This window comes from Grampus griseus (assembly GCF_964374135.1).
Source record: "Grampus griseus genome assembly, chromosome: 1".
NCBI classification, from domain to species: domain Eukaryota; kingdom Metazoa; phylum Chordata; class Mammalia; order Artiodactyla; family Delphinidae; genus Grampus; species Grampus griseus.
In genome coordinates, this window is record NC_139017.1 from 79,979,780 (window position 1) to 80,268,137 (window position 288,358).

A 288,358-nucleotide genomic window follows, 5' to 3' on the forward strand; every position below is an offset into this window, starting at 1 on the left:
CAAAAAAAAATTCAAATAGTTAAAGATATAGGAAACAGATTGTCAATTGATATGAAGTGTAAGAAAGAGCGGGTTAGAAAAATAACTATAGGGAGAAATTTCTGAACCAAAAATGTTAATAAAAAGCTAAATACTATAGAAAAGAATAATAGAGTTTACATTATAGCATGACTCGAATGATTATAGAATGGTTTGATATACTAGCATTCACAAAACTAACAAATTTCAAGAACTATTTTTAGCTTTGTGTCACTTAATTCCATTTAGGCCAAAGATATTTCAGTAAAATTTGTCACAGCTTGTGAGGATGTAATTTGTCCCCTCAACATTACATAAGAAAGAGAAAAACTCCAAAACCATGTACAACATCATCTATGATAAACCATCATCTGTCTAAATACAGTATATAAATAATGTATAAAAAAAGAAAATTTTCAGGAAAAAAAATGAGGTAAACAAAACATGTTTTCTTCTCACTGATCATATTTCAAAGTAATAGACATCACAAGAGTGCTTTAAGATAGTTTTTCATAGTTTTGAGTCCTAGGAGGTTAAAAACGTAAACAATATACTCGATAAAAGAACTGAATAGAATGCCATTAATTTTCAGTAATTAAAGATGATGTATTTTTGAGATTTGTTCAAGCTATGAATTCCAGGTCAAAAAAAAAAAGAACTATGATATTAGAAAACTTACTCCTAATATCTGCTATGCAGAAAAGGCAATATTATCAGTAATATTTCTGATATATGCTTACTTTTGATTAGTATTTCCATGGTGTACCTTAATCCATTTTATTGTTTTTAACATTTCTTATCCTTATATTTCAACTGAATCCCTTGACAGCATCATATAACTTAGTTTTTTGTTTTTTACTCCTTGCTGACAATATTTGCTTTTAATTGCAGCATTTAGTTCATTTATATTAAATGTAATTGTTGAGGCATTTGGATTTAAGTATCATCTCATCATTTGTGTTTTGTCTCACCTGATCTATGTGGCTTTTCCTCTCCTGTCTTCTATTAAGTTAATAAAGATTTTTTATTAATTATTTCTTTCTTCCACTCCATTAGCTTTTATTTTCCTTTTCATGATTACCCTTTGAATTTACAACAGGTGTCTTTGACTTATTAAAGCCTACCATAAATTAGTACTTAACCAATTCCCACATATGGTATAATATTGTGATATAATAAGAGAGATAAATTTTGGTCTTCACCCCCAGCTCCTGGTCGGTGCTCCTAGAACTCTTTATAATTTCCTAAGTGATAAAGGTGCTAGGAACATCTTTTGTCCTAATATTTGGTCTTTGATTTTGGTTCCTGACAGAGATTTCCTAAACCCCTTGGAATTTCCTGGGTAATAGGAGCATCTTTTGTTCTAATGAGTTGACTCTTGGTGGGCTCCTGGATAGCTTCAGGATGGAGGCTGGTCACCAGAAAGACCAACCAATGATTAGAAGCTTGGAAATTTCAGCCCCAATCCCCTCCTCCAGGGAGAAAAGAGGGGCGGGAGATTGAGTTTATAATCAATTATGCCTACATGATGAAGCATCCACAGAAATCTACATGGTTCAGAGAGCTTCCAGGTTGGTGAAGACATTTATGTGCTGGGAGGGTGACATACCCCAACTCCACAGAGACAGAAGCTCCTGCTCTCAGGGCCCTTCTGGACCTCTTCCTGTATCTCTTCATCTGGCTATTCATCTGTATCCTTTATCATATCCTTTATTATGTAATAAACAGGTAAACATAAGTGTTCTGCTGAGTTCTGTGAGCTCTTATAGCAAATTATTGAACCTGAGGACAGGGTCTTGGGAACTCTTCATTTGTGGCCAAGTCAGACAGACATGTGGGTAACCTGGGGACCCACAGTTGTGACTAGCATATGCAGTGGGGACAGTCTTGTGGGGCTGAGCCCTTAACCTGTGGAGTCTGATGCTAACTCCCTGTAGATAGAATGCGAACAGAATCAAGTTGTAGGATACCCAGCTGGCACTGGAGAATTGGTTGGTGTGAAAAAAAATCCACACGTTTGGTGACCAGCAGTATTGGTGTGAGTAGTAGTAGTAAAAGGAAACTGGTGGTTTTTTCCTTTTCATAAGATAAGGACTTAAACATTTTAATTCCCTTTACCTCCTCTTGCTTTTTGTAGTTTAAATATACATGTATTTTCAACCCAACAAGAAATGACTGCTGTTTAATACAGTCAGTATTCATTCAGATTTACCCATTTATGTACCCTGACCATTACTCTCCATTCCTCTTGCATTCCCGGGCTTCCATATGGGATAATTTTTCTTTTTCCTAAAGAAACATTTGTTTTAGTACAGCAGCAAATTCTCCCAGGCTTTGTCCCCCAGAAAATGTCTTTATCTCATATTCATTTTTGAAGGATATTCTAGGTCTCCAGTCATTTTCTCTTCAACACTTTACCAATATCATGCCAGTATCTCCTATCTTCCATGGCTTTTGTTGAAAAGTCAGCTATTGGTATTTTTGTTGCTCCTCTGAAGATGTATTTTTTTTTCCTCTGACTGCTTTTGTCTTTGATTCTTGGAATTTTCATTCTGATGTATCTATTCTTCGTATCCATACTACTTGGATTTCATAGAACTTTTAAATCTGTTGCCTGAATTTTAGAAAATTCTTGGCTAGTGGCTCTTAAAATATTGCTTCTGTCCCATTCTCTTTCTTCTCTCCTTCTGAGACTCTAGTTGCATTTATATTAGAACTTTCACTATTTCACGTATATCTCACACTCTTCTTTATGTTTTCCATCTTTTTTTCCTCACTCTTTGCACTGCAGTATGGATCTTTTCTATTAACCTGTCTTCCTAGTCATGACTTCTCTCTTCTGCTGTATTTAATCTGCAGTTAATCTGTGTAATGCTTAGTTTCAGTTATTTTATTTTTTACTCCTGTAACTTCCATTTGACTCTTTATTTTTTTATTGGAATATAGTTACTTTACACTGCTGTGTCAGTTTCTGCTGTACAGCAAAGTGAATCAGCTGTACGTATATATATATCCCCTCTTTTTTGGATTTCCTTCCCATTTAGGTCACCACAGAGCACCATCCATTTGACTGTTTTTATAGGTTCCAGTTCTCTGGTAAAATTCTCCATATTGTCATCTTTTCTTAAAAATATTAATCAATTATTTTAAAAATCATGTCTGATAAACTCCAATACCTGGATCATCTGTGAGACTGTTTATATTGTAAGTTTTTTTTCTCTTGGATTTTAGTTACGTGGTTCTATTTTCTATCTTGCCTGGTATTGAATGGTGACTGTTATGCGTAAAAAACTGTAGAGCAGATTTGAGGCTCTGGATGATGTTATATTCCTCTGGAGAGGAGTTAATTTTGGTTTCTGATAGAGTTAGAGGAAGGACAGGTTATATTAATCCAGTGTGGATTAATTAATATAATTAATTATTGCATGCACACCCATTTCAAAAATATCCAGTGTGGATATTAATATAACCCAACCTTCAAGGTTGGGTTTCAGTCTTCTGTGAGTACCATCTATTTCTGGTTTACCCTGGCTCCCAGAGTCAGGCTCTTGGGGGTCCTAATGGGAAATCTGGGGTGTTTATTAGGGCCTGTTCTTGGTAATCCCAGAACTCACATCTTCTTTTCCTCAGCTTTTTTAGACGACGGAAAGCTCTGTTCAGCTCCCTAGCTTCTCAGTTCTGTGCTGCTCCTAAATTGGCAAATGCGCAAATGTCTCCAAAGAAAAGCACTGCAGAATACAGGGTTCATCTCAATGCGTCTTTCTTCTCTCAGGGATCTGGCCACTCAAGTCCAAGGTACCTTGTATCTAGCTCTCTGATGCCTTCAAAGAGATGCATTTTTGTATTTTGTCTAGCTTTTATACTTTTCCTTGGTGGGAGAGTTGATCTGCAACAAACCACCCCACCATTACTGGAAGTATACATTTTCATAATGTTATTCAGTGTGCTACTTCTGTACTTCAGTCATTTAGATAAGCAGAACCAAGCAGAAGAATTTGTTTTTTAGAGATTGTCACCACAATGGATTAATGATGAATGCTTGCCAAGGAGTAAAACCAGGGAGTGGGGGTAGGAAAGGGCAGTCTCACCAAGAGAATGGTGAAACTGATAGAAGACTTATTCACAGAACAGAAAACCAATCTTTAGACTGACAATAGAAAAATCAAAGTGAAGAAATTACAAGCAAAAAATGTCGTGTACATCCTTAAGTTGTGTATTAAGAGTTATAACAGTATGTTTGAACAGAGTTCCAGGCTGAAGCAAAAAGATAGTGGGCCATTTTCATCATTCTTCTTCTGTAAAAGAGAAACTACATGACTTTGAAATGGATTTGCCATTTACTGATACAAGATGGTCAAACAAGTTGGAACTGCAGCTATTACATATTAAGAATGACTTGACTTTTTAAAATGACTTAATATTGTGTGTCAGGTAATAATACTAAGTTGGTGGGATTTGCTAACACCCAAAGGTTAGTTGCAAAGAAATAATTCATTTGCTGGAATCTGCCGGAAAATAATCAAAATAATGGACCTTGAGAGGGCAGCCTTTTCTTAAATTATATCTGTTGAAATCCTCTTTTCATCCTTCTCTAGAAAGATGCCGAAATTGGTGTGCGTGCAATAAAATCTTAGGTCCAGATGAAAAAATTTTTTAACAACTTCAAAACTCCATCATCTTTGTTTACCTTTATTTTATTATTATTTTTTATTTTGCGGGCACGTCACGCAGCTTGTGGGATCTTAGTTCCCTGACCAGGGATCAAACCCTGGGCTCTGGCAGTGAGAACATCGAGTCGTAACCACTGGACTGCCAGGGAATTCCCCAGATGAAAATTTATAGAAGATTCTGAAACCCAGTTATGTTACTTCATTTCCATAGTTGATTATCCCAGGTTTAAAGAAATACAAATTTAAGTGAGAACAAAAATCTGAGGTTTCCTTATGAAAATATCCCAACAGTACAAAACTTCAGTTTGCAGGACTGCTTCAATCAAATGACATCTTCATCAGCAACCAGATTTTCAATTAGGACTTGAGATAAGCAGTACCTTAGTTACAACAGAGAAAAGAAAAGCTTAATATGTTGGAAGCATCATTACCATCAGGGGTACCTTGTGCTGGCGAGGAGACAATCAAAATAGTTGCTCTTCTAAAAAACCTCAGTTGAAAGTGAGCATCTGTTTGTATGACATATATAATGATCATAGGAGTAATCTAGCATCTTGATATGCTGACAAAATATCATTCCTGCATTATAATGCAAAACTTTAAAACTTGACCTCTAAAACGTTTAATAATAAAATTATATTACTAAGTAAACTCTAAAAATAAAATTTCTGGCTTAGTCATGTGTCTCAGGAGTTCATTCAATAATGGGGACTTTTGGCTTCAGCCAATTACCAATTTTAGCTTGCTATTCTTCAGCATCTCCTATTAGGTGGTACATTTTTAAGACCTTGCTTGTCTGAAATGTCTTTATTTTAAGCCTCTTGCTTGATAGTTTAACCAAATATAAAATTCTGGGTTGGAAATAATTTTCCCACAGAATATTGAAAGTAATGTTCTTGCTTCCGGGGTTACTATTGAGAAATCTAAACCTATTCTGTTTCTGATCCTTTTTATCTGACTTTTATCCAACTGACCCTCTTCAGAAGCTCTTCAGATTTTTCTTTGTTCACAGTGTTCAGAAATGTCACAGTTTCACATATGTAGTCTATTTTCATCTTTTGTGATGGGCACTCAGAATCCTTTCAATGCATAAGTTCATGTTTTTTAGTTCGAAGAAATTATCGTTATTTCTTTGATGATTTTTCTCCTCTATTTCCTCTCTTAGGAACTGCTATTAGTTGGATGTTGTGCCCCACCCCCACCCCCGCCCTGCAGGAATTGCCTTCTGCCTCTTGAACTGAGAAATCTGTTAAAACCTAAATGCCAGGTTTTATACTTATCTAAAAATGTTCCTTCTTTGTTGGAAAAACACACAAACCAAAGAAGAAAGACTAGTGGGTGGGGCTGGCTGGAAATATCGGCTGCAGTTGGCCAGTTTCCCTTCCACTGCTCCCTCTTCCCACCAAAACAAGCTCTCACACCTGACGGCAGAAAGAGTTGGTTCCACACCAGACAAACTGGTTTCCATTCTCAGCTTTGCCACTTACCATTGAGTGATCCTGGACAAGCCACATCAATTTCTAGGTCGGTGTCTCCTCATCAGTAAGAGGAAATGTGGGAAATAATAACGCGTCCAGCCTAATAAAATAATAAGATCTCCTCACGTGGTGAAGTGTGAAGGACTTGTGAGAGCAGGGTTTTTGATATCATCCAAGCTTTGTTCAAGAGGGAGGAAATCTTACTGCGATAACATTAGAGCTGGTAGTTTTAAGATACTGTGTGTGCGTGTGTGTTTCTCTCTCCTCCAGTGTTTTTCTAGTTTCTGAGAGAGCAGAGTCTCAAATGACCATTCCAGAGACAGGGTTTCAATGTGACAGTTTGACAACCTCCTCCCTCAACAGCAGGATTAGAAGGCCCAGGCTGCTTAGAGCACTAACGATGTCACTTGTAAGTGAAAAAGGGTCAGCTTCTCACAGTTCCGGAGGCCTTGACGTTGAGCTCAGAATTCAGGTCTGGTTTCGGCACAAGGGCTTATGTGTCCCTGTTTGAGATCAGAGGCCCGAGGCTGTCATTCTGACTTTAAGGGCATGGCCATTTGGGGCTTTATCTTAGGATAACTGACATGTCTTTTTCATCTCCCCCGCCCACCCTGCCTATCCCTGCTGTCGCTGCCAGAGCCTCAGCTCGGGCCCTCATCATTCCCAGCCTAGATGATGGTGAAGCTTCCTAATGGTCATTCCTGCTTCCTGTCTCGTCCCTTAGTCCACACTCCATGGTCCAGGCAGTCTCGTCTTTCTAAAGCACAAGTCTGATGAGTCACTCTCTTATGTTCAACCCCTCAATGGGGGCACTTCACTTTTCCATGTCCTTAATCATGTAGTCTTGCCTGGCATTAATAGCCTATCACGGTTTTATTTTAACCTGACAATTTCTGGTTTTCTCCATTTTTTTTTTTTTTTTCCCAGTACGTGGGCCTCCCACTGTTGTGGCCTCTCCCGTTGCGGAGCACAGGCTCCGGACGCGCAGGCCCAGCGGCCATGGCTCACGGGCCCAGCCGCTCCGCGGCATGTGGGATCTTCCCGGACCGGGGCACGAACCCGTGTCCCCTGCATCGGCAGGTGGACTCTCAACCACTGCGCCACCAGGGAAGCCCAAGGATGGTTTTCTCCATTTTTTCCCTTTAAAAAAATTCATCAAGTTATTTCCTTTGTTTCTTTTTTTCTCTCTCTCTTTACACATTTGGAATGTTTGTGTGCTATTTCTGGTCTTTCAGTGGCTACCTTCGAAGTTTACCGTACATATTTAACCTAAAGTCTTAAAGTTGAACTACATCTTCCTTCCTCTCCTAGAATTCACCTCTCTTCCCCCCTCTCTGAACTCACACCGTGCTGTTTAGAATATTTTTTAACTCAGCAAAGACATTTTTGAGTTTATTGATATAGTTGCCATTTATTTGCTTTCCATTTTGCCTTGTACATCATACCATCCTGTTGACATCACTTTCTTCCTTGAATTTTACTCTTCAGAATAGTTCTCCTGGTAGTAAATCCTCTCAATTTTGTTTCCTATATATAATTTGCCCTTATTCTTTTTTTTTTTTTTTTTGCGGTATGCGGGCCTCTCACTGCTGTGGCCTCTCCCGTTGCAGAGCACAGGCTCCGGACGCGCAGGCTCAGCGGCCATGGCTCACGGGCCCAGCCGCTCCGCGGCATGTGGGATCTTCCCGGACCGGGGCACGAACCTGTGTCCCTTGCATCGGCAGGCGGACTCTCCACCACTGCGCCACCAGGGAAGCCCTGCCCTTATTCTTGAGCAATACTTTTCGAGTAGTACACAAATCCAAGTTGACAGCTATTTTCACTCAACCCTTCTTGGTCCAAGTTCTGGCTTCTACTGTTCTGTTGAGAAGCTAGCGTCATTCTAACTGGCCTTTTCAAGTGATCTGTCTTCTCTTTCTGGCTGCTTTCAAGGTCTTCTCCCCATCTTGGATGTTTTGTCATTTCACTACAGTATGTCTAGACACGGATCTCTTTTTATTTATCCTGCTCCCTGAAGTTCAGATCCAAGTATCCCAACTGCCTGCTCTGTATCTCCACTCAGCTATCTAACAGCATTTTACACTTGCCACGACCAAACTTAAGCCCCGGAAGTCCCCCGCCCCGGCATTACTCCTCTTGCTATTTCCCTATATCAGAAAGGTCAACTCTATTTTTGTTTCTCAAATCGAAAAGATTTCACAAGTCCTCCTGGCTTCCCCTTTTGACATTTTACAGTTTATTCTCAACCCCACAGTCATAAGCATCTCTTAAAAACACAAATCAGATCATCTGAGTGCCTATCCAAATCCTCCAGTGGCTTCCCATCACCCTTAGAACATGATCCAAACTCCTGGTGTTGGCCCTTCCAGACCTGGTCCCTGCTTGCCTCTCCATCCTCATTCCCTTGCTATTCTTCTGCTCATTCATGATGCTCCTGCCACCTGGCACTCAAACATGTTTCTACCTCTGCCGTTCCCTCCGCCTGGAGTACTCCTCCCCCAGCGCTCCCAGGCTTGTCTGCCACTTCATTCAGGTCTTTGCTCAAAAGTCCCCACCTCAGAAAAGCCTTCTCTAACACTGTATTTGAGATGGAATACACATGCCTTTCCCATTTGTCCTATTTGTCTCCTCCACCCTGTTTTAATTTACAACACTCATCGTCACTGAAATTATGATATATTTATTTATTCACTTGTTAGTATCTGTTACCCATCCCTTCCCTACTGGAATGTACACAAATGGTTAGGCCTTTATCTGTGTTACTCATTGCTGCATCCCTGGTCTAGAATGGTGCCTGGGACATAAATATTTGGTGAATCCTTGGATGAATGATTAAATGAATGGACTTGGCTGGGAAAAGAAAAAGAGGATAGGACAGATAGAAGAGTGTGCAGAATTGAGGAGGGCTGTTTTAACTGTCTAAGGCCAACTTCTTCAGAATTTCCAGCCACGTGGTTGTACTCTCTCTGCCCACAGCATGTCATGCCTTTTTATGGCATGTAATTCACCTTGTAGTTCGGATATATTTAGACTGTGACCTTCTTGAGAACAGGGACTGTATCTTATTCACCTCCACACCCCTGGTGCCTAGCCTAGTACCTGCCATATAACAGATGCTCACTCAATGCTTGCTCAGTTGAATTAAACCCATATTGACTCAGCTAACTCTGATTAAAAATGTCTTTAGCTTAATTGTTAGCTGAGTCACTTTTGCCTAAAAACCCAGATTTAAATTTTACTGACAAAAAGCCTAGCTGGAATGAAGCCCTTTCCAGGGCAATTTTCCTGATTCAAAGCAACCTGAGAACAAAGTTGAAATGACAATATAGTGATAGGTCCTTAAGGGTAGGGACTAAATATAACGAATCTTTGTAAACACTCCAGTAACTTGGCACTAATGATTACTGAATGTGCTTTGTAATAAACAAAAGTTGCATGAATGAATTTTTAAAAGAGCCCTCCTCCCTCTCCCATTTTCTTTCTTTTTTTGGTTTCCTAATTTGCAAATTATCTTCAAGGACAGTATCTAGGACCCATTAAACTAGATTAAAAAAAAAATTCTAGCTTATTTTAGGAGGAGGCTGGTGGTTCTCAAGCCCAAGAAGGAGAAAGCTATGGGAAGCTCAGTCTGCGGCTAACGTGTGCTGGGTGGTTTTGCCCTTTGCATCCTCTGCTCTCCTGATATTGCTGGGAAACCAGGAAGCATGTCAACTGAGGTCCCTTCTGGCATCTCCTGGGTCCTGGAGAGGCCAAGGAGGACCCTGCCTCTCTGTTCTTTTTTTTTTTTTTTGGCGGTACGCGGGCCTCTCACTGCTGTGGGCCTCGGGCACGAACCCGCGTCCCCTGCATCGGCAGGCGGACTGTCAACAACTGGGCCACCAGGGAAGCCCTGTTCTTACTTGTTAAGAAACTTTGCTGGCCTAGGAGCATAGGGGCAGGCTCTGGGTGAAGTCGGGGGCTCTCCTCTCCAAGCGGTCTCCCTTGGTTCCTCCACCAAGGGCTCAAGGCCTTGTGAGCTGAGTGTGCACAGCTTATCTAGGCCCTCAGCCTGAGCTGGGCTGACAGGGAGTGTGGGTGGAGGAAGAAGGAAAGGACTGGAGTGAGCGACGAGTAACATCTGCCCTATAAGTCATAGATGTTTGCCAAGTGGAAAAACACCCAACCCTCAGAATGTTTCATTTTGTGCTTCTTGTTCATGAAAGGGGTCAAATGTAACGTGGCATCTCCACTGGAGCCAGGTGTGAGTTGCTTCCCTCTGTCCTCCACAAACAGGGCTGTTTCCCAGTATTTGGTCTGAAGTGTGCTGGGCCCCGAATGCCCAAAGGCAATGGCACACACTGCATCACACACGAGTGCCCTCTTCAAGAGAGCATCTTTGACGAGCCTGGAAGCTTCCAGCAGTGCCTAATGCTCTCCTCATTCCCGAGCTCTTCAGGGACTGCACCCTGGGCAGCACAGCTCCTGTAAGCCACAGCCCGAGCAGGGAGGAACCTCAGGGCCACACGGGCACCCCAATGAGCCCTTGAGGGCGGAGGCTGGCCAGGCTTCTGAGATCTGTTAGGTGCAGATCCCCGTGGGCAGCCCAGTGCTCCAGCTAGACTCACCCAGGCCTGGCAACACGCTTGGACCAGGATGGGGAAGAAGCGGCCCACCCGGCTCTGAAGGGAACTGCAGGATCCCTCTCCCTTTTCCAGCGGGCTCTCAGGGAAGGTTGGCTTCATGCTTAAGCTAAAGTGGCCAGCGCTGGGCCCGCAGGTGGACTCCATCAGCCCGTGTCAGAGGTGGTATGGCTAGAGGTTAGGAGTATACGCTCTCATTTCAAATGACCGTGGGGAAGCTACTTAGCCTCTCTGAGGCTCTGTTTCCTCATCTGAAAGTGGGAGTGATCATAGTACCTACCTCACGCTGTTAGCAGGATTATATGAGATGATGTTTGCAATGCGATTAGCAGGGTGCCTGACATTTTAGAGGGGCTTGGGATACAAGGGCATTATTGTTCATCTGAATGAGGAGAGCCGAATGATAGAGGGATTTATAGTCATCACAGGATGTCCGGCAACCACCCTCTACCTATAAAAGCGGTGGTAGACTGGGAGTTGTTGGGCAAGGCTGGAGCCAGGTGGTGGGTCCGTGAGTGAAGTCCTGACTCCTTGGCCTGGGCTCCCATCCAGCAGGACAGCTGTTTAGGAAGCAAGGCTGGTCTGAGCCTCAGCTGGTCTGGCCTAGTGGTGCCATGTGGGACAAGCTATTTAAGCCTCCCAACCACCCTGTGAGAGGTATGTATTGTCCCATTTTTCAGATGAGAAGATTGAGACTTAGACATGTTGGATTTGTGGCTCGTGGTCACCAAGTGAATATGCACCAGACCTGGGATTTGAATCCCTAGTGTTTGACTTTATAGAATATCTGTCTTTTCTGTTGTTGTTTCTCGCCAGCACTTAGAACTTCCAAATTTTAGGGAATCCCTTACTACATGATTCTCGATGGGCAGAAAGCTCCTTGCCCCCGCCAGCCAGAGTAGGCAATTGGACCCTTCTCCACTGTTCACCAAACACAAACTTCCAACCTCACATGAGGCTGCAAAGCAAGGGGCCCCTAAGAACAGGTCTGTGACAGACCCACGATGGAGGCTGTGTCTGACAGTGGCCTCCTGCCCAGGGGTTTCTGTGTCCTGGCTTCCTGAGTCCCTGGTTCCCACCCAGTCTCCAAGCCTGTGCCTCGAGCTTTCTGCAGCTTTGCCCTAATAGGAATTGCAAAATTCACATGTTCAAGAACAAATTTCTAATTTCACCCTTCCTAAATATTAACCATTCTCATTCTGTAAGTGGTAACTCCATTCTGCCGGGTGCTCAGGTCAGAAACTCGGCAGTCAACCTTGACCCCTCTCTCTTTCACATTCACCCCCACCCATGAACAGATCACGTCAGCTTTACCTTCAAATTATAGACCCGATCCCCGTCCTCGCCACTGGTCTGAGTCACCACCATTCCTCACCTAGATTATTTCGGTAGTCTCTAAACTGTCCCCCAACAATCTGTTCTCCACACAGAAGCCAGAGGACCCTTTACAGCCACAGAGCTGATCACGTTGCACCTCGCTCAGTCTTCCAGGGGCTTCTATCTCACTCAGCGTCAAAGCCAAACTCTCTACAGCAGACACAAGGTCTCAGGTGACTGGGCCCCTGTCACGTCTTGGGTCCCCTCCCCTTCTACTCCCCCCAGCTCATGCAAACATGTCATGCAGCCCTGCCTGGAAGGACTGGTTGCTCTAAAGTGTAATCCCTTCTTCCCTCAGCATCTCAAATATGATCATATTGAAGATCATATTCCTTTTCCTAGAATGACTTTTCCTTGTGTGTTGCAACTGGACTCCTACCACGTCCAACAAACTTCTCATTCCCCAAAGTTCAGTCAAATGCTTCCTCTCTGAAAGCTCGAGTGAGGATGGTTTGGTTCCTTGGCACTCTTTCTTCACCACCAAGTAGCTTTGCCTGCTCCAAAAGGTACAAACCCAGCCCTCAAACCTAGTCTTTGCTTAGGAAACTCACTTCCCCTGCTTCACAGACGGGGAAGACTTGATCAGGGCTGGTTATCGGTAATCGTGTTGCTGTCACATCCTCCTGCCTCCCCACCAGCAGCAGTTTCTCTTTTCTAAACTCCGGGAGCATTTGGTACACACCTTTACTGGAAAACATAATTTGTGGCTTGCCAATCTATCTTCTTCTGGCCCAGCAGATCCACAAGTTAAGTGTCAAAGTTGGCTCTGTATCTTCAGTGCCTTGCATGATTCTTGACACATAGATGTTCAATAAATGTTTAAAGAAAAAATAATTCCCAAAGGACTTAAGCAGAGTTGTATAAATAACTGCAAGCATTAGAATTTGACTTATAAAGTGTCATTAAATACACTATTTCACAACATATCGATTGTCTATGTGAGCTAAAATCATTCGTAGGGTTCAAATTAGAATTCTTCTAGGTCTATCTTCTGGTATGAGACGTTTTTCGTCTTCTAATAAGTTTTACCTATTAGTTCAAAGCCTTTAAAGGAAGGGAGGTCATATTAGGAAAGAAATGGAAAAGTCTTTTTTAAGCAATATTTGTCTTCTGTTTGGCAAACGTTTCATCACTGACTTGGTTTTGGTGGGGCATGAACCGAGGGGTGGGCGGAACCCTGTGCTGAGGCTGCTGTAGGTCCCAGCAATTTCTTAGTAACAGGCTTTCCCGAGCAGCCAAGAGCTTGTGGCATCTGTCCGTTCATCAACGTCAGGGTGTTTTGAAAAACTTAAGCAAGAGGTTTCACTGCATCTCAAGCCTCCCAGGCTTCAAACAGCTGAAGATTAAAAAAAAATTTTTTTTTGAGATTATCACCCTGTGGTGGCATACATTTCTGGCTACTTACTGCTGAACTGTTTCAAAATACCGTGCCCATGCTAATTTGTTTTGGAGTCATCCAAAGTTTTTTGTTTTTTTTTTTTGCGGTACGCGGGCCTCTCACTGTTGTGGCCTCTCCCGTTGCGGAGCACAGGCTCCGGACGCGCAGGCTCAGCGGCCATGGCTCACGGGCCCAGCCGCTCCACGGCATGTGGGATCTTCCTGGACCGGGGCACGAACCCGTGTCCCCTGCATCGGCAGGTGGACTCTCAACCACTGCGCCACCAGGGAAGCCCCATCCAAAGTTTTGATGAGTATTTTTGAAAGATATTTCCAGGGGACTCCCTTAACCTCTCCCTAAATAACATTCATTTTGTGTATCTCATGGGCTCCTTGATTTTGGTGGATGACTGAAACTAGACTTTCAGAAGGGACAGCTACTCCTGGGATCTTGGTGGGTGCCCCTGTTGGCCCACCCTGGCTCGTGGACAATGCAATCTCAGGGCCTGAAAAGGACTGCATGAGAGGACTGTTTTATGGGTCTCAGTGAAATGGTGTACTTTCTCAAGTTCAAGGCTAGTCTTCCTACCTGTGCTCTGGATCTCATATCCCTTCCTTCTTCAGGCATCGCTGCCTTATCAAATAGCTCCTTTCCCCCTTACCTTCAAACTCTACTTCCTTGTGAAATTCAATTCGAATGTCTGGTTCTTGAAGAATCTTTCTGGATTATCTTCTCCCCTCCCAAACCTACCCTAAGCTTGATGAGATGCTCCTCCTACTCTGCCCCTATAATATGGAGTGCATTCCTCTCTTAGAGCATTTGTCACAATATTAAGCAGGCCAATCCCTGTTTGGGGGTGGAGATTTTATTTTGATTTATGTATACTTGAAGCTTGCTAGAGCTTCTGGAAACAGCAGGTAAAAGTTCAATAAATGTGTGTGCTATATAATAACCATATTAATTATCTCATGAATCACATGCAAATTTTCTAGTCCAGGTTCCTCATTTTATAGAAAATACACGGAGGTCCAGAGAAGTTGAATAACTTGACTAAGGCCCTACAATCATTCAGAGGAAGACAATAGACTACAGTTTTCGACTCCTGACTAATCGAAGATACCTGTTCCTCCCACTAGGCCCTTCCGATATTCTGTGCACCAGCTGCACTGTGTATTTCCCACATTTGCATAAAAAGGACACAATACATGACATATCCCTTTTCTAACGTTTAGACTTTTCTTAGTGTATAGGCTTTGATAAAGTTTTTGCTGCAAGAAAACTCCAAATCAAGAGAAATGGACCCTTAAATGGGGTAGCCTGATCTGGTGGAGAGTACTGAGGTCTGAGAAACGGGTGCTTATTCAACAGATATATAAGTTGTTAAGTGGGTTAAAAGATAACTACCATACTATGTCCTTAAACGTTGGACAAGCTAGTAGGGGACGTAAAGGCATGTTCACACATAAATGTAAGGTAGTATGTGATAAATCGTAAGAAAGTTAAGAATAAGAACAATGGATGTACAAATGTGGAAGAAATCCCTCGAAGTTAAGGAAGTTAGGGAAGTCAGGGAAGGTTCTGTAAAAGTTTCATTGCGTGAGAACCCAAAAAAATAAGTAGAATTTTGATAGAAGTGGATAAAGGCCTTTTAGGTGGGAAGAGCAAGGCTTTAAAGCTAAAATTTCTAGAGGAATTTACAAAGAATGTCAATAAAAATATCCATCCATCCATCCATCCATCTTCTACTTATTCCTGGAATGGCAAATGGCAGAGTGAGGAGCAAATCTCTTTCCCCAAAGGAATAACATAGACAAACTTTCTAGAAATTGAGCAAAGGCATACAACATATCAAGAAGCATTTATGCAAGAAAAATTACTGACCTTTGGGTGAGAACAGTGTGTCCGCAGTATTTCAGCCTAGGGCTGCTCCCATGTCCTTCCAGCTCCATCAGCATGGCAGTTCTCCCAGGCAGGACAAGCTGGAGTGGAGCGAGGGCAGAAAAATTCCATTCTCCTGGGCATTGTTAGAAATAGCAATCTCAGTGGCAAAAGAACTGGAAAGATCAATGCAGCTAGCCTGAGGTTTTGGTTCTGGTTGGGACCAGCAACAGTTGGCAGACTGGCCAGAAATTTAACAGGGAGATAGGTCCATGGAATGACACAAACATGGTGCACCTTGCCACATGTCCCTGGTGGTTTGGAAGGCTGCAAGCAAGAGCAAGGCAGAATATATATTCAGGGGAGACTAGAGAGAGCCCTAGCTATCGGTATACATTCCTGGCTGAATGTGAGGCCTTGGACCCAGGCAGTTATCACTAGTGAGGGCCCAATGTAAAGTAAAAGCTACGTGAACTTGTAAGATGCACACAGTTTGAATGTGTTCCACAACCTACACACAGATCCACTGGCAAGGGTGGAAGCCCTTACTGGCTCAAGATATTTCAGCACAACTTCTGACAAATCACTGGCTGATCACTAAGCTATGCTGACGCAGGGCTTACTCCTAGGAAGACGTATTTAAAAATATAAATAAGATGTAAAACATACAACACTGAGCAGAGATATCAGTGGTCATACACCCCAGGAAAGGTGATCTCTATAGAATTAGACCAGGGAAATCACTAAACAAAAAAACAGAGAAATGGCAGTAGCAACAATCACCACCTCCCTGGGTGGAGGAGATCAGATCAGAATCCAGAGTTGCTACAATATTACCTAAAATGTCCAGTTTTCAATTTAAAAAAATATAAGATATGCAAAGAAACAGGAGCGTGACCTATTTTCTGGGGAAAAAAAAGTAGCTAATAAATACTGTCTCTTGTCCATGACTTCCACCCACTAGATGTCAATAGCACCATCCCTCCTACCGCCCCCCACCCCAGGTCACGACAATCAAACATGTCTTCAGACATTGGGGGATGCAGGGCAAAAATATCCCTTTATTGAGAACCCCTGCTCTAAAGCAACAGTAATCAACATAATGTGGTATTGGCATAAGGAAAGACATAGATCAAGGAACAAAATTAAGAATCCAGAAATAAAACCTTACATTTATGATCAACTGATATTTTGCAAATGTGCCAAGGCAATTTGATAGGGAAAGGACAGCCTTTTCAACAAATATCAATAGTACTGGGATAATTAGATACCTACATGCAAAAATGACTTTAGACATTTATCATACATGAGAAATTAATTTAAAATGAATCATACACCTAAATGTAAGAGCTAAAACTATAAAACTTTTAGAAGAAAACATAGGTCTAAAGTCTTTGTGACTCTGGATTAGGCAAAGAAAGGAAAATCCATAAAAGAAAATATTGTTAAATTACTTTATCAAAATCAGAGTATTTTGCATTCAAAATAGAGCATTAAAAAATATTGTAAGGGCTTCCCTGGTGGCGCAGTGGTTGAGAGTCCGCCTGTCGATGCAGGGGACACGGGTTCGTGCCCCGGTCCGGGAAGATCCCACATGCCGCCGAGCGGCTGGGCCCGTGAGCCGTGGCCGCTGAGCCTGCGCGTCCGGAGCCTGTGCTCCGCAACAGGAGAGGCCACAACAGTGAGAGGCCTGCGTACCGCAAAAAAAAAAAAAAAAAAAAAAAAAATTGTAAGACGACAAACCCACAATCTTAGAGAAAATAAATACAGAATATATAAAGAACTCTTACAACTCAGTAAGACAGTCCACTTTTTTATAAATGGGCAAAATATTTGAATAGACATTTTACCAAAGACATATGCACAGCTAATAGCATAGACTCAACATCAATCAGTCATTAGGGAAATGCAGATGAAAGCCGTATTCAGATACAACTTCACACCCACTAGAATGGCTATAGAAAAGACAGTAACAAATGTTGGTGGGGATGTGGAGAAGCTGGTACTCTCACCCTTGTACATTGCTGGTGTGTATGTAAAATCAGTCATTTTGAAAGACAGTATGGAAATTTCTTTAAAAGTTACACATAACTTTGCCATATTATCCAGCATTTCCAACCCCTAGGTAGGTACATACACAAGATAAATGAAAACATATGTCAACACAAAGACTTGTATGAAAGGTTCATAACAGCATTGTTCACAATAGCGAAAAAGTGGAAACCAAAATGTCTATTAATTGATGAATGGATAAACAAAATATGTTATATCCATAGAAATGAAATATTTTCAGCAATGAAAAGGAACATACTCTTGATACTTGCTACAGCACAGATACAGCTTGAAAACCCTATGTTAGGTTAAAAAAGAAGGTTAAAGGTTAAAAGAAGGTTAAAAAAAAAAAAGAAGCCAGATGCAAAAGACGGTATACATAGGATGCCATTTGTATGAAATGTCCAGAAAAGGCAAATCTGTAAGACAAAAGGCAGATTAGTGGTTGCCAAGGGCTGGGACAGGAACAGAAACCATCTGCCAATGGGCATGCAGGATCTTTGTGGATTGTGGGAGGGTTGTGTAGCTCTATAAGCTTACTAAACATCACCAATATTCCCACATACAATGGGAAAGTTTTATTTTATGTAAATCATACCTCAATAAAGTTAATTTTAAAAAGCAAATGGCAAAAAGTAATTCTCTTATAGCCTTGCCAAAGAAAGATAATTGCTGTTAACTTTCAGTGTATTTATTTGTTGGTGTTGTGTATGTGTTTTAACAAAAAGTAACTTCTACTGTACAGTTTTTAAACTGATTAGTTCACATATATTAATATATTTGTATGTCACTAATAACAATAACAAAACTGGGGCTTCCCTTGTGGCGCAGTGGTTGAGAATCTGCCTGATAATGCAGGGGACACGGGTTCGTGCCCTGGTCTGGGAGGATCCCACATGCCGCGGAGCAACTACACCCGTGAGCCGCAACTACTGAGCCTGCGCATCTGGAGCCTGTGCTCCACAATGAGAGGCCGCGATAGTGAGAGGCCCGCGCACCACGATGAAGAGTGGCCCCTGCTTGCCACAACTAGAGAAAGCTCTCGCACAGAAACGAGGACCCAACACAGCAAAAATAAATAAATTAATAAACTCCTACCCCCAACATCTTCTAAATAATAATAATAATAATTTTTAAAAATAACAAAACTGCATGAGACACTTCATGAAATCATGAATGATGAAATTGCAAAACCACTTTAGAGATCATCTAATGCCTTCACTTTATGCCCTTTTATTTCAATTTCCTTACGTATAAAACAGGAGGTAGAACTATAGTTTTCTTGGTTCTTTATTGCCTTTCCCCTCTTTATTAATTCTTTTCTATTTCTTTTGGAATTTTTACTCCAATCTGCTGCTAATGAAAATAATTTAAAAACAGCAACTCTTTGCTGTTTGTGAGCTTATTTCAGTCCAGGTACATGGATTTTTTCTTATTTAGTTCTCCTAAAAAATCGGTATTATCTTCCTTTTACAGATAAAAAATTAAGATTTTCTTCGGGTTAAGAAATTGAAATTTTCTTGAGGGAAGGAGAGAATGGAGAATTATTGCTTAATGGTTACAGAGATTGTTTGCAGTGATGAAAAAGTTTTGGAAATAGATAGTGGTGATGGTTGCACAACATTGTTAATGTAATTATTAATGCCACTGGGTTGTACACAAATATGGTTAAAATAGCAAATTTTAAGTTATATTTTATCACAGAAAGAAATTGAAGAAATTTGTTAGGTCTACTAACAAGGTACAGTCTCTCACCATCTGAACCCACAATCTTTTTTTTTTTTTTTTTTTTACAGCCTTACTGAGATACAATTGTCATAACATGATGTAAATTGAAGGTGTATATGATTTGATATATGTATGCACTGTACAATGATTACAATAGGCTTAGTTAACACATTCATCACCTCACATACATTTTTTGGAGTGTGTATAGTGAGAACATTTAATACCTACTCTCTTAGCAACTTTCTAGTATACGACAGTGTTAACTATAGCCATCATGCTGCACACTGCATCCCTAGAACTTATCTTACAAATGGAAGTTTGTACCCTTTGACCAACATCTCCCCATCTTCCCCACTCACCAGCCCCTGGCAATCACCAATCTACTGTTTCCATGAACCCATACTCTTAACATGATTGCTATTTGCATGTTGACAGTGTTTTGTAACCCAATAAAATAATGATGAAAATTTCAGATAACTGGCAGAGGCCCAGACTTTATCACATTATAGTCACTCAGAGATCTTACTCTTTTATCTGGTCCTGTTTTAGTTGCTTCTGAAAAGATAAGTCCATAATTAATTTTGATACATCTATAATTTAAATTTCCTAGTTTAAAATTTTGATCAAGTTAAAATCTACTGTGCCAGGAAGAAGTAGACCTCAATGATGTAAATTGGTTGTTATTTTGGGCTTTACTACTACCTCATTTGACGCTCCATGGGTACAGAGTTTTAAATATACTGTGCTTTACAGTTTCAATAGATTAAGTCACTATCTATAGTTTAGCTGATCCTATTCCTAAAGCCCCTTAGGCCTATTTTTGCTCAAGAATCACTTAAGAATTCTTAGGGTCAGGTCAGATTTTAATGTGACAGAATGAGATCCAGTGATTAAGGCAATTTTTAAAAAATATTTACCTATTATTTATTTGGTTGCACTGGGTCTTATTTGCGGCACTCAGGCTCCTTAGTTGCAGCATGTGAACTTTTTTTTTTTACATCTTTATTGGAGTATAATTGCTTTACAATGGTGTGTTAGTTTCTGCTTTATAACAAAGTGAATCAGTTATACATATACATATGTTCCCGTATCTCTATGTGAACTCTTAATTGCAGCATGCACGTGGGATCTAGTTCCCTGACCAGGGATCGAACCTCGGTCCCCTCCTGCATTGGGAGTGCGGAGTCCTATCCACTGTGCTACCAGGGAAGTCCCAAGGCAATTTTTAAGCTTGATGGTCTCAGAGGTTGGATTAAACTAGGTCTTGGAGATAACAGGCACAGTCGTACTATAAGATTGTTGCACAGGCCTATAGTTTGTTTTCTTAAAATTAGATGGCATGAAAATTACCCTTTAAGTAATCTCTTCATCTTTCTATAACATCAAGGAATGTGAAGATTAGCTGAACCAAAAGAAATACTCTCTGAACGTGGGAGACTGAAGATTACCAGTTACTGTAAAAGCCAAAGTTGTTCTGAAAATAGGAAGATTGAACTGTATTGTCATCCTGGGTACAAATGAAAGCTAAACAGACTTTTCACTTAAAGAACATCTTTATTTAATCTTTAATATACAATATTACCTTTAATTTATAAAAATTACATATGGAGGACATAACTGGAAATCAGTTCAGGAGCGGCCAGTGGGTACCGATTTAGGAGGTTATACTTGCCCCTCTTATTAGTTTAGGGAAAAATTATACCACTGAATTTGAGACCAGTAAGACTGAGGAATGGCATTTCAACTTCCAAATCCAGTATTAAAATTGGGGATGCTTTATTCAGTTAATCCAAACAAAAACTAATTTCTAAGTTTTCTAAAAAATAACTTTTCCCAAGAAGAGCTGAGCTTATCTCCACGGAGTTTTCTGGTATGCAATTTGCAGAATTCTGTAGCATCCAAATTGTTTAAAATCCTCTGCACATTAACATGTATGTATGTGGGTGTGTTTGTGTACTCACACTTAACGTTCACACTGGGCTGAAGCCATCTGTATAGTATGCTGGACCTAGAAAGGTAGCTCATTTAGAACATGTGCTCCCCTATCACTGAGTACAGGCTTCCCCTCCTCTAGAATTTCCAAATACAGTGAAGTATTTGATAAACTTCTTCGTGAAAAAGCTATTCTCAGGATGACTGGTGCATTGCAACGTACAAACATACATACTAGCAATATGGTGTCGTGTAATTTCATGAGTTCTACTGTGCTCAAAGTTTAAAATGGATTAGTTGTTAAACAGTTAAAAGGCTAAGGCTGAGGATGCTTTAATTTAAATATGATGCACACTGACATTCTGATATAATGCTATTGACTTGAAAAGAATTTGAGGCAAGTGCAAGAAGAGGAAGGGGAACTCTTCTTTTGGATCCATCTTTTCTCTGCACTCCTCAGATTTGGGCTGTTGTAGAGGTAATAAGGGCAGTACCTTTCTGCACTCTAAAAAACAGTGGTTGCCAAATGGCAACTGAGGCACATAACCCATTTCTCCTGTTGCTTAAAATTTTTCCAAGAGATTGGTTTCTTTAGCACAAAGGTCAGAAATTCTATCATATTCTTGTCATAGGACTCTACGAGTATTCAAGCGGAGGAATTTTTGCAGCTCCAGCAATCCAGAGTCGTTGGTCCAAAGATCAATGAGCAGGCAGAACTTGGAGCAAATATACTATTTTGACACCACAGAGACCCTTCCTTTTACCCAGAGACTCTGAAATTGTGGCATTAAATGATAAGGCAAGGATAAGGACTGATAGCATACCCCATGAACAAAAAAATGCCTCTTTCAAGATAGTTGTACCATATTGAAACCTGAACAGACTCCAGTAGAGTATAGCTGTTTTCAAGACAACAAAATATATAGCTTTAGGTTACACAAATACATACAATCATACATACACACATCTTTTTTTATGCTCTAAAAATGAATTATGTACTCAAAACACAGATAAAAGATGCAGGTCAAAGATTATAGGGTCTTATACAAATTTAAATTGGGATCAAGGGTTAACAACTATGATCCAGAGGCCAAATCTAGCCCTCCATGTTTTTGTAAATAAAGTTTTATTGGAACACAGCCACACCCCTTCCTTTATATATTGTCTATACTTGTTTTCACAGTTCAACAGCAGAACTGAGTAGTAAAGATAGAGACTGCCTGGCTCACAAAGCCTAAAATATTTATCATCTAGCCCTCTGGAGGAAGCTTGCTGATCCATTATAGATCACAAAGAGTGTGATCTGAATGAGCTGAAGGAACAAAAAATCATCTTCACCAATGTTCCTGAACCAAGTAAGTGCATTAAAATATCTCCAGATCATATTTGGTTCCTCAAATATTCTGCTTAGAATTTGTGCAGCCAAAAACACGTTAACAACCGTGTTTGTTAATTAGCAGACAGAGACAGTATTAAAAATCTCTGTGTACAACTGTATTTAGGTATGTATCTACGTAAAGAGTGGATAAGATATGAGCTAGTCAATTTGAGGGTAAGGAAACCTAAAGAAAAATAAGAACTCAAGATACCATTACTAGGAACTGTTATTAGCAACTCAGAAATATTTCAGTATATTTTTCTTTATATGTAACAGCATGGGACCATTACCAGGAACCATAGCAGAGCATGAACAATTCACAACTGCAAATTTTACCCATGAATTATGTGACAAAATTTTTGAATATAAAATAATCAGCATTTCTATAAAACATTAACTTTTAATTATGTAATTAAAGTGATAATAGCAAAATAAGAATGTTTTTATTTCTAAAGTAGGTATTTTAGTTAAAGTTGCATCAGAAATCAAGTATTTCTTTGACATTTTCCAAGAGGCTTATTAACTACAATTATAGCTGTTAGTATTATATAGTAATACATTGTTTAAAATATATTATAAACCATTTCTTTCCTTATTTAATTTAAATGAAATACAAAATTAAGGATTTTGTAACATGAATCATACTGGAAAACACTTAAAATGGTATGAACAACTCTTATACAGAAAATGCCACTGGAATCACAAAAAGTTCTAATACTTGAAAGTAGCTAGCACAACGCTTGGCACATATTAGGTACCCTGTGTTTATTCACTCACCCTCTCATTCACTCACTCATTCATTCAAAGAAATCCAGGCCTAAGGAGAAACTCCATGATGAGAATGGCGAGCACAACCTTTTAGCAACAAATTTGTAGTTTTGACAAAAGACTTTGGCAATGGAGAATGGAGATGAGAAGTTAATGATCAAATTTTAAACTGCTTGGTTAAAATCTACCAAGTGAAGCCCTGGGTTGTCCTAGAGGACATCATAGAGAATCAGGGTCAATATTCCACAGAAGGAATATATTCCTTCAATATCCAGGTTTTGCTTTTACATATAAACATCTGTTCAAAGACAAGAATAAGTTGGTGTCAGAGAGACATAAAAGAGCATATCTGTGCAACCCACGAGAAAGTAAGAACCCTGTGACTGGGTACTTACTTTTCTGCACCAAGACTTCTTTTTGATTGGGACCACATTCTCTTGGTTTTAACAACTTTATACTGGTTTGAACCAAAAAGTATGATCCTAAAATTCTAAAAGAAAAATAAATATAGAAGGTAGAGGGGGTGTTCAGCATCTCTATTCTTTTTTCTTATATACCAAATGATCTATCTACTCTGCACATCTGTGCCAAAGGCACGAAGTAATGTGTCTGCTTTTGAGGAGGCACCTGGAAAGGAGCATTTCTGGGCTCTCTGCAGAAGGTCTTATAAATGTAATGAGTATTTAACCTGAGTAATAAGGTCTACAAAATGCAAAGGACTGTAAAGGACAGAACAAAGTAAAGTATGTTCTTGGAAACTAGCAGAATATGGGATACTATGGAATAAGGATGGATCTTGGAGAAAATAATTTTTTTAATCTATAACAAAAATAAAACATGACACTGGCAGGTCATATGTAGCTGACTTAAATTTAATTGCCTTTGGTATTCAGAGAAGAAAAAACAACAAAAAAAGGAAGCACACTCATAAGCGCTAGTCTTCTCACAAGGAAGGTCAGGAGATGATGAAGAAGACTCTTCCTTTGTCTCCCTCAAGCTTTTTGCTTGTACCAGAACTGGCCATGCCTGTACACTTCTCTGCCTTCTCCCGAGCTCCAGTCATCCGAGAAACACAAACAGAGCACTTGGGGCGGGGGTTTTGTCTTTTCATTCCTTGAGAAGTTCTTGGGGAACCAAGAAGGCTCCTTTACTCAGCATTCTTCTAAACGAAGTGAGGGAGGGTTCACTGCCATCTCTACAGCTGTTCTGGGTCTTTTGCCAAGTCAAGTTTTTCATTCTTTTTAGTGACCCATAAGTGGGCTTCTGCTGTTTTCAGGAGGAAAGCTAACATGTTTTGAGAACCAAATACTTTCCCCTTTCTCTTCTAAAGTTAGTCATCTACACTTTTCATTTAAAAATTTTAATTTTTCAACTAGTAAAAGGTATTATAGTCTCAAAATATGTATAAAATTTAACTCTCCTAAAGATTTAAATAATGCAACTGGCTCTACATCCTTACTTTCTATGTATACTGAAAATCTTGAGGTGGTTATCATTTATGGATCATTTGCTGAACTGTGAGGAGTGCTTGACTATGTGTGATATAAGATGATCACCCTTAAAACATATTTAATTATATTAATTTATTAAATCTTTTCCAATTTAAATCTACCACATGCTAGTGAAAGAGTAAACAAAATAAGAAAATAAGCCTTCAGAACTCTAAGGTGGGCTTCCTGCACACTGTTTCATGAAATCTTCAAATTCAGAGTAAATACTAGACTAATAATACTACTCCCAACTATTACTGTCAATGGAAGCTGTCTGTATTAAAGGTAAGGAAGAAAAAGTGTCTTGCACTGTGACATAAATTCAAGGGACAGAAAATTTATTAAGTCAGATATTTATCTTACAGTTCTTGATAAAATTTAAGTTCTTCCCCTCCCAATATAGAGAAATCATAATTTCTTTAAAAAGAAATATCATTTTAAAATCTACTGATGGTAAGAGAAAGTCCCTTAGATATATCCCATGTTTAGTGTAATATAATTAATTATACCACATTTAATCACTAAAAATTATTTTGAAGCTATTCTGATTAATTGTTTGAATTTCTGTAAATACCCTTGGAGAAAAAAAAGTTGAATTTATTTTTTACATAAAATATTTGTGAAAAGCTCCCTCGTCTAATGGGATAATAAAGGATCCCCTGTCCCAAAAATAGTTAAGGAAGTTTCACTATATTTTGTTTTTGATTTAGTAAATTGTAAAAGTAATTTGCCTCCTCAAGGTAAATTCAGAGCTGCAATGACAGTACAGTGAATTTTGCCAAGCCCCATAAAGAGAGTTGTAAATGGAGGGATTCTACTAAGTTTGTAATGAGGTTAAAGTAGATAAAATTTACTTGGTAGATTTGCTGCTTTGGAAAAATAATCTCCTACCAACAAAACCAAGGCTTTCTCTTAGGACAGGTTTCAAGGCAACAAACTGCGGCATTGTCCCCACTTTTTGTCATGCTACCAACACTAGACTGAACAACATGCACAAAATCCCAAACCCAGGTTCGTAAGTAGTGGTTATGATAAATAGCAGTTTCAATGATTCTATATGGAGACAAAGACTTGAAGAGTATTCTTTGTGAGATCATGCCTCCAGAGAAAAGAAATTTAACCAAGGAATTTCAATGGAATAGATAGACTGAGATTTGAAATGGCTGCCAGTCTGGTCATCTAATACGAAACTTGAAAATTCGGACAGGGATAATATTCTGTTTCCTTTTTGAGTCTTCTTGCTGCTGATGCAGTTACACCGTTCTTTTGTTCTTATTTATTTTAATTCATTCCGTTATTAAAAATGGAGAAAAAAGGGATAAACAATGTGTAAATATTTTGACTTGAGAGCTGCTCCACTTTGGGAGGAAACAAATATATAATTGGTTCCAAAGGCCATCTCCAACTCCTGCAAGGTGCTCCACATTCTTGGCTTATTCTCAGGAAATCTAGCCTCCAGATTCCAGGACTCTAAAAGCAATAAGCAGTAACAGGCATAATTTCTCAAGTGACCATCTTGTTAAGAATCAAAGCACATCAGGTCTCTGTCCTACACACACCAGAATATGTTTTGGTCAGGTATAAAATGGAATCATTTCAAAGTTGAAACATCTACAAGTTGAAAAGTCTTGCAGGGAAGAGTCACGTTTCACCCTGCCATGTTGACTTAAGAGGTCCAGGTTTTCAAAAGGCCCCTCTCCAGACTAATTTCTGTAGTGGTCCATGTAAACAAAACACAGGTGAGAATGGTCTTTCTGCAGCTGCTTTCATCGAACAGCAGGGTTTCTTGAAAGTGTGGTGTTGGCTAAATGTAACACAGGCAGAGGGTGAGCCTCTGTATTAAATACCCAGTGGTCTAAAGGTAAAAGGTCATCACTGGAGAACAGAAGATACAAGTATCTGAAAATAAAAGGGGAAAATGAGTTTCAATTAGAATTCAACAAGAAGATCAAGTGATCTCAGTTATAATGGCAGAGGACACCCATGACCTATTTTGAGCAGGTTTGATGAAAAATACACCAGAAAATGAACCTCATCCATTCAAATGATTAGAAACACAAAATATTCCAGAAGAGTGCATAAGAAAATCCAGTAAGATGAACAACTAGACCTCTGAAATAAGGCAGTTAAAAAGCAAATCCCATATACCTGCCTGAAACATATAAAACAACAAACTGTAAAATGGCATAAAACAAACCAATTCACAATTTTTTAGAGACCTTCTTTTAAAACTCAGATATAATATCAATCATATGTTTTGGCAGCTTGGAGACCTCATAGTATAACTAGAAATTAATTAATCTATATTTATTAAGAAACACAGAAGGAACAAGTAAAGCACATTATTTGGACACAGCAAGGACTTTCACATACTCCTAATACATTAGTTTTTGCAGTTCTTAGAGCAGGTACTGCAAATTTAAATAAAGGTTTCAGAAACATTATGGATTTACAGGAGGTTTAATAATTAGTCTCTCTTAATAGGTAATAGCATTGTTTTTTCGGGGATATTTTGGCTGCATTGGGTCTTCGTTGCTGTGCGTGGGCTTTCTCTGGTTGTGGCGAGCGGGGGCTGCTCTTTGTTGCAGTATGTGGGCTTCTCATTGCAGTGGCTTCTCTTTTTGTGGAGCACGGGCTCTAGGTATGCAGGCTTCAGTAGTTGCAGCACGTGTGCTCAGTAGTTGCAGCACATGGGCTCTAGGGCATGCGGGCTCCAGTAGTTGTGGCTTGCGGGCTCTAGAGCGCAGGCTCAGTTGCTCTGTGGCATACGGGATCTCCCCAGGCCAGGGCCCAAACCCATGTCCCCCACATTGGCAGGCAAATTCTTAACCACTGCACCACCAGAGAAGTCCAATAGGTAATAGCATTGTTTATATGAAGGCATATGTTTATACCTTTCCATAAACACTGCAGGCCACAGTGGTAACTTAGAAATTAAAAATGATAGTTTACAAAATGATTCTTACCACTATAGGTAAGAATATTATATACTATAATTGGGCAAATTCTAATCTGAATTCTATTAGGGGGTCATCAAAGTAAGCTTAAAGAAACAGCTATACAGAGTCAGGAAATCTGGGTTCTAACTCTTGATCTTAGCAATCGCTGGGCCTTACTAGGCTTTGGTGAAGAATCCCTTTACAATATTCTAGCTAAACTTACTTTAAAAATAGGCACATTAATATCTTTTCTGCTTACTGTTATAGTTCTGGATGACAGAGTAAAAACACAGCACTGGGGTAAAGGAGGGTTGCTTATCAACTTTATAACTGATAAAGCTAGAATGGAGAGTGACAGTGCTTCTAATTTCACTTTGATCCTAGACCTTGAGATCTGCTTGACTGAGATTTATTCACCAGGTTACAGGCAGAGAAGGTAGAACTGAAAAAAGACTTGGATGGACATAGCAAGAGACTCTGCTGGGTCAGCTTACTGAATGGAGATCAGAAGCACAAGCTCTTTGTGTTCTGGGCACAAATATGTCCAGGAGAGCTATGTTCTGTGCAGTTCCATGTCTCTTGGTTAAATGTGGGCAAATGTATCAGGCTCATTCTAATCTTCTCACTACTTGGGAGAGGAGTCAGTGAAGGAATAGAGAGAAAATGCAGTTTCCTGCAAAATGATTCCTTTCCATTGGGGATGCTATAGAAGTACCTCACATAAACACACAAGTTATAAAAATCAATAAGATAGTGATTGTGGAAGTTTTAGATAACAGAAAGTGGTATTATTATTTTTAAACAATCATTTAAAGAATAATCTTAATACTACTGTAGTGGGTTGAACAGTCCCCACGCCCCCCAATTCATGTCCATCTGGAGCCTCAGAATGTGTCTTTATTTGGAAATAGGGTCTTTGGGGATATAATTAGTCAAGGATCTCAAGAGGAAATCATCCTGGGTTTAGGATGGGCCCTAAATCCAATGACTTCTACCTTTACAAGAGAAAGGAGAGGGAGATTTGGACCCAGAGACATATAGGGACGAAAGTCATGTGAAGGCAGAGGCGAAGACTGAAGTTAAGCTCCCATCACCCAAGGAACACCTTCAGAAGAAAATGATTTCAGACTTCTGGCCTCCAGAGCTGTGAGAGAATAGAATTTCTGTAATGCCACCAAGTTTGTGGTAATTTGTTATGGCAGCCCTAGGAAACTAATACAACTTCCATGTCTACTCTCCTTAGGACACCTCTGGACCTTAAGTAGGGGTTTGGAATAAGGCTAACTACTTCTTGGAAAGTCAAATAATCCCTAGGGAGCAGAGGCTAGACTATAGATATATAGATATATTTAAAATTTATAACAAATGTTTAAAAGTACAGTAATATAGCTAAACAATTCATGTCAAGGACATGGTACACTACTACTGACTTAAATTTAAGATTTTTAACTTGGATTTTAAAAATAGAACAATTGGAGAAGTGTGATCTTTGCTGCAAAAGTTGAGGAAAGTCTAATCTAAATTAGCTATCAGACTACTAGATGTTTTTTCCTCTAATAAGGATTTTTTTTTTTTAGTGTTTTGTTTTGTTTTTGTGGTACACGGGCCTCTCACTGCTGTGGCCTCTCCCGCTGCAGAGCACAGGCTCCGGACGCGCAGGCTCAGCAGCCATGGCTCACAGGCCCAGCCGTTCTGCGGCATGTGGGATCTTCCCGGACCGGGGTACGAACCCGCGTCCCCTGCATCGGCAGGCGGACTCTCAACCACTGCGCCACTAGGGAAGCCCTAATAAGGATTTTTTAAAACTACAGTTCAAAGTTAGAGATAATAGATGACAAATGGCATTGACAAAGGCCTGTAAGTATATAAAAAGGTGCTATTTAGTACTTCAGTTTTACTGGATGTCTTGCTGACTTTTTAGAGCTATTTTTAAATGCTGCTCACATACATCTCTTTTATCTTTCTCTTATCTACAAAGACAAGACATTCAGAGGAGGTGATGGTGCCAGAAGTCATCTCAACATAAGTGTTGGCGGTAACCACCAAATAGGAAAGTTTTACAGAAAGAACAGTCAACAAAATCTGAGGAGAAACATTTAAGTATCTATGGAGAAATGGTAAGGCTAAAAGAACCAACTACCAAGCTAATATGTTCTTTATTTAATCCTTTATGTTTACCAAATGAGACTTGCCGACTTGTCTATTCTTTTTCACAACTAGCAGTGGCAGTGTCCAGGGTACTACAGATAGATGTTACAATGCTAAAGGCTTGCATTAGGGACTACTACAAGTAACTCATAATAAAACCTCAGATTGCTTGAAAAATAATTTACTTAAACCTTCCATTTCATTTATACTCCTAATGTTTAAATGATGTCTTAGAATAGACTGGTTAGAAATCGAATTAAAGACACTCAGTGGAAATTATGTTCTAAAAGATGATACATTAAAATATACAATTATTAACCTCTCCAAAAGATCTGCCCCTCTCTGCCTTTCCCCACATCTTTTCTCAAATCTTAAAAGTTGTTTTTTGGTGGGGAAGAAAAAATATTGAAACAAATGTGGGTGTACTGTGGATTCAAATGCATTTTTTAAAAGATAAACTGAAGGAGGCAGAACATTTCTGGTATGCTTCAATGGTTTAGGCTTTGTCGTGAAACATAAGGGGGCTGGGGAAAATTCATCTTCCTCTGTCTTTAGGGGTCAAATAATTTAGGATGACTTTCCTATAGGATAGAGGATACCTATACTATCAATACATAAACAGTTGGGGTTATCTCACATAACAAAAAGCCCAGAGGTAGATGGTAGCAAAGGTTGGTTAATTCAGCAGTAAAACATTGTCAGATCTCTGGGTTTTTAAAGATTAATGAAAAAATATTAAATTTTTCCTGGTGCCAAAAGACCTTATCCCTTTTTCCCTATTCTTAGGTCACTGCCTTGAGTCCCTTTGATATGTATGTAAAATCTTTTTAAAAGCTTTGTAAACCTCTTGCCAGCTTTACAATCCAGGAATGTTTTTCTTAAAAGGCCTGGGAACCATGACTTTGAAATATAAACATCAAGGAAGATAGCACCCCAATCTCTCTGTCACTGTGGGAGGTTAGCTTAGGTACCTTTCTCCAAGCTCTGATTACCCCTTTGTCATAAATACAGAAGTATTACTTTTCCACTGGATAAAGGCAATTAACACAGATGGCCACCCTAATCACCATGTGAATTTAGAAGGTACTAGGTATAGCAAATGGTGTTGTCAAGAAAGTACCCCTGCTCCCTAAACTAAATGGGGGTTAATTCGAGTACAGTATCCCTGAGTCCTCTGTATTCCTAGTTCCTCCACATCCATGGATTCAACCAGCCTCGGACTGCGTACTACTGTAGTACTGGATTGGCCAAAAAGGTTGTTCAGATTTTTCCATAATATGGCTCTAGGAGCGCTTAGTTGTCTAACTTCATTCAAAACAATTTTGTTAGATTGTATTGTGACAGCTGTCATATCAGCATGCATTTTAAAAAAAACATCAAAATTGGTGAATATTGTGTAGCCATTTTTATATTGAAGATTGAAGAAAAAAGCAACATTTTCGGCATATGCTTTATCATTTCAAGAAAGGTAAAAACGCAACTGAAATGCAGAAAAAGATTTGTGCAGTGTATGGAGAAGGTGCTGTGACTGACTGAATATGTCAAAAACGGTTTGTGAAGTTTCATGTTGGAGATTTCTTGCTGGATGATGCTCCGTGGTTGGGTAGACCAGTTGAAGTTGATAGCGATCAAATCGAGACATTAATTGAGATATAACAATCAACGTTATACCATGCAGAAGATAGCCAACATACTCAAAATAGCCAAATCAAGTGTTGAAAATCATTTACACCAGCTTCGTTATGTTAATCACTTTGACGTCTGGGTTCCACATAAGTTAAGCAAAAAAAAACTTCTTGACCACATTTCCACATTTGATTCTCTACTTAAACATCAAGAAAATGTTCCGTTTTTAAAACAAATTGTGATGAGCGATGAAAAGTGGATAGTGTAGAATAATGTGGAATGGAAGAGATCGTGGGACAAGCGAAATGAACCACCACCAACCACACCAAAGGTCAGCCTTCATCCAAAGAAGGTGATGTTGTGTATATGGTGGGATTGGAAGGGAGCTCTATTATGAGCTCCTTCCGGAAAACCAAACGATTAATTCCAACAAGTACTGCTCCCAATTAGACCAACTGAAAGCAGCACTTGATGAAAAGCATCTGGAATTAGTCAACAGAAAATGCATAGTCTTCCATCATGATAACCCAAGACTGCATATTTCTTTGATGACCAGGCAAAAACTGTTACAGCTTGGCTGGGGAGTTGTGATTCATCCGTCATATTCACCAGACATTGCACCTTCCAATGTCCATTTATTTTGGTCTTTACAATTTCTCTTAATGAAAAAATTTTCCATTCCCTGGAAGACTGTAAAAGGCACCTGGAATAGTTCTTTGCTCAAAAAAAGATAAAAAGTTTTGGAAAGATGGAAATATGAAGCTGCCTGAAAAATGGCAGAAGGTAGTGGAACAAAACAGTGAATACGTTGTTCAATAGAGTTCTTGGTGAAAATGAAAACTGTCTTTTATTTTTACTTTAAAACCGAAGGAACTTTTTGGCCAGCCCAATATTTACTATTGATAAATATCCACGTATAAGTGAACTCATGCAGTTCAAACCTGTGTTGCTCAAGAGTCAACTGTAGGGCTTCCCTAGTGGCACAGTGGTTAAGAATCCACCTGCCAATGCAGGGGACACGGGTTCGAGCCCTGGTCTGGGAAGATCCCACATGCTGCAGAACAACTAAGCCCGTGTGCAACAACTACTGAGCCTGTTCTCTAGAGCCCCTGAGCCATAACTACCGAAGCCTATGCGCCTAGAGCCCATGCTCCACAAGAAGCCACCACAATGAGTAGCCCACGCACTGCAGTGAAGAGTAGCCCGTTTGCCGCAACTAGAGAAAGCCCGCATGCAGCAACAAAGACCCAACACAGCCAAAAATAAAGAAAGAAAAAATAAAGAAAGAAAAGAAAACAAAAAAGGTCAACTGTACTTTTACAGAAGGATAAATTATCATTTATCTTCAGAACATGTATGTAACTGATATATCTGCCTGGTTATATAGAAAGGTAAGATTTCTTTCTGTCTTTGCAACCTGCCTGTGATGGAAACTGTAGCCTGGTTTAATGCTTATTCAACAATAAAAATATTTTCTTTCTCTGCTACATTTGTAAAGGCAGGAGATTTTGTTTCTAATCTTTTCCCCAGTAATCAGAATCTCCATGATTTTCTTGACTTCCTCCTCAGAATTATAAGATGCTCCAAGCATTGTATCTCCACACAAAAAGTCCAAACTCCAGAAATTAAAGAGACATCTTCAGGTGTGGGTAAATTCTGACATTCTAATAGGTGTGTAGTGGTATTGCATTGTAGCTTTAATTTATGCTAATGATGTTGAGCACTTTTTCATGAGCTTATTTGTCATCCTTCCCTCTTCTTTGAAGATATAAGTGACGTGTCTGTTAACTCTTTTGCCTGGTTTTAAACTGGTTGTATATTATCTTATTCTTGAGTTTTGAGTATTATATAACCTAGAAACAAGTCCTTTACCAGATATATACTTTGCAAAGATTCCAGTCTGTGACTTGACTTTTCATCATTTTACTTCATTTCCTTTCAAATGTTTCTCAAAGAGCTTATGTTTTTATATTTTTAATGTTTATTTATTTTCTTATTAGTCATCAATTTTATACACATCAGTGTATACATGTTGATCCCAATCTCCCAATTCATCACACCACCACCACCCCCCACCGCTTTCCCCCCTTGGTGTCCATACGTTTGTTCCAAAGAGCTTATGTTTTTAAATTTTAGACCAATTGATCAATTTGTTCTTTTATGGATTATGCTTGGTATAATATCTAAGAAATTTTTGCCTAGCCAAAGGTCACAAAGATTTTCTCCTATGTTTTCTATTAAAAGTTGTATATTTTTAGGTTTTAAATTTAGGTCTATAATCCATTTTGAGTTGATTTTTGTATATGCATACAGAAATCCAATTATTCTAGCACCTTTTGTTAAAAAGCCTATCTTTTCTCATTGCATTGCATTGCATCTCTTTGTACCTTTGTCAAAAATCAATTCCCCCCCATTTTTTTCATATATTTGGCTATCAATTATTATTACCTATTACACCAATACCACAGTGTTTTGATTATGATAGCTTTATAATGAGTCTTGAAATCACGTATTATTAGGCTTTCAACTTTGTTCTTTTTCAAACTTGGTCATTCCAGGTTCTTAGCATTCTCATATGAAATTTAGAAAGAGCTTATTAATTTCTACCCAAAAAAGCCTCCAGGGATTTTGACCGGGATTGCGTAACTATAGAACAATTGAGGGAGAATTAACAATACTGAATTCTCAGAACCATAAATAAAGTGAGTCTCTCCATTTATTTAGGTCTTTAATTTCTCTCAGCAATGATTTTTAGTTTTCAGTGTACAGGTCTTTTACATGTTTTGGCAAGATTTATCCCTAAATATTTCAATATTTATAAGTGGCAATTTTTTCAGTTTCAATTTCTGATTGTTCACTGCTAGTATATACAATTGACTCTAATATATTAATCTTCTATCTGTAACCCTGCTAAATTCACTTATTAGTTCTAGTAACTAATTTTTGAGAAACTCCATAGGATTTTCATAGAGAACAATTATCCTCTACAAAAAAAAAAAAAAAAAAAGGTAGCTTACTTCTTTCTTTCTAATCTGGATGTCTTTTATTTCTTTTTCTTGTATGGCTGCACTGGAGAACCTCCAATACAAGGCTAAATAGAAGTGAAGCGAACAGACATCCGTGTCTTGTTTCTGACCTTAGAGGAACTTAGGAGGATTTTAGTTTTTCAGTGTGATGCTAGATATATGTTCTTCATATATGCCCTTTTTCAGGTTAAGGAAGTTCCTTTCTGTTTTTTGTTTGCTAAGAGTTTTACCAGGAATGGATGTTGGATTTTGTCAAATGATTTTTCTGTCTATTGAGGTGATCATATGGTTTTTCTTTAACAGTTCACTGATTGATTTTTCCAATGTTAAATCAAGCCTCCATACATGGAATAAACCCATTTGGGTCATGATGTATTAACTAATATGCTGTAGATCTGATTTGAAAAAAACTTGTTTAACTATTTTATAGTTATGTTCAGAGAGATAATAGTCTTGTTTCCAATGAGAACTCTGATGTCATTCTTATATTTGCTCCTTTTTGGCTAACTTGTGTTTTCCCTCTGGTTGCTTTTAAGATTTTTTCTTTATCACTATCTTTGAGCAATTTGAGTACAACGTGCCTTGGGGGAAGTATTCTTCACGTTTCTTGTCCTTGAAGTTTATTCAGCTTCTTGGATCTGTGAGTATGGTGTTTACATCAAGCTTGGAAAGAGTGTGGCCAATTTTTTTTTTCATCCATATTTCTGTCCTCTCCTTCAGAGACTCCAATTTCATATATTTTAAGCTACGTGCAGTTGTTACACAGTTCACTGATGCTCTTTTCATCTTTATAAGATTCTTTTTTTTTGTTTCATTTGGATTTCTATTGCTATATCTTCTAGTTCAGTAATCTTTTCTTCTGCAATGTCTAATCTGCTATTAATCCTATTTGGTATATTTATTTTCCAATTCAGACACTGCGGTTTTCATTTCTAGAAGTTTTATTTGGGTTTTTATATCTTCCATGTCTCTACTTAACGTTTTGAATGTATAGAATATAGTTATAATAACTGTTTTAATGTTGTCTGCTAATTCTAACATCTGTGAGTTCAAAGTTAGTTTCAACTGATTATTTTCATGATAGGTCATGTTCTCCTGCTTCTTTGCATACATGATATCTTTGAGTGGATGCCAGACATTATGAATTTTACCTTGTTGGTTGCTAGATATTTTTGTAGATTATCCACCTCTACTGAGGCAGGACTTTCCTGAGTACTCTACTTGGTGCACAATAAATTAGGAGTTTTTCCAGTCAGGCTACTGAAACCAGACACTATTCCTGGTCCTATGTGATTACCATAAACTGTTCCCTTTAATCCCTCACAGATGAGTCCTTCCCTCAATTCAGGTAGTTCCTTCATTCTGCTGAACACTCCAGGGGGGTTTCCTGGGATCCCTGTGCAGCTCTCTCCTCTCTAGTACTCTCCTGTGAACACTAGCTATCTTAGTTTCCTTGGAATCACAGCTCCATCTCCTCAAGGAATCTGTTGCACTCTGCCTCAGGTCCCCTTCCTGTGCAGTGGACTGGAAACTCTATCAAGACAGCAAGCTGGGGCAAACACAGGGTTCACCTGGCTTGTGTCCCATCTCTCAGAGATTACAGTCCTTCATTGCCTCTTGTCCAGTGTTCTGAAAACCATTGTTTCAAACACAGTTTATCTGTTTGTTTCAAGAGGAATGGTAAATATGATCCCTGGTATTCCAGCTTGGAGGAAGCAAAAGACCTACTCTTCCATTTTGAAATACTTTGTCAAATGATTTGCTGAACACTATGTAACTATGTTCATGGAATCTCTTACCCTCTATTATTAATCCGATCCAAAAAGATCATTAGAGTTTATCCACCAAGAACTTGTTCTTAGGAACCCTTTCTGGCTCTTCATGATCACTGATTCTTCTCTAAAGACTTCATACCATGATTTTCTAGAATTTTGTGAAAATGGACATTAAGTTCATCTATCTTTATTTTTCTCAATCCAACTCTTCCCTTCTTTAAAATTATATATCTATTCTGTTGTGTTTCTCTCCATCATTCCTGAAAGAACATTAATATTGATTACAAAATCACATTTGTTGTAGTATCTTGATGTGTAATTTCTTTGGGTCCTTGCAATCATTTAAAATAACAAGTTACTTTTCTCCCTTTGGGGCTCTCTCAGTCATATTTGTTTTCCTTTCACTACATTCCAGGGTAAGCTATAGGGGTTAGAGTTAAAGTACAGATGTTTTGGCATTTTATCTTACAATTCCCTTTGTAGCATGACATTGATTCTCTAGTTTTTTATTGTGGTAAAAACACAGAACATAAAATTTACCATCTTAACCGTTTTAAAATTCAGTGGTGTTATGTATATTCACATTATTGTGAAACATATCTCCAAAACTTTTTCATCTTGCAAAACTGAAACTCTACACCCTGTAAACAACAACTTCCCTTTTTCTCCTCCCCCAGCCCCTGATAACCAACTTTTTTACTTTCTTTTTCTATGAATCTGATTATAGATACTTCATGTAAGTGGAATCATAACAGTATTTGTCTTTTTGTGACTGGCTTATTTCACTTCACATAATGTCCTCAATGTTCTTCCATATTGTTGCTTCCCTGATTTTGATTCTAGAATCCTATCTCCCATTACTTCTACTGAATATTCTTTAGTCAGGATAATTTTCTTACTGTATTTTTAAAGAAAGGTAGCATTTATTTTCTCAAGCTGGATCCCTCTTTTCATGAAGTGACTTTCTGCTTTATATCACCTATTAACATCTTATGTATCACTTAGCATCATTTCAATCTTTTTTTCATAACTACTCTAGCTCACACCAAAGTTCCTTTCTCTGAATTTCCAAAACATTTATATTCTATTTAGCACTGTATATATACTTTGTACTTTTATTGAGTTTGCCCATGACCAGAAGTAAGAGCTTTCTTAACTACACTGTAAGCTCATGAGTAGAGCATATGTTTCATACACTTTAATTCTCAAATAGCACAATTCTGAGATGAGAACAACTCCTTAATAAATACTTTGACTTGACTTAGTCTATAAACCAAGCTTCAGGGCTAAGTGAGCAGAGAATAGCAGAGAACAGGAGATTTAATGCTCTTTTCTCATCCAGCTGGAAAAATAGTCTTCTCATGGTAGAAAGTTAACTTTAGGATACAATTACAGATAAGATAAAAAGATTTTAAAAAAAGATAAATGGAAGAGAATAGTGGCTTTGTTTTTTTGAGTCTTCCCTCTTGAACTACTTTTTCCTGTCTAAGAATCCTTACCCCAATAATCTATCTCATTGATTCTTCCTCTCTCACAAATGTATTACTTAGACACTTTTGCTGACAAACTTGAATCATACTACTCTTGATGCTTTGTTGACAAAACCATTATCACAACTGTCTTTGAACCTACTTCAAAATCTTGTTCACTAGGGAATTAGCTTTAACAGTCTGGTAGCTGGCTAACTGTACATTCATTTGCTTATATTGAGAATAACTTTACAGGCAAAGGAAGATAACAGTAGCTATAAAAAGAAGAATTGGAACTACTATAGGATATGACAACAACATCAGCAATAATATCTGTCTCCTGGATAACAATTTACTGGCTCTTTTCCTCCTTCTTCCCACCTCAATATTTTATTATAAAACTTTCAAACCTACAGAAACTTGGAAAGAATTTTACAGCGAAACCCATATACACTCATTTTCTAGATACTACAATTAACATTTTTGGTAATTTACCACAAATCTGTTACTCTATTTGTATATTACTAGCTTTCTTATAATACTAAAATATTCCCCTAGAAAAAGCACCTAATTAGCCAACTTAGGTAAATATCAGGAAAAACATGCATAAAATTGCTTGCAAAGGGAGAAACAGAAGTCTCACTGGAATTTTTTGAAAACCAGGACAAGCTTAGAACAAAAAACTTCAGTCAGCAATATTTACTTGAGTTTTGAGAGGAAGACTGTTGCCACAAATTTTAGCTCCTACAGTTCTATATTTGCCGTCTCTGCTTTAAGAAGCCCCAAGATTAAAAACATTTAGAATTTTGTTTAATAGCAAATTATTTGATAGTAATTATTTGGTAACAGCAAAATAGGTGGCATTAGTTACTTTTAAGGAAGAAATTTAAAAATTCCTAGATAGAAAAAACTAAGAGCAAGACACTGATGTGTAGTCAAATGGTAAACAAACATAATTCCTTTCAAAAGCATATGACTAATGAACCACCAGAAAGTGAATGAATAAAGAATACGTGGCACAGCCATACAACAGAATACTACCAAGAGAAAGGAATGGACTACTGATACATGCAACAGCACTTACTGAGCTAAAAAAATTATGCTGAAAAGAATGCCAAACAAAAAAAAGTGCATAATACAGGCAACCTATAGTAACACAAAGCAGCTATGTGTTCAGGGTTGGGGTGGGACTCACTGCAAGATGAGGATGGAAATATTCCATATTACCTGTGGCTGTAGTTACTCAAGCTTATATATTTGCCAAAATACAATGAACTGTACACTTAGAAAACTTTAATAAAGCCAATTTTTATTTTATTTATTTTTTATTCATTTATTTTGTATTGGCGTAGAGTTGCTTTACAATGTTGTGTTCGTTTCTGCTGTACAGCAAAGTGAATCAGCTATACATATACGTATATCCCCTCTTTTTTGGATTTCCTTCTCATTTAGGTCACCACAGAACACTGAGTAGATTTCCCTGTGCTATACAGTAGGTTCTCATTAGTTATCTATTTCATACATAGTATCGATAGTGTATATATGTCAATTTTTAAAGTTAAGAAAAAAAGAATGATGGAAAAGGAAAATAATCTTATTATGTGTTACTGCTACATAAGTATAATTTGAATTGTAGCTCCCTCTACTGCAGCAAAAGAAAACTGGCAAGGATATTTCAAAGTACACAGCTTGCAAACTGAAAAAAATGCTTATATTAAACAGCGCAAGTGAAATTCACTCTGTGTGTGTGTCCCCTAGTGTCTAATATGTGGATTGCAGTGACACTGTGGTAAATCCTAAGAGGGATTAAAAAATACGGTATACCTTCAGTACCATTTGAGGAGACTGGACCACATAAATATAGCCATGATTTGTCCACATGACCTCATGGTATACTAGCTATTCCTTGTCAGTATAGGTAATTCCTTGATCCCTAATTGCTTCCATAAGTGGTTTACGGAGTCACAGGTGTCAGTGGCCTCAAAGTGTGATCCTCCAGACCAGCAGCATCAGCATCACTTGGGAACTTGTTACAGATGAAAACTCTCAGATCCCACTCTAGACCTTCTAATCAGAAACTTTGGCAATGGAGCTCAGCAATCTGTTTTAAGAAGCTTTCCAGATGATTCTGATGCATGCTCAAGTTTAAGAACCACTGCCCTAGGTTTACCAATTTTGTAACCTCTATCACCAGTTTGTACTGTTTCTGCTTTTCTCCTTCATGTGGGCATCTGAACCTTTGACTCTCTACTGAAAACAGATCAACTCCCCTGACTCCTCCACTTTTCACATCTTGCCTTGTGCCTTTCCTTCTTGGTTTATTAATTTCTTGACCCGCTCATTATTAGCTATATTCTAGCACTAACTGAATTCTGAGTTCAAGCCCTGAGCCTCAAGCAGGAAATAAAATAGTTCTATTATTCTCTTCTCCTTCCCACTCCCATTTTTGTAAGATCTTATAAAATGGCTGTTTTTCAGCTCTCTCTCAGAATCAAATGATTCAATCCTTTACTCCACAAATATTTAATACTGAAACAACTATGTGTGGCTCCACCACTGATGCTGGGGATAAAACAATAACTAAAATATACAAATATCACCGCCCTCATGGAGTTCATATTCTAAGGCATATATTCTTCTATGCCTAAGGGAATTATACAGTATGTTAGAAGATAGGTGCTATGGCGGAAATTAAAGTAAGAGAAAATGAGGGAATAAGGGGACAAACTGACATTTTATATAGGATAATCAGGAATGCTTTAAAAAATACAATTAGAAATGATAAAGTGATACAATCGGAAGCTACTTAAGACCTGAAACTGTAAAACTCCTAGAAGAAAACAGAGAAAGAGCTCCTTGACATGGGTCTTGGCAATGATTTTTTGGATATGACACCAAAAGCACAAGCAACAAAGGCAAAAATAAATAAGTGGAACTACATCAAACTAAAAAGCTTCTGCACAGCAAAAGAAACAATCCAAAAAATGAACAGGCAACCTATAGAATGGGAGAAAATAGCTGCAAATCATATATCTGACAGGCGTTAATATCCAAAATATATAAAGAACCAACACAACTCAATAGCTAAAAACCAAACAACCCAATTAAAAAATGGGCAGAGAAATTGAACATTTTCCCAAAAAGACACACAAATGGCCAACAGTTGATACACGTAAAGATGTTCAACATTACTAACCATCAGGGAAATGCAAATCAAAACCACAATGAGATACCACCTCACACCTGTTTCAAAGACTATTATCAAAAAGACAAAAGGTAACAAGTGTTGGTGAAGATGTGGAGAAAAGGAAACCCTTGTGTACTGTTGGTGGGAATGCAGTAAAAGTCTTGCACACGATGTTCTACATGATGAATACCTAAGCGATGATGATGACACAAAAACATCTCATTCCATACAGTTCTTGCCATATAGTTATTAGATTTTCACATGGAGACACTCACACACATGCACAACAGATAAGTTTATTAACTGTACAACATGATGATCTAATCATTAAGTGGACCACCATCAGAAAGGTCTCCATCCTCATCATCTTCATGTTGAGTAGGCTGAGGAGGAAGTGGAAGAGAGGAGGTTGGTCTTGCTGTCTCAGAGGTGGAAGGGGAGGTAGGAGAGGAAGGCGCAATCAGTGTAGCTTTATGGAAACACATGATAAATTCGGACTTTTTTGCTTTTTCATTTCTCCAAAAAAGTTTCTATGTGGTTCCAATCCTTCCTCCACTGTTTGCTTTAGTTTCAGTGCCCATATCATAGAAGGTCCATGTCATAAAAGAAGTCAAAAGCAGTCTTGAATAATCGGAACCCTCCTGCCAAACTGTCTAAGGTCCATCTGTTTTCTGCACTGCTTCTTCCATGTCTTCTTCCTCATCATCTGCCACTGGTTTGGAAGCGCTCATCTTTTGTTAATTCCTCTGGTGTGGTGTCTAATAGCTCTTAAATTCCTCCAACATCTGTATCTTGAAACCCTTCGCCTCCTCCCTGTTTTGCCATATCCACAATCTCTTTCATGATTTCCTTGACTGGCTCTGTTGTAAATCCTGTGAAGTTATGCACAACATCTGGACACAGTTTCCTCCAACAAGAATTTAATGGCTTTTTCTTTAATAATGATGGCATATTCAGTGGTGTAATCCTTCCAGACTTTCATGATGTTTTCTCTGTTGTGGTTCTCTTCCACAGCGCTGACAGCCTTTTCCATAGAGTACTGTGTAAAATGTGCCTTAAAGGTTCTTATGACCCCCTGATCTAGAGGCTGAATTAGAGATGTTGTGTTTGGAGGCAAGTAGGCCACTTTGACGCCTTTGGTGGTGAACTCTGGGGTTCTAGGGGGCCAGGGTCGTTGTCCAATAACGAAAGAACTCTAAAAGGCAGTCTTTTTTTTTTTTGAATTTTATTTATTTTTTTATACAGCAGGTTCTCATTAGTTATCCATTTTATACATATTAGTGTACATATGTCAATCCCAATCTCCCAATTCTTCACACCACCACCCCCGTCCCCCCCCCCCCCCCCCCCCCCCCGTTGCTTTCCTAAAAGGCAGTCTCTTACTGGCAAGGTACTTCCTGACTTCAGGGACAAAGCAACGATGGAACACATTCAGAAAAAGGGTTCTCCTTCAGGCCTTCTTACAGTATAACACAAACAAAAGACGTGCTGCTGGTGTTTGTCTTTGCCCCTCAAGGCTCAAGGGTTAATTAGCAGCTTTGGAGATAAGGGCAGTTCTTACAATAAACCCAACTGCATTTGCACAAAACAGTAGAGTTAGCCTATCCCTTCCTGCTTTAAATCCTGGTGCTTACTTCTCTTCTTTACTAAAAAATGTCCTCTCTGGCATTTTTCTTTTCCAGAAGAGGGCACTTTTGTCTGCATTAAAACCTGTTTAGGCAGATATTCTTTCTCCTCAATGATTTTCTTAATGGTGTCTGGGAACTCCTCTGCTGCCTCTTGGTCAGCAGAAGCTGCTTCTCCTGTTGTGTTATAGTGACATTTTTTAAGCCAAAGCTCTTTCTAAAATTAGCAAACCATTCTTTACAGGCATTAAATCCTGCACCTTCCTTTTGCTTTAAGTTGTCATATAATGACTTTGCTTTTTCTCAAATTATATTAGAGTCTATAGGAATGCCTCGCAATCCTGCACCCACATAAAAAGCTGCATTTTCGGGGCTTCCCTGGTGGCGCAGTGGTTGGGAGTCCGCCTGCCGATGCAGGGGACGCGGGTTCGTGCCCCGGTCCGGGAGGATCCCACATGCCGCCGAACGGCTGGTCCCGTGGGCCATGGCCACTGGGCCTGCGCGTCCGGAGCCTGTGCTCCGTGGCGGAAGAGGCCACAACAGTGAGAGGCCCGTGTACCGCAAAAAAAAAAAAAAAAAAAAAAGCTGCATTTTCAATACAAGATAAAAGGGTATTTTGCAAAAAGTGCAAGGTTTTTGTGCCTGCTGGTGTAGCTGCAGTGATGGCTTAATGAATTTTTCTTTTTTTTTTCCACACTCGTCCTTACACTGGATTCATCTATCATGCAGTCGTGAGAAAACACAGCTACAGACCTCAATCTACAGTACATATCAAGCAATTCAACTTTTTCTTGAAATGTCAATGTCTTGACTTTTCTCTGCTTCTTAGGAACATGTCCAGCATCACTAGTGGCACTTTGTAGGGGTCCCATGGTGCTATCCAAGATTTACAGCATTACACTAAACATGATGAAAAATATACTTAAAAACAGGGAGAGATCGCTTTTTTCTTGATACACAATTTACTAGAGAGATGAACTGCTCACATGGAGATGATTAGCATCACTAGGCATCTTTTTTTAATTTTTGAATTTTATTTTACTTTTTTATACAGTAGGTTCTTATTAGTCCTCAACTTTACAAACATCAGTGTATACATGTCAATCCCAATCGCCCAATTCATCACACCACCATCCCCACCCCACTGCGGCTTTCCCCCCTTGGTGTCCATACATTTGTTCTCTACATCTGTGTCTCAATTTTTGCCCTGCAAACTGGTTCACCTGTACCATTTTTCTAGGTTCCACATACATGCGTTAATATACGATATTTGTTTTTCTCTTTCTGACTTACTTCAGTCTTACTTACAGTCTCTAGATCCATCCACGGCTCAACAAATGACCCAATTTCATTCCTTTCTATGGCTGAGTAATATTCCATTGTATATATGTACCACATCTTCTTTATCCATTCGTCTGTCCATGGGCATTTAGGTTGCTTCCATGACCTGGCTACTGTAAATAGTGCTGCAATGAACATTGGGGTGCATGTGTCTTTTTGAATTATGGTTTTCTCTGGGTATATGCCCAGTAGTGGGATTGCTTGATCATATGGTAATTCTATTTTTAGTTTTTTAAAAAACATTCATATGGTTCCCCATAGTGGCTGTATCAATTTACATTCCCACCAACAGAGCAAGAGGGTTCCCTTTCCTCCACACCCTCTCCAGCATTTGTTGTTTGTAGATTTTCTGATGATGCCCATTCTAACTGGTGTGAGGTGATACCTCACTGTAGTTTTGATTTGCATTTCTCTAATAATTAGTGACGTTGAGCAACTTTTCATGTGCTTCTTGGCCATCTGTATGTCTTCTTTGGAGAAATGTCTATTTAGGTCTTCTGCCCATTTTTGGATTGGGTTGTCTGTTTCTTTAATATGGAGCTGCATAAGCTGTTTATATATTTTGGAAATTAATCCTTTGTCCACTGATTCATTTGCAAATGTTTTCTCCCATTCTGAGGGTTGTCTTTTCGTCTTGTTTATGGTTTCCTTTGCTGTGCAAAAGCTTTGAAGTTTCATTAGGTCCCATTTGTTTATTTTTGTTTTTATTTCCATTACTCTAGGAGGTGGATCAAAAAAGATCTTGCTGTGACTTATGTCAAAGAGTGTTCTGCCTATGTTTTCCTCTAAGAGTTTTATAGTGTCTGGTCTTACATTTAGGTCTCTAATCCATTTTGAGTGTATTTTTGTGTTTGGTGTTAGGGAGTGTTCTAATTTCATTCTTTTACACATAGCTGTCCAGTTTTCCCAGCACCACTTACTGAAGAGACTGTCTTTTCTCCATTGCATATCCTTGCCTCCTTTGTCATAGATTAGTTGACCATAGGCGCGTTGGCTTGTCTCTGGGCTTTCTATCTTGTTCCATTGATCTATGTTTCCGCTTTTGTGCCAGTACCATATTGTCTTGATTACTGTAGCTTTGTAGTATAGTCTGAAATCAGGGAGCCTGATTCCTCCAGCTCCTTTTTTTTCCCTCAAGACTGCTTTGGCTATTCAGGGTCTTCTGTGTCTCCATACAAATTTTAAGATTTTTTGTTCTAGTTCCGTAAAAAATGCCATTGGTAATTTGATAGGGATTGCACTGAATCTGTAGATTCCTTTGGGTAGTATAGTCATTTTCACAATATTTATTCTTCCAATCCAAGAACATGGTATATCTCTCCATCTGTTGGCATCATCTTTAATTTCCTTCATCAGTGTCTTATAGTTTTCTGCATACAGCTCTTTTGTCTCCCTAGGTAGGTTTATTCCTAGATATTTTATTCTTTTTGTTGCAGTGGTAAATGGGAGTGTTTCCTTAAATTCTCTTTCAGATTTTTCATCGTTAGTGTATAGGGATGCAAGAGATTTCTGTACATTAATTTTGTATCCTGCAACTTTACCAAATTCATTGATTAGCTCTAGTAGTTTTCTGGTGGCATCTTTAGGATCCTCTATGTATAGTATCATGTCACCTGCAAAGGGTGACAGTTTTACTTCTTTTCCAATTTGTATTCCTTTTATTTCTTTTTCTTCTCTGATTGCTATGGCTAGGACTTCCAAAACTATGCTGAATAATAGTGGTGACAGTGGACAGCTTTGTCTTTTTCCTGATCTTAGAGGAAATGCTTTCAGTTTTTCACCATTGAGAATGATGTTTGCTGTGGGTTTGTCATACATGGCCTTTATTATGTTGAGGTAGGTTCCCTCTACCCACTTTCTGGAGAGTTTTTATCATAAATAGGTGTTGAATTTTGTCAAAAGCTTTTACTGCATCTATTGAGATGAGCATATGGTTTTTATTCTTCAATTTGTTAATATGGTGTATCACATTGATTGATTTGCATATATTGAAGAATCCTCACATCCCTGGGATAAATCCCACTTGATCATGGTGTATGATCTTTTTAATCTGTGGTTGGATTCTGTTTGCTAGTATTTTGTTGAGGATTTTTGCATCTATATTCATCAGTGATATTGGTCTGTAATTTTCTTTTCTTGTAGTATCTCTGTCTGGTTTTGGTATCAGGGTGATGGTGGCCTCATAGAATGAGTTTGGCAGTGTTCCTTCCTCTGCAAGTTTTTTTGGAAGAGTTTTAGGAGGATGGATGTTAGCTCTCCTCTAAATGTTTGATAGAATTCCCCTGTGAAGCCATCTGGTCCTGGACTTTTGTTTATTGGAAGATTTTTAAATCACAGCTTCAATTTCGTTACTTGTGATTGGTCTGTTCATATTTTCTATTTCTTCCTGGTTCAGTCTTGGAAGGTTATACCTTTCTAAGAATTTGTCCATTTCTTCCAGGTTGTCCATTTTATTGGCATAGCGTTGCTGGTAGTAGTCTCTTAGGATGCTTTGTATTTTCTGCAGTGTCTGTTGTAACAACTTCTTTTTCATTTCTAATTTTATTGATTTGAGTCCTCTCCCTCTTGATGAGTCTGGCTAACGGTTTATCAATTTTGTTTATCTTCTCAAAGACGCAACTTTTAGTTTTATTGATCTTTGCTATTGGTTTCTTTGTTTCTATTTCATTCATTTCTGATCTGATCTTTATGATTTCTTTCCTTCTGCTGACTTTGGGTTTTGTTTGTACTTCTTTCTCTGGTTCCTTTAGGTGTAAGGTTAGATTGTTTATTTGAGATTTTTCTTGTTTCTTGTGGTAGGCTTGTATAGCTATAGACTTCCTTCTAAGAACTGCTTTTGCTGCATCCCATAGGTTTTGGATTGTCGTGTTTTCATTGTCATTTGTCTCTAGGTATTTTTTGATTTCCTCTTTGATTTCTTCAGTGATCTCTTAGGTTATTTAGTAACTTATTGTTTAGCCTCCATGTGTTGGTGTTTTTTACCTTTTTTTCACTGTGATTCATTTCTAATCTCATACCATTGTGATCAGAAAAGATGCTTGATATGATTTCAATTTTCTTAAATTTAATGAGGCTTGATTTGTGACCCAAGATGTGATCTATCCTGGAGAATGTTCCGTGCGCAGTTGAGAAGAAAATGTAATCTGCTGTTTTTGGATGGAATGTCCTATAAATATCAATTAAATCTATCTGGTCTATTGTGTCATTTAAAGCTTCCGTTTCCTTATTTTCATTTTGGATGATCTGTCCATTTATGTAAGTGAGGTGTTAAAGTCCCCCACTATTATTGTGTTACAGTCGATTTCCTCTCTTATAGCTGTTAGCAGTTGCCTTATGTATTGAGGTTCTCCTATGTGGGGTGCATATATATTTATAGTTGTTACATCTTCTTCTTGGATCGATCCCTTGATCATTATGTAGTGTCCTTCCTTGTCTCTTGTAAAATTCTTTATTTTAGAGTCCATTTTATCTGATATGAGCATTGCTACTCCAGCTCTCTTTTGATTTCTACTTGCATGGAAGATCTTTTTCCATCCCCTCACTTTCAGTCTGTATGTGTCCCTAGGTCTGAAGTGGGTCTCTTGTAGACAGCATATATATGGGTCTTGTTTTCATATCCACTCAGAAAGCCTGTGTCTTTTGGTTGGAACATTTAATCCATTCACATTTAAGGTAATTATCGATATGTATGTTCCTACGACCATTTATTTTCTTAATTGTTTTGGGTTTCTTTTTGTAGGTCCTTTTCTTCTCATGTTTCCCACTTATAGAAGTTCCTTTAGTATTTGTTGTATAGCTGGTTTGGTGGTGCTGAATTCTCTTAGCTTTTGCTTGTCTGTAAAGCTTTTGATTTCTCCATCGAATCTGAATGAGATCCTTGCAAGTTAGAGTAATCTTGGTTGTAGGTTCTTCCCTTTCATCACTTTAAGTATATCATGCCACTCCCTTCTGGCTTGTAGAGTTTATGCTGAGAAGTCAGCTGTTAACCTTATGGGAGTTCCCTTGTATGTTGTCGTTTTCCCCTTGCTGCTTTCAATAATTTTTCTTTGTCTTTAATTTTTGCCAGTTTGATTACTATATGTCTTGGCATGTTTCTCCTTGGGTTTATCCTGTATGAGGCTCTCTGCGCTTCCTGGACTTGGGTGGCTATTTCCTTTCCCATGTTAGGGAAGTTTTCAACTATAGTCTCTTCAAATATTTTCTCTGGTCCTTTCTCTCTCTCTTCTCTTTCTGGGACTCCTATAATGTGAATGTTGCTGCATTTAATGTTGTCCCAGAGGTCTCTTAGGCTGTCTTCATTTCTTTTCATTATTTTTTCTTTATTCTGTTCTGCAGCAGTGAATTCCACCATTCTGTCTTCCAGGTCACTTATCCGTTCTGCCTCAGTTATTCTGCTATTGATTCCTTCTAGTGTAGTTTTCATTTCAGTTATTGTATTGTTCATGTCTGTTTGTTTGTTCTTTAATTCTCCTAGGTCTTTCTTAAACCTTTCTTGCATTTTCTCGATCTTTGCCGCCATTCTTTTTCCGAGGTCCTGGATCATCTTCACCATCATTATTGTGAATTCTTTTTCTGGAAGGTTGCCTATCTCCACTTCATTTTGTTGTTTTTCTGGGGTTTTATCTTGTTCCTTCATCTGGTACACAGCCCTCTTCCCTTTCATCTTGTCTATCTTTCTGTGAATGTGGTTTTTGTTCCACAGGCTGCAGGACTGTAGTTCTTCTTGCTTCTGCTGTCTGCCCTCTGGTGGATGAGGCTATCTAAGAGGCTTGTGTAAGTTTCCTGATGGGAGGGATTGGTTCATCACTAGGCATTTTAAGCATATACTCGAATCACTGGATGCAAATGTCACCAACTATAGCCTAAGTGTTTGTGTAAGTTTTGAGAAATTTTAACTTTTAATAATAGATTTGTGTATATTTTATGGCAGTAAATGGTATAATGGACCAGTATGTACATATATTTTATGAATTCATGATGTACCTGACTTTTTCCTTAATTTTTTCAATATTTCTAGACCACTCAGTTCACCTGCATATTTTTTCAAATTGTCACAAATCTCCAAAAACTTTCCAGTATATTTATTGAAAGTAATCTGTATATAAGTGGATCTGCAAGGTTGAACCTCTGTTATTCAAGGGTCAACTGTAGTTATCTTTGGGAAGTGAAACTACATGTGGAATACAGAGAAACTTTTTTCATTTTTTCTGTTTCATACTACTTAATTCATTTTGCTATATCCACATACTGTTTTTACACTTTAAAAAATATCTGTATTAAAAACAAACCATATTAGCCTTGATTTCTCAGGACCTACACAAGACAGAGGAGACAGATGTTTATCTGACTAATTTTAACATGACAAGTGCTATGCTGTTATTTCTGTACAGTTCAACAAACATCTGTTGAATGTATGTATACTCTATCCCAAACATGAAAGTAAGCAGTGAGGATATTAATATTTCACGTAGACTATCAGAACAAAGGAAGTATTTTAAGTATACCTAAAAATGGCTTAATTCTGTCTTAGTGTTGAAGAGGATTCACAGAGATAGTAATATTCGAGCTAGACCTTGACAAAGTAATAGGATTTTGTAAGGGATTAAAAAAAAGGAACGTAAATTTCACGCAGAAGGGAAAGCAAGAGTAAAAACACATAAGTGAAAATGTACAGTGGGCAGGTATGGATCAAATAAATGCATGGGGAAAGTGGTGTAACAGGAGATGTGCCTAAAAAGGTACATGCAGCACTTAATCTTAATTATTCAGTATAAGAGAAAAGAATATAAACAATATGGAAGTAAGGAGCAATCTTTTTTATCCATCTTTCTCACTTGGGGAAGTATACCTGTAGGATAACTTCTAGAAGTAGGATTACTGAAGCAAAATTAATGTGCTCTTAATATTTCAACAGGTTCTTTTTCAGATTTCACTGAAATCACTCACATCAAACAACATACATTCTCACTTCCAGTGTTTATAAGTGACTGGATCCATACATCCTTATTAACACCAGATTGCAAACTTTTAAAATCTTAAGTAATCTGATAGTGAAACATGGTATTTGATTATTAGTTTTATTTCATTTCTTCATGAGCGGGTCAAATGTTTATTTTTCATGTATTTATGGTACTTTCCATCTGTATTTTGCAGTGAACTGCCTTTACTTATTTTAGCTTAATACTTATTCCTTAATAATTTCACATTTTAAGAAAATTTACCCATTGACTATCAAATGTATTGCAAATATATTTTCCCAGTGTGTCATCTGTCTTACTTTGTTTAATGTTCTTTTTTTTTCTTACAGATGTCCATTTTTCTGTAGTTAAAAATTTAAATCTTTTTCTTCTATGATTTCTGGGGTTTGTGTCATGCCATCTTCACCCCCAGAGTTGGGAGAAAAAAAAACTTCCAAATTTTTTCAGGATTTTATTTCATGTTTAATATTTAAAGCTATGTTCTATAAGATCAGTTTTATTATTTACAGGAATACCGTTTTATTTTTTTTCTAATGGATAATTTTTCTAACTTCCTTTATTAAATTATTTAATTTTTCCTCAATGATCCGAACTGCCATTTTTCAAAGATAACATTTCTACATATAAGTGGGCCTATTTCCAAACTATCCTGTTCCACTGTTCCATTTATTCTTGTACTACTACTAAAGACTTTTAATTAGTATAGCTTTATAATACTTTTAAAATGATCTCTTTTATATACAAATACTGTATACCATATGATATAAAGTAGGTTATAATATTTTTCACTATCTGGAGGGACCTGTCTCCTGTGGTGATTGTATACTTTGTCAGCATAGCTAAGCTGGAACTGTATTTGTCAGAATTACTTTCTCTGTATATTCTGGGTTAGGGTTGGCTACAAAAACATATGCATGTGATGTGGAGGCTGAAGTAAAGCAGGAGCCATAATGCTCTGAGGGACGGTGCAGGGTTGCCACATGCTGTTAAAGTTATGCATGTTGCCAGTGATTACCTGGCTCACCTCAGAGGTGTGGGGCAGCTGCCAGACCTGCAATTTCTGCAGTTCCTGTTGGAGCTCCTCATCAATTTCTCCAGTTCCCAGGCCAGGCATGTATAGCCCTGTGGCAGAAGGTGCCAGCTACTTCTGCAAGTCACCTGTTTATCAACGCTAGAGGCAGTGAGACACATATGTGGGATCGTTGGTCCTTGTGAGTTCTAGTTTGTCCTTGTCCTCCATTGCTTCACGTCTACCTTTTTTCCCCATCTCCCAGCCCTACTGTCCTATAGTGACTTTATACCTGCTATCTTGTATTTTGTGCCAGGTATAATTCTAAGGGCTTCGCTATATTAATCCCCATAACAAGCCCTTGAGATGATACTATTAGTAATTCCTCTTTTACGGATGATGAAACTGAGGTAGAGAAATTAAGTAACTTGTCCAACGTCACACAGCTATTAAGGGAAAGAGTTGGGAAAAGATAGATAAGTATGAACTGGTTAAGAATACATAGGTTAGATGTCTTTAATGTTTGATTAACTTGGGTATATACAGAAAAGGCATACCTATTAAATCTGTAAGTGACACAAAGGTAGAATAGCTAATACATTAAATGAAAAACTCAAGAGTTCAAAAAAATTTCAATAAATTAGAATATGTTAAATCTAACAAAATAAGATTTAATAATGGATAAAGGTAAAATGTAATAAATTTCATAAAAGCTAATCATACCAATGTAAGATAGAAAATAATTATCTTAGTTCATGTTAAAAAAAAAAAAAAGACCTATATCAAAATTTCAAGCTATATTGACAGGGCTACCAGAAAACAGAATACAATAATAGTATCTTGCTTTGATGAAGGTATAAAGACCAAATTAGCAATTGGTACTCTGCACTGGTTTATTCACATCTTAAATGCAGTGTTCAGTCTAGAAAACCATGGAATCATCTCTAGAGAAGTCAACCAGACTGGTATCGGAAAGAAATAGTACAGAAACTTGTCACCTTTAGCCTGATAAATACAAGTATTTTTAGTTAACATCCATGTAGAAGACTCCGTATTTCCAAATGGTAAAGTATGGATCACTGAATGGAACGCATAGTGAAGCAGATTTTAACTCAATATAAGAAAGATATTTCTAACAATGAAAGCTTCTGAACAATGTAATGGGTTAGCCTTATGAGGCAGTGAGCTGCCTGTTAACTAGAGATTAACAAAAAACTAGAGATTAACAAAAGACTTTATGACAAAATATTCTGCATGTTGTAAAGAGATTTTTTAGCATTGGGAATGTCTATGTGTAGAGGGGAGGAATGCATTGCAGTGGTGTATGTTGGATCTCTAAATTTTTTTGCAGCTCAAAAAATGTCTTTTGATTCTAGGCACAAAGACAGCAAATGAATTTGAGACAGGAAAATGTGACTGCAGTTTAACTTATTTAAAAAAATGTTTTACCTGATTACAAAAGCAAAACCAGGAATGGATTTAAAAGAATACCACCAATTAAGCTAAATCACAGTATACATTTTGATGTTATTGAAATACTATTAAGATGTGCATCTATATATGTATATATGCACTTAATAGCTCACTTAACATTATACTGTGATGAGTCTATAATTGCTATTGGTTCCATAATACCCGCTGTGGATGTGTCATAATTTATTTAACCTTTCAACTAATATTGAACATATAGTAACTCTTTATTTTTATAACTTCAATAAACATCCATGTACATCTTTTTCCATAGCTTTCACTATATAAAAGTATTGACATATTCTTATATATATAGTTTTCCAGAATTTTGCCATTATATTCAAATTTTGAATTTTAAGATAGGAAGGGGGAAAAAGCACACAAGCAAGATACACAGACAGGTGCACACACGCAAAACAACTTCTGCCCTGGAGATTCTGATACCACTGAAAGCAGACACACCATGGTGGTAAACTTGGTCTTAATTTTATGTATTTCTCTTTTCTTTTAATAATAAATTCATTAAGAAGACTATGTTTCCAACTAACCTGTGATTTTTCTTAGCCATTTAATATCTGACATAAATGAACTCAAGAAAAACTGACTGAAATATATCCTCAACATGCCCACTTTTCTCAATTTATCAGACCTTCAAATAAACATGCAACAATTGAGCTGAGGTGAAATGAATGTAGTGCTCAACTGTGATAATTTTCTTAGCCTAGGTTTTGTTATAAATACCTGTATGATTCCTCCTTTGACTTTTTCTACTTTTATTTATCCAAATGTATTTGTGTGTGTGTATATATATAACTGGTTACCTAGAGTACTGCATTGAGAAGGATTCTTCCTGAACTTGAACTTGGCAGGGAAAAGTGCCAAGGTCAACTGGTGATATCCCATATACTACAAGGGGAAAAGCAGCACGGCACATGTGTATTTGCAGCCCTAGTCCATGTGCTAAAGTGCTCAAGGTGTGTACTGAGGAGGCATTTGAGAATTAATTATGAAAGCCAACCTGCAAGAGGTAAGATCTGAACTTTATTTAGAGAGGGGCATTAACTGATAGAAAGAATAAAGACATTCCTGCCAGAGCCAAAGAAATATCAAATAGACAATGAAATTCAAAAGAACAAATTATAGATGGGTAGATATATAAACAGATAGATTAACATGGTTTAAGGATAGAATATATAAAGAAAAGACGTGAGAAATGAAGCTAGAGATGAATGAGCCATTGGAGCTTTTGAGCAGGAGAAGAGTGACATGAAGAAAATGGTATATGAATGTTGAAAATCAAGTAATTTCTAAGACTAGAGGAGGCCTCAAAATCAGCATTTTACCTCTACTGTAGTAATATTCAATTCAGGGAAGATGCTCAGGAAAGATGCTAATAACACTGAGTGAGAAAGACTGTTGGAAAAAGGATATTCACACAGTCTCAAAGTTATCACTCCACAGATCACTTATTACAAAAAGAAAAAAGATTCTTTACATGACCTTATAATCAAATCTAACCCTATGATCAAATTTAAAATCATCAATGAGTTAAACCGTTATCATGTGCCTCTTTATGAGATGAAATGAGGCCACATCATCTATATAATATTCATGCCAAAAATGTTTAACCTAAATCTGATCATAAGGAAACAATCACAAATATCTAAATTGAGGGACATTCTTCAAAACAACTAGCCTGAATACTTAATGTCAATGTCATAAAAGACAAAAGAAGAATAAGGAAACTTTGTTCTAGGTTAAAGTAGACTAAGAAACATGAGAAGTAAATGCAACAATTGATCCTTTATTGGACCCTGGGTTGGGGTTAAAAAAAAATTATAAAGTACATTATTAGAACAATTGAGAAATTTGAAAATGGACTACATACTAAGCAGCAGTACTGTATGAATGTTAAGTTTCACAAACGTGATAACCGTATTGTGATTGTGTAAGATTATGCCCTTTTCCTAAAAATTCCTGGGTAAATAACAGAATGCTGGTAACTCTCAAATTATAAAGCAAATAAATAAATAAGCAAACAAGTAGAACTGTGTCTATGTATACATATACATGGGGGTATGGGAATGCAGCAAAAATTAACAAAAGGTAACTCTAGGTGAAAGATACAACCATTGTACTATTCTTACGATTTTTCTGGGCTTAAAAAACAGTAAAAAAAATTTTAAAGGAGAGAGAGATCTTACATAATTTGGGTCAAATTCCACAGCTGACAACTATGAAAACTGAAAGCAAGGAAGTTTTATTTTGACATGTTCCTTCAGCTAGGTTGTAGCAAGTGTATAACTAAAGCTCCTGCAGTTTTAGCTTCCAGTCCAGTGCTCTTTCAACTATCTCGTACAGTCTCAAGCCTAATGACACAGGATAAACAAATACAAGAAATGACTGGAGGGAGGGAACTGACTAAACCATCTCAGCAAAATAAGGGTTTGGTCTAGGGTCAACTACAGATATGGAAACGAGGGGGCAAAATAAAGAAATGATATAACAAGAAAGTGATATATTAGAATGAGAAAAAAAGAAATAACCATAACGTACAAGCTGAGAAGATAGGAAAATAAAAATGTGAGGGATAATAAAAGAAAAATTGGAGTAAGATTGCCATTTAGGGTAAGAAACGTAGTCTGAGACATGTACATTTAAACCATGATACACCAGAATGTAAGCCAGAAGTATACTAGAATGTAAAGTCCAAGAGACTGAGAATTTTTTTCCCTTTTGCCTACTGATATATCCTCAAATAACCTGAACAATGTCTGGAAATAATATTTTTTGGGACAAATGTAGTGACAGTTTATGAGGTATTCAAGTAGAGACTGACTGGAAATAGAAATGTGAAATTTAAAAGAAGGTATTAAGGACCTTACTTTGCAGGGGTTTTGGGAAGTGGACATATTTAAGGTCTCCACCTTCTTCCAGGAAAGTTTGTATAATTCTGCCTGGGATTCTGACTATAAGCCCAAATAATAAAGCTGTCTTTTTTCTTTTCAATTATTCCCTTTATACAGATTTCTTTACAGGAAACCTCATTGGGAGGATGGGTGGCTATGGTCATACACCCTCTAGTAACCATCAAAACTCTTATGATTGTTCCTAACAGATTTCATTAGCTATAACAGGGAGTTGAGGTGTGATCCCAGGACCAGCATCATCCGTACCACCTGGGAGTTTGTCAGAATGTAAATTCTTAGGGTCCACCCTAGATCTACTGAATCAGAAACTGGGCATGGCCCAGTAATCTGTATTTTACGAAGTCTTCTACGTGATTCTAATGCATAGTAAAGAGCTAAATACAAAATAAAGGTACTCTTATTTGACAAAATGCCTTCATGAGATGTAGCTAAAAATTGAAGACACAATTACATAGAAAGATTTTTGTAATAAAATATAGTGTAACATCACATAGTCATAATTCATCATGTAGTGACCACAGAGCAAAACCCGCCTACAATTAAAAAAAAATTTTTAAGGCATCTACTTACTTTAATGTTTCAGCAAGAAAGAAGCTCTGCTGTACATCATCATGTGTAGGAGTAGAGGAATATACATCTTTCACGCCAGAAAATCCACCAGTGACTCGGCAATACTTTTCAATAGCCTGTAAAAGAGATGAGACAAAAGAGTCAATTCCATAGAGTTTCAAACTTGGAAGGACAAGTTAAGGAACCACAGTCAAAAGTTTACAGAGATCTCTATGAGAATTTGACAGTTTCAGAATAAGATTTTACTTGTCTGGTCTTCCTCCTTTCTAATGAAAAGCTAATTAACACTAAAAGTGTTTATTTAATCAAATTGTTAATTTTTATATAGTTCCATTTTGATTACAGCTTGGTTTATAAAGTCTCCTTACCAAAGGGTTGGTACTTTTCTCTAAGTATTTTAAACATTTTTATTTTTTACATCTTTATTGGAGTTGCTTTACAATGGTGTGTTAGTTTCTGCTTTATAACAAAGTGAACCAGCTATATGTATACCTACATCCCATATCCCCTCCCTCTTGCATCTCCCTCCACCCTCCCTATCCCACCCCTCTAGGTGGTCACAAAGCACCGAGCTGATCTCCCTGTGCTATGTGGCTGCTTCCCACTAGCTATCTATTTTACGTTTGGTAGTGTATATATGTCCATGCCACTCTCTCACTTCGTTCCAGCTTACCCATCCCCCTCCCCATATCCTCAAGTCCATTCTCTACGTCTGTGTCTTTATTCCTGTCCTGCCCTTAGGTTCTTCAGAAACTTTTTTTTTTTTTAGATTCCATATATATGTGTTAGCATATAGTATTTGTTTTTCTCTTTCTGACTTACTTCACTCTGTGTGACAGACTCTAGGTCCATCCACCTTACTACAAATAACTCAATTTCGTTTCTTTTTATGGCTGAGTAATATTCCATTGTATATATGTGCCACATCTTCTTTATCCATTCATCTGTCAACGGACACTTAGGTTGCTTCCATGTCCTGGCTATTGTAAACAGTGCTGTGATGAACATTGTGGTACATGTCTCCTTTTGAATTATGGTTTTCTCAGGGTATATGCTCAGTAGTGGGATTGCTGGGTCATATGGTAGTTCTACTTTTAGTTTTTTAAGGTACCTCCTTACTGTTCTCCACACTGCCTGTATCAATTTACATGAATACGTTTTTAAACACATATTCTTCACAACGATCATGCATCTTTACCACTGTAGAACATCGGAGCAGTTTAAGGATACTGTGAAAGTATCAGGGAGGCATGACTAATCTTTAAGCCATTTAGAGACACTTCTTAAAGGCACGTTTTCATGCATAACATATTCAAGTTTGGAAATCTGAAGATGTAAATTGGAATAGTTAAAGCTACAGAAGACATGAGATACCACTATTCTATTCCAGCTTGTCTTCCCTTTTCTTTCTTTAAACCCAACATGGGAGCCAGTGGTGGGCAAGAAGGAAAATTCTATTTAAGATGTGAGTTCTTCTCTTTTGTCTCCACACTGCACCCCCTTCTCATCATGTCATACTTTTGAAACTTGAATTTTAAGTATAATTATTTCAGTTTTTGTTCTTCAGAGTTTGTGTGTGTCCATATAGGCTATAGAAGCATAATTTTAACTCTGTAATTCAAATATGGACAGATATGGGTTAAAGTTTGAGCTTGTCAAACCTTTAAGAAGGCGCACAGGAAAAAAAAGAACCTTAGGAAAAGGATAAATTATCCTTTAGTGTTTCTCAATGACAAGATGCATTTCTGCCACCATCCCTCACCTCCCTGCCCCACATGATTCAGATATATCTCCCATATTCGTCTAAATAAGAAGCATTAAATATTAGTGGGCTTTCAAGTCATATTCATTGCAGGATTACTTTACCTATTTCCCCTATATAAAATATTGCTTGATATATGTAAGCGTTAGTAAAAGCCATTGCTACACAACAGAAGTGTGTGTGTGTGTCTTATTCCCAAACCACTGTGCCAACATTTTGTCTATCTCTCAACTGCAGCAGGATCCTCCTGCACAGAGAGTTTCACTAGCAGCTGTGTTTCCAATTTTGGACACAGGTAGTCAGAGAAAAGCAGCAACAATAAATGCTTCATCTGTTCCTGCTCTGTATTCATAACTGCCTTGTTTCCATTAATATTCTCTTATTGTTAAACTCCATAAGGACCAACTATGTCTGAATGACAACACATAAGTGTCCTCACCTTAGTTCGTCTTTATCACATTATTCCTAGATTATCGCAGTGGTCTCCAAAACCCACCAATTTGCAGATTATAATCAGATCCTTTTGTTTTGTTACTCCCCACTAAAAAGTCTTCAGTAGTTCCTTCCCCTTTCAAAAACCTTTAGTAGTCCCATAACGGATTCTTAAAGTCAGGGGAGCTCTGGTGGGTAGGAGATGGTGAAGAAAAAGAAGACCTGAGGGGCTTTTTAGACAGGCAAAGGACTTTTAATCCCCACCTGCCAAATAAGAAACACTTATATAGTAACTGAGAAAACTAAGTATGTGTGTGTTATTCCTGAAGCACTGAGTAAAGTATTCATGCCTTGATCTGGCATGTAAGACCATCTACATAATGGCTCCAAACTTCTCTCTCTGGAGTTGCCCCTGTGTAACCTTTTTACATAAATTGGTCTATATTCTGCCCTAAAACACATCATGCACATTCTTGTCTGAGCAATTTACTAACACTACTTACCTCACCTAGAATGTCCTCATTCTATCTAGATTGCAAGTTTAAGCTAAACAATTTGAATATCCATCATAATTAGTACTATTTATCATAATTAGTATGTCTTAGAGAATAAAACACCTCCTCACTCCCAGTGATAAGCTATACTTTCATGAAAACTCTAATGATTTCTCTTCCTCCCAGGTACTGATGACAATGGAATTCTCTGAAAGGCTAGCATTTTATGAGTAAACAATTTGCTTACTTTACTAACCATTAAAAATTCCTCATTACAAATACACACACACACGTGTGTGTGTGTGTGTGTGTGTGTGTGTGTGTGTGTGTGTGTGTATATGGAGAGAGAAAGAGAGAGAGTGTGTTGGGGTTTTTTTGTCTTTCAATGTAGAAAATTTTTAACAATTCACTAGTCCTTCTTATGGTGCCACTAAGGAATTACTCTGAACACAAGCTGAAGTGAATGGGGGTTAATCTACCCAGGCTGTGAATCTGGGCAATTTCACAATGATTTTATTTTCCCCCCAGAGGTTAAGCATTAATAGGCAAGTATAGAAATTTTATAATCATAGTGAAAAACTGCCATTTAAATGACTCCTTTAGTTATTCAGTAAGAATAATGAGTGAATACTAGGAGGAAAATAGTTCTAACAGAAAACTAAACTGGATTTTAAGGTTTACTTCTACTGCTTAAGAAACAAACTAACAGTTTTTCCATCAAAAAAAAAATGAAAGTAGCCCTATAGTTACTGAACATGAGGTAACATGGATGAGGATACATGGCACTACAGGAGGCTTAATTGAACACTCTTGCACATTAAATGAAATATCGGCTTATTTACCAGTGCTGCTTCCCAGCCCCACTCCCTATATCTTGGATCGTGAGTGAATCGCCACAGGTACCAATAGGTTTCAATTACTTCTGGACGTAGGATGTAATACTTTTCAGCCTGCCGAACTGCCACAGCCTCGACTGCACCATCAAACTTGAATGATTCAGGACCTAGCTTTAATGCTGTAACATGACAAAAGAAATAAATGAACAGAATAAACCATTTGTGTTTGTTTGCCAGAGTTTTTTCCTCCCCCCTGAAAGAATGCAGCATGAAGTAAAGTTGTTTTGTTGTTTGTCTTATTTTTATTGTTGCTGTTTTGCAAAATCAGTGATTTTAAAAGATCCGCATTTGATTTTCTTATAAATATTCCTATTATTCTAACGTGAAATATTTCTCGTAAATAATGTACATCAACATACTGCTATATCTAACTAAACTGACAAAAGTCTAGTAATCCTTTGGAAACAAATGTCAAGCTAGACATAAACACATTACATATTCTGTTTTGGTCCAAAATCAAATGAGACAGGTAACCGTATTGTGCACAGTAATTTTTTTAAAAGTCAAGACAATTTAAAAGTCCTTTTAATATAACACATACATATAAGAAAACATTTTAGAGCTCAGATTTTGAATTAGATTTAGTTAGTCCCTAACCTTTTAAAGTATACCACAGTAAGAAACAATACATTTTTAAAACTTAACCCAGTTTTAAAAATCATCTCTCTTTGCCTATAGCTTCTGTATATACAGCTAGGAAGAGGTTCAAAACGCCAACCACTAAGAATTTCATCAGTAAATTGCCTATTTATCAGTTTGAATAAACACCTGAAACTAACACAATATTGTATATCAACTATAGTTAAATAAAAATAAAAAATTTTTTAAAACATGGCCATAACACATATATTTCAACATTACATAATACTCCTTAAATGATATGACTTCCATTCAGGCTGGAACACAGCACTACATGAAAGGCTTTTTAAGAACCTCTTTCTAATCACACCCAGCACCCTAAACCTGGCAATATAAAACCATCCTCCACTGGGGTGCTGGAGTCACACACAATTACCACTCTCAGCTGCCATCTTTCTTTCTTTTTACTAGTTTGTACCAGTGGCAAACAGTTTCAAAGTCTCTTGCCTCTTTCAAGAAATGCTGGACATTTTTATATTTTCTCAGAAAAGGGAGAGTAAGAACTATACCATAAACAAAATCATGCCATAGTTGTTGGCATGACATGTGTTGCAGCAGCCAAATTTCAGCATTACAAGGGTGATGCCATAAACTCCGAATAATCACAATTCAAAGGAGGTGAAAATAAAGCATTTCGTACCACTCCCCAACCCCAAGAAAAAACACAAAATCAGAAACACTATAGTGATGGTAGATAGCTCTATTAAAAGCAAGGCGTGTGATCCAGAAGAGTTAATACTCACAGTTTGTTTACTGCTAAGTCTTGGAGAACTAAAGCAGAACTTAAGCAGGGGTTTTTAACCTGAGGATCATGAACTCTACGGTAGGCTTTGGAAGAGGGAGATTAATGTGTGACAAAGAAGCCTCTGAAATTACATGCTAAACTTTATGTGTGCTCATACAGCTCTGACCACCTCCTCAATGGGATTTGAGGTTAGGACTAACTAAGAAATTATCAATGTTTTGTAAGAAAACTTCTACTCAGCTTATTGACAAGGTCTGGCATACAATCAAATATTATTTGTCATTTAATAAATGTTTTTAAAATAATAAAAGTCAAACATCATAAGCACTGAGATGATGGTAATCCAATAAATAGTAAGATAAGTCATTTTGTCTGGATTTCTTGTTTTTCTTTTCTCAAAGACTATGAGTGTTAATTGATCATACAGAGTTTTCAAATGATACTCTTAAGGCTAACTCTAAATTAGATAATAACTTCTGTAATTATAATGATATTATCACCTGAATTGAAGTAGAAATTGGCTGCATGGAACTAATATTTTAGACTTCTTACTAAAAATTTTATTTCACTGATCAGTCATTCATAACTTCACAAATAAAACACACCAGAAAGATAACATATTTGTTCTGTGAGGAGCTGGTGAGTAAAAACCATACAAGCCACATCCATTGGTATGCAGCATGTAACATATACATACCACATACCATTGGTATGTGATATGTAATATATTACATACCACATCCATTATTTTTGTCAAATCATTGCTTTCATGTTTCTGAGGGCATTATTTCTTAGGTGCTCTTTTGTCTATGCAATGCTATAAAAAAATAATTTCATAACATTCTACCTTGCACTTAATTTCTACTCCCTGTCTTAAATTTCCCACTTATATTTGATATATCATTTCTAAAAGGAAAATAACTAATCCAACAAGTAAAAATTGAGTCAAAATCATAAATAATTTAGTGTCTAGGTAAAAAGAACTCTAGAGGATGCAAAAATCATATAATGTAGGTAAAGAAAAGAGACATGCACAAAGAAAACAATTGAAGTAAAATATCAAATGTGCTAAAAGTCAGTTGTAAGAAAATAAAAGATAATTTTAAAGAAGGTACAGATTAGTCCGTAAAGTCATGGGAAAAAAAATATTCCTGAGTCCTCCAAGACAGGCAGAATCTGTAGAGATGGAAAAATAAGTACACTCAAGTCAACAAAAGAAATTCAACAAAAGCTAAAAAGCATGAGGAATATCTGGGACAGGCAATCTGAATACAGTTTGAATGGGCTAATAGTAAGGGAAGAACTTAAACTATTTTCCTGTATCCTTCCCTCCTATTAACTTCTCTTAAGGAAAAAATAGTTGTAGAAACTCTTAAAATATGTCCATTACTCCATGTTCAATGGATGTTTTGTCCATTGGACATGTTATATGTATCTAAAGAGATTAAATTTCCCCCCAAAATGCGATAGCACATAGTCTAAGAAAGGTGTTATCCAATTTCAATATGAAATAAATTAAGTTATATAATAATCATTATTTTAATGATGTTCAGCAATTTTTTTTTTTTAATCTAGAAACCCAGATCAAGAAGGTACTATATTTTGGAAGTCTAAGATCTGGTTTGGCATTAATTTTGCATTTTACCTCAGAATAAACTAAAACAATGTATCAAACTAGCTTCCCATGTAGAGATAATAATGTTTAACTACCAGTAAGTTACTGCTCAGTCTCATGAAAAGATTCAGCAACATTTCCTACAAACCCAGCTAAGTATTAAGCAGCAGGCCATGTTTATCAGTAAGTGGAATATATGAAGAATACCAGATTTTGAAATAATGTTAATTATAATTCCAACAAACTGAAGTACAATCCCAAGGCAGTAATTATTGTATGAATTTAGCCCAAATAACTGCTAAGAAGTGAATATATTTTTAAACAAGGTTGCCAAAAATTATAGCCTAGCTATAAGAAAATACAGCAGAAGATGTAATGGTAGGAAGTAAGCAAAACTAGAATTGTACTTCTTAATTAAAGGATCTAAGGTGAGATTAAAGATAAGTAAAAACAGTGAAAGATGTGAAAATATAGGATACAAACCAAATAGTAATCTTTTGGGGCATACGATGGCAAAGAGGGTCACAGGTTCATTGACTGGCAATGTGAAAATGATGTCAGAACAAGCATGACGGCAACAACCAGAGACTGCATTTTAAAATTTTTCATTTGTACTCACAACATTCTGAGGAAGACAGCGTAGGTATTATTACCCCAACTTTTTGCAGATGGAGCAACTGAGGCTTTAGGAAGGCTAAATGATTTGCCTAAAGCTCATAGATAATAAATAGTGAAACAGGGGCTTTTTGCATCCTAGTTCACATGTTCTTTTCATAATATCAGTGTTTCATATCAGTATGAAATGTGAAAGTCAGAAATATAGGGCATCCTTTCGTAACTCTGGTATTCTATGAATTTCTCAAAGGCAGGGAAGATATCTTGTTCACACTTCAACCTGTAAGAATCCAGCATTAACGCCTGGCACATAATATGTGCTCCATGTTTAATGGAGTGAATGATTAATATAATAACCATAATATACCATATTTTAATACATCTGTTGCATGAAATGCTACTATTTTAGATCTAGTATTTGATTTGTGGTCAAAAGCTGCATAACAACAAGTCTTATTATCATGAGTCCTAGTACAAACACTTAATATCCACTCTGGTCCTCAATGTTTTACTAATTTCAGCTTTAAGTATATATTTGATATTCTATACCGACATCATGACAATATATTTTAACTTCTATTTGTAACTCAGATAACAGACTTTAGATGTATTATATACTAACTTAAACCACCACAAAATAACATCTGCTTCAATGTCCCTTTGACTTAGTTATATTTTGTCACGAAATGGAATCCTTGATTTGGTTACTGAGAGAGCTGAAGGGTCAATTTCACCACAAATTCAATTCTTCATTATATAAAAATAACTTGACAGATTTATGAACTAGGATAAATATTAAGCCAACCATATTTGTTTCATGGTACCTGATGATAAATTAACCCTAAAACATAAATTCAGTTATTTAACTAAAACAACAATTCAACTTCTGAAATCACAATCAGAAATTTCTAGTTTTTAGTTTTTCAGGGAACTCATTTTCCATTATTTCATATAGAAACATACATTTTTGGGATTTCCCTGGTGGAGCAGTGGTTAAGAATCCACCTGCCAATGCAGGGGACATAGGTTCAAGCTCTGGTCCGGGAAGATCCCATATGCCACGGAGCAACTAAGCCCAAGCGCAGCAACGAAGACCCAACGCAGCCAAAAATAAATAAAATAACAATAATAATAATAATTTTAAAAAAATACATTTTTAAAGCCAGAGAAAAACTTGGAAGACCTAGTCCAGTGTTTCTCAACCCTATTCTCCAGGCTTTTATTTAAACCTAATTGCCTTCTCCTTCCATGAAATATTATTAACAAATATATACTGTTTATCTATCTATGACTGTGTGTGTGTGTGTGTGTGTGTGTGTGTGTGTGTGTATGCTTTATATTTAAAGATATTTTTTGCCCCCAGGAACCAATTTTTGTCACCTGTAAAACTGAGAATCGTCTCATTTTTTTAGGTAAGGACACTGAAGCCCAGAAATATCACATACTTGCCTAAAGCAACATAACAGGTTCTTTTTAAAGGCACAAACAAATTAAAATTATTGGTGAACTGACCAAGAGACAAACTACTAGTTATCTACATACCAATTATACATATAACATACAGTTATATACATACTCAATATAACTAATATCTTTATTGGCAAGGCGTGTAACCTAAATCAACTCTGTATTCTTTTAAGCAACTGATTTTACAGAAGCTGAAATAAATGGATGAAATGGATTCTTCTATATTAAAATAAACAACGTTAGCCCATACATCCCTAAAAGCCCTACCTATTGTCTTTAAAACAACTTCTTCAAAATCTTTATTAACAAAAACAGAATTCAGAATAATAATTTAGAAAGATGCAGGAACATTATTTTCAGAATTAAAATTCATGTTTTTAAGAAAATTTACTGTGTTAGAATAAATTATTTTGAAGTAAAAACTGCCTATTTATTTCCCTTCTAATTCCTGGACATATTTTTATCTTAGAAATTATTTTAGACTAAGTAATTAGCATTATTAATATTCTTACCAGTTCTGTCATATGACTCATGACATGTACGTGCAATTTCCGCTCCTAGCTCTAAATAATGTCCAGCTCGATCCATTCTAGAACCATCTGCTCCTAGCACAAACATTCCCCCAGCAAAGCAGGCCAAATGCCCCATCTTCTTTTCCAAGTGCCCGTTCTTCCATTCTCCAATAAAGGTAAGACCTCCCCGAGACTTCCTAATAAGATGTTTTTCTATAGCCTATAAGAAAGAGTAGATATTCAAAATTTTAGAGGAGAAGTGTTAGTATTCAAACTTACTACATCCTTCTCACACAAAACCTTGGTAATATGAAATTCTACAAAGCTGTAACTTTCCCAAACTGGAAGACTTAATTTACAATAATTAAGTTTGGGAGTGAGCAATCAAGTTACACATCATCTTGAACAAATATCCAAATCACAAGTATAATGAGACAAGGTGGGAGACAGGAGACTGGCCTCAAGATTACCTTTCAACACAACACTACCCATATTACAGGTTTTTTCTTCTTGCTCTAAATGAAATTCATAATAATCAGTGAACTGAGTTCAGGATGACAAGTTAAAACCCAGAGGCTCTACCGGTTTATTTTCTATTTCAAACAACAAAAAATGAATAGGAAGAAAACACCCAAGTTAATCAGAAAAATGTGATTTTGATAATCAGTTAAAATGGTTTCTTTTTCATGTAACTATACATGTTGTCTAAGTGTTTTAAAAAGGCATATTAGGTGAGATACATTATATGTTATAAAACTTAGAAAAACAGTTGAAAGTTCAAACTTAACTCCTTAGTTCCTTACTTCACAGACTTAGGCATTTGTTTTGGATGCTGTGCCAGGGTTAAGACAGGCCATGGGACAATGTCAATTTTACTTCTTCTGAAATGTCAACTTTCCTTAAAGCAGTGGGAATGGAAAGATAAATATTTTACATTAAACCTGAATATAACACGAAGTAGAGTCCAACAATCACATTTCATTTTAAAAATGAAATAGTTTAAGAACTTTGGACCATGTTCTTAGACTTTGCTGAGAGGGGCTAAAGAATAATTCTCTACCTTTAGAGGCACTTCTTTGTAAAAGTATAAGGAATTGCATTAATTCAGTTCTCTTTGGTAGAAATTATTATACATAATTAAATACTATACTTTCCTGACAATAAAAAGTAATAAGACTCAATTCACATTTTTATTGTGGGCTGTTTTCTGACAAGCTCAATAACAATCAGCTTTTGAAAAATTTATTCTATGTTCTTTATCACAATAATGTTTGTTCTACAGAAACACAAGGACTATGCCTTATTCATCATCTTACACTCCACAAACCCTATAAGTGTAGTATGCATTCAACAATTGTTCAATTATTAAGTCATTTTATAAATAAATGGTACTCTTTGATAATTGTATTTGACCTGTTAGAGGAAGAAGGGGTAGCTGATAAGTAAAATAATAAGGGACCACCATTGGATTATAAATGTTTATTGTTGTTTTATTTTAACCATAGTACTATGAAGTACAAATGAAAACATTAGTTTTTTGAGTAAAGGGCCAATGTTTTTCATCTTTGTGGACCTCCCTACTTCTAACATGTGGGTAAACTTTTTACCAACAATTCACTTACAGACCCCTGAAATTTCTTGTATGGCTCCCTTCTCTCAGTAAAATTAAGACAAATGTCTAAGAGTTCAACTTATGTAAAAATTTTTGAATGGCAGTTAAGAGTAATATTATTGCTCTTCTATTAAAAATTGTTAAACAAATCTTCATAAATAGTGGCATTAATTTCTTGCTCCAAAGGGACCTTTAAAAAGGTATAATTTTTCTTCATTATTTTAAATAAAGACTAAATATAAACTTGATCAGAATATAAAACCCATAACTACATAATTTTTAAAAAGAAAGCTAAGATGTAGGAACCAGGAATATGGGTAGCCATAAGTGTAGAGGAAGGTAAGATGAGGATGGAATAATTTAAATATATTAGTTCAGAAAGACAAATTAAAAAAATGACTTATCTCAAACTAGAATGGATCTTAAAATTCATAATCATTCCTATCTCTTCTGTGCATACCACACGTCATTTATTTTACAATTTGTATATACTGTCTCCTAACAGAATTAACAGTCATCGAAGATAATTAACATCGCAAAAACTGCATACATGTCTCAAAATGAAAGTTAGCCAACTGGTTATTTAAACACACTTAGTAGGTGCTCATTTTAGACTTAAGAACTAATAAAAACAGGACACAGAATACAAATATAGAAAGTTTTTAGGACACATATATAGCAGATGATTCATGGAAAATAATTTTAATTTATGAGATTAACTTTCAAAACAGGTATCATGCTTTTCAAAATATATGATTTAAAAAGCAATGACAGTACAGATGAACCAGTTTGCAAGGCAGAAATCGAGACATAGATGTAGAGAACAAACGTATGGACACCAAGGGGGGAAAGCGGCAGGGGGGTGGGAGTGGGATGAATTGGGAGATTGGGATTGATATATATACACTAATATGTATAAAATAGATAATAAGAAAAATAAATTTTTTAAAAAGCAATGACAAATATCATGTTCTTTTTCCTTTAGGAAACATTATGCAAAACAAGAGAAAATGGTTTTAGATTCAAAATATTACAAGCAGCGAACTATGAAGAAAAAATGATTACGTGGTATATGACATGTCACACTTTCTCAAAAATAAAAACAGTAAATACAGTCATTCATTTATCAAATACTTACTGAATACCTATTGTTTCAGGTCATACTAGACAATAATAAACAAATTAGTCTGTCTTCAAGGAACCCACAGACTAGTGGGAATGACTAAGGGTGGCTGTTTCCAACATTGCAATTCTAAAATTATCACATTCTTCCTAGATAATGACTTTTCTTGCATCATAAAAATTTCTAGGTTTAAAGTTTAATAACAGAATAAAATTCTACAACTTTTCAAAATACAGGTCTTCATAAAGAATTTTAGAAGTCACATACTAAAGTGGAGATTCCTGATTACCCATCAATTTAGTTCAATTTCTTAGTCAACACACTCCTTCAAGAAACATTTATTGAATGCCTACAATGGGTGAAGCACTATAATGCCACATATTAGTTCAACTCCTGTGCATTTTTATAAACAACTATAGAGATTAGTTCCTCAAAAAGTAAGGATATAAATGGGTAATAAGATCCTTGGTTTAACTTAAATACAAAACAACTGTAACTTTGAGTATGGATGATTGACTAGAGTCAGAAATGGTGTTACATACAAAATACACAATTTTTAAAAGTGATTAAATTATTACAGGGATAGGGGTTTATACTAGATCAGAAAGCAAATAATTTACAAAGTAATTAAATCACTTTTCTATTTCATAGTTTCCACTTGGAGGTATCACATATAAGTGTTTCCAAGAATGAAACTTGTTCCAATTTTAAACTTTTACACTGTGATACGGGGTTACATAAATATAAAACAATACAGAATAGTGGTTAAGAGCATAGGCTTTGGATCTAGACTCGAGTTCCAGGCTCCATCACTAACTAAGCTATGCGACCTTCAGCAAGTTACTTAACCTCTCTGCACCTTAAGGTCCTCATGTACAAAATGGTAGAGAAGATTAAATGATTTCACATATGTAAAAGGGGTCAGAACAGGGGTCAGAACAGTTCCTGGCATGTAAAAAGTACTATAAAAGTGTTTTGTCCTTATTATTTACCCATAAGGCTCTCAACATGTAGGTTTAATGGGTCATTTCAAAAAAGGAATGTTTATGGAAAAGTATGTGAAGTTAGCTTTTCCAGTCTCTGTAGAAAATAGCTACAAGTAATTAAGATAAATTTTCATACATAAATATGTTACACTAAATTCCTCAACAATTTCTTTAAAGTGCCACAATAAAGAAAAACTTAATATATGACTATTAAAATACTAACAAACTCTAAGGAATGTATATAATATGTACAGATGCTCATCAATTTCTATCAAATACATCATATATTCGATATGTTAATTAGGTAAAGGTTCTGATAATAATTACCTCAATAGCATCATCATACATTTTTCTGGCCTCATGATCTGTTTTATCTGACATCAACCATGCTTTTAGTAAGTACTCATAAAAACTGTCTCCTAGCCCGCCAACTGATGTATGATCTGCAACAAAAGAGAAAAGAGAAGGATGGAGGTGGAAGAAAGAGAAGACAGAGGATAAAAAATAATGTTTTTTAATTACAATGACTATATTAAGACCAATAATTTAAACATTATAGTGACAGCCGTATTTCCAACATACTTCAAATTTAGTCCAGTAGGAGTTTACCATAATCACTCTCCTCAAATATGTATCCAATTTTCTAGGATATCTTTTTGTCCTGGATGTGGTATTTCACATATTTAGTAGTCTTTTTCACGTACTGGTGATTATGTGGAAGAACACTATTGATGGGAATGTAAAATGGTACATCCACTTTGGAAAACAACTTGGCAGTTTCTTAAAAAGATAAATATACACACCTACCATACGATACAAACATCCCGTTCTTGGATATTTACTCCTGAGAAAGAAGAACACATGTCCACTCGAAGGCTTGTGTGTGAATGTTCAAAGCACTTTATTTGTAACAGCCCCAAAGTGAAAATAACCCAGATGTCCATCAACAGGTGAATGGATAAACAAATTGTGGTATTCCACAAAGTGGAACTGTACTCGGAACTACGGATATACACAACATGGATGAATCTCAAAATAATACTGCTGAGTGAAAGAAGCCAGACAAAAATTAAAAGTACATATAAAGGATTGCATTTATATAAAGTTGTAGAGAATACAACAAACCTATCTGTAATGATAGAAAGCAGATCAGTGGTTGCTCGAGGAAGGAGTGAGAAAGGGAGTGAGGAAAATATCATAAAGGGGTATGAGGAAATCTTTTGGGGTGATATGTTAATTATTTTGATTGTGGTGATGGTTTTCATAAGTGTATACTTACTTTAAAGCTTGTCAAATTGTATACTTTATTATATACAGTTTATGTCAATTTTACCTTAATAAAACTGTTTTTACAAAAGCAAGTAAACAAAATAAAAAGGATATTTGGAATCAGCCCAAACCTATCAGTAACATCAACAAATCAAATTAAACTCATCTTTTAAAATAAACTGAGACTCTCACACAGGAATTTTTTTAAGTTTTATTTTATTAATCTATATAAATACTTTTTACTAAAGACACACCTAAACTAAAACTGCCCAGGAAATTGAAAATAAAGAAACAGTCAAAAGAGAGATGAGGATGGACAGGAGGTTTATACATAAGACTTAAGCAGAGTAAAGAATAAGAAAGTAAACTGATCAAAGTTAGAGTTGTGAGGGGTGATCCAGTTAGAATTGGAAATTATAAATTTATAGTGACTTTACCCTGTGTTACTGATGATTTTCATCAGCAATCCTCAGCTGACTCTGTAGATGAATGCAAAAGGTACATGGCTACACTGATACAAGTATTGGGATCTGTAGGACAGGTAACACAGAAGACTAAACGTGCTCGCGTATTCTCACACTATTTTGGATCCTATGCAGTCCAGGCTGGTTAGGAAAGGAAGCAACAGGTGATCCTCTTGTCCAACCATTCAGGATCCTCGTGCCACTGTTCACCTATTGCATGCAACCAGTAAAACATCGGCCCACCTGTCAGTCTACTCTACTATTATCCCCAAATTCACAATTTTCACCGCCAATGAGAACCTCAGCATTGCTTGTCAACTTTTCTATGACCCCTTGATTAGTGCTCTTTCCCATTCCCTAAAGCAGATTTTTGAAATCTCTTCTTCAAAAGGCCTCTACAGCTCTACCTTCTTCCTTACTCTCAGCAGACAACCAAGCCTTCAAATTCACATAAAAAATACAGATCATTCACCCCAAAAATGTATCTTTCAACTTCCTATACCCCCATCTATCAATTTATCTATTCCCTTTGCCTGTTAAAGAGGAAGAAATGTTCCTTCTCTACTCTATGCACTCCATCTAGCTCTGGACACTAACCACTTCTGCTTCCTTTCCAGGAATCCCCCTCTTGGTTTATCAACTTCTACCCTTCAACTGAAACTACCTCTTATTATTAACATCTTAAAATAATCTAATTTTTCTTGACTCTACCACACTCTTTTGGTTTGATATCTATCAGGTGTTTACTGAAAGAATGGAGAAAGAGAAATCATGGATGATGTCTAGATTTCTTGCTGGGGCAAATGAGTGAACAGTGGTGCTCTTCACTGAAACTGGGAATACTAGAGGGGGAAATGGCTTAAAGTGGAAGGAGTCTGAATCTTGGGCATGCTGAATTTGAGGGACTGGCTGGATAGCTAAATGGATATAACAAACATGTGGAAATCCAGAGAGAGATAAGTTGGGGATATAACTTTGGGAGTTATAAAATTGGGATTTATAAAAGTGTATTTGAGCCATAATGGAGTTTACTCAGAGAGAATGTATGAAATGATCAAAGGACACAAATGGTACTTAGGAGCATGGTCTCAAACATATATTTGGTCTCAACTTTGGTCTCAAACATATATTTCGGGATATGTCGTAGATCTAAGGATTAATAAATGAGCAGGAAAAGAAAACATAACAAAATTAAAGTAGGTGAAATAACGAGAAAAAGATGGAAAAGGCAAAAGTCTTTGGCATCACGGTTTAGGGGAAATGGTTTTTAGATATGTTAATTATTGCTAGGGATTAGAGATTTAGTTACAGGTTACTTAGGTTACAGGATGTAGTCTCAGTCCTGCCTGACAGGCTCTCTCCAGCTCTTCTAGACTCTAGGTCCAGTGGAAGTTTATATGCTTAATAAATGAATACACAGCAGACGCCTGCAATCCTTGGTTAACTACGGAATTTATCACCCAGCAGTCTGACTTTCTTATTTGAACCACTGAACCATGCCTGCCTAGATGTCAAATCTGATGAACCATGTCACTCCAAGGTCCTTTTGAAATTCAGAAATTGATAACACATTATAAAGTATTACTAAATACCAATGGTTCATATTATCTGTCTTAGCATGTCATGAAGTTAACGGCAGGTTTCTAAGAAGTTAATTCTTGAAGTGTTCTTACAAGAAATTCTAGAATAAAAATATTTGTATCATGTGTTATAGTTTATGAAGCATTTTCAAATATATTTATTATCTCATAAATATGACCCACACAACTGTCTTATTAAAATAAGTACAATTAGAACAGATGAAGAAACAAAGGCATGAGGTTAAATAACTTATCTAAATTATTAAGCAGGAAAGCCTGGATTAGTCTTCTAACTCCAAATATTATACCCATTCTTGCTTTTCTTTCACAGTTTTTAAATCAGTAGTATAAAATTTAGTTAATCAGTAATGATAAACTTCCTATATTTTCTTCACTTAAGTCATTAAACGGCATAGGCTAAGTGTTGTACTTAGAAAACTAGTGAAAAAATAGAGTAAAAAAAAAAGATATTAATGATGTGCCTTTAAATCTAGGTTGCTTACTATATTCTTTTCTATCTGTTGCCAAGTACTTTTCCTGAAGGTAATTACCATAACTATTCTCTGTGATTGCTGTGTGCATGTCACAGACATTATCATTACTCTAATTATAATACAGTTAGCCAAAGCTGAATTGTTAAATTTCAGTTCAATTCACTGTTTGTTTTGCAGACTATTTATAGTTATGACAGATGTATACTGCTCAAAGATAATAATGGAATTTGATACACTCTTCAGAAACTGATACGAAATATACAAAAATACTAAAAGGAATAAATTGGACAATTTAAAAGGACTGCAGCTGCTAAAGGGATATCAGGATAGCTCCCCTAGAAGTTTAAAGACCTCTTGTCAAAACAACCAGTGAATAGCTCTTTTTATAACAGTCTCAAAATTAATAAATGCTGAGAGTGAACATACTCTAAAGAAGTCATCTGATTTGTTTTGTGGGAAAAAACAAGTATGAATGAAAGAATTGTTTTTTACTGCAATTTTTTATTGTGGTAAAATACATATAACATGAACATTACTATTTTTACCATTTTTTAAGTGTACTATTCAGTGGCATTAATTACATTCATAATGTGGTACAAACATTGTCATTATTTCCAAAACTTTTTCTTCACCCCAAATAGAAACTCTGTACCTATTAAGCAATAACTCTCCATTCTCCTCCCACCCAAGCCCCTGGTAACCTCCAATCCACTTTCTGTCTCTGTAAATTTGACTACTCTAGATATCTGATGTAACTGGAATTATACAGTATTTGTCCTTTTGCAACTGGTGTTTTTCATTTCAGCATAATATTTTCAAGGTTCATCGATGTTGTAGCATGTATCAGAACTTTATTCCTTTTTATAGCCAAATAATATTCCACTGAATGTATATACCACATTTTGTTTATCCATCTCTTGGACACTTTGGTTGCTTCTACGTTTGGGTATTGCAAATAATGTTGTTGTGAACACTGGCATACAAGTATCTGTTGGAGTCCTTGCTTTCAAATCTTTTGGGTAGATACCTAGGAGTTGAACTGCTAGATCATATGGAATTCTATGTTCAACTTATTGTGAAACCACCAAACTGTTTTTCACAGTGGCTACACCATTTTACATTCCCACTAGCGGTGTGAGAGGGTTCCAATTTATCCACACATCCTCACCAACACTCATTATCTGTCCTTTTGATTACAGTCATCCTGGTAGGTGTGAAGTGACATCTCATTATGCTTCTAATTGCATTCCCCTAATAACTAACAATGCTGAGCATTTTTTTCATGTGTTTATTTTCCATTTGAATATTTTCTTTGGAGAAATATCTATTCAAGTCCTTTACCCATTTTTTAATTGAGTGTCTGTCTTTTTGCTGTTGAGTTTTAGAAGGTCTTTATATATTCTGGATGTTAAGCCCTTATCAGATATATGATTTGCAAATATTAACTCTCATTTATTTGCAAATAAACTCTTGTTCTGTGGGTTGTCTTTCAATCTCATGACAATATCCTTTGATGCACAAAAGTTTCTAATTTTAATGAAATCCAATTGATCTATTTTTTCTATTGTTGCCTATGCTTTTGAAGAAGTCACTCCCAAATCCAAGGTCATGAAGATTTGTCCCTCTTCTAAGAGTTGTATAGTTTTGGTCCTTAAATTTAGGGTCTTGGGTGCATTGTGAGTTAAGTTTTGTATCTAATAAAGGTAAGGGCCCAACTTCATTCTTTTTCATGTGGCTATCTAGTTTTCACAACACCATATGATGAAGAGAAAGAGTTATAACTTTAATAATTAAGATGCCATCAGTGAGACACTGCTGGTCATTTCAAAGGCTGGCGATTCTCAAACAGTGATTTATTTTTTCCAGTATTCTAAGATTTTGGTGTGGAAAATAGCATCTTCTTATTTAAAAATGTTTTTAATCTTACTTCAAAAGTAATACATGTCCATTATCAAATTTAGATTAATAGAGGTAAACAAAACAAAAACAAACATTCAGTAAAAAACCACAGGTAACACTTTGGTTTCTATCCTTGTGGTATTTGTTTTCTCTCTTTTTCTCAATATCTTTCTAGATATTTCATATTTACCTATGTCAAGTATTCTATAACATAACTTTTAATGACTATATTGTATATCAGATCTGGAGGGATTATAATTTAACCAAATTTCTTTCATAGGATGTTTAAAAACTGCACTGTCCAATGTGGTAGGCTGTAGTCACAAATATCTAATTAAATTTAAATTAATTTAAAGTAAATAAGATTTAAAATGCAGTTCCACAACCATACTAACATTTCCAGTGCTCAATAACCACATGCTAATAACCACTACTGTATTAGACAGGACAGAAATAGAACATTTTCATCATCATAGAAAGTTCCATTGGACTTTCTATGGAATGCTTTAGAATGTTTCCAAATTATCCCTATTATAAATAACTCCAAAATTGTAAATTACCTCTCTATATATACATATATATGTGCTGGGTGTGTGTGTGTGCGTTTGTGTATATCTATCTATCTATCTATCTATCTATCTATATATATACATATATATATCTGAAAATTTCTTTGGAATAAATGCTTAGAAATGAGTCACTAGTTCAAAGGTCATACAAATTTTAATACTTTTTTTTTTTAAGAAGATATTGGGGGTAGGAGTTTATTAATTTATTTTTGCTGTATTGGGTCTTTGTTTCTGTGCGAGGGCTTTCTCTAGTTGTGGCAAGCGGGGGCCACTCTTCATCGCCGTGCGCGGGCCTCTCACTATCGTGGCCTCTCTTGCTGCAGAGCACAGGCTCCAGACGCACAGGCTCGGTAGTTGTGGCTCATGGGCCTAGTTGCTCCGCGGCATGTGGGATCCTCCCAGACCAGGGCTCGAACCCGTGTCTCCTGCATTAGCAGGCAGATTCTCAACCACTGCGCCACCAGGGAAGCCCTAATACTTTTTGAAGCACTGGATACAGGAATGTGTCCACTTCCTTTATAGATTTAATAGATAAAGAACAGTGTCTTCTGTTTAAAAGCTTCATTGATTTGATTAGGGACTTGGTGAAGTGGGAAGACAAAGGGACAAAGGTCTCTGATGACCAGTCTATGGAGATGCTACAAATATGGTACTACAGATGGCAGTCTTTTGTACATTCTAGTAAAGTGGCACCAGTCTGTACAGAAAGAGTGTACTGTTACACTACGTTGTCTCCACGTATCATCCTCATTAGCACCACTTTTAGGATTAAATATGAACATCTGTATATTGTCCATTTGTGTCTTGTTTTTTTCATGAACTAACAGAAAACATTTATTATTTATTGTTTTTAAAAAATCAATTCCTTCAAAGATCAATTCTAAAACTCTAATAAGAAAATCACCCCCTCCCCAAACAAAACACTGTCTCCTGAGACAGGAAATCACTTCTACCAGTCTCACCTAATAATTGGTACATTCCTCTACTATCAATACATCTATCACATTATATTTCAACTACTTCTAAGTGTGTCTGCCTACCCTGCCTGCTAGCCAGAGAGCTGCCTGAATTCAGACCAAGTCCTATATATTCTTTCCCTATCTCCAGTCTCATTCAAGAGCCTGGTGAATAACAGACACTGATACCTTCTTTTAAAATGAATGACCAGACATGGCCTGTCTAAGAGCAATCACCCCATTTTCTAGTCATTTGACATGCTCAACTGTTCTTCATATTCCGCTACTACATACTTATATCAAGCAATGCTCTTACTTACATGAAGATATAGTTTACAAATAAGGGCTTAAAAGTACAACCCTGCGCAAATGCCACACTATATTTTAGCAAAGTACTTACACATACACGAAATAAAATACTCCTGTGAGAGGGGAAATTCATGTTTCCATTTTACAAGTAGAAAACCTGAAGCTACGAGAGATTAGAAACTTGCCAAAGGTAACAGCACTAGCAGATCACAGGGTTATATACTAACTGAGGTTTCTAACACTACATGTAGTATATTTATCAATACATCAAGCACAAGTTTCAATCTTTCAACAAAGCATCAGTTGTAATAGAAATACTTACACTGACCCCAGCGACCTGTTCGTGGATTCAAATAATTTGGATAAAGACCATTTGGACGATCCATTTTCTGAAGTAGTTTCCGAATGTGCATGACCTAATAAGCAAAATAAAATTAAGAATGCAATTAATGAAAATAAAATCATTAAGGTTTTATATTAATCTGGGCTTTGTTTTTCTCCTCACTCAGAGCCTACACTCTCATCCCACCCCCAATCTTGTGTGTGTGTGTGTGTGTGTGTGTGTGTGTGTGTGTGAGAGAGAGAGAGAAAGAGAAAGAGAGAGAGAGAGAGAGAGACGGTAAGGAAAGGCTTCTAATGACTCATTATTTTTATACGATGAAATATGAGCATTATTTAAAAGTCAAGAAATAAAAATACAAAGAAAAGAGCACAGACGGAAACCAATTTAAATTCCAACACTGTACTATCCAGAAATAGCCATCAGAAACATCGGTGATAAACATCATTCCAGACATATTCAATGTATGCATAACTAAACATAAAATCAGAAATAATTTCATAGAAATATAATCATAATAGGACATTTGTAATAAAAAAGTATGAAACCACTCTGAAGTTAATAGATGAAAAAGTAAATAAAGTAAAACTAAATTGCTGAACTTTAAATATTGATCCCATAATAGATATCCCTATATTTCTAAAATTCCTAAACTTCCAATTCCTAAAAGACATCCTGAAGTTAAGGGGGGAAAAATCATGAAACATATTAAGACGCTAGAGACTTCCCCAGGGACTTTGTTTTGATTCATCTCTAGATTGGATGATGGATTTTTTAAGTGCTTAAAAAAAAAAAAAAAAGCACGAAGGTATACCATTTCTTATATTCTTATTTGAGAATGTTATCTTCTCATCTGAAGGATAACTTAATTGGCATAAATGACTTGGGGAAACATTTTCTTTTTCACAGGACCTTATATGTACTTCACTATTTTTTGGACTTGAGCATTATAACATTAATCCTTTTAACACAAAGTTCCCAATCATCTTTCACTCAGCTGGAATCTGTCATCATGCAGTTTTAGGAATGGGCTCAGGGATGTTTATTACCTGTGTTCTTTCATGTTTGAGACCAACTCTATGTACAACAATCTCAATCTGAATAATTCCATGAACCAGGTTTAGTCAGTTCAGGATGATGTTGTTATGAAAGACGAAAAAATTAGCGTTCTTTTGTCTCCTGAAAATAATGCATACATTGAATCCTCTCTGCTTCTCTTCTACATCTATTATTTCCTTTCTAAATCCTTTTATCTATCTTTTCATTTCCATACTTTTACTAGCCTGTCTCAATTTTGTCTTCTAAGTCTCTTACTGTATTTTGAATGCTTTCTTTGTATTGCTTCCATTTTGCCCTTCATTTTGACGATAACTTAATTTTTTCTTACACTTTATTAATGATATCACATCTTATATTCTTGTTTCACAGAGATGAGTGCTTCATTATCTTCTCTCTCATGGTGATGTTTGGTCCAGGTCTTCAATTGCTATTTTCTGATAAGCATTTTTTGGCCATCATTTATTTTTCACATTTTTTCCTTCTTTTTTTTTCTGGTAATATTTTTGTATAAATTCTATACATGTTCTTTTTTGATGACTTACTCATTACTATTTTTCCTGAACCAGCAATTCACATGAGTTTTGACATAAAAGGATAAGTAGAGTCCAAATGTGAATGTGCTTTTTTAAGCCTTTGCTTCTCCTCAGGCAACTGAAACTAGCAATGCAGCACTACGCATAATAGAGAATCTGTCATTCGTTCTCTTCCCTCACCGAAGTGTATGGGCACAAATACAACTTGTCAGTGAGATTCCTAACTGAATTCTGTTTTTCTAGCTTCTCAACACATCATATTTAGTGGGGTCCAAAGAAGCATCCACCATCTGTCTGTGATCCTGTTCTCATTGCTGCTAATGAGGATTTGGTTTTGTACCTCAAGATGTACCACTTAATCTAGAGAACTGCTCTATTAGCTTTTTTTTTTTTTTTTTGCGGTATGCAGGCCTCTCACTGTTGTGGCCTCTCCCGTTGCGGAGCACAGGCTCCGGACACGCAGGCTCAGCGGCCATGGCTCACGGGCCCAGCCGCTCCGTGGCATGTGGGATCTTCCAGGACTGGGGCACGAACCCGTGTTCCCTGCATCGGCAGGCGGACTCTCAACCACTGCGCCACCAGGGAAGCCCCTCTATTAGCTTTTCATTTTTGAAATCTGTAGCCATCAATATCCTCTCCTCAGTTACCCAAACCTCTCTGTGACCTTGATTGCTTATGCCAACCTTTCTTCCTATCTTGTTACATGCAGTATCAAGTATCTCCTAATTTTGTTAAAAATGGAGTTCTTAGTTCTGTCTCTCCTTTTTGTTGCTCTTAGGTGAGTTCTATGGGTTAGGTCCTCCACTTAAGAAATACCATATAGGACTTCCCTGGTGGTGCAGTGGTTAAGAATCCGCCTGCCAATGCAGGGGACATGGGTTCGAGCCCTGGCCCAGGAAGATCCCACATGCCACAGAGCAACTAAGCCCATGCACCACAACTACTAGAGCACTCTAGAGCCGGTGTGCTACAACTACTGAGCCCACGCACCACAACTACTGAAGCCCATGCACCTAGAGCCCATGATCCACAACAAGGGATGCCACCACAATGAGAAGCCCATGCACCGCAACGAAGAGTAGCCCCTGCTCGCCACAACTAGAGAAAGCCCACACACAGCAACGAAGACCCAACGCAGCCAAAAATTAAAAAAAAAAAAAAAGAAATACTATAGGTTAGATTATCTGTTTTACAAATTTATCATCTTTTTAATCTCTTTATGTTTTTCCCTATTTTTCACTATGATTATCTCTTGCTTTTATTCCATGTCAGTAATTCAGTTTTCAACTATGTACAAGTTACTTGTTATTTTTCATTTATTTATTTTACAGAAATATATTATGTAAGGTCTCAATTTGTTTCTTTAGCTCTACAATTTTCTTGTATTTTACTGTTTTATTTTGGTTTTCAGTTCTAATTTTACTGAATTCAATCTCTATTATAGTATGAATTGCTCACAGAGACCTTTAAAATTTCAAACTGGGTTCTTTATCAGTCTTTTACATGCTATTTACTGCCCTGATTTTGCTTCCTGCAGTATGTCTGTATAATTGCCATGCTTTCTTTTTCATCTTGCTCACATTTAACTGAGTCAGCTCTGACCTGAACTTTGGTTTGATAGAGTATAGCTGAATTGTCCTCAAATCCCTTCCTACTGTGTGTGTGCGGGGATATTCTCCCCTTCTGGATACACTTTGAGATTTGGAGTACTAGTGTACTAGCTCATTTCCTGAAGCCTCTGTGCTCATGAAGGATGGAAGGTGAGAACCCCTCTCGTGCTGTGGGAATTATATACTGTACACCCTACACACTGGTCTCCCCTGTAAGATTAATAGGGAATACCAGGAATTTGCTGACTTTCTTTCTCTGCCCAGTAAGGATTCAAGATAGGGTGGGAAACAGACTTAAGTATCATAGCAGAAATCTTTTGCTTTTTTTTTTTTTTTTTTGCCATGACATGAGGCTACAGCCTTTCCTTCTTACATTGTAATTGATGAATTTTTGCTGGTCTTTATTATTTTCACTGTTATTGTTAAATTTAATCAGGAAATGGAAAATTCTGTGATCTGGCTCCATTTTGCTATCTTAGCTGAAAATTCTTCTCAATTGATGAAATATTTCATACACAGAAAGGAATATATATAGATTCTACTCACATCTCAATTTAAGAAATACAACACTACATAACCTTTGCTGTTCTGTTTACTGCTACCCATTCACATACCACTGCCCTTGTCCTAGATATCATCACAGCTCTGAATTTTATGTTCATCATCATCCTGATTCTATTAAAATCACTTTTGAATCCCTAAACGATATTTTGTTCAGCTCTGCTTCCTTAAACTTTATGAAAGTTGTATTATACTCTTTTGATTGATGAATGTGACCATAATTTATTTTCACTGCTGTATTAAATCTTATCATATAAATTGCTAATATAACCAATGTTTTTATGTATATGATATAAATGTACCTACCAAAGAGTGGAATTGCTGGGTTACAGAGTATATGTATTTTCAACTTTATTAGATTTTGTCTTTTAAATTTAAACCTTTAATGCTCCTAGAATTGTTATAATCTACAATGCTATCGTTGTTACAACATTTCCACAAATATGTGTGTCTGTTTAAGGGCTATTTATTCTGTTCATCAGTCTTACTTGTCTCTATGCACCAACACTATACTGTTAGTGTTGATAACTGGGTAATATAAACCCACCCAACATGTTTTTCTTCAGGAATATTTTGAATGTTTTCTCTTCTATTTAAATGCTAGAAGTGTATAGTCAAGTTCCATTAAAAAAAAAAAGGTATTGGGGAATTGATTGGCATTGAATTGATACTATAGATCAATCTGGAGATGACTGAAATTTTTATGGTGTTATTTTCCTATACATGAACGTAATAGATCTCTCGATTTATTTAGGTCATCTTTAATGTCACTTAATAGTTTTGAACTTTGTTTGTCTTTTGTTAGATTTATTTGTGGGAAACTTATACTTTTATCCTACCACATAAGATATGTTTTTATCAATGATACTTTCTTGTCTGCTGTACCTGGTACAGAGAAATTCTACTGATTTTTAATATTTATATTGACCTTTTATTCAAAATATAAATTAAGCTCTTATTTCTAATAATTTATATGTAGATTCTTAATATTTTAGGTAATCATCTAATCTGTGAAAAGTTACTGTTTTCTTTCTTCCTTTTCAATTCTTTACCTTTTTGTTCATTTTGTTTGTCTCATCTTGCCATGCTGACTAGGAACTTCAGCACAATGCTAAATAGAGATAGTAATGGAATTTTAAAAAAACTTACTAGTGGTTATATCTTCTCAAATAACAGTAAATATTTTAAATATGTTCTAAATAGAAGGGACATTTCTTTATATAATTTTTAAAAAGGCAAACATTTCCTAAGCTTTAATCAAATCTTTGGGGTAGAATCCTAAAGGATTCTTTTATAACAAAGAAAAGAAGGCAAGGAAACTAACCTTTTTGTAGTAAATCGGGTTTCCTGTCAAGTAGCTGAGGTGGACAAACTCCATATGCAGTGTACCAAATTCAGCAAGAATGCTGCTACCTGCAGATGCCCAGCCCCAGTTTCGCCCTACTCCACTGAATGAAAGAAAAGGTAAAAGGAGACAGGATTGAGAAAAAAATGAAACATTTTTTTAATGAATACATAAATTTTAAACATATCTCTTAGAAATTATCTCAAACAATAGATTACTTATATCTAAAATTTTATTATTTTTAAATTATCATTAATAGAATATCCACATGTTCTAAAAATCGAAACAATGTAGAAAAGTATACATTAAATATATTTCACCCCATTCTCATCTCTCTTCCCCTTACAGGCTCCAAATATAATCATTCATTAGCTTATGTATAAGTACAGAAATTTCTATGCATATATAAGCAATCCAAATATATATTCTTATTTTCCTCCTTTCTTAAACAAAACATAGCAAAGTACACTTACTGCTCTGTATGTCGGATTTTGCTATTAAGATGTACCTCAGTAGGCATTCCGTATCAGTTCATAAACAACTTTCTCATTTTATTTTTTTAATAGATGCACAGAATTCCATGACATTAATGATTTTCAATTGAAATGTCTCACCCCAGAGGCATATGAAAATGTGTGAGAGCATTCTGAGTTGAAGGTGCAACTTACAGTTATTGTGCTGGGGCCAAAGATGTAACATGACAGTATCCTGATAAAGAACTGTCCTGCCTCAAATGCTCATAGTGCCTGTATGAAAACTACTATGTTATATAAATAGACATAACTTATTTAATCAATCCTCTATAGTGGTCCTTTGGCAAATTTCTAATATTTTGCTATTATGAAAACTTTTATAGTGAATAATCTTGTGTACATCTCATTTGTGCAGATATATGTCTAGGACATCTTCTTACTTTTTTTTCTTTTTTTTTTAGCCTGCCTTATAAATTTTTTTGGAAGTCAAACTATATAAATGAAAAATTGTAGACTTTTTGGATGTTATCTTCTTTCTCAGAAAGTTGAGCTTCCTCTCAAACATAGGTTGAGTATAGGCTGATTACCTTGGTTTTAGGCTTTGTTAAGGGTAGTCTATTTCAGTTTTACCTCTCCCTCTAGGAAGTGGCCCTCTGGGATCTCAGCTGAAAGCCTGGGGTGTTTATCAAGGGCCCTTCACCTTGGCAGCTTTAAACACTAACCTCTGTCTTCCCAGTACCATGTACTTGTTAAACTTTCCCCTTTATATCTACTTGTATACTGACAATTCAATTTGATATGTTCTATTTATGTGTTGAGAAAACATTAAAATAGATATCAGGGTATATCACTACCTTGCTGAAAGTTCGTTAATTTTTTGGTGCTATTTTTATATTGTTTTTGAAATTATGACAGGCAAATGCCAGTAATGTATTTTTTTGAAGCCAGACATGAGAATCAAGGAAGAAATATGGATACAATAACTATGTAGGACAGTCATTCATTTCACAAATATTAAGTGCCTACTATTATCTGGGACATATAGTAGTGAACCTGACATATAACATTCCTGTTTCCATAATAAGTAAGACCATTTTAATAGTGATAATTGTTACAAAGAAAATTAAATACAGTGATAGAATACTGAGTACTAGTGATGGAAAATGAGTTCGAAGACTTTATGTATAATGTTCAAAGAGTTTCTAAAATGACACACTTTAAACTGAGACCTGAATGACGAGAAGGAGCTAGCGATGAACAGATACGAAGAAGAGAATTCCCAGCAGAGGAAATAGCAAATGCAATGGCCCTGAGGAAAAAGTTGTCTAGTGTGGCTGGAGCTCAGGAAGGGGAAGTGAATGATACAGAATGAGGTTAGAAAGCTAGGTAAAATCCAAACTGTGCAGAAATTCTGTATGCTATGGTGAAATATAAAGTTTTTTTTAATTTTAAGTATGATGGAACATCATGGAGAATTTTAAGGAATGTAACATAATATTTAAAGAATAAAGCATACCATTTAGAAAGATTACCTAGGCGTCAGCATGGCGAATGGATTATAGCAAAGTCAAGTATAAACACAAAATCCCATTTCCATGTAAAAACTTCTGTCCCAAAGTCCCAAATGAAAGTTTCATTCATAGTGCATTTAAACATCTCAAAATACTAAATTCTAAACAAGATTTTTCACTTTTTATTTTACAGACAGCCTCACAGGGCCCTCCACCTTGGCAGGCTCAAACACTAACCTCTGTCTCGCCAGTACCATGTAGCTGATAAATAAGCTTCCAAATGCTGTTATCTAGTTCTTTTGAGTCCCCCTGCATGGGCAGGTATAGAATCAGCCAACAATTTCAGGAAAATTTGTACATAAATTTTGGGGCTTTTCCTCTGCAATTCCTTCCTGTCTTGAGACACTTGTCCCTCATATCTCAGCCATTCTGGCAGCTCCAAGACCTGACCACAGTCTTCTTTGCCCTAAATGACTGCTATGTTAGGCTTGGCTTCAATTGCCATGCACCGTAATTTAGAATATGCCCTCAGGGGTAAAGCCAGTGTTTCTACAGAGATGACCTTCTCTTAGGATCACAGCCCCTTGGGTTCCCCCTTAATTAATTGCTCTCTAATCCCTTCAAACCATCTTGCTGACCTTTTATGATTGTTTTCAGTGGGAGAGTTAACCTGATATAAGCTATTCCATGGCTGGAACTGGAAGTCTAGATTAATTATTCAAGTAGCAGAGTTCACAGGTTATTCCTACTAGAACTCTAAACCATTCTCTAAGGTCTTTTCTACTTTTAGGAGGAAGTAAAAAATATAAATCTTTCTCTCATAGAAGGATTGATGTTATTGGTTTTAGTTCTTTTAGCACTAGCTGACTTTTTAAACTCTGTATCACCTAGATGAATATTAAATTAGGTAAGTCAAATGACAAGTATGGAATAATTATGAGCTTTTTTAGACACAAGAACCATATCTTATAGTTACCATTAAAGTGTAAGCAGAATAGAGTAATACATGATTTGGTAGAGGAGCTGAAATAGATGTAGAAGATAAGAATAATAATCTTAACTACTGATGTAGCACATAGGCTCCTAGTCCTGCCATTAATTAACTGTAGGACCTTGAGCAAGATATTTGCCTTCTCTGACCCAGGAGTCCCACTCCTGGGCATATACCTAGAGAAAACCGTAATTCCAAAAGATACATGCACCCCAGTGTTCACTGCAGCACTATTTACAACAGCCAGGACATGGGAGTAACCTAAATGTCCATCAACAGAGGAATGGATAAAGAAGATGTGGCACATATACAATGGAATATTACTCAGCCTTAAAAAGGAACAAAATTGTGCCATTGGCAGAGACATGGATAGACCTAGAGACTGTCATACAGAGTGAAGTAAGTCAGAAAGAGAAAAACAAGTATCATATATTAACGCACATATGTGTAATTGAGAAAAATGAACCTATTTGCAAAGCAGAAACAGAGACACAGATGTATGGACACCAAGTGGGGGAGGGTGGGATGGACTGGGAGATTGGGACCGACGTATGTACACTACTATGTATGAAGTAGATGGCTGGTGAGTACCTACTGTATAGCACAGGGGAAGAATAAAAAAGAAGGTACCATGTTTGCAGGACATATATTAAATTAACCTTAAAAATGCATTCCAATATACATTAGGTGCAGACAAATACTGTTTGATTCCACTTATATGAGGTACCTAGAATAGTCAAATTCATAGAGTCAGAAAGTAGATGTCAGGGGCGGGGAGTGGGGATTGGGGAGGGGGAATGGGGAGTTAGTGTTTAAGGGGGACAGAGTTTCAGTTTAGGAAGGTGAAAAATTCGGGAGATGGATGATAGAGAGAGTTGCACAACAATATGAATGTACTTAGTGCCACTGAACTATATAGTTAAATATGGTTAAAATAGTTATGTTTTTTATTATGTGACATTTACCACAATAAAAAAAAAAGATATTTGCTTTCTGTGAGACTCAGTTTCCTTATCCATAATGTGAGAATTCATGATACCTAGTTCACATGGTTGTTAGGAAATTAAATGACATTTAAGATTGTGAAAACACCTCACAAAGAGCCTAGTAAGAATAGTATCTAATGAGTTTTTGAATAATTTTATTCTAAGTTATTTTAACAGTTTACCTAGAGAAAAAAACTTCCTCAATCTGATAAAGGCAATTGATTAAAAAATCTACAGCCAACATCATATTTGATGATTTTTTTAAAAAAAGCAGTATTATAAAAACATTTTATGGAAATCCAGAAGACTATAAAATACAGGTGAAGACAATCTTTTTAACCAAGACTGAAAACCCCAAAGTTATAAAAGATATATTTGAATATATAAACATCTAAAACTTAGGAATGAAATATTATTATAAATAAAGATAACAAACAAGTAGTAGAACAGGGAAAAAAGAAATAATTCTATAATCTACAAGGCTCTTTTATAAACTAACTAGAAAAAGACAAACAATCCAATCAACACTAGGAACAGACAATTCACAAAAAACAAATCTAGATGTCCAACAAATTTATGAAAAGATGCTCAAATTCACTAAGCAGAAAATACAAATGAAAATAACAATAGTAACACTTTATAGCCATCAGTCTCTTGAAAATGAAACAGAACATATACTTGTAGACATTTTGGTACTCTCACACACTGTTGATGGAAATATGATGACCTACAGCCTTTTGGAAAACATCTGGGGAGTAACTACTAAATTTAAAAATACATATATGCTTTGATCCAGCAATTCCACACTTGGGAATCTATCCCACAAAGATAAAAGAGACATATGCCCTTTGATACAGCAATCACATTCCTAAGAATCATTTTCAGAGAAAATTCCCCACTACACAAGGACACATATAACAGGATGCCATTGTAACAATGTTTACGGTAGCAAAATAATGGAAATAAACAAATATCACTGATATGGAATGATTAAACAAATTATGGTATAACCTATGTGTTATAATACATCCTATATTCCACTATGTAGTCATCACAAAGATTGATTTAAAGTTCTGTGGCATGACCTGGAAGAGTATTTCCATGAGATTTTGTTGAGTGAGAAAAATAAGAAGTAGAAAAGCAAGTATCCAAACAAACCATAAAAAATTTTAAAAGCTCCACCAGTATCTATGTTTGTGCTTCTATATGCTGCATATCATATTGTAGGAGATAAATAATGTTAGATTATTAACATGAGTTGGCTTTCAGACAGCAAAATTGGAAGAAAGTCTGTTTGTGAGACACATGTAGAACTAAATCAAAAACAAAAACCTTTAAAAAATAGGTAAATAATTACATCTGTGGTCGGTAAACCCAAGTAAAATACGTATGTGTATGAATATATACAAAGAAACAACATGAAAATTAAACTTATGTTCAAGACATGGTCCTTGAAAACCCTTCTATTTTCATCTCAATCTAAGTTTGAAGTTCCGCAATGCTGGATTTTTAGGTTATTTTCTATATAGACAAATAATAATAACATCCTGCAGTCTTTCTTCATCTCAAACTTAAATTGTAAGCTAATTAAGTTAAAATTCTTATTATCTAAGAAAGTTATATGATATGACTCTGACAATGCTACTGAAGGAAACATCAGAAAATCTATCGTGAAACTAAGGACAGAGAACAGGTATGTGACCACATCCTTTTGTGGAGGTTGGTCTGGAACTCTAGCTAGCTTTTTCCTCACAAACAGGGAGTTTACATTATATATATTGCATGACATCAAAGAATAGTAAAGCTAGATGTCATGTTCAGTATTAAATACTGATTTCTCAGTGAAAATTAAAACTTTATAAAGTTCTCCATTAGAAATGACTAAAACAGATTAGTTTTCCCAAATAAAGCTGTCACAGAATCATGCCTCACTTTGAACTTCAACAGTGTAAATACCATAAAAAGGACCCTATAGTCAACGTCAGGAATTATGTCTTCCTTTATCATCAGTAAGACATTCAGCAATAGGAAGTCCTGATTTTAAGGTATACTGTGTTCCATTTTGACTTAGAAGAAGATCAACATGCCGTGTACATAAAACAAAAGAGGGAAAGCACTTTGAATCCATTACAGCACTAAATGGAAATGAATAAGCAAATCATAAAGAACGAACTATTTTGTAAGAGACAGAAATCTAGACTTAGAGAAACAAGCAGTAGAAACTGGAATACGGTTACGGCAAGCGAACTGTTTCAAAGTAAAGAACATATTTTAAAAATCAGACAATGTTTTAAAGAAATATGCTTCTGTACATATGAAGAGAAAAACAGTTTAAGTCTTAAAAAGTATGGTGGGGGCTGATCATTAGAAATTTCTAATACCTTTTTAAAGGGTCAAAAAATCAGTTAATCTAATTTATTTAGAACAGGAATAACCACATAAAAATAGAATTTACCTTTTCAGATTCACCATTGCCCAAGGAATCCCCGTAGGTGTGTTAAAGGCAGGAAGGAGTTTCTCAGCCAATTGGACTGCTTTAATCTTGAATATCTGAGATAAAAACATGAACATTCATAACTTATGAAATTACTGTTGTCAATAATATTTCCTGGTCTCTTATAGGATGCACACCACAATGTACTGGATACATGAAAGTACGAGGGAAAAAAATGCCATCTCTTTTGGTACCACAGAGCATACAGCAATCAGAGAAAATGGTTGTAAAGTGGATGGATACTGAGGAAAAAGCTACCCAACGTGAAATGGCCAGAAACTGCAATTAATTGAAAGGGAAGGACATGGTTTTGGTGTTGATATTATCTTTATTTTCAACTGGGAAAAAAATCTGAGAGAAAACCCTAGGCTATGAAATCTTCATCCATGGTATACAAGCTTAGTACAAATATTAAAACAAAAGAAAGAGATGCAACCCAATTTGGATAAATGCCCTTGAATTACCATAAGCTTGTTAATACCTCAACATTCTCCATTAAGGTTCAGCCACATTTATTAAAAGAAAAGAAAATGTTTATGTTCACATTCCAAGTTTATTTTATGAGTTATAAATGCTTCACCCCTTGGTCCCAGCTGCTGCTTTTTTTGGTACAAAAAACAATAAATTGGGCTTCCCTGGTGGTGCAGTGGTTGAGAGTCTGCCTGCCGATGCAGGGGACACGGGTTCGTGCCCCGGTCCGGGAAGATCCCACATGCCGCAGAGCGGCTGGGCCTGTAAGCCATGGCCGCTGAGCCTGCGCGTCCGGAGCCTGTGCTCCGCAACGGGAGAGGTCACAACAGTGAAAGGCCCACGTACCGCAAAACAAACAAACAAACAAACAAAAAAAACAATAAATTGCCTAAATATCAATGGCTCTCAAACTTTCAAAACCATGTACTATTACCAAGACGTATATAATAAGATTTCTAATATTCTTAGCATATACCAACAGATTTGTGTACCTCATTTTGAAGACTACTGACTTAATAGAGACTCAAAACTGAGATTAGGTCATAATATCCTACTAGGAAAAGTGGCGTGTTCTTCTATATGCCCCAAATCTGTCCTCTCTCAAATTAATTTCAAATTCATTGGACATTTAAGGTTCCATCTTTTCATTGCAGTCAAGTATTTTTGTTAAAATATTATTAGATTTTTCAAATAAGTAAGTAGTTGAAAGCCAGGACTAGATCAAAGTTCTAAGGTGACATTATATTAACAAAGCATACCAACATTATTGGGGGTCTAAATTAGAGAGGAGTATGTGCAAGTAGAAAAGCAATATGATGTTAAGATATTTTTCAAGGTTCCTTAAATAAGGAAAAGCTCAGCAGAACTTTTAATTAGATATTCTCATATATCTACAATTTACCATTTCCTTGAATACTTACTTTAACACAAAAATACCAGTGAAAAATGTAACAATGTAAAAAAAATGTAAAAGTTTTAATAATTTTCTCATATTCATTCCATTAACTCAGAAAAGCAAATGGAAAACTCAGTTCTCTCTGTATTAACATTTATATGTTAGTAAAGAGAAATTGCATTATACAGTAAAGAGTATTGCTTCTTTACCTCATGCTTTACCATGAGGACAAAGGGACTAAGTTCTTATCTAAGAACTAATATTAATGCTATGTATTTGTTAATCACATATTATCACATCTTTTACATATAAAACTAATATTCAAAATAGTAAATTAACTTATAAACATAAGCTTTTTCTAAATAGAAAGCATTCTCATTTCACTTCCAGAAGTAATTAGTGACACATTTTCTAATTTTCAGCTTCTTATGTCAGTTAACATATATAGTAACCAATTATACAACACGACGCCAAAATACACCACCCTTATGTCATTGAGAAAAAATTCCTTATATAGAATTCTTAATTTATTCAGGAATATACAAAATCTTTAATGATAAATATACCACAGCCTTACACTCCTTATTTGCAGAAACATAGTTTGGCAGACAACAGCAGTAGCTAATTTAAAACAAATTAGTTAGTATGCAATGCAGGCAAATAATATAAAATCCAAAAAGTATCAAAGTAAAACATAAGTCCCTTTTCCAGTCCTATTCCTTGACCACACAGTTCCCTCTATTGATACAATGCAAATAGCTATCGATTTCTCAAATGTCTAGTAAATATTTTGTGCTAAATCAGTTCTATGGTATACATGGCTCCTAGCATGTCACATCAAATCCTCATTTTCCATTTCTCAGAAATAGAAATTCTATTACAGTTTATACACACATGTCTTTGTCTTTGTCTTTCAAACACAGAATATCATATACTCTAGGCTCAACTTGCTTCTTTCATTTATTGTACCTTGGAGATCTTTCCAAATCATTCCACATCCTTCTCTTTAGTGGCTGCAGAATTTCCCCTGTATAGATCATACTGTAATTTATTTAGTCAGTCTCCTATTGCTAGACGTATGTTTCCAAACTATGTGACTCTGTATGATAAATTCCAAGAGTGGAATTACTGAATCTATGGGTACATTTATTTGTAATTTTAATAGTTAATGCCAATTTGTTCTCTACACATTTCACAAATTTATATTTCTACCAGAATTTATGACCAGCTGTTTCCCTGTATTTTTGTTAACATAAAAGTTGTCAAACTTTTGATGGCTGCTAATCTGATAATTGAAAAAGGATACTCCACTGTCGTTTTTATTTTCATTTTTTTTTATCATGAATGTGGTAGATACTCAACACTCACTCAAATCTTTCAAGCATACCTTCATACATTGCAGAGGATGGATAACATACATAACATTTTCCAGACTCCACTCCAGCTAAAGCTCGAGACAAGGCCTAGGCATTGCTGAGTATACATAAATATGCAATATTTGGAAGGAAGAAGTAAATGATCTGAAGCAGTGATCTTTCAAGCACAGTGGTGACAATGTCTGATTCTTCTGTGGTAGCTCTGACAGAAGTTCCAGTGACTGGTGCCTAGCTTCAAAGATAACATGTGGGCAACAGAGGGAATGGAGCTGGATCATACCATGAAAGCCACATGGTATGCTTGAGCATTTCTCCTGCCTGCATGTTTCCAAGCTATATAACAAAAATATCTGATTTCATGGCCCTCCCAAAGATTCTGTTAGCTGGCCAGTACCTTCTAATAAATCACTAGATAAAACAGATTGTTTTCTGCAACTGGGACTCTTGACTAATGAGATGATGAAAGTGAATCAATTATTTACATGTTTAAGAGCTTCAACAACACTTAAATGAAGATTTCCAAGACATTTATTTATAGAAAGAAAACTTTTCTGTATTCATTGTCCATGTTGTAAAATCTCCCAGTTATTTTTACCAGAACAAATTTTAAGTAACGGAACTATGCTAAAACTGGTCCTAGGTTTAGAAAAATTAGGACTAGAAGAATTACCTAGGTCTGGAAGAATTGGAGGAAATGGGATTAAACAGGTAAAATGTGGCAAGACTATGAAGAGCTTTAAAACATAAGCAATGAAACTTAGGGTAACACAACAGATAACACAGAAGCACTGTAGATTCTTGGGGAGGGAAGTGATATTAGAATCCATGTACACTTTTAGTTGTTCTTTTCTAATTGGAGTATTTACTAAAGTAATAATCTGTTTTCAACCTAGTAGAGTTAGAATGTAAAATAGAAGTCAAGAGTTCGTAACACTCAAATGACTTCCCACCTCATTCAGAGTAAAAGCCACAGCTCTTTAAAAGCCTATAGAATATGTTTTTTCCAAATAAATCTATTACTTCTGTGGCCTCACTCCCTTTCTCCCCGCTCCAGTAACCTTCTTCAGCCCCACTAACCTCTTTTATTATTCTCTGAGAATGCCAGTTATGCTTTTTCTTCACTAACTTTAACTTTCATTTGCTGTTCCTTTCAACTAAATGCTCTTATAAACGAAATCCTCAAGGCTCTCTCGTATCACCTGCAGCTCTTTACACAAATGTTATCTTCACATGCACTCCCTGATCATCCTATTTGAAATTAAAAACCCCTTATCCCCTTCCATGCTTTATTTTTCTCCTGAGCACTTATCACTAACAGTGTATATATGTGTATGTAAGTGTGTGTATACACACACTCTCTCTCCCATATATACTTTGTTTATTGCCTTTTACCCTCACAGCAGAATGTAAGCCACGGTTGAACAGGAATTTTTTTCTTGTATTCACTGTTGTATTCTTAGTACCTAAAAGAGCGCCTAGTGTATTCAACATGCTCAACAAGTGTTGAATGAATTGATTTAAGAAGCCAAAGTGGGGCTTCCCTGGTGGCGCAGTGGTTGAGAGTCCGCCTGCCGATGCAGGGAACACGGGTTCGTGCCCCGGTCCGGGAAGATCCCACATGCCGCAGAGCGGCTGGGCCCGTGAGCCATGGCCGCTAGGCCTGCGCGTCCGGAGCCTGTGCTCCGCAAAGGGAGAGGCCACGACAGTGAGAGGCCCGCGTACCGCAAAACAAAGTGTACAGAGATTTAAAGTAAACAAGTAAATTATCTTCTCTCTCCTCCATACCAACCCCATCTCCCTGAGATATTCAATGTTAACATATAAAAGTTTTAAGGCCTCTTTACAATATTCTACAAAAATGTTGGGTTGATGATGATGATGATGATAATGGCAAGCATATATATTAATCCATTTAATCCCCACAACAACCCAATGAGGTAAGTATTATTGTTACTCCCATTTTACAGGGTTGAAACTGAGGTATAAAACAGAGAAGTTAACTTGCCCAAGGTCATACAGTGGTAAGTCTGAATTTAAACCCAGGCAGTGCAGCTCAAGTTCATGTACTTGCTTTACTATTTCACTATATTAGATATAAATACAGATACAGATGTAGACAAATTTTATACTGTGCTTTTTTTTTCATTTCCTGCTACTAACATAGTATCATAAGTACCTTTCCAATTTTTACAAAACTGCCTAATTTACTGTATCCGTTTCCTCTCCTACCACTCACTACTCCACCTATTTCAACCTAGTTTCTGCTCCCATCATTTTACTTAAAGGGATCTTGCTAAGGATTAGCCACACATTTGAGCAAAGAGCATTTTCAGACATTATTGACCAGTTCCTCCTTAAAATACTTCCCTTGTATTTAATAATACTACAATCTCCCTGCCTCCTTCATTGACTCATCCTCCTCATACTTGACCTTTAATGTGGTGCTTCTTGAAGGTTGGTTCTAGGTCTCCTCTTCCTTTTCTAAATTGTCTCCCTGAGCAAGTTGCCTGTTTTCAATTATCAGCAAAGCAACTGACTCCCAAATTTATATCACCAGTCAACACCTCTCCAGTGAGTACCAGATCCATTACATCTGTCTACTACTTAGTTCTACTTAAATATAGCAAAATCCCCTCAAATTCAAAACACCTGAAACAAACTGATGACCTTCCCCTCCCAATCCAGTATTCTTAGTTTTCAATATCTAGTAACTGCCCCACCATCGGTCTAGTACCAAAACCCAGAAAACTGGAGGCGGGACCAACTCCTCCTTCTGCCTCATTTCCCCCTGCAAAATATCACCCAATCCTTTTAAATTTATCTTCCTTGATATCATTTATCGCTCTGATCTCTACAACCCATCTTAGTCCAAGCTGCTATTATTATTTGCCCCAAATACTGCAATGGCTAACTGACTGGATGAATGGAAACATACACACACACACACACACACACACACACACACACACACACACACACACACAAGCTATTGGTCTATAACTTGCTTTCATCACTAAATATATCAAGCCTATGTTTACTGGTTGAAATATATCAAACTTATGTTCATAGTTGTACAATATTCTATAGTAGCAGATGTATCAATTTATTTAACCATGCCCCCAGATGAATATTCAGGTCTTTGCAAACACTGGCCTACTACATGTTTTCAAACACTGGATACTACAAACACTAATGCAATGAAAAAAATCCTTCTGAGTATACCTTATGTATCCACATTGTTACTTTTGGATAATACATTCCTAGAAGTGCGTTAGTGGGTCCGAGAATTTTAAATTTTAAATGCTTACTTGACACAAGCGAAATAATTTTCCAAAAAGTTTGTATTGTTTGTATTCTCTCCAACAGCATATCAAACATTTGTTAAAATTTAAATGTATTTAATTAGATACTATACATTTAAAGTGGGTACATTTTATTGTATATAAATTAACTTCATTCAGTAGCGTTGCTTAAAATAAACAAACTTTGAAGTTTTAAGTTCTTTACCAGGCAGAGAATGTGGAAGGGTGAGAGTCTATTTCAGGCAGAAAATTATGGTATAGCTTGATAAACAGGGAAATAAAACAAAGTGGTCTAAATACACAGTTTCATGCATGCAAATCTGGGGCTTCTCCTGTGGCTCTCTCCTGTCCTGGATTTTACCCCTAAATTTCTAGCATCTGTGGTAGCCCTAAACTGTCTTCTGACATGATTTTAAACAGGATTTTTTTACCTTCTCTTTCTGATATTTCACTGTTAGTGTAAAGAAATGCAACAGATTTCTGTATATTAATCTTGTATCCTGCTACTTTGCTGAATTCATTTATTAGTTATAATAGTTTTTGTGTGGATACTTTAGGGTTCTCTACAGAGTATCATGTCACCTGCATATAATGACAATTTTACCTCTTTCCTTCCAATTTGGATACCTTTTGTTTCTTTTTCTTGTCTGACTGCTGTGGCTAGGACTTCCAATACTATGTTGAATAGAAGTGGTGAGAGTGGGCATCCTTATCTTGTTCCAGCATTTAGCAGGAAGGCTTTCAGCTTTTTGCCATTGAGAATTATGTTGACTGTGGCTTTGTCATAAATGGCTTTTATTATGTTGAGACATGTTCCCTCTATACTCATTTTGGTGAGAGTTTTTATCATGAATGGATGTTGAATTTTATCAAATGCTTTTTCTGCATCTACTGGGATGATCATGTGGTAAACTCTAACTTCTGATCAAACTAGTAATCATAATCATAATCAACTGTGAATTTGTATTAGTACTGTGACTTTAAACATGTATGAATGTATACAAATATGTAGATGAACTCACATATTTAAGATGAAATGTTGGAGAGTACATTTAAAATGGTATCTAGGTCAGAAAAGCTTAGTGGAATGTTTTATCCAATTACTAACACATCTACAGAAAATGCAGAGGTCAATGGAAATTGCAGTAACTTCTGAAGCAAAAATATAATGAAAATTAGTTCAATAAGGACAATAATGGCTAATATTTAAATCAGGAAAAATTAACACTGTAACATTTCTCTTTTTTTATTCAGAACTTTAGGGCAAAAAAGGGACACTCTATTTGCCTTAGAAAATACCCCTGGGACTTGCCTGGTGGCGCATTGGATAGGAATCTGCCTGCCAATGCAGGGGACATGGGTTCGATCCCTGGTCCAGGAGGATCCCACATGCCGTGGAGCAACTAAGCCCGTGCACCACAACTACTGAGCCCACACGCCACAACTACTGAAGCCCGCATGCCTAGAGTCCGTGCTCCGCAACAAGAGAAGCCACTGCAATGAGATGGCCGCGCACCGCAACAAAGAGTAGCTCCTGTTCGCCACAACTAGAAAAAGCCCATGCGGAGCAACGAAGACCCAACGCAACCAAAAGTAAAAAAGAAAATATCCCTGAACTTATTCAGAAACGATCTTACCTACTGGCAATGAAGTACACAATTGTGTTTTAGTAAAGAAAAAGTTTGCTGTTGTTGTTTCTTTTATTTTGTGTTTATATTCTGTGAAACGTATTAAACTCTACATAACCATTTCTCTGTTTTATCTGACAGATTTCAGATGCATTTATCCACATAAATTACATTGTTATCTTACTCAGGAAGGGATGCCACTTTGATAGCCGTTAAAAAATGAGAAAATACTGTAAAAGAAATGTCATATATCTGAGGCTCAAGTAAACATAATAAATCATCAATATTTTTAAACTTGTGAATATTTAAAATAAATAACCTTGTTCTGAGAAAATATTATAAAGATTCACATTTATAATATTAATAAATCACAGGACAGAGGAACACTGTGTTAGGATGGCATATAACCCTCATTTGGTTCCCACACCAGAACACTGAATGCATATAAAATGTTTATTCTAGTTACACTCTATCTAAATATAAGAGAGGTGGTTTGCCATGTTATAAATTATAGTTAATTTTCTGTCTTATGTGAGACATAGGAATTTATTGGCTATCCAGTATTAGAATAATCTTATAGTCAGTGTTTTATTTATTTTTAGCAGATTTCAGGGATTTATTTTTGGTTTCCTGAAATAGATATGGATCAGAGCTTTCAATGTAAAATGATCAAGTATGAAAGTAAAATGGTCAGTGAAATCTGATTGTATGAGAAAGTCAGAAAAGTAAAACGTTCTCTCTACCTTTTAGTAGACTCTAACCTAAGAAATTAACTTATCTATTTTTAAATAAGTAGAAGGATTTCCCAGCTGTTAGAAACAGTATACTTACCACACAGGAAAAAAGTCAAAGGAAGAGGAAAGAAAAGTAAAGTAGTATCTATTGAGTCAGGTGATATTGTCAGGCACCTTCACATAATTTAATCCCCCCAACAACTCTCAGGTGAACTCTCTCGTTCTTTTATAAATGAGGAAACTTAAATTACAGAAGGTAAATAGCTTGACAAATATTTTTATGAAACGGAGGCAGAGGCAGAACAGAGCCTCAAACCTCTAGCTCCAAAGTACTTGTGCTTCCCTCCACTTCACAATGTTTCTCCCTGAAGTCTGAGGAGTTAAAACTGCAAAAATGGAAATACTGGTTAACGTATACTTTTTCAGCATTTTAGTGTTTTCCTATTACAACAGCAACCAAAATTTCAACAGTTTGCTTCGACCTTCAGATAAGGAGCCTAATGAAATGGCAGAGGCTGACACTTCTCTTTCATAAGCTGTTCATAGGTAATTTTGAATCATATGCTTTTTGGTACGCAAATTAGTCAACTATACACAAACAATTTAGTATTTCCTCTACATAGTCAGGCATGAAAGTAAGAAAAAAATACTCTATCTCAAAGACATCATATAATGTTTAACCTGGTAAATATTAGGAAGCATGGAGTAGCAAGTAACAGGAGTTCATGGCTGGGAGAGAAACAGGGTGTAGAGGCAGACCCTCTCTGAGGCACAGGCATACAGGGAATGCCTAAAGTGGACAGTAGAGCAAGAGCATTAAGAAACACTTGCCTGCAAAACAGGCCCACTCTAATTACAAGGTAGTGTTAGAGGAATTTGAAGCTAGTGGTACTTTGTAGGTAACCTTAGCAATAAAAAACCCAAACCTGGTTCAACTCAGACTAAACTGACTGAGCTCCTAACACTAATAGCACAGTCATGCTATTCCAGGCATAAATATTATTAAACTCTGTCTTTACTGTCTCATCCATACATGATATTTTGCATTGAATAAAAAATTATTAAATACTTAAGAAAGCAAGAAAAATTAATCCACTTTCTAGAGACAAAGCAAGTGACAAATCAGACTTAATGAAGTTGAAATAATCAAAGAATTTTAAATGACTATAATTACTATTGTAAAAGACCTAGTGGATAAGGTGGAAAACATACATGAAGACAACGAGGAATTTTAGCAGAGAAATGAAAACTGTAAAGGTCAAATGAAGTATTAGAAATAGTAACTTTAAAAATCAAGGTAAAACAGAGATGCAAAATGCCTTCAACAATGATCCAGCAATCCCACTACTGGGCATATACCCTGAGAAAACCATAATTCAAAAAGAAACATGCACCCCAATGTTCACTGCAGCACTATTTACAACAGCCAGGTCATGGAAGCAACCTAAATAAATGTCCATCGCCAGATGAATGGATAAAGAAGATGTAGTACATATATTAAATGGAATATTACTCAGCCATAAAAAAGAATGAAATTGCGTCATTTGTAGAGATGAGGATGGACCGAGAGACTGTCATACAGAGTGAAGTCAGAAAGAGAAAAACAAATATCGTATATTAACGCATATATGGAATCTAGAAAAATGGTACAAATGAACCTGTTTGCAAGGCAAAAATAGAGACACAGACATTGAGAACAAACGTATGGACACCAAGGGGGGAATGGGGTGGGATGAATTGGGAGATTGGGATTGACATATATACACTACTATGTATAAAACAGATAACGAATGAGAACCTGTTGTATAGCACAGGGAACGCTACTCAATGTTCTGTGGTGACCTAAATGGGAAGGAAATCCAAAAATGGGGATATATGTATACATATAGCTGATTCACTTTGCTGTACAGCAGAAACTAACACAACACTGTAAAGCAATTATACCCCAATTAAAAAAGAAAAAAGCCTTCAACAGGCTCAAAAGTAGATCACATACATTAAAAGATATACCATGTGATACCACCTGAAAGAAAGTAGAGTGACTATAACAGTATCAGACAAACTAAAGAACAGAGAATATGAACAGAGATAAAGAGAAAAATTTTAAAACAATAAAAAACCAAATTCACCAAGAAGACATAACAATCCTAAATATGTACACACCTAAGAAGAGATCTCCAAAATACATAAAGTAAAAACTGATAGGACTGAAAGGAGAAACAGACAAATCCATAATTATAGTTGGAGGCTTCAAGACTCCTCAAAACTTAGTATTTGACAGAACAAGTAGACAGAAAATTAGTAAAACTACAGAAGATCAAGCAAGACTATTATCTAGCTTGACCTAATTGACATCTTAACCCAACCACGGCAGAATACACATATTTTCAAGCATACATTCTTTTTGATAGACCATATTCTAGCCCATGAAACAAATATCAAAAAATTCAATAAATTTGCTCTTTATTCACTGCCAATTAAACAATTAAACTAGAAACCAATAACAGAATGCTATCCGGAAAATCCTCAAATATTTGGAAATTAAACAGCATACTTCTAAATAACTCAGCAATCAAAAAGGAAGAAGAGAAATTAGAAAATATTTTGAATTAAAGGAAAATAAAAACATAACATATCAAAATTCATAGGATGCAGTTAAAGAAAGACTGAGAAGCAAATCTATGATATTAATGCTTACAAACTACTGGGAAAAAATAAGTTACAAAGATGTAATGTACAGCACAGGGAATACAGTCAATATCTTAAAATAACTCTGTATGGAGTATATGCTATGAAAATATTGTATTACTATGTATACATCTGAAACTAATAGAATATTGTTAAGTCAACTATACTTCAGTAAAAAATAAGATAAAAATAAATCAATAAAATAAAATAAGAAAAGGTGTCATATTAATGAGCTAACAAGCTCCAACCATAAGGAACTGGAAAAAAACAGGAAAAGAAATGGGAAGAGAGGTGCAACTTAACCCCAAAGCAAGAAGTAAGTAAAGATAAAAGCAAAAAATTAATAAAACTGAATACACAAAAATAGAGAAAACTCAATGAAACAAAATCTAGTTCTTTGAAATAAAAATATTAATACACTTGTAGCCAGACTGACAACAAAAGAGAAGATGAAATGGGGAACATTACTAAAGACCCTACAGATATAAAAAGGATAATAACAAAGTAATACAAACAACTTTATGTCCACAATTTAGAAGAAACAAATTCCCTGAAATACACAAACAACAAAAGCCACACAAACTACAAAAGCCACTCAAGAATAAATAACCTGAACAGTGTTATATCTACCAAAGAAACTGAATATATACATTTTAAAACTTAGTGGGAAAAACAAAAACAAAAAACTCCAACCCCATGTGGCTTCACTGGGAAATTCTACCAAACATTTAAGGAAGAAATAATACCAATTATACACAAACTTCTCCAATGGAAAAAAAGAAGAAACACTTCCAAGCTCATTTTACAAGGTCAGTATTACTCTTATACAAAACACACATACACAAAAAGATATTAAAACTGTAGATCAATATCCCATATGAACACAGATACAAAAAAATTCTCAACAATACATTATCAAATCAATCCCAGCAATATTTAAAAAGGATAATACACCATGACCAAGTGGGGTTTCTTCCCAAAAATGCGAGGTTGGTTTCATGGTCAAAAATCAACCAGCATAATTCACATTATCAACAGATAAAGAAGAAACACCATATAATCATCTAATTAAATGCCATAAAAACATTTGACAACATTCAACATCCATTCATGATTTTAAAAACTTCAGCAAATAGGAATAGCAGGGAATTTCTTCAAGATGATAAAGGGCATCTACAAAAACAAACAAACAACAAAAAATAAAACCTTATGTCTAACATTATGCTTAATGGTGAAAAACTAAATGCTCTTCCCCTAATATCAAGAACCAGGCAAGAATGCCACTCTCACCACTCCCATTTAACTCTGTATTTAGTGAAGGTTCTGGGCAATGTGATAAGGCAAGAAAAAGAAATAAAAGAACTATACAAATAAAACTGTTCTCTATATAGAGAAATAAAACATCTCTGTTCACTGACGACATGATTAGTTACAAAGAAATTCCCAAAGAATCTATTAAAATCCATTTAAAAGTGACTAGAATTAACTAGTAAATTTATGATAATCTCAGGCCACAAGGTCAATATAAAAATCAACTGCATAGTGCACAACAATGTGAATGTTATTATTTTATGTTATGTACATTTTACCACTTTTTTTTTTTTTTTTTTGGCAGTACGCAGGCCTCTCACTGTTGTGGCCTCTCCCGTTGCAGAGCACAGGCTCCAATGTGCAGGCTCAGCGGCCATGGCTCACAGGCTTAGCCACTCCATGGCATGTGGGATCTTCCCGGACTGGGGCACGAACCCATGTCCCCTGCATCAGCAGGCGGACTCTCAACCACTGTGCCACCAGTACAGTACCACTTTTAATAACATCAAAAAGTATGAAATAGGTACAGATCCATCAAAATATGTATAAGATCTGTAAAAACTAGAAACATCAATGAACAAAATTAAAGAACTAAATAAAGGAAGATATAAGCTATGTTCATGGATTGGAAGATATCAATTTTCCCTAAACTTCCTGATAGACTTAATATAATTCTAATCAAAATCCAGTAAGATATTTTGTAGAAATCAGGAAACTGATTCTATAATTTATATAGAAAATAAAACTAGAATAGCCAAAACAATTTTGAAGGGGAACAAAGTTGGAGGACTCACACATAACCTGATTACGAGACCATAAAGACCATGATTTCAATTCCATAAAGCCGTAATTATGAACACAGTGTGGTAATAGCAAAAGGACGGATACACAGATCAACAACAGAGTCTAGAAATATACCCACATTTGGTCAGTTGATTTCATATATGGTCAATTGCTTTCAACAAAGGTGCAAAGTCAATTAAATAGAGAAAGACGAGTCTTTTCAACGAATGGTGCTAGAATTTTTGGATATCCATATGGCAAGAAATGAATCTCAACCTCTACCTCACAGCATATAGAATTTCACTCAAAATGGATTATAGATTTAAAAGTATAGTAAAGTAAAACTATAATATATTTAGAAGAAAACAAGAGAAAATCTTTGTGACCTTGGATTAGGCAACACTTTGTAAGTAAAATACCAAACACATGAACCATAAAAGATGAAACTGATAAACTGGACTACTTCAAGATGTAACAACATCAGTTCTTCAAAAGATATTGTTAAGTCACTGAAAAGCCAAAGACAGAGAGAAAATATTTACAAACACATAGGTTATAAAAGTCCTATGTCCAGAATATATAGAATATACAAAAAACTCTCAACATTCAATAATGAGAAAACAAAAAAAATTTGATGGCCAAAGAGTGAACAATTAAAGAAGATATATGAATGACAAATAAGCACATGAAAAGGTGCTCAACATAGTTTGTCATTAGAGAAAAGTAAAATAAAACCACAATGAGATACTAATACACACCTATTAGAATAGCTAAAAATAATAAAGAAACTCTCAATACCAATTACTGGTCATGATGGAAGGGAACTATTTGAAAAAGTCTGGGGAGTTCTTCCAAAGTTTACTTACCATTTGATCCAGCAATCCCACTTCTAGATAGTTACCCAAGAGAAATAAAAATTTATGATCCCACAGAATCCTAATGCAAATATTTATAGCAGCTTTATTCAGAATCTCCAAAACTAAAAACCAATCCATTGGTGAATGGATAAACTGTTAGAGCCACACAATGGAATACCATTCAGCAGTAAAAAGGAATGAATTACTAAATACATGAATAAATCTCAAATGCATTGTGCTACATGAAAGAAGCCAGTACTCCTTACTGTATGAACAGAAAACAGATCAGTCGTTACCAGAGGCTGATGGTAGCATGCGGGGTAACTATAAAACGGTAAGAGAATTTTCTGGGATGATAGAATTCTTCTATATCTTACTTGTGCTGGTGCTTACTAGATTGTATGCATTCTCAAAACTCAAAGAAGTATACACTAAAGTGGGTGAATTTTACTCTATATAATAATACATCAATAAACCTGACCAAAAAATCCTATCAATTAATTTACAATGATTTTATTCATATAAGCTAGGTCAGAGTTTCTCAAAGTATAGAATCAGCATTTCCAAAATCACCTTTAACACAGAGTACTTTATTAAAACCATAAATAATGGTTTCCACCTCAAACCAACTGAATTTCAGTCCTGTGAGCAGGGCTTGGAATCTTCATTTTTATAAAGCACGCTATGTGACCCTGAAACACACTGAAGTTTGAAAACCTCTTTGCCAGAGTATAAACCTTTTATTTTATTAAATGGGAACTGAAGTGTTCTGACAATTGAAACATAGTTTGGAGGTATAATCAAATTACATAGTAAAGGCTGACAGTAAAATCATATATTAAGATAAATGTTATTTATCTAATACTATATATTAAATACCATCATCTTCAAACATATTTCTTCTACAGAAAAAGTTGTACATGGGTATCTCACTCTTTACACACAAAAGCACACAAAGATAGATGAAATAATTAAATATAAGTATATAAAATCATAAAAATCCAGAAGAAAAGTAGAAATATTTGTTTTATAATGATACAGCCATAGGGAAGGCTTTCTAAAGACCAAAATCTAGAAGCCATAAGGGGAAAAACAATCCTAAAAATGACCACTTTAAAGTTAAACACAAAAAATAAAAACTGAAGACAATATAAAAATCCATCTTTACAATACATATAATAAAAAGTGAGTTTTCTTAAATTTACAAAGCTATCTTACAATCATTTAGGCCAACAAATCAAGTAAATCTATGTGCCAAGGAGTTTCTCAGAAAACAAAACAGAAATGACTATAACCTCTTCCTTTAGCTTCTCTTTCTCGCACTCTCCAAGCCCACTCTTTAACCCATCTGAGTAGTAAAAAGCAATTTCCTACACCCACTTCCCCATCACCGGTAAGTCTCAAGTGTGCCTGTGTGTATTACACCAAGACTTCCATAAAGGAGAATTCAGAGCTGTTGTTTTGTTTTGTTTTAATTTACAGCAATAAATTGCACTCAATTTCTAAATAGGCAGTTATATTAATTAATTTTTGGACTTAGGAGGATCCATATTCATTCTTACTGATTTATTCCTTAATTCTAATCTTATTAATATATTTTCTACTTTTGTTTCAACCATGTAATTAATTGCAGTGGTAAATCCTGGAGAAGGATAACTCTTACAGAGGAGACATAGTATATATAGTGCTAGGATCTGTGATGAATTTGTTTCACTGAGATTCTCAAAATGGAAAAATCATTATTCCCAAGAAACAGAGCTCTACCTGAAGATCTAGTTATTTCAGCAAACCTGTAGATTAGTCCAATACTGGACAATTTAAAAAGACAACATGGGGCTTCCCTGGTGGCACAGTGGTTAAGAATCCGCCTGCCAATGCAGGGGACACGGGTTCGAGCCCTTGTCCGGGAAGATCCCACATGCCACGGAGCAACTAAGCCTGTGCGCCACAGCTACTGAGCCTGCGCTCTAGAGCTCGCAAGTCACAACTACTGAGCCCAAGTGCTGCAACTACTGAAGCCCGCACGCCTAGAGCCCATGCTCCGCAACAAGAGAAGCCACCACAATGGGGGGCCTGCACACAGCAACGAAGAGGAGCCCCTGCTCAATGCAACTAGAGAAAGCCTGTGCGCAGCAACGAAGACCCAACACAGCCAAAAATAAAAATAAATAAAATAAATAAATTCATAAAAAAAATAAAAAGATGACATGAAATCTTTCATTTTACTAAGTTCCATTCACAACCTTTCCCCCCAAACAACGTATCACTTGATTTTGCTCACCTCCTCTCCTGAAAGGTAATATGCTGCAAGTAGGCCTCCAATAAATCGAATGTTGACTTCAAACACAGACACCTCTGAATTCTGTGAAAACATATTGAAAATATTCACATATACATAAAGCTGTAAAGGTTTCAAAATATCTTCAATCCTTCATATGTTTCTCACAAACATGCTGGGGAGAATGGTTTTTTCCACTTTCTATGTCTTCGTTTCTCACGCAACTGCAATCTCACCTCCCATTTGTTAATGTTACTGAAACTCCTCTACTGCTGTCAGCACAGCTTCCTAATTGCCATAACCAATGGGCCATTTTCATGTGCCTTACATATTATTGTGAAATTATCAAGATATTTGATGCTATTGACTATTCTCCCTCATGAAAGCCTCTACTTCTTGAATTTTGGAAGTGTTCTCTCTACGGGTCCCTTTCTGTTCTAATCACTACACTATAACGTCCATTTTTACTTCTATCTCTCCTCATGAATTTTAAATGTTTTTCTAGTATATGTAACTTAATCAACGTTAAAGCAGGTACCAAAAAATAATGGCAAGATGATAGATTTTTCAATTAATAATGTTGAAAAAACTGACTCCTAGGTAATAACTGAAATAAAAAAGTAGAAAAAATGTGACAATATATCTATACTTCCTTGAGAAAGCAGGTACTTTGTAAGCATAAAATCAATAGCATTGATAACAAATGATGATAGAAGGACTTGAATTTCCCCATAATGAAAATTACCTATAAGAAAAAAAATCATGAACAAAATTAAAAGGCAAATGACAAACGGAACGAAATTTGCCACAAGTATAGCAGTATTAATAACCCTACCACATAGAGTCTATAGGTTTGTATTTAGATATGGATAAAGATATTGCTGAAGAAGATTCTAATGCATGGAAAGAAATTAGAAGTGGCAAAGAAAATAACCAAAGAATCCACAGAATATACAAAACTGACTAACAGAAAAATAACATTCATAATTAATTTTTAAGTAAAAATTAAAAGGAAATATATATTACCCTGAAGTCTTTCCAACATTCATAGGCAGAAGACATCATTTGCTAACACAAGCATAATTCTCTAATATAGAATTTTCACAATATAATGTAATTTTTTAATAACATAACTGTTATCCTACCCCATCCTCAAAAGCAAAGTGGTTTATACTACTTCATATATTCCCAATATATAGCATACTGCAGGGTACATAGTAGACATTCACTAAATATACAGAGGAAGGAAAAGAGGGAGAGAGGGCCTCTCTCCACTCCCTAGAACAATAATACCATCCTTACCCTCTTCTCAGCACTCTACTTATTCAGCACCATATAGTTACAGTGGTGAACCTTTTAAATCTAAAGTTAGCATAGGTTACTACTCTGTGCAAAACCTTACAATGACTTCTGGTTACACTCAGTAAAATGACTTACTAGACCCAACATAATCTGATTCCCCACAACCTCTCTGACATCATCTCCTACCAATGTCCCTCTGACTCACTTTTTTATTACCCAGTGGGTCTACCTGCTGTTTGAGAACTGTCAAACTCACTTCTGTGTCAGTCTTTATACTTTACCTGCAGATCTCTGAGCAAATTTCACTTAGAAAGTTTTTCTGACCACACAATATAAAATTGTGAAGTAACCCCTCATCACTAATATTCCTTACTCTGTACTATTTCCCCAATTAACACTTATCATCATCTGAATATTATATAATTCTCATTTGTAAAATTCATACCTTCCCTCACAGGAGACAGAAGATAAGAAAAGTTTCTAGAGGGAGAGAAGGGAGAGACTGAGGGAGAGGCATTATTCACAGGAGAAATGACTGAGAATCTTTCTAAATTGATGAAAACAAAAGTCCTCAGACTGATAAAACATGAGTCCTTTAAGGAATAGTCTAAATACAGAATGGTAATGGAATTACAGAACAACAAAGCAAAAAAAGGAAAATGTTAAAACAAGGGGAAAAAAGACAGATTACCTTTTGAATATTAAACTGATAGCCTACTTTTCAATAGCATAACAGAAACAGGAAGACAATAGAACTGTATCTTTAAAAGGTTAAGAGAAAATAGTCATCAACCTCTAATTCTATACTCAGCTATAATATCTATTAGGAGAAAGCTTGGATCTCTCATATCCACATGGCTTCCCTTGGGTCTCTTCTCAGAAACGTCACCTTCAATAGCCAATGGATATAAAATAGCAACCTCTCACCACCACTTACTCCAATCCTACTTACTCTTCCTTAAGAGTAAGCACTTATCACTATCTGACATGCTATATTCAATATATCTTATATGTATTTACTGCTTTTCTCCTCAGACTAGAATAGAAACTAGTATAAACTAGAGATAAGACTCTGTTTTGTTAATTCCTGTATCCACAGATTTAGAACAGTGTCTGTCACAGAGAAGGCACTCAATAAATACATTTATTTATTTATTCATTACTTAATTTGGAAGTTTCAACTACAAGTTGGGACCAACTAGACAACAATTACACATAAGACAAGAGGGAGATGAGTTAAATTAAAGCATTCTAAGATCCTTATGTTTTTCAGAAGAAGGATAGAGAAAATGATTAATTTTAAACTTTGGTAAGTATACCTATTAAAATTTTAAGGGTAACCCCAAAATGAATGGAAATGGAAAGTATAAAGTCAAACTAGTAGAGGGAAAAAGAGACATGAAGTAATTTAATCCAAATAAGATAGACAGAAAATAAAGGCAAATGAGAAGTATAATAATGATATAGGTAGCAAAACAATGATTGAAGATTCAACTCTAAAAATATGTTATACTAAATGTAAATATTTCAAGCTTAACAGTTAAAAGACTCCAAGACTGGATAAAAATAACAAAATCTAAATACGCACTATATGTAAAATATAGAGCTAAAACATATGACACAGAAAGGGTAAAAGTGAAAGAATGGAAAATGACTGTGCTGATTATTAAGCTATTTTTTCTCAGCTTCAAATCCATCCTTCTACACTCTACTTCAGTATACTGAAACTAGAACTATTCAAATGCATCTGGCTTCCTTATAAGCCCTGCTGATGACAGAAGGTTCTACAAAGGTCATACAAAGCTGAAGGAAGAAAAAGGAACTTATTCCTTCCAGTCTACTTCTAGTTTCTGACAGTGTCAAACCAGCCATGGTTCTTCACCCTGGCGGTGGCAGGTGGTTCCAGGTTACAGTTCCCCTGCCACAGACACATTCCCCAAATCAGCCTCCTTGTGCCCTTCAGAGATACCAAGCTCTAACTAGGTACCCCCTCCTCAGAGGTCTGAGTCCCAGGTCTGAGAAGCCCCTTTTAAGAACTCCTAAGGTATCAAAAACAGAGTCCCAAGCTAGTAAATTTTAATGATCTCAACCTCTCCCCATTGTTCTCACAGTTCCAGGCATGGCAGCCATTTATTGTAGTTACTACCTCTTGTAATACCACAATGTTCCCTTTCTGTCTTTTCAGTGCCCCATTACTTGGTTAACAATTCTAAACACTAAATCCTCTAATTAAAAAAACTGTACAGTTCTGGTTCTTGATTGAGCCAACTGACACAATGATATACCAACCAATTATGAGGCACAATAAAGCTGCCATATTAACAAACAGGAGTATTTGAGATTCACAAATGCCAATTCTCGCCAAATTAATCTATAAATTGAATGCAATCCTCATCAAAATTTCAACACAGTTTTTCCAGAGCTTAAAAGAAGAACTGAGAATTGCTAAGATAATTTCCTAGTAGAATAAGATCAGATATCAAGATTCAGCTATAGATATTAAGCTTTTCTTATAAAACTAGTTAAGAATATAATAAATATTTAGACTACTAAAATATTGATGTAGGGATAAAGAGAAAAGCCAGTAGAAAAGAATAGAGTAATACAACTAACACATGACTAATGTGGCATGTATAAATAGTAGAGAAATAAATGTGCTAGGATCAATTGAGAGTTGCCTATCTTAACCTACCCACAAACTCAACTATGTAAGGACTAAAAACCTAAATGCAAAAGCAGAACTTTAGAACACTTAGAATTAAGTACAAGAATGTATCTTCATGACCTTGAAGTACATAATCTCTAAGAGCTACATAACTATACAGGGGAAAAACCCCTGTATTTCTCAATCCCCTTTTACAGTAAGGTGGGGCCACATGACTTAGATTCACTCAATAATACACAAGCAAAAATGGGGTAACCAACTTCTGAGCAGTCACATATCTTTTCTCTACCCCTTCCTCCTTTCTGCCACTGGAAGGTTTATCTACCTTATCTTGAGGAATCATCTTGTACCATGAGGTTGAAGCTTTATACTGAAGTTGACAGAATAATAAGACAAAGGATCCTAGGTCCTTGGTCATCGAGGAGCTACCCAAACCAGCCCTAAACTGTTTATCTTTGTACTTGACTTGCATGAAAGAGAAATGAACATGTATCTTGCTTAAGCTATTTTATACTAGATTTTCTGTCATTCACAGCCAAACCTAAACCTGATAATAAAAACTGTTCTGAGCTATGTCCAAAATGCTAAAATAATATAAAAGAAAGTAATCAGTTTTTGTCTAATTACCATCAGGAAAGGCTAATGATACAGAGTTTGAATGATACAGAGTTTGCCAAAGAGAAAAACAGATAAGGAGTGGCTTCTCACTACAGTCAGAAGGAACAGCAAGTAAAAATATCATGAAAGATGAAAATGAATATGACAAAATAGTCCACACATCTTTTAGGTGAAGACTGGTAACGAAGAAAATAACTGCTAACATTTACTGAACACTGAATATGTACCAGATTATTTCAAATAATCCTCACAATATTGCAATAGGATAGCAATTTTATGACAGGTTTAGAAAGAATAAGTAGCACTTACTTATAGGTAGGTTTCCCAAATATCACTAGAATTGTGACTGTGCTGGGCTTCAAACCTAAGGAGCACTACTTAACAACTATGCCAAAATGCTGGAAGGATGAGCATGTACCTAACTATGAAGGCGCTTCTAAACTGTGCCAAAGCCACAACACTGTAAATCAACTATACTTCAATTTAAAAAATAAAATAGATTTTTTAAAAAAGTTTTAAAAAACTGTGCCAATCATTATTTCTTTAAAAAATAATAAAACACTTAATATTTATAAAGTAATTTATGGTTTCCTGATGTTTCTAATTCAATGTGCTTTTTCTCCCTAACTCTTGCCTTAACACATGCAACACATTACCTTAAAAGATAAGGGTAAGAAAAGGAAAAGGAAAATGGTGAGAAAGGGTGTTTATTTTACGCAAAAATTGAACAACTGACAATCACAAAAGAAGAAGGGGGACTTAGGATTTCCTTAAACTGCTAGTATAACACTCAAAACTATTGTTACAGTGTCTTTTCATAGTCAATGGAATAAATTATGAATTGTATACTCACCACGCTGAAATCAAGGTTGTTTTCGATCCATTTTTGCCCATCTCGGAATTCATCATGAAGTCCCATAATATAAAGGGTATCCAAAGCATCTACTATAGTAGCACCCATTTGTGAACTTCCTATATATGGGGGGAAAATGTCATTAAAAAGATGCCCTTCATACAAGGTCTATTTTAATTTTTTATAGTTAAAAAGTAAATCAGGACTTCCCTGGTGGCACAGTGGTTAAAAATCCGCCTGCCAATGCAGGGGACACGGGTTCAAGCCCTGGTCTGGGAAGATTCCACATGCCGTGGAGCAACTAAACCCGTGCGCCACAACTACTGAGTCTGCACTCTAGAGTCCGTGAGCCACAACTACTGGGCCCGTGTGCCACAACTACTGAAACCTATGAACTTAGAGCCTGTGCTCTGCAACAAGAGAAGCCACAGCAATGAGAAGCCCACACACCACAACCAAGAGTAGCCCCCGCTCGCTGCAACTAGAGAAAGCCCCACGCAGCAACGAAGACCCAATGCAGCCAAAAATATAAATAAATAAATAAATAAATTGTTTTTAAAAAAAGTAAATCAAAGTAAAAATATAAGGATGAAAAAAATACTCAACATGGTTCACTTTTCCATAAGAATAGATAATATACATTGTTTAAAACATTTTCCTAAAGATGACACATTGATAACTAATAGGAAGATAAAGGAAAACTAAAATTATAATTCTCCTTAGTTTTCTTCCTGGTCAGAAAATGAGATCTATCTACTTAACTGAGATAGATTGGGGGGAAAAAATAAAGAGGATTAATTTAAGAAATGGGGACGGTGGTTCAAGATGATAAACTAAGTCATAAGACAACCAGGAACCATGCTCTTTTGGTACAAATTCATAGAAAGGTCAAAAAATATACTTAAAATAATACTAAAAGTATAACAAGGCTATATAACCGTGATGGAATATAAACTATAATAGTCCTTAACAATCAAAAAGCAGGTAGAACATATTTAAAAAGAAGTCATAAAATAAAATGTGAGTAGAGAAAATCAAAATAGTAAGATCTACCCATCTTCAAGAAAGAGATCATCTTGATCTTAAAAGAAAATGTTTCAGGGAGGGAGGAACTAATTCAACAAAGCTAGCCTAACTGATACCAAAAACAGATACTGTAAACACAAGAAAACAGAACAGGCCAATCCTACTAATGAATATAACTGCAAATATCCTGAATAAGATACTAGCAAGACAAATCTAGTAGTGTAGTAAAAGAACAAATAACATGGAGCAGCTGGGTCCTCCCTAACCCCAGGAATTCAACTATTATTTCTACCTTCTGAGAATGAAAATCACCCACACAGCTTATTGTCTACATTAACATGACTTTACTGTTACACTGTCTTCATCAACATGAGTTTACTCTTCCAGAAAACTCTTGCTCAGAAAGAGAGAAGCTGCAAAATAAGTTATTGTTGATTCCAGGAACTTCTTGAAAGATCCATCAACTCTTTAACAGAAAGTATCAAATGATGGTTAACACTCTAAAACTCTAAACCTCTTGCCTCCAAATTCTCCACTCACCAATCCAAAACTATTATATCATGATCCTTACCCAATCATAACCAAGCCATAATCAACCATAACTCTCCAACTGAAAGGCCCTTGTTAAACAAGACTTAAAATCTCAATATATATCTCAACTTTGTCCTTCCTCGTCTGACAGGCTTACTATGGCTCTGGTGAGGTAGTGATCTCCCTTACCATGGTAAGCATTAAACTGAGCTTTGTCTTATCAACAAGTTATCTTGGTGATATTTTAGGAGTCAGCATTCGACACTACTTAGGTTCACATTTTCCATTTAGTATTCCTTCTTTTCTTTCCTTTTTAATTCTGTTCCTTTTTCTCCTAAATAAATAGTGTTTTCTTGTGATGGTTTAAGGCTATACAAATTTGTTCTTATAATGACTGTCCTCAACCTACATCACATTTTCTTATTCATGTGCTCCTAATAATTTCTTCAACTTATCAAGAAGTATATCTTCCCACTAATAAAACAAGTACTACACCACACTCTGATAAATCCCTTGGTCTTCTCTCCACTCAGTTCCCTTCATGTTGATATTAACTGGGTTATTACAGACATACTTTCCCTTTTCTTTTCTTGTTCCTCAGCTTTTAATTAAGATAATAAAAATTTTATCAAGCTATTGATAGTCACCCATATATCCCTATCTCTTGCATAATCATCTGAATTAAATATGTACCTCTTTTTATTTTTGTATTTTGTCCACAATATCATCCTTATTTTAAATCCTTAGGAGTCCCTGTTTTTGTTCTTATTTCAATTTTTATAGGTAGTTATGCTCAGTTCTCTAGTTATTTATTTAGCTCTGTAAGTGCATGCTCCTCTAAGGTGCTGACTACTCTGAAATGGAAAAAGGCCTGACCCACATATTTATACCAATTCTAGTTGGTTCCACAAGGAGAGGTTTGTGCCACGAGCTAAACAGTACAACGAAGAAAAAGGCAAAACTGAAATTACTGGCTATCACTGTGAGTGCTTATCTAGACAACTCAAGGTTTCAACTGGAAAAAATTAAAGGGTCTAAAACTACATTTGGGTCAAATAAGAATTAAAATATGACACAAAAGAATATATAAAGCATTAATAAAGATTTATGACAAGAACACAGGAGTCAACTGAACCAGTTCTCTGAGAAAAACTCATAACTTAAAAATTGTATACTATTTAATGAGAACAAATGAAAATGTTCTACTAAGAAAATAAGAAAAAGAATGATAAACTTGAGCAACGAAGTAGAAGAATCAGAAAAGCTAACGAAATAAATGAATTAGGAATAAAGAAAACTGGCAAAATAATAAATTCAAGAGATGGTTCTATGAAAAGAACTATACAATAAATCTAGGACCAACTGACTTTTTAAAAGTAGTCATGTGAATATAAAAACACAAAAAAAGGAATTGAGAGTATATTAAAAGGCAGATACAAAGGAAATTAAGAAAACTATTTTTAAAAAAGCCTAATTTAGCCATATCGTCCCAATAAATTTGAAAATGAGTGGAGTTGACAATTTTCTAAGAAAATAGGTATTATTTTGACTTATGAAAAAGGAAATAGAAAATCTAGATAAGCAGACCAAGAAACAGGAAATTGAGAAATTTTCAAAGAGCTACACACTATAAAAGTATCACACTCTAGAAGTTTCATAGAATAAATTCTACTTTAATTTTAAGGATGATAACTTCGACATAAATTTTGATAGAACATAGGAAAAGAAAGCTTAAAATTCAACTTAACGAATTCTGCATACCACTGATGCAAAAATATAATTTAGTAAGAAAAATAAAACTATTACCTGATCTCACTCATGAGCATCCTGGAAATATTTAGGAACAGGCTTGCTGGGGGGTATAGTAAGTTTGTGTTTATGAGAGACTGACAAACTGCTCTCCAGAGTGTACCACTGTATACTCCCAGCAGCAATGTATGAGAGGTCTAGTTGTTCCATCATCCTTCTCAGTATTTGACATTGTTGGTCTTTTTAATTTTATTCATTCTATTGGGTATGCAGGATTTCGCATTGTGGTTTGAATTTTAATTTCCCTGGTGACTGATGTGCTTATTGGCTACTCATTTACTTTCTTTGGTGAATTATTGGTGAATTATTTATATATTCTGAATACATCCTTATACATGTATCACAAATATTTTCTCCAATTCTGGGGCTTGCTTTTTCATTTCCTTAATGTCTTCTGGAAAGCAGAAATTTTTTATTTTCATGAACTCCAATTTAGCAATTTTTTTTCTTAATGGTTTATTCCTTTTGTATTCTAAAAATTCTTTGCTCACCTCAAGGTCACAAAGATTTTCTCAAATATATACATATATATATATTTTTTTTGCGTTACGCGGGCCTCTCTCACTGTTGTGGCCTCTCCCGTTGCGGAGCACAGGCTCCAGACGCGCAGGCTCAGCGGCCATGGCTCACGGGCCCAGCTTCTCCGCGGCATGTGGGATCTTCCCGGACTGGGGCATGAACCCGTGTCCCCTGCATCGGCAGGTGGACTCTCAACCACTGCGCCACCAGGGAAGCCCTCAAATATTTTTTACTGGAAGTTTTATACTTTAAGTTTTTATCTTTAGACCTATGATTCATTTCAAGTTCATTTTTCTATACAATGTTGAAGAGTTAAGGTTTTTATTTTTCTACATGAATATATAACTGACCCAACACCACTTATTAGAAAGACTTACCTATAACCCACTGAAAGCACCCTTGTTGAAAATCAATTAAAAATGTATGTGCAGTTCTATTTCTATTCTTTTCCAGTGACCTCTATGTCTATCTTTATGCTAAAACCATACTGTCCTCATTACTGAAGATTTACAGTAAATCGTAGAATCAAGTAGTGTAAATCCTTCAACTTTGTTCTTTTTTAAAAATTATTTTGATTATTGTACATACTTTGTGTTTTCATACAGATTTTAGAATCAGCCTATCAATTTATGTGGAAAGGTCATTTTTACTTAGATTGCTTTAAATCTAAATATGGATTTCAAGAGAACTAACATCTCAACAATACCGAGTATTCCAACTCATACAGGCATCTCTCTCCTTTAAGTCCTTTTAAATTTCTTTCAATAATCACAGTTTTCAGTGTACAGACTTTGCACATAGTTTGTTAAATTCATCCACATGTACTTCATATTTTTATGCTACTGCAAATGGTATTATTTTAAAATTGTACTTATAACTGTTTATTGCTAGTATCTAGAAATATAATTTATTTTGTATATCAAACTTGTATCATATGGCCTCATTACTAAATTTGTTTTCATTCTAGTACTTTTTTATTGTTGTTTGGTAGATTCCCTAGAATTTTCTTGTGTGTGTGGGTGAGTGGGTGTGTTTTAATACTCTTTATCAGGCTAAAAAAGTTCCCTTCCAGTCCAAGTTTGCTGAGAGTTTTTATTATGGATAGATATTGAGTATTGTTAAATGCTTTTTCAGCATCTGAGATGCTCATAAAATTTTCCTCTTTTCATCCCTTAGTATCTTCAGTTATATAGACTAATTTCCAAATGTTAAACCAACCACACATTCCTTGGATAAACCCCACTTGGTCATGAGGTATTATTCTTTTTACATATTGCTGAATTACATTTACTAAGATAAATCTAATTTGGTCAAAGATTTTTGTGTCCATGTTCATGAGGAACATTGGTCGATAGTTCCCTTTTATTGTAATATCATTGTCTGGTTTGGGTATTAGGGCTTTGGTGGTCCTACCAAGGAGATATAATTATCCTAAATGTGTAAGCACCTAACAAGAGTACCTCAAAATATATAAAGCAAAAGCTGACAGAATTGAAAGGAGTAAGAAAGAAATCCAATATTTCAGTTGGGAACTTCAACACCCCTCTCTCAGTAATTGACAGAACTACTAGATAGAAAATCAGCAAGAACAGAAGAAGCCTGAACAACCCCATAAACCAATGAGGTCTAACTGACATTAACAGAACATTCTACACCCAATAACAGTCACTACATATATAAACATTCTTTTCAAGCACCAATGGAACATTCACCAAGACAGGCCATATTCTGGGTCAAAAAGTAAACCTTAAATAACTTAGAAGAATTATAATTGCACAAAGTATATTCTTTGACCATAATGGAACTAAATTAGAAATCAGTCACAGAAAGAGAAAAGAAAAATCTCTAAGCATTTAGCAATTAAACAACTTACTCAAGGGAAGTTTTAAAACATACTGAATTGAATAAAAATGAAAACACAGCACATCAAAATCTTTCAGATGCAGCTAAAGCACCACTTGGCAGAAAATTTATGGCACTAAATGCTTACACTGGAAAAGGGGATTATGAACCTATAATCTAGGCTTCTATTTCAAGAAACTAGAAGAGCAAGAACAAAAGAAACCCAAATCACGCAGAAGAGTGGAAATAACAAAGAGCAGAAATCAAAGAATTGAAAACATAAAGAAAATATACAGAAGATCAATGAAACCAAAAGTTGCTTCTTTGAAAATATCAATAAAATTGATAAACTTCTAGCAGGACAAAGAAAAATTTACTGAAAATATCAATAAATTTGATAAACTTCTAGCAGGACAAACAAAGAAAAATTACCAGTATTAGGAATGAAAGAGGGTTATAACTACAGCTGCCACAGATACTCAAAAGGTAACAAGATAATACTCCAAACAACTCTATGCACACAAAATCAGTAGCTTAGATGAAATAGACCAATTCCTCAAAATCATCAACTACCAAAACTAACCGAAGGTAAAACAGATAAACCGAATGGCCCTTATAGAGGATGTGAAATAAACTGAAGTTGTAGTTTAAAAACCTCCCAGAGGGCCTCCCTGGTGGCGCAGTGGTTGAGAGTCCGCCTGCCGATGCAGGGGACATGGGTTCGTGCCCCGGTCCGCGAAGATCCCACATGCCGCGGAGCGGCTGGGCCCGTGAGCCATGGCCGCTGAGCCTGCGCGTCCGGAGCCTGTGCTCCGCAACAGGAGAGGCCACAACAGTGAGAGGCCCGCGTACTACAAAAAAAAAAAAAAAAAAACCTCCCAGAAAAAGAAGCTCCAGATGCAGATGGTTTCACTGGCAAATTATATCAAAAACTTGAGAAAAATATAAAACCAACAGTACACAATCTTTTCCAGAAAAATGAAGAGCAGAGAACACTTCCAAACTCATTTTATTAGGCCAAAATTACACTGATACTGAAACAAGACAATAGTTCAAGAAAAATACAAAACAATATCCTTCCCAAAATATGAATGCAAAATCCTCAACAAAATATTAGAAATCATTAGCAAGTTATAAATATCAAGAAGAATTTATACATACACACATACACTGAAAATAAAAGGTGCACTTCAAAAAGCATTGTAAGATCAAGTAACATTCTGTTCCAAATCAAAATTCTTTTAAATGCAAAAAAATCTATTCCTACAAAAATCTTTCAATTCTCCAGGATATCTAAGTAAAAATAATTAATTGTGACTATGAATCACTGCTGGAAAAGTTATTACCAGTGATAACTTATGTCCATCAACATTTTCCTCTTCCCACTCACAAGCTCCAGGGCTGAGCCCTAACTAGGCAAAACCAAAGGAATCTATCCCAACCCTCTGGGTATAGCTTTCAGGTCAAGGCTGGACACAAGACCCAGATAAACAAGAAACAAGGTGGTTTCTGAGAAAACCAAGTGCTTTCTTCTCTACAGTGTTCTCTTTTCTATAGATGTGTTAGTAGGAAGATATGAAGCTTCAAGTTGCTGCAGCCATCCCTCTATGAAGCCAGCCTGAAGATACAAACACAAAGAGGAAAATAGAGGAAAGAGATAAAGAAAAAAGCTTAGCTGGTACCAGATCTACTCTAGAACATCACTGAGCCAATTAAATTTCTTTTTTAGTTTAAGCCATTTTGAAATGGATCTTCTGTTATCTGTACATAAAGAATCCTCTGATGCCAAGGACCAACTAGACAAAAGTCAGAGCAATATGATTTCAGTTACCATATAAAAGAATGTTTTAATAGTCAAGGCTAAGAGACAGGAAATGGACACATTTTAAATTGTTCTCCTTATAATCTAGAATATTGTTAAGAGTTCAATACCTGCCTATATGTTCCTATAGTAATAGACTAGACTTTTAAAGTTCCTCCCAACTCTTAAGATTCTGATTCTGTAAAGGCATACTGATTTGGGAGGTCAAATGAGACACTCAGAACTATGACTCCTCCCTTAGACTTCTTCTATTTAAATAAAAAGGTTAAAAACAGATTTTTTTTAAAAAAAATCTCAAATCATACTCACTAGCAAGAATATGAGATGCAGAAAAGGAACAGAGCAAGTAGGAAACAGAGTCAAACTCTTTTTTATTAATCCTTTAATAAACTAACTACATGTCTAAAAATATAAGACAAAATAAACAATAAAGGATCCATTCCCACTTAGCTTATTTGGCTGAGAAAAAAATGTAACCACTCAAAAGTTTTTCTAAAAGTATAAGCAACTAATCTTGACTACTGAAAATAATACAGATTGCATTTTCACTTTTCTACCATTTCACTGTAATTTTGTCAAAATGGATTTTTCCCATGTGCTGGTATTAATTTTCTTCTACCTTTAAAGTTTACTGAAGCAGAACAAAATATCAATTAGAAGCATGAACCTTAGCACTAAGCTGCCTGTGATCAAATTCTGGCTACATTATTTACTAACTGTGCAACCTTGAATAAGTTAGTTAACCCTAACTGTGCTTCAGTTTCCTCATCTGTAAAATGGGAACAGTAATAATAGTACCTGTCTCCTAGTGCACATAAATCACTTAAATCAGTCCTTGGCATATAGCACATTTATTAGTCTTCTCAGGCTGCCATAACAAAACACCAACGACTAGGATGCTTAAACAACAAAAATTTATTTTCTCACAGTGCTGGAGGTTTGAAGACCAAGATCATGCTTCCAATTTTTAGAGGAGCACCTTCCTCTTGGCTTGCAGATGTCCACCTTCTCACTATATCATACCCACATGGCCTTTCCTTGGTGCATGTGCAGGGGGAGAGAGAACTTGGGTGTTTCTTCCTCTTCTTTTAAGGGTACCAGCCCTATCTGATTAGGGCCCCTCGTTCAATCTTAATTACTTCTTAAAGGCTCTATCTCCAAATACAGTCACATTGGAAAGTAGAGCTTCAACATGTGAATTGATGGGGGACAAGACTCAGTCCACCACAATATGCATTATATAAATACTACAGATGTTGCTACTAATAACGTGTATGTGACTATTGTTCTAAAGGAAAATACAGTTTATTCAGAAACCCAATCACAGAATCTCTAAAGCAAATAACTGACCTCATGACTCAATAAAAAGGTACAACTTTTTATTGGAAAATACTTAATTGCTACTCATTACAAGATGATCCCTCAGAAATGGTGGACCAAAACTGACAAAATATTGCTTCTGCTCTTTTAATGAGTTAAAAGGCTCATTTTGTAAAGTCACCCTTTCCATCTCTAAGCTCCTTTAATTTCTATGACCTCACAAATAACTTTGTTTACCCCGTAAATCAGCTTAATGATCCTAATGAGCAGCTGACAATAACTCACCTGACAATAATCTGAAGCTGCCACTGCCCTGGTCATCATTTAACAACCTAACTAAATAGTGGTCTACAAAGGTCACTTTTGAAGAAGTCTGACAAAAGTGCCACAACTTAAAACCACCTTTCCTAAAAAAATAAATGCTATTATTTTTAAAAAGAAAAACATTAAGTCAAAACTTACTCATTACGATTTTAACAGAATCACATTCATTTAAGAAACATTCCTTTTGCTCCCTAAAAGAAATGATTTATATTGACTTACAAGGAATAAAATTTTAAGAAGTTACCTGGGTTTAAATTCAGCAAACAGTCTTTCCTTACACAGTTATTGCAATGATTAAATAAAATAAATGTATATTATCTACCTACTACCTTGCCTAGGACGATCTATCTGATAAGTGTTACTACATTAGATGTTCTGAGAAATAAGGTTTAAAAAACCAAGCAGAAAATTAACATCCAACTCATGTTTGACACATGTTCATATTCCAATTTTTTAAAAGGGCTCAGAGTTTACCACTGAGTTTAATATAAAGGGATGGTTACTTGCAGAGAGGATCTAATTTTAATTAATCACTAAATATAATGACTTTTAGTCCATTAATGTCTCATGTGGCATCCACAAAGCAACAGGAACTCTTCAGATCACTCTATAACCTCTGCTGAAGAAATAAACTCTATTTCATTAAGTGATAGCCGCTAAATTAAATGTCACATATGAGATCTCTGGTGTCTTTGATTACCTAAAGGAAAATTTTTTTCCATTATTCCTCCATCCCAACATCTCTCAAACCCAGGAGAAATGATCTTTTCAGTCATTTTCTTTTTTGACAGAAAACAATCAAGCATCAAACAAATTATGAGAGAAATCATAGTGCTAGAAAAATTCTTCCAGAGTCACATTTTTTAAAAATGTTATTTGGATTACTGTGGTGTTGCATTACAATTACTAAAGATGATTGCCCTGCATATGACTAATGTATGTGCTTTCTGCCCCATTAATATTTTCTTGCTTTCACCTACTGTTATTTAAAAGATATCCATCACATCAAGAAGCATCTAAAATGGGGGAAAGAAGTGAAGACTATAAAGAACAACTTGGTAATTCTCAAGACTTATCCTTGGATTAAGTAAAAGTTAAGTAAGTTAACTTACTCTTTTCAACTGATAAGTTTAACAAGAGAACTGAACTCAAGAGAGGTAGAAAGAGCAAATCCAAGTTAAACAAAGCTCTTCCCCAGGGGCTTCCCTGGTGGCGCAGTGGTTAAGAATCCACCTGCCAATGCAGGGGACACAGGTTCAATCCCTGGTCCGGGAAGATTCCACATGCCACAGAGCAGCTAAGCCTGTGCACCACAACTACTGAGCCTGAGCTCTAGAGCCCACAAGCCATAACTACCAAGCCCACGCACCACAACTATTGAAGCCCACACACCCTAGAGCCTACGTGCCACAACTACTAAGCCCGCATACTTCAACTACTGAAGCCCACACACCTAGAGCCCGTGCTCCACAACAAGAGAAGCCCACACACTGCAACAAAGAGTAGCCCCTGCTCGCCGCAACCAGAGAAAGACTGTGCACAGCAAAGAAGACCCAACACAGCCAAAAAAAAAACCTCTTCCCCAGACCTCCATCCAGACACACACACTGCTAATTTTTCCCTTGGAACCATGAATGTAAAATATAATTCACTCAATTTACCGAATGAGTCACCTTGGCCATGTTACTTTTTTTTTTTTTTTAACATACATAGATAGCACTACTGGAATTTCCCATCCTTTTTCTCCACCTCTAAAATGTACAAGTATCAGAATTGGTATTGTGTTGAAGATAAAAAATTACAAATTGGTACCTACCTTGCTTAAAGTAAAACAATGCAGAAAAAGCTTCAAAATACACAAATAAATGACTAAAACATCTGTATGTAAATAGAAAATCTATCACATCTGTGTTTTCAAAAGCAACTATAACTAAATTTTGACTGAAACTTGCCAAAAAATACATGTTGCTTCAAATTATAGTTCCACAGAAATACAACAGTTCCCCCTCATCCACAGGGAATTCATCCCAAGATGTCCAGTGGATGCTTGAAAGCCTGCATAGTACTGAACTCTATATATACTATGTTTTCTCTCCTATACACACACACGTATGTTAAAGTTTAATTTATAAATGAGGCAAAGTATGCGATTAACAACCGTAACTAATAATAAAACAGAACAATTATAATAATTTACTGTAACAAAAGTCATGTGAATGTGGTCTCTTTCTCTCTCTCTTCCTTAAAATATCTTATTGTACAAATTTAATGCCTCCTCCATCTTAACTAAGCACTTATTGCACTGTGGCCATAACTTGTACAGTTTAAGGTATAACAGCAAAACTAGCACAGTATTTCTTTCCTCACAATTTCACAAATAAAACATTCGTGCTTACCTTAGATCCATCAGCAAACGATTTTTTTTTTCTTTCCTTATTAAGTCAAGAAAAAACAGCGGTCCCCAACCTTTTTAGCACCAGAGACCAGTTTCATGGAAGACAATTCTTCCATGGGGAGCGGGGGGTGAGGGGGGGATGGTTCAGGCAGTAATGTGAGCGATGGGGAGCAGCAGATGAAGTTTCACTCGCTTGCCCGCCGCTCACTCCTGCTGTGCGGCCTGGTCCCTAACAGGCCACAAACCAGTACTGGTATTCAGGCCAGGGGTTGGGGACACCTGACTTAAAAGAAGCACTTACAGCTTCTCTTTAGCAAATCCAACTTGCTGGCATCACTACTCTTGTGGTTTGGGGCTATTATTAAGTAAAATAAGGGTCACATGAACAGAAGAACTGCAATATCTCCACAGTTGATCTCATAATCCACATGGCTAATAAGTAACTAACAAGCAGGACAAAGAGATGGTTCACACCCTAGACTGGAGGGAGCAGGATGGTGCAAGATTCATCACGCTACTCAGAAAGACACACAATTTAAAATTTATAAATTATTTCTGCAATTTTCCATTTAATATTTTCACACCAAAGTTTACTATAGGTAACTGAATACTGCAGAGGGAAAACAAAACCTTAGATAAGAGGGGACTACAGTACTCAGGTTTTAGAAAGTACCTAAAAAGTTAGATCCTACTTTTAAAATGAAGGTAGAAAATGAAAACAGTAATTAGAAAAAGTAAACAAGAGAGCAACAGCCAGCTCTACCCACCACCAGTCCCTCCCATCAGGAAACTTGCACAATCCTCTTAGACAGCCTCATCCACCAGAGGGCAGACAGCAGAAGCAAGAAGAACTACAATCCTGCAGCCTGTGGAACAAAAACCACATTCATAGAAAGATAGACAAGATAAAAAGGCAGACGGCTATGCACCAGATGAAGGAACAAGATAAAATCCCAGAAAAACAACTAAATGAAGTAGAGATAGGCAACGTTCCAGAAAAAGAATTCAGAATAATGACAGTGAAGAAAGTCCATGACCTTGGAAAAAGAATGGAGGCAAAGATCGAGAAGATGCCAGAAATGTTTAACAAAGACGCAGAAGAATTAAAGAACAAACAAACAGAGATAAACAATATAGTAACCGAAATGAAAAATACACTAGAAGGAATCAATAGCAGAATAACTGAGGCAGAAGAATGGATAAGTGACCTGGAAGACAGAACGGTGGAATTCACTACTGAGTAACAGAATAAAGAAAAAAGAATGAAAAGAAATGAAGACAGCCTAAAAGACCTCTGGGACAACACTAAACGCAACAACATTTGCATTATAGGGGTCCCAGAAGGAGAAGAGAGAGAGAAGGACCCAAGAAAATATTTGAAGAGATTATAGTCGAAAACTTCCCGAACATGGGAAAGGAAATAGCCACCCAAGTCCAGGAAGCACAGTGAGTCCCATATAGGATAAACCCAAGGAGAAACATGCCGTGACACATAGTAATCAAACTGACAAAAATTAAAGATAATGGAAATTATTGAAAGCAGCAAGGGAAAAAGAAAAAATAACATACAAGGGAACCCCAATAAGGTCAACAGCTGATTTCTCGGCAGAAACTCTACAAGCCAGAAGGGAGTGGCAGGACATATTTAAAGTAATGAAGAGGAAGAACCTACAACCAAGATGACTCTACCCGGCAAGGATCTCATTCAGATTCGATGGAGAAATCAAAAGCTTTACAGACAAGCAAAAGCTAACTGAATTCAGCACCACCAAACCAGCTATACAACAAATGCTAAAGGAACTTCTCTAGGCAGGAAACACAAGAGAAGGAAAGACCTACAATAACAAACCCAAAACAAATAAGAAAATGGTAAGAGGAACACACATATCGATAATTACCCTAAACGTCAATGGATTAAGTGCTCCAGCCAAAAGACACAGACTCGCTGAATGGATACAAAAACAAGACCCATATATATACTGTCTACAAGAGACCTAGGGACACATACAGACTAAAAGTGAGGGGATGGAAAAAGATATTCCATGCAAATGGAAATCAAAAGAAAGCTGGAGTAGCAATACTCATATCAGATAAAATAGACTTTAAAATAAAGAATGTTACAAGAGACAAGGAAGGACACTACATAATGATCAAGGATCAATCCAAGAACAAGATACAAGAATTATAAATATATATGCATCCAACATAGGAGCACTTCAATACCTAAGGCAACTGCTAACAGCTATAAAAGAGGAAATCGACAGTAACACAGTAGTGGGGGACTTTAAAACCTCACTTACACCAATGGACACATCATCCAAACAGAAAATTAATAAGGAAACACAAGCTTTAAATTACACAATAGACTAGATAGATTTAATTGATATTTATAGGACATTCCATCCAAAAACAGCAGATAACACTTTCTTCTCAAGTGCACATGGAACCTTCTCCAGGATAGATCACATCTTGGGTCACAAATCAAGGCTCAGTAAATTTAAGAAAATTCAAATCATATCAAGCATCTTTTCTGAACACAATGCTATGAGATTAGAAATCAATTACAGGGAAAAAAACATAAAAAACACAAACACCTGGAGGTTAAACAATACGTTACTAAATAACCAACAGATCACTGAAAAAATCAAAGAGGAAATCAAAAAATACCTAGAGACAAATGACAATGAAAACACGATGATCCAAAACCTATGGGATGCAGCAAAACCTGTTCTAAGAGGGAAGTTTATAGCAATACAAGCCTACCTCAAGAAAGAAGAAAAATCTCAAATAAACAATCTAAGCTTATACCTAAAGGAACGAGAGAAAGAAGAACAAACAAAACCCAAAGTTAGCAGAAGGAAAGAAACCATAAAGATCAGAGCAGAAATAAATGAAATAGAAACAAAGAAAACAAGAGCAAAGATCAATAAAACTAAAAGCTGGTTCTTTGAGAAGACAAACAAAATTGATAAACCATTAGCCAGACTCATCAAGAAAAAGAGGGAGAGGACTCAAATCAATAAAATTAGAAATGAAAAAGGAGAAGTTACAACAGACACCGCAGAAATACAAAGCATCCTAAGAGACTACTACAAGCAACTGTATGCCAATAAAATGAACAACCTGGAAGAAAAGGACAAATTCTTAGAAAGGTATAACCTTCCAAGACTGAACCAGGAAGAAACAGAAAATATGAACAGACCAATAACAAGTAATGAAATTCAAACTGTGATTAAAAATCTTCCAACAAACAAAAGTCCAGGACCACATGGCTTCACAGGTGAATTCTATCAAACATTTATAGACGAGGGAACACCCATCCTCCTCAAACTTTTCCAAAAAATAGCAGAGGGAGGAACACTCCCAAACTCATTCTATGAGGCCACCATCACCCTGATACCAAAACCAGACAAAGATGCTAAAAAAAAAAAAAAAGAAAATTACAGACCAATATCACTGATGAACATAGATGCAAAAATCCTCGACAAAACACTAGTAAACAGAATCCAACAACACATTAAAAGGATCATACACCATGATCAAGTGGGGTTTATCCCAGGAATGCAAGGATTCTTCAATGTATGCAAATCAATCAATGTGATACACCATATTAACAAACTGAAGCAGAAAAACTATATGATCATCTCAATAGATGCAGAAAAAGCTTCTGACAAAATTCAACACCCATTTATGATAAAAACTCTCCAGAAACTGAGCATAGAGGGAACCTATCTCAACATAATAAAGGCCATGTATGACAAAACCACAGCAAATATCATTCTCAATGGTGAAAAACTGAAAGCATTTCCTCTAAGATCAGGAACAGGACAAAGATGTCCTCTCTCACCACTATTATTCAACATAGTTTTCAAAGTCCTAGCCACAGCAATCAGAGAAGAAAAAGAAATAAAAGGAATACAATTGGAAAAGAAGAAGTAAAACTGTCACTGTTTGCAGATGACATGACAAATTGGAAAAGCAGCAAAACTGTCACTGTTTGCAGAGAATCCTAAGGATGCCACCAGAAAACTACTAGAGCTAATCAATGAATTTGGTAAAGTTGCAGGATACAAAATTAATGCACAGAAATCTCTTGCATTCCTATACACTAATGATGAAAAATCTGAAAGAGAAATTAAGGAAACACTCCCATTTACAATTACAACAAAAGGAATAAAATACCTAGGAGTAAACCTACCTAGGGAGACAAAAGACCTGTATGCAGAAGACTATAAGACACTGATGAAAGAAATTAAAGATGAAACAAACAGATGCAGAGATATACCATATTCTTGGATTGGAAGAATCAACATTGTGAAAATGACTACACTACCCAAAGCAATCTACAGATTCAATTCAATCCCTATCAAATTACCAATAGCATTTTTTTATAGAACTAGAACAAAAAAATCTTAAAATTTGTATGGAGACACAAAAGACCCCGAATAGCCAAAGCAGTCTTGAGGGAAGAAAATAGAGTTGGAGGAAACAGGCTTCCAGACTTCAGACTATACTACAAAGCTACAGTAATCAAGACAATATGGTACTGGCACAAAAACAGAAATATAGATCAATGGAACAGGATAGAAAGCTCAGAGATAAACCCACGCACCTATGGTCAACTAATCTATGACAAAGGAGGCAAGGATATACAATGGAGAAAAGACAGCCTTTTCAATACGTGGTGCTGGGAGAACGGGACAGCTACATGCAAAAGAATGACATTAGAACACGCCCTAACACCATACACAAAAATAAACTCAAAATGGATTAGAGACCTAAATGTAAGACCAGACACTATAAAACTCTTAGAGGAAAACATAGGAAGAACACTCTTTGACATAAATCACAGCAAGATCTTTTTTGATCCACCTCCTAGAATAATGGAAATAAAAACAAAAATAAATAAATGGGACCTAATGAAACTTAAAAGCTTTTGCACCACAAAGGAAACTACAAACAAGATGAAAAGACAACCCTCAGAATGGGAGAAAATATTTGCAAACGAATCAATGGACAAAGGATTAATCTCCAAAATACACAAACAGCTCATGCAGCTCACTATTGAAAAGACAAACAACCCAATTCAAAAATAGGCAGAAGACCTAAATAGACATTTCTCCAAAGAAGGCATACAGATGGCCAAGAAGCACATGAAAAGCTGCTCAACATCACTAATTATTAGAGAAATGCAAATCAAACCTACAATGAGGTATCACCTCACACCAGTTAGAATGGGCATCATCAGAAAATCTACAAACAACAAATGCTGGAGAGGGTGTGGAGAAAAGGGAGCCCTCTTGCACTGTTGGTGGGAATATAAATTGATACAGCCACTATGGAGAACAGTATGGAGGTTCCTTAAAAAACTAAAAACAGAATTACCATATGACCCAGCAATCCCACTACTGGGCATATACCCAGAGAAAACCATAATTCAAAAAGACATGTGCACCCCAATGTTCATTGCAGCACTATTTACAACAGCTAGTACATGGAAGCAACCTAAATGCCCACTGACAGACGAATGGATAAAGAAGATGTGGCATATATATAGAATGGAATATTACTCAGGCATAAAAAGGAATGAAATTGGGTCATTTGTAGAGACGTGGATAGATCTAGAAACTGTCATACAGAGTGAAGTAAGTCAGAAAGAGAAAAACAAATACCGTATACTAATGCATGTATATGGAACCTAGAAAAATGGTACAGATGAACCGGTTTGCAGGGCAGCAATGGAGACACAGATGTAGAGAACAAACATATGGACACCAAGTGGGGAAAGTGGCGGGGGCGGGGTGGTGGTGTGATGAATTGGGAGATTGGGATTGACATATATACACTGATGTGTATAAAATGGGTAACTAATGAGAACCTGCTGTATAAAAAAATAAATAAAATTAAATTTAAAAAAAAAGTAAACTTACCAAATATATTAGTGGAGTGTCCTTTCCTTGCAATTGGTCTCAATTCATTATGTCCCCATCCATATATCCTGTAATTATCCCATGCATGTTTCATCATCTGAGAAAGGAAAAATTATAACCCATCAATTTATATTTTTCACAGACTGTTATCTTTATATTTCACATAATTTAGAGATTCTATTACTATATCCTTACACATTCTCCTGTATCTCCTACTTTAGTATATTATTCTATTAACACCTGTATCAGTGGGAAAACACACATAATCATGTTTACCTTAAGTCTATACAACAGAACAAAAAATGAGTTGTAATAGAAAAACTGTTTTTATTGGGGAGAAAGGTGTCTATTTGGCATTCTTTCCTTTTAGGAACTGCCAATCCTTTTGGAAACAGCTCTCCTTCCCTCACTGTGATGATGACAAAGCTGTCAAAAAGCAGCTCTGATTCCACAACCAATTAACACAGCCTAGCTAGAGTATCCATAACCTTTAGACCAAAGATCAGCAAACTCTTCCTATAAAGTAAATATTTTAGGCTTTGCAGTCCATAAGCATGTATAGCAACTACTAAACTTGGCTATTGCAGCATAAAAGCAGCCCTAGACAGTACATAAACAAATGGGCATGACTGAGTTCTAATTAAACTGTATTTTAAAAAAATAAAAGCAGCCCTAGACAATACATAAACAAATGAGCATGACTGGGTTCCAATTAAACTGTATTTTTAAAAAATAGGCAGCAATCAGAATTTGGCCAGCAGGTTGTAGTTTGCCAACCCCTGACCTACACAAAGTGATTGAGTACATGTGACTCAAGTAAAGGCAGTCAAGTCCTTTCATACATATTGTTATAGACACCAGCAGACAGAGGGACTCTCATTTTGCAATCTCAAGATCTATGTAATATATAATCCTGGAGCTGATGGGGTCTCTCTCCCAACATGTAGAAACTAAATAAAAATAGAAAACAGAAAGAGACATGCATATTATTGACAATAACATCTACACACTTGGATTCAGCCAAACTTGAAGCTCTAGTTCAGAGCCCCTAAGCTAAAAAATATTTTTATATCAATTAGTTTGAACTGAGTTTCTTACAAGCCAGGGAGTACTAAGCTACACAACAGCAGAGTATTTAATTATATATTAGTTGAATTATGTAATAGTAGCCTGTGGTATATCAAACATAATATTCATTAAAACATTTATCAACTTGTTTTTTGCAGCCAGCATTCCTCAGACACCAAAACTAGGCAAAGACATTACAAGGGAATTAAAAAACAACATATCTCAAAAGCACAGATGCAAAATTCCTTAACAATTCCTTAACAAAAAGTGACAATATATAAAGAGGATACTACACAATGACCAAGTGCAGTTTAACCCAGGAATATAAGTCTAATTTAACATTCAAAAACACATCACTATAATTCACCATGTTAACGGAATAAAAAGAAAAAAATCATACAATCATCTTTTTAGATGTAGAGAAAACATTTGACAAAATTCAACACCAATTCATGAAAAAAACTTTCAGTAAACCACAACTACAAGGCAACATCCTCAACTTAATTAAGGGCATCTTCAAAAAAAAACTACAGCTAACATCATACTTAATGGTAAAAGACCCTACTCCTAAAGTTGAGAACAAATCAAGTACATCTATTCTCATCACTTCTTTTCAACAATGTACTGAAAGTCCTAGCCATGGCAATAATAAGAAGAAGTAATAGGCATAAAAATCAAAAAGGAGAAAGGAAAAGTACCTCTATTCACAGATGACATGACTATGTACAAAGGAAATTCTAAGCAATCTTAAAATAAAAAGCCACTAAAACTAGAAGATGACTTCAGTAAATAAGATACAAGTTCAGCAAACTAAAATAAATTATATTTCTATATGCTAGTAATGAACAGAAATGGAAATTCAAAAACAATTCCATTTATACTAGCATCAAAAAACATGAAATAGAACATATGCAAGAATTATACACTAAGAACTACAAAACACTGCTGAGGTAAATTAAAGAAAACCTAAATAAGTGGACAGATATGCTCAGGGAATGAAAAAGTCAATACTGTTAAGATGACAATTCTTCCCAAATCATCTACAGATTCAATGAAATTCCAATCAAAATCCCAGCAACCTTTTATTTTCACAGAAAAGCTAATTCAATAAAGTCAAAGGACTTAGAATGGCCAAAACTATTTTTAAAAGAACAAAGTTGGAGGACTTAACTGATTTCAAAACTTAACTATAAAAGTCAATCAACACAGTGTCGTACTCTCATTAAGGACAGGAATATAGATTAATGAAACAGATATGAGTCCAGAAAGAGACTCAACATCTGTTGATTTTATCAATTGATTTTGAACAAAAGTGCCAAGGTAATTCAATCAAGAAAGGATAATCTTTTCAACAAATAATTCTGGAACACTAAAAAGCCCTATGGGGAGAAAATGAAGCACAACCTTTACTTCACACAATAAACAACAAAAAAATAACTCACAACAGATCACAGACTGAAATGTCAAACTAAAACAAACATATGCCCACAAAAAGACTTGTACACAAATGTACATAGCAACTTTATTCATAATAGCCAAAAACTGGACCAAAGGTTGAACAAATGTTCAACAGGTGAATGAATAAAACAAATCATCGTATAGCCATACAATGGAATACTACGAAGAAAAAAAAATTACCTTTATTGTAATATACATAGATGAATCTCGAAAACATGCTGAGCCAAAGCCCAGAAACAAAATATCACATACCTTATGACGCCATTTCACTGAAACTCTAGAAAAGACAAATCTAATCTATAATGATTAAAAGCGGACCAGCGGGCTTCCCTGGTGGCGCAGTGGCTGAGAGTCCGCCTGCCGGTGCGGGGGACATGAGTTCGTGCCCCGGTCCGGGAGAGTCCCACATGCTGCGGAGCGGCTGGGCCCGTGAGCCGCGGCCGCTGGGCCTGCGCGTCTGGAGCCTGTGCTCTGCAGCGGGAGAGGCCACAGCAGTGAGAGGCCCGCGTACCGCAAAAAAAAAAAAAAAAAAAAAAAAAAAAAAAAAAAAAAGCGGACCAGCAGTTGCCTGGGGCCAAGGAATGGGGTAGACTGAAGAGGGGCACAAATAAACCATTCTGAGATTATGGACCTATTCACAGCTTGATCGCCACTGTTGTTACTCAAGTATATACATCTGCCAAAACTCACCAAGCTATACTCTTAAAATAAATACATTTTATTGTACATAAATTATGTCTCGGTAAAGTTGAATTTTTAAAAAATCTAATAGCCTGTCCTATCTTCCCCACTTTCCTTTCCTTCCACTTTCCTGAGCCAATTACTTAAACTCTTTGACCTGCTTTTCTATTTACCACTGTATTTCTAAGTACATTTTTTAGTGCTATTTCTTGATTTTAAAAAAAGTTTTAGCTATTTACTATATTCCCCTATAGTTAAGATAATTTAGCTTTCGTATACACTATCAGCTCACCTCCACATAAACTTCCCCACATATATTCCCTGACTCACATCCTTCCAATGTAGTTAACAACATGTTTTTCTTACAATTACTACATTATTTTGTTCAACTTTTGTTTTCCCTGATGTTAACTACTGGTCTGAAGTTTGGTGGGTATTTTTGTTGATGTAGTTTTAAATGTAACAATTATTAATTTACTTCCAAATTATACTTGAGTTTCAAAATTTGTCTCAATATAATTAAACACATCAGATAAACCATCAGTTCCATTTTATTCTCTGATAAATCCTTCCTGAGGCTCTCTATCCTCCTAACTCTAACCTGGACTTCCATTCTCTCAACCTGAAGCACAGCCATCATCTGATCCCCTTTTTCACAGTCCTGAGACTGACCTTCCTTTCTCTCTCTAGTGACAGATCCTGTTTCCAAAATCGTTTATCTTCCTATTTTTATGCTGAAGCATATTTTGCAGTAGCAATCTGAGAAAACATCTAAAAATATCTTTACCCTCAGATTTGATTCATAATTTGGCTGAATATATAACTCTTCCTAAGCCTTAGCTCCATTCTCTTCCACTTTCTAATATTATTGTTGAGGAATCTAATGTGCCATTATGTACAATCCAAATCTTTTGGGTGAAACTATTTTTTTCTCTGTAAACTTTTAGGATCTGTTTTATATGCCTCTTTTTCTAAAATTTCAGTAGGAGCCTTTGAATTGTTTCTTTGACTTCTTCCCCTCTATTTTCCCTGTTCTTTTTCCAAAACTCCTAATTAATCACTTGTTAGATGTTCCAGATTGATCTTATCATTTTTCTTGTTTTCTTAATCTTTTGTCCTTCCAAGAGATTTGCTCAATTTTATCTTCCAACTCTTCTACTGAATTTTTTAATGTATCAATATCTTTAATTTCCAAGAACTCTTCCTTATTCTGTAAATGTTCCTTTTTATAACTTATTCTCATTTCATGAATTTAATTTTTTTGGCATCCTAAAGATATTCTTTTTTGATATATGTATTCTGCTCCCTGTATGGTTTCTGTATCCTCTAAATTCCTTTCTTCCATTTGTCTCATGTGAGAAACTTTCCTTACATGTCTGGTGATCCGTGGTTTGCTCTTCACATATCAGTGAAGCACTTACAAGACAATCAAAGGCTGTCAGTGAAGAGGCAAGACTTATTGACTGAGCCTCATCTTAGGGAGCTCAGATGAAACCCAGGGGTGTTTCACTGAGAAATAGACTAGGTCTTTCCTCTTGGGCCAGTCAAGTCTCTCCAGACAGAAGTCCTTCATTTTCCTGCTAATTGAAAATACACCTGGCTGCCAGAATTCAAAGAGTTGAGCAGGATAAAGCTGTCTCAATATTCAGAATCCATTTTTCACTTAATTCCCTCCATCCCCACTACTCGCTTCACTTTTTTTTTTTTAAAACATCTTTATTGGAGTATAATTGCTTTACAATGGTGTGTTAGTTTCTGCTTTATAACAAAGTGAATCAGTTATACATATACATATGTCCCCATATCTCTTCCCTCTTGCGTCTCCCTCCCACCCTCCCTATCCCACCCCTCTAGGTGGTCATAAAGCACCGAGCTGATCTCCCTGTGCTATGCGGCTGCTTCCCACTAGCTACCTATTTTACATTTGGTAGTGTATATATGTCCATGCCACTCTCTCACTTTGTCCCAGCTTACCCTTCCCCTTCCCTGTAACCTCAAGTCCATTCTCTAGTAGGTCTGTGTCTTTACTCCCATCTTGCCTCTAGGCTCTTCATGACCACTTTTGTTGTTGTTGTTGTTAGATTCTATATATATGTGTTAGCACACGATATTTGTTTTTCTCTTTCTGACTTACTTCACTTTGTATGTCAGATTCTAGGTCCATCCACCTCACTACAAATAACTCAATTTCGTTTTTCTTTTTATGGCCGCTTCACTTTTTAGAATGACCTCTGCCCTTTCCCCTCAGCCATACTTGGTATTCCCAAAATCTAGATCTTCCCTAATTCATCCATCCAAAAGTAAACTTTTGGTCTTCTTTTGGGGAAGGGAGGACAGCAACTAGGATGCTTAGGCTAGAGAACTAGGGATCTAAGGGTTAAGAGCTCCTTTAAAAACTTTCAAATAATCCTTTTCCAGCTCTGTTTTATACCCCTGCCTTCAGAGGTAAATGGTGTTTCTAATTCTTGATACTTTCAGATATTCTGCAGGTATTCACATCACCTTGCCTCTTGTTAGCTTCTTCCCCTGCAGGCTTAGATCCCAACTTTCTCTGCTTACTAAGTCAGTTACCATAATGTTTAACAGGAGCCTACACAGGGATTCTTAATATGTTTTATGTTAATTTACAAGAACCCTGGATAATATTGTATGCTCTAGAGAATTCACTTAGCAGGTCTGGGTTGTCCAAACCCTGCACATCCTCAAATAAAGGTCTGGCCTGTACCAGGCTCCTGGAAAATAACCTCTAAACCTTTATTATCCTGCCTGTTAAGAGTATCTTTGTTTACCTGAAGTCTTGGGCCATGTCAGATAGTTTATGCTAAAACGTGATTTACAGTGGGGACCTTGAACCACACGGTATCAGCATGACCTCTGGAGGGGCTGAAGAACTAAGATTAGCCAACCCTACATAATGAACTCTTGATAAACTATCTGGACACCAAGGCTGGGGTGAACTTCCCTGGCTGGCAATACATTGTGCACATTGCCACAAATCATTTCTGGAAGAATTAAGCGCTGTCCGTATCCTTCCACTGGGAGAGGACAACTAGGAGTTTGTACCTGGTCTCTACTGGACTTCGTCCTATGTGCCTTTTCTATTGATTTTAATCTGTACATTTTCAGCTGAATACACCAAAACCATGAATGCAACAGTTTTGCTAAGTTCTGTGAGTACTCCCAGTGAATCACTGAGCCTGTGGGTGGTCTTGGGTCCTCTCAACACACAGTTACCTATCTGAATTATTATGTACATCAGACAGTATTTCAATAAATTCTAATGACATCTAAAAAAAAGGGTCAGGCATCTGAAAAGAAATGTATCAAAGTCCTCAACACTGTCCAAAGAAAGTGCCTCAAGCAGCCTGAGTATAAAACACAGAATCCAAAGGTGAGGTAAAATCAGAGGGCATATTTTATACCAATTCATAAGGCCACGCTTAAAATACCTGCAAATCTTCCATATCCATTACTAGAATATATCCAAATAGATATCTATTTGAACTAAACTTATTGTCTTATTTTATGATGAACAATAGATTTGAAATATTGTTGATGCTATTACACTCTAACGAAGTCTTTTTCTTCATAAGCAGTACAACTACAAACTCCACCCAGAATTAGGAGTTCTAATTAACAAAGTTCTACTAAAATATTCACCAGATTTCCTCTCCCTCTGGTACTCTCTTTATCTCCAAATAACTCCTAGAATAACAAATTGACAGACTTCTGAGACCAAAAGAAATTTCAAAAAAGTTGAAATCAATCCTTCCCTACTCTTCAATCCATTGAGACTCTTTGGAAGGATGTGTTCTTAATCTGCAGTATAGTTAAGTGGTATCACAACGGGTTCCTTGAAAGATGGCAGACATAATGCTAACTCTTCAGAAACATGTTTATGAGAAGATTTACATAATATCTAGCAGAGTTCCGAGTAACTAAACACTTAAGAAATTTCTTATTAAATGATAAATTGTTATGGATATACTCTACATTATTTATAAAATACTGAACATCAAAAGATCTCTGAACACAGGGTGAGTAATGTAACTATCCAAACAACATTATATCAAAAATTTTAAGTATTCTATAATTATAATCGATATTAAGAGAGTTTTAGCTCTTACTGCCAACTTGCAAACTGAACTACAATTTTGACCTCAAAACAAACAAGATCAAAGTATGACACCATAGATGGTACAAATACAGATAGATATTGGGTTGGGTGGCCGAAAGATTCATTCAGTTTTTTCTGTAAGATGGCTCTAGTAGCGCTTAGTTGTCTTTAACTTCATTCCAAACAATTTTATTAGATAGTATTGTGACAGACCTCATATCAGTGTGCATTAAAAAAACAAACCAAAACTGGTGAATTTTCGTGCAGCCATTTTAATATTGAAGATGGAAGAAATAAAGCAACATTTGGGGCATATCATGCTTTGTTATTTCAGGAAAAGTAAAAACGCAACTGAAACGCAAAAAAAGATTTGTGCAGTGTATGGAGAAGGTGCTGTGACTGATCAAACATGTCCAAAGTGGTTTGTGAAGTTTCATGGAGATTTCTCGCTGAATGATGCTCCATGGTCAGGTAGACCATTTGAAGTTAATGGCAATCAAATCGAGACACTGAGAACAATCAATGTTATACCACACAGGAGACAGCCGACATACTCAAAATACCCAAATCAGGCACTGAAAATCATTTGCACCAGCTTGGTCATGTTCATCACTTTGATGTCTGGGTTCCACATAAGTTAAGCAAAAATAAAACTTCTTGACCATATTTCCGCATAGTAATTCTCTACTTAAACATAATGAAAATGTTCTGTTTTGAAAACTAATTGTGATGGGCGATGAAAAGTGGATACTGTACAGTAACGTGGAATGGAAGAGATCACGGGACAAGCAAAATGAACCACCACCAACCACACCAAAGGCCGGGCTTCATCCAAAGAATGTGATGTTGTGTATATGGTGGGGTTCAAAGAGAGTCCTCTATTATGAGCTCCCTCCAGAAAACCAAACGATTAATTCCAACAAGTACTGCTCCCAATTTGACCAACTGAAAGCAGCACTCGACGAAAAGCATCCAGAATTAGTCAACAGAAAATGCATAGTCTTCAATCAGGATAACCCAAGACCACATGCTTCTTTGATGACCAGGCAAAAACTGTTACAGCTTGGCTGGGAAGTTCTGATTGATCCGCCGTATTCACCAGACATTGCACCTTCCGATTTCCATGTATTTAACTCTTTACACAATTCTCTTAATGGAAAAAATTTCAATTCCCCGTAAGACTGTAAAAGGCACCTAGAACAGTTCTTTGCTCAAAAAGATAAAAAGCTTTGGGAAGATGGAATTATGAAGTTGCCTGAAAAATGGCAGAAGGTAGTGGAATAAAATGGTGAATACATTGTCCAATAAAGCTCTTGGTGAAAATGAAAAATGTGTCTTTTTTTTTTTTACTTAAAAACCAAAGGAACCTTTGGCCAGCCCGATAGATAGATAGATAGATAGATAGATAGACAGACAGACAGACATATCCATATCCATAACACCCCGTATCACAAATCTCAGCTTATTACCTCTTTAATTTTTTCCCTTTTCTCTCTTAGGTCATTATCTTCTGGGTCTCCACCATGTGTTCCTATAAGGTTTGGTATAGGAACTGCTGGCAGTGGCTTTTTCTCTTTTGTCTTCATTTCTTGGACTACCTTATTCTTCTCTGTCTGTATTTCTGCTCGGATTTCCTCTCTTGACTTTTTTAATTTTTCTTTTGCTTCTTCCAGGGCCTTCTCATGATCAGCTCGAATTTTATTTCTCAAACGTTCTTCTTCTTCCCTATAAGAAGAGGAGAAAAATAAACATAAAACTTAAAGTTTCCTCCACCAAACCCTGATAGTTGTTTTCTGCTCCTGCCATTAATAAGAATGATCCATGGGCTTCCCTGGTGGAGCAGTGGTTGGGGGTCTGCCTGCCGATGCAGGGGACACGGGTTCGTGCCCCTGTCCGGGAGGATCCCACATGCCGCGGAGCGGCTGGGCCCGTGAGCCATGGCCGCTAGGCCTGCGCGTCCGGAGCCCGTGCTCCGCAACGGGAGAGGCCGCAGCAGTGAGAGGTCCGTGTACCACCAAAAAAAAAAAAAAGAATGATCCGTGAGAGAGACTTGGATCTACCTGCCTGAAGAAGAGGATAAATATATCTTAGTATGAGAAAGAAAATGAGCTCTAGATGCTGAAGAGCAACCACCTCACACAGTGGAGAAAAAGGGAACCTAGAAAGTTACAATTGAAGGACCAAGTAAAAACAGAAAATAGCAATCAATAACTTATTAGTAGACACATGAGGAAAAAAAAGAGAGAGAGAGAGAGAAAAGAGAGACCAGTGAAAAACTAGATGGGGGAGACAAAATAAAAAATAGAAGTAAGTATCAAGAGGGGACCAAATAATAAACAACAAGGTCCTACAGTATAGCACAGGGAACTATATTCAATATCCTATAATAAACCGTAATGGAAAACAATATGAAGAATATATATAAGTGAATCACTTTGCTGTAAACCGGAAACTAACACAACATTGTAAATCAACTACACTTCAATTAAAAATAAAGCTTAAGTAAATAAATAAATAAGAGCATTTCATAAACTGATGTGAAGAGGGGACAAAATATAAACATAGGGTCAAAGAGAGAGAAGCAGGAAAGATAAGAGGATGGGAAATTTTTTATTTGTTAAATATACATCATACACTTCTAAACTTTTGGAAATTCCATCGATCTTACAACACAATGTTCCAACTGATGTGAGCATGACCACTTAAAATTCTCTTGAGCCCTTGTTAAAAATACAGATTCCAATTTAGCAGGTCTGTATGAGACCCATGAATTTGTATTATTAAGAGCTCCTTTGATGATTCTGGTGTGCATACAGGTTTGGAAACCACTACTGCAGTAGATACCTACTGAGTTTCTACCCAGCGCTGAATCTTTTCTCCACCTCCCCCCCAATCCACGTGAATGAATACAGGAGTGGTAGTTACTATTTTCCAAATCATCCAGTGATGACTACTCTAAGGGGGTCACCAAAGTTACCTCTCTAGAAAATGAATTCAAACTCTGGACTTAACAACATTGCTGGTGAGATTGTAAAACAGTACAGCTACTTTGGAAAAGTTTAGCAGTTTCTTTAAAAACTAAACGTAACTATCACAGAATCCTGCAATTGCCCTGGACATTTATCCCAGAGAAATTAAGGCTTATGTTCACACAAAAACCTATACACAAGCCAGTTACAAAAAGACAAATACTATATGATTCCAATTATATGAGATTCTTAGGGTAGTCAAAATTATGGAGACAGAAAGTAGAATGGTGGTTGCAAGAGGCTGGGGGAAAAGAAAAAGTAGGAAGTTATTGTTTAATGGGTGCAGAGTTTCAGTTTAGCAAGATGAAAAGAGTTCTGGAGATGGATAGTGGTGACGGTTGCACAACAATATAAATGTATTTAATACCATTGCACTGTACAAGTAAAAATAGTTAAGATGGTAAATTTTATGTTATGCATATTTTACAATTTCAAAAATTGGGGGGGGGAGCCTATACAAAAATGTTTATAGCAGCTTTACTCATAACAGGCAAAAACTGGAAGCAACCCTTATGTCTTTCAGCAAGTAAATGGTTAAGTAAACCACTGTTTATACTGTGGTATAGCCACACTATGGGAATACTACTCAGCAATAAAAAGAAACTATTTGTAAACACAACTTGAATGCATTTCAAAGGTATTATGTCAGTGAAAGGAGAGAGTCTCAAAAGTTACACTTTACTTGACATTCTCAAAAAGACAAAAATAGAAGGATGATGACTATATTAGTGGATGACACAAGTTATGGATAAAGGGAGAGGTTAACTATAAGAGAATAATACAGGACAGTTTTTCTGGATTATAGCATTGTTATATATCCTATTTCAGTGGTTACACAAATGTGAACATGTGCTGAAAATCACAGAACTGTATATCAAGAGAGAAAAAAATCAATTCACAGCCTAGTATTTAAAATAAAATGTTAAATGTTTAGAGAAAAAGAAAATTGGATACCTTGCTGTGAAAAGGGGCTGATGAGGAAAACAGAGAAAAGAGGAGGAATCACAGCAGAGCCAGAGAGTCAGGGACAAACAAGGTCATTCGGGTAGCAAGAAAAAGTCCATAGGGCCTGCAGACAGACTGGATATGAAAAAAGTATGGCACAGAGGAGCCAAGGTTGGCCCCAGTGTGCATCCAAGGGTAATCCTGGGCTGATCTGTTCAGGAGACTCAGGCAGATGAGGGCAGCAGCAGCAGACAGGTGCTGAATAGTCTTAGATGAGATAACCAAAGTAAATACAGGCAGGTACCACCCAATTGCCTTCCAATCCCCCTCCCCCTCCTTACCAACAGAAAACATTGTGCCTAGGCCTAGAGAATAGATCCAAGAAGAATCATTTTGTAGTTGGGAAAAAAAGTACTTAAGCAAAAAGTTAGGAGACAAGGATTCCAGTTCCAGCTCTGCTCCAAACTCACCCAGCAACCTGGCACAAATCACTCAAAAACCTCTAACATCAGTACTTTCTTCAATAAAAATAGGAAAACAAATAATACTCTCCTAATACACTTGGCTACACTTATCCAAGGTAAGTACAAGTATTTAACAAAACTGTAATTTTCTATACAAACATAAACCATTAATTATATCAAATCCTCCAATCTGTCTCAAAATATAAGTGAATGCAGTAATCCCCACAATTTACAAAAAATGCACTTTATTCTTCCTTAAGAACATCTTTCCACAATAATCATTTAGTAGCACCATGAGTTTTCTTTCTCGTTTTTTCCCCTATATATCTCAAATTTTTATTTTGATCTCTTTTCAAGGAGCTCCTCAAATTTTGCTTTAGTGCCCAAATTTCTAGACTTTAAATTACACCAGCTGGATCAAATGTTCTGGATGTTTATTTTCACCTGAATGATCTTTGTTTTACTTATGTGTTTTTAAGATTTTTTTTTAACTTTGATATCTTCAACAGATAATCATGTTGAACTTCCATTTGCAAATGTCTCTTGCTTTTCATCAGTGCCTTATATCTTTCTATGTAGTAAAGAATTTGGCCTTGCCCAAAGAGAAGTCTGGACTTGTCCTCAGCTTCTGGGAGGTAATCTGTCAAACTTCATAGAAGTGTCCTTGTTTATGGTGGGTGTTGGCCACACCAGATTTTAGGATGGGGTTGGCCACATCCAATAGTCCTAGGGTGGGGGCTGGCCATGCTAAAAAAATCCAACAATACCACTCAGGGTAAGGGTTTTGGGTCACAAAGTATGAGCCAACATGGAGACTGAGTTCAACTACATGGGAAATCAATTAATCATGCCTTGAAAACTCTGGACGCCAAAGCTCATGTGAGCTTAGGTGGGTGGCAACACATACTGTCACACACTGATGCTGGGAGAGTAATGTCCTGACTTTAAAAGAAGAGGACACCAAAAGCTCCACATTTGGAACCTTCCTGGAATTTATCCCATGTGCTTCTTTCCCTTGGCTGATTTTAAACTCCATCCTTTCTCTGTAATCTATAATCCTTTCATGAGTGTGATAACTTTCAGTGAGTTTTGTGAGTCCTAGCAAATTATCAAACCTGAGGGTGGCTTTGGGAGTCCCCTGAAATTTCAGGTGGTATCCGAAGTAAGGGTGGTCTTGTGGAGGACTGTGCCCTCAAACTTTGCAGTCTGGCTAACTCTGGGTACCATCCAAGGCTTCCAAAAAAAATTCAATCTTAAATCTACAGGTTCTCATGAGATTTGAAATTACTTTTTCAATTATATCCTATGCGTAACAGTTAAATCACTTTTTGATATCCCATAAGTAATATTAGGTTTGGGGTTTTTTTTTAGTTGTTGTTGTTGTCTCGTTTTGTTTTGTTTTTGTTTTTTCCTTCCACACACCCTTGATTCTTGAAAATCAGAGGCAAATGACAAAACTAATACTTGTTTTTGGGTTAGATATACCAGGCACTGACTTAGTCAACTACTTAGATTATCTTATTTAATCCTCATACCAATTTATGAGGCACCTTATATTTAACACTGTTCTCCATCTTATTAGGAAAACACTAAAGCACAAAGAGAAAAAGGAATTTGCTCAGGGTCACAGAGCTAGTAAGTAGAGAGCCTAGGTACAAACAGGTGCATTTTGACTTCTTAAACTATGCAAATACTGCCTTTCACACAAAAGATGAATTTTATTTAAGAGATTGTCTCAACTGTGTAGACACTGATACCATTCTCTCAATATCTTGCTCCCTTCCTCCTTAGTCTTAGAGCCATCAATTTTTAGCTAAGCATATGCTCCTGCAAAATAAAAATTCTATTTTTCAGCTTCCCTCATAGAAACTGCCCTATAAATCAGAAACAGACTTCTACTTTGCTTCCGCTTAAGCCACTATTATTTTGTGATTTTTATGGCTGGTGAATGACCTAGTCTTTACTGAGCCACTCTCCACCCTAGATGTCCTCTTTCCCTGAGACTCTCGTTAGTATCTAAGGGCTGATCTGCCAGAAATAAACTAACCAAGTAATAGATTTCCTTCTCCAATTAGAGTGTTTAAATAAATCATGTTTGGAAACATTCTGAAAGACAAATACAACCCTAGATTACAGAAGAACAGATAAAATTACATTGAAATCTTGTTTGGCAAAGATTTAGGTGAATATACATTTCCCTTTTATATTCACTACATCCTTCTTTACTAGAGTTTTACTCTTCACCTACAAACATGAAGTCTCATCCATCCTTAAAAAATTAAATAAAAACTTCCTTCAAAACTGCCTCCAGCTCTACCTTCATTGGTGTCCCCCCTCCTTCCTTTTACCACCATACTTTTTCAGAGTACTACATTTGCTGTTTCCATTTTCTCTAACCTCACATCTCTTCTACCCACCACAGTTAAAAACTGATAGCTAAGTTTTTCCTTCCTTTGAATTCCCTGTTTCTCACACCTGCCTTTCCAACAAGTCTCTAATTATTGGCTTTACCACCATCGATGAACCCCCAAAATGTTGTATTCCATCCTCATTTCTGTCCTTACTCTATATACCTTCCTATTCAACATCATCCAGCTGTATTTTCTCAACTATTATATCAAAATATTTATAGTCAGCCTTTTCCACGTTACTAAGTACTCCAGATCCAAATTTCTAATATCATGTAAGACACTTGCCAAACCCCTCTAATTTAACATGCGCAAAACAGAACTGAATGATTACCATGGAAAAAGGACAATCACAGGCTAAGTTCATTCATGAACACAGATTTTTTTTTAATATTAGCAAAATTATCAGTAACATTTAAAAAATAGAAAAAAAAATTCATCATAACTAATTGGACTTATCCCAGAAAGGAGAATAGTTTAACATCAGAAAATTCTATCCACGTAATCTACCTATTATTAAAGAAAAATTGTACAAAGTAAAAACAGAAAAGTGACAAAATTCAACACCCATTTTTTTTTTTTTTTTTTTTTGCGGTACACGGGCCTTGCACTGTTGTGGCCTCTCCCGTTGCAGAGCACAGGATCCAGACGTACAGGCTCAGCGGCCATGGCTCACGGGCCCAGCCGCTCCGCGGCATGTGGAATCTTCCCGGACCGGGGCACGAACCCATGTCCCCTGCATCGGCAGGCGGACTCTCAACCACTCCGCCACCAGGGAAGCCCTCAACACCCATTCTTAAAACTCTACAGCAAAGGAGAAAAAGAGAACTTCAATCTAATAAAAGATATCTTCCAATACCTACAGCAAATATCATTCTTCATAGTGAAACTTTAGAAGCATTTCTTTCAAAATGAGAGAAACAAATAAGGATTCTCACTATCACACTTCTGTTTGATTGTACTTCTAGCCAGCAAAGTAAAACAAGAGACAAAAGTAAGATTAAAATATAAGAAAAAAATTAAAGTTCCAAAAAATAATGCCTTCTATGACAGATAACATGCTTTTTATATAGAAAATCCAAAGAATCTACAAATTATTATAAATAAAAGTACAACAAGGAAGGGAAAGAAACTATCTAACAGACAGAAGGTACTCAGTAATTTTCTTCTCTTCCTACTCATTGGGTCTCATCTTTCTGGACTCCAAGCATTTAAACTTCCTTTGATAACATTCTTTCCTCATATTGATAGAAACATTTTTTACATCAGCTTTCATTCACATCCATTATTTCATTGCTAAGATTTCCAGGCCCTGTTCTTTGACCTAGATTTAAGAAACATGAGAGCCCTTAAAGACTTTGGCATATATTAACTACCCTCAACCATTATAAGGGAATTTTACTAAATTGACTCTTACTAATCTCCAAATTCTATGAAAACTCACCAAAGCCCCTATGAAGTGACTTTTTAAAAAGTGCTGAATAAATCAACAATGTAATTCTATCTTTTAAAAGATAAAAGACAATGCCCATACAATGGTCCTTGTTTTTAATAACAATGTTAGATACTAAATAACCTTTCAAACACCCTAAATTTTAATAACACCCTAAAGATATTTCAGAGGATCCAGGAAAGCACAACAAAAATAGTTGAAACAGTTATGTAAATAGCTACTTATGTACAAGTATAGGCCAAGAATGGTTTTAGGAAACAACTATAGGAGAGTGAGCAACCAGTACAGAAAATACTCAAATAACAGTATTCTACAGAGCTCAGCGGCACGTGCCTAAAGGAATTAAGCCCTTCCAAAGAGAAATGTCACTCCTTCAATGTCATGAGTAACTCTTTAAACTCAAAGTAACCAAGAGGTATCAACCATTATAAGGGAGTTGTTCACAAATACAGTCTAAGATGATTTGCAATAGCAAATTAATATATCCCATTTGCACAGAATAACACTGTCCTATAAATAACAAAGACCTTTCTGAATGTTACCCTTTTAAGCAAAATCATGTATTCTTCTGGTGTACTGATTTATAGTTAAGAACCAAACAACACAAATTCTATCACACCTGGGCTCACAAATTCTATAAGAGTGAATCCCATTCTTAAGAAAACATGTTAATAGAAAAGTCCAACTGTTTCTCAATACGAGTAATTGTCAGCTACCTGAAAGAGGATGAAAGCAATTCAAGGTGAAGCACAGAGAAATTCACTGACCCTCAGCTTCTACACCAAATTCAATTACTCTGGTCATGTAGCTCCCACAAAACACCAACTTCTTTAGTGTTCCCACTTTAATAAAGCAGTTGATGAACCATCAACACAAACTCACTGTCTCCATCTTAAATTTAGTTAGATACAGGTCATTTATGTGGCTATTAACAGATTTTATTTACATAAAGAGCTGTTACAGATTAATCTAACTTGGGTTTTAGGGGATTTTAGTTTGAATTAATGGTAATTTCAGGTTAGTTATCAGTCACTGAATTAACTTCAGCCTAACTCAATGATAATCAACAAATATTTACCAAATGTGAGTGGTATTGAGCTAGATGCAGGGAATATAAGAAAAATAAGACACATTATTTGCCCACAGGAGTTCACAATCTAATAAATATGTAAACAAAATAAGCACCAAACAGGAAGATCACAGCAGAGGAAGTAAATAACTACAGGTGAGGTACCAGGGGACCATAGGTTAGATAGAAGAGGTGTCTAACAGCATAGGCATATTCTAATAAGCACACAAGTACCACCTGAAAACAGATTTACATAGGAAATAGCATTAGAAAGGCATGATCTTCAAATAGAAATTAAAAGGAAAAAAAAGAAAAAAACGAGTTTGCTAGGAAGATCAAGAAAATAAGGGCATACTAAGTAGAGAAGGAATAGTGTACAAAGATATGGAAGAAGCGACACAATACACCAGTTAGAAGGTAGGTTGGTATGGCCACTAGGGTATAGTATGCAGGGTGGAGAAGGGTGCAGTAGCATAGAATAGACTGGGCATAATAAGGAAGACAGAGAAGACAAAAGCTCAATCATGAACAGAGCTTGTGTTGCAACCTGAGGACAAAAGCAAACCATTAAAGTACTTCAAATTGAAAATGGCATAACTGTACTTAAATCTTCAGAAAAACACCTCCTCAGGATTGACCTGGGAGAGGAGGTAGAAAGGGAGATACAAGGTTGGCAGTACGAAAGGGAGTTAGGTGATCATAGCAGCCACCCAGGCAAAAAATGACCAAAAACTAATAAAATCCATCTAGCGTAGATATGGAGAAGGACCAAATATCAGCGACCTTAGAAAGTCAAGAATAGTAAGTTTAGGTAAATGATTAAACATGAAAGGGAAAAGAAGTTAAGGATGATAGGTTTTCATTATAGTGACTAAACAGAAAGGAGTACCATTAACTAGACAGAGCCTAGAGGACAGGTGACTTGGAATAAAGGGAAAGAGTAAGAAAGAATTATTAAGTACGGTTTTTAGACACGCTAAGTTTAAAAGGTCAGCAAAGCACACAGGTTAAGACGTCCAGGTCTGAAGACTTGGATTTGGAAATCATCAACCTACTGGAGGCAGCTAATGCTCCAACCTAACTGTTCACTTATATGGGTGAATTTTATGGTATGTAAAGAAAACTTCAATAAAGATGTTTATTAAAAAGCGGGAGCAGGGGCTTCCCTGGTGGCACAGTGGTTGAGAGTCCGCCTGCCTTTGCAGGGGACACGGGTTCGTGCCCCGGTCCGGGAAGATCCCACATGCCGCGGAGCAGCTGGGCCCGTGAGCCATGGCCGCTGAGCCTGCGCGTCCGGAGCCTGTGCTCCGCAACGGGAGGGGCCGCAACAGTGAGAGGCCCTCGTACCACAAAAAAAAAAAAAAAAAAAAGAACGGTTAGAAGGGAAAGTCATAGTATTAACCAATCTATATTAGGAAAGAAAAAAAGATCTCACATGAAGGACCTCAAGTTCTAACCTAAGGAAACAGAAAAAGAGAAAATTAAACCTAAAATAAGCAGAATAAAGGAAATAATAAAGATAGAAGTGAAAAAATAGAAAACAGAAGATTGAGAAAAAGCAATAAAAAAGCTGGCTCTTTGAGATTAAAAAAATTGATTAATTCTGACAATACTAATAGGGGAGGGGGAGAAAAGCCACAAATCACAGTAACACAATGAAAGAAGCATACCACAATCCTACAAATATTAAAATGATAGTAAATGAGTATCACTAAAACGTTACACCAAAATTTCAACAATTTATACACCTTGTTAGAAATAAAAAAATACTCAAGTAAATTTAAGAAGACCTAGATTAACTAAATAGCCTATATCTATTAAAGAAACAGAATGTGTAGTCAAAAACTTTTCCACAAAGAAAATTCCAGTTCAGACGGTTTCACTGGTGAATTCTACCAAATATTTAGGGAAGAATTAGTATCAGTTTTACAGAAACTCAGAAAATTGAAGAGGGAATACTTTCAACTCACCTCATAAGGGCAACATTACTCTGATATCAGAACCAGACCAAAAAAATAATAAATTAATGAAAAAACAGAAATGGGGGCTTCCCTGGTGGCACAGTGGTTGGGAGTCCGCCTGCCGATGCAGGGGACATGGGTTCGTGCCCCGGTCCGGGAAGATCCCACATGCCGCGGAGCAGCTGGGCCCGTGAGCCATGGCCGCTGAGCCTGCGCATCCGGAGCCTGTGCTCCACAACAGGAGAGGCCACAACAGTGAGAGGCCCGCGTACCGCAAAAAAACAAAAACAAAAACAAAAAACATAACAGATTTCTGTATGTTGATTTTACACCCTGCAACTTTACTGAATTCATTTATTAGTTTAACAGTTTTTTGGTGGAGTCTATCTGCTAACAAAGACATTTTACTTCTTCCTTTCCAATTTGGATGTCTTTTATTTCTTTATCTTGCCTGACTGCTCTGGCTACAACTGTCAGTACTATGTTGAATAGGAATGGTGAAAGTGCGTGTACCTGTCTTGTTTGGGATTTTAGAGAAAAAGCTCTCAACCTTTCACCACTGAGTATGATGTTGGCTGTTATTTTATTATATACGGCCTTTAAGTTGAGGTATGTTTCTTCTATATCCAACTTACTGAGTTACCATAAAAGGATGTTGTATTTTGTCAAATGCTTTTTCTGCATCTACAAAGATGATCATATGATTTTTTATGCTTCATTCTATTAACATGTTGATTGGTGTATTTGAGGCATTCTTGCAACCGAGGGATAAATCCTGCTTGATCATGATGTATGATCCTTTTAATGTGATGTTGAATTCTGTTTGCTAATGCTTTCTTGAGAATTTCTGCACCTATATTCATCAGATAGCCTATAGTTTTCTTTACTTTTAGTATCCTTATCTGGCTTTGATATCAGGGTAATGCTGGCCTCATTAAATGAGTTTAGGATTATTGTCTCCTCTTAAACTTTTTGAAGAGTTTGAGAAGGACTGGCCTTAATTCATTCTTAACTGTTTGCCAGAGTTCATACGTGAAACCATCTGGTCCTGGGCTTTTTCTTATTGGGAGGTTTTTTATTACTGATTCAATCACCTTACTCATTATTGAACTGTTCAGATTTTCTCTTTCTTCATGATTCGGACTTGGTAAGTTTCATGTTTCCAGGAATGTGTCCATATCTTATAGATTATCCAATTTGTTGGTGTATAATTGCTCACAGTACTCCTTTACCATCCTCTGTATCTCTGCAGTATCGGTTGCAATGTCTCCGCTTTCATTTCTGATTTTGAGTTCTCTTTTTTCTTAGCCTAGCTAAAGATTTGTCAATTTTGTTTATTTTAAAAAAAAACAGCTCTTAGTTTTGTTGATCTTTTCTACTTTTCTATTGTTCTTCTGTTCTCTATTTCTGCTCTGATCTTTGATATTTCCTTCTTTCTGCTAACTTTGAACTTAGTTTGTTCTTTTTCTTAGTCCCTTGACGTATAAAGTTAGGTTGTTTATTTAAGAGCACTCTTTTTTCTTAATGTAGAAAACTACATTGCTAGAACTGCTTTTTGCTAGATCTTCCATCCTAGAACTGCTTTTACAGAATCCCATAGGTTTTGGTATGTTGTGTTTCCATTTTCATTTGTTTCTAGATATTTTTTAAATTTCTCTTTGTATTTCTTCTTTAACCCACTGATTGTTCAAGAATGTGTTGTTAATTTCAACATATTTGTGAATTTCCAAGCTTTCCTCCTGTTATAGATTTCTAGTTTCTCTTTGTCTTTGACTTTTGGCAGTTTTATTGTAATATGTCTTAGAGAAGATCTCCTTAGGTTTGGTTTGTTTGGTGACCTGTGAGGTTCACGAACTTGAATATCCAAATCTCTCCCCAATCACTATTTCATTAAATAAGCTTTCTGCTTTCTTTCCCCTTCTCCCTCACTTCTTCTGGAATATTAAAATTCATTAATTGGTTTTGAACACATCCCCTAGATCACATAAGCTTTCTTAACTCTTTTTCATTATTTCTTATTTGTTTTCCTCTGACTATAATTGCAAAGTTCCTGTCTTCTCTTTCACAGATTCTTTATTCTGCTTGGTCCATTCTACTGTTTATGCCCTCCACTTCATTTTTTCTTTTTCTTTTCATTCATTAAATTCTTCAGCTCCAGAATTTGTTTGGTTCTTTTTGATGATTTCTAGCTCTTTGTTAAACTTCACATTTTGTTTGTATTGTGTTCTTGATTTTGTTGAATTGTCTGTATTTTCTGAAGTTTCCTTAAAACAGCTATTTTTTTTGTTTTGTTTTGTTTTGGTTTTGTGGTACGCGGGCCTCTCGCTGTTGCGGCCTCTCACTGTTGCGGCCTCTCCCATTGCTGAGCACAGGCTCCGGACGCACAGGCCCAGCAGCCATGGCTCATGGGTCCAGCCGCTCCACGGCATGTGGGATCCTCCCAGACAGGGGCACGAACCCGTGTGCCCTGCATCGGCAGGTGGACTCTCAACCAATGTGCCACCAGGGAAGCCCCAATACAGCTATTTTTGAATTCTTCATCAGGTAACTATAGATCTCCATGTCGTTGAGTTCAGTTACTAAAAGTCTGTGATCCTTCAGTGGTGTCATGTTTCCTTGGTTTTTCATGTTCCTTAGAATTTTGTGTTGCTGTCTTCACATTTGAAATATCAGTTAGCTCCTCCAGACTTTACTAACTGCCTTCTGGGGAGAAATATCTTCCATCAGCCCTGTTAGAGATTCTGGGGCTTTCTCAGACCTCCTATGGATACATTTGATCCATGCTTCTTGTTCCCTCTTGTGGCAGAATTCTTAAGCTTGTATGCTTTCTCTCAATCCTGCAATGCACCAGACCGAGTGCTGACAGCCTCTCTTTCGTCTTCCCAAAGGTGGCACTATGGCTCAAGTCTGTGTTCTCTCCCTGGCACACAGATTGGAGAATTCCAAAGCTTGCTCTCACCACTACCTTCAGGAACACAGAGAGCTGCCTGCAGAGTGGGAGGGTATGTGAATGATACATGTGGGATGCTAGGGATGCCCATGGGCCAGTTGGAGGAATCCACAGGTGAGGCTTCCCCAGCAACTCACGGGCAGGCTTCTTGATGGAGTCCATGAAGCACTTAATAGGATCCACGTCCCTTTAATGTTCTCCAAGAGTCCTATCTGCACTATCCCACTCTTTTCCCACCCCCCGTCATAGAGCTCACAATTTAACACTCTGGATAGGCTGAGAGAAATGAGCCTCTTTGGCAGCATCCTGCACAACTAGGGAAGCTGGCTGCTCACTCACCTGCTCTCCCTTTCCCCAGAGGGAGAAACCACAGGTTGAAATAGGCTCTCTTGGCCCTAAGCTGTGCCATACTGGGGGAAGCATGATTCAGGTAAAGTCAAGCTGTTCCTTTCACCCACTCCAATGAATCCAAACTCTTTTTTCTTTTTCTTTTTTTTTTGCTCTAACAGAGTGTTAGAACTTCTCCTCTGGAAATGCAGATGTCCACTAAGGCTCTCTAATCCATGGATGATTGTCTAAGTCAGTGTTCTCCAGAGGTTCCAGACCACAGCCAAGAAAGGCTGGAGCTGGTTCACAGCTGCATGGTCCACAGCTGGGACCAAGGTCTATTATCCAATGCATGGATGGGTGAGACTCTTCCTGGGTCCCTTGGTGTATGGTGTTGGGTACCACAGTACCCATAAAGGCATTTTTGTATGTGAATGGATGCCAGAATTTTGCTGGGGGGTGGTGAGGAGGGATGATGTATGTCTGATGCAGCCATGATGCTGAGGTCACTCTTCCCTTAGTCCTTTATTTAAAAATCTTATAAACTTTCATATTTATCATTTTCCTGTGAGCTTCTTAAGCTCTTTGAGTTTAGAGCATTGTCTTACTCTGTTAATCCTTACTGTAAAACACAGTACTCAATAAATATTTGATGAATGAATGATCACCTGGAGAACCACCTTAATTCTCTTTATGTATCTCAGACCCTATATTATTTCAAGCTGATCATCTATGTTGACCATACTATTTCAACCCCCAAAATAAATATAGTGCTGTATAACAAGTTTCTGTTTCCTTCATGTGATCATTTTGATTGTTGTTTCTCTCATGTATTTTTTTTAACCAAGCCAATTTTTATAATATATTTTCAAGGCAAAAAAAACCAAAAACACATTTTGTCAATTCACTTCTCTCCACCCTCAGGTATCACCTATAGCCTGAGATTAAAATCTAAGCACATCCAGACATAGAAAACAAACTTATGATTACCAAAGTGAGTGGGGGGAGATAAATTAGGAGTGTGGGATTAACAGATACACACTACTATATATAAAATAGATAATAGACAAGGATTTACTATATAGCACAAAGAACTATATTCAACATCTTGTAATAACCTACAATGGAAAAGAACCTGAAATATGCATGTGTATGTTTCTGAATCACTTTTGCTGTACACCTATAACTAACACAATATTGTAAATCAACTATACTTCAATTTTTAAAAAAATCTCAGCATAGGTAAATGCAGACACACAGATAACTAAACAATATATGTAAAAACTCATCATAAACTTTATAAGACCTTCAAATTGTTTTGCTGGAGTTTAAAAATACGTAATAAAAAAAACAGTAAAATCACCACCCCAGTATGCACGTTCTATATAAAACAAAGCCTGGCCTTTCTGCAATGAATCAGGACTGAAAATGGGTATAAAGTTCAAAGGAAAAGGAAATTATCATGCATACTAACTCCTCCCCACCTTCTTCCTTTCAGCTTCAATATTTTATAAGACTTTCACTGTTTTTTGGTCTTAGAAGGTGATTTGGTATTTTAAGTAGTCCCTCTGATTGACTAAAAAAGTATAAAGGATGAAAGTTGAATGGTTTTCTGATTATAATCAAGATCCTCTCCCCCCAAATCATTTATGATCATCAAAAAGTTACCATTAAATGCAGAGATGCCAAAGACAATACTAATGCATTAGACTACTGATTATAAAAAATCATCAGTACAAAATAAAACATCACTACAGGTCATCTGTCAAGACACAAAAAGAGTTTATTTAAAATATTCTTTATAAAACGGTTTCGTTAAGTTATTCATTATTTGCTTATGGAATAAAGTATTATCCACTCAGGCTTCAGTGCAGCTCCTGGCCCAAAGCAGCTATTTCAATTTAAGTATCCTTACCAAGTACCCTCTGCCTACACCTAAGGCAGTGAGACGCAACAACAAATGCTGAAGCCACCTCTCCTTGTTCCAGGGAATTTCTCTAAGCTCTGCCTTCCCATTTTCTGGTTTTGAACCTTTATTTTCTTCTTCTTTCTCTAATTTTCGTGTTATTGGCTCACACCCTCCTTCTCTGACAAACTGACTGACCCCCTTCAAACTAACATTTTGTTTCTGTGGTCTACCTAGGTTTATTTGTTTTCTCCCTAGACACTATCTCTTAAACTAAACATGTCCTTCAAAATTCATACTAACAAAATGTTTGTGTCCCTAGAAATTCATATGTTGAAACTCTAACCCCCAACATAGTATTTGGAGATGGGCCTTTAGGAAGTGATTAGGATTAGGTTAGGTCATAAGGGTGAGACCCTCGGGGCTTCGCTGGTGGCGCAGTGGTTGAGAGTCCGCCTGGCGATGCAGGGGACACGGGTTCGTGCCCCGGTCCGGGAAGATCCCACATGCCGCGGAGCGGCTGGGCCCGTGAGCTGTGGCCGCTGAGCCTGCGCGTCCGGAGCCTGTGCTCCACAACAGGAGAGGCCACAACAGTGAGAGGCCCGCGTACCGCAAAAAAATAAATAAATAAATAAATAAAAATAAGGGTGAGACCCTCATGATGGGTAGTGGCTTTATAAAAAGAGGAAGATAGAAATAGATCTTTCTCTGCCGCCCTCCCACGCCACCACAAGCACAAAGGACAAGCAATTTGAGGGCACAGCAAGAAGGCAGCCACCGGCAAGCCAGGAAGAGAGTATTCACCAGAAACCAAATCTTGCTGGGCCTTGATTTTGGACTTTCCAGGCTCCAAAACTGTAGAAAGTTGTTATTTAAGCCATCCTGTCTATGGTATTCTGTTATGGCAGTCTGAGCAGACTAAGACAGCCCCTGACACTCAGCTCAAGCCCTGCGGTCCACAAACAGTGGCACAACAATTTTTAATTTTAATAAAGTCCAACTTATGTATTTTTTCCTTTTGTTGCCTGTGCTGTTGATGTCATATCCGAGTAATCATTGCCAAATCCAATGTCATGAAGCTTTTCCCCTAACTTTTAAGGGTTTTATAGTTTTAGCTCTTACATTAGGTCTCTGACCCACTTTGAGTTAATTTTTTATACAGTGTTACAGCCAGATTTTAAAATTTTTTTTAAGGAATTAAGCCCCCTGAAGTAAGGAAATGGACCAAGAAGCAAAGCAAAGAAGCGAGAAATAATGCTCAAGTTACAGTATAAGACAATGAAGCAAAGGAAGCCACTAATAGTTTTTAGCCCTTCATTAAAATAATCCATATAACCTAGTATTTCTCAAAGGCAATATGGACATTTGGGGCAAGACAATTCAAACCTTTTTTGTGTGCAACCACCAGGACACTATGGAATGGTTAGCATTCTTGGCCCCCATACACTAAATACCAATAGTGCCACCTTTCCCCTCGTGACAACCAAAAAATGCCCCCATGTTTCCAAGAATCCTTGAAGGGGAGCATTACTGGCTCCTGTTTTAAACCCCTGCACAGAAGGTCTGAAAAGGTAGAGTCTAGAAAGACTATTTATATCTACATCTCTAAATAGTACAACACAGATAAGAAATTCATGCCTAACTATAAAACAAGTCACTGTAATAAAACTTAGGGTTCTTTTCAGTTTACTTTATGTTTAAGCTGTTTACATGTAATTCCCTACTTAAATTCAGGAATTCACCAGTATATTGGTAGCAAAATTCCTTCCCTTCCTATAGAAGCCAGAAGATTCAAGATCTTTCTATCTTTCTATCCCCTAACAGCAAGGCAAGCGCCTATGACTACACTTAGGCAATCATATGCTCTGGCCGGGACTACAGATCCAGGGTAAGTGATATAAAGAAACGAGAACTCAATTTTACAAATCACTCAGGAAAGGAATTCCATGCAGAGGTAGCAAAGCCATAACTAGTGTTCAGAGACCGGCAGCACTGACAGTGGTACACTAACTGTTCCTTAACCTTCACTACAGTTCTGCATATGTGACTTCCTTTAATGCTTGACTACACTCAACTTAGTTCTCCTGACTTTAGGTCAATTCTGAAAGCCAATATCCTTCCAATAAATACCTTTTTCTGCATGCGTTACAGTTGGTTTCTACTATTTGTATCCAAGATTCCTCTCCTATAATTCTTTTTAATGTTAATGGAAGAGGTATTCTGGCACTATGACTTAAGCACATAGCTTTGACTCATTCCCTCTCAATTCTTGCTAAGGCAATTAAACCAATGTACAATGGAAAATTCTGACCCATCAATACCACTGAAAAATAGAGAAGTCTCACCTACATGTTTAAAACTCCAAGTTATTTTGAAAATGGCATAAATGAGAACAAGATAAAATGCAAGAATGTAGTCAACCAGCCCATAATTATTATTTACTACTACTCACTCATATAGAAGGTATTTTTCAGGAATCTGGGAAGAGACCTGGGACCTAGCAAGGGTCTAACCTATACAGCCTGCTCTCCTGCAAGGCTATTCACCTGAGTTGAGAACTGCTGTAACTTCCATAACTTCTAGCACAAGCTGAGAGAACCTACCTCAGTTGCTCCTGGGGAGAGGTCTTTTTGATCATCTACCCAGTTCAAAACCACCACCTGAAGGAAACTGCAAGGCTCTCCAGAGAAAAGGCCGATCCCAACAGGCATTAAATTTTGCCTGAGGCTGGGGAGGAAAGGGGAAAAAAAAAAATTTGCCTGAGGTGAGGTGCTAGCTATTCAACTCCAATTCTATAAAGCGGCCCTTCATAGACTGCTTCACTGACTGTTCATCTAGACCTAAATAAAGTCCACACACTAAAAACAAGGAAGCCAGGTAGCATCAGTAAGTAAACCCAAATCCTCAATTCCAAATTCACTCTTCTGTGCTCTCCTTCTTGATGCTAGGTCTTAGACTTTGTAAACTACCCCTCTCCCTTTTGTCAGCTGGTTTCCTATTAGGTTCAACCAACAGGCAATACCAAAGGGAGACTGGAAAGTAGAAGAATCAAATCTTGATACCTAATTCTAAGATACTTATGGAGGCCAGTCATCAAGAAGACACAACAGTATAGAAATATATGCACTGAGAGAAAGAGGGATTATGTTGTGCATTTACTATCTTATCCAGACTCTCTGACTTGACAAACTGAGGATAGGGAAGGCACAGCTAACTGGCCAGCCATGAACTGAGGAGGCAGACCTACACCTCAAGTCTCTATGACATCCTTTCCAAGACATTGAAGAAGCATCAGCTATTTTTCAAGCATTGGCAAAATAGAGATGAGCAAGTGATGGCACGCAAGAAGAATATAGTATCAGGAAACAGTAATTAAAAGGTTGCCTGCTGTGCAAAAGACTCTGTTCTGCCAGCTTGTAACCTGACTGAACGCAGCATTTGCCAACCATGTGCCGGAAGCAACAGTGCAATGAAACAGCAGCTTTTATTTTATTCTGTTTTTTTTTATCTTGTTTTGTTTTTTGTCTTCTGTTTAAGTTAGTTTTAATTTTTATTATTGGTATTCGTTTTGGGGCTCTCTTGTTTGTTTGGGTGTCTTCTTGTTTTCTGCTTTCCATGTTGTCTCTTTTGATGTTGTTTGCTTGTTGATTCTTTTTTGTTTGTTTGGATTTGTTTTTGTTACTTATCTTGGGTTTTATTTGTCTGTTTGTTTTCTTTTGTGTGTGTGTGCTTGTTTTTCTTTTTGTTTGCTCGGTTTTGTTTTTATTATTTGCCTTGGGCTTTGTTTGTCTGTTTTTTTTCTTGCGGCTTGCAGGGTCTTCGTTCCCAGGCCAGAGCTCGGGCCTGAGCCCCTGTGTGGTGGGAGCCCGAAATCCGAGCCACTGGACTACCAGAACACTTCAGGCCCAAGGGAATATTAATTGCTGTGAGCTCTCCCAGGGGTCCTCATCTCAGCACCAAGACCCAGCTCCACTCAACTGCCCACAAGCTCCAGTGCTAGACGCCTCAGGCCAAACAACCAGCAAGAAAGGAACACAGCCCCACCCATCAACAAGAATAAGACGACAGAGAAACATGAAACAGATGAAGGAGCAAGGTAAAAACCTACAAGGCCAAATAAATGAAGAGGGACTGGGCAATTTACCTGAAAAAGAAATCAGAGTAATGATAGTAAATACAAAATCTTGGAAATACAATGGAAGCAAGAATCGAGAAAATACAATAAATGTTTTACAGGACATAGAAGAACTGAAGAACAAACAAACAGTGATGAACAACACAATAAATGAAATGAGAAATACACTAGAAGGAATCAATAGCAGAATAAATGAGCCAGAAGAACGAATAAGTGAGCTGGAAGATAGAATGGCTGAAATAACTGCTGAGGAACAGAATAAAGAAAAAAGAATGAAAAGAAATCAGGACAGTCTCAGAGACCTCTGGGACAACATTAAAGGCACCAACATTCAAATTATAGGGGGCCCTGAAGAAGAAGAGAAAGAGGTAAGGTCTGAGAAAATATTTGAAGAGATTATTAGTCAAAAATTTCCCTAACATGGTAAAGGAAATAGCCACCCAAGTCCAAGAAATGCAGAGGCCCATACAGGATAAACCCAAGGAAAAACACGACAAGACACATATTAATCAAACTAACAAAAATTAAATTCAAAGAAAAACTATTAAAAGAAGCAAAGGAAAAGCACAAGGGAATCCCCATAAGGTTATCTGCTGATTTTTCAGCAAAATGTCTGCAGGCCAGAAGGGAGTGGCAGGATATATTCAAAGTGGTGAAAGGGAAAAACCTACAACCAAGATTAATTCACCCAGCAAAGATAGCATTCAGATTCGATGGCAAAATCAAAAGCTTTACAGACAAGCAAAAGTTAAAAGTATTCAGCACCACCAAACCAGCTTTAGAACAAATGCTAAATGAACTTTTCTAGGGGGGAAACACAAAAAAACAAATCCAAAACAATTTTTAAAAATGGTAATAGGAACATACATATCAATAATTACCTTAAATGTAAATGGATAAAGTGCTTCAGCCAAAAGACATAGACTGGCTGAATGGATACGAACACAAGACGGATATATATGCTGTCTACAAGAGACCTACTTCAAACATGAGGACACATACAGACAAAGTGACAGGGTGGAAAAACATATTCCATGCAAATGGAAGTAAAAGAAAGCTGGAGTAGCAATAATCATATCAAACAAAATAAACTTTAAAATAAAGACTATTATAAGAGAAAAGAAAGGACACTACATACTGACTGAGGGATCAATCCAAGAAAATGTAACAACTGTAAATATTTATGCACCCAACACAGGAGCAACTCAATACATAAGGCAATGGCTAACAACCATAAAAGGGGAAATCGACAGTAACACAATAATAGTGGGGGACTTTAACACCCTACTTACACCAAAGGACAGATAATCCAGACAGAAAATTAATAAGGAAACACAAGCTTTAAATGCCACATTAGACCAGACAGACTTAATTGATATTCATAGGACATTCCATCCAAAAGCAGCCAAATACATTTTCTTCTCAAGTGCACACAGAACATTCTCCAGGAGAGATCACATCTTGGGTCACAAATCAAGCCTTGGTAAACGTAAAAAAATTGAAATGGTATCAATCATCTTTTCTGACCACAATGCTGAGATTAGAGATCGATTACAGGAAAAAAAAAAAAAACAGTAAAAAAACCACAAACACATGGAGGCTAAACAATATGCTACTAAATAACCAAGAGATCACTGAAGAAATCAGAGAAAATCAAAAAGTACCAAAAAACAAATGACAATGCAAACACGATGACCCAAAACTTATGGGATGCAGCAAAAGCAGTTCTAAGAGGGAAGTTTATAGCAATACAATCATACCTCAAGGAACAAGAAAAATCTCAAATAAACAACCTAACTTTACACCTAAAGCAACTGGAAAAAGAAAAACACACAAAATCCAATGTTAGTAGAAGAAAAGAAATCACAAAAATCAGTGCAGAAATAATGAAATAGAAACGAAGAAAACAATAGCAAAGATCAATGAAACTAAAAGCTGGTTCTTTGAAAAGATAAACAAAATCGATAAACCTTTAGCCAGACTCAAAAAAGGGAGAGGACTCAAATCAATAAAGTTAGAAATGAAGAAGGAGAGATTACAACTGAAACTGCAGAAATACAAAGGATCATAAGATGTTACTACAAGCAGCTATATGCCAATAAAATGGACAACCTGGAAAAAATGGACAAATTCTTAGAAAGGTACAACCTTCCAAGATTGAACCAGGAAGAAATAAAAAATATAAACAGACCAATCACAAGTAGTGAAATTGACACTGTGATTAAAAACCTTCCAAAAACCCAAAGTCCAGGACCAGATGGCTTCAAAGGCGAATTCTATCATTTAGAGAAGAGGTAACACGATACTTCCTCAAACTCTGGCAAAAAATTAGAGGGATGAGCACTCCCAAGCTCCTTCTACGAGGCCACCATCACCTTGATACCAAAATCAAACAAAGATATCACATAAAAAGGAAAATTACAGAGCAATATCACCGATGAACACAGACGCAAAAATCCTCAATGCAATACTAGCAAACAGAATCCAACAACACATTAAAAGGATCACACACTATGATCAAGTGGGGTTTATCCAAAGGATGCAAGGATTCTTCAATATACACAAATCAGTCGATGTGAGACACCATATTAACAAATTGAAGAATAAAAACCATATGATCATCTCAATAGATGCAGAAAAAGCTTTTGACAAAAATTCAACTATTTATGATAAAAACTCTCCAGAAAGTGGGCATAGAGGGAACATACCTCAACATAATAAAGGCCATATATGACAAACCCACAGCAAACATCATTCTCAATGGTGAAAAACTGAAAGCATTTCCTCTAAGATCAGGAACAAGACAAGGATGTACACTCTTGCCACTCTTATTCAACAGAGTTTTGTAAGTCCTATCCACGGCAATCAGAGAAGAAAAAGAAATAAAAGGAATACAAATTGGAGAAGAAGTAAAACTGTCACTGTCTTCAGATGACATGACACTATATGTAGAAAATCCTAAAGATGCCACCAGAAAACTACTAGAGCTAATCAATGAATTTGGTAAAGTTGCAGGATACAAAATTAATGCACAGAAATCTCTTGCATTTCTATACACTAACAAAAAAAGATCAGAAAAAGAAATTAAGGAAACAATCCCATTTACCACTGCAACAAAAAGAATAAAACACCTAGGAATAAACCTACCTAAGGAGGTAAAAGATCTGTACTCAGAAAACTATATGATTCCAATGAAAGAAATCAAAGATGACACAAACAGTTGGAGAGATATACCATTTTCTTGGAGTGGAAGAACCAATACTGTGAAAATGACTATACTACCCAAAGCAATCTACAGATTCAGTTGCAATCCTTATCAAATGACCAATGGCATTCTTCACAGAATTAGAAGAAAAATTTTACAATCTGTATGGAAACACTAAAGACCCTGAATAGCCAGAGCAATCTTGAATAAGAAAAATGGAGCTGGAAGAATCCTGCTCCCTGACATCAGACTATATTACAAAGCTACAGTAATCAAGACAGTATGGTACTGGCACAAAACCAGAAATATAGATCAGTGGAACAGGATAAAAAGCCCAGAGATACACACACACACCTATGGTCACCTAATCTGTGAAAAACGAGTCAAGAATATACAATGGAGAAAAGACAGCCTCTTCAATAAGTGGTGCTAGGAAAACTGGACAGCTACATGTAAAAGTATGAAATTAGAACACTCCCTAACACCATACACAAAAATAAACTTGAAGTGGATTAAAGACCTATATGTAAAGCTGGACACTATAAAACTCTTGAGAGGAAAACACAGGCAGAGCACTCTTTGACATAAACCACAGCAAGATGTTTTTTGACCCACCTCCTAGAGTAATGAAAGTAAAAACAAAAATAAATAAATAAGACCTAATGAAACTTAAAAGCTTCTGCACAGCAAAGGAAACCATAAACAAGACGAAAAGACAGCTCTCATAATGGGAGAAAATATTTGCAAATGAACCAACTGACAAGGGATTAAGCTCCAAAATATACAAACAGCTCATGCAGCTCAATACCAAAAAAACAAACAACACAATCAAAAAATAGTCAGAAGATCTAAACAGACATTTCTCCAAAGAAGACATACAGATGACCAACAGGCACATGAAGAGATTCTCAACATCACTAATTATTAGAGAAATACAAATCAAAACTACACTGATCAGAATGGCCATCAAAAAATCTACAAATAGTAAATGCTAGAGAGGGTGTGGAGAAAAGGGAACCCTCTTGCACTGTTGGTGGGAATATAAATTGATATAGCTGCTATGGAGAACAGTATGGAGGTTCCTTAAAAAACTAAAAATAGAATTATCATATGACCCAGCAATCCCACTCCTGGGTATATACCCAGAAAAAACCATAATTCCAAAAGATATATGCACCCCAATGTTCATTACAGCACTATTTACAATAGCCAGGACATGGAAGCAACCAAAACGTCCATTAACAAAGGAATGGATAAAGATGTGTTACATATATACAATAGAATATTACTCAGCCGTAAGAAGGAACAAAATTGTGCCATCTGCAGAGACGTGGATAGACCTAGAGACTGTCATACGGAGTGAAGTAAGTCAGAAAGAGAAAAACAAGCATCATGTATTAATGCATATATGTGGAATCCAGAAAAATGGCACAGATGAACCTATTTGCAAAGCAGAAATAAACACACAGACGTAGAGAACAAATGTATGGACACCAAGGGGGGAGGGGGGTGGGGCGAATTGGGAGATTGGGATTGACATATATACACTACTATGTATAAAACAGATAACTAATGAGAACCTGCTGTATAGCTCAGGGAACTCAGTGCTCTGTGGTGGCTTAAATTGGAAGGAAATCCAAAAAGTAGGGGATATATGTATATGTATCGCTGATTCACTTTGCTGTACAGCAGAAATTAACACAATATTGTAAAGTAACTATACCCCAATAAAAAAAATTTTTTTTAAATATATACACTAAACAACAGAACTCCAAAACATATGAAGCAAGCGCTGATAGGAATGTAGGAATAAAACAGACAATTCCACAATAACAGTTGGAGATTTCAATACCCCACTTTCAATAACCCCACTTTAAATAGACAGAAGAGTAATATGGAAAGAGAAGACTTGAACAATATAAAAACCCACTAGACCTAAAAAGCATATATAGAACACTCTACCCAACAACAGTAGAATCCACATTCTTCTCAAATGCACATGGAATGTTCTCTAAGATAGACCATATATTAGGGCACAAATTAATTATCAATAAATGTAATGAGATTAAATCATACAAAGTATCACTGATTACAATAAAATGAAATTAGAAATCAATAGCAGAAAAAAATAAAAATTCAAAATATGTAGAAATTAAACAACACACTCTTAAACAAACAATGGGTCAAAAAAGAAATCACGTGGCAAATTAGGAAATACAAGAAGAATGAAAACAAAATCACAACATACCAAGAATTATGGAATGCAACAAAAGCAGTGCTCAGAGGGAAATTCATAGCAGTAAATACCTCCGTTTAAAAAGAAGGTATCAAATTAATAATGTAACTTTACATCTAAGTAGCTAAAAAAACAAGAGCAAACTAAACCCAAAGCTAGCAAAAGGAAAAAACAATAAAGATCAGAATAGAGATAAACAAAATAGAGAATAATTTAAAAAAGAGACACATGATGGTTCTTTGAAAAGATCAAATTTGACAAAACTTTAGCTAAATGACAAAGCAAAAAAAGGGAAGCAAATAAAATCAGAAATAAAAATGGGGACCTCGCTACCAACTTTACGAAAATAAAAAAGATTAAAACAGAGTACTATAGGTGGCGCAGTGATTAGGAGTCCGCCTGCCAGTTCAGGGGACACAGGTTCGATCCCTGGTCTGGGAGGATCCCACATGCCGCGGAGCAACTAAGCCTGTGCACCACAACTACTGAACCTGCGCTCTAGAGCCCATGAGCCACAACTACTGAAGCCCTCGTGCCTAGAGCCCTTGCTCTGCAACAAGAGAAGCCACCATAAGGAGAAGTCCGTGCACTGCAACTAAGAGTAGTCCCCACTTGCCACAACTAGAGAAAGCCCGCGCTTAGCAACGAAGACCCAACGCAGCCAAAAATATATTTTAAAAACTTAAATCTTTAAAAAAATAAAAATAAATAAATAAAAGAAAGTACTATTAACAACTGTACACCAACAAATTAGATAACCTGGATAAACCAGATACAATCCTAAAATGGCACAAATTACCAAAACTGACTCAAGAAGAAACAAAATATCTGCAGAGACCTATAACAGATAAGGAATGAAGAACTGATACATGCTACAGTGTGGCTGAGTCTCAAAAACATCATACTAAGTGAAAAAAGCAAAAGCTAGATACAAAAGGTCTTACATAGCATGATTCCATTTATGTGAAATACTTACCACATAGGTAATAATACTTACCAGAATAAGTAAATCCTTAGAAACCGAAAGCAGATTGGTGGTTTGCCAGGGAATGGTGGAGAGGAAGGAATGGGGAGTAACTCCTTAATGGGTTTAGAGTAACCTTTTGGGATATGAAAATGTTCTGGAACTAGACAGAGGTGGTGGCTGCACAACACTGTGAAATGTATTAAATGCCACTAAATTGTTCACTTTAAAATGGTTAATTTTATGTTTTGCAAAATTTACCTCAATTAAAAAACTAAATACTTGTGGAACAGCTTAGAATCAAGAAGGCAAACACAATTTTAAAGAATGAGGTAGAACCCACCCTACCTGTCTTAGTCAGTTTGTGCTGCTATAACAAAGTACTATAGACTGAGTGGCTTATAAACCACAACAATTTATTTCTCACAGTTCCTGAAGGCTGGAAGTCCAAGATCAGTGTGCCAATATGGTCAGGTTCTGGTGAGAATCCTCTTCCAGGCTGCAGACTGCCAACTTCTCAAATGGTAGTAAGAGCAGAGAGAGAGAAAGCAAGCTTTCTCGTGTCTTTTTATAAGGGCATTAATCCCATTCATGAGGGTTTAATCCTCATGACCTAATTACTTCCCAAAGGCCCCATCTCCTAATACCATCATATTGGAGACCAGGATTTCAACAAAAGAATTTGGGGAGGACACAGACATTCAGTCCAAAGCAATTCCTAATATCAAGACTTTCTAAAGCTACACTTTTTTTTTTTAAGATTTATTCTACTTATTTATTTATGTATTTATTGGCTGTGTTGGGTCTTCGTTGCTGTGCGTGGGCTTTCTCTAGTTGCGGCGAGCAGGGGCTACTCTTTCCTGCAATGCGCAGGCTCCTCATTGCAATGGCTTCTCTTGTTGCGGAGCACGGGCTCTAGGCGCGCAGGCTTCAGTAGTTTCGGCATGTGGGTCTCAGTAGTGGTGCCTTGTGGGCTCTAGAGCGCAGGCTCAGTAGTTGTGGCACACGGGCTTAGTTGCTCCACAGCATGTGGGATCTTCCCGGACCAGGGCTCGAAGCCATGTCCCCTGCACTGGCAGGCGGATTCTTAACCACTGCGCCACCAGGGAAGCCCCTATGCTTACCATTATTAAAACAGTATGTTATGCTAGTTCAACAAATACACAAAAGAACATAGAGAATCCAGAAACAAACCTATGGAAATATGAAAAACTGTCATATGGCAGAAATGGCATTACACACCCATAGGAAAGGAAAGACTCTTCAATAAGTAGCACAGGGACAAAGTGGACACCCATATGGATAAATATAAATTCAGTCCCTACCTCATCATACACAAAAATCAAAACCAAGTAGATTAAATCCCTAGATGTGAAAAACAAAACTTTAAAACCACCAAAATTGAAAATATCGAAGACTGTAACTTCAGGGTATAAAAGCATTCCCTATGTAAAAATCCAAAAAGCAAAATACCATAAAGGAAAATATAATGAACTTCAATCACACTTAAACCTCTATAAAACTAAAGAGACCATAAACAAAATAAAAACTCAGACATCCATTGCAAGAAGATATGTGTAATGCATATAACTAATGAAGAATTCATCTAGAATGTATAGATAATTCCTACAAATGAATAAGAAAAACAATCTCAAAAAAAGTTGGCAAAAAAATGAACAAGCAACTCAAAGATGAGGAAACCCAAACAACCAATAAATAAAAAATATCCCACCTCACTAGTAATCAGAGAACTAAAAACTAAAATTGGCATCAGATTGCTAAAGATTTTTAAAATTTAACAATGCCATGGTTTGCAAAGATGCAAATGGGAGTGTAAACTGGTACCCCTTTAGAGACTAACTTAGCAATAAACTATGGAGACAATGATGCATATACTTTACAACTCAATAGTTCTACTGCTAAGCTTTTACCTTGAAGAAAAAACACATGTGCCCAAGAACACATGTACAAGAATGTTTTTGCAGCAAAAAATATGGAATTAACCTTAAAAAAATCTATCAACAGGGGCATATATAAATAATTTGAAGTTTAATCATACAATAGAATATGTAAGTGAATAAAATAACTAAGCCAGAGCCTGATATGTTAATATACATAAATCATTTTTAAAATGTTGAATTAAAAAAAACACTTGCTGAATGAGATATACAATGTTTAAGAACGTGCAGAACAATACAATTATATATTTTTATATTTATTGGTATATATAATTTATATTGATATATATGCAGTAGAAGTACAAAACCATGTACTGAGAAAGACAATGTCAAACTCAGGCTAGAGGTTTACCTCAAGAAGGGTAATCTTCAGCTAAAATAGAAAAATGTTAAGATTTAAAATAGTGGATACAGTGACAATATCAGCTGTTAAGACTTTTATGTATGCTTATAACTTTAAAAAAAATAATGATAAAGAGGACTTATAGCAGCTATCAAAACATACTATTGTACACTATTATAAAACTATTAAAATAGTGTGTTATTTTAGGGAGTAACTGGAAGGATCCATAGGGGGTTTAAAGAAAAAAAGAACTCTCTATAATCTGGGATATATTATCTTTTATTTAACCAATTCTCTGATAACAGACATTTGGATCATTCACAATATATCATGTTATAGCTTCAGGGGACATTCTTAAACATCTCTTTGTGCAATGATGTAAAGATTTTCCAAGAATAAGTTCTTAGAAGAATTTCTAAATTAAAGAATATGTACTTTGAAGTAGTTGATATTTACTAAAATAGTTGATTACTAAATTGTTCATCACAAAAATTCTATTAATTTACACTTACACCAACAGTATAAGTGCAAGAGGAGCCAGCCGATCAATGTTCACTGCACCCTAGATATAACCAATCTTTTGAAGTAGAGGAAAAAAATCTAGGTCATGAAAAGGTAAATGTTTATTCATGGCATCACAAATTAACAGAAAAAATAATTCACATTTATTATACACACCAAAAAGATATAAACTTTATATCAGATGCCACCTTACTGCAAAGTAATTAAAGAAGTCATGTACACACATGTAATTTTATAAATAAACTTACAATATAACCCTATAGAGCTAAACATAAATAGTTTTAGATACACAAATACATATAATTGTACCAAATCTCAATTTAGCACAATGATTGGCATCATCTTTTAGATGCCAGGGTCTAGCTCCTTATTAAAGAAAGCTTCAGAACATTGCATCTCACTTCCTGATAACCCTGTCCATACGTCAGAAATGCATAAATTAATGACATAAATGCATATTAGGAAAAAAAGAAAGGAAGAAAGGTAAGGTAACAACTTATCTGAACTCTCAAAAAATACCAAAGAACTAAATGTATATACTTGAGCCTCACCTAGGTGAAAAGACATCTCTAAGACCCTCAGAATCTGACTCCAAAGATAATACTATATGCTTTAAGACAATGTTAAGATCTGAATCTAAGGTTTAACTTTCTCAGTAGTGTCCAACTGAAAATTAATCCTCTGTAATATTCTCCAATAACCCCAATACTTAGTATAATGCTTGGTACATCATACTCAAAAACACTTGCTTAATAAGTGAATGTGATATCACTAAGGAGAGACCAAGAGATCTACACAAGTAACAGAGGTTGATATTATAAATATGTAAACGTCAAAAATGTAAAAGGAAAAACAATACACACATTGTTCTCTGTAGTCTCCAGATTACTTCACATCCTTTTTTAAAAAACTATTTATATAACTTATCTCTAAAGCTCTTATTAAGATATGGAGAACAAAAGAACAGACACTTTCAATGGCATCTTTCAATACTGAGGTTAGGAAATTATAATCTTAAAGAAAATTTGGCATCGGGGTAATAAGAGCCTTCACAGGGTCTGAGGCCTGAATTACTCAAGCACTCTTGTTTTTCCATAGAATCTATCCTAAAGTTTTATATGAGAGATGTAATTGTTAACTGAGCTCAAAAATGACACCTGGAAATACTTTTGTAAATATACCTATTACTTTCAGGCTGGTATAAAATATGTCTAGTAAGTTATACTTTTAAACTTGAGAAATAAGAATGTATAAAAACAGCATTTCAGTCATTTACACTCTTTAAATTGGTACACATTTCATTATATAAATAATCATAATGATATAAATAAATTAGTCATTTATAAATGATGATTTATAAATGATTTTTTAATCTTAATTTTTATATATAGAAATGACACTAATTCCTATTTAGTATGTACTTTATTTTCAAAGTATCTGTAATGCCTTGAACTAAATTACTACACATTCTTCAGTCCCCACTTCATAAAATTACTGGTATTTCATATGCATGAGCTGGAAGGAATCTTTAAAGGTTCATTCAATTCCTTCATTTCATAAATAAGGCACAAAGGAAGTTGAATAGCTTGATGAAATGCATCCAGCAAGTAAGGACAACACTGAAACTAGAGCCCCTATCTCTTAACACTGAGCCCAATGCCCTTTTAAATATACAATGATGCCTTCCTTCTGGACTACATAAAATTCCAAGATAAATCATTGGAATCAATGCCTTTTAAAGTGGATGTTGCTTTATAATAAATCCTAAAAGCCAATCTGTAAATAAATCTCCATCCATGCTTCATTACAACCATGTTCTAAAAGGGAAAAAACTCCAGCAAAAATTTAGTGACAATCAAAACAAAGTTTTCTGACAGAATTTGCACAATTATGGAAAAAGAAAGTAGCAAACATTTTCCTAGCCAAGAATATGTAGTCAGCCTAAACCGTAAGTTAAATATTTTTATAACCTTCAAACAATATGTAAACATAACATTTGCCCAGTTAATCAATTAAATTAATGTTTACCACATACTACAGATTTTAAGTAGATGCTTAGCTTCTGTGGTGCCCACTTTCCAACTATGGCATGATCTAGATTTTAAAGTGTTCATATTTGTAAAAATAAGATTAGTAATACCTAACTTACAGGTCTGATGTAAAGACTAAAGGTTAAACATGTGAAAACACTCATCACATACTCTCTACTGTTATTTTTTTTCCTAAAGAAGGAAAAATTCAATGTGAGGACATGTAAAATACCTTAGATACATGTGTATGAAAAAGTTTTTTCTAGAAAGGGCAAATATGAATAATTCCTGAGTTTTTAAAATTATTTTTAATAAAGAGCCTTTATTAAAGACTGTATCCTTCACACTTTAAGACATCATTCGTCCTACATCTTATCTCTCAATCCCTCCTAGCATTTTGTTTATATCTTCTCTTGCGGAATTTGTCACCTTGCCATGGACATCGTTTATTCAAGATATACACTTTTCCAGATGGCTTCAATGGGGAATTCTACCAAACATACAAAGAAGAACTTATACTGATCCTTCTTAAACTCTTCCAAAAGACTGAAGAGGAGGGAACACTCCCAAAGTCATTCTATGAAGCCACCATCACGCTGATACCTAAACCAGACAAAGACAATACAAAAAAAGAAAACTAAAGGCCAATATCTCTGATGAATAGAGATGCAAAAATTCTCCACAAAATATTAGCAAACCAAATCCAACAAGACATGAGAAAGATCATACACCACAATCAAGCTGGATTCATCCCAGATTCACACGGATGGTTCAACATATGCAAATCAATCAATGTGATACACCACATCAACAAAAGAAAAGACAAAAATCACATGATCATCTCAATACACACAGAAAAAGCATTTAATAAAATTCAACATCCAATCATGATAAAAGCTCTTACCAAAGTGAGTAGAGAGGGAACATATCTCAACATAATAAAAGCTATTTATGACAAACCTACAGTTAACATAATACTCAATGGTGAAAAGCTGAAAGTCTTCCTGCTAAAATCCAGAATAAGACAAGAATGCCCGTGTTCACCACTTATATTCAACATAGTATTAGAAATCCTAGCCACAGCAATCAGACAGTAAAAAGAAATAAAGGGTATCCAAATTGGAAGAGAAGAGATAAAATTGACATTATATGCAGATGACATGCTACTATATATAGAAAATCCTAAAGACTCCACAAAAATCTACTAGAACTGATAAACAAATTCAGCAAGGGAGCAGGATACAAGATTAACATACAGAAATTGGTTGCATTTATGCTCACAATGAAATATCATAAAGGGAAAGTTAAAAATCCAATCCCTTTTAAAATCGCATCAAAAAAAAAATACTTAGGAATAAACCTGACCAAGGAGATGAGAGACTTACATGCTGAGAACTATAAAACATTGATAAAGGAGACTGAAGATGATTCAAAGAAATGGAAAAATACCCCATGCTTTTGGATTAGAAGAATTAATACTGTTAAAATGGCCATACTACCTAAAGCAATCTACAGAGTTAATATGATCCCTGTCAAATTACCCATGATATTTTTCACAGAACTAGAACAAATAATTCTAAAATCTATATGGAACCATAAAAGACCCAGAATTGCCAAAGCAATCCTGCAGGAAAAATAACAAAGCTGGAGGCATAACCCTCCCAAACTTCAGACAATACTACAAAGCTACAGCAATCAAAATAGCATGGTATTGGGAATTCCCTGGTGGTCCAGCGGTTAGGACTTGATGCTTTCACTGCCAGGGCCCAGGTTCAATTCCTGGTTGGGGAAATCCACAAGCCATGCAGCATGGTCAAAAAGGAAAAACAAAACAAAACAACATGGTATTGGCACAAAAACAGACATATGGATCAATGGTACAGAATAGAAAGCCCAGAAATAAACCCACACACCTACGGTCAATTAATTTGCAACAAAGGAGGCAAGAATATACAATGGAGAAGACAGCCTCTTCAGCAAGTAGTGTTGGGAAAGCTGGACAGCCGCATGCCAATCAATGTTAGAACACACCCTCACACCATACACAAAAATAAACTCAAAATGGCTTAAAGACAAATATAAAACATGACTCCATAAAACTCCTACAAGAGAACACAGGCAAAACATTCTCTGACATAAATCGTACCAATGTTTTCTTAAGGCAGTCTCCCAAGGAACAGAAATAAAAACAAAAATAAACAAATGGGACCCAATCAAACTTATAAGCTTTTGCACAACCAAGGAAACCTCCAACAAAACAAAAGACAACGTACGGACTAGGAGAAAATATCTGCATATGATGCGACTGACAAGGGCTTAATTTCCAAAATATACAAACAGCTCATACAACTCAGTAAAAAAAAAAACAAAGAACCCAATCAAAAAATGGGTAGATTACCTAAACAGACATTTCTCCAAAGAAGACATACAAATGGCCAACAGGCATATGAAAAAATGCTCAATATCACTAATTATTAGAGAAATGTAAATCAAAACTACAATGAGGTACCACCTCATACTGGTCAGAATGGCCATCATTAAAAGGTCTACAAATAACAAAGGCTGGAGAGGGTGTGGAGAAAACGGAACCCTCCTACCCTGCTGGTGGGAATATAAATTGGTGCAGCCACTATGAAAAACAGTATGGAGGTTCCTTAAAAATAGAGCTTAAAAACAGAGCTGCCATATGATTCAGCAATCCCACTCCTGGCAATAGACCCAGACAAAACTCTAATTTGAAAAGATACATGCACCCCCATACTCATGGCAGCACTATTTACAATAGCCAAGACATGGAAACAACATAAATGTCCATCAAAAGATGAATGGATAAAGAAGGTGTGGTATATTTACACAATGGAGTATTTACTCAACCATAAAAATAGTGAAATAATGCCATTTGCAGCAACATGGATGAACCTAGAGATTATCATACCAAATAAAGTCAGAAAGAGAAAGACAAATATCGTATGATGCCACTTATATGTGGAACCTAAAATACAACACAAATGAACTTATTTACGAAACAGAGACATATTCACAGACATAGAAAATAAACATGGTTACCAAAGTGGAAAGGGGGTGAGGGAGGGGTAAATAAGGAGTTTGAGATTAGCAGATACAAACTACTATATGTAAAATAGATAAGCAACACAGTCCTACTGTATAACACAGGGACCTATATTCAATATCCTGCAATAAACCACAACAGAAAATTAGATGAAGAACATATGTATATATAACTGAATCACTTTGCTGTATACCAGAAACTAACACAACACTATAAATAACTATACTTCAATTTAAAATAAAAAAATATATACTTTCATTAAGGGTCAAATGTACCTCAAGCATTGGAAATACAAAAATAATTAAAAGAACAGTCATTTGTCCTCAAAGAGCCCATGTTCTACTGGGAACAACAGATAAGTAAGCAGATGATTATAAATATGCAGTCACAGACAATACATGAGAAAGATAAAAGTACATGGGAAAAAGATTACGTAAAGGCAGGGAAAGTAAGGAATAAATCTATCTGTGGATGTGGGCAATCTCAGCTGTTAATGGGTAAATTAATATTAACAAGACTGCTGTAGATCAAAGAACACTATTATTAAATAAGATTAAAAGCAAGTCAAGGTAATTCAAGCACAGATTTATAACACTAAATGATGATTAAAAAATGAAACCTAATCTTAGACTACATATTACAGAGGCTTCATAATCTACATAAGTCTACGTTAGTAATATAGAAGGAATATTCTGAGATTGTATGTTTCATACTTTAATAAGAAGAAAAATCAAAAGAAATATTAATAAATAAAAATAAACATTTCACAGCCCTAGAACACTTGCTATGAAACCCAAGAGAAATTTTGGAAAGGCTATTATAGCTTTAAAGCAAATAAACTATCAATATGTTTGAACAAATTTTATTTCCTTAAAACATTTAACTTCATCCAATAAATAATGTTTACCTATTAGCATTCAACTTCTGGGGCACTGAACAGTATGTCATCTCCTGCAATGTCCAACACTTCCTGACCAACATGAAAATCAGGACATACCTTGGCATTCTGCAATTTAACCACACCATACTAATACTTTATTCATTTCTGAGAAGAATGAAAAACATACTGATTTTATAACAGTGATTTTATAATGCTGAACTAATAAAAGCAAAGTCACTATCACTTTGCTTAGGATCAAAATTAGACTTTAAATAAGGGTATACAAAATTTCATCTGATGAGCAGACCCAAAACACAGCTTCTACCAAATTACTATTAATACTTATGAAACATGCAGAAAATAATAAAAACTCAGACTATCAAAGAAATAAGAGCCATCATGTCAGAATCTGGAAGAATTCTTCAGTAACTTATAACCATATTTAACTCATGAAACAAAAAATATCCAAACTACTACACAACCCCAACTGTAACTTATCTCAGAGACCCAATGATAAAATGGGACAGAAACCTTTATATAGTCAGAGCACTGTCCAACTTTCCTTTCCCCACAGTCTCTTCCCAATTCTTTCCTTATTATTTAATTAGCTAGGCTATGTCAGAGAACAACTCCTGGAGGATGGGGGAAGTAGAATGAAAAACTGTATTCTAAGTGGTATGAAGCAGAACAAGAAGAATCTCAGTAGTTGTCCATGATGCCAATTGTACTTGGAATTGTGAAATCTAGCGCCACAGTTGAAACGACTTAAAGATATTAGAACAGAGGAAAACAGACTGAGAGCTATACAAATCAAGTTGTACTCCAACTATGGAGTTGAAAAGGGTATTCACTCAATATGCAAGTAGATCAATATGCAAGTAGAACAAAGGAAAGCCCCACAGACTTAGAGGATAAAATGTGTGACCTCCCTAAAACAGGAGCAGTAAGCCCTGAGTAAAGAACAGGATGAGGGTGGGGGTGGGGGTGGGGGAGGCATGGAAGAGAGATGAAATGAGGAAAGATGATAAGAAAGCTAAAATCACAATAGTGAGATACAAAATCTCTACTCTTGCAACAGAAAGCAAAAATGAATCAAGCAAAAAATACAAATCATGACATGAAAAACTTGAGAAACTCTCACCAAAGCATGCTACAATCTGGTGTCAAGTTCAAAAGCCATATGACATTAGTGACTACCATATATCCAGCACAGGTTTAGAGTGATTATGTCTAGTAAAATGTCACACAGCTAGTTAGTAGAACCAAGATGCAACTTTAAGTCCTTCTAACTCCAAAGCCTTTGCTCTTTACGTCTGAGGAAACTATCAGAAGTTAACATACACCCAACCCGCAAGTATTCAATTCATACTTGCAAAATCCTGACTGGAGGAAGAAACTTATTGGCAGTTCAACTAAATATTTTAAAAACAAAACAAAACCACAAAGCCCATTTACATAATGCCAATATATAAAACAAATGTCAATTTCGAAGTGAAAATTAATGAAATTCTTATTATAAAACAAACATTGTTTATATTATCCTCAACTTAAAATAACACAAATGGCCATTAATAAGAGATTGAATTAAGTAAACTGTAATATTTTCATATAATAGAATGCTACATAGTGATGAAAATAAACTACCACCACAAACTTCAACATGATGGAATCTTAGCAAGATAATATTGAGCCCCTTCACACAAAAAAAGGCAAGACACAGTACATACATCATTTATATACTTATGTAAAAGTTAAAACAGGAAAATCTTAACTATATTGTTTAGTGATGTTTACCTAGTGGTAAAACGGTAGGGAAACACATGGTTGTAATTACCATAAAAGTCAAACACACGAATGGGGTCAGGAAATACTGAGGAGGGTTGGTTTGGGAAGTGATGATCTGGAGGCTTTTGGGGTGCTGACAATGTTTGTTTTCTCAATCTGGGAGGTGGTTGCATGAGTATTTATATATAAATACTATCTATTATAGTGTGGATTATTCTTTTATGTATTTTTGTATAATAGTTACATTTTACAAATTAGAAAGGTTTAAATAAAATGAATGTAATAAATGAAAACTAAATGTAAGCACAGAAATAGGAAAATGTAAATAACACGCTGACAATATATTGTATGCATGTATTTTATATATATATGTATAAAACTATTGTGAATAAAGGGTTACTATCAGGCCTGTTTCAGGAAGAAAAAAATAAAATTCTTATTAGATAAGTCTATTATGTACACAAATTATGAACATGATACTTTATGTGTATCATTGTATATTTATAACAATATTCATGTATACTATAACCAATACCTGTTTTGGTTACTTCAAAATCACAGATGCTAATAAACATGACTGTCATGAACATCAAACTATACATTTTATGTCATCATCTGGAAGATATATATTGTTTGAAAACTCTGGATTATTTATGAACCACTTAACAGAAGGAAACATACAGGTTTTCTCATGAAAATACTTTATCTCAAATTCATGTAGTAACAATTACATAAATTAAAGTATTATTTAAATATAGCGGATATTTCTGGGACTTTCCTGATGGTCCAGTGGTAAACAATCCGCCTGCCAATGCAGGGGACATGGGTTCGAGCCCTGGTTGGGGAACTAAGATCCCACATGCCATGGGGCAACTAAGCCTGTGTGCTACAACTGTTGGCTCGCGCGCCTCAACGAGACAGCCCACATGCCGCAAACTACAGAGCCCACACTCTGGAGCCTGCACGTCGCAACTAGTGAGAGAAAACCCACATGTCACAACTAGAGAGAAACCCGAGCAGACCGCGAGCCATAACAAAAAGATCCCACGTGCCTCAACAAAAAGATCCCATGTGCTGCAACTAAGAAACACAGCCAAAAAAAATAAGGTAAATAAATAAATAAAATAAATATTTTTTTAAAAAATACAGTGTATATTTCTTAGTAATCCATAATCATGTCAGCCAGAAACTGGGAGTTATCCTGGACTACCTCCTCCTCCTACCTCAGCCCCCATATTCAATCAACCACCAACTTCTGTGAAACTTAATAGTTTAACATCTCTTGAATCAACTACTTTTCTCCACTAATTTCTCTCCTTCTCCACTTTCATCACTCTGGTCTAAGCCAGTATCCTCTGTGACCTAGGCTCTCTTAACTGATTGCACTACATTTCCTCCTGTTCCTCTCCAATCCACTGTTTACACTGCAACCAAAGTAATTATTTAAATTTTTAAAAAATATTAAATGATTATGACATTCCCTTGCTTTAATGAAAACTCTTCAATGACTTCCCATAGTACTTAACATAAAGATCAAAATACTTGACTAAAAACTCTCCAGGATCCTGCCTAGGGATTCCAAACTCAACAACAACCAGGTTAAACATTGATTCATTAAATTTACTTATCGGGCCACTTAATTGAGTGGCATAAAATGAAGAGTCCATGCCCCACTAGAGGGAGTAGCAGCTGCCTGGATCCAGCTGAGCGTTGCCATCTGAAAATACAGACTTGGATGTTGTTATATACTCTCATTTTTCAAGAGAAGCCAGAAATCCAGACTTTTGTGTGAAATTCTCCTGATATATCAATGCTGGCAACTCATCCAAACTTTCCAATCAATAAGGAGGCCAAATCTGACCTGTCATCTAGTCTCTTCACCTAACCGCACCCCACTAATCTCTATACCAGCCATACTGAATCTGAATATTTCTCAGATCCTCAATGATACTGAAACCGAGCAGGACCCCGTGGGGGCCTCCAGGGCACAAAACCCTTTCTGCTTCTGGTTTCTTGTTTGTAGGAAAAAGGCTTTCCACCTCCAAGACCTTTCCTAAGTTCCACAGGGCAGATTCAGTTACTAATTAGGGGAATGAGGGAACAGCAGAAAGAAACGATAGTGCAGTGAGGGGGCAGGGGCCCAGTTCTTCCTCAGGGCTGTGCATAACAATCTCATACATATCTCTGAGTTCTTCTACAGAAACTAGGGCCCCCATCCAGGTGGAGGGTGGTATTTTCAGGCTGAGCACAAGCATGTGGACCTCTGACTAGTTGGAACCAGAGGGCTGATGATTGAAATTCCTAGAATACCACGCTGTTACCTCACCACCAACCAGTCAGAAGTAGGTCACACACCCTGCAGCTCTCCCCTGAAATTTTGCCTATAAAAACTCTTCCCCCAAAATCTTTAGGGAGCTCGGGTCTTTTGAGCATGAGTCACGATTCTCCTTGATTGGCCCCTGCAATAAACCTTTCTCCACTCCAAACTCTGACGTTTTGGTTTGTTTGGCCTCACTGCGCATCAGGCACATAACTTGGGTTCAACAACAGTACTACTTAGGGCTCTCACACATGTTGTGTCCTCTGCTTTGACCACTTTTTTTCCCACAACTCTACCTGACCTAGCAATCTCCTACTTGTAAGCTTCTCAGCAGTTGTTTCCTCAAGAAGCCTTCCCTACTCCCACTGCCTGTCCCCGCGACCCCCACTCCACAGGCTAAAACACATCATTATGTACTCTGATAACACTGGGTACACCTTCATAACACTCATCACACCTAAAAAATAAATTTGTTTATTTAATGCCTGTCATCCCCTCTCACCCCTCCCCCAAGATGCGAAGCTCCATAAAAATTGGGCCTGATACACAGCAGACATGCAATACACATTTGTTGCTAAACAGTTTGGTTATAAAATATTCCTTTAGACAATAAGGGTCTGGTGTACTTTTAAAATATTAATTAATCTCTACCCAACTTTTCAGGAACATGTACAATATTTTAAAGTAAGTAGACTCAGAATTAAAATATTCAATTAAAACTATAATTAATGATAATAACTACTAATATTTATTGAGCATTTACTAAATGCTAAGAGCTATGTTGAGCACTTCACGTGTACTATCTCATTCAATATAACAATCTATAAAGTGATGCCACTATCATCCAAAGGAAGCAACTTATGCATAGAGTTTAAAAATTTGCTCAATATCACACATCTAATCAGTGACAAACTAGGGTACGAAACCACGCAGTCTGACTCCAAAGCTTAAGCACCTAACTACACTAATTAAGAAAAGCCAATTCAACAAGTATCTGTTAAATACTGTAAGTAAGAAATAATGGCCATGATTTATTTTTCATTACTTCTCCGTTAAAGTAAGGTTCCTCATCCCACTAACCTGCACTCCTCTCCACACATATAAAATTAAATCATCAAGTTTTATTTTCCAAATTAAGAAAGATGGTTCTTTGACCCACATCCAAAATAAGCATGATCTTAGTACCAACTATATCTGTTAAAATGCTATCTTTCCGAATTATTTTTAAATATGTTAATGTTTATATATTAATGTTTTTACATTGTAGTCTTATTATTGGAATGATCTCTAATTTGAAATGTATTTCATTGATCAAATTAGAAGAGTTCTTATAACTACAGACTGTGTTTTCAGATACGGTGATAATCGATATAAAAATAAACTGAGGGGGGGACCTTCAAGATGGCGGAGAAGTAAGACTTGAAGATCACCTTCCTCCCCACAAATATATCAAAAATACATCTACATGTGGAACAACTCCTATAGAACACCTACTGAGTGCTGGAAAAAGACCTCAGAACTCCCAAAAGGCAAGAAACTCCCCACGTACCTGGATAGGGCAAAAGAAAAAAGGAAAAACAGAGGCAAAAGAATAGGGACCTGCACCTCTGGGAGGCAGCTGTGAAGGAGAAAGTTTCCACACACTAGGAAGCCCCTTCACTAGCAAAGACGGGAGGTGGGCGGGGGAGGGGGGGCCTTCAGAACCACGGAGAAGAGTGCAGCAACAGGGGTGCAGAGAGCAAAGCGGAGAGATTCCCGCACACAGGATCAATGCCAACCAGGGCTCACCAGCCTGAGAGGCTTGTCTGCTCACCCGCTGGGGCGGGTGAGGGCTGGGGGCTGAGGCTCGGGATTCGGAGGTCAGGTCCCAGGGAGAGGACTGGGGTTGGCGTTGTGAACACAGCCTGAAGAGGGCTAGTGCACCACAGCTAGCCTGGACGGAGTCCGGGAAAAAGTCCGGACCTGCCTAAGAAGCAAGAAACCATCGTTTTGGGATGCACGAGGAGAGGGGATTCAGAGCACCGCCTAAACGAGTTCCAGAGACAGGCGCGAGCCACAACTATCAGCGCGGACCCCAGAGACAGGCATGAAACACTAACGCTGCTGCTGCAGCCACCAAGAAGCCTGTGTACAGGCACAGGTCACTATCCACACATCCCCTCCGGGGAGCCTGTGCAGCCCGCCACTGCCAGGGTCCCGTGATGCAGGGACAACTTCCCCGGGAGAACACACGGCACGCCTCAGGCTGTTGCAAGGTCACGCCAGCCTCTGGCGCCGCCAGCTGTACCCCTCCCCCCACCCCCCCCACCCCCACCCCCACCCCCGCCTGACTGAGCCAGAGCCCCCTAATCAGCTGCTACTTTAACCCCATCCTTTCTGGGTGGGAACAGACGCCCTCAGGTGAACTACATGCAGAGGTGGGGCCAAATCCAAAGCTGAACCCCAGGAGCCATGCAAACAAAGAAGAGAAATGGAAATTTCTCCCAGCAGCCTCAGGAGCAGCGGATTAAATCTCCACAATCAACTTGATGTACCCTGCATCTGTGGAATACCTGAATAGACAACGAATCAACCCAAATTGAGAAGAGAAGGTGGACTTTGGGAGCAACTGTAGACTTCGGGTTTGCTTTTGGCAACTAATTTGTTTCTGGCTTTACGTTTATCTTAGTTTAGTACTTAGAGCTTATTATCATTGGTAGATTTGTTTATTGATTTGGTTGCTCTCTTTTTCTTTTTTATATATATTTTTATCCTTTATCTCTTTTTGTGAATGTGTATGTGTATGCTTCTTCGTGTGATTCTGTCTGTATAGCTTTGCTTTTACCATGTGTTCTAGGACTCTCTCCTTTATTATTTTTTCTTTTTTTTAGTACAGTTTTTAGTGCTTGCTAACATTGGTGGTTTCATTTTTTGCTTTGGTTGCTCTCTTCTTTTTTTTATTACTGTTTTATTTTAAACAATATTTTTTATTTTAATAACTTTATTAATTTTTTTTAATTTAATTTTTTCCCTCCCCTTTCTTCTGAGCTGTGTGGCTGACAGGGTCTTGCTGCTCCGGCCAGGTGTCAGGCCTGAGCCTCTGAGGTGGGAGACCCAAGTTCAGGACACCGGTCCACCAGAGACCTCCCAGCCCCACAGAGTATCAAATGGCGAAACCTCTACCAGAGATCTCTATCTCAATGCTGACACAGCTCTACTCAACGACCAGCAAGCTACAATGCTGGACCCCCTATGCCAAACAATTAGCAAGACAGGAACACAATCCCACCCATTAGCACAGACGCTGCCTAAAACCGTAGTAAGTTCACAGACACCCCAAAACACACCACTGGACGTGGTCCTGCCCACCACAAAGACAAGATCCAGCCTCATCCACCAGAACACAGGCACCAGTCCCCTCCACCAGGAAGCCTACACAACCCACTGAACCAACCTTACCCACTGGGGGCAGACAGCAAAAACAACGGGAACTACGAACCTGCTGCCTGAAAAAAGGACACCCCAAACACAGTAAGTTAAGCAAAAGGAAAAGACACAGAAATATGCAGCGGATGAAAAGACCAAGGTAAAAACCCAACAGACCAAACAAATGAAGAAGAAACAGGCAGTCTACCTGAAAAAGAATTCAGAGTAATGATAGTAAAGATGATCCAAAATCTTGGAAATAGAACAGAGAAAATACAAGAAACGTTTAACAAGGACCTAGAAGAACTAAAGAGCACACAAACAATGATGAACAGCACAATGAATGAAACTAAAAATTCTCTAGAAGAAATCAATTGAGGGCTTCCCTGGTGGCGCAGAGGTTGAGAGTCCGCCTGCCAATGCAGGGGACACGGGTTCATGCCCCAGTCCGGGAAGATCCCACATGCCGTGTAGCGGCTGGGCCCACGAGCCATGGCCGCTGAGCATGCGCGTCCAGGGCCTGTGCTCCGCAACGGGAGGGGCCGCAACAGTGAGAGGCCCGCGTACAGCAAAAAAATAAATAAATAAATAAAAAATAGAAATCAATCGAGAATAACTGAGGCAGAAGAAAGGATAAGTGATCTGGAAGGTAAAATAGTGGAAATAACTACCACAGAGCAGAATGAAAAAAACAGAATGAAAAGAACTAAGGACAGTCTCAGAGACCTCTGGGACAACATTACACGCACCAACATACGAATTATAGGGTCTCAGAAAAAGAAGAGAAAAAGAAAAGAACTGAGAAAATATTTGAAGAGTTTGTAGTTGAAAACATCCCTAAAATGGGAAGGGAAATAGTCAATCAAGTCCAGGAAGCGCAGAGTCCCATACAGGATAAATCCAAGGAGAAACACGTCAAGACACATATTAATCAAACTATCAAAAACTAAATTCAAAGAAAACATATTAAAAGCAGCAAGGGAAAAGCAACAAATAACATACAAGGGAATCCCCATAAGGTTAACAGCTGATCTTTCAGGAGAAACTCCGCAAGCCAGAAGGGAGTGGCAGGATATATTTAAAGGGATGAAAGGGAAAAAACCTACAACCAAGATTACTCTACCCAGCAAGGATCTCATTCAGATTTGATGGAGAAACTAAAACCTTTACAGACAAGCGAAAGCTAACAGAATTCAGCACCACCAAACCAGCTTTACAACAAATGCTAAAGGAACTTCTCTAGGCAGGAAACACAAGAGGAGGAAAAGACCTGCAATAACAAACCCAAACCAATTAAGAAAATGGTAATAGGAACATACATATTGATAACTACCTTAAATGTAAATGGATTAAATGCTCCCACCAAAATACACAGACTGGCTGAATGCATACAAAAACAAGACCCATATATATGCCGTCTACAAGAGAGCCACTTCAGACGTAGGGACACATGCAGACTGAAAGTGAGGGGATGGGAAAAGATATTCCATGCAAATGGAAACCAAAAGAAAGCTGGCGTAGCAATTCTCATATCTGACAAAATAGACTTTAAAATAAAAACAATTACAAGAGACAAAAAAAGACACTACATAATGATCAAGGGATCAATCCAAGAAGAAGATACAACAATTGTAAATATTTATGCACCCAACATAGGAGCACCTCAATACATAAGGCAAATGCTAACAGCCATAAAAGGGGAAATCGACAGTAACACAATCATAGTAGGGGACTTTAACACCCCATTTTCACCAATGGGCAGATCATCCAAAATGAAAATAAATAAGAAACACAAGCTTTAAATGATACATTAAACAAAATGGACTTAATTGATATTTATAGGACATTCCAGCCAAAAACAACAGAACACACATTTTTCTCAAGTGCTCATGGAACATTCCCCAGGATAGACCATACCTTGGGACACAAATCAAGCCTTGGTAAATTTAAGAAAATTGAAATTGTATGAAGTATCTTTTCTGACCACAGTCCTATGACACTAGATATCAATTACAAGAAAAAATCTGTAAAAAATACAAACACAGGGAGGTTAAACAATACACTACTAAATAACCAAGAGATCACCAAAGAAATCTAAGAGGAAATAAAAAAATACCTAGAAACAAATGACAATGAAAACATGACGACCCAAAACCTATGGGATGCAGCAAAAGCAGTTCTAAGAAGGAAGTTTATAGCAATACAATCCTACCTCAAGAAACAAGAAACATCTCAGATAACCTAACCTTACACCTAAAGCAATTAGAGAAAGAAGAACAAAAAAACCTCAAAGTTAGCAGAAGGAAAGAAATCATAAAGATCAGATCAGAAATAAATGAAAAGGAAATGAAGGAAACGACAGCAAAGATGAATAAAACTAAAAGCTGGTTCTTTGAGAAGATAAACAAAATTGATAAACCATTAGCCAGAATCATCAAGAAAAAAAATGAGAAGACTCAAATCAATAGAAGTAGAAATGAAAAAGGAGAAGTAACAACTGACACCACAGAAATATAAAGGATCATGAGAGATTACTGCAAGCAACTATATGTGAATAAAATGGACAACCTGGAAGAAATTGACAAAATTCTTAGAAAAGCACAACCTTCTGAGACTGAACCAGGAAGAAACAGAAAATATAAACAGACCAATCACAAGCACTGCAATTGAAACTGTGATTAAAAATCTTCCAACGAACAAAAGCCCAGGACCAGATGGATTCACAGGCAAACTTTATCAAACATTTAGAGAAGAGCTAACACCCATCCTTCTCAACTCTTCCAAAATACAGCAGAGGGAGAAACACTCCCAAACTCATTCTACGAGGCCACCATCACCCTGATATCAAAACCAGACAAAGATGTCACAAAAAAAGAAAAAACTACAGGCCAACATCACTGATGAACATAGATGCAAAAATCCTCAACAAAACACTAGCAAACAGAATCCAACAGCACATTAAAAGGATCATACACCATGATCATCATCCAGGAATGCAAGGATTCTTCAATACATGCAAATCAATCAATGTGATAAACCATATTAACAAACTGAAGAAGAAAAACCAAATGACCATCTCAATAAATGCAGAAAAAGCTTCTGACAAAATTCAACACCCACTTATGATAAAAACCCTCCAGAAAGTAGGTATAGAGGGAACTTACCTCAACATAATAAAGGCCATATACGACAAACCCACAGCCAACATCATTCTCAATGGTGAAAAACTGAAACCATTTCCAATAAGATCAGGAACAAGACAAGGTTGCCCATGCTCACCACTATTATTCAACACAGTCTTGGAAGTTTTAGCCAAAGCAATCAGAGAAGAAAAACATATAAAAGGAATCCAATTTGGAAAAGAAGTAAAACTGTCACAGTTTGCAGATGACATGATACTATAGAGAATCCTAAAGATGCTACCAGAAAACTACTAGAGCTAATCAATAAATTTGGTAATGTAGCAGGATATAAAATTAATGCACAGAAATTTCTTGCATTCCTATACACTAATGATGAAAAATTTGAAAGAGAAATTAAGGAAATACTCCCATTTACCATTGCAACAAAAAGAATAAAATACCTAGGAATAAACCTACCTAAGGAGACAAAAGACCTGTATGCAGAAAACTATAAGACACTGATGAAAGAAATTAAAGATGATACAAACAGATGGAGAGATATACCATGTTCTTGTATTGGAAGACTCAACATTGTGAAAATGACTATACTACCCAAAGCAATCTACACATTCAATGCAATCCCTATCAAACTACCAACGGCATTTTTCACAGAAGTAGAACAAAAAAATTTCACAATTTGTATAGAAACACAAAAGACCCCGAATAGCCAAAGCAATCTTGAGAAAGTAAAACAGAGCTGGTGGAATCAGGCTCCCCAACTTCAAACTGTACTACAAAGCTACAGTAATCAAGACAGTATGGTACTGGCACAAAAACAGAAATATAGATCAATGGAACAGGATAGAAAGCCCAGAGATAAACCCACACACCTGTGGTCACCTTATCTTTGATAAAGGAGGCAAGAATATACAATGGAGAAAAGACGGCCTCTTCGATAAGTGGTGCTGGGAAAACTGGACAGCTACATGTAAAAGAATGAAGTTAGAAAACTCCCGAACACCATACATAAAAATAAACTCATAATAGATTAATGACCTAAATGTAAGGCCATACACTATAAAACTCTTACAGGAAAACATAGAAAGAACACTCTTTGACATAAATCACAGCAAGATCCTTTTTGACCCACCTCCTGGAGAAACGGAAATAAAAACAAAAATAAACAAATGGGACCTAATGAAACTTCAAAGCTTTTGCACAGCCAAGGAAACCATAAACAAGACCAAAAGACAACCTCAGAATGGGAGGAAATATTTGCAAACGAAGCAACTGACAAAGGATTCATCTCCAAAATATACAAGCAGTTCATGCAGCTCAATATCAAAAAACAAACAACCCAATCCAAAAGTGGCAGAAGACCTAAACAGACATTTCTCCAAAGAAGACATACAGATTGCCAACAAACACATGAAAGGATGTTTAACTAATCATTAGAGAAGGATGTATCACTAATCATTAGAGAAATGCAAATCAAAACTACAGTAAGGTATCACCTCACACCGGTCAGAATGGCCATCATCAAAAAATCTACAAACAGTAAATGCTGGAGATGATGTGGAGAAAAGAGAACCCTCTTGCACTGTTGGTGGGAATGTAAATTGGTACAGCCACTATGGAAAACAGTATGGAGGTTCCTTAAAAAACTAAAAATAGAACTACCATACGACCCAGCAATCCCACTACTGGGTGTATACCCTGAGAAAACCATAATTCAAAGAGTCATGTACCACAGTGTTCATTGCAGCTCTATTTACAATAGCCAGGACATGGAAGCAACCTAAGTGTCCATCGACAGATGAATGGATAAAGAAGATGTGGCACATACGTACAATGGAATATTACTCAGCCATAAAAAGAAACGAAGCTGAGTTATTTGTAGTAAGATGGATGGACTACAGAGTGAAGTGAATCAGAAAAAGAAAAACAAATACTGTATGCTAACACATATATATAGCATCTAAAAAAAAAAAATGGTTCAGAAGAACCTAGAAGCAGTACAGGAATAAAGACGCAGACATAAGAGAATGGACTTGAGGACATGGGAGGGAGAAAGGTAAGCTGGGACGAAGTGAAAGAGTGGCATGGACATATATACACTACCAAATGTAAAACAGATAGCTAGTGGGAAGCAGCCACATAGCACAGGGAGATCAGCTTGGTGCTTCATGTCCACCTAGAGGGGTGGGATAGGGAGGGAGGGAGGGAGACGCAAGAGGGAGGAGATATGGGGTTCTACGTATATGTATAGCTGATTCACTTTTTTATACAGCAGAAACTAACACACCATTGTAAAACAATTATACTCCAATGAAGATGTTTAAAAAAAATAAACTGACATAACCACATAAAATATACACAAAGTTAATACAGGGATCCCTCAATACCTGAACTCTATCTGAATTCTTGCCTTCCAAAACTCAGGAACCAAATAAATTTGAGTAAGTTCTCACATGTATCCAGACTCTTACTACCCAAAACCCAGAATTTGGCTCACTCACCATCCCTTGTTAAGAAAACTCAATGACCAATCTCTCACTCCAAACTCCGGGATCCAACAGTATCCAACAGTCTTGTACAGCGAAACAGAAGCATATGTATTCAAGGGCTATATAAATTTTAGAATTCTTGTTTTAAGAGATTTAAGCAGATTTTTTTAAATGTGAAAAAAATGGACATATATGTATTTTCATTCAAATTTGAAATTTAAATTCCACTTAACAAAGAATTTTTCTATGTGAATGTTTTTAAACTAGAAAGTGCCATATTTTTTAACCTTTAGACCACACAAAATATAAAGTAAATTGTTAAGTATATGACAGACAACTTATAAGAGTTAAATAAAGTTAATTCATGACTTCAAAGAGCTCTGAAGTCAGTCTTAACATCTTTTTATAAAAAAAAATACTTATCATTATAAATAACATGGGAAATAAGGTTTTCAAGGAAAACAGTACTTTCAGTGTTAATTTTTCAGCAACGTTATTTCACAGATTATATCAGATTTTTCTTGAAGTCACAAAGAGCAAAGGGCAAAATAAAAGAAACAAATGAAAAGAGTACAGAAGTTGAAAATGATGGCAAAAATTTCAAATTAATTTGGTTACAGACGAATGATATGAAACAATTTTAGAAGTAATTACTCCATAAGGTTCAGCCCAAAGTCAAAGAAACAGCAAGCAAAGAACAAATTAACTAGACTGAGAAAAAGGAAAAACCAGCTCTCATTACAACAGTGCATTTTTCTAAAGTATTTAACTTAGGATAACATTTGAACACAAGCTTTTTCAAAAACCTCGTGCATGATGAAAACTTACAGCATCAGTTGAGAACAGAACTAAAACATATGATTTTTTTACATGCTCAAAAATTATTTTAAGAAATAGAGAAAAAAGGAGAAAGGTTTAGCAGGTTAAAAATATATATATACTGCAGGTTTGAAGAAAGCAAACTACTTGCCCAGATTCTTTTGATACAAATTACATAAATGATTTAAAGAGACTGTAACTAGAGCTCCCATTTTATACTAATTTGCCCATATTCTCCCAAGAGCTCACTTCGGATTTACTGATTTTAAAGAATGTGAACCCTTTAATCAAGCAAATTCTAAGAGTTATTCGATACACTCCATCTTTCACATTTAGGAGAAAAAAAAAAAATTAAATTTTAAAACATAACCAAACCTTGTCTACAAGAGTCACAAAGTGAGTGACTTAAGATTCAGTGATCTCTTTAACTTAACTGATTCCACAGAGTACCAAAACACATCTATTGTGCCTGTGTTTGTCTTTCTAAAAAGCTAAGATTCACTACTAAGCTTTAACTACCAGCCAGAGATGAGAGCCCTTTGGGAGAGAACAAACCCAGAGAAGATGTCAGGATTCCATGGATCTATTTCACAGGGTGGCACAATAATTGAATGCAACACATTCTTAATAAATGAAGGCGCAGCATATGTCACTATTTCTTCAGGTTAAGTCTTCATACCTCCATTCCCAATTGTTCACATCAGACACAACAACCCTGAGCACAAACACTCCTCCTACATAAAAGGAAGGAGCTGAACTTTGGATGGGGCTCTAGGTGTCCTTCCAGTTTATGATTCTATTTAACTAGTTGTGTAAAAATACAACTCTCACGACTCAGGGAAAGTTACATTTTACTGCCAAAAAAATGACAGATTTGATGCAATAAACCATACCTTGCTCTGCCAAATGTTAATACCAGAACTTCTGAAATAAACAAACCTGTGTCTATGTTCATCTGGTCCATGGATCAGGAAGACTCCAGGGTTTTTAGCCCCTTTGCCGGCATCTACATGAGGAATTAACACATCTTCCAAACCCAGATCAAAACGTTTGTGTTTTGAAGAGTCTGGAAGGAAGAAGAATGCCCCAAAACACAGGGTGATGAAGGCACTTAGAATAAGGAGGAGGATAAACTTCTCAGAAAGTCTCAAGGTAGCCCTGTGATGCGGGAAGGAAGGCGGCCCCAGGTTCAGAGGTGGTATCCTTCGTCCAGAGAGGGGTAGCAGCGCTGGGGTAGTCATCGTTTACGCTCTTGGGCAGAATATTTTATAAAGTTCTCATCTTACATCAAATGTACGATACATTGAACAGTCTTCAGAATCCTGGCAAAAATGGGGAAACTCAATTTTCCTCCTCTTAAAGGACTGCTGTGCGTTTCAACAGGGCACCTCTTTCACGCTCATCCAATTACATGCAGAAATGAGTGTGGCCCCCAAACGATCATTAGTTTCAGTCCTGTGATACTTTCTTTGCCATCTGGCTCTCAGTACCTCACCGGGTGATTACAAGTCTCCTCTCCATTCCTAAGGGTAGATCAGACAAGCAACACCGCACTGAGGATGCAAGGTGGGTTCTTCCATTCCTGAACCTCTGGGAGATGCTCCAACGTGGTTTCCCGCCCCAAAAGGGAGCCTGACGTGATCCAAGGAGCTGTAGAAGGTTCACTTGAGCTCCTCGGATGCTTCGATTGCAGAATCTCTGAACCTCAGTGGTGGAAAAACAAGGGGCTTCTTGGAAGTCAGTCAACCGGGAGGAGGGTCACCCGCCTCGCCGGGAAACCGAAGCAGCCGCGCTGGGCGAAAAGCAGGAAGGAGGGCTCGGACGCCCGCGCCTCCCGACGCTGTCCCCGGGCTCCGACGCTGCTCCCCCGACGGCTGGCGCGAAGGGCATCCGCGTCCAAAATACCTGCGCCCTCCCAGCCGCGGCCGCCGCGGCCGCTGTCGCTACCGCTCGGGTCTATCAGGGAGCGGAACTTCCTCCTCCGCGGCCACTGAGAAGCCCCGGCGTGAGCGGGGGGAGGGGAGGCGCTGCGGCCGCCCCCGCTCGGCTCCTCCTCCTCCTCTCGGCAGCGGGTTAAGTTAACCCAGGCGCCGGCTCCCAGAGCGAGGCCGCTTCTGACCCCGCCGTGCCCGGCCGCGGCGACCGAGCCTCCGCGACCCCGCGGCGTGGGAAGAAGCAAAGCCGCGGCCCCCCTGTCCGAAAACCCGGGGCAGGCGCCTGCTCATTCCTCGCTCAGCCCGGGGGTGGCGGCGGCCCTGGGCTCGCGAGAGCAGTCGCGCCTTGGGCGGGCAGAGGTCAGCTGCGTCTCCTTCCTCCCTGGCCGCCGTGGGGGCCCCCGCGGCGCAACCTCCGGTCGCTCGCAGCCGCTCGCTCTGGTGGTGGCGGCGACGGCTGCGGGAGAGGCAGCGCGTCCACGCGGTGCGGGGCTGCGGCCCGGTCCTCGTCCCGTGGCTCCCTAGGCCGGGAGGGCGCAGAGCAGCCGACTGCCGACACCCGTTGGGCACACTCCTGAGGGGAGCCGGCGTGCGGGGGTGGGGCGGATGGCTCGGGCCTGCCTCCGGCCCCGACTCGCGAGTGGGCGTCCCCGAGCGGCGGAGTGTGAGGTGCGCGCGCACGCTCCCGGCCTCGCCGCCGCCGCCCCCGCCCCTTCCCCGCCCCACCCGGCCCGGCCCGCGCTCCGGCCTCGCGGTGCTGCTGCGGGCTCCAGCGCCCGCTCTCCCGCCCGTCGGCTGCGCGACCCCCGGAAGCGTCCTGCAGCCGGCGTCTGGGCACGTGATGGGAGAAGGTCGACCGTTCGCGCTTCACTGATAACTTCACCGGTGCCAGGCTTCGGCATCGCCAGTTCGTGGGATTGACCCGGCGTTGGCGAGGTTGGGGGCGGGGAGGGCGGGGAGGGCGGGGAGGCTCAGGTCCCGAAGGCTTCGCTGCAATCCAAGGGTTGCTAGGACTAAAGGGATCTGACGGCCAAGGTTAACGTTTAATATTGCTTTGTGGAGATCGTGTCTTCAGTTATGGACCATTGGTCCCTAGGGCTCAACGACTGAGTCTCCAACTTCTTCCTTACAGCCTATGTGCACGTCGTTGGGCACCCGAAGCTCGAGTCATCTCTACTGAGCAGCAACCGTGTGCCAGGCTCTGTGTTAAGAATAAAATGGCGACCTTCAGGTTAGGTTTCCTGGCTGAGGTGTCTCTGACAGCAGCCCATATGACCCTACAGGACAACAGCTTCCTCGTGGTTCAGTTTCTGGAAGACGTTCTCCCATCATCACACTCCTCACCACCACTCCTCCCATAAAAGAGATAAGTATGAAAGAGAAGGTGCTAAAATCCAAAAAGACAACAATGCTGTTTAAATTCAGGCTTAAAAGCACCCTGAGTTGATTCTGTTATCCATAATCTTAAGAACCATGTTGTGATTAAGTCCAAAAAATTTCAAATATTCTCACTTGTTTGATAAGATGTCAGTGCCTCTACATATCCTTAGTGATGACTGGGAGTTGGAGAGCAGTCCCTTCAGCGGCAGGGACAAAAGGTCAGCCTTAGTTAAAAATCAAGCAAAAATCCTCATCTTCACTGGCACAATTCGAAGTACAATTCCGGTCTGCAGTATTTCCAGAAGCTCTGCATATCTCACTATCTACCATATGCCAAAGAAGTCATTGTCATTGATTCACCAAATAAAGAGATAAAAATGTTAGGTGCCACCTCTCACCCAGTCAGGCTGGCAGCCCAGTCCAAAATGAAATTTTTGTTGGACACTTGTGAAAAGTAGGTATAAGAAATTCCCTGCCTTCCCAATGTGTCTTTATAAAGTGTGCCAATTTTATGAATAAGTTTCTAATGCTGAGCCTCTCTGTAAGCCAAAGGAAGAGAAACACTTGGGTTTCCAACTACTGAGGTCATTAATTTCCATGGAAAGATCAGGGGAAATAAATATTGACATCTGAATGAAATAGCAAGTTACATAAGCCTTGAAAGGTAAATGTTATCTAGGTTGACACCAAATTGTTAACCACAGAAATATCGATCATGAAACCTGCCTTAACCTAGTTGACAAGCATGACTTAAGCAGGCTCAACCTCATAACCAGTGGAGAAGACTTATCTGTGTCCTTTCCTTTCTTGCCCTTGCCTGTTTTGCAAAATTCATTTTTCCTTCAGGAGAGTAAAAATATTATTTAAATTAGAGGTTATTGCAGATGTCCAAATGCAGTCTGCAATTCTAAGGCCCTTGATGATGCTATCAGTTATTATAATCCTACACAAGCATCAAAAAGTGTGTGTGTGTGTGTGTGTGTGTGTGCGTGTGTATATTCCCTTCTAGAGACTAGGGCCCTCTCAAATGAGTTTTAAAAGAATTAGTATTAGGGGCTTCCCTGGTGGCGCAGTGGTTGAGAGTCCGCCTGCCGATGCAGGGGACACGGATTTGTGGCCTGGTCTGGGAAGATCCCACATGTCGTGGAGCGGCTGGGCCCGTGAGCGATGGCCGCTGAACCTGCGAGTCAGGAGCCTGTGCTCCGCAACGGGAGAGGCCACAACAGTAAGAGGCCCGTGTACCGCAAAAAAAAAAAGAATTAGTATTGTTTTGTTGGTTTTTAAAAGCAAGTTGAAATTTGAAAAAGATTATAGCTGTTGTGTTAAGATGTTGGTATTATATATAGTTTTTCCCCATGTGTTCTGTTTGTGTTACTTTTATAATTAAATAAATAATTTTTAAATAAAGTGATACTTGAGAAAGTTAAGGTCAGATTTCAAATAGGTGGACTCAGTTGTATCAAGATGAACATGTCTGAGGGCAATCAACAGAAATCAGAAAGTACATGAAATATACATTTTTTTCATATATACGTGTAATAGGGACGTATCTCATTCTAGACAGTACAAAGAGAATATTTCATTTTCAAGGAGTAGCTGTGCTTTGATCAATGGTATAGACAGGATTCCAAAGTGGCAGATAAAGTGGTAATTTCCCTTTTATAAATCCATGTAAATTAATTAATATTTTAGGAAATAGGAATTGTTCAATTCCTAACAAAACAAAATCTACCCCGACATATTTCAGATTTATAGGACCATTACTGGGATACACTTATGTATTACAATGCAAAAGTTATTTGTATTTGTTCAATCATACGTTAACTTTTCTATTATCGAAACAGTTTAACACCTATTACACACACACACACACACACACACACCATCTAGCTCTGTTTTAAGTGAAACTGAAGTCATATGCTAGAGAAAAAAAATACAGCTGGTATGCAAAAAGAGGCTTTTGATTTACTTACATGACTTGTTCCTTCTTAGTTTCAACTGGTTCCCAAATATCCCAAAGACATGACCCCTAAATGTGTAGAAAAATAACCAAGCTCTGGCCCTGCTCTTTCCACTCTTGCATTCTTCTGTAAAGCTTTTTTCCTACAGGTCAGGGATAACCTAAGTTCAATGTTATGAAACTCTCACTTCAGCTCCATGGTAAGTCAGGAGAGCCAAAAATCCTCACCTGTCTCTCTGAGCCAAAGTATTTAAGGCTCATTTGCTTATAAAAGACACATTTGTTGAAGGGTACTGTGTGATACAGCCTCTACTAGGTGCTAGAAGTTTGGAGAAGTCAGAATCCCTATCTTAGTGAACTCGAAGTCTTGTGTGGGGTGGTAAATGAGCACTGACAATTACCTGACAGGGAAGAGTGCTGTTAGACTAAAGCCCCAGGGGCTCATGTGTTCACTGAAAGGGCACCAGAGTGAAGGGAGGGAGATTGGGCATGTGTCAAGGAAGGTTCCTAGATCAAGTGCCACCTGAGCTGAGCCTTTAATTAACCAGCAGGGAAGAAGGGTGGTGTTCCAACATAGGGAGCAGAACATGCACAGGCATCCACAGCTGTTTGTTCTTGCCACTTATCCAGAAACTTCCCTGCTTTACTCTTCCAATAAATCGCTTGCCTGGCCCTAAACCCCCAATACTCTTGAAGGGGGAAAGTGAAATTTTTAAATTTCAGAAAAACATATGACTATGGAAACACATTACTCTCTCCCAGTGCCTAAGACAGGGCCAAGCAATGAGGAAGCCAGAAGCTTCAGCTTCCCTGGGCTCATAGTAAATCTGCTTCTGCTCTGAACCCAGCCATATCTAAGGCTAGTTCATCCTTTGAACCTCTCAGTTACAGAAGCCTATAAATTTCTTTTGCAGTCAGAATTAGTTTCTGTGGCTTGCAATGTAAAGTCTTGACTAATACACAGCGTGTCTTTGCATGGAGGTGCTGTGGCTGCCTGTAGTATGTGAAGCACCAGTAGTTTCACAAGCGTAAAGGATCGGGAACCAGAAGGAGCCCACTCTTTCAGGCCACCAACAGGCTTGGGCCAGGGACAAAAGTGGGGAGAAGACCTAAAATTGAAAGGATTGAACATGGGCTTCCCTGGGCTTCCCTGGTGGCGCAGTGGTTGAGAGTCCGCCTGCCGATGCAGGGGACGCAGGTTCGTGCCCTGGTCCAGGAAGATCCCACATGCCGCAAAGCGGCTGGGCCCGTGAGCCATGGCCGCTGAGACTGCGCGTCTGGAGTCTGTGCTGCGCAACGGGAGAGGCCACGACAGTGAGAGGCCCGTGTACCGCAAAATAATAATAATAATAAAATAAAATAAAAAATCACTGAGCCTGGAGGGGTGAGCACAAAGAGGGTGAGAGGGGGAAAAAAAAAGCACACTAAATTAAAATAAGACAGAAAAAAACAAATAGAACCTTTCCACTCAAAATGATCCTGACCAGCAAATTCCAAAGACATTCAGATGTCTAATACTAAGAAAGATTGCTAACAAAATGAACACTCAGAATATGAACTTACTCCAGATAAAATTAACTCTATGGTACTGTGTAACAAAGATTTTTTTAATTAATATTTTTGCATTCTCAAAGCGATCAATGAAGGCATAGCACTCATTTTAAAAAGAAAAGAAATTAGGAAACAGATAAGCTGAATAAAGAACAGGTAAATAAGGTAAATATGGCAAAAAACTGATAGAAATCTTGAAAATAAAAATCTGGTCATTGAAATTTTTTAAAAAGTCAATACATGGGGTTAACCCTGGAGCTGGCCAAAGTTGAAGAGAAAAAGTAATTCGCCCAGAACATAGTATAGAAGAATTCACTCAGAAGAATTCACCCAGAACATAATATAGAAAAATAAAGAGATTTCAAAATGTGAAAAATCATTCAGATTCATGGGGTTATATTGAGTGGCTTCAACATATGTCTCATAGGAGTTCCAGAAGGAAAAACTGAAGAGAAGAGTGGATAAGCTATACTTTAAAAAAGAAGAAAGAAATGACTGAAGATTTTCTAATCAAAACATCAGAACACCATATGTACTGAGCAAGGTAAATAAGAGTAAAGGAACACTTTTCTCACTATAGTGAAACAACAGAGTAATACGGATAAAGATAAAATCTCAAGTCACCAAAGGGAAACCACTGATTATTTACAAAGGAACTATAACCAGAGTTCTCAAAAGCAACCACAGAAACAAGAAAACAATTGAGTTTTCTCCAAGTATTGAATGGAACACTATCAACCAAGAATTTGATTTCCAGATAAACTGCCATTTCAGGGAGAGGGCAAAACAAAGACATTTTCAATCATAAAAGGCAAGGGAGTTTTCCACCCACAGACCTACACCAGAAGAACTGTTAAAGAATGTACTTCCCCCAATGAGAAAATTAAGCCCAGAGGGAAAGCATAAGATACAAAAGATACTAGTGAGGGAAGAAATTAACAAAATGTGATGGTAGAATTAAAAATAGCTACTTAAGGAGTATGGGATTAACAGATACAAGCTACCATACATAAAATAGATAAGCAACAAGGATTTACTATATAACACAGGGAACTATGTTCAATATCTTATAACAACCTATAATGGAAAATAATCTGAAAAAAAATATATAACTGAATCACTTTGCTGTACGCCTGAAACTAACACAATATTGTAAATCAACTATATTTCAATAAAAATAATAATAATAGCTACTTTAGTGTTTAAAAGAAAAGGAAAGAAATGGTTACAGTGGGTAGTTAAAAGATGCTACGGTCTTTGTTATGTTTGGAAGAGGAATATAAATAATAACTGTCTGAATACTTTGTCTATAAGATATTTTATATTAATAAAAAACTGATCTAGAGCTTCTAAACATTCAGAGAGAAAAGAGTAGCAAGGGATGAGGATATTTGATATGGAAAACTGATCCTTCAATAGAAGGCAAGAAAGGAGAAATAAGAAGAAAAAGACACGTCAAACAAAACACACAAATTAAATAGAATAGTAAAATTAAATTCTAATAACAGCAAGCACAATAACTAAACAGATTTAAATTAGTTACTAAAAGACAGATTATCAGACTGGTTTAAAATAATATTCAGGTATGTAACACTAGCAAAAAACAAAACTAAACCACAGAAATATTGGATATAAAGGGATAAAAAAAGAAATTATCAAAATGCTGTCAAAAAGAAAGTCAATGAAGCATTATTAATATCAGACCAAATAAAGTCTTTTAAACCAAATGTATTAATAAAAATAAAGAGGGTCAGTACCAAAAGTCAAATGTACCTAATAACATAGCTTTCAATTACAGAAAGAAAAATTACAAAGAGAAACTGACAAACCCGCTCTCTGAGTGGGAGATTTTAACAATCTATCAGACATGACTAGATCAAGAAGAACAACAAAAAAAAAAAACAGAGGTAATAGGGACTGAACCATGAAGGGCCTCTAAGAAGGCCACGTTAAGGAGTTGGCTTTTATTCTGAGAGTAATAGGAAGCCATTAAAGGGTTCTAAACAAAGTAGTGATTAGATCAGATGTCCTTTTTTATAAGGATCACTCTGGCTAGAAAATGGAGAATGGACTTCAGGGTGGTCAGACCACATAAAGACAAGAAGACCATTTAGAAAACTCTTCCTTCCCTCTAGCTAAGAGATATTAATGGCCTGAACTATAGTAGGGTCATTGGTGAAGGAAAAGAGTGGGCATTTCAAGGGACATTCAGATAGCTTGTTGATCGAATGGCAGGGGAGGGAATCAAAGATAGCTTCCATATCTGTGCCCTACAAGACTTGATGCTTAGCAATGAGGAGGAAGAGCAGGGTTTTGCTGGAGGCTGGGGGGAGCAGGGTGTGGGTGGAAGTAGGGAAAGGTAGAGATATTGTTTCCTTGTTTCTGGTGATAGCACTTAACTCTCAACCCCTCAATTTTGACATTCAAACTGGTTCATTAAAAAGTTAAATTATATTCAATGTACAAGGAATATGTAAATCAATTTTAAAAGATGTTTACCAGGGTTTCCCTGGTGGCGCAGTTGTTGAGAGTCCGCCTGCCGATGCAGGGGACGCGGGTCCGTGCCCCGGTCCGGGAGGATCCCACATGCCGCGGAGCGCCTGGGCCTGTGAGCTGTGGCCGCTGAACCTGCGCGTCCGGAGCCAAAAAGACGTCTACCAAAAAGTATTCTGTTTTAAACTATTGGTGCTTAGGGAATGTTTCAATCATCTGGGGGAAAATTACACTTTAACAATATCAGAAAAATGTGTGTATATTCTAAATAATCATTTTCCATATAATAATAATAGTCCTTTATGATTATTTTTATTGTAGATTTTCATATTTTTCTGTACATAATGGATTTTCAGACATACCTATTTGCCTAACTACTAGAGTAATAAAGTAGTCGTGACTTTCCTTAGTGCACAGCTGGTCTTAAGAACAAGGAAATCCAATCTGTTGACCTGTGAATTTTCAGAGTCATAGATTTCATGGCACATAACTCCCTTTCTTTTCCAGGTTGTTATTAATTACCTTAAACTAATTCCAAGTTTACAATGTGTGTTTATCTTTCAGAGAACAATGACTCTGCATTGACCGAAGTTGGGAGGTGTGTCCAATTATACAACCAAACTGAGGTTACTTACAAATGCTGGAAATTAGGAGCTATTTTTCCAAAGACACTTTATTCAGTAGCTTCAAGCATGACAACAGTTTAAAGAACTTACAGCTTTCCAATTATAATTTTAAGCTTTGTATTTATTTTACAGCCATTCCAAAATGCAAATGAGGTTCAAAGTTCCAAACATGCTGTGCAATTTCAATTTAATATTCTAATGCATGGAGTGAAGTTTGAGCCTATAATACAGAAACAGGACTACTTGAACAGCCAGGAAACCCTTTGGAGCCTTAAAGGGAAATCTGTTTGGGAATCTGCAGACTAAAATGTTTCTGGTAGGAATGGAGCCACAGTGAGATGTGTGGCTCTAGCATTGCCTCTCAAGTGATGGCCAGGATGTGTTTTGAAAAGACAAAACTCTTTTTGTGTCTGATTTTTAAAGTTAACACTTATTTGAGAGCTAATATTGCACTAAATTTCATACATGGAGTCTGCTGTTTATTATGAGCCATTATGTTCAAGTTCACTTCAGACAATATTGCTCCTTCAATTGCAGTCCTCTGCATTCAGGGGCAGTGCAAGCAAAATAGTGAAGAGGGCTCTTCTCCTTTAGGGCCAGTTGCTGTATCACCCTACCTAAAACCTGATTTGGTTACCATCATGCTATATAGACATCTCTGTCTTGATGCAGAAATGCTAAACTCAGAGATTCCACTATCAAGATGTTGTAGGGTTCTTCCCTATAACAGAAGTTGAAAGAACGGATGCATTACACTTTTCTGATGTTTTTCAAAATTATAGTAACATGTTAGTTTTAAACAGCATGAAAAAAATTAGGCAACATCAATAAAATTATAGTTCTTTATATTTCTAGTTGAGCCAGATACGCATTAAAGTTGAAGGGGGTTTTCATTTTTGTTTTTGTGTTGGTGATAGTTTTTTTCTTCAAATCTTTGTGCTTCCTGGAAATATATATGCAAGGAAGGAAGGAACGAAGGAATTGATGCGCCAGTAGATGTGAATAATGCTGAAGATTTACATACACTACACAGGAATTACTACTACCTCTACAACTACATCAAGATTTGAAGATGGGATTAGTACCCAACAGAAAAAAAAAAACTAACTGTATCATTTTCACAGTAGCAACGTTAATCATTATGTTAATATATCAATAATAACAAGGAACTTGGAAAGGTCTTTAGTGCTTTCTCTCATTTTTAAGCAAAATATCCACAGTGTCCCCTTATTTTTATGAACTGGAGGAAAATGAAGACCCCTCAAACGGCTGTCTTGCTCTTTCTTACAAAGTTGTTCTCTGCATCTAAACTGAACTTCTCTCCTGACTTAACTTCTCTACCAGGGATTCCTATAGGCAGTGGGGAAAATGATAGTCACAGCCTCTTCTGGGTATCAGGTTCATTTAGGCTGATGTAACAGAAGAAGCAGAAATTCCTTATACAGATAAAAGCAGAGCTGGGGAGCAACCCCTAACCCCAAAGTAAGCAATCAAATGAAGCACTGCATAAATATAGAAAAAAGAACACCGAGAAGCAATATGAATAAAACCTGGAGGGAAGATGGACCAAGGGGCACAGAGCTGCAAGTCAATGATGGGTAAGGGACACAGAGGTCCCAAGTTGTAACTTTCCATAAAAGAGCTGGGTCTCTTGACATGACTGTGGCACAGCAAAGGCAGGGAAATGTTTATTTCTAATGAAATAACCAAATAGTCTGGGAGCATTTAAATCCCAAGATTACACTGAAGCATTCATTTATTCATTCATTCAACTAATTTATTTATTATTATTATCATCACCCCCACCATCACTGGTGTCAGGCGTTCTTTACCTTTTTCTGTTAACCAGAGAGATTAATGACTCCCATCTGATTAACCAATTCCAGGGGTTCTCACTTCTAGCTGTAGCTCATAATCACCTATGGAGGTGTTTTTGTTGTTGTTTTTATGTTTTGGGTTTTTTTTTTAATTTGCAAGGCCTTGTCCCTTCCCTGAGCCACTAAGTGAGAATCTCCTGGGGCAGGATGTGGTCATGTAATGAACCTTAAGACGCTTCTCCAGAACAGAAAGCTTCCACGTCGTCACTGCCATCGACCTTAGGCTGAGGATTTCTGGAGCTCCCTGAGGAGGAGCCAGGATTCCAGCCTGGGTGAAAAACATACACACCTGCAGGCAGCCACTCCACTTCCGGAGAGCCAGGGTTCAGGCAGTTACCGCTTCTCTGAAGGTACAAGCTTTACAGACATCCTATTGTTTGGTGCAGGTATAGGGGGAAATGAGTCAAAAGCACTGGTGGGGGGGGGGGTAGATTTATCCACAAGGTTGCCTTCAAATGGTTTTATTCTATATACTGCTGGAGAATGGACTCATGGCTTATCTTCCAGAATTTATACAGCAAGCACTCCAAAATATCTGAGGAGTGAATAGATAGTTAGATCTAGCTATTGATGGATTAGGACTCTGCCACCTGCAACTGTGAAACTTGGAGCAGGCTACTTGACTTCTCTGATCCTCAGGAAAGTTGTAAAGATTACTTCCTCGTAGGTTCTTGCAATGACTAGAGGATAGAGCATGAGGAAAACAGCTGGCACAGTGCCCAGAACAAAGTTAATATGAATAGTTAATACACGTTTACAAAAGCAGCACAGCCAAGTGCACCCAAGACTCATTTTCCTGATTTTGTCTTTCCTTATTTAATAAAAATGGATGTTACGACCATAATTGTCACTATCAAAACCCCAGAAAACAGGGGAGACAGGACGAAAGGTCAGAGGTTACTGCTCTGCCATTCTCTCAGGTAGACATTTATGAATTCTGACTCATTAATATTGATTAGACAACTTGTAGAGACCAGGTAGCACATACAGGAAAAATGGCCAACTGAGAGCTTGGCCTGGTTTCATACCAGCTCCTCTGCAGAGAAATTAATCCAACGCAAAGTCAACATTTTCAGAACTGAAGTAAAAGACATAACTTAAAGCCCAGCTAAGTGTGCCCCTTTTCCCCATTCAAGAACCCAGGGTCAGGGACAAAAGAACCACCAATCACACATCAGATGCCATTTGAAAAAATCCGTGTCTGTTTTTTTTTTTTAATAATGTATTATTATTTATTTATTCAGTTTTTCCCCATTTTTATTGAGATATAATTGACATGCAACACGGTAGAAGTTTAAGGTGTATGGTATAATGGTTTGACTTACACGTATTGCAAATCTGTTTTGCCTTTGATGATAATGATATCTAGCATTTAATGAGTGCTTACTACAGACAATGCGTACATCTCTTGTAATTCTCAGAACGTAGTTATTTCCTTGTTAGAGTTAAGGAACTCAAGGTTGCCGTTGAAACTGGAAAGGTTTAGAAATGTGCCCGAGATCAGTTGGTTAGTAGGAACCAGACTATCAAACCCCACAGCTGGACTCATAACCACTGCACTGAACCGCCTTGTCAGACGCTAGCCTTGGGATTTCCCTGGCGGTCCAGTAGCTGAGACTCCACACTTCCACTGCAGGGGGCGTGGGTTTGACCCCTGGTCAGAGAACTAAGATCCTGCATGCCACGTAGCAAGGTCAAAAAACAAAACAAAACAGATGCTAACCTTCTCCCCCACTGGGTGGGCAGGTCTGGTCCCCATCCTGGTTTCCCATTTCATTCCCGTGTCCAGTTTCCTGAGGCTGAGCTCTTCCGGTCCCTGAGCTTAGCAGCATCTCTCTCAGTCTGACGAATCTGGGTGATATTTACTGCTAGTGCGCATAACATCTGAACTGTAGGGAGGCTGGCCCTTGCCCTTCCCATGGTGAAGGGAATGCTGTGATTTCATGGCAGGATTCCACCGGTGTAACTCCTCTCTCTGCCTATTTATTTAGGCATGCAGTCTCCAGCAGGCTCCCCCCACCGAGGGGACACAGCCGCTCAGGCAGATGACACAGACGATTAACCAACAGCATGAGCTTTGAGGGAGAAAGAGAGCCAGGAATAAGGCAGGTTATTAGGAACATGTATTCACTGAGTCAGGGACATGATGTGGACTGTAGTTGGTAGCAAGCTGTCACTCCCATTCCACTTGTACTGAGTGTCTTTCTCACTTTGAGGCCCAGCCACTCCTGATTTCCCTCCCCCAGAGCATAGGTGCTCTGGGCTTCACACGGCAGATGAATGATACCCTATTTTGCAGAAAATTCTAATAGTCTTAATTAAGAGATCTCAAAACATCATAACAACCTCGTTTCCTCATATCTCATCCAAAACATGTTTAAAGGATACTTCTATCTGTTATGATCACATTATAATTTGTAAAGCTTATATGCATTTGAATGCTCTTTTCACAAACAAGAATAATGTGGCTTAGTCTCTGTGTCAACCATTTATGACCCACCCCACCTCCCACCGCACCTTACCCCCACCCTCACTGATAGGAAGGTGAAGAATGGTCCTTTAATAGTTTTGAGAATACTCTCTAAACCACATTTTGTACTGATTCTGCATGTGGAATGTTTCTTTGCTAAGAAAAACCTCGTTTCAGTCCAATCCTACGTTGCCTTGGTTCTATTTCCTAGAATGAGCAGGAGGAAACTGAATAGAATATCACCGCGTTTCCCATTTTCATTTTTCTGCATGAGGTTAGTGGTGACGAGAACCTGCTTTTCAAAGCAATTGCATCAGTGGCAACTGGCCAGAGTCTGAGACTGTCTATCCCTAGCTGGCCTCAAGGTGGTCACCGATGCAGTGAGCTGTGGCCAAGGCCCTTCCTGATTTAGCTGTTATTCCAGAGAGAATCCACACAAGAAAGGATCATAGCAAAGGCACTGGTGACAGATTTTTTTGTTGAGGGAAGAGGATAGCAGGTGTGGGAATAGGGATGCAGAGACTGAGGATTTGAAATGCAGATTTTTTTTTCTCCAGAATTTCACAGCATTAAAGTGAGAAAGATAGATGATATTACTATTGCTGAATCCAAAAGATAATAAAAGAGTGCCCTCATCCTCTCCTACACACATACCTCCCTCCAACTATTTCTGTCCAAGTTTTTGCTTTCACTTTGGAGGAGTATTTTCTTATGGCAGGAATCTAAATGCAATTATGAAATACTGCCTGTTTCTCTAACCCACAGTGAAGCTACCTCCATCCTAAAATGAAAGAAAATGTGGTGGTTGTTTTTGTTTCCCCTGCAGGTATACTAAAATTAGTTGCTGAATTTACTCTTCTCTAAATTGTTTAATGGCAGTGTTTTGGGGCGTCTTCATAAAAACAAACCTCATGTAGCCAGGCTGTAAGCCTCTAATTGAAGGAAATCTTAACTTGCCTAAAGTGATTAAAGATAAGTGAGTCTTTAAGTTTGACTTACCCTACTTGAAATTCTTCTCTGTCCACAAAGTATATATAAATCTTTATGGAATGACCTATTAACTGCCTGCTGCTGGGACCAAGCTTTGGGCTTTGTTTCCATTATAAAATAAGGTCACTCTGCTTTTGGTATAAAAACGGATGTAGCTGCTTTGATAATTAAAATCTACAGGGTCCTGAAGAGATGATATATTTAAACCTCTAAAAAATAATGTGGAACCTATAAAATTACAAAAGGAGAAGGGATGTGTTCCCTATTACTGGTCATCAAATTATATGTTGTAATAGGGTATTGATGTCATTCTTTAAAAAGTAATTTCAAGAAGTTTTTTTTGAACTCTTTCAATCCAAATCCTGAGCCACTCCTTGTCTGGCAGACATTCTCCACTATCAAAGGGCACCTCTAGAGAGGGCTACAACTTGGAGGGTATCACTTAAATGTCTTCCACTTTGTATGAAGAGTCCTACTAAAAAATTCACTGATGCTGCCATTCGAGGAGCCTAGACTTAAAGGAAATCAACCTGACCCTTAACACGGGGGTTTTACTCATAGAGAGACCTGCTCCCTGCAAGCTTGTAGGCCCCAACCTGCTCTAGGAGAAGTTCTTTTCCCACTTTTATCTGCCGTAATTCAGAGCAGGTGCTTCGGCTCCGGTGTGAGAACACCATCTGGAGAGGCAGTACCTAGAAGTGAAATCAAACAAATGCTTTACTCCTCATGAGGTTCCAGTGGTCTCATGGACTAGAATTTTTTTTTAAGTTACTCTTTGAATCAAAGAACTTTTAGGCTAAATCTTTGAGATTTTTATAACAAAGCTACAGTAATCCTACCTCAGTCAGGATACTTAGCCTCGCTAAGCCTTTATCATTTATAAAACAAGTAAATCATAATTTATTTTATGAATCACAAGATTGTTCTAAGTACTAAAAACAGTGGTGCCTGTCGAGAGAGCACTGAGCATAGTGCTCGCACTTGGTAATTGCTTCTGAAATGTTAGGTACAATAAGGAAAGTCGGGCAAGTTTTAGCTCCATTTTACAGATGGGAAAACTGAGGCTCAGAGAGTTTAAGTGGTTAAGATATTTAATGTAGAAGATAAACAGTGAGGCCAGGATCCCAAATTAGCGGTCTAGTGATACAGTGAAATTCCTTCTACGGGATATGGGCTACAATTTGCTTCTTGTAATTGGTCGTTCTACAAATCCCCAAATGGCTGATTAGTCCAGTCTCCTCTCCAAATGGGAGGAAGTGCACCCTGGCACTGCATGCTGCAATGCTTGCCTGGCTCTCCCCCTGACTCCCTCACCTACCTCTGCCCCCGGAAGAACAGCCCTACTCCCCAAATGGAGCAGAGCTGTACTCTCTAGATCCCGTCCTGCTGATTGCTCACACTTGGGTTACGGTAAGGTGTCCCTGGAAATGTTGAGATTTACTTCAATTAGAGGCTATATCCTGGCCCTCCCTCACTTTCCCCTCTGTCTCTTTTTCTTCCTCTTCCTTTTTTCTTTTTTTTCTTTTTTTTTGCGGTACGCGGGCCTCTCACTGTCGTGGCCTCTCCTGTTGCGGAGCACAGGCTCCGGACGCGCAGGCCCAGCAGCCATGGCTTACGAGCCTAGCCACTCCGCGGCATGTGGTATCTTCCCGGACCGGAGCACGAACCCGCGTCCCCTGCATCGGCAGGTGGACTCCCAACCACTGCGCCACCAGGGAAGCCCTCTTCCTTTTTTTCTTGATTCTCTCACTCACTCGCTCGCTCTTCCTCCTCTCCCTACTGCCTCTCCCCCATCTCCCTGTTTTCCTCCCCTTCTCCTCCTTTCTCACTGTTCCCTCACCTCCTCTCCTTTCTCGTCTGCTGTGCCACCATCACCACCATCCTTATCATCACTACCACATTCCCTCTAGAAGGCTCAAGGGGCTTGAAAGCAGATAGACCTGGGTTTGAATCCTGTCTCTCATACTAGTTGTGTGACTTTGGGGAAGTTAATTAAACTTTTTATGTCTAAATTTCCTCCCTTCTAGAATGGGACAGTTGATGATAATAAATACTGGTACTAATGGAATTAGAAATCAGGATGGGCACCTTGTGTGAGTACATGTTTCTCCTTTTCTGTTTCTCAACATCCTCCCCTCCCTTCACACCCATCACTGAACCCCACGATTGCAGTTTGTCATCCCGCATGATTTGCCACAGGCAGAGGGTACTGCAGTGCACCAGCATCTGCATGCTATTTGGTTCACATGGTAGTAGGGTTTCTCACAATAAATAGACCAGCCTTTTGGTGTAGACTTTGGTCCCTTCTGGGTTTGGTCCAGGTGCTTCAGTTGACTTTGAGAGCAAAATTCTGGGACATTGACAAGCTAGGGACCGATCTTGCAACTTGCTGACTCCGTGGAGTAAGGACACCAGTGAGGTCTCTGAGGAGACAGACAGCTTCTCCTCCCCTGGCAATGCACCTGCCCCAACCCATGCTCATTTTGAATGTCAGCTTCATTTACTGGCTGTGTGGGCTTAAGTCACTCAACCCTGCTGGATCAGTCAACTCCCCTTGTACAGTCTACCTACCTCACAGGATCATGGTGAAGATCAGTAGGGAAAACACTCTATAGACTGCAGTGCACTACACAAGTGTAAACTATAATTTTTTAAATTTTACATTAAAATCTAGGAAGTCTTATCATTCTGCTTCATTCTGTCAATGCGAGGATGAACCAAAATTGGAAGGAACTTTGAAAATTCAGAAAATCACATTTGGAATGGTATTTGAGAAACACCATTTTGAAGCTTTCAAAAAATACGTATATATATTTACGTCTTCTTATATTATGTATATATTAAGTATATTATTACATATTTATGGCTATTATGTTGAGTCACTGTTATAACCCAGATGGTGGAATTTTTAAAGCAACAAAACACAATTTTATGTTAGTTAGCATACATGTAGCTTCTGATATGATACAAAAATATCTTTTACCTTGAGGTTTATTGGTCTTCTATTTATTTACCCTGCGCCAATCATTAGAAATTATTTTCCAAGGCATAAATGTCAACTATAGGAGCCCCAGGTGACCCATCTTTGCTGTGCCGTAAACTAGATTATATATTGGAATGGGTAAGGGTATTGAATACCAATGCATTGGGTTTGGAGTTTTATTACTCTCTCTGGCCACTGAGCCTACCAGTTATAAATCATATTTTATTACCTTCTAGAAAAACAAATTAAGTGATGAGCAACTCACATTCCACATGCAAAACAGCTATCTGAGAAGCAAGATTCGGCTGGGCAAATCCTCGTTTTTCCCCAGGGGGAGGGGGAAAGAGAGGAAGAGGGATGAAGAATGTGTTTGTTTTGAAGTAGCTGAAATAACCTGACTTGCCAGTCCATCCTGTTACTTGAGCCAGCTAGTTCCCCCCTGTGGTGATGTAACAGTGGGCAGGGAAGTCCCTGGTGGTCCAGGGGCTAGGGCTCGGTGTTTTACCCAGGTTCAATCCCTGGTCGGGGAACTAAGTTCCCACAAGCCATGCGGCGTGGCCAAAAAACAAACCAGTGGGCAGTCAGAGGGGTCTGTAGCCCATCTCACCCACAGCATCTCGACTCCCCCTCAAGAAAAGAGGGCAATGAATGACAGTTGATATGGCCTACAGAGTTAGTCCATATGCTTATTTGGATAATTTCTGCTCACGCTTATCTTGGTTGGATGTTGGTTGGATGTGATGTCACTTGGTAGCCACTTTCAGTCTTAAAAGAGCTTTGCTTCTTCCTTTTGTTAGTCATCTTTGTTTACATTCAAATAAGTTTATCCCCTCAACTTCTTTTACATTTTGCCTTATGCTTGTTCATTTTTTGCTCCTGCTTTGTTTCTGCTTCATAAGTTTCCTAATCTGTTTTCTAGAGTTTTTTATACCTTCTTTCTCTGATTCCCCACTGTATTTCCACTCCATTCAAGGTGGATGAGGTTTACATCATCTTGGGAGGGTCAAGAACTGTGTTTCCCAAAGTACACAGCACACAAACTGTGATTTGGGCTTAAGTGGCACGGGAGAGGATTATCAGTAGTACCCAGACGCTGACATTAAATGACATTGAATCACACAGTGAGAAAGTTATTCCCTTTCCAATGCTCTCTCAGTCCTGCTGATTACTTCAAGGGAAAAGTTTCCATTTGGTCCTTGTACAGCTATCACTTCCTAATCTCCCTTTTTTTTTTTTAAAGATAGAATGTATTTATTTATTTATTTATTTCTTCTGTGTATTTATTTTTTTACCCTTTAGAAAGAGAGAGCAGGCCTCAGGCTGAGAGCCTCTGACATGCAGTAGTATCTAGCTGGAGGTGTTTCATTTGCATTGTTTGGGTTTCTATTACATAAGTACTTGTTTTTATTGTTACCTCCTATTTACAGCAAGTGTTTTCTTTTTTTTTTTTTTTACAGTCATGTTATAAAGTCTCTTCTTTAAAAGAGTATATGTAAGTTTAAAGTGCATATTGGTTTAAAGAAACACATTAAATGAAGTTAAGCACAAAGAGATGGCAAAAATGTTGAGGGTGGTAGAGTGGGAATGGCTAAAGTTCGGGAGATAATAGCCTAGAATCACTCCATAAACATTTGTTATTTTCTTTTTGCTTTACGGTATTATATGTTAGTTTTCAAAGCATCCTTGTTAATAACATCCAGGTCTAGATGCAAGTCATTCTACTTCCGAATTTCTCCAATTGAAATTATACACCGATTATGTCATGGTCTCTTTTAGGTCCCTTCAGTCATAGGGTTTTGACAAGCTTCTCTTCAAATAGACACTGAAAATCACTGATGTTCCAGTAGGCAGTCTAGGGCAAGTATTCTGGACAGTGGTCTGCTACAATCTATAGTTTGTTTTTTTTTTAACCCCATCTTCCCTCTTCTGCCATGAGGAAGAATATAGGTCATAGGACTTCAAGACTTTGACATTTCTTTAGAATTCTTCAAGATGATCTCACTAATCCCAAGTAATGCAATCTTTGCAAACTTTTCTCTAAAGGGAAAAGGTTCATGCTGCTCTCTTTTATGCTGTTTTCCCTGAAGACCACTCAGTCCCATTTATAGAAAGAAAAATTTTGGTCTTAGGGGGTAACATTCTCCTCAACCTCTCTTTTCACCCAGCAGCGAAACTCTCTAAGATTTCTCAATTTATTCTTGGGGAACCAGTTGAAACATCCTCAAGAGCAGAGGCCTTTCGCTCCTCCTGAGTCTGTCTCGGTAGGCTTCCGTCTGCAGGGGTTGGGGAAAACTTCTGGATCTCTGTTCCAGCCTGCTGCCCAGTGTGCAGCAAGCCCTCTGAACAAACCGGAGCAGGTTTGAGTCCATGTGGATGTTCCTTGTCCCACCTTCTTTTAGGCACAGAGACACTGCCACCCGCACCTACCTCTTCCTTTCCTTCAGAAAAATTCAAGCCTTGCACTCACAGTTCCAAAGAGGGTAAAGTCAAACCTTTATGCTAAAACCACATAATCCTAATCCACCCAATTCTCGTAAAAGGAGGCGAGTCGGGTATAGGTCATGGAGTGATTGGGAGGTCATAACTGCTTGTGATCCGCTGTCCCACACCACGTGACATCAAATCCCCCTTGTTCCTTTTGCATCCACTCTGATACCCGTGAATCTCTGCACGCCTAGTGACTGCTATTGTGAGGGGTAGGACCAATTCGTATCTTAGCCACTTTGCTGGGTCTGACTCTCTGTGATGCTTTTAGCTTGTGAATACTAAAGATGGGTTTTCTACCTGATCAGTGTTCTTGCGTGTAGCCTCGTTCCCTACACCAATAACCCATTAAAGGGCACTTTTTTTTTAAATGCTTTTTTAAAAATATTTATTTATTTTTGGCTGTGTTGGGTCTTTGTTTCTGTGCGAGGGCTTTATCTAGTTGCGGCGAGTGGGGGCCACTCTTCATCGTAGTGCACGGGCCTCTCACTGTCGCGGCCTTCTCTTGTTGCGGAGCACAGGCTCCAGGCACGCAGGCTCAGTAGCTGTGGTGCACGGGCTTAGTTGCTCTGCGGCATGTGGGATCTTCCCAGACCAGGGCTTGAACCCGTGTCCCCTGCATTGGCAGGCAGATTCTCAACCACTGCGCCACCAGGGAAGCCCTAAAGGGCACTTTTGTCTTGCGGTTTTCTGAGCACTGCTCCCCACGTTATTTCTTGGAAGACTGAGCCTTGCGACTGGCAAGAGGTCACCTATAGGTCTTCTCAGAAGCCCTAGATCTAGTCAGGACTTCGCCTTCCTGGTAGTTCAGTGGCTGTCCCAGTTGGTTTGGGTGACCTGTTCTTAGACTGCCAGTCAGAGTTTTGATTGACATATTCTGCTCAAGGCAGCCCGAATAATTACTTGTTCACACAGAGCTTGATCTATACCTGCTTCATTACCATCATAGGGTCTCCAATTTTAATAAGTAAGCTTTTTTGGTCTTTTCTGGCTCACTGATGATTTAGCAATTTTGCCTGTGTAACTCTACAGTTGATAACACTTCCAAATACCTGCTCAAGACTTCTCAAACATCAGGTAGTCTTACTGAAATAGCACATGACTTAGGATATCTATAACCTCAAATGTCAAGCTTCTAACGCTCTCTGTTAACGTTCCTCAATTTCCTAAATGAGGTAGTGCTTGTAAAGTGCTTCGCACAATGCCTGACACTTAGTAAGTAAGCAGTAGATGTGAGCTATTGTCATAGCTGTGTTTGGTGCTGTTACTATTTCACTTCTGACACCTGCCATTTTTGCAGTGTCCAAGTGGTTTTCCCTAGCCGCAGTGTAATGTTTTTTTCCCCCAATGCCGTGGTAATTCTCTTGAGGAACACACCACATTTTGTCTCCACCCACCCCCACCCCCCATGGATTCTACCCCTGCGTGTCCCAGAACATGAGCTTGTATGTGCGTACGGCAGCAGGTAACCTGCTTAGGTTTTAAATCCATTGGGTGATCTTTTATCCGAGGACTCTGGTCATATCTGACATTTACTGCCTGTCTTGATCCAGGAAGAAATTCAGTCTCTACAGAAGCTCAGTCTTCAAGGTAGAGAGGACAGGGTTAAAAGACTACTTTCTAATGCTTATCTCTCCAAGGGATGCAAAATAATTAAGCTCTAGCAAGGCTGCATTTTCTTTCTCTTCCTTTCCGAAAAACTTGCCAAGCACTTTATGCCTTTCCAGGGTCTTTCAAGAAGACTGTCAGGTGTTTGTAATTTCAACTTCTTCACTACTCACGGGCACTCACAAACAAACTGAGACCCACACCTATTTAGGCCTCCTGCAGTATCGCTGCCATCTCCAAATCCCAATTCACTCTAGGGCTTAGAAGGAACAATTAGTCCTTGTTATATGCATGTACAGCATTCGGATTCATAAAACCCTGGAAGGAACCCTACCATGTAACAATATTCAGACTTCGTCAACCTGTGAGGCTTCATGGACATTTATACCCAAGCTGCAGTGACTCAGAGCACACTCTTCCTGCCCTCAGCCCCTCTCCTAGCTGATTTGCCCTAAGTCCAGTCTTCCCTGGGTTTCATTCTTTAGCAGTTTCCATTAATCCCTATGAGGGTTTGTACACATCCTCTCTGGCTTACTAATGAAGCTGGTGCTCAGACTCTGCCCACCTTGATAATGCGTGCTTGGAGAGAGAGAATCTCTCTCCCTTGCCTTCTTATTCAAGGTTCCAGGTGTGATGATCCACCTTATTCTGGTCTCCTCCTCATCTTGTGTCTCCTTCTCAGGGTTCTGTGACAGCTCAGTAATCTTTTCTGAAGTGGGAAGGAGAAGATTCCCTCAGCCATCTTCCCAGGGTAACACTCAGTGAAGGATATACCATCACAAAGCTGCCTGAGCCCCAAAGTGTTATTGTGCTCTTTGATCGTGCTGCTCTTCAAACTCTCTTACACACACACACACACACACACCCCCACAAACACTGAGGTTCTGTCACAAAGCAAAAGTGACTAGACTGGGATGGGTCAATGGCCTCCCTAAACAGCTATCTTCCTATCATAAAGCTTCAGCATGATTCTAAAAGTCTCATTAGAAAATAACTTCAATGATGATGAAGAATAAAAGCATAGCTATACCAAAAAAGTCTACTGCTCATCCCCAGTAAGCTCAGGTTTGTCATGCTGAAGAAACAGCTTAATACAGGATATGCATTTTACCGATACAAATGGACACAAACACACAGAAACTCCCCTATAAACCTCTGAGTTCCTAAAGTTTTCTAAATTAATAAATTCCATAATTTTCCTAAGGAAAGTCATAAATTCAGTTACAGCTTCCCTTCAACAAGATATCTTTTAAAAATATCATATGTTATCACTTATGTGGAATCTAAAAAAATGGTACAAATGAACTTATAAACAGAAATAGACTCACAGACACAGAAAACAAACTTACGGTTACCAAAGGGGAAGGAGGGGGAGGGATAAATTGGGAGTTTGGGATTAACATATACACACTACTATATATAGAATAGATAACCCACAAGGACCTACAGTATAGCACAGGGAACTACACTCGATATCTTGTAATAACCTTTAATGGAAAAGAATCTGAAAAAGAATATATACATGTATATGTACATATACATATATATAACTGAACCACTTTGCTGTATACCTAAAACGAATACAACTTTGTAACTCAACTATACTTCAATTTTAAACAATATCAAAGTAGTACCTTGTGCAGAAAATCCAGTTCCACCAGGAATCAAATAGACTTCACCTGCTTTTTCATTCTTGCTTTTCTTCCCTCTTCTATGACTGAGACCTATCTTCAGGAAGGAGTGACAAGGAGCTCTAGGGATCTGGTCACTCAGATCCATCAAATCAGCCTTGACTGTCAAACAGACCACATGTTTCACTTTCACATTTATTCTTTCCATTTTCGAAGCCTCAGACAGCACATCATATACTTTCCTCCATTAAGGTCCCCCAAGTAGTAAATTGTGAGTTAGTTGCAACTTGCGACTGGGAGGAAACACATAGTTCAGGATGTAGAATACTGACTCTAGTCCTGTTTTATTGTCTGTCTACTATCACTTGAGGTTGTCAAGCAAGATCGATGTACAGAAGACATGCCAGGCCGTGCAGTCCTGTATTAGTAGCAGGTTTGGGCTCCAAACCCCTATGTAGTTCTTTGAGGAGGTCTACGTTTTGCCTTCTTTTTAAGGGAATGAAGTTTGCTATATAAAACTCTAATTTTTATGTAATCAAATTTATCAGTCTTTCCTTTACAACTTCTGGGTTTTGTGTTATATTTTCTAAAGTCTTGCCCATTCTAGAAGCACAAAAATATGCATCCATGTGTTCTTATAGGATGTCTGTGATTTCGTGTTTTACATGTATATCTTTGATCCATCTGGAACTTATTTTGGCAAATCAGTAAATCCAGTTACCATTTATTGAATAATGTTCCTTTTAAAGAAGTCCTTAAAATCGCAAACTTTTCCATGTACATTTTAACTATGATTCAATTTATACAAGCTCTATATATATACTTACTTATAAAAGTTCTATTTAAAACATAACGCCAGAAACAGTTATGTGACTGTGGACCGTTGTTTAAATGCTCCCTCCCTGGTCTATTTCCTCACCTATAAAAATTAAGACAACACTATCTACCTTGAAGCGTTCTTGTGAAGATTTTAAGTGTAAAGTATGTATTTAGATAAATGGGAATTTCTTTCTGTTCAATTTTCTGCAGTAAAGCAATGTGAGCCCTCAGAACAAGGATCCAATTTGGGTGTAAAATTCAGTTTCTCTTTACTTCCTGAGCATGTAGAGATGGCAAAGGGTGTCATGGCTTTTTCAACAGTGACACATAATTGTTTTCCTCTCTGGTCAGTGCCTAAAGAGGTATCTTATTTAATCCTCTTGAGGTACCTTTTTGGTTCCCCAAATATTTCATCAAGTTATGGTGCTGGCGGCAAGTGGTACCACACAGACCTGCGTTTGAATTTCAGTTCTGCCACTTGCCAAGTACGTGGCCATTCTTGAGGAATAATTTAAAGGGGGAGAATAATAGCCCCTATGTTATAGGGTCATGGTTGGATAAAATACAAATCCTTGTGTAATGCAAGTTCCATGAGGACAAGAACTTTGTCTTGTTAATCACAGTATCCCCAGTGCTAGAATAGTGCTTGGTGTGCAATTAACACTTATTAAATCGGTATTGAAGGAAGGAGGGAAGGAAGGAAGGAGGGATGGAACGAAGGAAGGAAGGAAGGGAGGGAGGGAGGAAGGAAGGGAGGTAGTGCAATTAGCAAGTTGCCAAAGGAAGTGGGCTAAAACTGTTAGCTGTAAGCAGAGGTCAGAGGTAACAAAAATGTGGTCCTGCCTTCAGGGGTTACAATCTGTATCTGAAAACTAAGGTGTATAGTACTTACCTATGAGGCATAAAGAAATGCACAGTATCACATAAGCATAAACAAAGTGCTTTGGAGGCAAGTGGGAAGTAGTGAATTTCAACTGGAGGATTAGGGAAATACTTCACGGAAGAGGGCTGTGTTTAAGCCGGACCTGAAAAGAGAATAGATTTTTTTTTAAAGAGATTTGATTTTCCAGGCTGGGGGAGAAAAAGAAACAACACAAAATGGGATAAGTGTTTGGCATATTCCAGGACCAGAGTTTAGTATGAGTAATGAGAGTGCACGTCAGGTAGAAGAAAGAGTGTCTGATATGTCAATCACGGCAGCCTTGAGTGTTCCACTGTAGTGTTTAATTAAGACAGTGCACAAAACTGAAGGTTTTTGAGTTGCCATGTTACAGGGACAGGATCAGATTATTATTAATATTGTGTTTTACTTATTCATTATTTGTATTCATTATTCAGAAATCAGTGCAAAGGATGACTTAGAAGCGGTAAACATTTAGAAACTGTTGTAATAGCTCAGGAGAGAAGCGCTGATGATCTAAACTTGAGAGTTGCTGAGGAAAGGAAAAGGAGGCAGAGACAAAAAGTGAGAGGGGAGTGCACGGTCAGAGATAGTTGAGAGTCTGCCAGGCAGTTAGGTAATGTCAGAAATACAAGAGGACAAACAGGGTCAGTTTAGTCTGGGAAGTGTTGAATTTAAGGATGTCTTCTAGACACTCAGTTGGAAATAGGCCACTGATACCCAAGAAGATGTCAGAAGTAGAGGTGTGTCGGCATTCCTCCGTCATTAATGAGACGATCAGAGTTGCTTTTCTAAGATGTTTACAGTCAACATAAAATATAGAAATGGAAGTGTCTCAGATCAATGAGGAAAGATGAATTATTCAATAAATAGTGTTGATGAAATTGGCTGGTTATGTGGTCAAAAAAAATGTGGCACTCCATCTCACACTGTACTCAAAAATAAATCCCAGACAAAGCAAATGTGGAATTGAAAATATAAAAAGTCAGAGACATATTTAGGTAAGGAATAGGTATGTATATAAGTATATATACACACATATATATATATGAATATACACATTTGAATTGATTTCCATATCTATATATATTTACTGAAATCTGTGAGCTTACACTGATGCCTCTGATATCACTTCAACACCACAGTGTTTATTCTCTTTCTCCTTTACTTTATTTTTAAGTCTCTTATATGACAGTGAGAAACTTGGCCCTCATTATTTTTAATCTATTTATGTATTTGATCAACTCCCCAGTATGCTGGCTGCTCCTTTCCCTGAATAGCTACCTTCTCACCCTACTTGAGTTCTGACACCCAACAGTAGGCCACCCATCTGATGTCTACATTGCTTTGCCCTGTATGATGGCTTTAGGACTGAATTATTCAGAAAGGGGAAGGGAAGAAGAGGACGGGAAGAGGAGAAGATCCTTCTGTTTTTTGGTGATTGAGCATGCATCAGAGGGGTCCACCTTCGCAGTTGGGTCCTCTAAGGTAGCTGACAGCACCACAGTGTGACCTGGCATAATCCAGTCAGAGAACTCATTTCCATGTGATCTTTTTTTAAAACGGTATTACCTTGGAGTGATGAATTTACTTACCAATGTGCTGCCCATTAGTTTAACACAGAAAATAAATATTCCAAATTGCCAAAATCTACATACACATGTAAATATATATATATGCTTCTGTTTCATTCAACTACCATTCATCAAACACCTTCTTTGCTCAATGCATTCTGGGAAAAATAAGGTCCCGGAGCATCACTGGCGTCCAAGAGTTCACAGTCTCATTGGAGAAATTAAACACAGAGACTTAAAGCAGATAAGTACAATTTAAAAATAAGTAGTTCAACACAATTCTGGCGCAAGCTGGCGCCAGATCCCCGATTCTCGTGCAGCCAAGTAGATGAAGACATAATTTCTGCAAGCCTGGCTTATCTGGGGCTGACGCTGACAGCCTGGTAGGGCAGGCTGAAGACTCACTCTTAGTAAAAGGGAGCCATCCTGTACGAGCAAGTTTTCTCTCCAAGGACATTTTATCGTAACCACTTCCTGCCAACTAAATAAAAATTGCTACCATCCTGTATTACGCAGAACAAAGGGCTGTCTGCAGATCCTAATGGATCATTGCCCCATTCCCAAATAGAGCAGGGTCTGTGATCCCAGGGGTTCCTCTTCCATCACTCAGACTCCACGTGAGAGCTTCTCCAGGAAAAATGGGTGTGGGAACTCTGACATCCTCTCCTTTGGTTACATAAGTAATACAAATTCTTTTTTAGAAATTATACACAGGCTAAAGTGCAAACATTACCCATAGTCTTACAATTTTTAGAACAAATACTTTCAGAAATTTCTTTCTATGTGTTTGTATAACCTTGGGTAGGTAATGTAATTGGTTGCTGTATGTCAGTTTCCTCATCCATAAAATGAAGATAGTAATAGTAATATGATTCACCTCAGAGTGAGGGCAAAACATGAGTTAATATACACAAAGTGCTTTGAATAGTGATGTTGCATTGCAAGATCTGTAAAAAATAATATTACCTATATTTATCTAGCATTTATCTACCTAGATTCAGCTATATATTTATATTAAGTGGGAAGGAAGTATTAATATTTCTTTGTAGCCTGCTTTTTTTATCTAATGATATAACATGAACTTCTTCCCTTGTGTGACAGTTTTAAAAGTGCAAAGAGACCATTAGATTGTTTGAGTGATTTTTCTAAAGTGAAAAGTAGTGTAGGGAATGGACCCTGGTCCTGCAAGGGTATTAGTTCAAGGTGATGAGCCAGGCTAGGGCAAGGCCTAGATCTAATACTTTTTGAAATCAGAAGGTTGGGATGCTGCTTGTATATAATCTCAGAGTCTAAGCTGAGCACAGCTTTGAGCTCCTCTAGCTCATAAGTTTTCAAATTTTTGTTGTTGTTAAAACAGTAAAGCCATGTTGTTCCCCAACAAAATCTCATGTGGAACTCTACCCAATAAATAAAACAATTTTAGAACATCAGAGTAAATTTATTTCATAAGTTCAAGGGTACAATATTTGCTTATCAATAAGATCACTAAGGCTGCTTGATTAAGAAAAATTGGAACTCCAAAGATACAGATGATGATCACACTCTTATGTAGCAGCCACTTCCATGAAATGGGGTAAAGCCTTTGTGAAGTCCTGTAGCCCCACTGCCATGGAATGAGGTATCAGAACCAGCGTTACAACACCCTTATTTTTCTGATGAGAAAATGAGGCCCAGAAGTGTTGTGTACTGCTCGGGCTTTTAACATGAAAAGTCCCAACAATAAAAATAATCTGATAACAGAATGAAAATAAATATTTCATTGAAGAAAGTATCTGGAATGGTTAAATGTATTATCCACCAAATACAGTTCTTTTCAATTTAAATGATTTCCATAGAGTTCTTCAATTAATAAAAATGGAAATGGTCAATTAATTAAACAGCTGTTCTTTATTGTTTTGAATTATCCTCATAGCTTGTAAGCACTGAATTGTGCTGACTATGTAATTTGTATTTTATTCCATTAATGGATATAGATTTACTGATTATCTCTAATAATTAAATTATGCATTTCAACTTATGAATCAGCATCTCGTTTTCTACGTATCGGCTCTTTTCGTCTTTTAAATATCCATCCCATCATCTGTAATTTCAGTTGTTTTCTCATCATGAAGCTTGCCTACAAAACTCAGGAAAACACTATTGTCAAACAAGTTCCTTCATTAGTTAAACAAGACCAAGCTTCACTGACAGAAACTTAAAAAGTTCATTCTGTATTTTCCCCTGCCACTTCCTCCTCACACCCTGGACACTTGATGCATGTGCCTTAGTGTAGTTATAGCTACTCTGCCCTGTTTATATGAGGACTGACAACCCCCTGACTTGTGTGGTGGGCATAGTCCTGCAGAACTTTATGTATATTTCATTTTTTTAAAAAACTAAAAAAAGGGGGCTTCCCTGGTGGCGCAATGGTTGAGAGTCCACCTGCTGATGCAGGGGACACGGGTTCGTGCCCCAGTCCGGGAGGATCCCACATGCCGCGGAGCGGCTGGGCCCATGAGCCGTGGCCGCTGAGCCTGCGCGTCCAGAACCTGTGCTCCGCAGCGGGAGAGGCCACAACAGTGAGAGGCCCATGTACCACAAACAAAACAAAACAAAACAAAAACTTAAAGAAGGAAGAAAACAGTTCTCACAAATGATCCAAAGTCAAGTTTTTAAAAATTACATTGGGAAATATATTATATATGCAAAAAATGTATAAAGGTATTTACAGAAAAGTAGTCATTTGTTCTTTTAAAAATTAGTGACATCATAAAATCATACTTGCTTATTGTAGACAGTTTAGAAAATATTTTAAAAGTATAAAAACATATAATTGAAAATCACCCGTAAATAAATCTACCCTTCTTTGTTTTCTCTGTCTATATCTATAGATGTATACATACATATACCAAATATATGTATATATGCATATTTAAATTTTTTGTGTCCTCCATTTTCACTCAGTAATATAACTTGATTATTTTCCCATGCATTCAATGTTTTGAAAAATCTGATTTTAAAGACATCTTTATTTCTTCCCCCTTTTTTTGAATACTGGCTTTTCTTACAAGTGTTTTCTTATTATGAATAAGACTGTGATGTAGAACTTTAGGCATAAATATTTGTCCTCATCTCTGATTTTTTTTTCTTTGTGTTAAGGTCGTATCTTCTGACATCAGGTTGTGTGACTAGATTGATATTCTCCTAGTAATGCTCCTAAATCTATTCTAGTCAGTATATAAACGATTTTGACACTAAAGTTCCTGGAAGAATTGTTACAGGCGCATGTTGACAACACTGGTGAATTCTGGTTCCTGCTCTGATTTGGTTGACTGAACTTTGGTTCCTGTATATCTTTTGGCTTCTGGAAGTTTCTTTTGGACCAAACTGTGTTCACATGATAAATATGCAAATAAAACAGACTGAGATTTGATGGCTGTCCAGGATTAATGGGAAGACTTGGATCCAGCAAAGGAGAGATGAGGAAGGGCAGAAGAGGTAGGAGTGGAAGGGAAGTAGCATCAAGATGTGGAACTTGAAATTAGAAAGAGAAAAATCAAGTAAGTCGTTGGGCAATGGTGCCAAAGGCAGCAGAAAGATCAAGATGAAATGAATCAAAGAGACATCATTAGATTTGGTCAGAAAGTGAGCATCTTTTACTGTTGAGCAGTTTAAGTGGAGCAGAAATAAGAAGACAGGGGATGGGAGGGGATTGTATCAAGGAAACTGAGTTAACACCACACAAAGCCTGAACCTCTTTTCTTGCCCTAAGTTCATTCTGCTGGTTATAGTAGCATAACACATGCAACTTCATTCATTTTCTCATTCCACATGTATTTATTTAGCACTATTCTGTATGAAGAACTGTGCCAGGGCAGGGGGACATAACAGTGAATAAGACAGACATGGTTCCTGCTCTGATTAAGCTTACGTTCTAGTAGAGAGAGACAGTCACTTAACAAGGAAACAAATCATCAATGAAAAAGAAAGTGTGATGTGGTGATAGATGCGAGTGAAATAAGAAAGAATAGAGGCAGAAATTGTTTAGAGTTGGGGGGAAAGCTAGTTTACTTATGACAGTTAAGTCCTTCTGAAAGGTGCTATTTGAGATGAGGTCTGAGAAAGGGCCAGCCATAGGGGATGAGCATTTTTGGCAGAAAGAACAACACTTAGAAATCTGGGAGATGGGAATGAACTTGACTTTCTCTAGAAACAGAAAGAAAACCCGTGTAACTGGAGGGATGTAAATGAAGAAGAGATTGGTGTGGCTCTGGGGTGATGGTTAAGAAGGTTAGAGATGCAGATGTAGGCAGGCCGCCAGATTTTATATGACCTTACGAGATTTTGAGTTTTGTTCTAAGTGTAGCTGGAAATCAACTTTGATAGAGAAATAATCCTGAAGTCAAATGATTGTGTCCTTGCCCCATGTGGCATAAGGGTCTCATTTAAGTACTCTAAAGATCCAGAATGCTAATGTTTATGAAAATAAGATTTGCAGGTAGAGGGGACATATTTTTATTTGGTCCACTTAACTAACCTTTCCCATCTCTTCTGGTAAGTGCAGCCACTTGACCTACCCCAAACCAGGTATGTCTACTAAACAGAACCTTACTCTCTCTGGCCTCAGGTATGCACACATCACCTAGGTCTAGCCAATCAGGCTCCCGTTCCTCTGGCCACAGTGACTGGCCCAGACATGGGTATCTGACTTAAGCCAGGACTATCACAGTTGTTCCCAACAGAGTCGGATGCTGGATGGGAAAAACTGTCTCCATCCTCTGGGGTCACCAAGCAGGGATGATGCCAGCTTGACAATATCTGTGACCACTCCCTCCTTCTTCCACTCTAGATTTCTCCTACTCTCACCTCCTCAGCATAGAACCCCCCTCTGTAATTGGAAAGAATTAGGTGAACATGCAGAACAAAGCTGAAAATGGAGGGGGAGAAAAAGATCTAGAGCTGGCAACTGACACACTTCCTAACTCTCAGGGATCCCAGAGGCCATCTCCTTCCTGGACTTCCTGTTTGGAGGGCCTGATCAAATAAATGTCCCTTTTTTGCTCAAGGTAGTTTGAATTTGGTTTCTGTCACAATCCAAATAATTCTGACTATTGCAGTGTGTTAAAGAGGGGAAAGCAAAGTCTGTTAACATTTACACACAGTCTCCATGCTTTCTCTTCTTTATCACTAGAAACAGAGGTATGTGAACAGTTGGGATGTGTATCACTTGAGACTTCAGTTTCCCCGCCAAAGACATGTACATGTAAATTCTCCAATGACCATTCACTCTTTCTCTCATGGCTTCCTCCTAATGGTGTGCTTTTTTTTCTTTGGGGAAAAAAAAGAGCTGATTTGTAACACTTGGCAATTTCTGTTCTACAGATCCTCCCACTATGGCAGATTAAACTACCAAAGGTATGGCAACCCAGCTAGAAAAATTTCTGAATGTGAGAGTCAGTAAGAGCAGGCTTCAGCACACCATCATTTTCCTCTCTTTCTTCATATAATCTCCTGTTCACTCTTCCCTGTTCTGTGCAATTGCCTTCCCTCTCTGCCACGTGTTACCCACAATTTCACCTAGGATTTCCTTCCGTTCTCCTTTCCTCTGAGTCTCCCCAGCATCATCATCCTGTCTGATGCCAACAACATAAGGTTACTGGGAAGAACAGAGGCCTTGCTGTCATGTTTAGATTCAGTCACTTGTGACCTTGAGCAAGTTACTTAATTACATTGAGCTTGGTTCTCTAATGTATAAAGTGATAAAAACAGTACCTCCCCATAATGGCTATGAGGACTACCTAAGACAGTTGTTATGAGAAATGCCAAGTGAAAGCTTTTGTCTTTCCAAGGCCTTCAGAGAGAGTGATAACACCCCAACGGTGCCCCCAGGACATCCCTCCTCCCCGGGCTAGTTCTTGCAACGGGCATTGCGCTTGTCTCTCCCATCGCTCACGGAACTCTTTGAGCGCAGGGCTTTGTCTTATTCATCTTCATACCCCGGATCCTGGCTCAGTGTCTGGAACATGGTAGATGCTCCAAAAATATTAAATGAATGCTGTCTTACCCATTTCCTATTTGATCATGAGAAGGGCTAGGAGAGAAAGAATTGAGCTGCAAAAGAAAATAGGAGGAAGAGGTTTGGGGCCCGGGAGACTGGCTGGTGTGGATGTGAGCCGCCAGCGCAGCAGTTGGGCAAGGGTGGGAAGGATTGTGTGGAAAGCTGATTTGTTAGCATATGGATGGCTGAGTTCTCCCACAGGCCCAGCTCATTAGTTTACTTGGTACACAAAGCTGAACAGAGCCCAGGGGAAAGATAATTCACTCAACAACATTCACTCTTTTTTCCTCTCTTGTTTATCTTAGTTGCTGGTGCTCATGTCATATCTTTAAGTTTCTTTCACTGAATGCCTTTTTGCTTTAAATCTTTAAGTTATTTTTTTCCTTCCTGTCCTGGAGATATACAAACCAGAGCCAATAAAATAAGAGCTCTCTTTTTCCTTCACAGCTCTGAAAGCTTTACATAAGTGTTTCTGCACTTCTATTTTATGGCCAGGACCAGATGCAGAAGTGCTAAAATATTTTGATAAGAGCTGTCCTGGCAGTACTTCTTGCTTTTACAGCTATCCAGAGGGAGAGAATTAGCTAGGAAATCAGTCCACAGACAGGAGAGATAGAAGCTATGAAATCTCTCTAACTGACTGAGATTCTCAATTAGTTTCAAAAATCAGTTGGATGATGAGAGAAAGAAAATATTTAGGCCATAGTGATCTCAAAATGAAAAATGGTAAATAAATTTGAAGGCCATATAATTCCTAGTATTTATTGGGGTGGGTTCCTTCAAAGTTTATAAAATGCCTTTATATACAAACATATCCTGAGACCTCAAGTTAAATACACACTTCCCGATCCCATAGTACCTACAAAGTAAGAACTATTAGTATCCCCATGGAACAGTTGAAACTAAGGCCCAGAGAGGTTAAGTGGCTTGCCCAAGGTCACACAGCTGGTCAGTGGTGATGCTGGTATTTAACCACTATACTCTACTGCCTCCCATCTGTATCGCAGAGAAAAAGTGTGAGGTGCAGGGAAGTCAGGTGAGTTGCACAAGATCACATAGAACAGGAAGCAGGAGGGCATCATTCCTTTCTTTCCCCACTCTGCAATGGGATCATCACCTCACTCTGAGCTGTGCATTTGCCTCATATTCTTTTCCATCTTATAACTTTCCCTTCATTCTGCCCATTCTTTTGTTTCACTTCATTCTACCTCATTCTGCCCTCTTCATGTCCTTTGGGGGCTCTGTTTTCATCCCTCCTTCTGTGACTGTGTTTTCATCCCTCCACACATGTGACTGTGTTTCAGCTGATGTGCCTGGGTCCTTAGTATGTGCCAGGGGCCAGTCCACATGCCTACAAATATTAACTCACTTTTATTCCCCACAGCAAATCTATTAAGCAGACACTGTGATTACCCTTATTTTACAGATGAAAAAATCAAGTCACCTTACCTTCCCAAGATCACACAGCTAATAGGTGAAATAGCCAAGTTCAAGCCTGAGCAGTCTGCCTTCAAAGCCCCATCCGAAATCATTTAGCTACAGCTGCTTCTCATTTGGGCCTTGACTGTACCTATATTTGTCCTTCAGGATATGTTCATACCTAGGTTTGCCTAGATATAGACGCCCTGGATAACTTTGTTTTCTACTCCTTTAAATCTACGTGTCGTGTGAACTTAGTGTGAGCTGGGAAGTGGCTTTGGCGAAAGGAATTTTGTATGGGCTACAGCTGAGATGAAATTAAAATTCATGGTTTTTGAGCCTTAGTTCAGGATTCTATTTATTCATTAGCTTGTTCATTCATCAGCCTGATGTTTCCTGCTACCTACTTGAGAAATAGCAGCAAAAACTAAACAATTAAGCTACTTGAAGGATGGTTCATAATGATAAAATAAACTGTTCGTTGAATAGTTCATGATATGTTTGCAGCTATAGGAAACACGTCATTTTCCAAAGGGAGAGAGGAATTTTGCCTGACAGAAGGGAGGATAACCAACATGGGAATAGGTAATAAAATAAGAATTCTGAATCCAATTTCCTTTGGTGACACATATTTGATTTTAATCATCTAAACCGAATGGCTGAAACCCAATTAAAGCCAGATCAGCTACATTTTACCATGTGTTTGATTATGTAAGTATCTTCCTTCATCTGCCACCAGACTAAAAGCTCCTTGCATATGAAACTGAAGGTTACTCATCTTGGCCTCCCTCAGAATGCCTGGCACAGTGTCTGGCACATAGCAGGTGCTCAATAAATGTTTATTGAATTGAATTAAAAAGAAAACATTCACCGCTTATCAATTCTACACTCACCCCAGGAGAAAAAAGAATGAATGTGATATTATGCCCTATTAAGTGCAAAAATGAAAACAAATACCATCTCAAGGTTGTTAATTTAAGAATATGGGGATTCTGAAATGAAGTCTCTCCACAATGAAGAATTGCAAGCAAAGCATTTTCTATCTCAAGGTTTACTATAACAATACCACACAATAGTCCACAGCCTTTCTATTTTAATTCCAAATTTTCCAAGATCAAAGAATAAAAAACTCTCTAAAAAACACAAATAATCACTCATTATATTTGATCTCAATTTAAAGTTTGTCTTTTAACCTACTTATATTTGAGGTAGAAGAACACGGGAATTAGAAATAGGCTTGTTAATTTTTCTGGATATGTTCAGGGTTTTTTTGGCGGGGGGAGCAGTATGTAATATCCTTATCCTTTCCACTGTCAGAACCAATTGTGTGAGACACACGGGGGTCAGGCAAATGTAAATCAAAAATTAAATCTTTCTTTATTTCGTTGAAGTATAGTTGATTCACAATGTTGTGCTGGTTTCTGGTGCACAGCAAAGTAATTCAGCTATACATATACATTCTTTTTCATATTCTTTTCCATTATGGTTTATTACAGGATATTGAATGTAGTTACCTGTGCTATATAGTAGGCCCTTGTTGTTTATCTATTTTATAGATCGTAGTTTGTATCTGCTAATCCCAAACTCCTAATTTATCCCTCCTCCCCCCCTTCCCCCTTTGGTAACCATAAGTTTGTTTTCTATGTCTGTGAGTCTGTTTCTGCTTTGTAAATAAGTTCATTTGTGTCATATTTTAGATTCCACATATAATTGATATCATATGGTAGTTGTCTTTCTCTGTCTGACTTACTTCACTTAGTGTGATAATCTCTAGGTTCATCTTGTTGCTGCAAATGGCATTATTTCATTCTTTTTTATGACTGAGTAGTCAACAATAAAATCTTTATTACTCATGAGGAAGGTGTTTGGAGAAGGTGCTTAGGTCTGTTAGCAAGTGTGCTTGCTGGTACCATGACCCAGATTAAGTTTACCCACCACCCTGCTATGGCAGCCTTAGAACTGAACAGCCTCAGACCTCTGTTACAGGGGCCTGCCCCTTAAAACTTATGGCAGAGTATGGGAGACTGAGTACCTGCTCCTGACAAGCATGTAGATCCTTAGGGAAGAGTGAAATGGGCTGACATTAGCACGCCCTGTTTGGTCTGCCAGATAGAGAGTCACTCCTCTTTTCCTGGAAGGGGTAAGAAAAGGGATGGAACAAAGGCTTGGAATGTTATTCTAATGGCAGCCCCTCCACACAAAAAGATGAAGAGCAGCGACTAATTGTTCCCTCCAACACATAACATATTTTACAGCAGATGTACTCTATTGCCGATAACTTGTGAACAATTTGAATTTTATCTTTCAGCAGTGATTTATTGAGTCCTATGTGCCAGGCACTATACTAAAAGCTGTACAAATGTGTTGGTTAATTTGATCCTGAAAACAACCCTACAAGGGAAAGCAGTTTGGTGTTTCCTCAACAAGTTAAACTCGGAATTACCATATGACCCAGCAATTCCACTCCTGGGTATATACCCCCCAAAATTGGGAACAGGTACTTAAACAAAAATTTATACACCAATGTTCATAGCAACACTATTCACAGTAGCCAAAAGGCGGAAACAACCCAAATGTACATAAACAGATGGACAGTGGAACAAAATGTGGTATGTTGCCATGGAATATCACTCAGCCATAAAAAGGAACGAAATACTGATACGTGCTACAACATGGAGAAACCTTGAAAACATTATGTTAAGTGAAAGAAGCCAGGCAAACCCACAGAGACAGAAAACTGACTGGTGGTTGCCAGAGGCTAGGAGGAGGGAAGAATGGGGAGTGATTACTTAATGGGTACAGGGTTTCCTTTCGGGGTAATGAAAAATTCTTGGAAATAGATAGTGGTAATGGTTGTACAACATTGCGTACTTAAATGCCACTGGACTGTACACTTTAAAACGGTTTAAATTGTAAATTGTGTTATATGTCATTTACCACAATAAAGAAATATAATCCTAGGAGTTAGGTATCATTATCCCAACGTTACAGATAAGAGGACTGAGGCTCTAAGAGAAGTCAAGGACATTACCATCATACAAGGGATGAATCTAAGTTTGTGTGGTCTGAATTTTTTACAATTTAAGAAAGGGCCCTATTTAAGAAAAACAATACAAAATTATGATGATAAAACTGCTAGGGTACTTCCAAAGATCTTGCAAAGGATCTTCACAAGGGAGAACTCTGAGGGTTAAGCTTTATTAACCCCAAGGTAAATTCACATTTGCTCTCAGTAGGTAGAACTGAAAAATGAAAAAAATTAAAAACCTCTAACTCCATTTTCGATAAGAGCAAAAACATATAATACTTAGGAGTAAATTTAACAAAAGATGTGTCAGATTTCTGCACTGGAAACTACAAAAGAGAAATTTTAAAGGACCTAAAAAAATCGATAGCTGTACCATGTTTAAGGATTGGAAGACTCAATATTGTTAAGATATCAATTCTCTCCATATTGATCTATCAATTCAGAGCAATTCCAATCATAATACCACCAAGATTTTTTGTAGAAATTCTCAAACTCTCACATCTATATACAAAGATTGTCCAAAGAATTGCGGAAAAAGAACAAAGTTTAAGGACTTACACTGGCTTCAATACTTACAGTAAAGTTACACTATCAAGACAGAGTACTATTAGGAAAGAAAAATAAATCAATAGAACCAACTAGAGTACCCAAGAATAGACCATTTATACAGTCAAAGGCACTATTAATAGTCCATTGAGGAAAGAAAAGTGTTTTCACTGGATGATGCTGGAATAACTGGACATCTATATGGAAAAGTGAGTAGGTAGAGGCAGAATTTGTACACCCTAGGTCTGTCTGCCTCCTTCTATATCCCTTCACTACATCTCTGCTCTCTGTTCCCACCCTTGCTCTGTCCTTGCCCTGCCTATACCCTCTCTGGCCACAGTCTTCAGAAAGGTGACTCTAAAGTTTGAGACAATGAGATCACCGAATCAATCACAGTGCCAATTGTTTGCTAGGAAGATTAAGGGAGTAGAATCTTGACCCTGAAGGAATTTACCTGCCTTGGGTCTTGAGGGGCATGGGACCCAATTGCCTATTGTCTGAAAAGGATTAAAGAAGTCTGTCAGAACAGGAAACTAGAAAATCATAGTACATTTTCACTGTCAGTCAAATGATCAAAGCCTGCTATCAGAGGTCACCCGTAGGGAGGGAGGAATTCTAAACTTGCGTTCAGAATTCTTGGGTTCTGTTCTCTCTCTGCCTCTGTATGACTTTGGGTGTGTCCTTAGTTCTTCTTTGATCCTTAGTTTCCTCACATGAAAAATGGTGATAGTAAATACCTCCTCTGTTTTACCCCATGGGTTGCCATTAAGTTCAAATGAAGCAGACTATATAAGTATCCTTTGAAAACTATGAAATATTACATGATATAATTTATCACAGTTCTGTGTATACTCTTTGCAAATTGAAATGAATAATAATGTTACCTTGTCTATTTTAAATTCAAATTTTACATATCAAGTTTATTCTATAGTTATTTTTCTTGTTCCTTCTGTGTTTACAAAAGAAATCTAATATTTTAGTAATGATTCAAAATTCCTTTATAGTGCAGCTTTGAGTCAGATAACCTGTTTTTTTTTAATTTCATCTATTCATTTTTTTCACTCTGAGTTTTTAAAAATTCCCCTCATTAATCAATCAATTCATTTTATTTGACAAGTTCTTATTTAGTGCCTACTCGGGGCAAGACACTGTTAAATACAAGAGGTAAAGGGATGAAGAGACACAATCCCTGTCCACAAAAAGCTCAGTCTAGTGAGGATACAGACATATACTTAAAAAGCCAATTATGATATAATGTCATCACTGCTATAAAGGACCTGTTTATAAGTTACTGCCCTGGAGGAAGAGCATCTAAGCCTGTGAGTATCAGGGCTTCACAAAGGAAGTGATGTTCCGAGTTGGCACTTAAAGGAGAAAATAGACTTTACCAAGACAGTCTAGGGTAGGTGGTAAGGGTATCCTAGTTCAGGGACACGTCCCATGACATGAAACAGCATGTTGGAGAATTGCAAGAGAATTTAACGTATGTGGAGTCTAAGGTTAGAATAGGTGTGGCCAGAGAAGAGACTGGAGGAGCTTGCAGGATTGGGCCATGGGGGGCCTCGTAAGTCACACAGAGGAGTTTGGTCTTTATCATGTAGATGTCAGAGTCATGGAAGGTTTCTAAGCATAGAGTAATAGGATCAGCTCTGTATTTTAGAAGGGAAAGTGTGGCTAGTGGAGGGTGACGTGGGAGCCTAGAGGTGGGGACAGGGGGACAGGCAGAGGTGGGGACAGGGGTATTGAGACAAGTAGGGAGACCAGTTAAGTGGTCATTGCAATGGTCCAGACTGAACTAGACTCATAGTAATAAGACCGGTCAGTCAGACCAGAGACTGATCTGAGACTCAGTTAAGCAGCAGAACCAATAGGATTTAGCAGTTAGTTAATTGAATGAAATGGATGAGAGAGAGAAACTCCGTTCTACCCTGTATTACTGATGTGACCTTGGACACAGTGCCTGACCTTTCCAATTCTCAGGTCCCTCATTTAAAACACTGGGATTAGGAATACCTAATTCATAAGGTTGTTGGGAGCCTTAAAGGTGCTCAGTGTAAAGACACCTATCAGAGAGCCTTGTACGAAATAGATTTTCCCCAAAGACTGGTTTTCTTCCCCGCTTCCTTTTCTTCTCCTCGGCCCACACTGCAGAAGAGCTCTTCTGAATTACGGAGACTTTGCTCTTAGAGATGCTCATGCTGGACACTGAAAACATTTGGGATTTGAGGCTTTGGGGCCAGCATGTCTTCCCCTAATATACCTCTGGAGTTTTCATGATAAAGCAACTTCTAGGCTGGGTGGATCATGTTTGGGGCTCATATGGCAATTCCTGTGTTCTTCTGTTATCTGAGGAAGAAATCAGCGGTTCCTGGTAAGGTTCTGGAAGTTCCCAAATGAATTCCGACATGTAGACCATATTCTTTGCTCCCTACCCTTTAGTTATCATTGTTCTCACCTCTATGAAACAAGCTGATGGGAGCTGGGATGCTATGGCTCTTCTAGGGGCCAACAGGGCTCTGCGTCTCTTTCCTACTCCAGCTTGGTGCCAGTGAAGGATTCTGGAATTTCCCTTCAGCCTCCATAAGATCTCCTTGCTTCCCATTTAGAGACCCAAAACTTTTGTCATTTTCCTACTGTGACAGAGGCCACCTAGGCCTTGAATATGACTTTAGGAAACACTATTCCAATCCTCCCTTTTCTCTGGTTGAGAAGAAATGGAAAAAACCCTGCAATGCTTCCTCCTGGTGTCCTGGCTGGATGTCCGGGTGGCATTAGAGAAAGCAACACTTGAAGAGAACAAGCTGCTGTGTGACACATCCCTGAGGAGGTGGAAGCAGATTTTTGAAAAAGTTGACTACAAAAGCTACTGCCTCGAGAAAGGCCTGCCGTCTTCAGAGGCTAAGATAATTAAGAATTTAAGAGCTTTCTTAAATTAAATGTTCCCTTTATTTCTGACTGGTGTTTCTTGGATGTTATTGCTGAAAAGGAGGGACTTATGGGTAACTTGATATTCTTACCCATGAATAATAATTAACTACCTCCGGCTTCCATGGTCACTAACCCGATCAGGATTTATGCCGCTCTTTTGAAAACTAGAGCAGCTCTGAAATTTTTCCTTTGTTAACCCATTTCCCTTTCCTCAGCAGATCAGCACTACAGACCATTCAGAGCCTGAGCTCCTGGGAATCCTATTAAGACACACCAGAGGGAAGTCATCAATGATCTGCCTGCAGAAAACCTAAGCTCTGCTTCTCAACCTTGGTACCCTCCCTTGTGATAGTGCCTTGTCTAATGGTGTGCAATAATGTGCAACCTGGAGGGAAATTGAGTTCTCTCGCAGGAACTCTGGGCGGTGGGGGGCAGTTTACTCTCATGAATGGTGTCTCTGCAGTGGGGAAACGTTGGGACCCTGCCTCTTCCTATCAGTTCCTGGGCTGCAGGAAGGGGAATCGTGATTAAACCAGGAAAATGGAAGATGGTAACAGTCCTCGCCCAGCTGCTCAGCACCCCACCCACAGATGTAATCAAGATAAATAAGTCAGGGTTGTTATAGGAGATGTAATTCAGGGCAGTACTAGGAGCCAAGTTATAATTATTATAATAAAAATTCACACACAGGGAACTCTTAATTATCTGATAATGAAGTTCAAGAGAGGATACCAGAATTGCAGAGCACAGATAATCCAAAAAGCTAATTTCAGATACATGTTCTTTTTCATCCAACATTTATCCAGGGCAGTGAATTTCCACTCTAATGATAATAGTTCATGTTTATGTGTGGACCTTTCATATGTAGGAGTGAGTTTCAAGGATGTTTTTAGCAGTAGATACATAGTCTCAAACAAAATCTCCTTTGGCACCTCATGATATAAAGCAGATAAAAGTGGAGCTGCTGTGGTGTAGCCAGACCAGAAGACATCAGAGCCCTGCCCATGTGGATAATTCCTCCCCTCCCTCCGCCCTGGAGTTGTGGCTTCTGAGGGACCACTGAGGAAGCCTGGAACCCGGAAGAATGCAATTCGAAAATTGGCATCCATTAGCTCTTGACTCTCATGTGCCCTGTGAGGTAGGTATGTCAGGAATTAATATTCTTATGTTATAGATAAGAACAGGTTCGGGGAGCCTGGGTCTCACACGTAGGAACCGGCGGAGCTGGAACTTGAGCTCAATCTTCTGATGCCAAATTTAGTATCCTTTTAACCCTACCTATGCCTTGCCCTTTGCTCACTTCCTCAGTCTACCCTTTCGTGTTGGGACGTCATAAGAAGAAAATTCACCAAAGGAGAATTAAGGGATGAGGTATAAACAATCAGTTAAATAGAGAACTTCCACATTTGTTGAACTGTCCTTTCCCCATTCTCGATGTGACAAATCAACCACTGGTCTGATGATGAATGAGATCATCAGTCGAGATGGAACGAGAGATGTTTTCTCTTTCACTGATCACCTTTAGTGATTGGAATTTCAATTTCTTAATAATTTCTGTCACTTCCTGGCTGTGTCTAAATATTTAGGCAGATCCATGCAGAGTGGATTTGTCTGTTTGATGTGTTGCATATATTTTTTGTGTCTGATTGTCAGTCAGTGAGGAAAACACACCACAGAGAGCAGATGTGATCTGACAGTCGCCAAATGTGACTCTCACTTTTCCCAGCATTCCCTGCACCTCTGAAAGGCAGAACTAATTTCTGCCTTTAGACCACAGACTCCTGGAGAACTCGACCACCTGACATTTACCTTCCATATTGATTTTCTGTGAAATCTTAGGCATATCCATGGCTTCGGTTACATTCCCAAACTCTGGTGGTTCTCAATTCTATATGCTTAGCCCTAACCTACATTTCTAATTACCCACTGGACATGTGTAATTGGAAGCATCCGTACTTACATGTTCAAAATTAGATTAATTTCTAGCAAAAACAGTGCGCCTTGAATTTCCTATCTTGGTTAATGCTGCTGCCACTTACCTCCTAACAAAGCTAGACAACTCAGTTTCCTTGAACCACCCCCTTCCCTCACCATCCTCTTTCAGCTAATCTACCAAGTCACTCAGATTCAACATTTTAAATATCTCCTGTCTCGAATTCCCCCTTCCCTTCCCAATTCCCACTGTCTTAGTTCAGTCCTTCAACCTGAATATTGAAACAGTTTAATGGGTGTTTCTCCAGTTAGCCTAACTGTTCTCCCTCTATTCTGGTTCATCATTCTCTCTGCTGCCCCTAAACTTAACCTTTCTGAGATTAACTTCCTATAAAGGATCTACACAGTCTATCCCTGGTCTATCTAGCCAGGCTCAGCTCCTGTCACACAACCCGATCTTCTCTTTTCCTTAACCCCCATATCCATCCAGTCAGAAATCCCTCCTGACATTTTCATGACATATACCTCATAGCACCCCTGCTGTGCTGTTCCCACTGCTGTTCCACCAGGATAATGCCAAGCCTCACCATTCTCTGCCTGCACTTTTGTAATCATCCAAGATTGCAACTGATCCCACTGTTTCCAGTCTACCTTCACTGAGTTTTGTTTTGCAGTGTATCAATATATTTATTGTTACAGCTTTATTTTTTATTATTTTTATTGATGTATAGTTGATTTACAATGTTGTGATAGTTTCAGGTATACAGCAAAGTGATTCAGTTATATATATAACTAAATATATATATATATATATATATATATATATATACACACACACACACATATATATCTATTCTTTTTCAGATCCTTCTCCATTATGGGTTGTTACAATATATTGAATATAGTTCCCTGTGCCATACAGCAGGTCCTTGTTGCTTATCTATTTTATATATAGTTGTGTGTATCTGTTAATCCCAAACTCCCAATTTATCCCTCCCCTGCTTCCCTCTTTGGTAACCTTAAGTTTGTTTTCTATGTCTGTGAGTCTGTTTCTGTTGTGTAAATAAGTTCATTTGTATCATTTTTTTAGATTCCACATATAAGCGATATCATATGATATTTGTCTTTGTCTGACTTCACTTAGTGTGATAATCTCTAGGGCCATCCATGTTGCTGCAAATGGCATTAGTTCATTCTTTTTTATGGCTAATATTCCATTGTATGTATATATACAACATCATCTTTATCCATTCATCTGTTGATAGTGTTGTTACAGCTTTATATTATAAACTTAATATCTGATATAGTGAGGCCTCTCCTACTTCTCTCCTCTCATGCTTCCCTCTTGCCATTTATTCATTAGTTTCAAAATTGCTTTACTACTTATAGACCTTTATTCTATATAACATTTACTATCTTAAAATATTTTGAAAGTACTACTGAGATTATATTAGATACATAGTTTTGGGGGAGAATTACTTCTTTATAATTTTGCATTTTCCCATCCATGAACATGGCATATCTTTTCATTTATGCAAATTCATTTGTTATTTAATAGAGTTTAAATTTTTTCTTGGTGAAGTTCTTTATTCTTAGGTTAATTCTTAGATTCCCTTATTGCTTTTTGGCTATTGTAAATAGTATCTTATATTATTTTTTCAGCTGGATCTTATTGGTATAGAAGATGCTTTGTTGTACTTCTTATCCAGTTTTGGAACCTGGTTCCTATATGCTTCATAAAATGAGTTAGGGAGTTTTTAACCTTTAAAAATTTTCTGGAACATCTTTGATGATAGTGACTGTTCATTCCTTGAAAGTTTGGTAAAATTTACTTGTGTGTGTGTGTGTGTGTGTGTGTGTGTGTGTATGTGTGTGTTTAGGTAGAGAGCTTTTGATGACTATTTTAATTTATAGTGTTTGATTCCAATTTTCTATTTCTTCTTTTCCTTTTTTACAGTAAAATGAATGTTTAATGCACTCAAAACTATCAACACACACCATAAAATTTTCTCTGATTAAATCTTTACATAATATTTCAGAGGTATGTTGGGAGGAAATGGTATCCTCTTTGGTGACATTACAGGTGACCATGACAATGTGTCTGGACAGAAACAAAATCAGAATCAAATATTTAAAGCTGAAAGGAATCTTGTAACAATCAAGTTAAAACAATCAGATTTTAAAGGTGATTAAACTGAGGCTAAGAAAAGTTAACTGATCATTTAGCCAACTAGGAATAGTCAAAAAATTCTGCATAAGATCCAACTTCTAAAAAACTTTATCATTTACCACAATCTAACAGTAATATGTAGCACTATTGAGTAACTCAAATTAAATTTTTTTCCATTTCTATACACATACACCCATACCACACATTGATATACACTTCAAAATTTAAAACTAGGAAAGGTTCAAGAGCCTACTCTGATGGTGGCAGTTACCTGAAGCATAGGATTCTGTACAATACGTAGTTCAGGAAAATTAGCCTAATTTAAATTCTGACTGATGTCCAAGAAGGCCTTCTCATCTTAGCTACTCTGAATGTTTACCCACAATGCATTTCAACCTGCAGCAAAAAGTCACCCCATCAACTAAAAATATAAGCCATGCCTTACACAGAAACAGGACTCCAGGTAATTAACTGGTTCACCTTTACCCGTAATACCGGCAAACCAAAGCCGAGCCCACTTAAAAAAGAAAAAGCTAAACAAATGTATACCTCCATCTTGAACATTTAAATCTGAACTCAATCAAATGCCCTTAAGGGTTTAACTCTTAGCCAGTCCTCAATGGAGAGTTAACTGGGAAGAATCAAAAAAGAACCAAACTCATACAATAGAGGAAAATTTTTTAAATCAAAGTAAAATTTCCCCAAAGAGCTTATCATTAGCAGTAGGCTTTCATCTGTGAACTGATAAACAACCAAAAACCAATTAGTTATAATTGGTTTTTATAGTTTCGCTTTAAGTTGCCTGTATATATACATTTATGTATATATTTAAGTTGTACCAAAAACTGCTTACAAATGGCAATTCTTGTGAAGTAGATGATGATGAAGTTCCAGGTACTTCTAGCATGTTTCCTAATGTACTGGTACTGGAGTCTGGATCATCCTGAAAAGATAAATTTATTGAGTTTAATTGCTCTTCTATGGTAATGGTTATATCTCCTAGTGAAAGGGGGGCTGGGAGAAGGGCTGCTTTTTCATTGCTGCCGTCCACTTCATTTCTTTGCTTACTTTTCTGTGTTTCAGTTTGAGGAGCTAATGGCAAGAATGGTGATTTGACTGCACCGTGTCTACTGTCTGGTGTGCTGTCTTGTTCATTTCCCCTGGCCACGTCTACACCATTCTCTGATTTAGGCTCATAATTGCAGGTGGCATTGGTCTGACTTTCCTCAAAGATCTCCTCTATACTCTCATCCTCTGTGCCTGGCTGTTCTGGGTCCATTTCAGAATCTACATCTGCATCATCCAGACAAGTAAAATTCTCAAAGTGCAGAAAGCCATTCTTGATAGTCTTTGTTACTTTTATCTGGAGTTCAGGGGAGTTATTACAAGAGGGTTCCTGTTTCATAGCAAGTGCTGTTGGACCACCAGGACTCAGGGAAGTGCAAACAATTGGCGACTGAGCTCTTGAATCACTTTTTTCAGGGTCTGAAAGGATTCTGATCCATCAGCAGACCCATTTAGATACTCTACGTTGATCACGGAGGCCAAATCCTGTAGTCTCCGCAGTGGAATGTAACAAGATGGAGAATCTTGTCCATAAGCATTTGGGGATTTTTCACTGGCAGTATGTAACTGCATAGTACACCTATGAAGTGGCTCAGAATAATTGGATTCACCATCACCGAAAGGGCTGTCCTTGTCTTCAGGGGCATCTAAATTCAGTGGATTGGAAAAGGGCAGCAGACAATTTCTTCTAGGTAGTTCACAGGTCTGATCCATCCTGGGCCAGCATCAACCGTGCCCCGCGCCCCATCCTGGGCTGGCTGGGGGGAGGGGGTGACCCTCATTACACTGGGGCGTGAGTGGAGCGATGGGGAGAGCGCAGAGCCGCTCTCCACACCCGCCTCCCCCCGCGTCTCTCTTCAGGGTAGAAGGCAGCGAGTGCGACTTGCCCCAGCCTATTCCGCCGCTGCCCCCAATTTTCTATTTCTTCTTGCCTCAGTAATTTTGCCTGAGGAGTCCCCCAACTGCCATTTCATCTATGTTGTCAAATTTATTAGCATATAGATCTTCATGACACTCTGATTATGTTTAAGATCTTTGCTGTGTCTTTAGGTATTTTTTCCTTATTATTCTGTTTTATTTATTTTATCATCTCACTTTTTTTTCTCATTACTCTTGCCAGAAGTTTGTCTACCTTATAAATCTTTTCAAATAAAAGATTTTTTTCTTCATGATATATATTTATATATTATATATATTTGTTTAAATAGATTTGTTTTTATTTATTATATTTAACTTTTTGAGTTGTTAACTTAATTCATTAGTTTTTGGTCCAGGAATATTTTTATTTTATTTGGTCCAGGAATATTTGGTCCAGTTTATTCCTGGACCAAATATTATCTACACCAATATTTTTGGTCCAGGAATATTTTAAAGTTCCTGTAGCCTTGTTTACCTAAGAATATCTTTATTGAATCCTCATGTTTAAATGGGATAGTTTAATTCTATGTTAGAAGTCCTTTTTTTCTCCTTGAAAAGAATACTCCATTGACTTCTTGATTTCAGTGTCACCATTTAGATATCTAATGTCAAGTGAATTCATGTTGTTTTGTAAGATATATATTCTCTTTCTACATGCTCTTAGAATTGCCTTTTGGAATGTGAAGTTATTACATTCCACTATAAATATTAGATAATTTTTTTTCTTATCTTTTTTGCACTGTATCAGCCTTTCAGTCTCAAATATTTTTTATTTCAGTCTAAAATCTTTTACCCTGGGAATTTTTGGTCATTATTTATCTATACCTCCTGTATGAATTAGCTATTGCTGCATGCATAATAAATTACCCCAAAACGTAGTGGCTTAAAAGAGCAACAATTATTTCTTAAGGTTCTGAGTTGTCTGGGAGGTTCTATTGGTTTCATGGGGCAAACTCCTGTGTCTGCTTTCAGCTGAAGGGAATCCAGGGAACTAGGCTCCTCTGGACAGCTGGGATGACTAGGCCTCTCTCATCATGGGGTCTTTCATCCTAGGAGGCTAGACTAGGCTGCCTCACACGGTCAGGACAGTGTACACAAGGGCTTCTTAAGTCTCTGCTCGCTTCAAGTTTACTGATGTTACGTTTGTCACAGTAATCAGGGTAATTCACATGATCACACCCAGCATAGGTACTTACATCTCTACTTGCTTTATTGATATCCCATTGGTCAAAGTAAAGCCCATGATCAAGTTCAGCATCAGTGTGAGAGGGGGGCCTAACTCTACATTATGAGAGGTGTGGTTCATTGGGGACCGCGTAGTGCTACAGTCTACCACATCTCCCTCTGTTTACTTTTTTCTTTCCTTCTGGAACTCCTGTTAAAATCCCTACTTTTTGCTTTCATTATTCTTACCTTTTCTAGTTTATTTTTCCTCACTTTATTTCTTCTTGATGCCTTGTGAGATAGTTCCTCAACCTGATCTTTTGTTCACTGGTTCAAATTTGTTTGTATCCATTCTGTTTTTTGTCTCTTTGAATTCCTTAATTAAACTGTTATATTTTTCCTACCTAGTATTTTTACTTGATCTTTTAAAAAATTGTTATATTCATGTTAATATACTATTTGTCACTCTTTGATTGTATATATTATACCTATTTCAATTTTTAAAATCTGCCTATCATCTAGTATGAATAATTCCGTTTATTACCTTTCTTTTATTAATGGCTGCATTCCTCAGCTATCAGGGTACTTTTCTCTGCAATTTCATTTTGCCTTCTAGGTGTCAGCTATTTGGCTGTTAATGCGCCCTTAGTGGAGAGAAGCCTCAACTCAGCCTCTTATTTGTGTCATTCCTGCTGATTTAAAGGAGGACAGAGATGGCCCCCCAGGGAAGAGAATCAATAGATCAGGGTCTGGGTTTGACCATCTCCCATTGCTGCCTCCTCATAAGATGATCTTGTCCGCATAGTCTGAGTCCCCATAGTTCTGTCCTTGGCGCTGTTTTTGTTTGTTTCTTTCTTTGTTTTTATCAAGAGTTTTACTTACTTGACAGGAAGGCAGGAGGAAGGGACACCTTGGTCTAACCTTTGCTCCCATGGCCATCCATTCCCTCCTTCTCACACGAGGCTTCTAGACTCACATAACATTAATGCACCAACCCTCTGCTGGCCTGACATTCTACTTTCCTGTCTCTCAGTAATGTTGGGGCGGGCAATGATCCATTCAGAGCACTTCTTTTGAAATCTTGTAGAAACGTGTTCTCCACTGTAAGGCCAACTGGCCCGAGGCAGGGGAGCGCAATCAGATTCACAGGTTGCATCAGAACGAAACCCTCCGGACCACCCAGTTCCAGAAACTGACCTGGAGACTTTCCGGACCACCCAGTTCCGGGAACTGACCTGGGGACTTTCCACCCGGCCCAGCCTTCCCGCCTGTCGAGGGGCGGGACTAACGGTCCCCCACGATACTCGAAAAGACCACCAAATAAGGAATACCCTGCGCCCTCCCGGATTCACCACACCCCTTTCCCTTCTTCCCCTATAAATTCTGCCAAAACCCTCGCCCGGGCGCGACTTCCCTGGCCCCTTTTTCTCGGGCCAGTGAACCTCGCCCGGGAGCGCTCCCTAATAAAGCTCGCTTGAAGCTTTCCTCTGTTTCGCGGTGCCGTTTGTTAAGATCCGACCTTACATGCACTTTGACTCTTCTTCTCAAGGGGAGTTGGCCACATGCCAACTATACCACCGTTTGGAGGCTGAAAGTCCCCCTTACAATCTCAGCTGGGTCTGTCAAACTTACACCTTTATGAAATCCCCTCCTTGTGAAGGTGAGTACTTAATAGTAATCTCTAGGCTTTCTGACTCTTAGAACTGTCTTCCCTCTGCTGCCTTCCAGTCTGGTAGCTTGCTTCTTGTCTGTTTTGCTATCTTAGGGGTCATCCCTATTTTTGTTGGGGGGAGTAAGGAAAATTAAAAATCACACCATCTTGCCTCTATTGCTCTTCTAACTTCACTTTTTCATCTCAATGACAGGGTGATTTTCTGACACTAAACTGATGAGATTCTTTGTGGCTCAAATACATTCAAGAGCTTTATTTTCCCTATTGGACAACACCCAGAATCCCTGAGGCCCTCCACTATCTCGGGTCCCCTTCTTATGCAACCTTGTTTCTCACTTCCCACAAGCCTTCTCTTTCTTGGAGAACAAATAAGGCTCCTTCCTGCCTCTGCCTTTGCTCAGAATGTTTCCCTAACCCTGAGAACACCCGCCTCCCCACTGCCAGCCTTCCCTTCTAGCCAGCCAAATCTTTATTGTTCTCCAGAGACCCGTTCAAGTCTTGCCTTTTCTAAGGCTTCCCCTCCCATCCTCTTCTCTTTCAATAGCTTATCACTGTAAACAGTTACATTTATTGAGCACTTATATTTAAATGCCACGTGCCAGGCACTACACAATGCTCTAGTTAATCCTGATGAGAACCCTATGAGATACAACAATTACTATCCCGCTTTAAGAAAACTGAAACTCAGAGTGGCTAAATATAACATGGACAAGGTAACAGTCAGTGGCAGAATTGGGATGTAAATGTACCTTGTGTCTTCAGAGACTACGCTCTCAGGCATTTTGCTACGCAGGTCTTAGAGATGCAACCTAACTTATTTGGTGAACATCTTTCCAGACGTTTCTTTTTCTGCCTTTCTGTTTCGAGATATACAGAGAGATGTGCTCTGTCCTCTCTCTCCCTCCCACTCTCTCTCTCTCTCTCAGACACACACACACAAACACACACACAGATGGAAAAATGGTTTTTCGTAAGCTTCATATAAAATTTGCATAAATCACTCTCTTCTTAAAGTTATTAGCTATAGAAGCAGGAGCAGTCCTGCCTAATTCTGCCTTCCAACTAGGTTTTAAATTCCTTAGTGTCCTCTTGCTTCTGAATATCTCCCTTCACTGTCATTAACTCAGTACTGAACACTGAGTAGGAGGTTTACACATGCTTGTTGATGGACTAACAGAATGTAACTGGAAAAGGCTGATTTACAGATAGAGTAACCCATACATTGTCACAAAGGCCTACAGGGACAGGAGAAATGTCTCATCTTCCTCTGGTCTCACACTTCCGGGTGACCTTAAGCAAGATACTTAAGTGGGGAGGTTAAGAAATGAAGATCCTGTCTGCAGCTGTGAAGGAAGGCCAGCCCTATCTATCATGGTCATCAGCCCGCCTTCTGCGGAGGGAGGATCCGAGCAGAAGGGAGGTAACATCTGTCAACTGCTAGGAGCTTCCTGCAGAGACCAGACCACACAGGTACCAAGGATAACTGCTGGTGGGGGTCGGGTGGGGAGGCGGGGCACAGGAACAGGAGAGCCGCCCTTGTGCTCACCCAGCAGGATGTGAAAAATTCAGCTGGGTTCTTTTTATAGTATCAATCATCCCTGGTAATGAAGGTTCTGCAATTAGACCTCAGCTGGCAGTTTCGTTGGGGCGTGTGAAGCAGAATAAACTCCTGGGTCTGCAGGAGGGCAGGCCTGTTTGTCAGAAAGGCTTGAAGGCACCGCTGGGAACAAGCAATGTGATGCAGGGACGGGAGCTATTTTTACAGACCATTTTCTAGCCATAATTGTTCCTTAAATAAGTTCCACTTGGGCATTACAGCGCTAACATTTTATGGAGACTACATTCAGCTCTCAATTAGCTGTACAAATGGAGGGAAGTATTAACACAGATAGTAGAAAACAGCGACACCACATTTATGTAAGCCACCACTAATTTGGAATTTATGATCATTTCACCTGGGCTTGATTGACGTTTACTTGTATATATCCTACGAAGAGAGCATTTGTTGAAAAAGATTCAGGGTGGATTAGCCTACTTAAGAGAACATACTGTCTTCAAATACTTACGAATATTGATGAGTAAATTTCTGTTGAGCACTTTCTATGTGTTCAGGTGCTATGCAAAACCCTTTACATGTATCATTAGCCATAATCCTCTTAGACACCTTATGAGATAGGTGCTATTATTAACCCCGTTTTATAGGTAAGGAAATGGACCTCTTGTCCAAGGTCACCTAGCCAGTAAGTGGCCAATTCTGCCTGTAAACCCAGACAAACATGACTTGGCCATTCTTACTCTCAAGCATGAAACAGTAAGCTGGTTACAAGCCAGGCTCCTCTAATCAAAAAAACAACTCTGGTTGCCTCTGCATGGCATTTGCTGGTAGCAATTGGAGCTATTATCACTGCTTCTTAAAAATCTTTTCAGTAAAGGATGAGGGGGAAGCATCAGTTTCTTGCTAAATTCTGCAATGCCTTTCTCATTCCTTTCTTGTTTATGTGCCTCTGGGTTCCTTCTCTATTGAATTTAAAACTCTCGCTAAAACTCCTACACTATGACAACCATTCCGTTTCTCTAAGCTGTATTATAAAAACAAAACACATCTGCTCAAATTGACATTTCTCCCCCGACAAACTCATCTGGTGAGCCCCAGGCTGCAGCTTGTCCTTGAGTCACGAGCCTGTATATGGGCTAGGCTGACACTGCTTACCCCTTCCCGAGGTATAAACTCTGGGGTCACTTGTAGTCAATAGACTGCTGGGTGTGGGGCAGTCGAGACCCCATGAAAATATGAAAGAGAAAGAAGGAAAACTTACTGCTTCTCAATACTCTGATAGTTGTAGAAAGCAATGATCTATTTTATACTTTTTAGAGGACGGGTCATATTGATAGTCCCATTCATTAATATGTGAATTTAATTCTGTCATGTGAGGAACAGTATTGGTCTGTGGATATGTTACCTGATAAAATGTGCCCATATTCTCTATCAGGTATAACTATCGCAAAAGACGAGTATACACACACACAGAGCACGTAATCAATGTATTGGAAAACCCCATTCTTCTGATCCCTTAAGCCTGAAGATCTACAGGCAAAATGTGAAGTTCCGTTTATGTTTGTAGTTATGACAATGCAGCAAGGCTAACTTAGTGGTGTCCAGTGCCAACATCCTACACGTTCATAAGCTAGCGATGCTTCCCTCTGAAGATTAGACCAGAGAAAGTGGGTTGAAGCTGACTTATTACAGATTCAAGTGATTACTGCTAAAATAAGAGAAGGTTTTGGATGCTTTCTAAAATCATATTTGCTAATACCACACACACAAAAGAATTTTATTAAAGATAAAACATTTTGAGGAAATGCTTCTTTGGCCTTGGGTTGAATATTGAGTTTTGCAGAGAGGCTGCTATGTTATAACAGAGAGAGAAACCTAACTATGTTTTTAAATAGAGTGAACTCAGCCCTTCCACGCCGATCATCCAAAACAAATCTTTAATCTCTGGTTAATTTATTTAATCTCTGGTAGTATTGCTCTATCTTCCTTCAGTCCTACTATATTCAGTAGATATGAAACAGAGAACACAAGTTAATTGTAATTCAAGCAAATCTATGCTGGAAAAAAATCTACATTAAAAAGAATCACCAATTACATTCCAAGGAGAGCTCTCCAAAGCCCTAATTTTGTGATCATCTGCTATTTTGAACGATAAGTGCCAATGCTCACTGCCATTTGTGTGGATAAGAGCTGACTCTTTGTGAGTGATAAATGTTGGCCCATTCACATGCAGAAGTTGGGGCAACATGAATATGTTCGCCTGAGTTTATTTCAGGTGAGTCAAGAGGCCACCCAGCCAAGCTGCTCGAAGCCCGCAGATGGCCCCAGCAATGTTTCTGCCACTCCCAAGCTCTTCTGCTGTCCTCACATGCATACACCTGCCCACCACACACGGTCCCACCTGAGCTCCAGACCCCCAATTCTCACTGTGCCTGGGCACACCTGTGCTTGAGGTAACTTTCTCCCTAGAAAGTTCTGTGTACATAGCTAGTTTTATAGCCCTGAGTGCTGCTTGAGTTCAGGGCTGGGCATAGCAGTGGGTGGGCCTGGAGTTGGACTGAGCCCTAGACTAGGGGGTAGGAGACTAGGATGTGAAGGAGGGTCTGAAGTTGAGGGGGACAGGTTAGGAGCAATAACCAAGTCAAACTGTGTTACAAATAAAGAGTTGCCAGCAGTGAAAGGTAAAATGAAGAGCTGTGCAGAGCTGCCACCAGCCCGTATGGTAGCATGTTGGGACTTAGGAAAAGATGGGCCTCTGTGTGTATGCAACCTGGTGCCGGGATTCACAGCCAGGCAAGGACGTCTCAGGCTGAATTTCAGCCCCTACTTGTCCCCTGGGCTGGGTGCTTGTGTACAACCCTAGAAGATCGCCCTGGAGTCAAGAGGAAGAGTCTGGGAAGATCCTCTGAAGGATGGCCAAGGAAACTTGGGGAAAATGTTACAAAGTTAAGAGCAATATACACTTAGTATTAAAAAAATATAAAGAGGGCTTCCCTGGTGGCGCAGTGGTTGAGAGTCCGCCTGCCGATGCAGGGGACACAGGTTCGTGCCCTGGTCCGGGAAGATCCCACATGCTGCGGAGCAGCTGGGCCCATGAGCCATGGCCGCTGAGCCTGCGCGTCCGGAGCCTGTGCTCCGCAACGGGAGAGGCCACAACAGTGAGAGGCCCGCGTACCGCAAAATAAATAAATAAATAAAAAAAATAAAGAAAGAAAAGTAAAAATCTCTATCTCACCAAAAGAAACCAGTGTTGACACTTTCTTGAACATTCTAGAAAAAATTGTATGAATGTACTCGGATGTATAGTGTTTACATAAAATGTTCCTGTTATACATACTTTCTGCACCCTGCTTTTTTCGCTTAATGTATTTTTTTTTTTTTTTTTTTTGCGGTACGTGGGCCTCTCACTGCTGTGGCCTCTCCCGTTGCGAAGCACAGGCTCCGGACGCGCAGGCTCAGCAGCCACGGCTCACGGACCCAGCCGCTCCGCGGCACGTGGGGTCCTCCCGGACCAGGGCACGAACCCGTGTCCCCTGCATTGGCAGGCAGACTCTCAACCACTGCGCCACCAGGGAAACCCCACTTAATGTATTTTGAAGTAACTTAATAATCAGTGTATGTTAACCAACTTCTTTCTTTTTTACTGGCTATGTGGTATCCCATTACATAGATGCACTCTATTTAACCAGTTTTTGTTATTGGATATTTAGATTCTTTCTGATCTCTTTCTATCTTGATATTTCAGTAAATGTCCTTAATATCATCCTTGGTATATTGCTTGGGTGAGGAGAATGAAGTGCAATCACAGTGCCATGCCCACTTCAGTGTATTGTGACCAAAAGCTGCAGTGGAGAATTTGGCCTCACAAATCTCTTGCCTTCTACAGACTTGACTTACTGTTAGTGGCTGACGCTGAGTGGGCTTTGGGGACAGAAGGACATGGGCAGTGCGTTGGAAATGCATGTTTTCCTCCTCGTGGGTCCGACACAAACTGCAGCTGTCTTTCTAAAGAGAACCATAGGGTGACCCATGAACTCGCCTCCGCAGTGCCCACCCTCACACCAGCCATGAGATGGAGAAAGGCCTCCCTCTACTTGCCACCCCCGGCTGGATGACAAAGCAGGTGGGGTTGTGGGCACAGTCCCTGGGGAACACAGACCTTAAAGAGCAGCTGTGGATCCTGCTCTATTTGGCAAATTTATTTCCAAGAAATGGGTCTTTTGAGAATTTCTCGGACTTGTGGTTACAATCCATTTCAGAACTAACTTCTGTGCTCTATTTATGCTTTCCAAGGAGAGCGGCTCAGTGGGCTGAATTATTCTGGATTATACCTGGCTCTGCTTCCAGATTTCCTAAAATGAGAAATTGAAGAAGAAGTTACAATAATGACCTTCCTTCTTCCTGAAGTTTCAATCAAATGATAGGAAAGCAATCTACATAGTAATTACAGCATCCCTCCAAGTGAATGCCTGTGCCCCAGCAGAGAAGAAGAGCGCGGAAGTCATATCTATAATGAAATGCAGACCCATCAGGTTCTAAATCACAGGAAGGTTAATTCAGGCTACGCAATCACAAGCAGAGGCGGTATAATATACTGGTCACTGGAACAGCTCACATTGCTCTCAATAGCAGAGGGCAACAGGAAATAAGCTGTCATGGAGACAAGGCTTGTGCTAAGAGGGACCTCAATCTGGGACTGCTTGAAGTACGTTATGAAGGTACCACGGACCATTCCTGAGTTCTGAATGGAAGCCTTGCCTTTTCCAACACCTAAGCAGAAAATTCAATAGCCAGAGTCCTTGTCCTAAATCCGCAAATCAAAGGATCACAAGATGAATGGATGCTAATGGTATTAACAATGGATCATACTTTAGGGGAGGTAGAGGCGTCTGGGGGGAGAAGTACGTATCCCCAACCTTTTGAGAGTGCCCACCCACAAACCTCCATGGATACCTCTGTTGGTCATCTTGGTCGGTGATGCTGAGAGGATTTATTCATTCTCATCACCTAGGGTAACATTTCTCCTGTTCTTATTGATAGTGCCAATGAAATTCAATCAAGTTTTTCCTTTCTACCATTAAATAATATTTACCTTTTAAAGATGCAATAAATTATCACTATCCTCAGGGCTCTGATGCTAACTAGAGAGCTACGACCTGCCAGCATTCAGCGGGATTCCTCAGTCTCCAGGTCACCCCCCCGGAGCCCACTTGCCTCTCTGTTGCTGGGTAACCTCCAGCTCTACCCTAGGCCGTTGGACCTGCACATTATCCAGCTGGGCACTTCAAACAAAAAGTCAGTTTTACTCCTTTTCTGTTCACTCCTGACAAGAGTTCCAGTCCCAGCAATATTTCTGAGAATGGTTTCCTTCCCAGAGCCCCAACACAACTCGTGTCTTTGTTAAGCTAGAGGTTCTGCTTGGTCCTGTGCTGGGTCTTGTCACTACAAGTGGTGTCATGTGTGAGGTAAGCTTTTAGTGCTGAGTTAGAGGCATTGAAAAACCACCAGCGATCCCACAGGAACTAAGCCATCGACACCATAAGATACTAATACATTTCAACATTAGATTTCACCCTGTCACCCTGTATTGTTGGTTTTATTTGTGTGTGTGTTTAAATCAGCACACCCCATTCTTGTCTCTGTTCCAGATCGTTGGGCTGTTACCAATCTGTTATTAGATATATTAGTTCCTGTGGCTGCTGTAACACAGTATTACAAACTTGGTGACTTAAAACAATAGAAATTTATTCTCGCACAGTTCTGGAGCCAGAAGTCTGAAATAAGTAGCACTGGACCAAAATCAAGGTGTTTGCAGGGCCGTGTTTCCTCCACAGGCTCTCAGGAAGAATCTGTTCCTTGCCTCTTCCAGCTTCCAGTGGTTGGCAGCATTCCTTGGCTTGCGGTTGCATCATCCAGTTTTCAAGACCAGTATCTTCAAATCTCTCTGCTACGTCTTCACATTGCCTTGTCCTCTGTGTGTATCTGTCTAACCTTCCTCATCCTCCCTGTATAAGCATGTACAGGTATTAATATAAAGACACATGTAATTGCATTTAGGATCCAACTGGATAATGCAGGATAATTTCCTCCTCTCAAGATCCTTAATTTAACCACATCTGCCAAGACCCTTTTTCCAAATAAGGTAATATTAGCGGCTCCTGTTATCTTTGGGAGACATTATTCAGCCTACTATACTTGCTTCTGTATATTTCCCATGTTGCTGTGTATACACAATAGGTGCTTTATAAATGCTTCTTTTTTTATTATTTACAATGTGTTAATTACTGCTGTATAGCAAAGTGACTCAGTTATACCTATCTATGTTCTTTTCCATATTCGTTTCCATTATGGTTTATCACAGGATATTGAATATAGTTCCCTGTGCTGTACAGTAGGACCTTGTTGTTTTATCTATTCTATATATAATAGTTGGCATCTGCTAACCCCAAACTCCCACTCCATCCCTCTCCCACCTCCCTCCCCCTTGTCAACCACCAGTCTATTGTCCATGTCCGTGATTCTGTTTCTGTTTCATAGACAGGTTATAAATGCTTCTTTAATTAAGTCAAACATTTATTGGAATGAGCCCCAAAGTTAGAAAGATATGCCCATGGGAACTGATTGGACAGAACCTAAGGCCAGATTTTCCACTTCAGGAGAAAGGAAACCAACACGTAGGGCATGTTAGACATTGTCCTAGGCTTTTCCCACACTCTGATTCACTGAATTCTCATTCTAGCTTGTACCACCTACTGGAGTGAACCCCAAAAGGAGGAATGGAAAGAGAACGCAGTAACCAAGTAAAAGAGGAAGTGAGAAGTGGTTTTGGGGATTGTTTTTCTTTTGCTCAGAAGGTGGAGGATAAAATCAAAGCCTTAGGGGAAAGGACTAAAACATTGATCCCCATTCCTTCTGTGCACCCACCCATTCACGTTCTATTCACGTGACAGGATAAGTCCCATGAACACGGGAACCTCTGAGCATGGTGGTTATGGGCACACAGTGCACGTCTGGAGTCAGGACCTCAATGACCAATCAAGAATCCCAATTTTCCCATGAGTCTGGGACAGCTTCTCTCTCTTCAGACTTCTGCTGTGTAGTTGATATGTTCATAAGTCAATAAAACATACCTTAAAAAACAAAACAAACAAAAACAAAAAACAAAACACATACCTTAATCTCCCCCGGGAGAGAGAAACTGGATTTGGCTTTAGAATATAACAAAGTCCAAGAGGAATCTGAAGTTTGGGGCTGGAGGAGGAAAATGTTTAGTTTAGAAAAAGATTGTGAATAGCCAGAATGTAGAGTTATTGGACAACAAGGGGCAGGAAAAGTTGTCAGACAGAGTGGGAGATGAGAGTACTCTGCTGCCAGAGGACACAGGGATAATTGAGTACAAAGACAACCATTCAGACTGCAAGAGGTAAAGCTTAGGCAGCCAAGTGGCGAGAGCTGTTGTCTGTTCTTCAGTTTCAAGCAGAACTACCTTCATGATAAAAGGACTCTCTCAACCACTTCATAGAATGTTTCCTTCACTGAATACTTTGGCATCCAGCTTAATTTAATTTTTTCCTCTCTTCTCCAAACTCTGCCGTCTTCCTAGATGATAAACCTTGTAGACAGCCCATCTCAGATCTGAGGATGCCACTGATTCTACTCTCACCAAAGTCATTTTTGACCAAGTTATTACACCCGATGGAGACCTCTTGGTCCCTATCTACCCTTTTCTGTCTCTGGCATTTGATCCTGTTGGCCATTCCCTCCTCTGAAAAGTTTCTTCCTCCCCTGGTTTTCCTACCACTGCTCTCGCTTAAATCTTCTCTCTCTCTCTGGATGTCTTCACCTCCATCATGAGCTTTCTTTCTCTAAGTCTTCGTAATCTTCCAACGTTCTCTCATCACGTTGCTTTGTGCTTGTCTGTGAATAATCTCATCCACTCTCACGGTTTCAATTACTATCAATATGCTTATGACTCCCAAATATCACTCTCTGGCCCAGCTCTCTCCCTTGAGCCCTAGACCCATATATAAAACTATTTGCTGAACATTTTCAACTGCACATCCTCCCATCACTTCAGTTTCAATATATTCAAACTGAACTCACTATCTACCACCTCAGGCTAGCTCCAATCCTGTATTACTATTTTTAATTGATTTAAATATAATTGATAACATCACTATGAGCTCTTGAGTTCATTATTCTTTTCTAAATTTTTTTTAATTTAAAAAATATTTTTGGCCACACTGTACAGCACGTGGGATATTAGTTCCCTGACCAGGGATCAAACCCATGCCCCCTGCATTGGAAAGACAGAGTCTTAAAAACTGGACCACCAGGGAAGTCCCTTGAGTTCATTATTCCTATCACTATTTTTTTAATTAACTTTTTATTGAAGCCTAAGATACATGCAGAAAAATTCACAATTCCTACACAATCCCTAAGTGTACAGCTTGATGAATGATCACCAAGTAAACTCACCCATGTAATCATCTGGGTCTACAAATGAAGCATTCATCAGCATCTCAAGGGCCCAACTCACACACTTTCCCAATCACTAACTCCTCCCTAAAGATAACCAGTATATTGATACCTAGCATCATAAATTGGCTTTGCCTGTTTTTATTTATTTATTTATTTACTTATTTATTTATTGGCTGTGTTGTGTCGTCGTTGCTCCACGTGGGCTTTCCCTACTTGCGGTGAGCGGGGGTGGGCTACTCTTCATTGCGGTGCGTGGGCTTCTCATTGCGGTGGCTTCTCCTGTTGCAGAGCATGGTATCTAGGCATGCAGGCTTCAGTAGTTGTGGCGCACGGGCTTTGCTCCACGGCACATGGGATCGTCCTGGACCAGGGCTCAAACCCGGCTTTGTCTGTTTTTAACTTTATAAACATAGAGTATGTATTCTTTTGTGTCTGGCTACTAAACACTATGTTTGCAAGATTTATTCAAGTAATCACTCTGGTGCAGTTCATTCATGTTTGTTCCTGTATAGTTCCTTACTCCATCTGTAAGTATACCATAACTAATTTGTCCATTGTACAATCGATGGACATTTGGGCTGTTACCAGCTTGAGAATATCATGGATGATGCTATTTTGAACATTCCAGTGCATACCTTTTGGCACATAAACCTCTTCAAGCTTTTGTCCTTGGGTCTGTCATTTCCAATGCCTTAGTTAATGACATCAAAACCATGAATCACACAGTACCTTAGGAAAGTCAAAATTCAAAAATCTGTTGATATGTTTTAATAATTGGCAAAAACTAATGAATTTAAATTTAACAGGCATAAATGTAAAACTTTTTTTTGAATTTTATTTTATTTATTTTTTTATACAACAGGTTCTTATTAGTTATCCATTTTATACGTATTAGTGTATATATGGCAATCCCAATCTCCCAGTGCATCACAGCACCCCCCATCACTTTCCACCCTTGGTGTCCATACGTTTGTTCTCTACATCTGTGTCTCTATTTCTGCCCTGCAAACCAGTTGATCTGCACCATTTTTCTAAATTTCACATATATGTGTTCATATACGATATATTTTTTCTCTTTCTGACTTACTTCACTCTGTATGACAGTCTCTAGATCCATCCACGTCTCCACAAATGACCCAATTTCATTCCTTTTTATGGCTGAGTAATATTCCATTGTATATATGTACCATATCTTCTTTATCCATTCATCTGTCAATGGGCATTTAGGTTGCTTTTATGACCTGGTTATTGTAAATAGTGCTGCAATGATCATTGGGGTGCACGTGTCTTTTTGAATTATGGTTTTCTCTGGGTATATGCCCAGTAGTGGGATTGCTGGGTCATATGGTAATTCTGTTTTTAGTTTTTTAAGGAACCTCCATACTGTTCTCCATAGTGGCTGTATCAATTTACATTCCCACCAACAGTGCAAGAGGGTTCCCTTTTCTACACACCCTCTCCAGCATCTACTGCTTGTAGATTTTGTGATGATGAGCATTCTGACTGCTATGAGGTGATACCTCATTGTAGATTTGATTTGCATTTCTCTAATGATTAGTGATGTTGAGCAGCTTTTCATGTGCTTCTTGGCCATCTGTATGTCTTCTTTGGAGAAATGTCTATTTAGGTCTTCTGCCTATTTTTGAATTGGGTTGTTTGTCTTTTCAATAGTGAGCTGCATGAGCTGTTTGTGTATTTTGGAGATTAATCCTTTGTCCATTGATTCGTTTGCAAATATTTTCTCCCATTCTGAGGGTTGTCTTTTCATCTTGTTTGTAGTTTCCTTTGTGGTGCAAAAGCTTTTAAGTTTCATTAGGTCCCATTTGTTTATTTTTGTTTTTATTTCCATTATTCTAGGAGGTGGATCAAAAAAGATCTTGCTGTGATTTATGTCAAAGAGTGTTCTTCCTATGTTTTCCTCTCTGAGTTTTATAGTGTCTGGTCTTACATTTAGGTCTCTAATCCATTTTGAGTTTATTTTTGTGTATGGTGTTAGGGCGTGTTCTAATGTCATTCTTTTGCATGTAGCTGTCCAGTTTTCCCAGCACCACTTATTTAAGAGACTGTCTTTTCTCCATTGTATATTCTTGCCTCGTTTGTCATAGATTAGTTGACCATAGGTGCGTGCGTTTATCTCTGGGCTTTCTATCCTGTTCCATTGAGCTATATTTCTGTTTTTGTGCCAGTACCATATTGTCTTGATTACTGTAGCTTTGTAATATAGTCTGAATCCAGGGACTGATTACTGTAGCTTTGTAGTATAGTCTGAATCCAGGGAGCCTGATTCCTCCAGCTCCATTTTTTTCCCTCAAGACTGCTTTGGCTGTTCGGGGTCTTTTGTGTCTCCATATAAATTTTAAGATTTTTTGTTCTAGTTCCATAAAAAATGCCATTGGTAATTTGATAGGGATTGCATTGAATTTGTAGATGGCTTTGGGTAGTATAGTCATTTTCACAATATTGATTCTTCCAATCCAAGAACATGATATATCTCTCCATCTGTTGGTATCATCTTTAATTTCTTTCATCAGTGTCTTATAGTTTTCTGCATACAGCTCTTTTGTCTCCCTAGGTAGGTTTATTCCTAAGTATTTTATTCTTTTTCTTGCAATGGTAAATGGGAGTGTTTCCTTAATTGCTCTTTCAGATTTTTCATCATTAGTGTATAGGAATGCAAGAGATTTCTGTGCCTTAATTTTGTATCCTGCAACCTTACCAAATTCATTGATTAGCTCTAGTAGTTTTCTGGTGGCATCTTTAGGATCCTCTATGTATAGTATCATGTCATATGCAAACAGTGACAGTTTTACTTCTTCTTTTCCAATTTGTATTCCATTTATTTCTTTTTCTTCCCTGATTGCCATGCCTAGGACTTCCAAAACTGTGTTGAATAATAGTGGTGACAGTGGACATCCTTGTCTTGTTCCTGATCTTAGAGGAAATACTTTCAGTTTTTCACCATTGAGAATGATGTTTGCTGTGGGTTTGTCATATATGGCCTTTATTATGTTGAGGTAGTTTCCCTCTATGCCCACTTTCTGGAAAATTTTTATCATAAATTGGTGTTGAATTTTGTCAAAAGCTTTTTCTGCATCTATTGAGATGATCATATGGTTTTTATTCTTCAATTTGTTAATATGGTGTATCACATTGATTAATTTGTGTATATTGAAGAATCCTTGCATCCCTGGGATAAATCCCACTTGATCATGGTGTATGATCCTTTTAATGTGTTGTTGGATTCTGTCTGCTAGTATTTTGCTGAGGTTTTTTACATCTATATTCATCAGTGAAATTGGTCTGTATTTTTCTTTTTTTATAGCATCTTTGTCTGGTTTTGGTATCAGGGTGATGGTGGCCTCATAGAATGAGTTTGGGAGTGTTCCTTCCTCTGCAATTTTTTGGATGAGTTTGAGAAGGATGGGTGTTAGCTATAAATGTCTATAAATGTTTGATAGAATTCACCTGTAAAGCCATGTGGTCCTGGACTTCTGTTTGTTGGAAGATTTTTAATCACATTTTCAATTTCACTGCTTGTTATTGGTCTGTTCATATTTTCTATTTCTTCCTGGTTCAGTCTTGGAAGGTTTTACCTTTCTAAGCATTTGTCCATGTCTTCTAGGTTGTCCATTTTATTGGCATAGAGTTGCTTGCAGTAGTTTCTTAGGATGCTTTGTATTTCTGTGGTGTCTGTTGTAACTTCTCCTTTTTCATTTCTAAGTTTATTGATTTGAGTCCTCTCCGTCTTTTCCTTGATGAATCTGGCTAATGGTTTATCAATTTTGTTTATCTTCTCAAAGAACCAGCTTTTAGTTTTATTGATCTTTGCTATTGTTTTCTTTGTTTCTATTTCATTTATTTCTGCTCTGGTCTTTATGATTTCTTTCCTTCTACTAACTTCAGGTTTTGTTTGTTCTTCTTTCTCTCGTTCCTTTAGGTATAAGGTTAGATTGTTTATTTGAGATTTTTCTTGTTTCTTGAGGTAGACTTGTATTGCTATAAACTGCCCTCTTAGAACAGGTTTTGCTGCATCCCATAGGTTTTGGATCATTGTGTTTTTGTTGTAATTTGTCTCTAGGTATTTTTTGATTTCCTCATTGATTTTTTCAGTGATCTGTTGGTTATTTAGTAACGTATTGTTTAGCCTCCGTGTGCTTGTGTTTTTTATGTTCTTTTCCCTGCAATTGATTTCTAATCTCATAGCATTGTGGTCAGAAAAGATGCTTGATATGATTTCAGTTTTCTTAAATTTACTGAGACTTGATTTGTGACCCAAGATGTGATCTGTCCTGGAGAATGTTCCACGTGCACTTGAGAAGAAAGTGTAGTCTTCTGTTTTTGAATGGAATGTCCTATAAATATCAATTAAATCTGTCTGGTCTATTGTGTCATTTACAGCTTGTTATTCCTTATTACTTTTCTGTTTGGATGATCTGTCCACTGGTGTAAGTAAGGTGTCAAAGTCCCCCACTATGATTGTGTTACTGTCGATTTCCTCTTTTATAGCTGTTAGCAGTTGCCTTAGGTATTGAGTTGCTCCTATGTTGGGTGCATATATATTTATAATTGTTATATCTTCTTCTTGGATTGATCCCTTGATCATTATGTAGTGTCCTTCTTTGTCTCTTGTAACATTCTTTGTTTTAAAGTCTATTTTATCTGATATGAGTATTGCTACTCCAGCTTTCTTTTGATTTCCATTTTCATGGAATATCTTTTTCTATCCCTTCATTTTCAGTCTGTATGTGTCCCTAGGTCTGAAGTGGGTCTCTTGTAGACAGCATATATATATGGCTCTTGTTTTTGTATCCATTCAGCGAACCTGTGTCTTTTGGTTGGAGCATTTAATCTATTCACGTTTAAGCAAATTATCGATATGTATGTTCCTATTACCATTTTCTTAATTGTTTTGGGTTTGTTATTGTAGGTCTTTCCTTCTCTTGTGTTTCCTGCCTAGAGAAGTTCTTTTAGCATTTGTTGTAAAGCTGGTTTGGTGGTACTGAATTCTCTTAGCTTTTGCTTGTCTGTAAAGCTTTTGATTTCTCTGTCAAATCTGAATGAGATCCTTGCCGGGTAGAGTAATCTTGGTTGTAGGTTCTTCCCTTTCATCACTTTAAATATATCATGCCACTCCGTTCTGGCTTGTAGAGTTTCTGCCGAGAAATCAGCTTTTAACCTTATGGGAGTTCCCTTGTATGTTATTTGTCCTTTTTCCCTTGCTGCTTTCAATAATTTTTCCTTGTCTTTAATTTTTGTCGGTTTGATTTCTGTGTGTCTCGGTGTGTTTCTCCTTAGGTTTATCATGCCTGAGACTCTCTGTGCTTCCTGGACTTGGGTGGCTATTTCCTTTCCCATGTTAGGGAAGTTTTCGGCTATAATCTTTTCAAATATTTTCTTGGGTCCTTTCTCTCTCTCTTCTCCTTCTGGGACCCTGATAATGTGAATGTTGGTATATTTAATGTTGTCCCAGAGGTCTCTTAGGCTGTTTTCATTTCTTTTCATTCTTTTTTCTTTATTCCGTTCCATGACAGTGAATTCTACCATTTTCTCTTCCTGATCACTTATACATTCTTCTGCCTCAGTTATTCTGCTACTGATTCCTTCTAGTGTATTTTTCATTTCAGTTATTGTATTGTTCATCTCTCTTTGTTTGTTCTTTAATTCTTCTAAGTGTTGGTTCTTAAATTCTTCTAGGATTTTGTTAAGCATTTCTTGCATCTTCTTGATCTTTGCCTCCATTCTTTTTCTGAGGTCATGGATCATCTTCACTATCATTATCCTGATTTTTTTTCTGGAAGGTTTCCTATCTCCACTTCATTTAGTTGTTTTTCTGGGGTTTTATCTTGTTCCTTCATCTGGTACATAGCCCTCTGCCTTTTCATCTTTCTATCTCTCTGTGAATGTGGTTTTTGTTCCACAGGCTGCAGGACTGTAGTTCTTCTTGCTTCTGCTGTCTGCCCTCTGGTGGATGAGGCTATCTAAGAGACTTGTGCAAGTTTCCTGATGGGAGGGACTGGTGGTGGGTAGAGCTGGGTGTTGCTCTGTTGGGCAGAGTTCAGTAAAGCTTTAATCCTCTTGTCTGCTGATGGGTGGGGCTGGTTCCCTCCCTGTTGGTTGTTTGTCCTGAGGCGACCCAACACTGGAGCTTACCCAGCTCTTTGGTGGGGCTAATGGCAGACTCTGGTGGAGCTCACGCCAAGGAGTACTTCCCAGAACTTCTGCTGCCAGTGTCCTTGTCCTCATGGTGAGACACAGCCACCCCTGCCTCTGCAGGAGACCCTCCAACACTAGCAGGTAGGTCTGGTTCAGTCTCCTTTGGGGTCACTGCTCCTTCCCCTGTGTCCCGATGCGCACACTACTTTGTGTGTGCCCTCCAAGAGTGGAGTCTCTGTTTTCCGCAGTCCTGTCAAAGTCCTGCAATCAAATCCCACTAGCCTTCAGTCTGATTCTCTAGGAATTCCTTCTACCATTGCCGGACCCCCAGGTTGGGAACCTTCACTCCAGTGGGTGGACTTCTGTGGTATAAGTGTTCTCCAGTTTGTGAGTCACCTACCCAGCAGTTATGGGATTTGATTTTATTGTGATTGTGCCCCTCCTACCATCTCATTGTGACTTCTCCTTTGTCTTTGGATGTGGGGTATCTTTTCTGGTGAGTTCCAATATCTTCCTGTCAACGATTGTTCAGCAGTTAGTTGTGATTCTGGTGCTCTCACAAGAGGGAGTGAGTGCAGGTCCTTCTACTCTGCCATCTTGAACCAATCTCTAAATGTAAAATTTTAAACTTAGCTTTAATAAATGTATCATTGTACATGATATCAGTTAAAACTGAAAAATAAATATCCAATAATATGGGCGCAGTTAAGTAAATTATTGTTTACCTTCTCAATACAATACTAAATATTATTCCCAAATGAAAATTTAATGTTGTTTGAGTGCCAGAAAAATATTTCTGATGTTATGTAACAAAACAAAGATGTGCATATATGTTATGATTAATTTAGAATAATTATTTATATACATAGCAAAAATTTGAAAAAATTTTAAAAGGCCTAGAATGATGAAATTAGAGGTTAAATTTACTTTCAAAATTACCTTTAATATTTTTATGGTATTATTTCAGTGAGAATTAAAAATAGAGATTCTCAAATTTTTTGGACATGTAGGGGCAAGGAAGCAGAGATGTGAAAATGAGATACTAACCCACCTGGGGATAAAAATGCATTAATCTTGTAGGTCATTATAAAGATTAAAAGTAGTACAAGCCCAATAACTTTAGGAAACTGCCCTCCTTCTGGCACTGAGAGAGTGTGAGGACAGTAGGAATGTGATGTAGGAAGAGTCCATGGACAAAAAATCATGGGGAAGATGTGGGAGCATGATCATGATAGGAACTTACGCCTTCCCAGTGAAAACCAAACCAACCACCCAAAAAACCTCCTCCTCCCCCCTCCTGGAGGATACAAAATGGCAGCATCACAAGGGTGTGGAAGGTGATGGTGCAAGGCAGAAATGATTGTGGTTCCTGCTGGTGCAGCTTTTGCTGCTGGGAAGCCAGTCAGTTGCTTAGGGACCAGTAAAGAAGTGGCATGCCAGGAGTAGAGGGTGTCCCAGCAGCAGAGGCTCTGATGACTGGCACTCTCCATCCATCATTTGAGTTCCCCTCCACCAACTGTAAATTTATGGAGCTGCACATCCACTCCGAGATGGGGATTCTGGGAGGCTGTTAGCCTTGATGATTTGTAACCTATAGGTTTAATGTTTGCTGTATATTTTCTCTATAACTAAATCTCTTTCTATAAGTTATACCAGTAGAATATGTAATGTGGTTGGGCAAGACATCATTTGCCCCATTTAGCTGCAAGTTGCATCAGTGCTTGCTGTAGGATAGTGATCATCCTTAAACTGGTGACCTTCAGCCCCCTCTTAGAGAGCTGTGACTTTGAACTTGAACAGTGCTATTCTTTATGCTGCTGTATTAATTTCTATCTCTGTTCAGTATGTCTGCAGTATATTTACTCGTGCGTGTAATTGTAATATAACAAACATACAGAAGAGTTTTAAAAATAAAAATATGATTTAACAGTTTGTAAAACAAATCCCTGTGTAACCTGTATCAAGATATAGAATATTGCTAACACCCCCAAAACCTTTCCTAATTTTAACCCCTTTCTCCTCCTAGAAGTAAATACTTTCTTGATTTTCACAGCGTTTACTTCCTTACATTTTTTTAATAGTTTGTCCTAAAATTTATTTAATCTTTTTTTTTTTTTTGGCTGCGTTGGGTCTTTGTCGCTGCGCGGGGGCTTTTCTCTAGTTGCAGTGAGCAGGGGCTACTCTTCGTTGCGGTGCACGGGCTTCTCATTGCACAGACTTCTCTTGTTGCAGAGAACAGGCTCTAGGAACATGGCTTCAGTAGTTGTGGCACTCAGGCTCAGTAGTTGTGGCTCATGGCTCTAGAGCACAGGCTCAATAGCTGTGGCGCACGGGCTTAGTTGCTCCACAGCATGTGGGATCTTCCCACATCCGAGCTCGAACCCGTGTCCCCTGCATTGGCAGGTGGATTCTTAACCACTGCGCCACCAGGGAAGTCCCTAAAATTTATTTAATCTTGCTTTACAAATTTTTAATATAAATTATATCATACAGTATGTGCCCTGTACTGTTGGGCTGTCTTCATTCGATATCATGTCCTTAAGATTCATCTTCTATGCACCATATAGTTGTATTCCCCAACCCAGTTTCTCACTCTATAGCATTTCATAATATGAATATACCATAATTTTTATTTATTCCACTCTCGATAGACATTTAGGTGGTTTCAGCTTGGAGCTATTATTCAGTACTGTTATGAACATTCTTAAATATGTATACTAGTGCACATAAGCATATGTTTTATGGGAACATATACCTCAGAGGGGAATTGCTGGGTCATAAATTATGCATATCTTCTGTTTTACTAGATGATGTCAATCTTTTCCATGGTAATATGCCAATTTACAGTTCCACCAGCAGCGTATCAGAGTTCTTTACATTCAATATCTTTGCAACACTTGGCGATGGCTCTTTAGTGAGTGTATATCAGTGTGGTTTTAGTGTGCATTTCCCTGCCAGCTAATGAAGTTGAGCATCTTTCTTGCGCATGTGGTTGATTTGATTTCTCTTTTGTGGAGAGCCTGTTCAAATCTTCTGCTCATTTTTCATTGTGTTGTTTATTTTTGTTTTCTTTTTGATTTATAGATTTGTAGGAATTCTTTATATATTCTGGATATGAACCCCTTGTTGGTTAGACTCATTGCAAAATGTTGTTCCCACTTTAAGGCTTGTCTTTTCCCTCTTTCAGTGGGATGCTTTAACGAACAGATGTTCTTAATTTTCATGTAGTCACCTTTTTCAACTTTCTTTTTTTTTTTCCACTGGCAAGTGCTTTGGTGCCTTGTTTAGGAAATTTTTCCTGACACAGAATTCATAAAGATATTCTCCTATATTATCTATTAGAAGCTTTATTGTTTTGCTTTTCCCATTCGATCTGTGATCTACCTGGAAATGATTTCTTTATACAGTGTGATGTAAGGGTTTATTCACTGATTTTAAAGGATTCGGCTCTCTTTTGGTGACATTGAGCATCTGCATGCTTGGTTCTACATACCCTAAATATAAGGTTAATCAAGGTGGCAAGCCCTCAAGAGTAGTGATCTACCAGGTCTTTAAAATACCCAAAAGAAAGTATATATATAATAGGATTTATACATGCAGTACACCCATACATTCAAGAAATAAGAGTGATAATTATCTATCAAGAATAGGAAGATGTACTCTTTACAAGGAGATGGAAAGATATGATGGTGAAGGTGACAATGTTTGGAGAAGGCAGAAGGACTGGTTATTGACAGAGAAGTTAGGAGTCTTAACAATTGGTAGGTGTGGTGGACACCTATTGTTTTTCCTGGCCAGAGTGACAGGCCTCTTCTGAAGACCTAGCTAGAATGTTTGCCTCATGAGGCCAGGCCTTGAGCGTCTTGAGCTCCACATCTGGCACAGTACCTAGCACAGCAGAAGCAGCCCAGCAAATACTTGTTGAATGAATGGCTGAAATACTCCTAATATCATGGTTCAAATGAGAGCTCTCATCTTTTCATAGACCACCTACACAGCCTTCATGATAACACGAATGATAACTTCTGCTGCATGCTTACTCTGTGCTAGGCCAGATGCCAAACGATTGACATTTATCATCCCATTTATTCCTTGAAACCACCTTACAAGGTAGGAACCATTATTCCCCCTCTTTTTATAGATGAAGAAACCAAAGGCACAAAGTAGTTGAATAACTTGCATAAAGTATATCTGGTAAGTGGGGGAGTTGGGATTTGAAGCCAAATCATCAGACCACAGAGTTTACGCTTTTAATCTCTTCATTAAATTGCCACAGGGAGTGATTTCAGCATGGCTTCCTAACCCTGCCAGCTAAACCAGTAATGATAATAGCTAATCATTATCGTTTGCTTACCCTGTGGCAAGTACTACATAATATTCTTTACTACATGTTTCATCTCCTTTAATCATCACATGAAACTTAATAAAGTAGACACTATTATTAAAACCATTTTACAGGTAAGGAAACTGAGGTAAAAGGGCTTAAAGAACTCTCCCAAGATTATATAGCTAGCGGGAAGAGGAGTCAGTATTTGGACCTCTTACCCACCATGCCATCTGCCTCTCCTAAGACCCTATATCTCTTGTCTCAGAAAGAAACACCTCAACAAGTGAAGCCCATCAGAGCCCTTCTCTGTTTTGAAGGACTTTTGAACTTGAGTCCATTCCTTTCTGGTGGGGGACCTGTGAAGCTCTGAGCCAATGACAGCCATAACCCCCACAGAGTGGCTGATCCCATCTACAGAGGAAGTGAGTGACGCTGACTGACAGAGAGAAGCACGTAAGAGAGAAAGAATGAGAATCCCGGTGGCTCTTTCACTCACATCCAGCTCTTCCTTTTGGAATGAGAGCTTTCCAGTAAGTTATTCCCTTCACTCCTTCTTAGTCTGCATAAGTTAGTTCAATCTGGTTCTTGTCACTAGCAACCAGTATAGTCTTAGCTAATACAGAAGGCTGTGATGCTCTCCCAAATATATTAACGTTTACGAAAAAGCATCAAAGCACTTTACAGTTTAACACATACAGTTTAACACACACTATATTTCCTGACTTTCCATTTGATGTATGAATGAGGATGATGACTTTTATAAAAGTGCCCTCTGTGGGTTTATAAATGAATAATAAGTCTGGTCTTGTTTTGCCAAATGTTGCAACATCTTGTGTTCATCTTTCCAGTGAAGGGGATGGCCTGATTTACACTCTTTCGAACTAAGCATTTTTTTTCTACCTGCTGGTCTAGGATTTCAAAACATGTACTCTTTGCAATGGATAGCTCCTCTGGGGAAAATGGTCATGAGTACTGGACTCCCACAGAGACATATTGTGGTTATATTTCTTCATTGGGTTTTGAGACTATAGTTTCTTTATAGCTCTCTGAGTCTCCAGCCTTATTTACAAAATAAAGGTATTAGACTGCAAGAGACATTTAGGACCTTAGGGTCCCTCCCAACTCTGAGCTTGGTGGTTGAAACTGAGCCTAATGTTAACTAGTGAGGTGTTGGTGGCCATTTGTATTATTGGTCCTGGTATTGGCTTGGATGAGATAATACCTGTCATTTTATAATGTGGAGGGAGATCTCTCTTTCTTAGTACATCTCTTCAATGTCTAGTGTTGCAATGTTAGAGTCATCTGCACGATGGGACACTAGCCCTTGGAGTGGTCCTCAATGAAGGATTCATTATTCAAAAACTGTATGTGTCATCTCCCTTAGGGATTCACAATTTCTAATTTAAAGGCCCTGAGAAATTTTTTAGTACAGAAACCTGTGTAACTTTCTTTACCCTAAGATTTTCCAAACTTATTTGGTCACAGATCATTTCTCTTTTTGAAAAAATGCACATTGCACATCACATTTGGGAACTGCTGATCTCACATCTTCCCTCTAGGTCTACTCAATAGAGTAGATGTCATGACTGCCTAACATGACCGTATTTGAACTGCAATCATGTTGTCTTTAACTATCCCAATTCTTGGGTGTAGCTTTTTGTGAGTTGAAAGTCCAAAGTTTATTAGGAGATTATGATTTGGTTTTATTACTAGTTACCAACAGATTAATCTATTCCCTGAACTATAAATGGCTATTAAGAGTCCTTCCAATTGACCAGAAGAGGGAAGCAGAGGACCTGCGACTTGGGAACAAACCTAAGACAAGGCAGCAACAATCCAGGAGTCCGTCCTAGAGGATCATCTCCCAAACAGAGTGATCCATTCCCATTTCAGCCACGTCATTGGCAGAACATGTGTCCCACTGTTGGAGGCCATCACCTTGCACCTTGATGCATTTCTCAGAGTTTCCATAGGGAATAGGTTTCCTTAAAGTTGGGGAGCACCAGGAGATCCATCAGGAAGAGACTGATTGAGACAGCAGAAAACAGGGAGGCATCGCCAGGGAAAGAGCAGACCAGGAGGTCACAGCAACGATTCTCAGGCCCTAGGTCCTCCTCACAGCTGTGTGTTTTCTCCCTCTGATCCCTATGAGCAGCCACTGCTCAGCTGGGCTCAGATCAGAGGAGTCACCTGCCAAGGCATCAGCCACAGTGGTCTTTCTTGGAATGGCACATCTATCACTACCTGTGCTGCTTGCTTTGGATGACATGGTACGCTTTTGGAGTAGTGCTGGGCTTGGGCCCATGGTTCTGAAAACCAAATCCCTTCTTGCCAGAGCCATGCCCTTGCCCATGGGATCCACAAGGAAGATACCATGCTCAGAGGACAGGGCCAGGCAAGTACATGCATTTTATTAGGGTATTTAGGCCTCAAACACTACTCTAGGCCGTTGAGAAGCCAGGAGTAACCACCAAAAGATTCTTCTTGCCTAATTTAAAGGCAAAATTCAATATTAAAAGTAGGCCAAGTGATCTCCTTGGCACATTTTCCCCTCAGTTTATACTTCTTTGGTTTATACCTCTTTTTGAGCTTCTATATTTTAACTTTTTTTTTTAACAAGGTCATCCTTTAAGGTCTGAATTCATTTTCACCACATGGTATTGTACATGGTTATCTGTTGAAACAGATTTCTTTTTAACAGATCTTAGTTTAAGAAACTCATATATACCGTGAGTTCTGTATAAACTGGTGGACAGTAAGTTAGTTCCTTTGTTTTGACTTATAAGTCTCAACTTCACTGCAGAATAAAGAATGTAGGCCGAAGAAAGCATAATTGGTCACTCGTATAGAACAGTACTGTTTCTATATATTTTATCTTTCTGATGGCAAGAAAAGATGAATCCAAGGAAAAGCATGTCAAGGAAAGGAGATCAAAACAAGTTTCTCCTAAAGTTCTGAAACAGAGATAGCATAAGCCACTTACTACAAGCCTTCCTAGCACAACAGGGGTACCAAAGAAAAATTCCTAAGACGTGTACACTCGAGAGAATGGTGGGGCCAATAAAATACCTATGAACTTGACTCATCCTCATTACCCTTTTTATCACTCTCTTCCTTGGATGTGTGGGTGGGAATTAATGGGGGGGGGAGTGAGGTAAGGAGAATGGAGTGGGGAACATAAAGGAGACTATTTTCTTACTCCCCCTTCTTTCTCCTCCCACCTGCTTCCTCCTTACCTTCTGTCTACCCTATTCCCAGCCGTCAGAGCCCCTAATTACAAACTTGAGTGTCCTGTGTTGAATGTCAGCACCCATGCTCTGTTCTCTCTTGCACTTTCTGCTTCCTGCCTCTTAGTGGTTCTGTAAGAATGAGAGAGGGGTTTTGGTGTTACTTGATGGTGTCACCTCTCTTCTCCCCCGACCCAGGGAACCCAGGAATACCTGAGCTCTGCCCTTTCAGAGTTCCTTCTTGCCATTAGATTCCCAAGGGAGTTCTCTGCAAAGCAAGGAACAGCAGCAAATGAGAATCAATAGCTGAGCCAGCACCTGATAATTCTCAATGCAAAGTTTTCTGGTAAAAGATGAGCTTGAGTTCGTGGCTTAAGCCTCAAAGTCTATGTGGGGTCTTTTACTTTTCTTCAAATCAAAATCTTAGGCATATTTGTAGATAGAGAGCTCCAGGCCCAGAGAGGAGTGCTAAATTCACTTATCTTCCTAGCACCATGTTGAGGAAGAGGTAAGAGATCTCATGGCTGCATATTAAAGACAGATAGGAAGTAGAAAGTACAAAAGAACAAGGTGTGGGTACTGACGGGTCAACATAGTGACCCTCCCCCATCAAAACCTTGGATGGAAAATCAGTTTACAGATATTCTTGCCTTGAGTTGGAGGAACTGGGGAGAGCTACAGAGGGTGTGAACAGAGGCAGAATTTTCCTCATGCATAGAGAGGAAATTTCCTGTACAGATTTTAACATCTGAAAAGAAGCCATTGTAGGTTTTTGACTCCTAGGAAAAAGGCCAACATTTACTGAATATCTGTTATGCCCTACCTTGTGCTAGGCAGTTTTCCTCAGGCTATCTGTTGGGTTTCTTTAGTTGCAAGTAACAAAAACAATTCTGATCTATTTTTTGAAGCTGAAGCGGAAATCATTAAGAATTTTTCTGTAATTTTTTTTGTCCTTAGAGTATATACTATGAGAGATACACAGTCAAATTACTGTCTTAAAGCCACATCGGATGATTCATAAAATTGCTAGTCAGAATGGGCAATCAGGCTCAGATATTCTGTAGTCAAAATCAATTTCTAAATCAAATTATCCCATCTGAGTCTAGGAGAAGACTACTCAAGTCAGTTCCTGAGGCCTTTGAAATAACTTTAATAACTTCTCTGCTACCTGGATGACAAGATATTCTATGCCCAGCTTGTACATTTCCCTTCTCAAGCCCGGAATCAGACGTTCTCTAAGGAGCTCTGGTTCATTTTAATGGGAAATGGTATTTATAGGGTATAATCTGGGGTACTAGTGGTCTCATTGTTAGTGGATTGGTCTTTGTTTCTATGTCTTTTCAACGGATAGGTGTAGTATACATATTTATGTAATATATGTTCTATTGTATATAGTATATATTATATAATTATAACATATTTATATTAAAATTAATATCAATTATAAATAATTATTCATTAAAATAAATTATGGGCTGATACTGAGGGTTTCATTTGAATTCAGGACTACAGAGTTTTTATTTAGCCTTATTCATCTTACATCCACTTTCCCTTTCTCCCATATCAGAAATTTCAGTTCTCAAGGATACCTATTATGGACTGAATTGTGTCCCTCCCAAATTGATATGTTGAAGCCTTAACCCCAATGAGACTGTATTTGGAGATAGGGCCTTTAGGGAGGTAATTAAGGTTAAATGAGGTCATAAGAGTGACACCTGTAAGAAGAGTAAGAGATACAGAGAGCTCTTCTCTGCCTGTGCTCAGAGGAAAAACCATGGACACAGCAAGATGACAGCTGTCTACAAGTCAGAAAGAGAGACCTCGCCAGAACCCACCCTAAATGGCACCTTGATTTTGGACTACTAGCCTCTAGAACCTTGAGAAAATAACTTTCCGTTAAGCCACCCAGTCGGTGGTATTTGTTATGGCCGTCTTAGGAAACTAATGCAGTACCCTAATTACTCATTTGCTTTATCCCAAAATGCACACACAATAACACCATTGCTGCCGCTAATAATATGATTACTGTAAATAGTTTAAAATTTTTTATGTAATGTTTTGTTCTTAGATTATATATTACTAGAGATAAACAGTTAAATTCCTATGTCTTAAAGTCACTTTGACTAGTTTCTTTCCATGTGGTTATGCCACCATTTAGATACAAGTTAGGATTGTTTCCTTTCACTTTTCATTTTTAGAGATAGCTTTTTAATTTTTTTTTTTTTTTTTTGCGGTATGCGGGCCTCTCACTGTTGTGGCCTCTCCCGTTGTGGAGCACAGGTTCCGGACGTGCAGGCTCAGCGGCCATGGCTCACGGGCCCAGCCGCTCCGCGGCATGTGGGATCTTCCCGGACCGGGGCACGAACCCGTGTCCCCTGCATTGGCAGGCGGACTCTCAACCACTGAGCCACCAGGGAAGCCCCTTTCTTTGACTTATTTAATGCTTTTTGACATGAATCCTTTTTGTCTGAAATAAGTCACCCCTGCTTTCTTTCTGTTTGTCTGAAGAGAGAATCTGGGAACCTCTGATGGCTCCAGGACCCCCTTTCCTGATGTACAAAAAGAGGTAAAAACAACACCCTGTGGACCAGCTGAACTCCAAGGGAAATTAATGCACTGTATGTTTCAAATGCTTATTGTGCAGGAAAAAAAGAGGATATATTGGTGACTCCTCCAGGAATGCTGAAATTGCAATTTTTCTAGGGCCAGAAATTGCATATCTGTCAGCCAACTTAGAAATCTCCTACAATGTCCAAACATCAAGACTGTTCCCCAAGTGGGTGCACTTGGGATTCACCCTGGACTGTGTAAGTGACCCTCTTGGGAAGCTGTCCCTGGTGCCGACTGTGAAATGAGATAACTGGACGGGTTCCTAACATAGCTGAGGGAGCAGGGTGAGGGGTAAGGTGTAGGAAGACCTGGCTCCTGGGTGTCCAGGCAAGAAGTTCTGTTTCCCTCAGGCCCACTTGCTTCATTTGATTGGCAGAGATTTGTGACATCCTCATCCATTCCCACTTAATCCTAGTCCTGGAACTGAGGTATGGGAGTGCAAGATGCTTGAGACAGGTCATGATGCTCTTAAAATGGGGCAGAGCCTTGAGAAGTCATCATTGCCATGAAACAAAACCCAAAACAACATTCAGGTTTGGCTTCACAGCACCCGGACATGGTGGCAAAATAAGAAGCAAGCAATAATGCAGTAGCAGAACCCTGGCTGAATGGCAGGAGCCCTGTGTGTGATGCCCTGTCAGTGTTACTGGCTTGCCATGTTCACTTTTCTTCATGTGAAAACTGGGCATGGGCAAAGCGGGGAGCCCCTCACTTCTCTAGAGCTTTCTGCAAATGGGTGAGAAAAATGTGCTAGTCTGTGAAGTGCTGAGAGCTCTTTGGAAGAAAAATGTAGTTTTTTTATAAAAGACAGAAACAGTACAGCTGAGCTGTAGTGGAAACTGGGATTGGCCACCAGGTGCCCCTTCCATTTCAATGCTGTTGGCTGGTGACCTTCAGCTGCCCCCCTGCAGAGAGCCTCCCCACCCAGGTTAGCCCTTGCGTCCAGGTGGCCCACATCCAGTGACTGATCAGTAGTGAGTATAAAACTCTTGTCACTTTGCTCCAACTCAGGAAACCCTGAAGGTCAGTCTGGGTCTGAAACTCACGGGGAGTCTTCTGAGGCCTTCCCTGTGATGACTCAGCCAGACGGCTTTTAGGTGAAGCCCACCTACAACATGAGCTATGTAGAGCAGTGGGAATGATTTACTTCTTCTGTGTTCTCTCTCCAGAAATTGAAGCACATCCTCAATACAGGCACACCTCACTTGAAGGAAAAACCATTTTTTAAGATGTGGATTTTTTTTTTTTAAAGAGTTAACTTGGAGGGAAATTTTAACAATAGCTACCATTAATTTAGCACTTAATATGCATCAGATCCTTCTAAGTGCTTTACATCCATTAGCTTATTTGATTTTCGGAACAGTCTTCTGAGGTAGAGACTACTATTAGCTTCATTTTATAGCTGTGGGAAACTAAGCTTGGAAAGTTTCAGTAATTTGCCCAAGTCCACATCTAGGAAGTGGCTGGGTAAGATCTGAAACTCAATTCTGACTGACTCCAAAAAACTGGCAAATGAACAACCACACAATACCACATCTTGGAACTACGCTACAGCATGCTTCCCTGTAATTCCTGTGAACAATGAATTCTTTTGTAGCACTGAGAGAAGAATTGGATTTGGAAAAAAAGGAGGGTGAATATATTTTCTAGAAAAAAAAAGGGATACTAGGTACTGCATAAATATTAAACCCTTCCTCTTTGTCTATTTTCTTCCATGTCCATGAAAAGAACTGGAAAAAGAATAAGAAGCATTTTCCCAATATTCAAATACATCAGGAATTTATAAAATATTCAAGACAGTAGCGTCCACAGAACAGTGCATCTTGAAAATAGGCCTTATCTGTTGCCCAAGAGGTAGGGAGCTATTTACAACTTCAGTGACCTCTGTGGTTTCCGCAGACAGTGTTAAGCAAAATAACTTTCAGCGCATTTTTTAAACCTCTTCAAAAGAGAGTTTATCCTATCAAGGCTGTCTTCAGTGTTTCCATTCCTCCTGCCTGAGCCCTGACGTGTTCCTCCATCCTAAACGTGCCCACCTTGGACTGTGCCCTCGGAAGCCCTGCTTGCTTCAGCAGCTGTTTTATCCCCTGAAGAGATCCAGCTCCCAGCCTTCAGCGAGCAGAGGCGAATTTGCCTGCATTTCCACAAGGGCACTAAGACCCCCCCACTCCCTGATCCCACCCCCACCCACGGCCCCCCATACCAAGCACCACGGGATCAAGTTAGCACCTCGCTCTTTCTTTTTTTCCTTTTTCTTTTTGGTCACACAACGCAGCTTGTGGGATCGACCAGGGATCGAACCCCTCGGCAGTGAAAGTGCGGAATCCTAACCACTGGGCCGCCAGGGAATTCCCAGCATCTCTCTTTATTAATTCCTTTCCATCCTCTCTGGGAATTTAAGTAACACCCAAAGCACTAGTTGGGCAGCATTCCAAAGAGTTTTCAACCACTTTTAAGCCCTCATGCGCCCCGTCAGACACCGCAGGCCAGATCCCGGTCTCAGGCACATCATTCGCGTCTGCCTGAACAGCACCAAACTCTCTCAGGCCGGAGGCCTCATTCTTAGATCACCCAAGCTGGTCCTGGACCCGAGTTCATCTCCTCGTCCAACACCGCGAGCCCCGTGCCTGAGCCATGCTTTCCTCTGCGTAGGCTCACAGCCCCTGGCCACGCGCTGGCGCCCTCCAGGTGCCGCCCGAGTGGTTTGAGCAGCCTGCTTTGTCTGATCTTTCTATTTGTCCAGCCCCACCGGGACGACGTGCTGGCTGCTGTGTTATGCTAACAAAGGATGCTCAGCAGGGGTCACGGGGCCACAGGAGACACTGAGCCAGGGACTGGCTGCGGGGGATGATGAGTGCTGGCTTAGCTTTAGAGAGCTTTCTGGGTGAAGCTGTTGACTGGAGACCTTCAGGTCGTCGTGATTCAGTGTTATAATAGTGGCAGTGCTCACTTATATCAAGGATTGATTGTGTGCCTGGAAGCCTCCTGAGTGTTTCACCTACATGACGGCACTTAATCTTCCCAAGAATACTGTGAAATAGGACCAATAATATCCTAGTTTTATGGATGAGGAAACAAGTTTAGAGAGGTATCTTGCCCAAGGTCACAGAGAGGGGCTGAGCCAGGATCCACACTGGTCTGTCTGGCTGTAGTGTCCATCCTGGACCCACAGCTGTGCTGCCGATGCTGTGTTGGTGGCCCATGGGCTGGGGTTGTGTTTAGCCTGCCAGTATTTTGAAAGACATTTAAAATGTGAGCCAATATTTTAAATGCAAGAGATTTCACTTATAAACACATTCAAAATTCTACCATCTTTTTAAAAATGGGTCTGTCTGGCAACATTGGGCCCTCAGTCCAAAGGCTCTCATCTACTGGAGGTGAGTATTAGCTGCCCGGTTAGATGGGGCCTGTGCTCCCAGTTTCCACAGAACCTAGTCCAGCGGGCCGGTTCTGTTCACCTACCTGTGTGACTCCCATGTGCTCCTGAATTGCCTAGTCCTGTTACACAGCCCCTTAGTCCATGGTTTGGGGGCGGTAGGTTTATCCCTGACGTCGTACTGCCTTGGAAACAGAATTTGGGGCTAACACTCCTGTCCTCGATGAGGAGCAGAGAACACAGATGCAGGCTGGGGATGGTTCGGAGCAACATGGCGGGTTATTAGTTTAGGATTGGTTTCAGTCCGTTCATCTCCAAGGCAGGTGGCAGGATGAAGGGGTGGCATGGAAAATGCTGGAAAGTGACTGTGGACCTGAAATTTACTCCGGGTTGTCCCACAGGCTAGTTGTGTGAGCCAGGTTGAGTCACTTTTCTCTGCACCTATAAAAGGAAGAGATTGAAGTTGATAAGTTGTAAGACAGGTGTCAGCTCTGAAACTCTTCTCTGCTACTGCTTGTAAGTCAGATTTTCACATGAGAGGACAGACTTCGGGAGCATCTATTTATTTATTTATTTATTTATGGCTGCGTTGGGTCTTCGTTGCCGTGCGCACGGACATTCTCTAGTTGTGGCGAGTGGGGGCTACTCTTGGTTGCGGTGCGCGGGCTTCTCATCGCAGAGGCTTCTCCTTGTTGTGGAGCATGGGCTCTAAGACCGTGGGCTCAGTAGTTGTGGCTCATGGGCTTAGTTGCTGCGCGGCATGTGGGATCTTCCCAGACCGGGGCTCGAACCCATGTCCCTTGCATTGGCAGGCGGATTCTTAACAACTGCGCCACCAGGGAAGCCCCGGGAGCATCTCTTAAGGAGGTGGACAAGTCTTTGTAAACTGCCTTCAGTGGGTGCAGATGAACAGGTAAGCAGCAAACGACTCTGGCTGGCTTAGCTTCAGAGCCGCGGAGAGGCCACAGACCCGGCCCAGTGAAAAAAGGTGTGGCCTGAGTCACTGGAACCTTTTGGATATCAGAGCTTTCCTTTATGTTAGTTCAGGGGTCAGGTTGGGGCTTGGTTCTTTATTTAGAACACCATGATAATAATCGCTGAAAACAGTCCTTGCCAGAACAAATATCTCACCCCAAACAATATCACTGGGAACTATATTAGATGGAATTGCACATTCTTTCAGTGCATTCAGAGGAACTCACAGGACCTGTATCATTTTCTACTCTCTCTCTCTTTTAAAGCACACACCATATCACAACAAAGTAAACCTATTTCTCGAATTAGAGTAGCCATGAAAATAAATAGTTATGTAACAGATTGCACTAAAAGAAAGAAAGATACGTCAAGAGATCAGGCATGGTCCAAGAAAAACCCTCATAATACATTTTTTTTACATGCTTTTTTGCACTTCTGGGGTCTTGTAATTCCCTCTGGCCTGTCAGCATCTCTCAGTATGTTTCACTGGCTTCTCAGAGTTAACCCTATTTTCTCTCTGGCAAAGGTGGTATGTACAACCTGAAATTCAGTTGCTTGTCTGAAAACTTGATCTCAGGTATGACTTCCCAGTGTCCTCCAAGCTTCGGCAGGTTTGAGGGTAGACGTGGGGGTGGGCACCTATAAGAAATAAGTGCCCTCTTCTGCGAGCCAGATACCAATTAAGGCTCTGTGAGGCCTCTATGAAGAGGTGAACTTGACTGAGACTGCACCTACTGGCTTGACTTTATAGAAGCTTGCCTCTATATCCAGGGCCCGCTGACTTTCAAGCTTGTGCTAGAGCACATCACTTATTAGAATGGAATTTTAATTCCATAAGTCTAAGGTATGGATGGAGAGAGAGTCTGTGTTTCTAACAGCTTCCCACGTGATGCTGATGCTGCTGGTCAATGGACTGCATTTTGAGTCGCAGGGTCCTACACTAGTGGTTCTCAGAGTGTGCTACCAGGGCCAGCAGCGTCAGCATCACGTGGGAACTTGTTAGAAATGCACATTCTTAGGCCCCACCCCAGATCTCCTGAATCAGGGACTCTGGATATGTGACCCAGCAATCTGTATTTTAACAAATCCTCTAGGTTATTCTGGTGCATGCTAGAGTCTGAAAAACCACTGTCTATACCGCTGTTATGGGTTGAATTATATACCAAAGATATATTGAAGTCCTAATCTCTAGTACCTGTGAAGGTGACCTTATTCAGAAATAGGGTCTTGGTAGATTCAATCAAGTTAAGATGAAGTCATTAGCATGAGCCCTGATTCAACATGATAGGTATCCTAGTAAGAAGATGACCATATGAAGACACAGATGCGCAGGGAGAAGATGGCCACGTGATGAGGGTGGCAGAGATTGGAGTGATGCATCTATAATTCAGAGAATGCCGAGGATGGCCAGAAGAAAACAGAAGCTATAAGAGGCAAAGAAGTATTCTTGTCTACATGTTTTAGAGGGAGCATGGCACTGCCAACACCTTGATCTTGAACTTCTATCCTTCCCAACTGTGAGACAATAAATGTCTGTTATTTTAAGCCACCCAGTTTGCAGTACCTTTTTATGGCAGCCCAAGGAAACTCAAACAACCATGAAAAGCTTTCCCTGCTCTGATAGAATGTCCCTGTGTTGACAGGGCCCAGATGCAAGATTTTGACTGATGGGTAGCAGGATACAGGGAAAGAAGTGGAAGAAGGTAAAAAGGAAACAGGAAGCAGTGATAATGTGTGGTCTGAGGTATGTATGAGTTTAATGGTTTTTTTAAAATACTTGTAAGTTAATTTAACAAACATTATTGAGTCCTTACTAAGTGCCAAGATCAGTTTGAGGCCCTGGGGATACGACAGTGCTCAAGACAAGATCCTTTTCCTCAAGAAGCTTCATTAGAAAACAGGCACTACCCATTCAAGGGTAGTTGCTACTCTGGGGAGAAGTACAGAGGACTATGGGAGTGGGGCAGCCATAGACAGTTTTGCAGGTTGTATATTATGCAGCATGTCTCTGACGTCAGTGGTCTTCCTTAGGGTCCTGTGGTGCACAATTGCTCAACTGAACATGGTTACACCATTGGGAAGATATAAGAAGAACATTTACTTCATTCTTGAGGGGGAAGAAAAGCTTTCCAAGGGAAGTAGGACCTAAACTGAGACCTGAGGAGTGAGCGGAAATTAGTCAGGTGAAGGAGGCTGAGAATGGGGAATTAGAAAGGAAAGTGTTTAGAAAAAGAAAAGAGCATATACCAGACTGAAGGATGTCCAGAGCATCTATGAGGTGTGCATCCAATCAAAGACTCTGTAGAAAAGAAGTTAACTATTAATTAAGAGGATCATCCTTTCATTAGAGCCTAGAGTCCTCCAGTTAAGTCCCATTTTGTAGCAAGACTTTCTTTCTTTGGTTACTCAACTATCCCCCAGAGTAATTAAGGCTTGTAAGTCCTAGTCATAAAACTGATGCAATTTGCTTCAGTGGTGGCGTCTATTGGGATAAAATAGGGTAGGATAGGATAGGATAAGATAGACTAAAATAGGTGTCAGTGCTGTGTTTAAAGTGTTTTTGTGTGATAAACTAAAAAACTGTAATCTCAACTTTCTTCTCTGGCCAGGGGTCCTCTCCTTTTCCTCCCTAATGAGGGTCAGGAACTTGGGAGACCATATTAAAGCTGGCTTGTGTTTTTAATGTATTCTCTTGGAAACCTGAGACTGTGCAAAGTCCATTCACATAGAGAGGAAGAACTAGCTCAAGTTCTACCCTTGGAACTAGAAAACTAGTCTTCCCTTTGGTGCTAAGTGTGAACTTCTAACTGCGTGGCCCAAGCTGAGGGCTTGACACAAGCTTGGACGAGGCAGCCACAGCTTGCTGGGGGCGGCCATGAGCCCATGGCCAGCTGGCCAGGCTGCTCCTAGTGACACAGGTTCTCCAGAGTGTGCTCAGTGCTTTTGCAGCAGCACACAATAGTGTTCAGGTGAGAGCAGGCTACACTGAGCATTGGGGTTGCAGACTGGGCATAGGGGTGAAGGGGAGGGTGGGGTACCAGGGGAGGCCCAGAGGGCAGCATACAGGTGGAGAGCAAAGGAGTAGGTCACAGTCCCACACCTCACCTAGAGGGGTAAGCTAGTGTTGTTTGCTTATTTCTAAGCTTCAGATTCTTTTAGGACCAACTGATGACATTCCCCCCTAACATCAGAAATGCCAGGGGTGGAAGAAACCTAAGGGTCGTCATGTGCAAGAACCCTCAACTCCTGCCCTCCACCTCCTCCAGAGCTTTCCTGCCCTGCAGCCCACCAACACCTAGGCACATGGGACACAGTTACCCCTTGACTCAACAACACAGCTCTGTCAGCTAGAGCTTTCCCTTTGAACTGAGTGAAAACTGATCTTTCTGTAGCTTTCTTCCATCTGTTGTCCTTTCCTTGGAGAATGTTGGCTTTTGTTTTTTCTTTGCTCCACCACAACCTTGCTAGGTGACCTTGAGCAACTCACCTTGTCTTTCTGGGCCCGTACATTCTCTGCCTGTCTGATGGGATTTCTGGCAAGATCAAATAAAATGATTATATGAAAGCACTTTGAACAAGTAGATTACCCCTAGAACATAACAAGTCCTGGTGGTTATTGGTGTGTTTGGCATTACCATGTTTTGGCTCTCTGTGACCGTGACCTCTCTGGGATCTACCAGCTGACTCTGAGAAGAACAGCTTACCTTCAGTGCCCAGCAGTCCCTGAGTGAGTCCCTCATTGGTCTGAGCTCTCCAAAATGAAGGAAATGAAAACAACTTGAGGAATCTGAAGCATTTTGGACCATATCCCAAAACATAGCACTAACAAATAATGTACATCCAAGTTTTCTCAAAGGATGGGATCTTGTCCAGGTATCCCATCAAGCACTATGCCCTGGTGTATCCAAGAGCTCTTTAACAGTGGTGTTTACACATCCCAAACCAGCCATTGAAGCCACTTGAACTTCAGGTGGTACCTGCTTCATTGAGGCAATAGCATCTTCTGAACCATTGGTACTTGTGTCATTTCCCACTCATTGTCCCTGGGCCAATGATGCTGAGACAATGGAAACCATAAGAAAGTCCCACTGGTCCCAGTTAAGAATCCCCTTCCCTCTAACTAAAGGATCAGGGCCCACAACTACCTGCCAAGTTTCTACCCATCTGTAAAGAAATGACTGTAAAGGCAGTAAGTATTTTAATGAGTACAGATTCCTCGGTCTGGAAGTGTGTGATGCCTAGCCATGGACTGACTTCCATCATTCAATATTTGTTGAATGCCTTCTGCACTCCAGGCCCTGTGTGACATGCTAGGAAACAAGGATACATAAGCACAGCCCCTGCCCTCAGGAAGCTTTCACTGGGGAGCGTCTCTGACATCTGAACCATAAGTGCTTTGAAGGGCTGTAGGTGCTGTGACAGACTGAAGTGTAGGATACAATGGGGGACATAGGGAGGAAGGGATCTGTGCTGTCTGAACAGGGTAGGGTGGGGTAGGGTGAATCAGAGAAATTGTCATATAAAAGTGATATTCAAAGTTGAGTCTTGAAAGAATGGGTACTCAGTGTGTGGTTAGGGGCCTGAGGCAGTTAACCATTTATCTGAGGTGTAATCTCTAGTCACACATCAAGGCTGGCAGTCCCATTGGATGCAATCTGATTTCTCCATTGCCTGGCTGAGGAGTAGAACCAAGACCTCAGCTCTGTGACGTTCAGTGTCAGCTGCCACCTTCTCAGTTGGAGGTTATTTTCTTTGTGCTCTCATGTCACTTTCTGAATTCCACTCTTACAGGACTTGCCCAGTGTAGTAACTGCATATGTGTCTGTATCCCCACTTCTCCAATTAGACTGTGACTGTCTTGAGAGAAGAGTCTAGGTTTCTCTTGACTTTGTTTCCCCTTCATTAAACAAACATTTATTGGGTCCTACTAGTACCAAGCCCTATGATAGTACTGAAGATACAGTATCGAATAAGACAGACATGGTTTCTGTCCTCATGGAATTCCCATTCTAGCAGGGAAGATGGTCATTGGACAAATAATCAATTACAAGTGTGATCAGAGCTTTGAAAGGAGAAGCCCAGAGTGGTGTCACAGGGTAAAACAAAGGTCCTGATCTAGTCTGGGGATCCCAGGAAGGTGCCCCCAAAGGATGTTTAAGCGGGAAGACACTTGTCATCAACTCTTGCCTGACTGGTTTTACCCCTTGCTGCCATGCTCTCGTGCTACCCGCTAGTTCCAAATTCTACAAAACCCCCATATTTATCTTTCCCTTCTCTGCCTGTCCCCTCCTCCTTCCCCTCCCCTTTCTTCTCCTTCTTCTTCTTCTTCTTCTTTTTATCCTCCTCCTCCTCCTTCTTCCTCTTCTTCTTCTTCATAAAACACCAAGATTTGTCTGAGCAAATTGTCATCCAGGAAGCAACCACATTTCCCAGCCTCCCTTGCAGCTAGGAGGGACATATAACTACATTCTTGCTACTGGAATGTGAGTGGAAGTGATGTGAACAATGTCAGTACAACATTCTTTATAGAGAAAAGGGCTTGTACTCCACTCTCCATTTCCCACTGTGTGGGGAAGGACAGCCACTGCAATGGCCACCTTAAACCAAAGATGGGAGCCACTGCTGAGGATGGAAGAGCTGCCCCCATGCCTGTATCCCTGGATGACCTTAGGGAACAGTGCTATGTATCTGCTCTAAAACTCTCGCCTATCTGTGGACTTCCCAACAGGGAGAATTAAACTTCTGTCTTGATTAAGCCACTGTATTTTGGGTCTCTTTGCAGGGAACTTAAACCTGTAACCTAACTCACATATCCAGGGTGATGTCTTTAGCTTAGCTCAGGACCACAAAGGCATTTACCCAACTTGTCATTATCTGTGAATAGTTATAGCATGAGGTTTCTCTTGAACGATTTTCCAGTTTAAACATATCATGATCCCCATCTGGATGTCATTTCTTTTAGCTCTTCCTCCCTCTTTGCTCACTTGCTCCTTCTTTCATCGATCAGGTGCTCTAAATATTTGAAGGAGAATGGAAGTCATACAGTCATAGGTTTTTGTGCCAGGTCACAATGACTTGGGGAGAATAGACTAGGAGAGAAAAGGGATGTGAATGAGGTTCTGAGTTGAAGATGAAAGCCTTAATTACTTGCAACTTGGCTATTCACAGCTCTCCATTAATGAGAATGTTTCTACCACATCTTCAGGAAGAAGAGAACTGCAACCAAATAAGCTGTTATGAGAGATTCATTCAAAAAATGAATTTCCTAGGCTTTTGCTAGACTTTCAACCCAATCGGCTATTCTCCCACAGTGGCAGCCACAGCCCAGTGGGAGATGGGATGGGAATTTGTCATAATGGCTCTGAGGCTGTCCTTTCAACCCTGCTTTATTCCTGCTTTGGCAAAGTGGACACTTTCATATTATGGGGAAAACGGCTATAACATCCATTTTAAGGAACTTATGCTTAAGAAATAGTCTACAAATATACAAAGCTACATGTATAAGGATGTTCACTTTGGTGTTGTTTTCATTAGTGAAACATTGAAAACAATCTAATGTGCATCAATAGGAAGAAACTTAAATTTAAGAGTATGGTTTATCTTATAAAGAAAACAAAGGCAGCTACTTCAAAGGAGATAGGTCTGTATGGGCTGACCTGCAAAAATGTGCATGATATATTGTTAGCAAAATGATTTTTTTAAATAAAAACAAACAATGTTTATGTATATATTTTCATATGCCTAGAAAAATAGTCTGGAAGGACACACATAAAATTATTAATGATGGTTACCTCTGGGGAGTAGAATCAGGGGAGATGGGGGTAGATTTTCATATTTTACTCTGTATGATTCTATAGTGTTTCAATGTTTTTATAATAGTAGAAATTCACTGTGAGGCAGGGATCAAACTTATCCTGCTTATTGCCCTTTCATGGACAGAGTATGGAGTGGTCAACAATGACAACAATATTATTATTATGTAGGTTACGTAGCACTTACAATATAGTAGGCACCATCCTTTGAACTTTATATATTTTAATATATCTAATTTTCATAATTATGCTATGAGATAAGTACTGTTCTCATCTCCGTTTTACAGATAAGGAGACAGAAGCACAGAGAGGTAAGCAAGCTGTCCAAGGTAACCAAGTGACGGAGCTGGGATTGAATCCAGGCAGCCCGGCTCCAGAGATTGCTCTTAACCACTCTATGTTATGTTGATTAGTTGATGGAATGAATGCAAGAATGTTAAATTTTTTTTTAATGTATTTTGGCTAAGTCTCCAATAAGCAGAAGAATCAATGAACTGGTAAAGTTCATTCCCAGAGCATTATGTTTAATCAAGGTTCTACCATTTATCTTTCATTGCAAGGTAATGGGCTGTTTATACTCAGAGCCTTCCAAAGGCTGAGAAGACACTGATGTTAACAGTGGTTGATGAGTGACTGGGAAAGGCTGAACATTTTGATTTAAAGTAAGTAACAGAATTAATCGCTAGCAAATTAAAGGGCTTCATCTGTCATTTCTCTGCTCCTCAGTCTTCTGCCTTCCACCCAGAACAATAACAAGGGCATTGCGAGCACAAGCACGACTGGCCGGCTTTTCCTTTCTAAGCTACCTGGGTTTGCAGCTTGTGCTTACATCTGGGGACCTGGAAATATAGGAGAGAATTCTGTACTCCAGAAGCATCTCTATGTCCTTAAGGGACCAATAGGACCCCCACCCCCACTCAGGGAAAAAGGCTAAAGCATAGATTGTGAGTTCTTGGAGTGGAGGAACTAGATTTCATCACATTTGTGTCCTCAGCATCTGAGGGCCTGGCACATAGTACGTGCTTTACGCAGGACAGGTTATTGACACTGTTTGGTCAGGAGAAATTTTGATGGTACAGAGGAAGTTCTACGAAAAATAATAAACACTCTTTGATTGAAATAGTGTTTTCTAAATCTGAAAATAACGTTCATTCAGCAAACAGGTACTGAGCACGTACTCTGTGCAAAGCATGTTGGTAGATATAGGTGGATACAAGAGTCCCAGTCAAGGAAAAACACTCTCTCTCTCTCTCTCTCTCTCTCTCTCTCCCGCTCTCTCATCTTAAAGATTACTCAGAAGTAATGTTGTGGACATATGAAATGTGTAAACAGAATGTTTGTAGTACGTGCAGAACAATTAAAATTAGTTCTTCAGGACAGTTGAATGTCGTTTCCTGTCAGAGTGGAGGTTGGTTTATCTGTGCACAGTTGAGCTGAAGGTTTGTTTGCAGATAAGCACTCTTCTATGGAGAGTCAGAAGAAAATCCAACAGAAAGACGTGTCAACCTGTCTGATGGGACTAATGACCTATTAGAGGGAGGGGGGAAGGAAAGGAGAGCTTAAATTAACAATTGTGCTAACTATTGATCTTTAATGGCCTTATAGAAAGGGCATAGAGCCCTATGTAACTGAGACACAGAACTGCGATGGAGTTAGGTACTCGGACAAAATGTGTGCCCCTCCCACTTCTGTCTTCCTCAGAACGGATCTGCGCAAGCGCTGAAATTCTGAGCTGCCGCAAAACAGGACATCACAATTCTCAGATTGCTTCCAGTCAGAATATTAACACCTGATTGACTATTTTTCATGAATCTTTTAATCTTTGGGAAGACAGCATAGTGTAGGGGAGGCCTTGCTGTCAGACTGCCAGTGTTCAAAATTCATCAGCTGTGTAACCCTGGACCAGGAAACCTTATGCAGACAGTAATATATTCAAAGGACATTACTAAGATTAAATGAGATGATATATGTAAAATATGTGGCACACCATGAATCCTCAATAACTGCTAGCTATTATCATGTTCCATAGAAACAATAACAAGTAATGTGTGCAGAACCTTAGTTTACAAAGTGTTTCACATAAACGTTCCGGGATGAAGCACTGTCCTTAAACCTCTGGGCTCATACAGATCTGAGTTCAAATTCTGGCTCCCTTCTCACCAACCCTGCAAACATGAGCAAGTCGGTTAACCTCTAAGCCTTACTTTCTCTATCTGTAAAATGGGATAATAACAGTACATCAGATGCGTAAGGTAGTCGTGAAGATTAAATTAACTAATTATGTAAGTTGTTTAGTGCATACTAAGTGCTAGATAAATGTCAGCAATTATTTATCATCCCATTTCTCCTCCTAATAGCTCTGTTATGAGGGACCTATGACCCTGTACGTCAGAGTTTTTCATGTGAGCTGGAAGCACCCAGAGCAGGACTGAGATCACACTCTGTGCAAGCCCAGCACCTGGCTGAAAACATTGTCCGGTGGTGATGTAAGGGAGGTGCTGCAGAAAATGAGTTGGAAGCTTTAAGGAGACACATCTGTACCTGAGCCAGGAATGAAGATTCTAGCCCCAGAGGCCTTAAAGCCAGCAAGGGAGGTCTGGAGGGAGGACTCCATTTGAATCTGGAAGGGTGACACAGTAATCCCTTCACCTCCCTAACTGGGGACATTAAAGTAGACCTTCCCTTTCAGTCTTCTCTTTGTTTATCAGGAATAAAGTGTGGGGAGATCAGGATAGGCTCCACATGTGTCCAGAGGGCTCTTAGCCATCCTTAGAGCTCTGCTGAGTGTGCCTTAAATTAAAGAGAGTACAGGACGTGAACTCATAGGGGTGGGGTCATCCAGGGCCTCTTGGATAAACCCCTGAGTTGTCACCAGAAGGCTGTGACTCAGCTCTGAGATCTGCTGAATCAGAGACGATTGTCTCCTTGCAGGCACCTGTAGCAATTGCAGCAAGAGACAGGAAGGGACTGAATTCTATTTCTGTTGATCCCGTCCTTCATGTCCCACTACCCCATCCGCTCGCCCACAATTCACTTTCTCTTACCCCTTCCAGTTACCTCCCAAATCGTTCTTCCTCCACCTTGTATTCTCTCTCCCTAGAGATGCCTACTTGCTTAACTCTGTTTTGGAGTTCTGTGTATGCTTCATCCTCCGCTTAGATCTTATGCTGATCTAGAGGAGTGTCCAAGAATGTCTATGCTTAGTGTGTACCTCAGTGTGTGTGTGAATATGTGTATTTGTGTGATTTAGATAAGTAGGTAACTGGGACTTAAACCAAATCATGACACTAAACATAAACATGCTGCTTTGCTAAACTAAGGCAAACCTGAAAGTTAAACTTTCCTTGAACCAAAATGTTTAGAAAAAAATGGCTTGGTTCAACTTAAGACAAGGCAACAGAATTTTTCAAAAATCACTTAATCTTTTAAGAAGATAATATATTTATAAGATGCAAAATTAAATAAATACATATCCATAAATATGTATTTTCTATCCCTGTCTTCCATGTGTCCAATTCCTCTTCACCTTCCCAAACTGGTAACCATGTTAACATTTCCTGTGGATTCCTCCAGAGATTTTAAGTACTATACAAGTAAATACAAATTTACAATACAATCTCTTCCTTTCTATACAAATGAGAGCATGCTATGCATTTTACTCTGCCTCTTACTTTTTTTTCCCCACTTTATAATCCATCTTGGAAATCTTTTAATTCATAAGAAGGGCCCTCGTTCTCTTTTTACAACTACAGTGTATTCTATTGAATGGATGTATTATCATGATGGGCTTAACCAACCTCTTACTGGTAGACATTTATTTTTATTTATTTATTTACTTATTTTAGTTCATAGATTTTCTTTCTTTTTTTAAAATTTTTTGGCTGCGTTGGGTCTTCGTTGCTGCGTGCGGGCTTTCTCTACTTGCAGTGAGTGGGGGCTGCTCTTCGTTGTGGTGCGCAGGCTTCTCACTGCAGTGGCTTCTCTTGTTGTAGAGCACGGGCTCTAGGCATGCGGGCTTCAGTAGTTGTGGTGTGCAGGCTCAGTAGTTGCAGTGCGTGGGCTCTAGGGCACATGGGCTTCAGTAGTTGTGGCACGTGGGCTTCAGTAGTTGTGGCTCGCGGGCTCTAGAGCACAGGCTCAGTAGTTGTGGTGCACCGGCTTAGTTGATCCACAGCATGTGGGATCTTCCCGGGCCAACCGTGTCCCGGCTCGAACCCGGGTCCCCTGTATTGGCAGGCAGATTCCCAACCACTGTGCCACCAGGGAAGTCCTGGTAGACATTTAACTTGTTGCCAATTTCTTGCAGTAGCAAACAGTATTCCAATGAATTACGAATTTTTTTTTTACTTTTTTTAAAAAAATATATTTTATTTTATTTATTTGGTTGTGCCCTGTCAGTTGCGGCAGACGGGCTCCTTAGTTGTGGCATGCATGTGGGATCTAGCTCCCTGACCAGGGATTGAGCCCAGGTCCCCTGTATTGAGAGCATGGAGTCTTAACCACTGCGCCACCAGGGAAGTCCCTTTTTTTTTTACATTTTAAAGCACTATTCATTTTATACTTCAAGGTACCATGTCGCCTATTTATTTATTTATTTATTTATGGAGTAAACTTGCTTTACGATATTGTGTTAGTTTCTGCTGTACAATGAAGTGAATCAGCTATGTGTATACCTATATCCCCTCCCTCTCGGACCTCCCTCCCACCAATTCTGATGGTTATTACTAAATTGCCCACCTGCAGGTGGCACAGACTGACACTTGCAACAGCAGTGTAGGAGAATGTCCATTTCCCCCTCCCCTGCCAACACCGTACATTAATACATCATAATTTTAATACCTAGGGTGGTTTTTTCCTAGCAACAAAGCTTGGTGTTTTCACTGTTTGTTTCATGTCGGCTTGTGGGAAGGGATAGGGTGGCCTGGCTCTGGGCTTGACCAGTGGGGGAGGGGAGGATAGCTGGCACTGTCCCCGGGGAGACAGCCAGGAGCCTTGGCTGGACACAAAGCCACCTCAAGAATCTCACCTGGTTCTTTGCTTTCTCCCTGGCAAGCCCTGCCAGGGAGACTTTTTTTCTTACTAATTTAATAGTGAAAATGGTATTTCATTGTATTTTGAATTTATGTTGCTCTTAATATAAGAGAGGTTGCTATTCATGTATTTAAAAGTTGCTTGTATCTCCTTTATCTGTGAACTGTTTCTTAACATTTTTGCCCAGTTTTTTTTCTGGGTAATTGGGTTTTTTCTTATTGACCTATAGGAGCTCTTAAAATATTAAAGACATTAAACTTTGTCTGTGAAATGAATTATAAACAACTTGCTCCCAGTTTGCCACTTGCCTTTTTACTTTGCTCATTGCCAAGCAATGATTTTGATTTTTATGGAATTTAAGTTTTAAATCTTTTACTTTATGCCATCTAGATTTTATATCACAGTTAGAAGGTCTTTTCTACTCTGAATTTATATAGGAGCTTTCTTTATAGGTTTTATTTTTTACCTTTCTTATTTAATTCATTTGGAATGGATCCTAGTGTAATGCATTTTACAATTTCAGTGAGACTCTGGAAGGTAGGGTAAGGAGGAAGGTCAGAAGGATGTTCCCACGTGGGCTGAAGGCTGGAATCAAACACATTCAGAAGATTCTCATAGCTTTGCCGTGTTCTTCATGTGTCCCTGCCCCTCCAACCACAGTCCTTTGGCTCAGAGGTGAGCATCCGACCCAAGATAGACCAATCAGAGCCCTTCTCCGAAATTTCTGAACTTGGGCCAGAAGAGACTCAATCAAGCAGCCGTAAAAGGTAAACCTTGGGAGTTCCACAGGCCAGACTTCCTTCTACATAAGATAGCCAGGCAGCAGAGAAGGAATAAAACCAACACAGAAAAAGGCAGAGACGATGGAATACTACTCAAGAGTACAAAGGAATGAACTACAGATACACACAACAACATGAATCAGCCTGAGTGAAAGAAGCCAGACAAAAATAAGCACCTACCATATGATTCCATTTATACAAAACCCTTGAAAGTGCAAACGAATCTAGAGTGTCGGAAATCAGATCAGTCATGGCTGGGAAGAGGAGGGTGAGGAGAGATAGAGTGGGGTGGGAGAGAGGAATTACAAAGAGGTGTAGGGAAAATTGGAGGTGATAGATATGGTCCCTGTCTTGAATGTGGTGATGATTCCGTAGGTGGGTACATATTCCAAAACTTTTCAAATTGTACATTTTAGATATGTACAGTTCATTTTATGTCAATGATACCTCAACTAAGCTGTTTTAAAATAAAGCAGAGATGAGGTGACAAATTAACCTAGAAATAAGTACAAATGAGGAATGTACGTATAGGAGGGAGGGAAAACAAGAGAAAGAACGAATTTAGATGGTATCTACTTCTCTCATTCTAGATGCCTGGCTGCATCTCCAGTTTGGTGTCTTAACCCAAACGTGGATTGTCAGGGTGATATATTTATCACTTTGCCCAAGCTGAGTGTCTATTCTTTGCAGACAGAATGATAGAAACATATTAGCCCTATGATTCCATGTTTTTCCCTTTTCTTCCTTACCTTTCATACCCAGTTATCACTAAATACAACCAATGCCACCTGTAAGTGCTTGTTCTTTCCCATCCAGACCTGCTGAGAGTCCAGGCTCTCATCATCCTCCAATTAGACTCTTTTCAGGCCTAGCAACTGGGTTTCCTCCATCTTCTACCCTCCATATTGCTTCCAAAGTTGCATATTTAAGGCATAGATCTGATCTTTTCATGCCTCGTCTTAAAACAATACTGTCAACATCTCGTGGCAACACGTCTCTCACTGCATCTAGCCACAGCATCCCTCTCCGGAGCATTCCCAGCATCCTCCACTACCCTGGCAGGCATCTAACTCCCACTGCACACCAGGCACACTTGCCCTTGAGTTCTCCTATCCTCTTTGTCCACATGACAAATTTCTAACATATTCAAAGACCAATTCAAACGTTATCTTTTTATAGCTTTTTTGACTCTCTCGGGCTGAATTAATTGCTCCTTCATTTGTGTACCCATAGCTCTTATCATCTCTGTTGTGATTGATGAGTCTGTCTTTCCCACAAGATGATGAACTTCTGAAGAGCAAGAAGTGTGTCTTATTCATCTTTATAAACCCAGAAACTAGCATAATTCACAAAATGTAGCAGATGCTTACTAATGTCTTTTAATTGATGTAAATTGAGGGAGTCAAAATAGACCAATGGTTTTCTCGTCTTTTTGAACACCCCTTAATACCACTCTTTTTAAAAACGAAATGTTGCACAGAATCTCAATACATGTACAGAATTGAGATAAAGGTGGAACTGACATGGCTGAAGGAGGGATTCGTGAGTTTGAACCAGAGGCTATTTTCTCATTCTGGTTTTCAGTAGTTTTCTATCTGCATCCATTTATAATATATTTGCTTTTCTGCCACCTTCCTCTATTTCCTCATCTTCTTCACCACCTAAAGAAGACTCCACTCACCCTCTCTGGGAGCACCCATAACTCTCCTGTATCACCAGAGACCCCAGAAGATGACTCCCCTGTATTACCAGGTGCCCCTGCTCATAGCTTTCCAGTGCTGTAAGAAATTCCCAGTTGTCAGGGGGAAAAAAAGAAGGTTTTGGACAAAGAGATCTCCAACCACAAAGACAGATCTTATAAAGAGGCCTCTGGTTATTTGATTAAATTGCTAAGCTAGTTTCCAAAAAGTTAGATGAAAGAATCAGCATATCTCCAAAGTGCCGAGGAGTCTGGGAGTTAAGCCACTGCTGTTGGGCTCTTCTCCTATTAATCCTTCCTGCATGCAGAGTCTTAATTTAAAATTTTGAGCCTGTGGTCTTTTATTTCCAGAATTCCACTTTACAGAACTGATTCTGGTATTATTTTCTGTCTTGTATTATCCAAAGAATCACCATGTATTAATTTTCCCTGCAGTTTTATACAACCCAGTAGGTTATGTTTGGAACCCATAGGAAGCATTCAGAACACTGCAGCATATAGAATTTATGATAAAGATAAAACAGAAGCAATTTCATTGTGTTTGAGGGCCAAATGAGGGCATTGGACGAGATGATCTCCAAGGCCTCCTCCAACCTTGTGAGTTTATGATTTCTGGGCAGACGAGAACAACAGCATAGGTTTCAGGTGAACTGTGTGAGAAATAAATTGTTCTTTGCACAAATGAATAGAGTATAAGCGCAATAAATCTCAGAAAGAATATTTCAACAGAAAGAATATTTCAAAAATTATCTTCAGTGTCTCATTGTACGTACAGTTTCATTTTTGTATTTTTTTCTTACTTTCTTAGTAATGCCACTTGCGTGGGGTTTCAAGTGTCATTCAGCAAATGGCATGTCTACTTGTGATATCTTCCATACCTTCAGGACAGAGGTCATTAGAGTCATGGACCTAAGGACGTTTGGCAAGGTCAACAGGACTAAGTGAGGAAAGGAGAGGACTTTTTCCAGCTGCTAAAAATGCAGAAAGAGGATGTTTCAAAAGTTGGTCTGTTGATAGGAATTCAACATGTATATTAAAGTTTTATGGTTAGGTTACCAGGCTAGATCCCAAGAGCCATTTAACCCAAACTATGAGAGGATCATTAAAAGCTTTATTTTGAAATTTTGCCTCATATATAGCATCATTCTCTTGGAAAAAAATCCATTCTGGGTTCTCTGCTTCTATGCTGTGGACACATCTCCCTAAGCCTAGCAGTAGAACAGACCTGCAGTGGTGGGGACTATTGTGGGCAGTTGGTCTCAGTTACCCACAGTTCATCCAAGTTTTTCATCTGCCTAAGAGAAGGCAAACTTATTCCAAACTGGGGAACAAGGAAAAGTTACCTTGAAGGGTGGAGTTCTGAATGTTGACTCTCCCCATTCTTATGTTTAAATTATTCTACAAATCGAATATTCACAACAGACTGTCTTTGCATTAATTTAGAATTCTGTTTTATGACCGTGATTGAGAACTCAAGGTTTTTTTGTTCTTTGTTACAAATAGTAAGTGGTGTTATGTTCCTTGATTATAATAAATTTGTTTTTGAATTTCATTATAATATCTAAATTGATTATTATCACAAATGGCTGTGAGTACCTGGCTATCAGTGTTTTTCTTGTTGCAGAAAGAAATGATTCAAATTTTTTTTATTACTATCTTGCGGGTTTCTTTTTTAACAGTTGGAAGAGAAAAAAAGCACAGAATGACAAAGTGTATTTTGAACTAAACAGGAGTTCAGTCATTCATTCAACAAACATTTATTGAGTAGCAACTCTTGGGCTGAGTCCTCTGGAGTAAACAAAGATGAATAATTCACATTTCCTGCACTCATGGAACTTATGAATTATAGGAAATAAAACAGATAAATAAGTAACTCTACTAAAGGTAAAATGAGTAAGTACCGTAAGAAATGACAGAGTTCTTCGGGCAACAAAGAATGGGGAGAAACATTCAGCAGAGAGAAGAGAAGTTTCCTGGAGAAACTCGTGCATAAACTGGTACTTTGTGGAGAAAAAGTATCTAAAAAGTGATGGGAAGGGGGTGAGTAGTAAAAGCTGAGGGCAAAGGAGCAAGCAACAGCCAGGTCACAGAAGAAGACCTTGTAGGATTTTAGAGTTAATTCTAAGGTATGTGGAGAACTCATTGGAGGCTTTCAATAGGAGAGTGTCGTGATCTGACTTGCTTCTTGGAAGGGTCACATTGCCTGCTTCAAACTCTGGAGAACAAGTGTGGCCATGGAGGGACCAGCTGGAGGTACTGAGATGGTCCTAGGAAGAGGTTATGGCGGCTGGGACATGGATGGTAGGAGTAGAGATGGTGAGATCTCCTGACCTGTGTTTTAAAGGTAGAAATGACATAACTTGCTGATGGATTAGCTGTGGGGTATAAGGGAAATTTCTAGTTTGGGGAGTTTTTTGTTTGTCTTTTGGTAGAAGGAATAATTGGACACATGAGATGAAGCTGATATAATATGATGGAAGCTAAAGGAAAGGGGGCTGCAGGGTCTCATGTGTCTCAGTATTGCTAATGCCTCGAACCATGATGGCACGTAGAAAGCTCTTAACAAATATTTCTTGACTGAATTATTGAAAGACTCAATGCTACAGAATAGCTAAGGACTGGGAAAAGAAAACCTTGGTGGGGTTGGAAGTGTGTAGGGGCACTTTTGGTTGTCACGATGGCTGGGAGATGCTATTGGCACCTGTCACATCAAATCTCTTGAAGTCGCCACCAGGCAATTTTGGAGCCACTTGTATTTGGGCATGCTGTTCCCTCTTCCTGCAATGTTCTTCCCATCCCTGTGTCAATTGTGTGTGTTTTAATTATTATTATTATTGCAGCAACATGTATACAACAAAATTTACCATTTTAACCATCTTAAAGTATACAATTCAGTGACATTTTGTACATTCACAGTGTTGTGCAACCATTATCACTATCTATTTCCAGAATAGTTTCATCATCCCTAAGGAAACCCTGTACCCATGAAGCAGTTACTTCCCATTTCCACCTGCCCCCTCCCCATCCTCTGGCAACCACTAATCTGCTTTCAGTCTCTATGGATTTGCTTATTCTAGACATTTCGTATACACTGAATCATGCGGTCTGTAGCCTTTGTGCCCGGCTTCATTCACTTAGCATAATGTTTTCCAGGCTCATCCATGTTGTAGCATGTATCAGCACATCATTTCATTTCGTGGACGAATAATATTCCATCGTATGGATATACCATATTTTGTTTATCCATTCAGCCACTGATGGATATTTGGGTTGTTTCCATCTTTCAGCTGTTGTGAACAGTGCTGCTATAAATATTTGTGTACAAGATTTTGTTTGTAGCTGTTTTCAGTTTGGGAGGATAAATACCCAGGAGTGGAATTGCTGAGTTATATGGTAATTTTATATTTAACTTATTGAGGAAATGTCAATCACCTGAACACCTTTTAAGACAGACTTTCTGAAGTCTTTCTTGACCTGTCCTTTCCCCTTCCACCTGAGCTATCTCTCCTTCTGTGTATTATGACCGTTTCTGATGTACACATGTCTCCTGGCACCTGAACTTGAATTTAGTTACCTTATATTACCCGTCTCCTGTTGGTGGCTTGTAAACTCCTTGAGGGAAGAACCCAAGCCTTATTTTTCTTTGTATTGTTTACTGCAACCCCATTTGCCTTTGGTGAATTATAAGCTCTCAGTAAATCTTTGCTGGGAAAATGACAGTTCTCAATGCAGAAAAGAGTTTCAAACAGGGTGACTTTTCATCTGGGGAATGGAGAACTTTAGGTGCTACAAAGTGGTAATTGCTGTTTTTAACTGTAATTGCTGGGGCTGTGCTGGCACACTCAGATTGCTCTTATATTTATTTAGGCATATAAAGAGAGGACGTATGTATGTATATGTGTGGGGAAGAGGAGGCTGTATTATTTATGTTGCAGCTTTTTGACAGTCAGCTACATTTGCAAAATCTCTCTACCAGCCAAGTGACCTCAACCAATGTGGGAGAAACTTCTCAGAACTTCATCTTCAAATAAGCCTGAGTTGCTGGGCTTCTCCACTGCTATGCTATATCTGAAAATGCTGCATTTTATAAGCCATAGTTCTGCCTGGAGAGACTGAATTTTTGGCAATCTTGCAAAATCCCAGGGTTTTAATTAAATTGCTTTCAAAGTAGCTTTACTTAATGGGTCATAGGATAAAATGTTGAATTGACACAAAGCATTTCCTAATGGAGTGAAAACAAATGGGAGGTGACTTCTCACATGAGCTTCCTGTAACTGGAACCACCAATCAGAGATGTTGCATGAGGACTCCCTGATGGAATGCTTTTTGTGTCTGAGTCAGCACACAAAATTAAATGCTGAAAAAGTGTTGACTTTCCAAGTGCAAAAGCGTTGAGGATCAGACAGAGAAGGATAAGGCATGGCTTCTGCTCACTAAGAGCTTGTAGCCTAGCTGGGGAGGTGAAAACTAGACACATAAATGATAAATATCACTTTCAGACATGTAAGAGCTAAAGGGGTAATATAAACAATTGGTAGCATTAGGTGGGGCAGGGGTCGGGGTTGGGGGGTAAGGAGAGATGCTCCTTGAGAGTCCATAGAGTGTGGAGAAGTACATTAAGATAGGTGGGGAGGTTGTATGTTTCAAGTGAAGAGCATGAGGCATGTCAGGAGCATGCAATGGTTAAGGGCCATGGAGTAAATTAGTCTAAATAGAACAGGATATTCAGGTAAGGGAATATGGGGATACTCGAATGACGAGGGTATTTTGGGAATCAGATTGAAAAGAGTGTGGAAAATAAAAATAAGTTTAGACTTTATCCTGTGGGGAATGAGAAGCCATTTGGGCTTCTGAGAGGGAGAGTGACACATTGACAGTTATGGTTTTACAGACTGGCTGAAAGGGAGAAAATAATGGAAAAGAGAAATAAGTTAAGATGCTATTGAAGTAGTCCAGCCGAGAACTGAGAGCTTAAACTTGAGCGGTGGCAATGGGGATATAAAGAAGAGTGGAAGTAGGAGGTGGATTTGTAAATAAAGCTGGGGTTTCTATAGTTTTAGACAGGTATTAAAAAGTGTTAGTTTTTATGTTTAATTTTTCTATTTCTACTTCATATTTTCCAGACACTGCTCTGTTGGACATCAGGACTTCCTTAGCTGATGAAGGGGATCAGAATATGCCACCCCAAAATATGCCACTTTGGCTTAAGGATTATTTTGAACTGAAGGCAATTAAGAAATAGCAGACACAAGGGAAACTCTCTGCCCTCCCCCTTACTGCCTGAGTGCAGGGCATAAATTTCCCTTTGTGAAGGTAGCATAAATTTCCATTTATAAAGTTTTCTCCCTCTCTAGCACCAGAAAGAGAGCAATTTTAATCACCAGAGATGACTCTTATCACTGGAGATAGCACTGACTTGTGGCTGCATAACAAACCTTAATAAATAACCTTTATCTACCATACTTTTCCTAGTCACCTTCCCACAATTTACCATCCTAAAAGCCCAAACCACCCCCCTTTCCTTTGTCTAGTCACTTCTCCACAATTTATCACCCTTTGTTAAAGTGGTATATAAGTCCTTGGGTCTAACTCCCTCCTAGGGTTTTCACATCTTTTCTGTGAAGCCCCCATGTACATGCAAAAGAAACCTTCCTCCTGTTACTCTGTCTTTTGTCAGTTTAATTTGCAGGCTTCAGGTACTGAACCTGAGAGGATAGAGGAAAAGTTTTTCTGCCTCTACACTGAACATTCAACGATGCCCTCAAACAACTGATCAGTACTAAATCATGTGACCACTTTCATTTATAGCCTTGATTCGAAACCTGAGGTGGGTCCTAAGTGCTGCCTGGCAACCAGAATACATTTCTCTAGGAAATTCACTGGAGTGTGAGCTGTACTTGGGCAGGGATCTCTGTTCTGTTCACTGGTATATCCCAAGAACCTAGAATAGGGCCTGGCACATAGCATGTGTAGTGAATGTTATGGACAGGTGTTTTACACTTTTTCTTCTTTCCTCAGACCTCAAACCCTCAAATTCTCAGATCTCAGTACTCAGCTATTGGCCTGGCTACTTACTTCACTGAGAAAATGGAATTAGTCTGAGAATAATAGCTATGTACTCCCACAACAAAGTCAACCACCTCCCTTGCAACCTTACCCATATTTGCTCCTTCCCACTTATCACAAAGGACAGCTTGTCCCAGCTCCTATCTAAGTCTGACTATCCCAGTTGTGCACTGCATCCCACTCTCTTCTGCCTACTCAAGATTTTGGTCCTGCAGTTGACTCCTCTCTCCTGCATCATCAGTTTTTCCTCTCAACTGGATAATTCCCATCAGGATACGGATTGGTCTAGGAGAAGGCCCTGAGGCAGAAAGTCAAGGGGTTCTCTGGTGTGTGCTTGGGTGCTGGCTACCTACATAGAACTGTCAAACAGAGCTGCCTTTAGGTGGCCTTGGGCACCCAAATCATCTGCTGATGGAGTTGACTACAGTTTTCCCAATGCATAATTTTGTGCCTGACAGTTAGTAGGTGCTCAATAAATATTCACTGAAGAATGAATACTATCCCTTATCTTATATTGTCCCTCTCTTGACTATGCATCCTTCCAACTACCATGCCATGGTATGGTGCCCTTATTCTGCACCCTTTTATAGAAAAATCCACAAGAGCATCGTTTATACGCTTGCTGTTTTCACTTTCTAGCTTCTTAGTCTCTCTTGACCTCACTCCAATTGTGCTTTCATCTCTAGGACTCTACTGAAACTTTGAGATCACCGATGACCTCCATGTTGCCAAATCCAATTCTTAGACCTCATTTACTTGACCATTCAAGCAATCATTTGACCTAGAGCATCACCCCTCCTTTTTTCCTCACTGGCTTCTCATCCTCAGTCACATTTGCTGGTTCCTACTCAGCTCTCCAACATCTTAATGTTGGAATGTTCCAGCTTCTGCCCTTAGACATCTCTTTTCTATCCCATTTATTCCCATATTTTACTTCCTAACCTGTATGCTAATGACTCTCAAATTTATATCCAGGTTCTGAATTTAAGACGCATGTATCCAACATCTCCTCTTGGATTTTGAATAAACATCTCTCTCTCTCTCTTTCTTCCGTTAAATTTCAGGTGCATAGAAATGAATTAATTATAACCTTTTGTTGATGCCACACTCGTTTCTTGTTTGTTTGTTTTTTGGTTAATGATTGGCCTTCTTCTCAATTTATTTATTTATTGTTTTATTATTTTAAACACTATAATAAATATCTGTGAACATACCACCCAATACGGAAAATAGATAATAATGTAAGTTATCCTCTGTGATCCTCCTCAACCCCATCCCTGTACCACTCCCCACCCAGTTAACACCCTCTTACCATCTCCATTACCATAACTGCCCAAACCACCATTGGGCTCTCTCCTGGACTGATGCAATAGTCTTCTAACTGGTTTCCCTGCTTCTTTTTTTTTTTTTTAGGTACGCGGGCCTCTCACTGTTGTGGCCTCTCCCGTTGCGGAGCACAGGCTTCCAGACGCGCAGGCTCAGCGGCCATGGCTCACGGGCCCAGCCGCTCCACGGCATGTGGGATCTTCCCGGACCAGGGCACGAACCCGTGTCCCCTGCATCGGCAGACGGACTCTCAACCACTGAGCCACCAGGGAAGCCCCCCCATTCTTTTTTTGCATCACCTCCCCAACCTCTCTCTCTCTCTCTCCCCCCGCCCCCGCCCCAAGCCGATCTATTTTTTTTTTTTTTTTTTTGCGGTACACGGGCCTCTCACTGTTGTGGCCTCTCCCGTTGCGGAGCACAGGCTCCAAACGCGCAGACTCAGCGGCCATGGCTCACGGGCCCAGCCGCTCCGCGGCATGTGGGATCTTCCCGGACCGGGGCACGAACCCGTGTCCCCTGCATCGGCAGACGGACTCTCAACCACTGCGCCACCAGGGAAGCCCGCCAATCTATTCTTTTCGTTGCATCCAGAGTGATTCTTTAAGGTAAGCTCATGTAAATTCTATGTAACTCTATTCATAATTTTCAATGGCTTCCCATCTCATGCAGGATAAAATCCAAAATCCTTATAATGGATTACAAAGCCCTATGTGATCTCACTCTCTGGGTCCTCATCTGCTACCATCCTTCTCTCTATTGCTTTGACCTAATGTCTTTGAAGTTGCTATTCCAACTGCCCACAATACTCTTTCCCAAAATATCTCCCCGTCCCTCTTCCTTATTTTATTCAGGTTGTTACTCATCAGTGAAGCCTTCTCAGCTAATCTCTTCCTTAAGAATAGCATTCCTCCTCCAATTCCTGAGTCAGTTACCAACTCCCTTATTCTGTCCACTTGAACTTATTCCATGTATATTTGTTTATTTTCTGTCTCCTCCCAGTAGAAGGAATGTTCCATGGGGCAGGGACTTGTTCACCACTCTAACCCCTGTTGAGAATAATGTCTACTGCTGGGCAGGTACCTGTTGAAGGTTAGGTTCCCTGGGAAGCAGACAGGGTTAGTGTGCATGATTTCCATTAAGGAGGGCTCTTCAGATCAACAGG

General features: G+C 38.2%; 1 protein-coding gene across 2 annotated transcripts; it reads right to left on the bottom strand.

Annotated features, from left to right (window-relative positions):
- Positions 1 to 24,130: 24,130 nt before the first annotated feature.
- Positions 24,131 to 186,607, bottom strand: MAN1A2 (mannosidase alpha class 1A member 2). 2 transcript variants are annotated; one of them, XM_082663946.1, is made up of 13 exons: positions 185,556 to 186,607; positions 136,273 to 136,528; positions 127,480 to 127,576; positions 109,962 to 110,080; positions 104,527 to 104,607; positions 88,162 to 88,256; positions 81,725 to 81,848; positions 76,620 to 76,713; positions 69,085 to 69,200; positions 65,037 to 65,256; positions 59,390 to 59,562; positions 55,860 to 55,975; positions 24,131 to 26,665 (listed from the first exon to the last, which is right to left on the bottom strand). In XM_082663946.1, exons 1-13 carry the CDS (start codon positions 185,855 to 185,857, stop codon positions 26,533 to 26,535), a joined length of 1,926 nt encoding a protein of 641 aa, XP_082520072.1. In that variant the 5' UTR covers positions 185,858 to 186,607; the 3' UTR covers positions 24,131 to 26,532. The 2 variants fall into 2 exon arrangements, with proteins under 2 accessions (XP_082520072.1, XP_082520073.1); XM_082663947.1 differs by lacking the exon at positions 185,556 to 186,607 and adding an exon at positions 153,919 to 154,031.
- Between the last annotated feature and the right edge of the window lie 101,751 nt (positions 186,608 to 288,358).

Coding starts and splice junctions, on each gene's coding strand:
- MAN1A2 (XM_082663946.1), bottom strand. CDS start 185,857: ATGACTACCCCAGCGCTGCTACCCCTCTCTGGACGAAGGATACCACCT. Junction 104,608..109,961: donor ACAACCTTGATTTCAGCGTG/GTGAGTATACAA, acceptor ATGTTTTCACAG/AATTCAGAGGTGTCTGTGTT. Junction 55,976..59,389: donor GGGGCTGGGAAGCAGCACTG/GTAAATAAGCCG, acceptor TCTCTTTTACAG/GCTATTGAAAAGTATTGCCG.